This window comes from Oncorhynchus nerka, linkage group LG9a, assembly GCF_034236695.1.
Source record: "Oncorhynchus nerka isolate Pitt River linkage group LG9a, Oner_Uvic_2.0, whole genome shotgun sequence".
Classification (NCBI taxonomy): Eukaryota; Metazoa; Chordata; class Actinopteri; order Salmoniformes; family Salmonidae; genus Oncorhynchus; species Oncorhynchus nerka.
This window is the reverse complement of record NC_088404.1, coordinates 41,153,536-41,441,893: the sequence shown is the minus strand read 5'-3', so window position 1 is coordinate 41,441,893 and position 288,358 is coordinate 41,153,536. Positions and strand designations below refer to the sequence as shown.

Here is a 288,358-nt window from a genome sequence, read left to right as displayed (position 1 = left end):
TTTGTCACTCAAATATCACATAAGACATGGCACCCCATTACAAAATGGGTAGAATTGCAAGAAATAACCTTTAAACCTGCTAAATTCTCTCCACAAACAAGAGGGTTCAAAGAGGGTTCTACATGGAATCCAAATGGGTTCTAGCTGGAACCAAAAATGGCTCTCCTATGGGGACAACTGAAGAACCCTTTTGGAAGCCTTTTTTTTTTACGTGTGTAGCTGGCTAGGCTAGTCAAACTGTAACATTGGCTAGCTTCCCCTAAAAAAACAGTCTGCCCTACAGCCAACTCTGTCGAATCAAAATCATTTGTAAAAAACAATCACATTTCGAAAGAAATATGGCTGAGACGCAAAGAATTCAAGGAGAGGGGGTACAAAAATGATCAGATGAATACTGCCATTGAGAAAATTCTAAACAAAACAAGACATTACCTTTTTCAAGGTCAGTCTCGCAAAAATAAGCATTCTTGCATTTTAACTACCCGCTATTCAAAGTGTTCTGAACAAATTAAAGGAATCGTTTACAAACATTGGCACATTCTAAGATCCGATGATAGTATCGGTAATATGTTTTCTCGTGGGGCAGAAACCTCAGATCAATTGGTAAACTCTGATTTACCACCCCAAGATATCCTTGCACAACGTGTGTTTGCGACCCTACTGGATGGAAACTACAAGTGTAATGGCTGTGCTCAATGCAATGGCACTTATACATGTAGATCCTTCAAAATAAAATAAAAACAGGGAAACAGATCCCAATCAAAGGTGTTATTACGTGATCCACTAAGGCAGTTCTTTATTTTATAACTTGTCCTTGTGGTAAAAATTGTGGGGTAAAACAAAGTGTGAATTAAAAGTACGTATCTCGGTGCAAAGATTCGACTTACCCAGTTGCGGCCCACTTTTTGGAAGCAAACCACTCGATTTTGTCTCTGTTATATTGACATCGAACATGTCACCCTCCCTAGGAGAGGGGGTGACCTCGACAATGTATTGTTAAAACGAGAGGCTGCCTGGATCTTTAATTTAGAGACCCTTGCTCCCTTCGGTCTCAACGTAGACTTTGATCTGAAGCCATTCTTGTGAATATTGTGATTTTGTTATTGTAAATGTTAGTAGGCTTATGTAACCAAATTGTATCTATGTTCGTATGCAATCCATTTACGTTTTTTGTATGCTATTTTAATATGAGAATTAACCAATGATATCAGGTCACACCCGGCCATGAATAGACACCCGTGTGTGTCTTTTGACACTATATAAATGAGTCATCCTGCAGTGTTTGTCATTATACCCTGATGAAGACACTTGTCTGTCGAAACGTAAACATTTTTGCATCTGACCTGCTAGAATGTGCGGCTCTCCTTTATTTTCATTTTTAAGTTTTCCACTCTGCCCGCCAGCGCCTCGCCTAAATAGGTGTGCGTTTGTTTCGCCTCCAGATTACATTGTAGATGTACATTGGCTGCCTTTATCACGAGGGGTATGTACAGTACTGGAGTACTGATTGATTACATGTTTAGCAGTTTGTCAATTTTGCCAGAGCAGACGGTGGTGAAATATACTTTTTTTATGAGAAAATGTGCCAGAATTGAGAAGGTGCCAACAAATGTTATAGTCATCATAAGAATATTATACTGTCCTATACTAAAAAAATCAACTCCTCCCTCGACAGGGATCGATCAACTTCACTCTTTTCTGCTTCGGCCCACCAACTATAGCTCAATGTCTGTGATGACGCTTTGGAGCATCTGTGGTGCTTTTGTAAGATGGGAGGAATGGCTGGCCCATACAACCAAGCTCTGTCTCTGGCCTATTATATGTATGACTCTCATAATCTTTCTACTTTCGTTGTCTGATTTTAAAAGGTTGTGGTCAGAAAGCTCATTAAGGACTCTGACACTGAGTAAACAGTGACCTGATATACACTTAGTAGGAGTATTGAAACAAAATGTCAGCGTGATAATATAATCATAGCCATAAGGTTTATAGAATATACAAAAGGGGTCAGCTTTAATGGATAACAGTCAAATGAAAATGTTTGATTTAAATAAATCAATGAAATTCCAACTCGGAACGGGGTTGTTTTTTATGAGCAGTTGGTGGGAAGTCGACTGTGTCAGTTGGCTCTGCCCGGTGCATTTGATCTCTGTACAGAGGGTGATATCACATGGCTGCCAAATTGGTGAGCGGCCTTTATGAGTGCCGGCTTGGGCCAACCCCTGTGCAAGGGAAAAGCATTGTTCAAAGGCCATTGTTTAGTCCCTGCAGTGTATCAACCTTGCATTCCATCTATCTCTCCGTGTGTGTGTGTGTGTGTGTGTGTGTGTGTGTGTGTGTGTGTGTGTGTGTGTGTGTGTGTGTGTGTGTGTGTGTGTGTGTGTGTGTGTGTGTGTGTGTGTGTGTGTGTGTGTGTGTGTGTGTTACCTCCCTCTTCCCGTCTGCTCTTTTGTCCTTCTATTGATCTGTTTTATGGAGTTGTGCCACAACGCTACCACATAAACACTGTCACTTTGAGTTTCATTATCCGGACGCACAGACCCCAATACAGCATACAGACTTCCGCATGCTAATCTAGCCCAATTATAAGAACAGTAATGACCCTAAACAGGATTATACATAGTATCCTTGTCACGTTCTGACCTTAATTTCCTTTGTTTTGTATTTATTTAGTATGGTCAGGGCGTGAGTTGGGTGGGTTGTCTATGTTTGTTTTTCTAGGTTTTGGGAATTTCTATGTTTCGGCCTAGTATGGTTCTCAATCAGAGGCAGGTGTCATTAGTTGTCTCTGATTGAGAATCATACTTAGGTAGCCTGGGTTTCACTGTGTGTTCGTGGGTGATTGTTTCCGTGTCTGTGTTTGTTCGCCACACGGTACTGTTTCGGTTTTGTTCACGTTTATTGTTTTGTATTCATTGAGTGTTCAGTTCATGTTTTTAAATAAACAACCATGGACACTTACCACGCCGCATCTTGGTCCGATCCTTGCTACACCTCCTCTTCAGACGGAGAGGAGGAAAACCCTTACAATCCTAAATATTTTTAAAAGGAACAGGATTTCACAGATATTCACTCATACCACATCGTCTTCCAATGGGTACTGTGACATCGCTTCTATACAAAGCCAGCTGCGTAAGACCATGCCTGGCATGTTCATATGCTCAGACATACACTCAGTGATGGTATGCATAGGAAAATTAACAGAAAAGTAAGTGCTCTGGATAAACTTTGTTGGTCCATCAAGGACATTCTACTATTCTAACATCAGAGAAATGACAAAGATGCCATCCCATCCCAGTAAACACCAGCGTCACAGTATGAGAAAGGAAAAGACAAATAGGTTTCCATGAACAGAACCTATTCTGTGAGCTACCAGTATAGGTTAGGGCTAGCTGTGAGAGAGCCAAGTAGCCTGTCTTTACTCATGGTCCCCAGCCCAGAGCCACTGCTCATTAGTGTTGGGGAGTAATGAACTATATATACTGTAATTAACTAGTAATTTACTACATTTTGCAGTAGCTTGCAGGTAATTGAACTAAATTAAATTCTTGGAAGTGTTTTTAGTAACTTTAGTTAAGTAAACTTTTAAGTAAACTATATTTGTCTTAAGCTACACTAGAGCTACCCTTAACTTCTTCCAGTGTGAATTCTTGGTAGCTTGCTAAACTACAGTGGGGCAAAAAAGTATTTAGTCAGCCACCAATTGTGAAAGTTCTCCCACTTAAAAAGATGAGAGAGGCCTGTAATTTTCATCATAGGTACACTTCAAATATGACAGACAAAATGAAGAAAAAAAAATCCAGAAAATCACATTGTAGGATTTTTAATGAATTTATTTGCAAATTATGGTGGAAAATAAGTATTTGGTCAATAACAAAAGTTTATCTCAATATTTTGTTATATACCCTTTGTTGGCAATAACAGAGGTCAAACGTTTTCTGTAAGTCTTCACAAGGTTTTCACACACTGTTGCTGGTATTTTGGCCCATTCCTCCATGCAGATCTCCTCTAGAGCAGTGATGTTTTGGGGCTGTTGCTGGGCAACACGGACTTTCAACTCCCTCCAAAGATTTTCTAAAATGGGGGGTACAATACAACATACATACAGTACCAGTCAAAAGTTTGGACACACTTACTCATTCCAGGGTTTTTATTTATTTAAACTATTTTCTACATTGTAGAATAATAGTGAAGACATCAAAACTATGAAATAACTCATATGAAATCATGTAGTAACCAAAAATGTGTTATACAAATCAAAATATATTTTAGGTTCTTCAAATGAGCCACCCTTTACCTTGACGACAGCTTTGCACACTCTTGGCATTCTCTCAACCAGCTTCACCTGGAATGCTTTTCCAACCATCTTGAAGGAGATCCCACATATGTTAAGCACATTTTGGCTGCTTTTCCTTCAATCTGCAGTCCAACTCATCCCAAACCATCTCAATTGGTTTGAGGTCGGGTGATTGTGGAGGCCAGGTCATCTGTTGCAGCACTCCATCACTCTCCTTTTTGTTTAATATAGGCCTTATACAGCCTGGAGGTGTGTTGAGTCATTGTCCTGTTGAAAAATAAATTATAGTCCCACTAAGCGAAAAACATATGGGATGGCGTATCGCTGCAGAATGCTGTGGTAGCCATGCTGGTCAAGTGTGCCTTGAATTCTAAATAAATCACTGACAGTGTCACCAGCAAAACAACCCACACCATCACACCTCCTCCTCCATGCTTGACGGTGGTAACCACACGTGCGGAGATCATCCATTCACCATTCTGCGTCTCACAAAGACACGGCTGTTGGAACCAAGAATCTCAAATTAGAATCATCAGACCAAAGGACACATTTCACCTGTCTAATGTCCATTGCTTGTGTTTTTTGGCCCAAGCAAGTCTCTTCTTATTATTGGTGTCCTTTAGTAGTGGTTTCTTTGCAGCAATTTGACCATGAAGGCTTGATTCACACAGTCTCCTCTGAATAGTTGGGATGTGTCTGTTACTTGAACTTGAACTATTCCATACAATGTAGAAAATAGTAAAAAATTAAGAATTTTTTTTGAAAAATTAAGAAAAACTCTTGAATAAGTAGGTGTCCAAACTTTTGACTTTGTGTGTGTGTGTGTATGTGTATGTATATATATATATACACACACACACACACAGTGGGGCAAAAAAGTATTTAGTCAGCCACCAATTGTGCAAGTTCTCCCACTTAAAAAGATTTTCCACCATAATTTGCTAATAAATTCATTAAAAATCCTACAATGTTATTTTCTCGATTTTTTTTCTCATTTTGTCTGTCATAGTTGAAGTGTACCTATGATGAAAATTACAGGCCTCTCTCATCTTTTTAAGTGGGAGAACTTGCACAATTGGTGGCTGACTAAATACTTTTTTGCCCCACTGTATATATATATATATATATATATATAACAGTAACATCAATGGATAATTGATTCCAAAGTTTGAGTCATTTGCATCTGAAGCAAGGGTTTTCCCCAAAAGTCACTATGTATACCCATCCTAACTCAAGTTGTCAGCTGAGGATTCCATCTCTGCTTTTTAAGGAAGTTTGTTTATTCAATCTGTCAATATTTGAACATGCTAATTACATTCATGACGAACGCCATACTAATGAAAGGTCTATTGAAATGACAAGAGGAAGGGATTAGGCCTACATGGTGTTTACCTGGATGCTGCTGTTTGAGGTGTACGACGGGTCAGACCGACAGCCTAATTCTGTTTACTCTCCCAAGCTCTAACCCCCTCCCCTCCCCCACACCACATCATCCCATCCAGATATCTATTAACCTGACGGCCCAGAAGCAGGACAGAGGCAGGCAGGAATGACCCTCCAACCCCAGGGATAATTAAAATCCTAATTATGCCCTGCTGCCAGATGATGTGGCAGGGCTGGCTGTGGATAGATGGTTGAGGGGTACAGTCATGTCAGAACACCTGTGGTTACAGGCTAGTCCTCTCTGACAGGAAGGTTCAGTATGTCCAGTTAAATACTGTCATAAATAACAGGTACTGAATGTAAATAACTAATCATTGAGGCTCCAACAAGGCTTTAAATGTCATTGACCTATTTGCATTGACCTGCAAATAATTCAAATGGACAATAACATGGCTATTACTAAATACAGTTGGCACTGTAGAAGGGGACATGGATGCATTGAATAAATGAATGAGATTAACAGGAGGAATATTTAAATATTATTTAAATATCACACTGATAGATGTTTTTGGCAAGCTAAGTTATCACACCCTGACCTTAGAGCTTTTTATGTTTCTATTTTGGTTTGGTCAGGGTGTGATTTGGGTGGGCATTCTATTTAATTTTTTATATGTTTTTGTATTTCTTTGTTTTGGCCGGGTATGGTTCTCAATCAGGGACAGCTGTCTATCGTTGTCTGTTTGGGAACCATACTTAGGTAGCTTTTTCCAAACATGGTTTTTGTGGGTAGTTGTTTACTGTTTAGTGTTTTTCACCTGACAGGACTGTTTTGGTTTCGTTTATTCACGTTGTCATTTTTGTTTCAGTGTTCTGTTTAATAAAAAGTCATGAACACTTACCATGCTGTGCTTTGGTCCGATTCCTCCTCTTCAGAAGATGACACCCGTCACGGTAGGATGTTTTTTGGAGAGATAAGTAGGATGTTTTTTGGAGAGATAAGTAGTCAGATAAATGTTGCTGCCCAGTAAAATCTACTTTGGTTTTGCTTAAAAAATTGATGTTTAGATGGATTGCCCCATCTTCTAAACAGATTCTTTATCGGAGGATTCAGATGTATTTGGATCAAATATAGTCAACAAAAATTAAAGAAGTTTTCACATGCTAACTGCCAATGTTACACATTTACGGTTATCAGATACTATGGTGTTTCCTATACTAACAGGTAGTCTAGTGGTTAAGAGTGTTGGGCCAGTAACCAAAAGGTTGGTGGTTTCAATCCCCTAGGTGACAAATCTGTTAATGTACCCTTGAGCAAGGCACTTAACCCTAATTGCTCTGGATAAGAGTGTCTGCCAAGTTATCTATTTTCTATATAACTTTAGGGAATCATTGGGCTGTGTTATTATTTCCCTGTAGAGTTTTGGGGGTCCTCGGGACCCTCAGAAGTTTACAGAATCTCACAGATGAAATCTTGTGCATTAGCAGCCCAAGCCACATTCATCACACTATTACGGCTACCATTATTATCTAATTATTGCTGTATCTATTTATCTGTTACTGTGCTTAGGATAGAAAACATGAAATCCAGCAGCAGCGCTTCATTAACCTCCATTAGGGCCGACAGAAACAACAGCTCTAGGTTAATGGCCTCCATGCAGCACCAAATGAGCTCTGATTTGACACGTGTGTGTGTGTTACAAGCCCTGCAGTGTGGTGAGTGTGAGTGGGCCTGGGGAGAGTAGCTGTGGGCGAGTCACTCAATGCTGGCCTTCCACAATGGGTAGAGCTGGCTTGAGCAGAAAGATATTACCAAAAAAGTAGATTCACCCATTATGGGCAGAAAAACAAGCAGGTCCCCCCAAAACATATAGAATGTTATTTATTTGGTAATACCTGTAAGCAATAAAATATGCCTATTGTGAGGGGAGACGGTATTGAGCTGTGGTTTAGAAAGGGTTCAGCTGTTGGAGTGTCCTTGGATGTGGCACTTTAACCACGTTCACTGTCACTGTCTTGCAGGATCCAGCTCTTGTATGGCAGAGTGAATGAGACTTTATATGCACTACGCATTGTATTGGATTATAGCCAGCCATAAAAAGGAGAAATGTTTATTTTTCTAAACATCCAGTGTTTGGCTTACCATCAAATCAGCTCTGAAGAACAGTAAACCTTTAGATCGCTCTCTCTCTCATGCAGAGCAAGCTACCGAATCCGTTTAAATTCAAACATGAAATATCTGTCAAGGGGAAACAGAGGATCTGAGCAGTAATAGTAATCCAGGATGGCAGTAAGAGAGCACCCCTAGATTTGAAGTGCATGGCTGGGTACGACAGCTATAGGGACAAGACATGTAGACGATGGGCTCCCTAAACAAGACATGGCTTGTTTTGCTGAGGCAATTATAGTGAGAGGCTGGTGTTAGTGGTGTTCGTTAGATCTCTCTTTGGTATTGTGTTGGCATGGGCTGGAGTAAGCAGCCAGTACCTGTCCAAAGTCACCGAAAAGACAGAAAGAGGTTGCTTTATAAAGCCAGGCTGCATGCTTTCACACAACTTATTTCACATCATTTTCATAAACATCCTTGTCTGTTCCAATCAAATAACAACTAAACACTATCTTGAATAGAACTATCAGCATGATTGAAATATATTTTTGAATATAACCCCACAAATGGAATATTTCTACAAGGTTACATAGCATCCATTGAAAATACTTGATAGATATGCTTGTGATGACATAAGTGATGAATAGAAATGAGCATATTGGGAAAAAGAAGACTGTATAGATTTCAATTAATGGTCTTTATTTAAAAGCGTGAAAGCCGGTTGACCTTACCGGAGTAAACTTTATTTTAGCTTGTTAAAAATCTATTTCTGCTGTCTGAAAAGACATGGTTCTCTGTCTAAAAAAACGGGACTGTTTGAAGCTGAGAGACAGGACCACCTAATCACACGTTATCTAGGCCAGGCAGCAAAAGTGCACACAGAAGACAAAGTACACGCACGCTCACCTGCTGACAACACAATTGCCATTACTATCAGTTCCACTACCCTGGTGAGGAGGAGGAGGAGGATGACAATCACGCTCACTAATAAAGCATGAAGTAATCAGAGACAATGGCTGTGCTGCAAGTCACAAGGACACTACAAACATTAAATACATAGATGATTAAATAAACAGGCTGGAAAAACAATCAGCTGCACAAAAGCTCTAATTGATTCACACAACACAGGGACTGGAAAGAGAACGATATCGTAGGTTACTTACATAATTAAAATGGTGTTTGAATATTTTGTAGTTTAAGCCTACAGCATTGCACACTGGACACATCTAGCTCCACAAAGCATACTGGACACATCTAGCTCCACAAAGCATACTGGACACATCTAGCTCCACAAAGCATACTGGACACATCTAGCTCCACAAAGCACACTGGACACATCTAGCTCCACAAAGCATACTGGACACATCTAGCTCCACAAAGCATACTGGACACATCTAGCTCCACAAAGCATACTGGACACATCTAGCTCCACAAAGCACACTGGACACATCTAGCTCCACAAAGCATACTGGACACATCTAGCTCCACAAAGCATACTGGACACATCTAGCTCCACAAAGCATACTGGACACATCTAGCTCCACAAAGCACACTGGACACATCTAGCTCCACAAAGCATACTGGACACATCTAGCTCCACAAAGCATACTGGACACATCTAGCTCCACAAAGCACACTGGACACATCTAGCTCCACAAAGCATACTGGACACATCTAGCTCCACAAAGCTCACTGGACACATCTAGCTCCACAAAGCACACTGGACACATCTAGCTCCACAAAGCACACTGGACACATCTAGCTCCACAAAGCATACTGGACACATTGGCTATGCCAACATTGTTAACGTTACCTCTACAGTATCTGTGTTGAAAAATGACTGGTATAGCATTAATCGGATACATTACAAGGCTAAACCTCTGGCTGAACTAGTCAGTGGTTTGATGGGTCTGTCAGTTCCCTCCAACAGCAGGACCATCAGAGAGATAAAAGGAACAGTTTACTGTAAAAAAAAAAAGATATATATAAAATAAAGAAATAAAAAACAGAAATTTAACCAAAAGAGGTGGAATCAACACATATTGTACCTACAGTCGCTTCTCTGTAGATGAGAACTATTTCTCCTGAGGTGCACTGACATTAAGCAGCAAATAATGGCCAATCCAAACATGGTCTGTCTCTGCAGACATATTAGTGAATGAGCGGTATACACACCATAAAAATGACTGGTGGCAGACGGTGGGCATCCTCAGTCATCAGTCCCATATTCTTTACTCTAGTCATTCCACCAAACTAATGGCTGACAAGTCTCAGTGTGCTGGTTCGAGTCTGGGAGACTGCCAGGGTAGTTGGTAACTGGCAACAGCATGAGGGTGAAAGTGTGAATGTTAACACAGTGTGTGTGTGTGTGTGTGTGTGTGTGTGTGTGTGTGTGTGTGTGTGTGTGTGTGTGTGTGTGTGTGTGTGTGTGTGTGTGTGTGTGTGTGTGTGTATGCACATGCATGGATGGATGTTTGTGTGTGTGTGTGTGTGTGCGTGTGCGTGTGCGTGCATGAGGGTTTATTTAAATGAGTGCACTTGCCTGTGCATCACCAGAAAGTGCACCTGAGGGAATTGGCTGTAGACTGTCTATGTACGTACACAAACCAGTCAGAATAATGGAGCCACTCAACAAGGATTAGACTTCAGTGAATTTCTGAAGCACGGTCCACAGTACATCTAATCTAAATGAAGTCATCTGCATTTATCTTAGCACCACAGTCCTCTACCACGCAGACAGGCCGCATGTAAACTACCTGTCCTGCTCTCTTTCTCTCCCTACAGCCAGAGACCAGCTCTGCAGGTTTTGTGTGGTACTGATGCTGACATCATGGGAAATAAACCAAGCCATTTGTTAGTCTTCTGCTGCTCTAAAGAGAGCTTGCCTTGCAATGTTGAGCACTCAGGCAATACCTAACTCATAAATCATTCACCCTTAAGTACACATGTTCAAGTATGTTCAAATATACTGGATCTCCTACCATTAGTGTTTAATACAACAAGAAAACGCATGTTGATTGGCAGTCACCAGTGGTGTCAATCCTGGGATGGGCCAAATTTCCATCCTGCTCATGTTTAATGCATGTTGGTCTGACTCCATCAAGCAAAGCGGACAGTGGAGCGACGGCATAACCAGTGAAGAATGCATCTCTCCTGGGTACTGGAGGACACACATGTAAACACGTATTTCTCATACAGTATGTGGGCACACTTTGTTCCAAACAAAGCGTATAGGATCAACTGTCATACACAATTACAAGTGCTTTGAGCATTGTAGACTTATACATCATACATGTATTCATTCATTCCTCTATTCATTTATTCATTCATTCACTACAGGGCAAATGCTTGAACAATAAATGTATCAGTTATTGTCTTCAGACATTTATTATTGTATGAGTGTGTGCCTGTGTGAGTGGCTGGGCGCCTGTGTGAGTGGCTGCGTGGCTGAGTGTGTGCCTGTTTGAGTGGCTGTGTGCCTGTGTGAGTGGCTGGGTGCCTGTGTGTGTGGCTGGGTGCCTGTGTGAGTGGCTGGGTGCCTGAGTGTGTGCCTGTGTGAGTGGCTGGGTGCCTGTGTGTGTGTCTGTGTGAGTGGCTGGGTGCCTGTGTGAGTGCCTGTGTGAGTGGCTGGGCGCCTGTGTGAGTGCCTGTGTGAGTGGCTGGGCACCTGTGTGAATGCATGGGCGCCTGTGTGAGTGGCTGGGCGCCTGAGTGTGTGCCTGTGTCAGTGGCTGGGCGCCTGTGTGAATGCATGGGCACCTGTGTGAGTGGCTAGGTGCCTGTGTGAGAGGCTGGGTGCCTGTGTGAGTGTTTTCTCTCACTATTGCCTGCACCATCCACCTTGAGAAAAATACAAAGGCAAAAGCATTAGACAACGCACAGAGACAGAAAGAGGACATTAGATGATGGAGAATTAAGCAAATTTTCTTGTAAATGCTTCTCCCCATTATCACACTTACCAGGAATGAACTGTGTAATTCACTCTCTCACATAAAGATGGGCAGGCTGCACACTGCCTCTCCACTCCACTCAGCTCTATTAGGAGATACAAGCCTGTTTTAAGATAGTGGAATTCACATCTGAATCATGGTTGCTACTGATATGTATGAAGTTGCCTAATAGAAAACAATGAGTAAAACATCCACACAGTCTAAGAAAAGGCCTGGAATTGATCAGAATGAAAAACTGTGCTAGAGCGCCAAAGATACAGATGTGGAGGATCTTCATTGGAGCCATTTTGCTACAGCAGGGAAATAATCCTGCAGCAACAGGAAATGTGAATTATGTGGATTATAATTAATGGCCATTTTTGTAGGGGTTGATACATTTTTCATAAGGGACAATTAAGTCTGAAATTTCAAAGCCTTTTTAAACCTCAAATAAACTACACGTTTTACATTTTGTGCATTGCAGGAAAGTTCTCCTGCAACAGGGTGATTGCCACGCACTGGCCATAGAGAGGTTTTTATTCTCTATTTTGGTTAGGCCAGGGTGTGACAATCACTACTTAGGCAGCCTGTTTTTCCATCTTAGTTGTGGGTAGTTGTCTTTGTTAGTGGCCTGTATAGCCCTAGTAAGCTTCACGGTCGTTTGTTCACTTGGTCGGCGACATTCATAAATAAAAGAAATGTACGCTCACCACGCTGCACCTTGGTCCGGTCATTTCCCTGACGACGATCGTGACAGTGATCAAACGAAAATCCTCATCTGTGCAGTTACTTCCACTTCATATGCAAACAGAGCTAATATACAGCTATTTATTATTGTCAGATTATAATAAACCGAAGTTGAATCCTCAAAGAGGAATTAACAAACACTGTGAAAACTAAGGGCCAACACTTGAGTAAATTATGCATTGGAGTATGTCGAGGGCCACATAAATGTACGTATCAAATCTAAATTTAGTCAGTGATAATCATAAGTAACAAGTTTCCACACCAAAGCCTACCACTGTGGACAAGTCATAGTTTGCTATCAAAAGAGCGGCTCCATAACTGCATTTTTTTTGCATTCCTCTAACCTATGAGCAATGTCTTGCAAAATATTGAATTCATATACCAAATGAAATACACAGTGGGCAATATTCATTAGGGTGGATATTGATAAATACTTTATTTCCTGGAAGCGTAGTGTAGCCTAGGCCTACACGCAACCCCTACATGTCCATTTTACAGATGAAGAACTCTCATTATCATTTTCATTGAAAAAGGTGCTTCAAACACTGTAGGTGCTTCATCAAGCAATGCCTTTGTGTTTATTTGACACCATATAGGCTCTTGGACCGCCTTCCATCCCTAGTTTCCCATTCCATGAATGATGAAAATCACTAGTTCTCTGATTGCTTTCCAAGTCTTACAAGGAAGTGTGCAGTATGGTATGAGCTATAATAAGAACTGGCACACTGTGATGTGAGGGACAGTAGACCCTCGGCATCATGGGACCATCTCACACCTCTCCTCCAAGGGCACATCAGACTTATCATGATTAGATATGCAAATGCAGCATGTCATGCGAAGACATGATAATGAGTAATTTAACGCTTAAGTTCTCTCGTTTCTATTGACATAACTGGTACATTCAAAAGACAAGGATTTCACCCATAACACATGAAACATGCATTCATCTCAGATTTGACTACAGTACGCAGATTAGGACCAGAATGTCCTCTCTATCTCCTCAGCATTCCTCCAACCCTTCCCTTCTGATGATCCACGTGTATCTAATTACTCAAAGGTATCTTGTGTTGTCAACATAATCACAAAATGTCAAAGGACCAAAATCAGAGACATACAGTATGTTACCAAACAGAAAACACAAGTGATGTAAGCAGTAAGCAATGATCCCATAACAGCACCAGTCAGACAGTGAGTAAGACCCCCTCCTTTGGCACTGCTATAACATCCATCCACGTGAGGTCATTGCCACTCAGGAGCCAGACAGGCACACCACAACTTTATGTATCACATGCGCCGAATACAACCTTACTGTGAAATGCTTACTAACCAACAATGCAGTTCAAGAAAGAGTTAAGAAAATATTTACCAAATAAACGAAAGTAAAAAATAATAAAAAGTAACACAATAAAAAAACAATAACAAGGCTATATACTGGGGGTACCGGTACCGATGTGTCAATGTGCGGAGGTACAGGTTAGTCGAGGTCATTTGTTAATGTATGTAGGGGTAAAGTGACTATGCATAGATACTGAACAGTGAGTAGCAGTGGTGTAAAAACAAATGGGGGGGGGATCAATGTAAATAGTCCGGTGGCCATTTGATGAATTGTTCAGCAGTCTTATGGCTTGGGAATAGAAGCTGTTAAGTATCCTTTTAGTCCTAGACTTGGCGCTCTAGAATAGCTTGCAGTCTATGAACAGTCTATGACTTGGATAACTGGAGCTTTCCTCTGACACCGCGTAGTATATAGGTCCTAGATGGCAGGAAGCTTGGACCCAGTGATGTACTGGGCCATACGCAATACCCTCTGTAGCTCCTTACTGTCAGATCCCGAGTATTTGCCATACCAGGCGGTGATGCAACCGGTCAGGATGCTCTCGATGGTGCAGCTGTAGAACTTTTTGAGGATCTGGGGACACATGCCAAATCTTTTCAGTCTCCTGAGGGGGAAAAGGTTTTGTCGTGCCCTCTTCATGACTGTCTTGGTGTGTTTGGACCATGATAGTTTGTTGGTGATGTGGACATCAAGGAACTTGAAACTCTCGACCCACTCCAGCCCCATCGATGTTAATGGGGGCCTGTTCGGCTCGCCTTTCCTGTAGTCTACGATCAGCTCCTTTCTCTTGCTCACATTGAGGGAGAGGTTGTTGTCCTGGTACCACACTGCAAGGTCTCTGACCTCCTCCCTATAGGCTGTCTCATCATTGCCGGTAATCAGGCCTACCACTGTTGTGTAGTCAGCAAACTTGATGATGGTGTTGGAGTCGTGTTTGGCCACGCAGTTGTAGGTGAACAGGGAGTATAGGATGGGACAAAGCATACACCCCCGAGGGGCACCCGTATTGAGGATCAGCGTGGCAGACGTGTTATTGACTGCTCTTACAACCTGGGGGCAGCCCATCAGGAAGTCCAGGATCCAGTTGCAGAGGGAGGTGTTAACTCCCAGGGTCCTTAGCTTAGTGATGGGCATTGTGGGCACTATGGTGTCGAACCCTGAGCTGTAGTCAACAGCATTCTCACATAGGTGTTCCTTTTGTATGGGGATGATGTTGTTGATGTGAGCCATGACAAGCTTTTGAAAGGACTTCATGGCTACCAACGTGAGTGCTACGGGGAGTTAATCATTTTGGCAGGTTACCTTTGCTTCCTTGGGCACAGGGACTATGGTGGTCTGCTTGAAATATTTTAGGTATTACAGACTCGGTCAGGGAGAGGTTGAAAATGTCATTAAAAAGGCATTTAGCTCATCTGGTAGGCTCGCGTCACTGGGCAGCGCACGGCTGGGTTTCCCTTTGTAGTCCGTAATCGTTTTCAAGCGCTGCCACATCCGACAAGCGTCAGAGTCGGATTAGTAGTAGGATTTAATCTTAATCCTGTATTGATGCTTTGCCTTTGATGGTTCATCTGAGGGCATAGCAGGATTTCTTATAAGCGTTCGGATTAGTGTCCTGCTCCTTGAAAGCGGCAGCTCTAGACTTTAGCTCGATGCGGATGTTGCCTGTAATCCATGGCTTCTGGTTGGGATATGTACGTACGGTCACTTTGGGGATGACGTCGTCGATGCACTTATTGATGAAGCCGATGACTGAGGTGGTGTACTCCTCAATGCCATTGGATGAATCCCGGAACACATTCCTGTCTGTGCTAGCAAAACAGTCCTGTAGCATCCGCATCATCTGACGCGAGTCACTGGTAGAAATGACGCTAGTCACTGGTACTTCCTGCTTTAGTTTTTGCTTGTAAGCAGGAATCAGGAGGATAGAATTATGGTCAGATTTGCCAAATGGAGGGTGAGTGAGAGATTTGTATACATCTCTGTGTGTGGAGTAAAAATGGTCTTGAGTTTTTTCCCTCTGGTTGCACATGTGACATGCTGGTAGAAATGAGGTACAACGGATTTAAGTTTGCCTGCATTAAAGTCCCTGGCCACTAGGAGCGCCACTTCTGGATGAGCATTTTCTTGTTTGCTTCTGGCCTAATACAGCTGGTTGAGTGCGGTCTTAGTGACAGCATCGGTTTGTGGTGGTAAATAGACGGCTATGAATAATACAGATGAGAACTCTCTTGGTAGATAGTTTGGTCTACATCTTATCATAAGGTACTCTACCTCAGGCAAGCAATACCTTGAGACTTATTTAATATTAGACATCGAGCACTAGCTGTTATTGACAAATTGACAAACACACCCGTTCCTTTTCCTACCAGACGAAGCTTCTCTGTCCTGCCATTGCATGAGAATTCCCACCAGTTCTATATTATCCATGTCATTGTTCAGCCATGACTTGGTGAAACATAAGATATTACAGTTTTTAATGTCCCGTTTGTAGGATAGTCTTCATCATATATCATCCATTTTGTTTTCCAATGATTGCACGTTGGCCAATAGAATGGATGATAGCGGAAGTATACTCACTCGCCTACGAATTCTCCGAAGGCAGCCTGACCTCAACCCCCTTTATCTCCGTATTTTCTTCACGGGGATTTGGGCCCTATCCCCCCCAAAAAACGTATATCCTTCGCGTCAGACTCGTTAAAAAAAAATCTTTGTCCAGTTCAAGGTGAGCAATCACTGTTCTGATTTCCAGAAGTTATTTTCGGTCATGAAAAACGGTAGCAGCAACATTATGTACAAAATAAGTTAAAAAATAAGTTATAAACAACGGGAAAAAACGAACAAAATAGCACAGTTGGTTAGGAGACCGTAAAACGTCAGACATTCTAACGGTAACTAAGCCCTGGAAGCCTGTGTTCTCCACCAGATGATTGTCTTCCTTTCGCCTCTGATGTTGAATGGAGATACTGTATCATTCTAGAATGTCACATACCACATTTACTCCAGTGTGCACACATCCAGTGCACACATCCAGTGCACACATCCAGTGCACACATCCAGTGCACACATGCTGGATGTGTTTGTGAAACATGTAGGTATGTGTGAACGGCAGACAGACAGAAAAAGAGGCATAGACAGATAGCTATCCATTCAACTAGGCTACCTCGCTTGATTAGAGTATTAAAATGTGCCTCCTGGGAATTGTAAGCAATGGCAATCTGATGGAAATGTAATCTATATCTGATGCAGAAGAAATGAGGCACAGGGGTATAAAGAGGCGATACAGGCATGGCACAGGTGAGGCTGTATTTAATGTAAATCGGGGGGGCAACAGCATTTTATTTTGCAAGTTTTGACTCCCAAGTATACAATTTTCTTCTTCAATTCACACCTGAACTCAGGCAGAACAACTGTAATTCACATTTTAACAGCTGAAGAGACTCCCAGCAGCCAGCCAATATCCTACACCTCCCTGAATCAACCCTTCCTGCATTACCCAACTCTGCATTACCCACCAAAACCTGACATCTTCTTCCACACCCTCCCTGATCCCTAAGCAATCTAATTCCCCTGTTTTATCTGCATGATATTGCCACTATAAGAAGATTACATGCATTGTAAGTGTGAGGCCGGGAAGACGGGCGGGACAATTATAGAGTGGGAGTCCAATCGGGAGGAGTGTGCTCAGCCTGCAGACAGTTACTGGGGTCACTAGAGGGAAGGAACAGCCAATGAACAGCAGCAGGGGCTTCTGTAAGAAGGAGACCATAAGCTGCATATCGCATATTGACAGCCCAACTGCCAAAGGGAACTTTCCTTTCCTCCTTTTCTACTTCTTATTTATTTATATGTTGTAGCTTGGATGGGTTCATCTGTCTGGCCTTATGTAAGAACAAGATTGTTTAAGACTTATGTTGTTGGAGAACAACAGGAGGTTTGACGGATCCATTGTCTTTGGTCTTCCATTTCAACACTCTAATGCCACATCTTGGAGTTCTCTCTCTCAGTAGAATTGAGAGCAAAGAACACCAACTGAGAAAGTGTTTTGAAGACGGCTTATGTACTTTATGGTTTTAAAAACACATTTTAACATGTAACAAAAGCTGTTACATTATATTGATTTGGTGTGTATGACTTATTGATGTAGATAGAGTTGAACAATTGTTACCATATTTGTTTGACCTGATGAAGATCCGTTTTGGATCGAAACATTGTCAATAAATCAGTGAATTGGGAGCTTTAACAGTGTGTTGGCCTTCTTGTTCTATACTAGTGTCCTTTATTAGCCCAGCCCCTACGTTTTTAAGGATGTGTGTATGACCACAAACCTTTCTTTACCACATTATTATATATCGCAGTATTTCTAATTCAACCCTCTTCTTCCACCAGTAGCCCCTCCCCCTTCATCATTGTAAATAGAACACAAATTGTTTGCTTGAAATTCCTCCACTGATTAACACATCCACCCACGGGCTACACAACACACATGCACTAGTTATCTCTGAATCAGACTACTCATTTCATCTTGCCCTACAGGGGAGCTACTGTACCATATTTCAGGAACAGTGTGGCACGACACCATATGTAGCATATCAATATTCGGAGTGATACAGTGTATACAACTCATCAACAGCTTGTGTAACACATGGGGATGTTTAAAATGTACTCCTTAGCCTGAAGTGTCGCCACTTGTACTTTTGAAATGCTTTCACCTGGTGCCAACTGGTAAGACTCATCAGGAGAGCAGTCGCGTGTGCTTAGGGTGTCCAAAACTATCGGTCATTTACCAAAGTTACTGGAAACTTCAGTCATTTTGGTAATTAACAAGTAATCTATGGCAATCTATGGTAACATAGGTTAAAAAAAATAAGTATTGGTACATACAGTATTTAGCGGTTTGTATATTATTTTCAATCATTTCCTTGACAGTCGGCCATTTGAGTGCATTATGTAATTCTATGGAGGACCTCTCATAAACACATTGCAGAACCATTCTGGCTGCCTTATTTTGTGCTATCAGCAGTCTCTATAGCTCACCAACATTTGCATTACTCCAGAGCAGTAGTACATTTGACTATGGATGAGAGCTTGTGAGATGTGTTTTGGAATTTGCTCTGGCATACATTTCGCAATCCTTGTGCGCATACAGTAGGTGTCGATGATTTTGTTGTAGAGCTGTGAAATGTGTGATGACCAAGAGAGACTGTTGTCTAGCAACACACCTAACAGCCTAGTCAATGAAACCTCTTCTATGGGTGTCCAACTGTCAGCTGTAAGGAGGGTAGTTTCTTCCTTTCCTCTTCATACATATTAGCATTGCCTTGGTTTTCTTTGTATTTAGCGCTAATTCGTTTTTGGTTATCCAATTTGAAATACTTATGTCAACTTCAAGAGCCTCTTTTAGCTGTCCCATGGAATTGCCTGTTACATAGACAGTGGTATCGTCAGAAAACATGGTTGCCATAGAATTGGAGAGCACCAGAGGGAGATCATTTTTATACAGCAAATGCATAAGAGGTCCTTAGGCAGCTGCCTTGTGGGACATCACAGCATACAGAATGAGGTTCAGAATAGGCACAATTTATGAATGTAAACTGCTTCTCTGATGACAACACTGTAACCATCTTAATGAGGTGTTATCCAATCCATAGTGGCACAATGTCATTAACATTATATCATGATCAAAAGTAGCACTAAAATAGAGAAATGACCACAAGTTTACCTTGGTCAAATGACCTGAGCCCTTGATCTGTTAAATCGATCAGGGAGTCAAAACCATTTCATCAGTGGGCTCTAGTCAAATCCCCTGGTTAAAAAAGTCCATTAAAAAAATCTGGATAAATGTAGGACGATGTACAGAAATGCAAAATGAGTTCTCCATGACAAAAAAAAGAAACATTTTGATTTGAAACTCACCCAAGTCCTTGGCCTGGTCTTATGTGTGTGGTGTAATGTGCAGTCTGGAAGAGTAGAGCCCCCAGATGATTGCACAAAGCTCTCCCAGCTGCACATGAACAGGAAAAGCTGTTTATGATGACGGACTCCTTGGATGCTTGCAATGTGATCTGAAAGAACATATAGAAAAAACATCTGCACATGTCGTCACACACAGTTTTTATCATCTACGGCAGCAAGGTCATGATCCTTTGTCTTAAATTTCCCCATTAAAATGTAACTGAACAACTGTAACAACAGTTGTCTAGCCTATATTATAAGGTTATCCAGACTCAGATCAGTAATATCTAAGGAACTAGGCCTACTGCATGTCCAGGGACATAAGAACAGATACAAACAAGTTTGATTATTTTGAACATATGAACAAAAACAGGTCAACTATAACTGCAGCAACACTAAGCACTTAACTGCCTATCATATTTGGTAACCTGCAATGAATGGGGCTCCTCATTCTTCCTCATCGATCTGTGACACCTTTCCCTTACTACCACTGCAACTCAGTGCTAGGGGTGTCACTACACACACCCTGGTTAAAATCCAGGCTGTATCACAACCAGCTGTGATTGGGAGTCCCATAGGGCAGCGCACAATTGGCCCAGCATCATCCGGGTTTGGCTGGTATGGGTAAGAATTTGTTCTGTGGCTGGCCAAATAATTCATTTTAGTTAGCTAACTAAGTCTGACAAATCTGATGTAACGTTAACATTAGCAAACTCATGTCATCTAACATTAGCTCTGACCAAGTTGGTAATGTCATAGATAAATAGCTAGTTAGTTAGCTATCTCAACTGGTCACTTTAAGTACTCTCTTACCTTTGTGGTGTTCCAAGAAATTTGAACATGGCATTTTCCCAGTCACTGCTCAATTTGCAAAAGTTTGGCATGAGTGATGTAGCTAATATCATTCACAAACATTCCCAGACAAGAGATCTAAACTAAATAAAGGATACAAGTTCTTCCACAAACAATATATCTTAAACTATCGACAGCAGCCAGATATCGTCACACACCGCTTGGGGTGGAAGCAACTTGTCTGTTGGGGGCGAGAAAAAAGCCTGGCTATGCTGCCCTAGTTGCTCTGTCTCATCCTGTGTCATTGTGTCAGATATAGTGGCAAATGCATATATTTCATATTTCTGAAATGTCTGCTTTATGTGGCAATTTAGTTCATCATATAGCCCAAACACAGACTTTCCACACTTGTTATTCTCAAATACTAATGTAACGGATGTGAAACGGCTAGCTTAGTTAGCGGTGCGCGCTAAATAGCGTTTCAATCGGTGACGTCACTTGCTCTGAGACCTTGAAGTAGTGGTTCCCCTTGCTCTGCAAGGGCCGCGGCTTTTGTGGAGCGATGGGTAACGATGCTTCGTGGGTGACTGTTGTTGATGTGTGCAGAGGGTGAGTTTGTAAAATGTTCTCAGACCTAAAAATCTAATATTGTCTAGCTGTACTTATTGTGTAGACTTGTGTAGTTATATGCACAGTTAGGCTTACTGAGCCTCTGGCTTGTAGATATTATCCTAATTTACACAGACAAAGTACAATACATAGCAAAAAGTCCTAAGTCTCTCTAAATACTGTATGACATGATTAAGCAAGTTCACATTAGATAGCTAGCTAGACAGCTGACTCAAATGCTTACATTAGCCTAATGTTGTTACCTAGCACAGAGAGCCACCACCACACAGAGGCCTTTGATCAATTAGATTTTCTCACCTCCTGCATCTTCTGTTCTCCTTCTTCTCTCTCCACCTTTTGAAAAGGTCAAAATGAATCAAGGAGAGTTGGCGAGGAAAGTGAGCGTGGATGGAAATGCGCTTGCTTGCAATGAGACTGTCCTTCTCCACTTGCGCATCATTAGGCAAATTACGTTTACACGGGTGGATCCCAAAATAAATGTGATAAAAACAAATTAAATGAGTTGTGCAAGACATTTTATAGGTGAAGTAGCATATTGTTTTCCAATGTGTGCATGTTTTTCTTCTCCGACAAAACAAAATCCGATACAAGGGTATCCTCGGTGAAAGGTGGCTATAGAGGAGGGTGGGACACTCTTTTGTTTGCCTACAACAAAAAAATGACACACTCCTCAACCACTCTACCACCTATTGGTTTCCAAGTCACGGAGGAGAGAGGGTGGAGGAGAGAGCATGGGGGACGGTATTAGATAGATAGCTATACTAGCTGCTAAAGCCATCCAGAGCGACATTTTTGATCATTTATAGCTAACTAGTTATCTTACCTCTACAATGTTTCTCATAAGTTCGAAGGCTGCCACCTCCGCCATCCCGGGTAAGCAAAGATTGAATCTCCTATGCTTGAAGGAGAACTGGTCACAGTCTCCTCTGTCTCCATCTTCTGGCTTCGAGGGGCTCTTTCCAACTTGCTATGCCCTCATGATCTTCTATTATGTATAGCATACAAAATTGTACTTACAGATGTTTTTAAAAAGGTAGCGAAGTACAATACTTCATTCAAATCATATTTAAGTAAAAGTAATACAAAAAAATGTATACAAATTGAGTACAAGCACTCGGAAAAACTACTCAATTACAATGATGGGTGAACAATTATCTTATTTGATTATTTTATATATGATAAGGCCAGAGATAAGGCCACACCTGTGACAATCTTAGATACCCAAATTCTGGTAGTTTACTGGTCAACTTTGAAAGTCACCAGTAATATACTTTTCCTTTTTGCGCCCCTACGTGGGCTAGTAAGTCCTGGGTTTGAGCTTCGTGTTAGCCAAATCAGGAGGAAGTGATACTCGCTTAGCAGCAGCATGACGTCCTTTACAGTGTTGCTGTGACCTGGAACACTGTAAAGGTTGCGCTCAGCTCCATGCTGGGTTTGCTGTTTTGTAAGTTTGAGTGGCAGAGCTGCAAGAAAATGTGTGGCGAGACAACATTTCCCCAAGTGCTTTTCAATCTCACACCACTTTCAAAGCAGCAGCACCGAATTATTTTACCAGACATATTCATCAGTTCACGTCATAGAAAAAAGTTGCCTCTGCAGTTGCCGGCCTCATGAGAGAGGGAACACAAATTTTCATGGAAAACAAGGTATTTTTTAAATTTGATTTAACTAGGCAAGTCAAAAAAAATCTTATTTACAATGACGGCCTACCCCAGCCAAACCCGCACGACGCTGGGGCAATCGTGCGCCGCCCTATGGGACTTCCAATCACGACCAGATGTTTATTTTTTATTTATTTCACCTTTATTTAACCAGGTAGGCAAGTTGAGAACAAGTTCTCATTTACAATTGCGACCTGGCCAAGATAAAGCAAAGCAGTTCGACAGATACAACGAAACAGAGTTACACATGGAGTAAAACAAACATACAGTCAATAATACAGTATAAACAAGTGATACAGCCTGGATTCAAACCAGGGACTGTAGTGATGCCCTTGCACTGAGATGCAGTGCCTTAGACCACTGTGCCACTTGGGAGCAATTGGATAATTCTAGATAGTTTTAGAGGTGTGTGTTAATAAAATCAGTTAATAAAAGCAGTTTAGTTGTCCTCTAAAACTAGCTAGAATGATTCAATCTTTTGCTAGCTAACAAAACCACTAATGTTAGCTTTAGTAACCTAGCTAGATAGCTACCTAGCTAACATGACATAGCTAGATTGATGCAGTCATGCAGCCAGCAGCTCATGTTAATTAGGACTCACTGAATAAATGTGTTTGGCACAGGATAAAGAAGATGAAACGATCTGCTGCTGCTAACTATTTTTTTGCATTGCGCTGACTGGTAAGACACTTCAGGAGGGCGGTCACGTGTTCTAGCAAGGCAGAGGTCCTGGGTTCAAGCCTCTGTGTGAGCCAAAACAGAAATCCTAATTCTATCTCCTAAACCAAGCAATCTCTCTCTCCTTTTGTCAATACTGATGGAGGTTCATCCTCTGACTTCCGTGTGCAGACTGACTGAAGTTGTTTCATTAACTGTCCAGCTCCACAGTGATCAATGCCTTAGATCATCGCTCATCCTGATCTGCTAACAGGCCAGCGGTTGCTGTGATAGAGACGGATGGGGACCCTGCAGGGCTCAGAGTGGTGATTGGAGAAGTGTGATGGTGTTGGGACTATGATGAAGTGTTATTACCATTGATATATCAAAGTACTTTAATTTCCCATGCCACTTTTTAGCCTACATCAATTTACTAACAAGCCCACAGGCTCTTCAGGAAATACCATGGTGCTTATTTCCTCTCCAATGCACCAGATATTGAAGCAAATAAATAAATAATACATAATGAGCTGGCACTTACTGATCAAGGCAAGTGTTTTATTTTCCCTGCCTGTGTGGTGGATTGCATCGAGCTATTTCTCTGCCCGGCCTTTACCTCTTACATTTCAATTAAACCAAACTGGGCTATATCTGTCTATCACCTTGTCCGGCTAAATCAACTTTTTGTTTCCTTTTCATTTTCTCTATTCGACTGCAGTATTGAAAAGTGCCTGTGAATGACTGAATGACTGAATGGCTTGAATTGGATTTGCATTTATATGAAACTCTTTTTCCAGAGTCTGGCAGAGGGAGATGCTCTTAGAGAAGCCACAGCGTGGAGTGAGGGTAGGCGGGGTGGCACCCTGGAGAGAGAACTGGCACCTTCATCTCCCCCCTCCACAAAGCAAGACAGGGCCAATTAATCAGCTCTACTATTGCAACGCAGATTCCAAAACGAAGGAGAGGAGGAAGACGGAGGGAACAGGATTAAACCTAGCCCCAGCGAGAAAAAGAGAAATAAGAAAACGGTTTGTCACAGAATCCCTCTCTTCCTTTCACTGCCAAGAGAACATGGATTCATGAGGCGACGACTGTGTCAGCCCAGCTGGTGAAGCTATTTAAATTAGAGCTCAGTTCATAAAGTGAGACCATGTTCCCTTTCAATATGTCACACTGTGTGTCAGGAGAGAGACATATTCCGCTGTGTTTCTCCCTGATACATCCCAGTGCCGTGTTGTGAATGACACTGTTGAAATGACTGTATGCAGGGGAAGTTTATGCATTCGACAGTTCGTCTGAATTCATGTAGAAAGGCTAAAAGGAAAAGACAGAAAAGGAGAAAAAAGACATGATACTATAAATATGGGCTGCATTGAGCAGAGAAAGGGTTAGACTGGAAACTCAGAGTAAGCAATGAATAATTCATTTCCATTAGTATAAACACTTTTCATCAGAACAAAAAAAATATCTCATAGCGAGAGAGAGGGGTGGGGGGGGGGGGGGGGTTTAAGGAAAGTTGGTAAACTAATTCACTGGTTACATCAAAATCCACAGATAATGACTCCTCATTGCACAACCCATTAGAGCATTGATTTTGATTTTGCATAAAGTCACACACACCTGATCGCTGATTGCCCATGACTACAGATAGAGGGACAATTATTAACTGGTCCTGATCCAGCAGAGGAGCTAACAGAACATAAATTGCAAGATGCATTAAAAGTATAGGGTATAATCGACTTCATTCAAGTGGAGTGCACTGTGTAGCGGAGGAGGTTTGGGGAACTATGTTTCTGTGATGACTAACCTTCCCCGAAACCTGGAGACTCCCATAGCTCATGCCTAGACTTAGCTCAGGGGACTGAAGTAGTCTTAAATATCAAAGACAACCCAAGTTTATTAACTGCTCAGTCATAGGTAGCCTCCTCAAACTCAAATTCATACTGGCTGTGACAGACATGTACTTTTAAAATCCATTCTGCATCCATACTTCCTGAAATATTAAGCCTCTAGCTCTCACTGGGCTGTGGGCTGTAAATCAAGCTGATACACGGATCAAGCTGGAGAGCAGTCCCAGCCTAGCCCAGGCCACAGAGCAGTGAGGCTGGTAGAAAAAAGACAGACAGGACCGGTTTGAAGGATTTATCTTCCTGCGTAATCTGTCACGTCCTGAGCTCTGAGTGTTTACCTGGTCAATAAGGCAGGGGAGCCAAGCGTGCATTATAGAATACCTATAATACATGGGGGGGGGGGGGGGGGGGGGTGTCATCAACGACCTAAATTATTTTTAATTACAGCTGATAAACAGAAATAGCCAATCTGTCAATCTCCTCCGACTCAGTTGTCCGTAGAGAGAGAGAGGGTGGAAATATAGGGAAGGGGGAGAAGAGGGAATATAAATAGTGATCAGTTAATTATGACTGCCTACCACTGTGTTTCTTCCTGCCAGGGAGGAAGAGCCTTCTCAAGACCTGAACACAACACACATTCCAGTGGTGCTCTCTACTGTAGTACTGCTGCCCTCTATGGGTTGCTGCTTTCCCACCAGTCAGGGTAGAGTGGGCATCTGCCATGGTTGCTCAGAAAGCATGAAGCCCTTTGGAGGGAAATGGGGGGGGATGGGGACATGTGGGAGATGTGAGGCATGGAGGACCAGCACACTGAAGAAGAGTGGATCAGCACAAAGCAATACACCTCTTTCAATTGCTCCATCACCAGCCCCATTCTGCTTTCAGACAGTCAAAGATATTTCCATGCACTGTGCTGACCGTTCTGTCATGTCTCTACCTACCCTGAGATGGAGATAGCAGAGCAGAGCAGGCCAAGCCTCCCAAGAGTACCTGACACAGAACTCCTACAGGGAGCCAGAGCAGAGAACAGCTTGTAAAGGATCACTGCTGGCAGCTCGGAAATCACAACCCAAAGAAAGCTAAAACAGGTGTGGTAGGTGTTTTCTGAACATCTTATGGAAAATGATGTCAGACAAGCCCAGTTGAAAATGTGAAGTTGGACATGGCCTGGTGAGTACAGAGACAACAACTTTGGTCAGAAAGAAATACTCAAAATATTATATAACACACTGAGAGAGATCATGACATTAAAAATAAATACAGACAATTTATGTACAGACACAAAATGTGTGAAATCCATATAGTGTGTGAAAACACGGCAGATGGCTCATCCTAACACTGTTTGGTCTTCCTTTTCTAATTTCAGTTTGAATAAGACAACTATGATTTCAGGATAAAAACTATTATTTTGTGCACGTGACACACCTGCAGAGTTTTACCATCCTTGAGTCCATGGCACCTGGCCCCTCATACAATCATTGCTACCTAGAATTGGCTCATTCAACCCACACCTCCAGTCCCCACTACAAAATAGTTTGATGTTTCAAATGACAATTCAACAAACCAAGTACAATAGGCCTAAAAGTGAAAACTATTACTGAGAGTGAGAAAGATGGGTGAGGAATTGTTTTATATTTGAAGTACCAATGTCCTCACCTTGGAGACCACTCATCAGGAGAAAAGTTTCTCTCAGAAGACAACAAGAGTGGGGAGAACTAGCCCATTTCAATGACAGAGGTCACAGTAATGTACAGTACATGGAACCTGTAACCAGAGCAACATAAATCAATACAGTTTGACAGGTGAGCGGTGAACCAGTCTAGGTTGGATCAGTTTTTGGTGTGAAAGAAATCTGGCAATTTGATGAGGGGGAAGGAATCTGGGAGTTGTGCTTAGAGAAGGCTGAAAAGAGACAAATTATTGGTTTTAAAAAGGATCAAACTCACATAATATGTTTTTGTAGAGGTCTCCACACCTGCCTGCCTTCCTCAGTGCCTCCACAGATCCTTCTTGAGTCTCGGCTCTGTGTCTGCTTTAGCTGTTGTAGCTGAAACTGAGAATCAACCAACATGAGACCAAATATCATCAAATAACTGAATTTAATGTAGATATTACATCAATTTCAATTTATGATGAATTGATTTGACAAAGGAGATGAACGTAGAGAAGGTAGGCTAAGTGATTCAAGAATGGAAAGTTGAAGAAATGTAAACTGATCACATATTCATTCATATTAGAGCTATTATCAAAATACTATGTTTAATCTCAGCCAGAAAGAGAGGCCTTTCACATTTTCTGGCACACCTTTTTATCAGAGCAGAGAAAGCCTACCAGCCACTGACTCTCCTGGTCATTCTATCCTTGAAAGGAGATGACCCTCATTTGTAAGACAATTTCCTTTGGAGAAAAAAAAGGGAATGGGAAAAGGGTTCCTTTCCAATTAGAGAACAAAAGGAAGTGCAGAATTATTTTTAGATGAAGGATGAATTCCAGTGGAGACAGCTTTAAATCAGTTCTAATGAATTCTCCTGGTTTTGGCCAACAGTAGGCGACATGGCAATATTGAACTGTGTTGAAAATCCATTAACACCTAATTTTGGACAAGTAAAGTGAAAACTGAAATAGGTTGGTGTGTGTCTCTTTGGAATACCGAGCAAATACAAAACACTGCCTATCTATGAGCAGGTGGGTAAAGAAAGTATCCCTTTCATTCTAATAAATAATATAAAACCAGCTTGTATGTAGCCCATTTTAGTCTTACCTACACTATTTGACTGTGGTTGGACATTTGTTGCTTATCTAATTAGTAGAGCGTTGTTCTGGACTCCAGTGTTCCCTGGTGAAAACACTAACCTTGGGACTGCTTTGATTTCAATGTATTATTTTTGTCTCACAACACACACAGCACCCACAGCACCTTAACAGAAGAGTGTTTTTTGAATGAATTAACCAAACCTTGGTATTAATTGCAAGAGGTACCTGTTCTGACCCAGAGTGGAAGAGCAAAACTACTAATGTGCACTCTTATAAAACATATGATGTGCTTTGTAAAATGAATGAAAAGCCAAATGCATGAGGAATGTTATAATATAAACAGCTTTGAAAAATAAAACACAATATTTTTCCACAGAAACAAAACTCCCTTATAGGCCCTCTATTTCCTCCAGCTACTAATAGACTATAGACGTATAGGTCACAGGTAAGCCAAAGGTGCCATAGACCAGTGGGTCCTGACATCTGCCCAACAAACATAATGTTCTATAGAGATTAGACTAAATGTATTACACCAAACACCATTTTTCTTGCCTGATGGTATGAGAGGATAAAAGATGCCCCAGACTTGAGATGAGTCCATACACCAGCTGAGCAGATGATGATAGCCAATATACAGTAGACATTTCAAGGCTCAATAGCCTACATTATAGCACTATTATCTGTAATATACACTGAGTATACCAAACATTAGGAACACCTTCCTAATATAGAGTTGTTTTTGCCCTCAGAACAGCCTCGGTTTGTTGAGGCATGGCCTCTACAAAGTGTCGAAAGCGTTCCACAGGGATGCTGGCCCATATAGACTCCAATGCTTCCCGCAGTTGTGTCAAGTTGGCTAGATGTCCTTTGGGTGGTGGACCATTCTTGATACAAACAGGAAACTGTTGAGTGTGAAAAACCCATCAGCATTGCAGTTCTTGACACAAACCGGTGCGCTTGGCACCAACTACCATACCCCGTTCAAAGGGACTTAGATTTTTTGTCTTGCCCATTCACCCTCTGAATGGCACACATACACAATCCATGTCTCAATTGTCTCAAGGCTTAAAAATCCTCCTTTAACCTGTCTCCTCGCCTTCATCTACAATTATTGAAGTGGACATCAATAAGGGATCATAGCTTTCACCTGTATTCACCTGGTCACTATGTCATGAACAGAGCAGGTGTCCTTAATGTTTTGTACATTCAGTGTATATATATTATATCATTTTACACTCAAGCCCACATGTGACATCTTAGCAGATCCTAAATGTTCAAAAACATTCCTTGGTATAAGAGAGCCACCTACTGGTTACTTATAATGTTACATTCCCTCTTTGTGAAGCCTATCAGATGTCCCGGTATAAAAAGGATTCAGATTTTTTTTTTAAATAAGATATTCTACAGACTTCAATGTAAACTCCAGTCTCCTGGAATTATGCATATACTGCTCCATTACAGTAATAGACCCAGCTTTAGGCCAGTAACACGGAGGACATTACATCACCTCATAGCTCTCTCGTGATGAAGTTTAATTAGACCTGCTTCCTGCTATCACACTTATTCACAATTCAGAGGTCAACAATCGACATAAATCAAATACTGTCCTCAATCTCTCCATCACCTAGTCACAACGTTAACATAATTATTAACATTATTGTATCCTTTCGTGGCACACCAGATGGATCTCTCCTTGGGCATATTGAATGGCTCATCACTTTCACACTTTTAACTTGCTCCCCTGATAGACACAGGGCCAGGCATAAGCGACATTAGGGACCCAGGCCAATAGGGGCCTCCAACCCCCCAAAAAATGTACTTATTCGGGGTCTTAACTTACTGTTGTTACTTAGAATAGTAGAATACACAAGATGCAAGTTCAAAATTTGGTTGTGCTTCAGAAATTTTTATCCTGTAATGTCAGCCACTGACAGTTACTCACTTAGCAAGGTCAGCTAACGTTTTTTTATTGGTAAATTAGTTTAGCCGGCTATCTAAACATGTAGTTGTCAGGGCACGTTCCCAGGGGCCCTTACCTCCATGGGGTCCTTATTGACTTTGTTTGTCACTCTCACTCAGATATAATTAACGTGGCATACGTCTTTACAAATGGGTAGAATTGCAGGAAATTAGCTGTAAAACTGAATTTGCTGAGGGCCCCCAAAAGACTAGAGTCGGCCCTGGATAGATGCTAAATTAAAAGGACCATTACCTCAGGAAGTCTTGCACTTTACTAAAATAAAATTTTCAAATCTTATGTTATATCGTCATGTTATTGAACAATGAGTTATTCAATTTAGAAAAGAAAGAAAACGATCAACTGACCACCAATTACTTTTTATTAAGTAGCATGTAAAACCATCATAGGCAGGCAGGAGGCAAAGTAGGCCTGTAGGGTGATTTTTTGTTTGATTTATTAACAAAATAATGGTAATAGCAGTGGTTAGATGAATAATAATGTCAGCAAAATATGTAAAAAATAATTTTAAAAAGGACATAAACATTGGGTAGGTCGCGAAAGAACCTACCAATGGATACTCTTTCTATCAGAGTTTACCTGGAAAAGCCAGGTAGTAATACCTAGTGCCACCACTTGGGCTAAAACATAGCCACAATGACAGGGGTGCAATTAACTGGTTGAAACCTCTTTTACCCAAAGGCAGTCAGAGGATAGAAATGTCTAAAGCAACGCCGAGACTCCCAAAGGGCATAGTTCTTCTTGGTGTAGTATTACCTCTAGGTGTCGACACAGTCAGCCCAGCTGATAATACACTTCTGTTCTCCGTGGTCCAGCTCATACATCAAACATTCTCCATTCAGGCTGAAAATGCGTCAGTTTCCTCCTAAACTTAATACCTGTATAATGGGTCGCCAGTGGAAAAGAAAATTGGGGAAATATGCGTATTGTCTTAATAAAACACATTTTTACACCACCATGCTAGTGTGGCAAATGCTGCTTTCTGATGTTGCGATGGGCATTCAGACAGGGGTAAACAGCAGACTCATGCAGTGTGTAGAAAATCTGTTTTCAGAAAATCTGCAGTTGTGATGCTGATTGGCGGTACTGCCAAATTCCTTAAAATGTCATTGGAGTCGGCTTATAGTAGAGAAATTGACATTAAATTATCTGGAAACAGCTCTGGTGGACATTCCTTCAGTCAGCATGCCAATTGCATGCTCCTTCAAAACAAGAGAAAAATATGTGGCTTTGTGTTCTGTGACAAAACGTGGCCTATTATTGTCCCTAGCTTTTTGTGCATATGGAACATTTCTGGGATCTTTTATTTCAGCTCATGAAACATGGGAACAACACTTCACTTTGCATGTTGCGTTTATATTTTTGTTCAGTTTATATTGACATACAGTTGAAGTCGGAAGTTTACATACACTTAGGTTGGAGTCATTAAAACTCGTTTTTCAACCACTCCACAAATTTCTTGTTAACAAACTATAGTTTGGCAAGTCGGTTAGGACATCTACTTTGTGCATGACACAAGTGATTTTTCCAAAAATTTACAGACTACAGATTATTTCACTTATAATTCACTGTTTCACAATTCCAGTCAGAAGTTTACATACACTAAGTTGACTGTGCCTTTAAACAGTGTGGAAAATTCCAGAAAATGATGTCATGTCTTTAGAACCTTCTGATAGGCTAATTGACATCATTTGAGTCAATTGGAGGTGTACCTGTGGATGTATTTCAAGGCCTACCTTCAAACTCAGTGCCTCTTTAATTGACATAATGGGAAAATCAAAAGAAATCAGCCAAGACCTCAGAAAAATAATTGTAGACCTCCACAAGTCTGTTTCATCCTTGGGAGCAATTTCCAAATGGCTGAAGGTACCACATTCATCTGTACAAACAATAGTATGCAAGTATAAACACCATGGGACCACGCAGCCGTCATACCGCTCAGGAAGGAGACGCGTTCTGTTTCCAAGATGTAAACGTACTTTGGTGCGAAAAGTGCAAATGAATCCCAGAACAACAGCAAAGGACCTTGTGAAGTTGCTGGAGGAAACAGGTACAAAAGTATCTATATCCACAGTAAAATGAGTCCTATATCGACATAACCTGAAAGGACGCTCGGCAAGGAAGAAGCCACTGCTCCAAAACCGCCATAAAAAAAAGCCAAAAAGCAACTGCAAATGGGAACAAAGATCATACTTTTTGGAGAAATGTTCTCTGGTCTGATGAAACAAAAATATAACTGTTTGTCCATAATGACCATCGTTATGTTTGGAGGAAATAGAGGGACGCTTGCAAGCCGAAGAACACCATCGCAACCTTGAAGCATGGGGGTGGCAGCATCATGTTGTGGGGGTGCTTTGCTGCAGGAGGGACTGGTGCACTTCACAAAATAGATGGGCTCATGAGGTAGGGAAATGATGTTGATATATTGAAGCAACATCTCAAGACATCAGTCAGGAAGTTAAAGCTTGGTCGCAAATGGGTCTTCCAAATGGACAATGAGCATTCTTCCAAAATTGTGGCAAAATGGCTTAAGGACAATAAAGTTTAAAAAAAACCTGTTTGGAATAGCATTTTCACGTTCGGATGAAAAGCGTGCCCAGAGTAAACTGCCTGCTACTCAGGCCCAGAAGCCAATATATGCATGTTATTAGTAGATTTGGATAGAAAACACTAAAACTTTGAATGATGTATGTGAGTATAACAGAACTCATATGGCAGGTGAAAACCTGAGAAAAATCCAACCAGGAAGTGGGAAATCTGAGGTTTGTAGTTTTTCAACTCATTGCCTATCAAATATACAGTGTCTATGGGGTCATATTGCACTTCCTAAGGCTTCCACTAGATGTCAACAGTCTTTAGAACATTGTTTCAGGCTTATACTATGAAGGGGGAGAGAATGAGAGCTGTTTCAACCAGAGGTCTGGCAGAAGGCCATGAGCTGATCACGTGTGCGCCTGTGAGAGCGACCTGCATTCCATTGCATTTCTAAAGACAAAGGATTTGTGAACTAAACGTGCTAACAAAAGGAGGTATTTGGACATAAATGATGGACTTTATCAAACAAAACAAACATTTATTGTGGAACTGGGATTCCTGGGAGTGCATTCTGATGAAGATCATCAACTGTATGTATTGGGCTGCTTCTTAGTTGAGCAAATGCCAAATCTTGATGATTTTCTTGACCTTTATTTGACATCGGGTGCTGTAGATGTCCTGGAGGGCGGGCAGCATGTCCCCGGGGATACGTTGGGCTGCCCTCACCACTCTATGGAGAGCATTGTGGTTGAGGGCAGAGCAGTTGCTTTAACAGGCAGTGATGCTGCCCAATAGAGTGCTGACAATGATGTATCTGTAGACGTTTGTGAGGGTCTTAGGAGCCGTGCCGAATTTCTTCAGCAGCCTGAGGTTGTAGAGATGCTGTTGCGCCTTCTTCACCACAATGTCAGTGTGACGAGACCATTTCAGGTCCACGGTGTTGTGCATGACGAGGAACTTGAAGCTTTTGACCCTATCCACTGCGGCTTGTCAAAGAGAATGGGGGTGTGCTCTGTCTTCGGTCTCCTTTTCTCCATGATAAGCTCATTCGTTTTGTTGACGTTGAGGGAGAGGTTCTTTTCAGGGTTCTAACATCCTTCCTGTAGGCTGTCTCGTCGTTGTTATTAATCAGGCTGTCGTGTCGTCAGTAAACATGATAATTGAGTTGGAGTCGTGCGTGGCCACACAGTCATGGGTGATCATAATGAGAGGTTTTGTCACTTATGTAATCATATCTTTCATTAATTGTTTAAATAAAATTCCTTCTAGTGCAGCAGCATGATGGCAGCATTCCATAGTTACAGTACTTTCATATGTATTCACCCCCTTAGATTTGTCATTGATCAGCACAATTACTCCACAATGTCAAAGTGAGAGAAAAAAACTATACAAATGTAAATTAGTTCAGGAGTCAAATATGGCTTAACAAATCACGTATTAAGTTACATGGACTCACTCTGTGTGAAATAATAGGGTCTGACCTGATTCTTTGTAAGACTTCCTCTGTCCCCCATACATACAACATTTGTAAGGTCCTTCAATCAAGCATAGATTCCATTGCAAAGACCAGGGAGCTTTTCAAAAGCCTCATACAGAAGGGCGGTGATTGGTAGATGGGTTACAATAACAAATCAGGCATTTAATATATCTTTATGCATGTTCAAGTTAATAAATATGCAGTGGATGACATAGTAAACCATCCAGACACAACAAAGATACAGTCTTCCTTCTGAACTGAACTGAGCTGCAGGAAAGAAAGGAAACTGCTCAGGGATGTCACCATGAGCCATTGATGATTTTAAAACAGCTACAGAGTTCAATGGCTATGAAGGGAGAAAACTGAGGATGGATCAACAACGTTTTAGTTACTCCACAGTAATGACCTAAATGACAGTGAAAATAATACAAATATACAGAATAAAAATCACCCAAAACATGCGTCCTGTATGCAATAAGGCACGAAAGTAATACTGCAAAAAAACACGACAAATTAATAAACATTTGGCCTAAATTCAAAGCCTATGTTTGGGGCAAATCCAACACAACACATTACTGACTAACTGCCTCCTTATTTTCAAGCATGGTGGTGGCTACATTATGGGATGGATATGCTTGACATAGGCAAAGACTGGGGAGTTCCCTTTTAGTCGGTCACTCGGCACAACATACTATGGGGAGTCAACGACCAATCCTATTCACCTGAAGCAAACTGAAATAACACCCAACAGGCCAATGGATGCCGAGCCAGGCCTCGGAAGAACCCGCCTTCCTGGCTATAATACCGGGGCTCGCAACCATTTACTCAATTCTTCGCTCTTCAGCTCACCTGAAGGAAGAACGTGCCACTCAATTTACAAACTTCTCAAGCAAACGAAGGCTATGAGATTCTGCTCTGACTTAGGTGTCTGTTAGTGGGGAGAGAGTGCTCGTCCCCTTAGATGTTTGCAGGTTTTGGGTCTTGATATTGGTTTTTGTGACAGCCTCAGCTTTGGATTCGGCAGGGGAGAATGAACCATTGGTTGTGAATGTGCCTTTGATTGCGTTTGGAGGAAAGTATGGCTCAGGGCCCTCCTTCCCAAGCATTTACAATGATCCCAAGTGTCTTGGTTAATGGGGGAAAGTTACTGGTTGCCGAGGTCTCCGAACTCGGTGTGGGCCGAGTATCAAAACGAACAGTTTCTTCATCACGCTCAAACACACGGTTGTCAAGTGTGGTGGATTTGAAAACTAGCATGACAACAAAGTATCCTAGTCCTCAGGGTGGCACTCTACCCCTTCAGGAGATAATGGATGAGAGACTTGCAATGAGAAGAAGATACTTGTTTGTGCCAAGAAACACGGCAATGGATATTAGAATGGTGGAAATCTGTCTGATCAGTCCAAATTTGAGATTTTTGGTTCCACTGCCGTATCTTTGTGAGATGCATAGTAGGTGAACAGATGATCTCCACATGTGTGGTTCCCACCGTGATGCATGGAGGAGGAGGTGTGATGGTGTGAGGGTGCTTTGCTGGTGACACTGTCAGTGATTTGTTTATAATTCAAGGCACACTTAACCAGTATGGCTACCACAGCATTCTGCAGCGATACGTCATTCCATTTGGTTTTTCAACAGGACAATGACCCAACACACCTCCAGGCTGTGTAAAGGCTAATTGACCAAGAAAAATAGTGGTGTAGTGCTGCACCATATGACCTGGCCTCCACAATCACCCAACCTCAACCCAATTGAGATGGTTTGGGATGTGTTGGACCACAAAGTGAAGGAAAAGGAAAAGCATTCCAGGTGAAGCTAGTTGAGAGAATGCAAAGTGTGTGCAAAGCTGTCATCAAGGCAAAGAGTGGCTACTTTGAAGAACCTAAAATCTAAAATCTAATATTTTGATTTGTTTAATACTTTTTTGGTTACTACATGATTCCATATGTGTTATTTCATAGTTTTGATGTCTTTGATGTCTAAAAATAAAGAAAAACCCTGGAATGAGTAGGTGTGCTCAAACTTTTGACTGGTACTGTATATGGATAGGAACAAGGATATCTGCGTTTCTGACCAGCTTTTTGTCTATTTCGCTAATTCAGCTCGCGGCAGGGAGCTTCTAAGCAGTGCCTTTCTCATTGGATTGTGGAGCCTACAGTATCTCTCTGGCATAGGACAGCAAAGGACAAGGTTAGCTCAGCAGTGTGCGTGCTCACTCCACTGGGGGTGTGATGGCTTCTTAGACAGTGTTCAGGGGATGAGAATTGGTGATATCTGTGCTGCAATGAGTTGGGGTTCCCCACATACCTTTGTGATGTTTAATCACTTGGATGCAACTGTTCCCAATATGGCTCATAGTATTATTCTGGCTGGGTCCAGGACTATGTCAGGTAGCACACAGATAACGCTTTTATCCGGGTTACCACAGTTTCCCTGTGGGTTTGAGCCGACACGTGACGCATTATCAAGTCACTGCAATTGCTCTGTTGTTAGAACTTCGTTCCCTCCATCAGGGATCAGTAGTTACATTGATAACTGTACATTTTTCAGGATAAAAAGAAAACAGGATTCTAGAGAAAAAGCTGCTTCAGTCTGTTTTTCAATAGACAATGGGAGAAGAATTCACCAGGACAATATTCTACGACACAAGGCCAAATCTATAGTGGAGTTGCTTAACAAGAAGACAGTGAGTGCTCCTGAGTGGCCAAGTTACAGTTTTTTCTTAAATCTGCTTGAAAATCTATGGCAAGACTTGATCATTGCTGACAGAGCATGAAGAATTTTGAGAAGAATAATGGGAATAATGGGAAAATATTGCACAATCCAGGGGTGCAAAGCTCTTAGAGTAACCCAAGAAGACTCACAGCTGTAATCGCTGCCAAATGTGTATTGACATTGACTCAGGGGGTTGAATACTAATCTAATCAAGGTATAGCAGTGTTTTATTTTTCATATTATTATTTGTTCAAAATACAAATGTTCTTCCACTTTGACAGAGCATTTTGTGTAGATCAATGACAGAAAATAACAATTAAATTCATTTAAATCCCACTTTGTAACGCAACAAAATAGGAAAAATCCAAGGGGGGTGAATACTTATAATACCCACTGTAATTTTGAGATATTTTAATCCCTTTGCACAGCATTCAATTTGAGCCCTCCTCAAATTGCTTTGGAATTGAATTACAAAATCCTTGAAGTTCCGGTTTTAATGCATGACATGGCACCGCCGGCAAAATAACATTTGATTGATTCGTTTTTTTATCCTCACAGGAGTGAATTGGAAAAGCTGCTTTAATTCCAATGCATCCTAATTTGAGGGATTTAGTCTGCTTAACTTAATTAAAGACAGAAATAATCATATAAAACCAATTTCAAAAGCACATGGTAAAAAAAAAAGTAAAAAGTAATTTATAATCCAAGTAGATATTATCGACTGCAGATATGATGAATGATTCATCTCTTATTCAAGGGTTGATCATCTGGCAATGAAAACAACGTAGTATCAATTTCACTGTTGATCCCTATTGTAACAACCCTGACCTTGGAGAAACATATTACCACCGCCAAGCAAGTGGTACAAAAGATATACATATAAACAGGATGGTACCATTTTTATTGGTCATAAACACGTGTTTAGCAGATTTTATTGCAGGTGTAGCGAAATGCTTTTGTTTCTAGCTCTAACAGTGCAGTAGTATCTAACAGTAATATCTAACAAAACACACAAATCTAAAGTAAGGGAATGGAATTAGGAATATATAAATATTTGGGAGAGCAATGTCAGAGCGGCATAGACTACGATACAGTAGAAAAGGATAGAATACAGTATATACATATAGTTGAAGTTGTACGGGTACATACACTTAGGTTGGAATCATTAAAACTTGTTTTTTAACCACTCCACAAATTTCTTATTAACAAACTATAGTTTGGCAGGTCAGTTAGGACATCTACTTTGTGCATGACACAAGTGATTTTTCCTAAAATTGTTTACAGACATTATTTCACTTATAATTCACTGTATCACAATTCCAGTGGGTCAGAAGTTTATATACACTAAGTTGACTGTTCCTTTAAACAGCTTGTAAAATTCCAGAAAATTATGTCATGGCTTTACAAGCTTCTGATAGGCTAATTGACATCATTTGAGTCAATTGGAGGTGTACCTGTGGATGTTTTTAAAGGCATACCTTCAAACTCAGTGCCTTTTTGCTTGACATCATGGGAAAATCAAAAGAAATCAGCCAAGAACCCAGAAACAAAATTGTAGACCTCCACAAGTCTGATTCATCCTTGGGAGCAATTTCCAAACGCCTGACGGTACCACATTCATCTGTACAAACAATAGTACGCAAGTATAAACACCATGGGAACACGCAGCCGTCATACCGCTCAGGAAGGAGACGCATTCTGTCTCCTAGAGATGAACGTACTTTGGTGCAAGAAGTGTAAATCAATCCCAGAACAACAGCAAAGGACCTTGTGAAGATGCTGGAGGAAACAGGTGCAAACGTATCTATATCCACAGTAAAACGCTCAGCAAGGAAGAAGCCACTGCTCCAAAACCATCATAAAAAAGCCAGACTACGGTTTGCAACTGCACATGGGGACAAAGATCATACTTTTTGGAGAAATGTCCACTGGTCTGATGAAACAAAAATAGAACTGTTTGGCCATAATGACCATCGTTATGTTTGGAGGAAAAAGAGGGAGGCTTGCAAGCCCGAAGAACGCCATCCCAACCGTGAAGCATGAGGGTGGCAGCATCATGTTGTGGGGGTGCTTTGCTGCAGGAGGGACTGGTGCACTTCACAAAATAGATGGCATCATGAGGTAGGGAAATGATGTGGATATATTGAAGCAGTATCTCAAGACATCAGTCAGGAAGTTAAAGCTTGGTTACAAATGGGTCTTCCAAATGGACAATGACCCCAAGCATACTTCCAAAGTTGTGGCAAAATGGCTTAAGGACAACAAAGTCAAGGTATTGGAGTGGCCATCACAAAGCCCTGACCTCAACCCTATAGAATATTTCTGGTGTGTGCGTGCAAGGAGGCCTACAAACCTGACTCAGTTACACCAGCTCTGTCAGGAGGAATGGGCCAAAATTCACCCAACTTAAGCTTGTGGGAGGCTACCTGAAACATTTGACCCAAGTTAAACAATTTAAAGACAATGCTGCCAAATACTAATTGAGTGTATGTAAACTTCTGACCCACTGGGAATGTGATGAAAGAAATAAGCTGAAATAAATTTCACATTCTTAAAATTAAGTGGTGATCCTAACTGACATAAGACAGGGATTTTTTAATTGGATTAGATGTCAGGAATTGTGAAAAACTGAGTTTAATTGTAGTTGGCTAAGGTATATATAAACTTCCGACATCAAGTGTATGAGACGAGTAATGCAAAATATTTCAACATTATTAAAGTGACTAGTGGCCCATTAAAGTGGCCAGTGATTCCAAGTCTATGTATATAGGGCAGCAGCCTGTCTGTGCTAGTGATGGCTATTTAACAGTATTTAACAGTCTGATGGTCTTGAGATAGAAGCTGTTTTTCAGTCTTTCGGTCCCAGCTTTGATGCATCTGTACTGACCTCGCATTCTGGATGATAGTGGGGTGAACAGGCAGTGGCTCAGGTGGTTGTTGTCCTTGATTATCTTTTTGGCCTTCCTGTGACATCGGGGGCTGTATGTGTCCTGGAGTACAGGTAGTTTTCCGCCTGTGATGCGTCGGGCAGACCGGACCACCCTCTGCAGAGCCCTGAGGTTGCGGGCGGTGCAGTTGCTGTACCAAGCGGTGATACAGCCTGACAGGATGATCTCAATTGTGCATCTGTAAAAGTTTTAGGTGCCAAGCTAACTTTTTTCAGCTTCCTGAGGTTGATGAGGCGCTGTTGCACCTTCTTGACAACACTTTCTGGGTGGGTGGACCATTTCAGTTTGCCAGTGATGTGTATGCTGAGGAACTTGAAGCTTTCCACCATCTCCACTGCGGTCCCATAGATGTGGATAGGGGAGTGCTCCCTCTGCTGTTTCCTGAAGTGCACGATCAGCTCCTTTGTTTTGTTGACTTTGGGTGAGATGTTATTTTAATGGCACCACACTCCCATGGCCCTCACCTCCTCCCTGCAGGCTGTCTCATCATTGTTGGTAATCAGGCCTACTACTGTTGTTTCATCTGCAAACTTGATGATTGAGTTGGAGGCGTGCGTGGCCATGCAGTCATGGGCAAACAGGGAGTACAGGACGGGCTGAGCACACATCCTTGTGGGGGACGAGTGTTGACGATCAGCAAAGCGGAGGTGTTTTTTCCTGCCTTCACCACCTGGGAGGCCCGTCAGGAAGTCCAGGACCCAGTTGGACAGGGAAGGTTCAGACCCAGGGCCTCAAGCTTAGTGATGAGCTTGGAGGGTACTATGGTGTTGAATGCTGAGCTATATTCAATTCACAGCATTATAACATAGGTATTCCTCTTGTCCAGATGGGATAGGGCAGTGTGCATTGCGGTAGCAATTGCATGGTCTGCGGATCTATTGGGGCGGTAAACAAATTGAAGTGGGTCTAGGGTGTCAGGTAAGGTAGAGGTGATATGATCCTTGACTAGTCTCTCAAAGCACTTCATGATGACAGAAGTGAGTGCTACGGGTCGATAGTCATTTAGTTCAGTTACCTTTGTTCCTGCACACAAGAAAGCAATGGTGGACATCTTGAAGCATGTGGGGACAGTAAACTGAGATTGGGAGAGATTGAATATGTCCATAAACACTCCAGCTAGCTGGTCTGGGATAACACGCTTAAATGTCTTACTCACGTCGGCCACGGAGAAGGAGAGCCCACAGTCCTCGGTAGCGGGCCGCATCGGTCGCACTGTGTTATCCTCAGAACAGGCGAAGGTGTTTAGCTTGTCCAGAAGCAAGACGTCGTTATCCACGACGTGGCTAGTTTACCCTTTGTTGTCAATGATTGTCTGTAGACCCTGCCACATACGTCTCGTGTCTGAGCCATTAAATTGCGATTCCACTTTGTCTCTATACTGACGTTTTACTTGTTTGATTGCCTAACGGAGGAAATAACTACACTGTTTGTATTCGGCCATATTCCCAGTCACCTTGCCATGGTTAAATGCGATGGTTTGCCCATTCAGTTTTGTGCAATGCTGCCATCTATCCACAGTTTCTGATTAGGGTAGGTTTTAATAGTCACAGTGGGTACAACGTCTCCTATACACTTCCTGATAAACTCAATCACTGTATCAGTATAGTCGTCGATATTATTCTTGGAGGCTAACCGGAACGTATCCCAGTCGGCATAATCAAAACAATTTTGAAGCGTGGATTCCGATTGGTCAGACCAGTGTTGAATAGTCCTGAGCACAGGTACTTCCTGTTTGAGTTTCTGCCTATAGGAAGGGAGGAGCAAAATGGAGTCGTGATCAGATTTGCCGAAAGGAGGGCCTTGTAGGCATCCCGGAAGTTGGAGTACAGTGGTCAAGTGTTTTAGCAGCACGTGTACTACAGTCAATGCATTGATAGAACTTCGGCAGCCTTTTTCTCAAATTTGCTTTGTTAAAATCCCCAACTACAGTAAATGCGGCCTCAGGATATGTGGTTTCCAGTTTGAATAAAGTCCAGTGAAGTTCTTTGCGAGCCGTCGCGGTATCGGCTTGAGGGGGATATGCACAGCTCTGACTATAATCGAAGAGAGTTCTCTTGGGAGATAATACGATCGGCATTTGATTGTGAGGTATTCTAGGTTGGGTGAACAAAAGGACTTGAGTTCCTGTATTTTATCACAATCACACCATCAGTCGTTAATCAAGAAACATGCACACACGCCCTTCTTCTTCCCAGAGAGATATGTATTCTTGTCTGCACGATGAACTGAGAACCCAACTGGCTGGATGGACTCAGACCGTATATCCCGAGAGAGGCATGTTTTCGTGAGACAGAATATGTTACGATCCCTGATGTCTCTCTGGAAAGACATCCCCACCCTGAGCTCGTCAACTTTATTATCCAGAGACTGAACATTAGTGAGTAATATACTCGGAAGCGGTGGGTGGTCTGCGCACCTCCTAAGTGGGACTAGAAGACCACCCTGAGTACCTCTCCTCCGCCATCTGTGTTTTGGATCGGCCTCTGGGATCAGTTAAATTTCCCTGGGGGGTACGAACAAAGGATACGATTTGCGAAAGTCATATTCCTGGTCGTAATGCTGGTAGTGCTGGTGAGTTACCGCCGCTCTGATATCCAATAGTTCTTCCCGGCTGTATGTAGCAACACAAAAACATTTCTGGGCTAATAATGTAAAAAATAACACGTAAAAAAACTAAATACTGCAAAGTTTCCTAAGAGCTAGAAGCACTTCAGTCCTCTGTCTGTACCATTTCTTAACACCTCAAATGGGAAATACATTGATGAGAAGAAACTTTTTCCATAACACAGAGTGGCTAAACTCTGGTGTACAAACACCTGGCGTGCCCTGGAGATGCTGTCAGATGACAGACTGGGGTCCCCCAGCCACATCATAATTCACACAAGCAAAAACAACCTGAGGGCCAAGCAGGAAAGGGTGGCCACAGCACTCAATAGAGTGATTGAAAAAGCTTCTCAAACTCACGTGTAGTCATCTCCTCCCTGCTACCACAAAAATACATTTACCCTGCCACTATAGTCGGTGAATGCAAGCATTTCCCTGGACTGTGCCTCAAAATGTCTACCTGGCCCACCACCCCAACCTGGACTTGAACCACCTCTACGACCAGGTCCACCTGTACAAGGCAATAGTCCCCACCTTTGAGAGGATCCTGAAGGACATCGATCAGCACCTCACACAGGAGCAACAGAGCAACGGACACCCCACCCAGACCAGCGAGACACCCTCCCAGAACTACGAGACCCCCTCCCGGAGGACCTGCACAAAGAGGATCCATAAGCCACATACCCAACCCAAGCAGTTGACGCCCCCCACCCCCAACAATCCCTAGCCACACCCTATAGAGGCCCCCCTCAGATCAGGCCTATGCCCCTTCTGCCCCCACATGCACCCCATACCTGCAGCAAGGACCTCAACATGACAGCCACACACATGTCTAGGCCGTGAGCAGTGAAACAGGCCCAACCCCCACTAATACACCAGCCCAAGCACCATCCTGCAACCTAAGAGGCATGTACCAGATGCTTAGCATGCTCTGCTCACACCTAATGGTCCAAGCCTAAACCACACAAATAACAACACTGGAAACTATGAAACACAATGCTTGAGCCCTACCCTCTTCAGCATTTATATAAATGAATTGGAGAGGGCTCTAGAACAGTCTGAAGCACCCGGCCTCACCCAACTAGACTCTGAAGTCAAATGTTTACTGTTTGCAGATGATAGATAAACTCAGCAAAAAAAGAAACATCCTCGCACTGTCAACTGCGTTTATTTTCAGCAAACTTAACATGTGTAAATATTTGTATGAACATAATATTTAACAACTGAGACATAAACTGAACAAGTTCCACAGACATGTAACTAACAGAAATGGAATGTGTCCCTGAACAAAGGGGGGTTCAAATCAAAAGTAACAGTCAGTATCTGGTGTGGCCACCAGCTGCATTAAGAACTGCAGTGCATCTCCTCCTCATGGACTGCACCGGATTTGCCAGTTCTTGCTGTGAGATGTTACCCCACTCTTCCACCAAGGCACCTGCAAATTCCCGGACATTTCTGAGGGGAATGGCACTAGCCCTCACCCTCCGATCCAACAGGTACGAAACGTGCTCAATGGGATTGAGACCTGGGCTCTTCGCTGGCCATGGCAGAACACTGACATTCCAGTCTTGCAGGAAATCACGCACAGAACGAGCAGTATGGCTGGTGGCATTGCCATGCTGGAGGGTCATATCAGGATGAGACTGCAGGAAGGGTACCGCATGAGGGAGGAGGATGTCTTCCCTGTAACGCACAGAGTTGAGATTGCCTGCAATGACAACAAGCTCAGTCCGATGATGCTGTGACACACCGCCCCAGACCATGACGGACCCTCCACCTCCAAATCGATCCCGCTCCAGAGTACAGGCCTTGGTGTAACGCTTATTCCTTCGACAATAAATGTGAATCCGACCATCACCCCTGGTGAGACAAAACCGCAACTTGTCAGTGAAGAGCACTTTTTGCCAGTCCTGTCTGGTCCAATGATGGTGGGTTTGTGCCCATAGGCAACGTTTTTGGTGAGGACCTGCCTTACAACAGGCCTACAAGCCCTCAGTCCAGCCTCTCTCAGCCTATTGCGGACAGTCTGAGCACTGATGGAGGGATTGTGCGTTCCTGGTTTTAACTCGGGAAGTTGATGTTGCAATTCTGTACCTGTCCCGCAGGTGTGATGTTCAGATGTACCGATCAGGTGTCAAACCTGTCTCCCTGTAGCACTGTCTTAGGCGTCTCACAGTACGTACATTGCAATTTATTGCCCTGGCCACATTTGCAGTCCTCATGCCTCCTTGTAGCAAGGCACTGGGCATCTTTCTTTTGGTGTTTTTCAGAGTCAGCAGAAAGGCCTCTTTAGTGTCCTAAGTTTTCATAACTGTGACCTTAATTACCTAATTACCTCTGTAAGCTGTTAGTGTCTTAACGACCATTCCATAGATGCATGTTCATTAATTGTTTATGGTTCATTGAACAAGCATAGGAAAAAGTGTTTAAACCCTTTACAATGAAGATCTGTGAAGTCATTTGGAATTTTACGAATTATCTTTGAAAGACAGGGTCCTGAAAAAGAGACGTGTCTTTTTTTGCTGAGTTTAAATAGATATATTACATTACCAAAAGTATGTGGACACCTGCTCCTCTCATTCCAAATTCATGGGCATTAATATTGAGTTGGTACCCCCTTTGCTGCCACAACAGCCTCCACTCTTCTGGGAAAACTTTCCAATAGATGGAAAATTGGTGCGGGGACTTGCTTCCATTCAGCCGCAAGAGCATTAGTGAGGTCGGGCACTGATGTTGGGCGATTAGCCTGGCACGCAGTCTGCGTTCTAATTCATCCCAAAGGGGTTCAATGGGGTTGAGGTCAGGGCTCTGTGTAGGCCAATCAAATTCTTCCACATCGAACTGTTTCCACAAAGTTGGAAGTACAGAATTGTTTGGAATGTCAAGGGGCCTAGCTCGAACCATGTAAAACAGCCCCAGACCATTATTCCTCATCCACCAAACTTTACAGTTGGCACTATGCATTTGGGCAGGTAGCGGTCTCCTGGCATCCACCAAACCCAGATTCGTCCGTTGGAATGTCAGATTGTGAAGCGTGATTCATCACTCCAGATAAAGTGTTTCCCCTGCTCCAGAGTAAAATGGCGGCGAGCTTTACACCATTCCAGCCGACACTTTGCATTGCGCATGGTGATCTTAGGCTTGTGTGCGGCTGCTCGACCATGGAAACCCATTTCATGAAACTCCCAATGAGGTGGCAGGGTAGCCTAGTGGTTAGAGCGTTGGACTAGTAACCGGAACGTTGCGAGTTCAAACCCCCGAGCTGACAAGGTACAAATCTGTCGTTCTGCCCCTGAACAGGCAGTTAACCCACTGTTCCTAGGCTGTCATTGAAAATAAGAATTTGTTCTTAACTGACTTGCCTGGTTAAATAAAGGTAAAATAAAAAATAAAAAACAGTTATTGTGCTGACCGTTGCTTCCAGAGGCAGTTTGGAACTTGGAGTGTTGCAACTGAGGACAGGCAATTTTTACTCGCTATGCACTTCAACACTCCACGCTCCCCTTCTGTGAGCCTACCACTTCGTGGCTGAGCCGTTTCCACTTCACAATAACAGCACTTACAGTTGACCGGGGAAATTGTTGGAAAGGTGGCATCCTATGACAGTGCTATGTTAAAAATCACTGAGCACTTCAGTATGGCCATTTTACTGCCAATGTTAACTATGGAGATTGCATGGCTGTGTTCTCGATTTATACACCTGTCAGCAACGGGTGTGGCTGAAATAGCAGAATCCACTCATTTGAAGGGGTGTCCACATACTTTTGTATATATTAATGGTGTGATTGGTATGATGGTTTCCTCCTTTTTTTGATGGGACTGCAGTCCAGTCGGGCGTATATAGTATAGAATAGATAGATATATCTAGGATCAGCTTGCCCTCCATTGGTGCATTTTTAGTTGCTAACCCCGCCCACTTGTCATGTCACATGATCTAGCCTAGCTTTACTCTGCGGTTCAGTATTTGCAAACAAACATTAGCCCATTTGGTAAAATACATAGCACAATTTTGTTATTTTCCTACAGTTTCTTTAGCGATGAGTCCCACCTGGCTAAGGTGCAATGTCGTCGTGGGGACAAGGCGACAGACGGCCTCAACCCAAACGGAGGGTAAGTGGCTAGCAAGCTACCATTAGTTGGCTAGTGAGCTAGTTAGCTGGCTAAATGTTATTAGCTAATATTAGCCTCATTCAGTTTAATTCTAGCTATCCTAACTAGTTAGATAATAAACTAGCTATGACTATAGTCATCTTTGTAGCTACCCTAACTAACGCTAGCTATTAACCGGATAGCTAGCTATTGTATATGTAGTAAGCAAATTGTGAGTGTAACGTTAGCGAACTCAAATTTCAAGGAATGGCTAGGTGAAGAGCTGAAATTATCTAGTTATGATACTAATAGCTGGCTAACTGTAAATCTCCTTCTTTAGTCGTGTTAAACCTCTTCGACCATTTCGAAGACTACCACCATACCCCGTGAGAGAAGACCGGATGAACGACCACAAAGTCTCTGAGCTTGCAAGTTATCAAAATTGTTAGATAGTTATCAATATAGCTAACGTTAGCTAGACAGTCTGCCAACATCCCGTGGTTGACTGTTCATACATGTTAATGGCAGGTTGGAGGGATGATGGTGAGGTGACGCACCGAAACATGAATGCAAAGGTTTTTTATTATTACACCATAATCTGCTAGATACAGTACTTGGGGTGTTATGCTGTCCGCTCCATTTTTATGAATAAAGTGTAGACACCTGTGTGTAGGAAGGGGTGAAAAACTCCAGGCCTAGTAAGGTTTTTGTTTACTGTAACATTTTTACTTTGAGAACAGAGCTTGACATGTTGGTGTATCACTGATACAGAAGGCAGGCCTATACTACACAACACGAATATAAATGCAACATGTAAAGTGTTGGTCCCATGTTTCATGAGCTGGAAAAAAAAGCTTATTTCACTCAGTTTTGCACGCATTTGTTTACATACCTGTTAGTGAGCATTTTTACTTTGCCAAGACAATCCATTCTCCTGACAATTGTGGCATATCAAGAAGCTGATTAAACAGCATGATCATTACACAGATCTACCTTGTGTTGGGGACAAAAGGCCACTAAAAAATGTGCACTTTTGTCACACAAAACAATACCACTGATTTCTCTTGTTTTGAGGGAGTGTGCAATTTGTATGCTGACTGCAGGAATGTCCGCCAGAGCTTTTGCCAGATAGTTGAATGTTAATTTCTCTACCATAAGCCGCCTGCAACGCAATTTTAGAGAAATTGGCAGTACGTCAAACCGGGCTCACAACCGCAGACCATGTGTAACCATGCCAGCCCAGGACCTCCACATCCATCTTCACCTGCAGGATCGTCTGAGACCAGCCACCCGAAAAGCTGATGAAACTGTGGGTTTGCACAACAGAAGAAGTTCTGCACAAACTGTCAGAAGTAAGCTCATCTGCGTCCTTGTCATCTTCACCAGGGTCTTTACCTGACTCAAGTTTGGTGTCGTAACCAACTTCAGTGAGCAAATGCTCATCTTTGATGAATGCTGGACCGCACTAGTCTCAGGATTTCATCTGGAGAAAGAGGTCAATGTGTGTAGTTTTGTGTGAGTGGGACCAGTGGACTCTAGGCTGAGTGAATGAGGAGCAGATGTCTTCAACCTTTTTTTCCCAAAGTGGTTGACTAAGTCTTCCCCAAAGGTTCGGAGTGGAGGATTGAGGGAGGAAGGTGGGAGTTTCTTGGGGTTCGAGGCAGAAGCTTGTGATAGAAAGTGGCTTTAGCAAAGTATACAGAAGAGAATGTAGAGAGGAGGGAGTGGAAGGATGATAGGTCTTCTGGAAGTTTAGTTTTCCTTAATTTTCGCTCTGCTGTCTGCAGCCCTTTTCTGCAAGCTTGCAATGAGTCACTCACCCACTGGGCACACACTGGTCATTATTAACAATTCTGGAGCTTAGGGCACCAGGTATTCCCAGGCGGTCTCCCATCCCAGTACTAACCAGGACTGACTCTGAACAGGTGTGTTCAGGGTGGTATGGCCACCAGCTTATTTTTTAAACTTCGTTTTCTCCCCGAATTAGGCCCCTTGGCTCATCTCTGCGGCGACTCAATGGGCTCGAAGGTCGAGTGATGCATCCTCTGAAACATGAGCTGCCTAGCCGCCTACTTATCACATTGCTCGCTTAACACGGATGTCAGCCGTACCAATGTGTCAGAGGAAACACTGTTCGACTGATGTCCGTTATAAGCTTGCAGCCGCCTGGCCCTGCCACAAGGAGTCTCTAGAGCACAATGAGCCAAGGAATGCCCCACCGGCCAAACCCTCCCCTACCCCGGACGGCGCTGGGACAATTCTGTGCCCTCCTATTGGACTCCCGGTCACAACCAGTTGTGACACAGCCTGTGATCGAACCCCAGGTTGTGGTGGCACCCCAGCACTTCATTGCAGTGCTTTTGACCTCTGCGCCATCCAGGACCTTTGTCATTGAAATGACTTGATTCAATGTTGAATTGCTGTCTGTGCCCAGTGGGCAGCCAGAAATGGGAGGGGACAGTGAGTCATAGGATGCAGAGTAGGAGGGGGGCAGAGCAATGATTCAGATGGTACATGACCATCACTTCATGCATGAATGTGTTACTCTTTCAGTTATGAGGAGTTAGACCAACAGCATGACTACTCCGGTAACAACGTGGACTATGAAGGATATCAACAAAATGGTAAGCTCACATTTCTCTTATGTGGTCTATCAACAAAATGTGTTTATTTGCCAAGAACTGGTTTAGAAAATGTCTTCTCTCACCCCTCAGCTTCTCTCAAGGTTTTACAATCCAGCTGACAACCGTAGTGCCCTCTACCAGCGGTTCTACAAGCAACTTCACAAGGCACCTGCTGGCTGTGTGGTCCTGTCTGTGAGCAACCAGAGCATGCGAGTACCTCACCTTCAAGCAAATAAGGAATAGCCATGGGTATTTATTCTTTTGCAAATTTTCTTTGCCCTTGTTGTAAATGGAGGTGGGTGTTTTGTTTCTCCAGGAGTGAGGATGAAGATTTCAGCAATTGTGGTGATTGTGTGTGTGAAGAGGAATGAAAAGACCCCTACTCCTGTTGGATCACTTTTGTGGGAGTTTAACAGTAATAGTCAAGAATACCTACAATGCCTTCGGAAAGTATTCATACCCCTTGACTCATTCCACATTTTGTTGTTACAGCCTCTATTCAAAATGTATTAAACATTTTCCTCATCACTCTACCCACAATACCCCAGAATGACAAAGTGAAAACATGTTTTTAAAATTGTTGCTTATTTATTGAGAATGAAAAACTGATATATAATTTACATAAGTATTCACAGCCCTGCGTCAACAAATGTTAGAATCGCCTTTTGCATTTACACCTGTGATTCTTTCTGGGTACGTCTAAGAGCTTTGAACACCTGGATTGTACAATATTTGCTCACTATTCTTTTCAAAATTCTTAAAGATTTTGGTGGTTGATGAATGCTAGACAACCATTTTAATGTCTTGCCATAGATTTTCTAGCATATTTTAAGTCAACTGTAACTAGGCCACTCAGGAACATTCACTATCTTCGGTGTAGATTTGACCTTGTGTTTTAGGTTATTGTTCTGCTGAAAGGGGATTTAATCTCCCAGTGTCTGGTGGAAAGCAGACTGAACCAGGTTTTCTTCTTGGATTTTGCCTGTGCTAAGCTCCATTTCTATTATATATAAACAGAAAAGTTACAAAACCAAAGTGAGGCCCCGTACACACATATACAGTCTAACTCCCGAGTCCTTAACGATTACAAGCATACCTATAACATGATTCAGCCACCACAATGCTAGAAAATATGGAGTGGTACTCAGTAATGTGTTGTGTTGGATTTGCCCCAAACATAACACTTTCTATTCAGGGTCAAAAGTGAATTGCTTTACCACATTTTTTGCAGTATTACTTTAGTGCATTATTGCACACACAATGCATGTTTTGAAATATTTTTATTCTGTTCTGGCTTCCTCCTTTTCACTCGGTCAACTATTTTGCTGTCGCCCTTAACTCACCTGATTACTTAATCAAGGGCTATGTATAATTAGTTGAATCGGTGTGCTAGCTCTGAAATAGTTGAAATGCATGAAACGCCCGGGGATCCCCGAGGAGAGGTTGGGAGAATCACTGATCTGAATGGTTAAAGTGCTACCACTCACTTACCCATGTCTTTCTCTCCAGGTTGACTGGAAAATGTAAGATCTATTTTTAGGAATCACAATCACTGATAAATGAGAATCTTCTCATGCATCCATTTCATCTCTCTTCCTAAAAAAAAGCATAGAAGACGATACAAATCTAAATTGCACCCATTTAAACCCGAGACTGACTAACGCTATAGTTAGGGATTGTTAGATTTCCCATAATATGCCAGCTTGATGTTTCGTTGAAGATGCCTATTTCGTTGATTTCTTGACATGCCCATCAGTAACGTTAATTCAGACATTCACCACAGACACTCTACAGAACAAATCGACGGCAACATAAGAGTTATGAAAACTAAAAATCTCTTGGAGTAAAAACATGTCAACTCATGCAATGCATGTTCTACTTTTGTGTTCTACTTGTTGTTATTGCACTCTGGGGGGAAAAAAAACATTTTCTTTCATCCTCTTCCTGTTCAATCTCAAGGTCTGACAAGCGAATATTGTTCCCATTTGCAGAGCCTATGTAGCGTCGAAATGCATGTCTATTTAACTATTCAACTAGACAAACCTGGGATATTTCATGGAGTGGGATGCATGGCAGTTTTTGTTTTCCTCACAGTCACTGAGATTCTTTTCGTACATAAATTTGAACTTTCTCTCCATTAAAAAAAGACTACGAATCCATATGGCTTCCATTGAAGATACCATACACATTTAAACTCTTTCCATTAAAGATCCGTTATGTCTCCGTAGAGCTTATACACTCAAAACAATGCAATTTCAAATAGAACTTCTGGTAACGTTTTATTGTAACGTTAGGTTTTAATTTTGTACAGTAAGTAGCCTGCTTTATTTTTTTATTTCACCTTTATTTAACCAGGTAGGCAAGTTGAGAACAAGTTCTCATTTACAATTGCAACCTGGCCAAGATAAAGCAAAGCGGTTCGACACATACAACGACACAGAGTTACACATGGAGTAAAACAAACATACAGTCAATAATACAGTATAAACAAGTCTATATACGATGTGAGCAAATGAGGGGAGGTAAAGGCAAAAAAAGGCCATGGTGTCAAAGTAAATACAATATAGCAAGTAAAACACTGGAATGGTAGATTTGCAGTGGAAGAATGTGCAAAGTAGAAATAAAAATAATGGGGTGCAAAGGAGCAAAAATAAATACAGTAGGGAAAGAGGTAGTTGTTTGGGCTAAATTATAGGTGGGCTATGTACAGGTGCAGTAATGTGTGAGCTGCTCTGACAGTTGGTGCTTAAAGCTAGTGAGAGAGAAGTGTTTCAGAGATTTTTGTAGTTCGTTCCAGTCATTGGCAGCAGAGAACTGGAAGGAGAGGCGGCCAAAGAAAGAATTGGTTTTGGGGGTGACCAGAGAGATATACCTGCTGGAGCGCGTGCTACAGGTGGGTGATGCTATGGTGACCAGCGAGCTGAGATAAGGGGGGACTTTACCTATCAGGGTCTTGTAGATGACATGGAGCCAGTGGGTTTGGCGACGAGTATGAAGCCAGGGCCAGCCAACGAGAGCGTACAGGTCGCAATGGTGGGTAGTATGGGGCTTTGGTGACAAAACGGATTGCACTGTGATAGACCATCCAATTTGTTGAGTAGGGTATTGGAGGCTATTTTGTAAATGACATCGCCAAAGTGGAGGATTGGTAGGATGGTCAGTTTTACAAGGGTATGTTTGGCAGCATGAGTGAAGGATGCTTTGTTGCGAAAAAGGAAGCCAATTCTAGATTTAACTTTGGATTGGAGATGTTTGATGTGGGTCTGAAAGGAGAGTTTACAGTCTAACCAGACACCTAGGTATTTGTAGTTGTCCACGTATTCCAAGTCAGAGCCATCCAGAGTAGTGATGTTGGACAGGCGGGCAGTTGCAGGCAACGATCGGTTGAAGAGTATGCATTTAGTTTTACTTGTATTTAAGAGCAATTGGAGGGCACGGAAGGAGAGTTGTAATGGCATTGAAGCTTGCCTGGAGGGTTAACACAGTGTCCAAAGAAGGGCCAGACGTATACAGAATGGTGTCGTCTGCGTAGAGGTGGGTCAGAGACTCACCAGCAGCAAGAGCGACATCATTGATGTATACAGAGAAGAGAGTCGGCCCAAGAATTGAACCCTGTGGCACCCCCATAGAAACTGCCAGAGGTCCGGACAGCAGACCCTCCGATTTGACACACTGAACTCTATCAGATAAGTAGGTGGTGAACCAGGCGAGGCAATCATTTGAGAAACCAAGGCTGTCGAGTCTGCCGATGAGGATGTGGGGATTGACAGAGTCGAAAGCCTTGGCCAGATCAATGAATACGTCTGCACAGTAATGTTTCTTATCGATGTCGGTTAAGATATTATGGTCGGTAATCTGTTTGTTGACTTGGCTTTCAAAGACCTTAGAAAGGCAGGGTAGGATAGATATAGGTCTGTAGCAGTTTGGGTCAAGAGTGTCCCCCCCTTTGAAGAGGGGGATGACCGCAGCTGCTTTCCAATCTTTGGGAATCTCAGACGACACGAATGAGAGGTTGAACAGGCTAGTAATAGGGGTGGCAACAATTTCGGCAGATAATTTTAGAAAGGATCCAGATTGTCTAGCCCGGCTGATTTGTAGGGGTCCAGATTTTGCAGCTCTTTCAGAACATCAGCTGAACGGATTTGGGAGAAGGAGAAATGGGGAAGGCTTGGGCGAGTTGCTGTGGGGGGTGCAGTGCTGTTGACCGGGGTAGGAGTAGCCAGGTGGAAAGCATGGCCAGCCGTAGAAAAATGCTTATTGAAGTTTTCAATTATAGTGGATTTATCAGTGGTGACAGTGTTTCCTATCTTCAGTGCAGTGGGCAGCTGGGAGGAGGTGTTCTTATTCTCCATGGACTTTACAGTGTCCCAGAACTTTTTTGAGTTAGTGTTGCAGGGAGCAAATTTCTGCTTGAAAAAGCTAGCCTTGGTTTTTCTAACTGCCTGTGTATAATGGTTTCTAGCTTCCCTGAACAGCTGCATATCATGGGGGCTGTTCGATGCTAATGCAGAACGCCATAGGATGTTTTTGTGTTGGTTAAGGGCAGTCAGGTCTGGGGAGAACCAAGGGCTATATCTGTTCCTGGTTCTAAATTTCTTGAATGGGGCATGCTTATTTAAGATGGTTAGGAAGGCATTTAAAAAAAATAACCAGGCATCCTTTACTGACGGGATGAGATCAATATCCCAGCCAGGATACCCCGGCCAGGTCGATTAGAAAGGCCTGCTCGCGTGTGCTATGAAGTTGTATGTTCTCTCAATGTTAAATACTGTAAACCTGAATGACCTATTCAATGACATCTTTACACTGTTATCTCATCTTGGTACATGTGGACAGAAGTGTATGCATACTGTATTTTGAAATTGTCACCCCTGCCAAAAAGCATTGCTGCGCAGGAAAGACCTACATACTGACTCTGGTGCCAAAAGTTTTGTAGAGAAATTGAATATGTGCCATGTTAATCAACAATAGTCTGTGTTAATGAAGCAGAGGTTTAAGTTGTATTAGTCGTATGTACGGGGTACACATGGTGTACACTGTCCAATGAAATGTTTACGTGCAGGTTCCTTCTGGACAATGCAACAACAATAAGAAAAGATAAGAATACGATCATATAGTAAATGGCTCAGTAAAATAGATTAAACATTCATCACAAGTATTGCTATGATATGTGCCTGTTGTGGGCTTCAAGAGACCTCACTGTCCCACCCTCCTCAACATATTCTATATTACTCACAGTAGACAAGTGGTTTGAATGACAATTGTAACTGGTCAGTAAATGCTGTTCGTGCTCTTTCAACACTGGTAAGATGTTTAAGAACACACAAACGATAAGCTTATTTACAATAAATGCACATCAGCAAATAACGAACTCACAGCGTTATTGACTCAACCTATCACATCCATTTTTACAATATTAGGCCTATGGTTAAATCAAGCTATCCTTCTCTTCACTGGTCACTTAACTACAACTTGATAAGAGTTACGATTCAGTTTAGGTGTGAAAAGTTGAGTTGTCTTCGTGTGGTTGTTGACTCCAGGCCTGGACATGCTCCTCACGTCATGTCTGTGTACCCCTCGGTCTGTGTGCAGAAGTCAATAACCAGCTTTCTTCTCTTCTTTCAAAGGGATTACCCCAAATCGATAGGTCACTGTTTGCAGGACCGCAGCCTCTCCGTGGAAATGATTTACCTGCAGGCGGAGTCGGGCCTGACCCGGGCCCTACAAGATCTCCGCTCCGACGGTTCCCCTTTATGTATTCTCGTCGAATAGACCAATGTAGCTCTGTCCTCGTGCACAGTAATCATATTTTCAGAATCCCGCAAGTAAGTCCCCACAGTCACCTGCCCCCTTTTAACAAAGCAATTACAGTCCATCTATAAAAGAACAATAATACCCCAAACCAAACATTCCTGATAATGATCGTAAATAGAGACCATTTGAGGACAAAGAACATGACATGTTTCCATGGCGATTTAGTTCCGTTCTGTGGTTGTCCTCAGGACTCAGTGGTTCACAGTTAAGGCCGCCTCATCAAAGGCTCTCACATTATACTTCCATATAAATAGCTTTATTCACCAAAATATGAATTTATTTAGGTTTGAAATAATTCACACACATATGCAGTCACATTAGACGGGTATAAATCGCTTGATATAAATCCCCAGGAAATGTCAAACTAACAAAGAGGGTGACAATGACCATTCTTAAATTGTATTTGGCTTATACAATTATCTGAAATAGCTCTAGGTTTACCTTTTTAATCAAAAATATTTAGTGCAGGGACGTGAAGTCATATTCAATTGTTGAACGAGAATCATCCGTGAACGAGGAAGATCCTGTTTTGTATACACTTAATGTTGCCAAAACATCCACTTACCAGTTGACAAGTAACTTTACAGCTTCAAACAAGGTTCCAAAAAAATTCTGTCATTATGTATCATGTCCCTTTCATTTAGTGGTGCCATTTTATTATAACATATACAGTGCATTTGGAAAAGTGTTCAGACCCAATTACTTTTTCCACATTTTACAGCCTTATTCCAAAATGGACTTAATACACCCCCCCCCCCCCTCGATCTACACACCATACCCCATAATGAAAAAGTGAAGAAATGCTATGCGACTTAAACTTGAACTCAGGTATCGTGTTTCCATTGATCATCCTTGATGTTTCTACAACTGTCTATATAAGGTCCCACAGTTGAAAGTGCATGTCAGAGCAAAAACCAAGCCATGAGTTCAAAGGAATTGTCCGTAGCGCTACGAGACAGAATTGTGTCGATGCACAGATCTGGGGATGGGTACAAAAGCATTTCCGCAACATTCAAATCCAATTTTATTGGTCATGTGTGCCAAATCCAACAGGTGTAGACCTTACAGTGAAATGCTTACTTTACACGCCCTTAACCAACGATGCAGTTAAGAAAATACCTACAGTTTTTTCTTTTTTAAGTAAGAGATAAGAAAAACGAAAAATTGAAGGTCCCCAAGAACACAGTGGCTTCCATCATTCTTAAATGGAAGAAGTTTGGAACCACCAAGACTCTTCCTAGAGTTGGTTGCCTGGCCAAACTGAGCAATCGGGGGAGAAGGGCCTTGATCAGGGAGGTTGTCCTTCTGGAAGGTTCTACCATCTCCACAGAGGAACTCTAGAGCTCTGTCAGAGTGACCATCAGGTTCTTGGTCACCTCCCTGATGAAAGCCCTTCTTCCCCGGTTTGGCCGAGCGGCCAACTCTAGGAAGAGTCTCGGTGGTTCCAAACTTCTTCCATTTAAGAATGATGTAGGCCACTGTGTTCTTGGGGGCCTTCAATGCTGCAGATACCCTTCCCCAGATCTGTGCCTCGACACAATCAACTGTGGGACCTTATATAGACAGGTGTGTGCCTTTCCAAATCATGTCCAATCAATTGAATTTACCACAGGTGGACTCCAAGCAAGTTGTAGAAACATCTCAAGGGTGATCAATGGAAACAGGATGCAGCTGAGCTCGAATTCAAGTCTCCTAGCAAAGGGCCTGAATACTCGTGTAAAATAAAGTATTTCTGTTATTTTTTATACTTCAGCAAAAATGTCTAAACCTGTTTTCACTTTGTCGTTATGGGGTAGTGTGTGTACATTGAAGGGGGGTGGGGGGGGGGGGGGTGTAACACAATGTGGAATAAGTCAAGGGGTCTGATTGCACTGTATAAACTGAAGCTCTTTTATGAGAACTGGGCTATATAATCATGAACAACAGCCTATATGGAGGAATTTCTTAAATTCTATATTCTGAACCAATACTATTTAAAAGTAGTTTAAGACCTTCAAAGAAGTTATACTAATTATTCTCTTAAAATATTTGGAATTCGTTTTGCTATCCACCACATCCGTACCTGCTTTAAAAATATGCCATTGTTAAAGGCCTAGCTAGAGCATCATATTTTATGTATATCCTAAACTCACAAATAATCTTCAAAGATGCCCTTATTTCATCTACCTAAAACAAAGATATCCTTTAAACAATATTTCAAATAATATATCTGTACAATGAAATAACAAAATAATGTATAGTATTTCAGTGGATTTTCATTTTGTGATATCTGCAGGTACAAATGATTTAACATGGCAATTCTGACATTTTGCTTTGCAATTTTCCATTTCTGTCGAGTTTGTCACAATTGCGCTGATGGGAAAGTTTGACGTGGGTTGATTTGAACCATATGTCATAAAGGTGCAGTGATTGGTTAAAATTGTGGGCCCTCTTTTTGTAATGAGGTTCTGACACTTATGCGGTAGCCTAATATTTTGGTGATTTTACTGTTCTATGAGATAATAGTGCGGTGATCGGTCAAATTTGCAAGCCCTCACGTAATATGCGGGGAGTTGTAAGTAAATGTATGACATTTTTTTAATTTTTTGTCGATTTATTATAGAGTAGAAAATCTGTTTTGAACACATGCTTTGCACAGACACACATCACATCATTCCCAATCTACTGCAAATCTTCCAATAAATTGCATTAAGCTTTCAGTGAAAAAAAACAACAGGCAATCACTATTGTCATGCATTGAATTTTCACTTGACCCCAAAATTAAACCCCATATAAAGAGAAACCGGAAGAAGTGGAACATAACAGAGCAAAGCAAAGTATGATTAACTTGTATAATATTTTTACTTTGACCTTCAAACCCCTCTTCTTCTAGTCCATCGCAACATGCCCAAGGACCATGCCATGGACTTTGTGATGGCGGAGAATGGCCTTGGGCTTGGGAAGCGGATGCAGCAGAAGGACCCTGCAGAAACGGGGGCGCGGGCGGTCGAGCTTGTGGATGACTACCTAGAAAGGGAGATGCTGTGCCCTCTGACACCCGCCAGCTGCTCTTCTTCCTGGCCGATGGAGTCCACCTGTACCCTGAGGAGCTGAGCACCATTGCAGAGTAGCTCCACAACCGCCAGGACCATCTGCAAGGTGCAGCCACACAACCATAGTGTACATATGCACAGTACAGTCTTTTTATTTAGGACAGCGAATGATACACTACATGACCCAAAGTATGTGGAAACTTGCTCATCGAACATCTCATTCCAAATTCATTGGCATTAATATGGAGTTGGTGCCTCCTTTGCTGCTATAGCATCCTTCACTCTTCTAGTAAGGCTTTCCAATAGCTGTTGGAACATTGCTGCGGGGACTTGAGGCCATTCAGCCACGAGCATTAGTGAGGTCAGGCGATTAGGCCTGGCTCGCAGTTGGCGTTCCAATTCATCCCAAGGTGTTCGATGGGGTAGAGGTCAGTTTCTGTGCAGGCCAGTCAAGTTCTAACACACCGATCTCTAAAAACCATTGCTGTATGGACCTCGCTTTGTGCACGGGGGCATTGTCATGATGAAACAGGAAAGGGCCTTGCCAAACTGTTGCTACAAAGTTGGAAGCACAGAATCATCTAGAATGTCATTGTATACTGTAGCATTAAGATTTCCTTTCAGTGGAACTATGGAGCCTGACCCCAAAACAGCCCCGGACCATTATTCCTCCTCCACCAAACTTTACAGTTGGCACTATGCATTCGGACAGGTAGTGTTCTCCTGGAATCCTCCAAACTCAGATTTGTCTGTCGGACTGCCAGATGGTGAAGCGTGATTCATCACTCCAGAGAACACGTTTCACCTGCGCCATAGTCCAATGCCGGAGAGCTTTACACCACTCCAGCCGACACTTGGCATTGTGCATGGTGATCTTAAGCTTGTGTGTGGCTGCTCGGCCATGGAAACACATTTCATAACGCTCCAGGCGAACAGTTCCTGTGCTGACGTGCTTCCAGAGGCAGTTTGGAACTGGTGCAAGTGAGTGTTGCAACCGAGGACAGACTGTTTATACGCGCTACGCGCTTCAGCACTCAGTGATCCCGTTCTGTGAGCTTGTGTGGTCTACCACTTCGCGGCTGAGCCATTGTTGCTCCTAGACATTTCCACTTCCCAATAACAGCACTTACAGTTGACCGGGGCAGCTCTAGCAGGGCAGAAATTTGACGAAGTGACTTGTTGGAAAGGTGGCATCCTATGACGGTGCCACTTTGAAAGTCACTGAGCTCTTTAGCAAGGCCATTTTACTGCCAATGTTTGTCTATGGAGATTGCATGGCTGTGTGCTCGACTTTATACACCTGTCAGCATCGGGTGTGGCTGAAATAGCTGAATCCACTAATTTGAAGGGGTGTCCACATTACTTTTTGTAAATATAGTGTATATCCTTATTTGCTAATACTTAATGTGATTATTGCTTGTCTTTAACTACACCATGCATTGTCATTATGTAGTGGAGATGTTGTATTCTTAGACTATCCTAGAAAAGTGACAATGCTGAGTTATAGTAACTCTATTTTTAGGATATCATACTCTCCTATATTGGGTTTTTCTGTTTTGTTCTATTTCTCTCAGCCAAGTCCACTGAGACATCTGATGGCCCCCTTCCTGAGAGGACGAAGACGTTGCCTCCTGGTTTAGGGAAACCCCCAGGGGCTGCTACCCACCCCCTCAGGCCCTTGTGGCAGAGAGACACCTCCTGGGATGAGAGAGCACTCTGCTACCCGCCTCATGACTTCTCCAGGTAAATAACTGTTCTAAAACTAGAAATGTTCTACAGGACAAATGGGCATTAGATGGCAAATGTCTAAAATCAGACTCATGAGTCACTTGTTATGGCTATAATTGTATATGTACATGTCGACAGTCTCTGATCTGTATCCTATCTAGGCCCATACCCCAAGACCAAGCCCCCTCCACTGCTGTCCATGCACCAGGGTCAAGGGCCCCCTCATGGTCCCCCAACCCTCGTGCCCCCCTTTCTACACACGGCCTCTGCGGTCCGTTACATCGAGGACCCCCATACTACCATGTCCCCCGAGGAGCCCCACCCTCACTGAAGAGCCTTCATATGGGACCCCAGCCTGGGCTGTTCACCTGTCCAGGTTAGTCACATGCTTTACTGTTTTATGCCCGTCACGCGTCATCTTAGGTTAGCCTCACTTCCATTCAAATTAAATGTAAGCTTCTTAAAGAGGAAACACACCAGAGGGATTTAGAAGTGGGTGGCCGTCCTATTGCCTCCTTCCACAGAACACTTGCCGTCCTATCGCCTCAGACCACAGAACACTGGCCGTCCTATCGCCTCAGACCACAGAACACTGGCCGTCCTATCGCCTCAGACCACAGAACACTGGCCGTCCTATCGCCTCAGACCACAGAACACTGGCCGTCCTATCGCCTCAGACCACAGAACACTGGCCGCCATGTTCTTTTCATTTCTTGATTTTTCTTTCTACATGTTGAATTGTCACTGTTCTTCAACACCCAGCAGGTACTTGACTGCACGGCGTATGTTCGTTATGGCCTGTCTTCCCTCTTTGTGTCAGCAACACACAATACAAAACAGCAACGTTGATGTAACATGTCAATGTCCACAAGTGTTATCCAACCATGTTCCTCTCTCCTGTCTGATCAGGTGGTCTCCCTAACACACCCAGGCGCTGAGAGAACATCATCTCTAGAACACCATGGACAGACGGCAGAAAGCATCATACTGTCCTGAGGAGTGGGATCTCCTTCAGCTCAGTGCCATCTGCTGCCCCCTCAGGAACCCACACTAGCACTCCTCATCCAGAGCAATGTGTTGATAGAGGATCCATAGTTCAACAAGCTGAAATGGAATATTGTGAGTTGCCTTTGACTATTTGGGAGTTCACAGCTCAATTTTTATGAGTGTGAGTTGACCCACTACTATGTTCAGGAGCAAGTCAGAACAAATGATCAGATTTTAAGTTTCATTCCCAGATTCTTTGTTTTATTTTTATCTGTTTTTGTCTTTCTTTTAACTGGTAATTGTCTGTAAAATGTTACGCCGGTAATACATAACACAATAAAGGCTAAACAAGCCAAAATATATATTTCCTCATAAAAGCAAGCATCTTTATGCATCAATCTTCTCTCATAACTTTGGCTGCTGTCTCCCTCAGTCAGAATGGCCTGTCTTTCCATCCCAGATTTGCCCTATGCTTAGGAGGATATGATGCCAGTATGCTAGCGATTCAAGATAATCATCATATCCTGTGAATGTGTTAAATATGAAGGTGCTCTGAACATTGTAACATCCTGAGGCATTAACTTAGCTAGTTCTCACAAAATACATTTTTATAATGTAAGTATTTGGTAATACTGGAATGAGCTGTTCTGAACAACAGCTTTTAATTCTGCTTCTTAGGCTCTGTATTGAAAATCAAAGTTCATTGTCCGTGTTCACAGATTTGCAGACGTTATCGCAGGTGCAGCGAAATGCTTGTAACAGGCATTTTATTAGAAGAAAACAAATTCCATTTGAACTTTTTCAGTAGGTCTGAGAAATTAATGTACTTTTCGAGAACGTTCATGTTAATTCCTTTTCTTGTATCATTTTCCATGATCAAATCATATTTTTACCACATTATACACAGTGTTTAGGACAGTATAGACAGTGTGGCTAAGCATTAGCTGGTTTAGGTTCTCTATTAGAAAACCTCAATATGACATGCCCATCCAAATGAAGAAGTTATTGTGGAGATGTTTCATAACCTCCAACCCAAACTCAGCACAAACAGATATATCCTCTCACTGTCAACTGCATTTCTTTTCAAATATTTGTATGAAAATAAGATTCAACAACAGACATAAACTGAACAGCTTCCACAGTCATGTGACTAACAGAAATTGAATAATGTGTCCCTGAACAAAAGGGGGGGGGGGGTCAAAATCAAAAGTAATAGTGCATCTCCTCCTCATGGACTGCACCAGATGAGCCAGTTCTTGCTGTGAGATGTTACCCCACTCTTCCACCAAGCACCTGCAAGTTCCCAGACATTTCTGGGCAGAATGGCCCTAGCACTCACCCTCTGATCCGACAGGTCCCAAACGTGCTCAATGGGATTGAAATCCGGGCTCTTTGCTGGCCATGGCAGAACACTGACATTCCTGTCTTGCAGGAAATCACACACAGAATGAGCAATAAGGCTGGTGGCATTGTCATGCTGGAGGGTCATGTCAGGATGAGCCTGCAGGAAGGGTACCACATGAGGGAGGAAGATGTCTTCCCTGTAACGCACAGCGTTGAGATTGCCTGCAATGACCAAGTGCTCAGTCCGACAATGCTGTGACACACCGCCCCAGACCATGACGGACCCTCCACCTCCAAATTGATCCTGCTCCAGAGTACAGGCCTCGGTGTAACACTCATTCCTTCTACGGTAAACGCGAATCCGACCATCACCCCTGGTGAGACAAAACCTCGACTTGTCAGCGAAGAGCACTTTTTGCCAGTCCTGTCTGGACCAGCGACGGGTTTGTGCCCATAGGCGATGTTGTTGCCAGTGATGTCTGGTGAGGACCTGCCTTACAACAGGCCTACAAGCCCTCAGTCCAGCCTCTCTCAGCCTATTGCGGACAGTCTGATCACTGATGGAGGGATTGTGCATTCCTGGTATAACTCGAGCAGTTGTTGTTGCCATCCTGTACCTGTCCCGCAGGTGTGATGTTCGGATGTACCGATCCTGTGCAGGTATTGTTATATGTGGTCTGCCACTGCGAGGACGATCGGCTGTCCATCCTGTCTCCCTGTAGCGCAGTCTTAGACGTCTCACAGTACGGACATTGCAATTTATTGCCCTGGCCACATCTGCAGTCCTCATGCCTCCTTGCAGCATGCCTAAGGCACGTTCACGCAGATGAGTAGGGACCCTGGGCATCTTTCTTTTGGTGTTTTTCAGAGTCAGTAGAAAGGCCTCTTTAGTGTCCTAAGTTTTCATAACTGTGACCTTAATTGCCTACCGTCTGTAAGCTGTTAGTGTCTTAACAACCGTTCCACAGATGCATGTTCATTAATTGTTTATGGTTCATTGAACAAGCATAGGAAACAGTGTTGAAACCCTTTACAATGAAGATCTGTGAAGTTATTTCGAATTATTTATTTTTACGAATTATCTTTGAAAGACAGGGACCTGAAAAGGGGACATTTTTTTGCTGAGTTTGTCAAACATGGATGAGATCAAATGTATCTTTTCCAACCTTAGGCAGTGGTACGTTGTAAAATCATTCCATTTTTATCACTAGATGGTGCTATAGAGCCATTCAACTTTTATTTTTGAAACCACTGCATCGCCAATATCAAATGTTTAGTCTTCTCTGAAATGAAAAGGCTAAAATCTATTATATCAGAAGTCCCAGTTGAAATGTTTTCATTGCTGTTTTGCCACAGGCCTGTAATATTTTTCATTATTTGCTTTCTTAGTAATTTCTTGTTCTGTATTAGTTTAAGTGGAAGAAGCACTGAACTCATAATTGAGATTACAGGGAAACAATCTTGTTACTGAAAATGCTCTGCAACAGATAAAGGTGCCAGACTTTTTGAGAATGAAATCAACTTCTCTTCAATTCTATTTTCATCCATTTCATGTTGTGCACCATGGCAACTGTATTATGTTTTGATTCTGTGGCATCAAAAAGTGTATTAATATGTACCCAGTCTGAACATCATTGAGGCTTACATGAGGACATAGGCAATAAATATTGTTTCCCAATATAACAGTAATGATGGCTCCATTCAAAGTTTGAATCCAATAACTTTACTTTCAGAAAATGTCAATCAGTGCTGAGAAACAATGCTATTGTTGGCTGAGATACAGACTGTATATGTATTTCCAGTACACTGTCGGTTGTACATTGCTGAAGAACAAGTTGGGGGGAAAAATCTACTACTGTTTGTTCTCATTTGGCTGTGTGTATTGCAGGATGCACACGGTCATGGTTGGATTAGAGTTAGTGTCTGGTGGTGGTAGGGTGTGATTGTGGTGTGAGTTTAGGAGTTAGTCGTGTGATCGTGGCACACAGAGTCCGTGTGACTGTATGAGTGGGTGGACATGTGTGGCCAGGCATGTTCACCAGTTGTTTGTCTCCAATTCCTGATCACAGGCCCTCGGCTGCAGCTGTGAAGAATCCATCGACTCTCAAAGTATTAGCGAAATGTTTATGCTTCATTTCACCAGCGGAGAAATGTTGATTGGAGCTTTGTGGGAGAAGGGAAAAACAAGCTATGAAGCAGAGGAATGGCTAGACTGAAAGATGGATAATCAGATTGACGAATCAACTGCTTAAATACAAAAAAAAAATGTGCACATAACTCCAACTTTTAACCCATGTTTTTGCACATGTAAGCCTACATACAGGAAGCAATCAAGTTGAGAACTGATTTTTTTTTGCACAGGAGGGCCCTCCCCTGAAGCCTACATATACTTTACTTTCCACTCCTTTCACAATTGGATATCAATCAAAATGTATCACTATGACTATTCCTGGCACCGTTGTGTCAGAATTCACAGGATCTGATCTGCAGTTGGCTCTTAATGGGACGTGTTTCTTCGTTACCTTTACCCCACATTGGGCCTGTGTGTGCTGCTGTGAATGAGATCTTCATTAGGATCCTCCAGTCCCCCCCCCATTGCCACGGATAAGTGCCAGGTAGGCACTCTAACAGCCAAACATGTTGATAATTAGACCCCTGTTATTGGAAGGTGTTATCACAACCATTAACATTATAATGTGTGGGTACCTATAAGGGGTGGGGTAGGTAGCTTTGTTTGTCGAGATTGATGCCCCTTTCTCATTTAAATGTCATGGAGGGTCAATCAGAAAGACTCTATATTATGATTGAGCACGTGTCTCTGGTACATTTTGATCATGTGTACTGTATGACATGTATTATTGAGGGGAAATGTGCACTGTAGTCTGCATGTATTTGTGTCTCGTGGTATGAAGTGTGTGCATGGGATAAGAGTGAAGTCACCCACTCCTTGACTCTCTCTCTCACACAAACACACAGTACAGAGAGATGAGAGGCTGTGTATTTTGTTTCCATCCATTCTACAAGACACATTTCCTTTTTTCCCCTCTGCCTTTTTGGCAAAAACATGCTTCTCTTTCTCTTTTTTTCCTTCAGTTTTCCTCCCCAAAGTTGGTTGGCTTGACTGTGCCGCCATTCCTCAGTTCCTCAACATCAGCGACAGATCCGGCAAAGCCCCTGTGCACAAAAGGCTTTAATTGGGTTAAGTTTGTCCGCCACAGATAACATTTCTCTTTCTGTGGAGAATAAAACAAATTGCTGGCACTAATGGCACTGTTTAATGTAGCTCTTATTATTATGGATGAAGGAAATTAGGAAGAGACTCCCTACAGAGAGCTGATGTCGTGGGAGTGAGTGCATTGTTGCAGCTCACCAGAAGATGTTTGCTGGAGTGCCGTCATCCTTGCCTTTGCCTCCACTTCCCCCTTTCACTGCCAAAAACACACATGACACACTTTTTAAACCCAGTATGGGCAGAAATCCCATTGAATGTGCATTCACACAAAAGTCATGAATTGAGTGGCATATTCTAGGTGGGAGAAAATATGAGGGAAAAGTTCTAACTTAACAAACGGAAAACATAATAGATGTACATTGGGGTCAGAAATGATTGAAACCCTTGATAAACATAATCAATAATATATACTGAGCTATATTCTACGCAAAAACAAATGGGGAAATATTATTTTATAAAAATACAATTGATAAGTGGAAGATTTTTTCTTCCTAAAAGAAGTATGGGTCAAAATCATTGACACCCCTATAGATTCTTATAAATATAGTAGTCTGTTATTGGTAATGGTGCTAACCTCTCACCGTTACCAATAACAGGGGAGGTTAGCATGTTTTGGAGCTATAATCTGTGTAATATTCTCTATCGTCATTATTCACGATTAATTTAGGATGATCTGTAATCATGGTAGCATCCACATTAATGTAGAAGTGTTTAGAAACCTATTCTATTCTTATTTACAATAAAAGGTACTCCCAAATGACCCAATACATTATTATTCATTTCTATTGGGCCAAAATAACCTGAAACACAACCAAAACAAACTGAAAATGCATCCAACAAGTTTGTATAGTCACAAGCGTAGTCATTGCATGCTGGGAATATGGGACCAAATACTAAACTTGTGACTACTTTATTTCTAAGAATCTTTATGGGTGTCAATAGTTTTGATCCCTACCTTTTTGAGAAATAGTATTACTTGTTAAACAAAATCTATTTCTCTGAGCAATTGTATTAGTAGAAAATAATATATTTTCCCCATTTTTTGAGCATACAATATTGCTCTGTATTTGATTAATTTATTTTATACCGTCATTATTGCTCATCTTTATCAAGGGTGTCAATTTCAGACCCCTCTGTACATGGATACATGAATATCCCAACAAGCAGCACCCTCCTCCTCCTCCTCCAATCTCCCTTCATCATCATCATTATTGTTCTCTGGTCCATGGAGGCCTGTTCATGTGTAGAGCATCTGAAATCACTGTGCTGCCAAACCCCAAACTGTGGTGGGGAACCTGAGCAACAGCAGAACAAAGAATTCCTCCATGCACATTTGGCTGGAGTTTAACACAGTCAGAGGAAATGGATTCATCTTAAGTGACAAAAAAATATACAGTTAAATATTGGTCAAATGTGTATTTTCCCATGCATATTTATTAAAAAAAGATACTAGAGACAAAATGATTCCTCTGCTCTCACCTTATTGCTCACTATCCACACACAGACACCACGCTTAAGAGACAAAAAGAGTGTGGCTTTGCAGTATTTAAATCAGTTATGTCTAATTATTTCCTTTAAAAATAGCTTATCTAGGGCAAAACCAATGAGATGTAACATTGTCTGTGGAAGTGTGGGGGGGGGGGGGGGCTAGCAGAGCTGGCAAGAGTTCAGCTGAACAGAACAGAGAGAATCCGCTGTAGGCAACATAAATATAACATGAACTCTCCAGGCTTGTGACAGTACAGTGAGGGAGTGTTTAACAGGGCTTTCTGAGGCTAGTCGTACTACACCAACAATATACATGTATTTAAGGTGGAGAGGCAATGGGAGAGGGACAGACAGGAAACGGACTGTTGTTGCCATCAACTGTGTTGTCTGTGGTTTGTGTGACAGGTGTATTGGTGTGCTCCTTCACATCCTTGTCAGTTTTCATGTGTCATCATTAACTGTGTTACCAATAATCAAACAGCATTTACAATCAAGCAACAACACAGTGACGTCTACATTGTAATGTGAGTCAATAGAATGTGCATTGCAGTCACATTTCACATGCTGATCTAAATCAATTTAAGCCTACGTGAACTATGTAGACATCCCCAAATCAAATGTGCTAACCTGGTTTTCTAACACAAAATCCAGTGAAACAGAACAGCATTATTATTGAACTATATTACATGTCCCTTCTCCTAATACTTCCACAGCCCTTTTAGATTTGCCTAATGATTCTACTGGCCCAGTGTGGGGAATCAAAATGGCAAGCAGGATATTCATATGTCCCTGCGTTGTTACTGCTAGACCAGAGATTGTCTTAATTAATATCAGCCACATGTCTTTTTGCCTTATTCAAAGCTGGTTGATGCTCTATAAAACCAAATCCGAACGATGACAGAGGGTGTAATCGCGTGCTATGTGATTCAACAATACTACTTTTAGAAACCATTCATCTCTCGGCTGTCCTTGACCCTTAAGGAGCTTGTAATGTGGGCTATTTTCCTCCTTTGTATTTATCGAAGAATAAGGGACTACTGCGGAGAGATTTTACCCTTGTGTGCCAGCGGCCTCTCTCTGGGACGCCACAAGCGCTTTAAAAGCGGTCTCCAGGCGTGCGCTCATTTCAGGGGGAGTTCAGACGAGACAAGAGGGGCCCCCACCTCAACGGGGGTCAATTTTAAAGGCCGCTCCGTCTCACAACGGGGGCGAGGCTCAATCTGCAGGACCCCCCGCAGGTCAAGACAGGGAGGGAGCCCACCAAGTTATCCATGACAACGTTCGGGCAGCTCTAGCTTGGTCAAAGAGCACACTGTGCAGGAGAGAAAATAACAAAGCACCATGTGATTTTAAATATTTTTCTGGCTCATATTGGCAACATGTCCCTTTTCTGTAGGGGACAAACACACGAATTGCAGTCCTAGTCTGAACTGTTATGGCTCAGCAGTTTGCCCCCAACACATAACTCCTGACATTATGAGTTCCGTTGGTGTTGAAAACATATGGCCCTCTAATAGGTCCTGTCCGAGGGTTAAGCTTACCACAAGTGAGGGCCCAGACCCCTTTGATAAAACAACATAAATACACTGCTAGGCCGATTATTTCAAATACATAAAACATGTGAATAATTACATGACTGGGATTTATATTTGTAATCGGTGCATTTAGAAAGCCACCACGCACAATTATAGGCCCATATAAAAAAAATACAATCCAGTCAGACTAATTTATGATAAAATATAAACAATTAGGCCTATGTATGTCAAAAAAAATATCAGGTTGCATTTCACGACTACCGACTTTTAGAAAAAGAATTTAAACATAATTGGCAATCGTCAACCCTAGTGAGAAAGTAGCGCACGACTAACCAATTTAAGATGGAAAGGACTAAAACCGAATCCGGTCCGTATTTTTCACGCGCTGTGCAGCGTTCTTTGATGCTCCGTGTTTTGGCCCCGATCCGTGCTCCAAGTTGAGCTGTAGTTTCCATGGCTGACCATGGTTTGGTGCTGTTGGCTCTCTCTGTCTGTTCAACCCAGGCTGTGCATAGCTCCCTGCGGGATCAGAGCGCTCCCCCGCCGGGACCCTACTCTCACATCCTCCTGCTGGGACACGGCTACATTTCCAGCCAAGCCTGGCTTTATTATGTGTGTCTGCGCTGCAGCCCCGCCAGCAGTCGGATCGGGAGGCGGAGGGAAGACCAGAGTCAGGACAAAGAAAAAGGTAGAGAGGGGCTAAATACTACAAACATTTGACTGATTTCAGGATTTAAAAACACAAATCCCCAAGGGGTGAAAATGCTGGGTAAGGTTGCATTACCCATGCCACCTTCTGAAAAATAACGGACGAAGGGAGGTTCGGTGTTCGCAAGATTAGGGTAAAAAAGAGACTTATTCCGAGAACTGCACCAACAAACCATCAAGACGAAGAGGAAACGGAGACAACGTAACGCTTGATTTAACGGAATTCTATAATTGTATAGTCAATGTCATCGTATTTTGATGTATTGGCACCTTTCTAACGGCCCGATCAGGTGTTACCGCATGGCTGTCATTTTGGCGTTGGCTGCATCTTTAAACTTGGACTCTACCGATTAAGTCGCCTATAGCTAAGGTGTTTATGAACGTAAAGGAGCAAAAGATACTGTCGTCACGGACTCCGAAAGAAAGACGCGTTATTCCGTTAATTCTACAGGTTGAGTCCAGCCGAAGAAGTTACATTGCTGGAGTATCCGGGCGCAGCTCCTCTCCACAGCTCCAAATTGTATAGACTACTCACCTCCCCTTTAACTGGACTATAGGATACTATCAGACTTAAGTTGTCGCATTGCAACAGGCAAAGAAGTGAAAAACACGCCAGCTGAAGTATCCATCTATATGACTGTTTTCGCAAAATATTAGAGATCGATACGAGAAGAAAATACTTTCACAATCCAGAGATGTCTAGACGAAAACAGGCCAAACCGCGCTCCGTAAAAGGTAAGTTGTTTTAATGGGGACAAACTCTCGCATGACCAATAATATTTCATGACTACCTTTTGGCCTTGGCTACTATGTAATTCAACAATTAAATATCCTCACTGTGTTTTATTTATATCAAACAAAAGCCTAAGCAATTTAGAGGGGGAAATAATAGATAGGCCTAATTTATCCGGTCCAACACAGCCAACTTTTTGTAGTGTTGCAATAGTGACTCAGGTATTCCCTGGTCAGTTGATTACTTAATTGATTTAAAATTGTGACCACATTTGTTACTTGACTAGACTGCAATGTGTTTGTTTCATTCGCTACTGTTCACCTGTATCGTGGAGATGTGTGTGTATTGATGGTCACCCCTGCTGTGTATGACGCGCATTAAGCCCGTGCATTCCCACATCTTGCATATGTTGTTTTTCCATCGCCATGATTAAACTATAGGCATATTGGTTTGTTTTACTTGCTAGACCGTTTTCTTGGTAACCTGTATTTTCTAGTCAAATTCAATTGGACCGCATCCGTGAACTGAGAGCGAGATGCTACTGAGCCATTACAGTGAAGTGGACGGGCAAGGGGCATTTGGCTCGTTTTGCCTCTGTGGAAACCAGATGGGCAATGGGGTGGCCATGTGGTCCCGAATTATTACCCCTCCCCCAATTAGTATTTTTGTTCTAATTGGTGGCAACAACGTGCAATGGTTGAAAGGTTATAAAGCCTACATTGTTTTCATTATTTATTTATTGTTTTGTTAGTTGTGCTCTCTGTGCATGCAGTGGATGGTTCACCAAGACTAATGGCAAGTTGAAAATGGGTTGATGACCACAGGGGTTGGTATGTTTCTGAGTCAACAGAGATTGGTGTCATGACCTCTCGGGATACCTTTGGTGTCTACTAAAATATACACTGGTTCAAAGCAAGACATTTTAAAATGATCACATATAGGCTGAATATGGGAAAGGGATCACTTGATTATTTCAACAATTACTAATATTGCTGAACTAACTACAAGGCAAATACAGGTAACTCCCAAAATAAAGGAAACACTTGAGTAAATCAGGGATACAAAGTATATTGAAGGCAGGTGCTTCCACACAGGTGTGGTTCCTGAATCAATTAAGCAATTAACATCCCATCATGCTTAGGGTCATGTATAAAAATGCCCAGTTTCCCGTTATTTCAGCTGCTATGGCTAGAATTAAAGATCTCAAGAGGGGTCTCAAAGGAGCATAGTGGTGTGTGTGTGTGTGTGTCAATCACCATATCTCAACACAAGTGAAAACTTATGGGAGAATCTGAAGTGGTGGCTGAGACAGCGTTTTCCACCACATCAATAAAACACCAAATTATGGAATTTCTCGTGGAAGAATGGTGTCGCATCCCTCCAACAAAGTTCCAGACACTGGTAGAATCTATGCCAAGCCGCATTGAAGCTGTTCTGGCAGCTCGTGGTGGCACAATGCCCTATTAAGATGCTGTTTCCTTTATTTTGACAGTTACCTGAACATGTACTACATGTCATGTGAAAACAAATCCCCATTTCTCTGCTTAAAGCAAGCTAGTCTTTGTACTGTTTTGTATCCTGAGTGTGTGTGTGTTTGGCAGTGGCAGCTTGTGGCTTTGAATAAACAAAGCTTGTGCTTAGTCAGTGATGCACAGCAGCCAGAGGCCAGATCTATGTGTAACTAAGATGTGTTCTGTTGCTATCTCTCCACAACACCTTTCCCACTAACTGGCATATTCTCAAATTATGAGTGAGTGTCAGTGGTACAGGGCATGCACCGGGGATTATTTGTGTTTTTCCTGTGTCCTCTTGTCTCTCACCTGCTCACTCAACTCCTACGAGTGCCTGTCAATGCCAATGCTCAAATCAAATATTATTGGTCACATACACATATTTAGCAGATGTTATTGCGGGTGTAGCGAAATGCTTGTGTTCCTAGCTCCAACAGTGCAGTAATATCGAACAGTGCAGTAGTATCTAACAATTCACCATAATACACACATTTAAACGTAAAAGAATGGAATTAAGAAACATATAAATATTAGATTGAGCAATGTCGGAGTGGCATTGACTAAAATACAGTAGAATAGAATACAGTATATACCGGCTATGATGAAAAAGGATTTGAGGAAACCACCAATCCTTGTTATCATCAGTAGGTTGTGGTGGAGGGATTTACTATCCTAATTGTAGATGGCTAATTGAGGTTGCATTAATAGCTATGATTGGCTGTTTTACTAAATGGGGAGGGGGGAGAGGGGAGAGGGGAGCGAGTGGTTCTTATCAAAATATTATTTCTCCCGATTAATCCCTTTTTAATGTGTGTCTTTGCGTAGAGTGCCTGGCCGGGGTATTTCTGTTTCATATCTCCTCCGTCCCCATGAGTATTTCATGCATTATGTAGTGATGATTATTACTTAATTACACATTAATAAATCCTCTTCATTTACAGGACATTAAGCGGGAATGAGTGCACATGACATCCAGGGAGCGAGAGAGCACTTATTTATTTTCCACAGTGTTGTTTAGTCAATCAAATCAAATAGGACCTTTAACCTGGGATGGGGGAGAAGGAGCCGTTGGAACAAGGCTTGTTCTAGCGCTCCACCTCCCCTCTGCTTTCCCCCCTCTTTCCACGCAAATTCCACCAGTAGTACTGTTTACACCAGCTTCCCCTATCAATTCAACATTTTTCTAAGTTGCAGTAAAATCTTCAAACATCTTAATCTATTTCTTTAGCTCCCCCTGGCTGAGATTGTAATGTTTCTCTTCTCTAGATTCTGTAGTGTAGATATTAATTTTGTGCGTCCGTTTTATGTTGACATAATAGAGTACTTGATTGTGTTATTTGTGCAGTTAAATCGTCTCTCAATCTACATTATGGTTAGATTATTCAGTTGCTCGTACACCTTTGTAGTAACACTGTAATTACCTAAGTAGTAACATTGTATTAACATGTGAGATAGCACTTCAGTAATTAGCAAGAGTTTAGCGTTTTTTTTTTGTTATACAAGAAGAAAAGGGATTGTTCTTTATTACATATTTTGTTATAACACAAACGATGCAATTTCCAAAGCAATTGAGCACCCTGTAACAACAATGCTTGTACTCAAGTAATTATAGTGTTAATTATATACAGGCGAGCATCTCATTGAAAGAGTTACTGCTGCATATTGTTATGGATTGATGTGGATTTGTTTTTCAGGAAGTGTGTGTGTGAAGCATATCCCTGGCATCCCTCTACCCCTCTCTCTGCCTTCCTAAAACCATCTATTTTAACATTAAATGGCATTGTTATTGTCACCTAGGCTTTTGGTAGCACAGCCAAAGTTTCATTGGTCAACAGGCTGTTATAAAACAGTGAAGGGAGATACCACAGGGCAGATTGAGTGATGAGAGCCTGCTCCCCTGTCTTTATTCTCGTGTGTGTGTGTGTGTTTGTGTGTGTGTGTGTGTGTGTGTGCGTGTAAGAGGGAAAAGCGAAAGTCCAGTTTGTCTCTTTCACATTATATACAGACAGTGATATTACACTTTTATGTGCCTTTGTGTTTACTAGCAGCAGGCAGGCATGAAATGTCTTTTAGCAATAGTTTTGTCAATCTGTGAGTATAGAAGACTGTTGCCCTGTATTAATGGTAGGTGAACCACAAAATAGATTTTTCTAAGCCTTTGTAAAATGTTCATTGACTACACAGCAGGGAGAGTGATTTTTGTCTTGTATTTTGATATGACCAAAAAAGTAATTGGTCATTGTTCAGCCACAGCGGTCGACTCTTTTTATATAGAGCTTATTGGTTGGCACAATATCATATGGATTTTGCACATTTTTCAAGATGGGAAAGGGGGGGCTTTTTTAAAGGTACAGTGCTCTTCAGTTACATGAGTCATTGAAATAGGAAATGGAATAAACTGCTTATAGTGGGCTGATACTTACAATAAACGTTGCTCTAGAATCAGTCGGTTATTTTAAAGATATTGTCAGGGATGGATCTGATTCTTCCTTCCTTCAAAATAAAATGTTATTGGTCACAGGTGCTGAATACATCAGGTGTAGACTTTACAGTGAAATGCTGAACACATCAGGTGTAGACTTTACAGTGAAATGCTGAACACATCAGGTGTAGACTTTACAGTGAAATGCTGAACACATCAGGTGTAGACTTTACAGTGAAATGTTTACTTATGAGCCCTTTCCCAACAATGCAGTTAAAAACTAATACAAATATTTTCTAAATGAAAAAAAGGAAATGGTAACACAATAAAAACAATAACGAGGCTGTATACAAGGAGTACCAGTACCGAGTCAATGTGCAGGGGTATGAGATAGTTGAGGTAATACAGTATGTTCATGTGGGTCGGGGTAATAGTGACTCGCCAATCAGGACGTATAATAAACAGTGCAGCAGCAGCGTATGTAAAGTGTGTGTTGGAGTGTCAGTGTTGTATTAGTGTGTGGGTGGAGTCTAGTGAGTGTGCATATAGGCAGTGCAATGGACTCAAAACAATTAAGACAAATAATAAAAAAGAGATTCAAAGTAAATTGTCCGGGTAGCCATTTTTATTAACTGTTCAGCACTCTTATGGTTTGGGTGTAGAAGCTGTTCAGGTGCCTTTTGGTCAGACTTGGCCCACAGTAGCAGAGTGAACAGTCTATGACTTGGGTGGCAGTAGTCAATGACAATATTTAGTAGGGCCTTCCTCTGACACCGCCTGATATAGAGGTTCTGGATGGCAGGGAGTTCGACCCCAGTGATGTACTGGCGCGTATGCACTACCCTCTGTAGTGCCTTGCGGTAGGATGCCAAGCAGTTGCCAAACCAAGCGGTGATGCAGCCAGTCAAGATGATCTACAGGAAGGAACTTCCTTCCTGTAGTGTAGAGTAGTCTTACTCTACAGCGGTCCCTACTGGTGTGGAGATGTGTGTGCCCAGGCAGGGTGAGCTCCCTTGCGGCCAATGTGTCTGCCATTGACAACTCCTTATCAGCAGCCTGCCTGCTAGTGTGTATGGAAGGATCTGTCTTAATGGAAGAGCTCAGTTGTAGGCTGTGCCATTGTACCGGCTTAGCACCAGGGTTTATCAGCGCTCTAGACTTACTGGGCTGTAACCACGGTCCGCTCAGGTCCCTCTCCGCTCCGCGCTTCCTTTCTAAAGAGCCAACGACGCCGGGGTGACTTTTTCTATTAATTATGTTTGTGTGGTTTGTTCCCTCTCCACTGCTCCCCCTGAACCCCCCCCCCACCCCTCCGGCCTGCCAACCATAGCTCCCCCACCAGTACCTCCCTGTGGAGTCTGTCCTCTCCTAGGTCCCTCACTCTCAAACTCTGTGCTGCTGCATTGGGCGGATTAAAATGTGTTGGAACAATGCTTTCAGAAAGCTTCGTTCCTAATCTGCTCCTTCCTGTGCAAATGATGTGTACAGGACCGTAGCCTCAGAACGGCCAATACTCTCTCTACCCTACGAGCCAAGTGTGGGAGTAGATGTAGGATTTGTATTTTGTTTCACTGTCGTGTGCTGTTCTTTTTTAAACATTTTTAGAACAGTCAAATATTGTGCAATGTTAACCTGAGGGCGTGTGGAATGGCCCACCTGTTGTTTGATGTTGAACCAGGCTGATCTGTGGCAGACACCCAGAGTTAACCAGCCTAAACGCCTGAGCAAGGTGCAGGCTCCGTAAATGGGATATGTCAAGCGCAGCTCTTTGTGAGCCTGTGAGTGGTTTAGTGAGTGAGTGTGTGAGTGTGTTAATGGGTTTTGTGTGTACATGTCAGTGCAGTGGCTCCAGTGTGGGCAGAGGGCTGTGACCCAGCTCTGCTTTGACCTCGGAGAGAGAAGGCCAGAACCATGAACCTTCTGGGGGATAGCTACAAGAGCCAGATCAGCACTAGCAGAACACTGCTGTTTGTCTGGTCCAACAGCGTAGGCAGAGGTCTTCATGTTCATTTCCCCCTTTATTTCTTCCTGTTCAGTTTCCTGCTACTTTCAACCCTTCCCGTCTTTGTCACCTCTCTTCCTCCTGCTCTCCTCTCATCTCCTCTGTCTCCTTGGCCCGCCATGATGTCCGTGAGGCTGTGTTCATGCTCCTTTCTCTAGGCAGCTGCTCCTCGATCCCACAGTTTCTCCGTAGACTGTACATTAAACATAAGCAAAGGGGGCAATTAAGCACCTTCGCCACACCTGGCTGATGCATATATTTATTGAGAAGCTACTCGCTTGGAAGGCTCCTCGTCCCAGCTCTGATGATTAAAGGGTGGTTGTTGGGGAGGGGAGGGGAGAGGAGAGGGCCTGATGCTGAAGTCATTAATGAAGAGCTTTGGTCCTGTGTTGACCCCTGCTGACCCCTGCAGCCTGCCTTGTGTATTACGTGTTTTACTTTTCTATTATTTCTCTTTTCTTTCTCTCTGCGTTGTTGGGAAGGACCCGTAAGTAAGCATTTCACTGTTAGTCGACACCTGTTGTTTACCAAGCATGTAACGAATAAATTGGATTAGATTTTTACCTCTTGCCAGGAGTTGCTAGGCCTCCTGCTGGCCAGGCCCTAGATAATGGATCCTGCTTGGGTCCTGGGCTCCTTCCAGGGCTAGTATGGGTCTCAGAGCTGCAGGGGGAGGCAACTGGAACAGTCCTGGGTGGGAGATGGGAGACTTACTGTGCCCACGCACCAGGAAAAATCCTCCAATAGCTTCCTTCTGCTCAACCTATTGATTCCACTGCGCCTGGAAACTTTCCTCTGAAATACATGTGGAGTTAAAAACCGAGAGAAATTACTCCAAAGGATTGAGTGCCCTGGGCTGTGTGTATACATTTGCTGTGTTGGGTTATTAAATAGCTTTTTGAATCACAAAACATCAAGTACATTCAGGAAGAAGATGAAGAAACACAGAACTCCCACTTCATCCTAGTGTGAAGTGGTAATTAGGTATATTATTATATTTTAGTAATGATTAGCAAAGTATTTTACATGAATGAATGACATTTATATTCGTGTCAAATCGTCAGTTGGCAACCCATCCTTTACGGGATTAATTAACCCATAAACAAACATTACAATAATGTGATAATTCAGTAATCATTTTTCCTGTGTCCTGTGCAGTGCAGAGACTAAAAAAGAAATCAATGCATAATAGTAAATAAGGTTATCCAAGCAATAATTATAACCCCAGAGCAGTAAAAATAATACAAATACAGATAAATAAATGCTGAAAAATTTGTATGAGAATGTTAAAATATTTTTGAAATAGAAGCATATCATATCCTATTCTTTGGTCCAATATTTGTCTTGGTCTTGTTGCTTGGGCTTTTAAGCCTACACCACATGTTTGATTCTATCAGCATGACAATGCTGCACCATGCCACATACTTTATTGTATAACCTGAATAAAGTAATGGTTAAAAGTATGGCTAGGAATTGCTAGAGGCCTCACAATATGATATTATCATGATATTTAGGTGTGGGAATTATATTCTCCTGATTCTATATGTATTGTGATTCTCCTGATTCTATATGTATTGTGATTCTCCTGATTCTATATGTATTGTGATTCTCCTGATTCTATATGTATTGTGATTCTCCTGATTCTATATGTATTGTGATTCTCATGATTCTATATGTATTGTGATTCTCCTGATTCTATATGTATTGTGATTCTCCTGATTCTATATGTATTGTGATTCTCCTGATTCTATATGTATTGTGATTCTCCTGATTCTATATGTATTGTGATTCTCCTGATTCTATATGTATTGTGATTCTCCTGATTCTATATGTATTGTGATTCTCCTGATTCTATATGTATTGTGATTCTCCTGATTCTATATGTATTGTGATTCTCCTGATTCTATATGTATTGTGATTCTCCTGATTCTATATGTATTGTGATTCTCCTGATTCTATATGTATTGTGATTCTCCTGATTCTATATGTATTGTGATTCTCCTGATTCTATATGTATTGTGATTCTCCTGATTCTATATGTATTGTGATTCTCCTGATTCTATATGTATTGTGATTCTCCTGATTCTATATGTATTGTGATTCTCCTGATTCTATATGTATTGTGATTCTCCTGATTCTATATGTATTGTGATTCTCCTGATTCTATATGTATTGTGATTCTCCTGATTCTATATGTATTGTGATTCTCCTGATTCTATATGTATTGTGATTCTCCTGATTCTATATGTATTGTGATTCTCCTGTTCTATATGTATTGTGATTCTCCTGATTCTATATGTATTGTGATTCTCCTGATTCTATATGTATTGTGATTCTCCTGATTCTATATGTATTGTGATTCTCCTGATTCTATATGTATTGTGATTCTCCTGATTCTATATGTATTGTGATTCTCCTGATTCTATATGTATTGTGATTCTCCTGATTCTATATGTATTGTGATTCTCCTGATTCTATATGTATTGTGATTCTCCTGATTCTATATGTATTGTGATTCTCCTGATTCTATATGTATTGTGATTCTCCTGATTCTATATGTATTGTGATTCTCCTGATTCTATATGTATTGTGATTCTCCTGATTCTATATGTATTGTGATTCTCCTGATTCTATATGTATTGTGATTCTCCTGATTCTATATGTATTGTGATTCTCCTGATTCTATATGTATTGTGATTCTCATGATTCTATATGTATTGTGATTCTCATGATTCTATATGTATTGTGATTCTCATGATTCTATATGTATTGTGATTCTCCTGATTCTATATGTATTGTGATTCTCCTGATTCTATATGTATTGTGATTCTCCTGATTCTATATGTATTGTGATTCTCCTGATTCTATATGTATTGTGATTCTCCTGATTCTATATGTATTGTGATTCTCCTGATTCTATATGTATTGTGATTCTCCTGATTCTATATGTATTGTGATTCTCCTGATTCTATATGTATTGTGATTCTCCTGATTCTATATGTATTGTGATTCTCCTGATTCTATATGTATTGTGATTCTCCTGATTCTATATGTATTGTGATTCTCCTGATTCTATATGTATTGTGATTCTCATGATTCTATATGTATTGTGATTCTCATGATTCTATATGTATTGTGATTCTCATGATTCTATATGTATTGTGATTCTCATGATTCTATATGTATTGTGATTCTCCTGATTCTATATGTATTGTGATTCTCCTGATTCTATATGTATTGTGATTCTCCTGATTCTATATGTATTGTGATTCTCCTGATTCTATATGTATTGTGATTCTCCTGATTCTATATGTATTGTGATTCTCCTGATTCTATATGTATTGTGATTCTCCTGATTCTATATGTATTGTGATTCTCCTGATTCTATATGTATTGTGATTCTCCTGATTCTATATGTATTGTGATTCTCCTGATTCTATATGTATTGTGATTCTCATGATTCTATATGTATTGTGAATCTCCTGATTCTATATGTATTGTGATTCTCCTGATTCTATATGTATTGTGATTCTCATGATTCTATATGTATTGTGAATCTCCTGATTCTATATGTATTGTGAATCTCATGATTCTATATGTATTGTGATTCTCATGATTCTATATGTATTGTGATTCTCATGATTCTATATGTATTGTGATTCTCATGATTCTATATGTATTGTGATTCTCATGATTCTATATGTATTGTGATTCTCATGATTCTATATGTATTGTGATTCTCATGATTCTATATGTATTGTGATTCTCATGATTCTATATGTATTGTGATTCTCATGATTCTATATGTATTGTGATTCTCCTGATTCTATATGTATTGTGATTCTCCTGATTCTATATGTATTGTGATTCTCATGATTCTATATGTATTGTGTTTCTCATGATTCTATATGTATTGTGATTCTCCTGATTCTATATGTATTGTGATTCTCCTGATTCTATATGTATTGTGATTCTCCTGATTCTATATGTATTGTGATTCTCCTGATTCTATATGTATTGTGATTCTCCTGATTCTATATGTATTGTGATCTCCTGATTCTATATGTATTGTGATTCTCCTGATTCTATATGTATTGTGATTCTCCTGATTCTATATGTATTGTGATTCTCCTGTATTGTGATTCTCCTGATTCTATATGTATTGTGATTCTCATGATTCTATATGTATTGTGATTCTCATGATTCTATATGTATTGTGATTCTCATGATTCTATATGTATTGTGATTCTCCTGATTCTATATGTATTGTGTTTCTCCTGATTCTATATGTATTGTGATTCTCATGATTCTATATGTATTGTGATTCTCATGATTCTATATGTATTGTGATTCTCATGATTCTATATGTATTGTGATTCTCATGATTCTATATGTATTGTGTTTCTCCTGATTCTATATGTATTGTGATTCTCATGATTCTATATGTATTGTGATTCTCATGATTCTATATGTATTGTGTTTCTCCTGATTCTATATGTATTGTGATTCTCCTGATTCTATATGTATTGTGATTCTCCTGATTCTATATGTATTGTGATTCTCCTGATTCTATATGTATTGTGATTCTCCTGATTCTATATGTATTGTGATTCTCATGATTCTATATGTATTGTGAATCTCCTGATTCTATATGTATTGTGATTCTCCTGATTCTATATGTATTGTGATTCTCATGATTCTATATGTATTGTGATTCTCATGATTCTATATGTATTGAAATCTCATGATTCTATATGTATTGTGATTCTCATGATTCTATATGTATTGTGATTCTCATGATTCTATATGTATTGTGTTTCTCCTGATTCTATATGTATTGTGATTCTCCTGATTCTATATGTATTGTGATTCTCCTGATTCTATATGTATTGTGATTCTCCTGATTCTATATGTATTGTGATTCTCCTGATTCTATATGTATTGTGATTCTCATGATTCTATATGTATTGTGAATCTCCTGATTCTATATGTATTGTGATTCTCCTGATTCTATATGTATTGTGATTCTCATGATTCTATATGTATTGTGATTCTCATGATTCTATATGTATTGAAATCTCATGATTCTATATGTATTGTGATTCTCATGATTCTATATGTATTGTGATTCTCATGATTCTATATGTATTGTGATTCTCATGATTCTATATGTATTGTGATTCTCATGATTCTATATGTATTGTGATTCTCATGATTCTATATGTATTGTGATTCTCATGATTCTATATGTATTGTGTTTCTCCTGATTCTATATGTATTGTGATTCTCCTGATTCTATATGTATTGTGATTCTCATGATTCTATATGTATTGTGATTCTCATGATTCTATATGTATTGTGAATCTCATGATTCTATATGTATTGTGATTCTCCTGATTCTATATGTATTGTGATTCTCATGATTCTATATGTATTGTGAATCTCCTGATTCTATATGTATTGTGATTCTCCTGATTCTATATGTATTGTGATTCTCCTGATTCTATATGTATTGTGATTCTCATGATTCTATATGTATTGTGATTCTCATGATTCTATATGTATTGTGATTCTCATGATTCTATATGTATTGTGATTCTCATGATTCTATATGTATTGTGATTCTCATGATTCTATATGTATTGTGATTCTCATGATTCTATATGTATTGTGATTCTCATGATTCTATATGTATTGTGATTCTCATGATTCTATATGTATTGTGAATCTCATGATTCTATATGTATTGTGAATCTCATGATTCTATATGTATTGTGATTCTCATGATTCTATGTATTGTGAATCTCCTGATTCTATATGTATTGTGATTCTCCTGATTCTATATGTATTGTGATTCTCATGATTCTATATGTATTGTGAATCTCCTGATTCTATATGTATTGTGATTCTCCTGATTCTATATGTATTGTGATTCTCCTGATTCTATATGTATTGTGATTCTCCTGATTCTATATGTATTGTGATTCTCCTGATTCTATATGTATTGTGATTCTCCTGATTCTATATGTATTGTGATTCTCATGATTCTATATGTATTGTGATTCTCATGATTCTATATGTATTGTGATTCTCATGATTCTATATGTATTGTGATTCTCATGATTCTATATGTATTGTGATTCTCCTGATTCTATATGTATTGTGATTCTCATGATTCTATATGTATTGTGATTCTCATGATTCTATATGTATTGTGATTCTCATGATTCTATATGTATTGTGATTCTCATGATTCTATATGTATTGTGATTCTCAGGATTCTATATGTATTGTGATTCTCAGGATTCTATGTGTATTGTGATTCTCATGATTCTATGTGTATTGTGATTCTCATGATTCTATATGTATTGTGATTCGATACTATGATTTTATTGCAATTTGATGTTCCAAACATATTGCTCTCCATATGTCTGCTGCAAGACAAGAGCAAACGACATTTTGATCAGTCATGGAAATAAAAGTGTTGAAAACAAATTGGCTCCCTGTTAGAAGTTGGAAGATGGAGAACAAGCTATGAATGTAAAATACTGGAGTGTTGGTGCGGCTAACGCAAAATAATATTGCGATATTGTTAAAACGATACGTAATATCGTCAGAAAATATCCCCATCTGCAACTGTGCCTAGACTTTTGAGCTTCAATAGGATACTAAGGAGATTTGTGTTTTGAGAAAAGCGCTGCTCTGTGTTTTGCAGTATAGAGCCTTGATACAGCTTGCAATGTCATCTCCAAATTGATTTAAGCTGTGAAGCAGCCTCTCTCTATCCCAGGGCTAGACACTTGCCTAGAACCTTGCATCATACATGAGTATTTAGCTCAGACAGAATTAGCCCTTATTGTAGCCTTCCTTAATGCTGGCCTCACAACCTCAGAGAATGGCTAGTCCTTGATTATGAAGTCACTTGTGTTTGTCAGATCTATTTTAATTCAATTCCTCTGTCAAATGGCAGGCACCCCCTACAGAGGCCAAAATGATTTGCCTTGCAAAGAGCAGGGTGAGGAGGGGGGAAGACACTATTAAAGTCGCTCTCGATTTCAGCGCAAAAATGACATTTACAAAGCATGCACACATTTGACATGTTTTCATTTGCTGTTAGTCTTGCCCGTGGTGCATTTTCACATCACACACACATTGTTGGATGGTGAGCAACTTACAGATGGTGTTCCCATGAGAGAGAGGGTGAAAAGGCCTCCCCCTTTCCAGGTCTCCCTCCTTTCTCACACTTCTTGTAATTTTCCTATTGAAGTTCAAATGAAACGACCTAAATCAGGGAAGTTTTGTGTGTATGTTTTTGGTTTTACTATCCATGTGGGGACAAGAAGTACTCACAGGAAAAATTCTGACATGTGGAGACCTTTTGTTGGTCCCCACAAGGAAAAAGCCTATTTTAGGTGTTAGGGTTAGAATTCTAGTCCATGTGAATTGATGCGTTGATGGCCGGAAACAGAGTCCATATGTTGAGATGTGTGAAGATGAGAAGGAAGGCCTCTGCTCCCAGTCACAGCTCTGTATTGTTCTACCTCCAATGCCACGAGGGACTGGAAGCCACTGGAGAATAGAGGTGGGTGTGGGAACGAGGTGCAGATGTGTGAGAAGAGATAAGAGATGTGTTTGTCTTTATGAAGTAGTCTTTCCAGGGGGACGTTTAGCTTGTAGTCTAATGAGGATTGTGCCGACCCACCAGCCAAACAACGAGAAGAGTAGTCTAGCTGTCCAACATTGTCCACTGAAACCATCTGTCTGTGAGTGCCGCTCTAAGGGCAACAGTCTGAGTAGACCGTTTGAGGCTTCTGAGTATGTGTGAAGGAGGGAGTTGAAAGAGAAGAAGTCTTAAAAAATATATAAAATCAGTATTTTTTTTCATTTTCCTTTCCCCTAATAAATCCTTTATGTCACCATCAAACAGGGGCTGAGAGACAGCGTGAGAGTCTGCAGAAAGAGAATAGGAGTGCGGGCGAGAGGATATTGCTGTGCTCTGTGGGGCTCCTGTGTTGGTCGATGGATCTCTGCTTTAAAAATGTAGAGTCTAGCCCTGGTCCAGCCGTGTTGATGTGCAGTCCAGGGACCATCCTCTCCTCTTCCCAAAACATACATTGGGAGGGCAGAGGAGGCTGGATTAGAGTGGTGCCCTGCATCACCATGTCCATGGTAATGCCCTGCTCAGCTTCTACAGTGAAGGTCTAGTTGGAAGCTATCAGGGGTTTCCATAGTGACGCATCTTCACCTCAACTTCATCTGTAAAATGTTCCCTTTCTCAGCACGGTCCGTATGGCTATAGTAGGACTCACGGTGTCCAGACATTAAAACAGAAATCAACTAAATACATTGAATTATTTAGAAAATGCATTAATTTTCCCAATATTATTGTAAGACCTGAACAAAATGCATCAGTGATTTGTATTTTCCTCCAGCTTTCTGAAGTTTGCCCCTGTACAGTGGGGCAAAAAAGTATTTAGTCAACCACCAATTGTGCAAGTTCTCCCACCTAAAAAGATGAGAGAGGCCTGTAATTTTCATCATAGGTACACTTAAACTATGACAGACAAAATGTGAAAAAACATTTGTAGGATTTTTAATGCATTTATTTGCAAATTATGGTGGAAAATAAGTATTTGGTCAATAACAAAAGTTTATCTCAATACTTTGTTATATACCCTTTGTTGGCAATGACAGAGGTTAAATGTTTTCTGTAAGTCTTCACAAGGTTTTCACACACTGTTGCTGGTATTTTGGCCCATTCCTCCATGCAGATCTCCTCTAGAGCAGTGATGTTATGGGGCTATGGCTGGGCAACACGGACTTTCAACTCCCTCCAAAGATTTTCTATGGGGTTGAGATCTGGAGACTGGCTAGGCCACTCCATGACCTTGAAATGCTTCTTACGAAGCCACTCCTTCGTTGCCCAGGCGGTGTGCTTGGGATCATTGTCATGCTGAAAGATCCAGCCACGTTTCATCTTCAATGCCCTTGCTGATGGAAGGAGGTTTTCACTCAAAATCTCACGATACATGGCCCCATTCATTCTTTCTTTTACACGGATCAGTCGTCCTGGTCCCTTTGCAGAAAAACAGCCCCAAAGCATGATGTTTCCACCCCCATGCTTCACAGTTTGGTACGGTGTTCTTTGGATGCAACTCAGCATTCGTTGTCCTCCGAACACGACGAGTTGAGGTTTTACCAAAAAGTTATGTTTTGGTTTCATCTGACCATATGACATTCTCCCACCTTCTTCTGGATCATCCAAATGCTCTCTAGCAAACTTCTGACTGGCCTGGACATGTACTGGCTTAAGCAGGGGGACACGTCTGGCACTGCAGGATTTGAGTCTCTGGCGGCGTAGTGTGTTACTGATGGTAGGCTTTGTTACTTTGGTCCCAGCTCTCTGCAGGTCATTCACTAGGACCCCCCGTGTGGTTCTGGGATTTTTGCTCATCGTTCTTGTGATCATTTTGACCCCACGGGGTGAGATCTTGCGTGGAGCCCCAGATCGAGGGAGATTATCAGTGGTCTTGTATGTCTTCCATTTCCTAATAATTGCTCCCACAGTTGATTTCTCCAAACCAAGCTGCTTACCTATTGCAGATTCAGTCTTCCCAGCCTGGTGCAGGTCGACAATTTTGTTTCTGGTGTCCTTTGACAGCTCTTTGGTCTTGGCCATAGTGGAGTTTGGAGTGTGACTGTTTGAGGTTGTGGACAGGTGTCTTTTATACTGATAACAAGTTCAAACAGGTGCCATTAATACAGGTAACGAGTGGAGGACAGAGGAGCCTCTTAAAGAAGAAGTTACAGGTCTGTGAGAGCCAGAAATCTTGCTTGTTTGTAGGTGACCAATACTTATTTTCCACCATAATTTGCAAATAAATTCATTAAAAATCCTACAATGTGATTTTCTGGATTTTTTTTTCTAATTTTGTCTGTCATAGTTGAAGTGTACCTATGATGAAAATTACAGGCCTCTCTCATCTTTTTAAGTGGGAGAACTTGCACTATTGGTGGCTGACTAAATACTCTTTTGCCCCACTGTATGTGTGTGCACGTTTGTCTACCACTTAGCGATGATGCTGATGTCATGACAACTGTCTTCTGGTAGATGGAAAGGTTACCACAAACCTTCTCAATTAAATGTTAACTACAAAGTAGCCTATGCCTACCTGGCAGAATGATTTCATGATTATTTGCACCTATCCAGTGGCCATATGTTTTGCAAACTCTGCAGTATATTGCTAATCAAACAGGTCTCTAGCTGGTGCGCAGTTGACAAAGAAAAAACAGATTTGATAAGGCTCTACTAAAGTTAGTGGCAGTGATTGAGGAGACTGACTGGTGACTAGTAAAAGTTGAATGTGTAAGTGTTTGGGATAAGAGGAACCCTTTCCTGCCGCACCAAGCAGGCAGGCGGCAGGCTGTGTGAGGCTGTGGGTCTCAGAAGGAGCGTGACTGCAGAGTTAATCTCTCCTCCAGTGATTTGAGAGCCACAAAGCTCCTCCAGAAAAGGGGCCTGCTGTAATGCCTAATCAAGTCTGTATCAAACTAAATAATGCCTTAGTGTGAAATTGGAATCTCAAGTCAAAAAGCCCAGACTGTACTACAGGGTAAGGCAATTAAGGGTCCCCATTCTGCCTCTCTCTCCCAAGCTGCCCCGGGTGCTCTCTGAGTCTGATGCCATTGTCATTGTGTGTGTCAGGATCGGTGAATATGTGTGTACGTCCCTAAGGCTGTGTTTACACAGGCAGCCCAATTCTGATATTTTGCACATTTATAAACAGCAGAGCTGATTTGATTGGTCAAAATACCAATAGGTGTAAAAAGATCAGAATTGGGCTGCCTGTGTAAATGCAGCCTAAGTGCATGTGTGCCTGTGCCTTTGCATGTATGTGTGTCTCCCTGTGTGGCTATGTTTCCCCTGTACATGTGAATATGTCTGTCTGCATGTGTATGTCTCTCCCTGTCTCTGAGCATGTCTATATGAGCGGGTCTCGATCTGTACATGCGGCTGTGAGTTGGGTACAGTGGTGGTGTAGCTCTGTGCAGCACTTCTATTCCTGGAGGGTCTCCTGAGGGCCTCTAATCCAGAGAGGCTTTCCTCCTCCTCCTAGGTCACCAGTCAAATGCTAGCTTTTTGGGGTGGGATGGAGGGACAGAAGTCTGTCTCTTTCTCTGCCTGCCCCCCCCCCTGTTGTGAACCTGTGTCACACTCAATGACCGCGGGAGGCAGCCCTTGTGATTTAATCATGTCTGCTTTTCTCTTCACAAATGTTCCTATTCCTCTTTTCTATCCCCTGTTCCCTCCCTCCTACATTCTTTCTCTTCCTCTCTCTGGTGTTTTATGTACAAGCTGGAGGTATATTGAAATTATTTCCCTCTCTGCTCTGACAGTTGAGAAGGATGAAAAACCACATTGGAGATCTGAGAGGCCCTTTAATCTTCCACTGTGTTGTCTGCTATCTAACATAGTGGAGACAGGTGTGTGTGTGTATATATACATATAAAGCTGAGTGTTTCTCTTGGTGTTGAGAAGGGTGGATTTGTTGTCGGCTGATGAGCTCTTGGCGCTGTTTCTGAAGCTGAGTGTGTGGATTCCTTAGCTCCCTGAGACAAAGGTAGAACAGGCAGGCTCAGGCAGGCGCAGACGGTGCAGAATCAAAAGGAATGGGTTGACACAGCACCCAGGGCTTTCTTCAGGAAATGCCTGCTGACGACAAGAGTGAGAAACACAGCACAGTCAGGAGTGTGACATGTGTACAAAGGGGAGGAGGTGTGTGTGATAAAACCACAGCTTTGTGAAGACACGGGACCTATCCTGTGAGTGTAAACATAATTGGCCTGTCTTCCATGTGCCCCTTTTCTCCCTTGGTCACCAGTGTCCCAGCTCTTACTTGACCCTGATTTACGACCCTATTTGAACAGGACTTCTTCTGTGCGTGTGTGTGTATGTTTGATCCAGGCTAAAGAGAGTGATCAGAGCCTTCCACACCTGACACCCCTCAACTTTGCTGCTCTGGTGTTGGTTGGAGACCAGCCAGGTGGATCCTGTTGTGGTGTGGAACTCTGCTTTGTGCTGGAATGTAATACGCCAGTCAGGCATTCTGCTCCTCCATTGACTTGTTTCAACAGATAAAGGCCTTTTCTTTTTGGTTGTGTCTGGGGTTGGTTCTGCCAGTGCTCCTCTTGTTGTAGAGCTGGGGCTAAGGCTGAGTCTTGGCGTGGGTGCTGCTGCTTGGATGCTCCAGGCAAGAGAAAGAGAGAGTGAGTGATCAAGCCAGGGAGACGGTGTGCGCTTCACAGAGCTCTGCTTGGCTCAGACTAGCCAAGTTCTCCCCAGGGAATCAGCCAAGAGCTGCCTGAGAAGACCGAACCTGAAAACCCACGACCACTGCTAGTCATCCACCCACACTCTTATCCTCCGTCCTCTGCTCTTCCAATCATATCCTCCATCCTCTGCTCTTCCACTCCTATCCTCCATTCTCTGCTCTTCTACTCCTATCCTCCATTCTCTGCTCTTCTACTCCTATCCTCCATTCTCTGCTCTTCTACTCCTATCCTCCATTCTCTGCTCTTCCACTCCTATCCTCACTTCTCTGCTCTTCTACTCCTATCCTCCATTCTCTGCTCTTCTACTCCTATCCTCCATTCTCTGCTCTTCCACTCCTATCCTCCATTCTCTGCTCTTCCACTCCTATCCTCCATTCTCTGCTCTTCCACTCCTATCCTCCATTCTCTGCTCTTCTACTCCTATCCTCCATTCTCTGCTCTTCTTCTCCTATCCTCCATTCTCTGCTCTTCCACTCCTATCCTCCCTTCTCTGCTCTTCCACTCCTATCCTCCATCCTCTGCTCTTCCACTCCTATCCTCCATTCTCTGCTCTTCCACTCCTATCCTCCCTTCTCTGCTCTTCCACTCCTATCCTCCATCCTCTGCTCTCCCACTCCTATCCTCCATCCTCTGCTCTCCCACTCCTATCCTCCATCCTCTGCTCTCCCACTCCTATCCTCCATCCTCTGCTCTTCCACTCCTGTCCTCCATCCTCTGCTCTTCCACCCTATCCTCCTTCTCTGCTCTTCCACTCCTATCCTCCATCCTCTGCTCTTCCACTCCTATCCTCCATCCTCTGCTCTTCCACTCCTATCCTCCCTTCTCTGCTCTTCTACTCCCATCCTACCTTCTCTGCTCTTCCACTCCTATCCTCCATTCTCTGCTCTTCCACTCCCATTCTCTGCTCTTCCACTCCCATTCTCTGCTCTTCCACTCCTATCCTCCCTTCTCTGCTCTTCCACTCCCATCCTCCCTTCTCTGCTCTTCCACTCCCATCCTCCATTCTCTGCTCTTCCACTCCCATCCTCCATTCTCTGCTCTTCCACTCCCATCCTCCATTCTCTGCTCTTCCACTCCCATCCTCTGCTCTCCCACTCCTATCCTCCATCCTCTGCTCTCCCACTCCTATCCTCCATCCTCTGCTCTTCCACTCCTGTCCTCCATCCTCTGCTCTTCCACTCCTATCCTCCCTTCTCTGCTCTTCCACTCCTATCCTCCATCCTCTGCTCTTCCACTCCTATCCTCCATCCTCTGCTCTTCCACTCCTATCCTCCCTTCTCTGCTCTTCTACTCCCATCCTACCTTCTCTGCTCTTCCACTCCTATCCTCCATTCTCTGCTCTTCCACTCCCATTCTCTGCTCTTCCACTCCCATTCTCTGCTCTTCCACTCCTATCCTCCCTTCTCTGCTCTTCCACTCCCATCCTCCCTTCTCTGCTCTTCCACTCCCATCCTCCATTCTCTGCTCTTCCACTCCCATCCTCCATTCTCTGCTCTTCCACTCCCATCCTCCATTCTCTGCTCTTCCACTCCCATTCTCTGCTCTTCCACTCCTATCCTCCATTCTCTGCTCTCCCACTCCTATCCTCCATTCTCTGCTCTTCCACTCCCATCCTCCATTCTCTGCTCTTCCACTCCCATCCTCCATTCTCTGCTCTTCCACTCCCATCCTCCATTCTCTGCTCTTCCACTCCCATTCTCTGCTCTTCCACTCCTATCCTCCATTCTCTGCTCTCCCACTCCTATCCTCCATTCTCTGCTCTCCCACTCCTATCCTCCATTCTCTGCTCTCCCACTCCTGTCCTCCATCCTCTGCTCTTCCACTCCTATCCTCCATTCTCTGCTCTTCCACTCCCATCCTCCATTCTCTGCTCTTCCACTCCCATCCTCCATTCTCTGCTCTTCCACTCCCATTCTCTGCTCTTCCACTCCTATCCTCCATTCTCTGCTCTCCCACTCCTATCCTCCATTCTCTGCTCTTCCACTCCCTTCCTCCATTCTCTGCTCTTCTACTCCCATCCTACCTTCTCTGCTCTTCCACTCCCATTCTCTGCTCTTCCACTCCTATCCTCCATTCTCTGCTCTCCCACTCCTATCCTCCATTCTCTGCTCTTCCACTCCCTTCCTCCATTCTCTGCTCTTCTACTCCCATCCTACCTTCTCTGCTCTTCCACTCCTATCCTCCATTCTCTGCTCTTCCACTCCCATTCTCTGCTCTTCCACTCCCATTCTCTGCTCTTCCACTCCTATCCTCCCTTCTCTGCTCTTCCACTCCCATCCTCCCTTCTCTGCTCTTCCACTCCCATCCTCCATTCTCTGCTCTTCCACTCCCATCCTCCATTCTCTGCTCTTCCACTCCCATCCTCCATTCTCTGCTCTTCCACTCCCATTATCTGCTCTTCCACTCCTATCCTCCATTCTCTGCTCTCCCACTCCTATCCTCCATTCTCTGCTCTTCCACTCCCATCCTCCATTCTCTGCTCTTCCACTCCCATCCTCCATTCTCTGCTCTTCCACTCCCATCCTCCATTCTCTGCTCTTCCACTCCCATTCTCTGCTCTTCCACTCCCATTCTCTGCTCTTCCACTCCTATCCTCCATTCTCTGCTCTCCCACTCCTATCCTCCATTCTCTGCTCTCCCACTCCTATCCTCCATTCTCTGCTCTCCCACTCCTATCCTCCATTCTCTGCTCTCCCACTCCTATCCTCCATTCTCTGCTCTTCCACTCCCATCCTCCATTCTCTGCTCTTCCACTCCCATTCTCTGCTCTCCCACTCCTATCCTCCATTCTCTGCTCTCCCACTCCTATCCTCCATTCTCTGCTCTCCCACTCCTATCCTCCATTCTCTGCTCTCCCACTCCTATCCTCCATCCTCTGCTCTTCCACTCATATTCTCCCTTCCTCTCTCTCTCCAGCTCTCTCCATTCTCGCTTGTCCTCTAGTTCTCCAGCCTCTAAACTCATGCTCCTGTAGAGGCGGGGGTTGTTTGGTTACGGGAGGAGGCTAGTGGTGGTGGAGGGGGGAGGGCTCGGCAGGATTTTGGAGCAGCAATGCCCTCAGTGAGGGAGGCAGAGCTGTGGGCCCCGTCAAGCTTTGTGTTTTTTTTCTCTTTGCCATCTAAGCTCTCTGCTGTGTTCCCCCTTTACCCATTTGTGCTTTTCTGGCCAGTGGTGGTGGTTTGTGTTTTTAAGGCTGTTTTGTGCGGCAGAGCGGTTTCAGTGCTGATAAAAGTATTTGGTTAATCAGCTTCTGTCGCTGTCCCATGGTGGTGGCTTGGAGGACAGACCATTGAAGTTAGAGTTCCCCGGAGGATGGCTTGGGCTGCAGATTGGCATCACGCTTGGCCAGTGGTAGAGCGGCGGCGACCAGAGGGACGCTGCAGCCAGCCAATGGGTGAGCCCCCCAGGATCCGAGGGGGAGGAGGTGGGGACTGGGGTGGGGGTTGGATGGGAGGGTTGGATCTATGTGCCTGTGTCCTGTCCAGCAGGAAATTCCAGGCCCCCGCCCTCCTGGGCCTGTAGACAGTGTGTGATTGGCCAGAGTGACCCGGTGCAGTGATAAGAGCCCCTGCAGGCCCCTCTCAGCCCCCTCTGTTCACACTTCCTCTGTGAACACAGCTAGCGCAGAGGAGCACCCTGGGAATTGCCATCCCTGCCATTGTGCCCACGTTGTCGTTTGATTATGGTTTGGTCGGGAATGGCAGGGCAGACAATGGGGCCCTGCATGCGTTGTGGTGAAGCTTTAGCTGCAGTGGGGGTGAGGAGACGGGGGATAGAGATGCAGATTGACTGCAGCACTCAGCTCTACACTTCCATCACTTTGATGAATGACTTATAGCTGTGTAGATATTCGTTTTTAATGGCTTGTTTTCTCAGTTATGACTACATTGTTGTTGTCTTGCTGTTAGTGGTGAGTTGGTTTAGTCCTCCCCTGTGTTAGTCCCAACGTGCCAGTCAGTGTGTCTAGCTGCAGACGGCCCTGGTTGCTGGCCTTCTAGTCAGGACTACAATGATGTTCAGCTCTCTTCACTGGCAGAGGAATCCTCTTGTATTCCAGTCGCGTGTCTTTGTGTGTTTGCGCACGATGTAGTGAGCCGCAAGAGTCGGTCTAGCACCAAGCCCTAATCCCCAACTGTGTTCGTATGTATGAATGTATATGAGAGGATGAGACAGATCGAGTGGATGAGTCTCTCTTGAGTAAATGCGTGTGTAGGAAAATGAGAGAGAGAGAGAGAGAGAGAGATATAGTGTCAGATCATGTGAGCAGGACTGTGTGTGCGAGGAGATGGGTGTCGTCAGTAGTATTGCGTGCTCCCTAGGGGGGGTTTGGTCCACCACATGCAGACTGCACTGTGCGTGTCCCCATCATTCTCCCAGCTATTAAAATCCATTAAGCCATGCAGAACAAGCCAGGCCTTTATCTTTTATTAATTATCTTGAAACCCAAGACTCTTTGTCTTTCCCTCTGCTGTGTCTGTGTAAAAGCCATTGGCTGTAGCTGAGAGGTGTGTCTGTGTAAAGCCATTGGCTGCACCTGTAGCTCGGAGGTGTGTCTGTGTAAAAGCCATTGGCTGCACCTGTATCTCAGAGGTGTGTCTGTGTGAAAGCCATTGGCTGCACCTGTAGCTCGGAGGTGTGTCTGTGTAAAAGCCATTGGCTGCACCTGTAGCTCAGAGGTGTGTCTGTGTGGTCGTAGAGGACCATTTGGTTTGAAAAGACACAAGTGCACCATCAGTAAAAAGGACAGTAATCAGCCATTCTAAATAGTCAGGCAGCCCATAGATGTTACTGTTCAGTCGGTCTGGGGTTTGTTCAGGATGCATGCTATCAGTGTAACCCTGTGCAGTATGTGAGTTGGAGAGAAGTGAACACCCAAAGGCTTCTAAAAGAGAACAGATCCTGTTGTACAAGGCTAATAGAACTAGGAAGTAGCGCACAGCTCCTGTTGTACAAGGCTAATAGAACTAGGAAGTAGAGCACAGCTCCTGTTGTACAAGGCTAATAGAACTAGGAAGTAGAGAACAGCTCCTGTTGTACAAGGCTAATAGAACTAGGAAGTAGAGAACAGCTCCTGTTGTAGAAGGCTAATAGAACTAGGAAGTAGAGCACAGCTCCTGTTGTACAAGGCTAATAGAACTAGGAAGTAGAGCACAGCTCCTGTTGTACAAGGCTAATAGAACTAGGAAGTAGAGCAAAACTTCTGTTGTACAAGGCTAATAGAACTAGGAAGTAGCGCACAGCTCCTGTTATACAAGGCTAATAGAACTAGGAAGTAGAGCACAGCTCCTGTTGTACAAGGCTAATAGAACTAGGAAGTAGAGAACAGCTCCTGTTGTACAAGGCTAATAGAACTAGGAAGTAGAGAACAGCTCCTGTTGTACAAGGCTAATAGAACTAGGAAGTAGAGCACAGCTCCTGTTGTACAAGGCTAATAGAACTAGGAAGTAGAGCACAGCTCCTGTTGTACAAGGCTAATAGAACTAGGAAGTAGAGAACAGCTCCTGTTGTACAAGGCTAATAGAACTAGGAAGTAGCGCACAGCTCCTGTACAAGGCTAATAGAACTAGGAAGTAGCGCACAGCTCCTGTTGTACAAGGCTAATAGAACTAGGAAGTAGAGCACAGCTCCTGTTATACAAGGCTAATAGAACTAGGAAGTAGCGCACAGCTCCTGTTGTACAAGGCTAATAGAACTAGGAAGTAGCGCACAGCTCCTGTTGTACAAGGCTAATAGAACTAGGAAGTAGAGAACAGCTCCTGTTGTACAAGGCTAATAGAACTAGGAAGTAGTGCACAGCTCCTGTTGTACAAGGCTAATAGAACTAGGAAGTAGAACACAGCTCCTGTTGTACAAGGCTAATAGAACTAGGAAGTAGAGAACAGCTCCTGTTGTACAAGGCTAATAGAACTAGGAAGTAGTGCACAGCTCCTGTTGTACAAGGCTAATAGAACTAGGAAGTAGCGCACAGCTCCTGTTATACAAGGCTAATAGAACTAGGAAGTAGAGCACAGCTCCTGTTGTACAAGGCTAATAGAACTAGGAAGTAGAGAACAGCTCCTGTTGTACAAGGCTAATAGAACTAGGAAGTAGAGAACAGCTCCTGTTGTACAAGGCTAATAGAACTAGGAAGTAGAGCACAGCTCCTGTTGTACAAGGCTAATAGAACTAGGAAGTAGAGCACAGCTCCTGTTGTACAAGGCTAATAGAACTAGGAAGTAGAGCACAGCTCCTGTTGTACAAGGCTAATAGAACTAGGAAGTAGAGCACAGCTCCTGTTGTGTACAAGGCTAATAGAACTAGGAAGTAGAGAACAGCTCCTGTTGTACAAGGCTAATAGAACTAGGAAGTAGAGAACAGCTCCTGTTGTACAAGGCTAATAGAACTAGGAAGTAGAGAACAGCTCCTGTTGTACAAGGCTAATAGAACTAGGAAGTAGGAGCTCCTGTTGTACAAGGCTAATAGAACTAGGAAGTAGAGCACAGCTCCTGTTGTAGAACAAGAACAGCTAATAGAACTAGGAAGTAGAGCACAGCTCCTGCTGTACAAGGCTAATAGAACTAGGAAGTAGAGAACAGCTCCTGTTGTACAAGGCTAATAGAACTAGGAAGTAGAGAACAGCTCCTGTTGTGGCTAATAGAACAAGGCAGCTCCTGTTGACAAGGCTAATAGAACTAGGAAGTAGCACAGCTCCTGTTGTACAAGGCTAATAGAACTAGGAAGTAGAGAACAGCTCCTGTACAAGGCTAATAGAACTTACAAATAGAACTAGGAAGTAGAGAACAGCTCCTGTTGTACAAGGCTAATAGAACTAGGAAGTAGAGAACAGCTCCTGTTGTACAAGGCTAATAGAACTAGGAAGTAGAGAACAGCTCCTGTTGTACAAGGCTAATAGAACTAGGAAGTAGAGAACAGCTCCTGTTGTACAAGGCTAATAGAACTAGGAAGTAGAGAACAGCTCCTGTTGTACAAGGCTAATAGAACTAGGAAGTAGAGCACAGCTCCTGTTGTACAAGGCTAATAGAACTAGGAAGTAGAGCACAGCTCCTGTTGTACAAGGCTAATAGAACTAGGGAAGTAGAGAACAGCTCCTGCTGTACAAGGCAGCTAGAGAACAGCTCCTGTACAAGGCTAATAGAACTAGGAAGTAGAGCACAGCTCCTGTTGTACAAGGCTAATAGAACTAGGAAGTAGGCTAATAGAACACAGCTCCTGTTGTACAAGGCTAATAGAACTAGGAAGTAGCGCACAGCTCCTGTTGTACAAGGCTAATAGAACTAGGAAGTAGAGAACAGCTCCTGTTGTACAAGGCTAATAGAACTAGGAAGAACAGCTCCTGTTGTACAAGGCTAATAGAACAGCACAGCTCCTGTTGTACAAGGCTAATAGAACTAGGAAGTAGAGAACAGCTCCTGTTGTACAAGGCTAATAGAACTAGGAAGTAGAGCACAGCTCCTGTTGTACAAGAACTAATAGAACTAGGAAGTAGAGAACAGCTCCTGTTGTACAAGGCTAATAGAACTAGGAAGTAGAGAACAGCTCCTGTTGTACAAGGCTAATAGAACTAGGAAGTAGAGCACAGCTCCTGTTGTACAAGGCTAATAGAACTAGGAAGTAGAGAACAGCTCCTGTTGTACAAGGCTAATAGAACTAGGAAGTAGAGAACAGCTCCTGTTGTACAAGGCTAATAGAACTAGGAAGTAGAGAACAGCTCCTGTTGTACAAGGCTAATAGAACTAGGAAGTAGAGAACAGCTCCTGTTGTACAAGGCTAATAGAACTAGGAAGTAGAGCACAGCTCCTGTTGTACAAGGCTAATAGAACTAGGAAGTAGAGAACAGCTCCTGTTGTACAAGGCTAATAGAACTAGGAAGTAGAGAACAGCTCCTGTTGTACAAGGCTAGAACTAGGAAGACACTACAAGGAAGAAGTAGAGCACAGCTCCTGTTGTACAAGGCTAATAGAACTAGGAAGTAGAGCACAGCTCCTGTTGTACAAGGCTAATAGAACTAGGAAGTAGAGAACAGCTCCTGTTGTACAAGGCTAATAGAACTAGGAAGTAGAGAACAGCTCCTGTTGTACAAGGCTAATAGAACTAGGAAGTAGAGCACAGCTCCTGTTGTACAAGGCTAATAGAACTAGGAAGTAGAGAACAGCTCCTGTTGTACAAGGCTAATAGAACTAGGAAGTAGAGAACAGCTCCTGTTGTACAAGGCTAATAGAACTAGGAAGTAGAGCACAGCTCCTGTTGTACAAGGCTAATAGAACTAGGAAGTAGAGAACAGCTGTACAAGGCTAATAGAACTAGGAACAGAGAACAGCTCCTGTTATACAAGGCTAATAGAACTAGGAAGTAGAGAACAGCTCCTGTTGTACAAGGCTAATAGAACTAGGAAGTAGAGAACAGCTCCTGTTGTACAAGGCTAATAGAACTAGGAAGTAGAGCACAGCTCCTGTTGTACAAGGCTAATAGAACTAGGAAGTAGAGAACAGCTCCTGTTGTACAAGGCTAATAGAACTAGGAAGTAGCGCACAGCTCCTGTTGTACAAGGCTAATAGAACTAGGAAGTAGAGAACAGCTCCTGTTGTACAAGGCTAATAGAACTAGGAAGTAGAGAACAGCTCCTGTTGTACAAGGCTAATAGAACTAGGAAGTAGAGAACAGCTCCTGTTGTACAAGGCTAATAGAACTAGGAAGTAGCCCACTGGAGTTTTGTAATGATTTCACCTTTTTCATGTTTATGTAAGGATGAGATGAGGGATGTATTTTCTTCTCTCTGTCTGTTTTATAAACTATGTAAAGAGATCATCTTATGTGCGGAGATCAAACCATAATTCAGTTACGATGTGTGTATGTTCCGTGTACATGAGGCCTGATTGTGTGCCTATCTGCGGACTGCGCCATTGCTGCTTGATGCAATGCAGTGTAGTGGGTGTTGTGGTAAGGGGGTATGGGAGGGTGATGCAGTGTAGTGGGTGTTGTGGTAAGGGGGTATGGGAGGGTGATGTAGTGGGTGTTGTGGTAAGGGGTATGGGAGGGTGATGCAGTGTAGTGGGTGTTGTGGTAAGGGGGTATGGGAGGGTGATGCAGTGTAGTGGGTGTTGTGGTAAGGGGGTATGGGAGGGTGATGTAGTGGGTGTTGTGGTAAGGGGGTATGGGAGGGTGATGCAGTGTAGTGGGTGTGTGGTAAGGGGGTATGGGAGGGTGATGTAGTGGGTGTTGTGGTAAGGGGGTATGGGAGGGTGATGCAGTGTAGTGGGTGTGTGGTAAGGGGGTATGGGAGGGTGATGTAGTGGGTGTGTGGTAAGGGGGGCATGGGAGGGTGATGTAGTGGGTGTTGTGGTAAGGGGTATGGGAGGGTGATGTAGTGGGTGTTGTGGTAAGGGGGCATGGGAGGGTGATGTTGTGGTAAGGGAGTATGGGAGGGTGATGTTGTAGTAAGGGGGTATGGGAGGGTGATGCAGTGTAGTGGGTGTGTGGTAAGGGGGTATGGGAGGGTGATGTAGTGGGTGTGTGGTAAGGGGGTATGGAAGGGTGATGAAGTGTAGTGGGTGTTGTGTAAGGAGGTATGGGAGGGTGATGCAGTGTAGTGGGTGTTGTGGTAAGGGGGTATGGGAGGGTGATGTAGTGGGTGTTGTGGTAAGTGGGTATGGGAGGGTGATGTAGTGGGTGTTGTGGTAAAGGGGTATGGTAGGGTGCAGGGCTGAGGCGGTGAACCTGTAACAAACTGCTGCTGCCTGCCGAGTAGGCTCCCAGGGTGTAGGGCTGCAGTTTTGTTCTTAAAGAAATGCATACACACACTCTAGTATACACATACACACACTAGTACACATGCATACATACACACACAGGCCTGTACACTCACACACACTATCGGATGCATTTAAAAATTCATACAATCACACGTGCTCTGTACAACACACACACACACACACACTCATGGACCTGCAAATAGGGGGCTGCTAATGGCTTCCAGTGGGAGATGGGGAGAGCAAGGTTTTATCCCTTAAGTGTAGAAGACTTAATCAGACAGAATGGCCGGGGGCCAGCAGCAGGACTGTGCAGCCCGCCCCTCCTGGCCAGGGGAGCGGCTCCACACACATTACGTATTCTGTGTCTACCTCTCCTGCAGACGGTTGCAGTGGAGCTGGGCCCAGGTGAGACTGCTCTCTGGTTAGGTCTGCAGAGCTCTCTCACTCACACACACTCCTTTACATGTCCTTCTGTTAGTGTTCATTATCCAATCGGCATAAAGTAGCAGCCTTTCGTCTCTCTGTCCTTTCTTTCTCTATGTGTCTAGCACTAGCCCTGTGTTCTACAGTGTATTAACAGAAGGTCTAGCCCTGTGTTCTACAGTGTATTAACAGAAGGTCTAGCCCTGCGTTCTACAGTGTATTAACAGAAGGTCTAGCCCTGCGTTCTACAGTGTATTAACAGAAGGTCTAGCCCTGTGTTCTACAGTGTATTAACAGAAGGTCTAGCCCTGTGTTCTACAGTGTATTAACAGAAGGTCTAGCCCTGCGTTCTACAGTGTATTAACAGAAGGTCTAGCCCTGCGTTCTACAGTGTATTAACAGAAGGTCTAGCCCTGTGTTCTACAGTGTATTAACAGAAGGTCTAGCCCTGCGTTCTACAGTGTATTAACAGAAGGTCTAGCCCTGCGTTCTACAGTGTATTAACAGAAGGTCTAGCCCTGTGTTCTACAGTGTATTAACAGAAGGTCTAGCCCTGTGTTCTACAGTGTATTAACAGAAGGTCTAGCCCTGCGTTCTACAGTGTATTAACAGAAGGTCTAGCCCTGTGTTCTACAGTGTATTAACAGAAGGTCTAGCCCTGCGTTCTACAGTGTATTAACAGAAGGTCTAGCCCTGCGTTCTACAGTGTATTAACAGAAGGTCTAGCCCTGCGTTCTACAGTGTATTAACAGAAGGTCTAGCCCTGCGTTCTACAGTGTATTAACAGAAGGTCTAGCCCTGCGTTCTACAGTGTATTAACAGAAGGTCTAGCCCTGTGTTCTACAGTGTATTAACAGAATGTCTAGCCCTGTGTTCTACAGTGTATTAACAGAAGGTCTATCCCTGTGTTCTACAGTGTATTAACAGAAGGTCTAGCCCTGCGTTCTACAGTGTTTTAACAGAAGGTCTAGCCCTGCGTTCTACAGTGTATTAACAGAAGGTCTAGCCCTGCGTTCTACAGTGTATTAACAGAAGGTCTAGCCCTGCGTTCTACAGTGTATTAACAGAAGGTCTTGCCCAGTGCTTCCCAAACTCTGTCCTCGGACCCCAAGGGGTGCACGTTTTTGGTTTTTGCCCTAGAACTACTACACAGCCGATTCAATTAACCAACTAGTCATCAAGCTTTGATAATTTGAATCAGCTGTGTAGTGTTAGGGTAAAAACCAAAACATGCACCCCTTTGGGTCCTAGGACAGAGTTTGGGAAGTGCTGGACGTGGCTGCAGATTCAGGCTGGCTTTACTGCCTGTACCTGAGCAGTCTCTTTGTCAATGCAAGGCCCTCCCTGGGGTAGACCGGAGCACAGTTGTTTGTGTGTGTTTGGGGTTGAATGAAGAGGCTGAGTGAGGTAGGCTCTTTGTCTGATCGGGGGTCTGGGTGTGTGCTCCGAGGTCCCCCGCACCTTGTTTGCGTTCTGTGGAAGAGCACACGCACCATTCCTTGGATAAATAAAAGGGCTCGTTTAGAAAGGGCGCGTTTGGAACACAGCGCTGTTCTCCCATCCCCCTTATGGGCACAGGGGCTTTTTGTCGGGTAAATTCACGCTCGCTGTTTGTGAGGTCCTCGAGAGTGGTCTCGTTTGATCTCTACCCTCGTGCCATTCGCTGCTACGCTGATTGCTGTGTTTCCGACAGCAACGCTACCCCAGCTACATTTGCTGGTGTGTCATGATGTTACAGCTTAACAGGGCCCAGAAATGCAAATATCAGCATGCGCTCCCACCGCCAGAGCAGCAATTAACAGAGGAATTTCAATAATATAGAAATAAATTGTGTGAAGGGTGGGTGTGTTTGTGTGTGTGTGTGTGGAGCTTTGTTTTTTTCAATCTCTTGAATAATAGTTTAAAGAGGGAGGGAGTAGGAGAGGAGCCTGCCCCTGTGATGCTGCTAGATACAGTGTGCTTCCTCTGGGAGCTAGGAGTTGTTAACCCTTCTCTACCTGGCTCAGATACTCTGGTTAACATGCAGGTATTTAGTTAACCCTTCTCTACCTGGCTCAGATACCCTGGTTAACAGGCAGGTATTTAGTTAACCCTTCTCTACCTGGCTCAGATACCCTGGTTAACAGGCAGGTATTTAGTTAACCCTTCTCTACCTGGCTCAGATACTCTGGTTAACAGGCAGGTATTTAGTTAACCCTTCTCTACCTGGCTCAGATACTCTGGTTAACAGGCAGGTATTTAGTTAACCCTTCTCTACCTGGCTCAGATACTCTAGTTAACAGGCAGGTATTTAGTTAACCCTTCTCTACCTGGCTCAGATACCCTGGTTAACAGGCAGGTATTTAGTTAACCCTTCTCTACCTGGCTCAGATACTCTGGTTAACATGCAGGTATTTAGTTAACCCTTCTCTACCTGGCTCAGATACTCTGGTTAACAGGCAGGTATTTAGTTAACCCTTCTCTACCTGGCTCAGATACTCTGGTTAACATGCAGGTATTTAGTTAACCCTTCTGCTCTCAGTATCATACTGACAGGTGTTAAGAGATGGTAGGGGACTGTTATAGTGGAACGGTCAGGGAAGACCACCAATACTGAGTACACCCAGTCTGTAACTTAGGTTCTGATTTGCGGAAATGGTCCCAGTTGGTGAAAGAGGGGCTGAACCACACCTCAGTGGTGTGTGGACTGGGAGGGGAGGAGGGCAAACGGGGATCCCATTCTGGTTGTTGAGTTCTAGGTACCGGTTTTCCATTTCTCTCACAGCCCCGGTGTGTGTTTTGGCAAAGGCTGGTCAGTGTAAGTAGGAAACAGAGGGTATCCAAGGTAACTTACTGAAACATGTTGGATTCATTAGACCCCCCCCCCCCCCCCCCGTTCCTCTCACAGGGCTGTTTTACTGTAGGTTAATGATGATGTCACAGAGCTTCTGAGGGAATTTAAAAACAGGGGAGGGACCTACTGTATATAAAGTAGTACTCTGCATATACTTCCCCTACCTTACATTCTCTCTCTGCTACATACTCCCACTCTCTCTGCCTCTGTTTAGCAGTCTCCCCCTCCACTACTCTCCTACTCTCTCTACCTCCCGCTGGCTTCAGGGTTCACATGAACAGTGCTCTGTACACATGGGACGCAGGCAGGGGGAGGACATCTGGAAATAAATAAATATATCCTCTCTGCTAATGAAGACGAGCAATTCCCCACAGTCACGCTTTTATTAGAATGGTGTTTTTATCTCTTTCTAATGATCGTTATCTTTATCTCCCCCATTCTCTTTTTTTTCTCTCTCTCTGTCTGTTTCTCTTGCTTTGTTTGGCTGCCTGGTGATCGTGGTGTGAGGTCTGTCTCTATCCTCCGCTGGCTGTATGTTTCTGGTCATATGGGCTAGGTCTCGCCCGCAGGACCAATCTCTCCGGGAAACATCTGTATCCCGTCCTGTCTGTGTCCACATCTCAAGGGCCAAGCCCCAAACCCCGGTCCGTCAGCACTGGCATTCCCCTCCTTTTCCCCGTCCCTTACCTTGCCTCTCCATAGCAACAAGACTGTGAATGGTTCAGTGTATAGTGTGAGCATCTGCATTGCCTCTGAACTCTATCCCAATGATTTCCTTCTGCATTCTTAAATGTAGTGGAATGGAATCTATGGAATCTAAATGAAGGTTAGAAAACATAATCTAGCAACATTTGGAGATAAATCATTACAGGAAAGCCCAGACCAATCAATAGGTGTCTGTAATCTCCCCCATCTCTAAATGAGTTTTTTTAAAGCCGGTAATGATCCTGTCTGCTTCCATCAGAGATGGAGGTTTCTTGTGAATTTACACCCAGTGCACTATAGCTCTGTGTGGGAGGCTGGGGCCTGGTAGTGTCCCGAGCTTCACTTGTTTTAGCTGGGGAGCTGTGTGTACAGTTGTGTGTGTGGATGGGGTTGCTGTGTGCTGTTGCCTGCAGGTAGCTGAGTGCAGTAGTACTGGGTAGTTGTGTTTGTAGAAAGAACCATCTCACCACCTCTACCCTGCTCTGCTCTCCTCTCTGCCTGACTACACTTTAATATTCCCCCTCTAATGAAGCGCTAAATGGAGGATGAGTAGAGCTTTGATTGGGTGTAATTTAGTGCTTTACCTCCTCTGCTGGGAAAGCAGTGTCTTTTAGGAATGAACAGGTCCACTGCAGGCTAGACTATTTAAAGAAGATCAACTGACTGTAGACTTTGACCGCCATTTGTATTGGATCTAGCCTGTGTTATGACACAGTGGGGTTTAGACTGTGTCCTCGTTCCTGAGAAAATGCCTCATTGGGCGTGACAAATTAGATTTTTTCCCCCAAATAGTATAATTCCTGTATATGACAGTCCAAATAGTGCCTTGAATCCCTCCCTGAGCACCTGATGTATGAGCCATAGGCTGCAGACAATACCTGGTGTTCAGTAAATGTCCTCTAGGAGGATCTAAGAGCAGTCTGGGCCCGTAACTACTACAGTCCTAATGGGACCTTGGTCCAGATCCAGCCCATAGTTTCAACCAAACACGCCTGAAGAGTGATCTCTCCTCAGAAACACCCAGAGAGAAGTAACTCTGAGTCTTCTGTACTATGGGAATACTCTATGAATGGTGAAAAGGTACTACTGAGAGACACTGCTCAAGCTGAAGCTTTGCCATTTGGCAGCTCAGACTCTCTCTCGACAGTCCTGGCTAGCTCAGGGAAGAGAAAGAGGAATAGTGAGAGATGGAGAGAGATGTTATGGTGCAGGACCAGAGTTGACCCTAGTCTTCCAGGGGCTTGGGAGCCTGCTGGGTTTTAGCTCTAGGCCATCAGCAACAAGGCCAGTCCTCTTGGAGTCTGGCCGACACACTGGTCCCAACTCTGGATATCTGGATCGCACTCATGAAATGAACATGGGATGGTTGAAGAATGGAAAACAGGGTCTGTTGCCCTTGGCTTTGTTGGGGAATATGAAATACAGTGTTTCTGGTCTGGTGAGGAGGCCACTCTGACCACCCTGCTGAGTTCTGCCTGGATAAACCAAGAGCATGAGGGGAAAATGGACTGGCCACTGCTTGGTCCAATCTGCACACGAAGAGGAGTGTGTTATTTCTTCTGGAATGGGTCTGTTAGTATTTTGGTGTGGAATAAGCTTTTTATTTTTCCTCAACTTTATTTCAACTTAGGTGGGGAATTCACACATTAACAAAAAAACTCCATCTCTACATACTAGCTCTGGGACTTTTTTTACCACCTCCTCTCGCTAATAAAGAAAACAGTTTTGACAGTTTGTTTTCGTGGCTTCTACTAGACTGTTGTTGGCCCATACCCTGGGCCATGGGGTTGAGGGGAAGGAGGGGGGGGGGGATCCTCATTGTGTCCTGACTACTGCCATTTCCTGTTTGTGTGCCAGCGGTGCTTCCTTCCTCTGCAGTGCCCAGGAAAACCTTCAACACACCTTCCTGTTCTGATCTGGTTTCTGTTGTTACATATCTCACACCTCTGAAATTAGGACATCAAAACAAGGAGAACATATTCCCAGTCACTCAGGGTAGACAGACAGACAGACAGACAGACAGACAGACAGACAGACAGACAGACAGACAGACATTGATGTTTTCTCCCATCCAACCACCCAGCTAATGAATGATTGAACACTTGTTTTGAGGTCTACCTTTTGTGTTTTTAAGGCATTGTCATGGAGATTAAGAGGAACCAACAAAATGATGTAGTCCTAAAGATACTGTATGTATTTCTAAGCATCCCTCTCTTTTGTCTTTCTCACCTCCTTCTCTCTCTCTCCCCATCTCTCTAGCGGTAGAAGAAGGCGAGTCGTCGGAGTTTGCAGGGAACTGGGATTCCTCGTCTGTCCAAACAGGTATCCGCTTTGTTATTCGGAAGTGTGCAGCCTGCCAGGCAGCTGTCAGATCTGCGACACAGATTAGATTCTATATGTCACATTCCAGGTCCACCGCCAGACTACCCACTGAATCAGAATCTTTAATATCAATTCCACATGGCCCAGAATGTTCTGCTCTGAGGGAGAGGGGGATGAGAGAGGGAGATATGGCATGAGGGAGAGAGAGCTTTTCACAGGACGCTAATGTCCAGGCCTGCATGTGAGAGCAGACAGGACTCTGGGGCTCCAGCAGTCTCACATCCTGTTTGAGGTTTTGGTGGTAAAGTAGCTGCACTGAATCAACTCCCCTGTCCTCCCTCCCTCCCAGCCTGCTTTACCCAGCTATTCACATAGGGCCTATAGCACAGCAGTGGGATGGGTTCCTGATGGGCCCAAATAGCATCATGGTGATTGCAATCAAGTTCATTTGTTAAGGATTCCATTTGATTAATGTATGGCACCCACTTCAATGTTCTTTACATGCAGTGCAGACCCACAGTCACAGCCATGGAGTCATTGGTATGGCTGTACCTGGAGATGATGCAGCAGATAAATGGACCCATTTTTACAGAACACGGTATGAGGATGGTGACTGACTGATTATGGTGACATGTTGGCCTCTAGTCTTTGAGTCAGCCCAACATTATGAAGGAGAATATTTATTCTGTTATTTTACAGCAGTGAGAGATAAGAGAGCTGAATGTTCTTTATCTAAACGGTGCTCTCTCTCTCTGCCCTCCTTCTCTCCCTCCCTCACTCTGTCAGTTCTTCTGGGAGGGGGAATTGGAAAGTGAGGCCCTGAGGGTGTGATGAGGCAGGGGTTTCTGGTGGGGGGGTTGGGGGGTGCTGACTGAGGTCCTGGGTGGCTGGAAAGTGCTTTATGTGTGAGATACAGCAGGAAGGGGAGTCCCAGTGCTCTCACTAGCTCTGCTCTCTTCCTCCCTGCTGTTTCTCTTCACCTCTTCCCCACACACACACAGACAATCTCGCTCTATCATTCTCTCTCTTGTGTTTGTTTGTGCTCCTGTGTTCAGGCTCAGGGGGGCTGCCCGCCATTTCTTATTTAAAAATCTAAAAAACCTTCCTTCCCTTTATTCCCTGGGAGATGATGTCGACAAGGACACTGGCAGGCTTTTGCTGGTATTAAATTCAAATATTTTTCCTTCCCTTCTCTGGAAAATGTGTGTCGAGTTTGGAAAGAGCAGCGGGGGGGGTTGAGGACGAGCCCCCACCCCCACCCCCCACCCTGAGGGCCCCTTTGGTCTGTCCCACAGGAGGTGCCTGCCTACCCCCTCCTCTCCACATCCCACCCTCCACCCCAGCCTCCTTGAGACAGAAAAACAACACATCCCTCCCTGGCCCAGAGGGGGAGAAACGGAAAAGAGAAAAGACAGAAAATGAGCCAGGTCTGACACTGTAGACCAAGAGAGGGAGAGGGTGGAAAGCATGGAGAGGACGAGTGAGATTGAGTGAGGAAGCGAGAGGGGGGGGTTTGGATAGTAGTACAGACGTTTGTCATTTCTGTGGAAGGAGGAGGAGGGGCCGTCAGTGGTGATGTTTTAATAAGTGCCACTAGAGCTGTGGAGTTCAGCCTTGTTTTGCTGGCTTCCTGTTGGAAAGACCCCACTGCTTCACTGTCTGATAGAGATCACCAGGGTTAAGCACACAACACATGCTCAAATCAAATTGTATTTGTCACATACTTCATAAACAACAGGTGTGGACAAACAACGAAATGCTTACAGGCCATTCGCAACAATGCAGAGAGAAAAACATGGAGAAATAATAGAAAAGTAATAACAGGTAAAAAATAAATACACAATGAGTAGTGATAACTTGGCTATATACACGCTATGCTACAGTCAGAATTTTTGCGAGGTGACGGTTTCTCCATGACCTCTTACATACACAATCAATGCAGACACACACACACTGCACCCTGTCCATGTGGACTGTGATTCATGGTGGAAAAAGTAGTCTCATATCCCTGAGCAAAGGGCCGATAAGGGGCTGTAATGGAGCTGAATTAGATTATTTCATTCATTTCCTCCCACAGCCATTGGCTGGCCGTTGCATCAGCGACACCAATGAGAAGGACCCCCGGCCCTGTCATTACACCATTGGGCTGTGGCTGTTGTCTGTGACCTCACTACTGAACAATATGGTGTTCTCGCTATAGGAACAGTATGGTGTTCTCGCTATAGGAACAGAATGCTGTTCTCGCTATAGGAACAGTATGGTGTTCTCGCTATAGCAACAGTATGGTGTTCTCGCTATAGCAACAGTATGGTGTTCTCGCTATAGCAACAGTATGGTGTTCTCGCTATAGGAACAGTATGGTGTTCTCGCTATAGCAACAGTATGGTGTTCTCGCTATAGGAACAGTATGGTGTTCTCGCTATAGGAACAGTATGGTGTTCTCGCTATAGGAACAGTATGGTGTTCTCGCTATAGGAACAGTATGGTGTTCTCGCTATAGGAACAGTATGGTGTTCTCGCTATATGAACAGTATGGTGTTCTCGCTATAGGAACAGTATGGTGTTCTCGCTATAGGAACAGTATGGTGTTCTCTCTATAGGAACAGTATGGTGTTCTCTCTATAGGAACAGTATGGTGTTCTCGCTATAGGAACAGTATGGTGTTCTCGCTATAGGAACAGAATGCTGTTCTCGCTATAGGAACAGTATGGTGTTCTCGCTATAGGAACAGTATGGTGTTCTCGCTATAGGAACAGTATGGTTTTCTCGCTATAGGAACAGAATGCTGTTCTCGCTATAGGAAAAGTATGGTGTTCTCGCTATAGGAACAGTATGGTGTTCTCGCTATAGGAACAGTATGGTGTTCTCGCTATAGGAACAGAATGCTGTTCTCGCTATAGGAACAGTATGGTGTTCTCGCTATAGGAACAGTATGGTGTTCTCGCTATAGGAACAGAATGGTGTTCTCGCTATAGGAACAGTACGGTGTTCTCGCTATAGGAACAGAATGGTGTTCTCGCTATAGGAACAGTATGGTGTTCTCGCTATAGGAACAGTACGCTGTTCTCTCTATAGGAACAGTACGGTGTTCTCGCTATAGGAACAGAATGCTGTTCTCGCTATAGGAACAGTATGGTGTTCTCGCTATAGGAACAGTATGGTGTTCTCGCTATAGGAACAGTATGGTGTTCTCGCTATAGGAACAGTATGGTGTTCTCGCTATAGGAACAGTATGGTGTTCTCGCTATAGGAACAGAATGCTCTTCTCGCTATAGGAACAGAATGATGTTCTCGCTATAGGAACAGAATGCTGTAAGGACAGTGCAGCAGACAGAGATGCTAAATGAGATGCTAAGCTAACATTACAGGCACCAAAGGCATAAGCTTCACAACACATCCACCCATTTTTAGAAGAAGAAAGTTTCTAGAAATACTTTTGTTATTGAAAACATATCAGACTTCCAATCCAACAGTCAGGGATTCAATTAGTTTAAAAAACCACGTGTGCTGTAATTTGGAGGATGTTTCCACGATAGTTTGAAGGTTTTGTGCGTTGTTTGTGTGTTATGTCTGTGTATTTGTTGGGTTATAGTGTGTGTGTTGTTTTGATTCCAGGATGTCCCTTTAACAGTGTGTGTTGGTTCACTCCACTGTCTCTCTCTCTCTCTGCAAAGTGAGATGTCAGTCAGTCTCGTGGCTGTGCACGCTTTCAGTCCCCTCCGGGCTCCAACCTGAGTGTGCGCCAGTCGTCCGGGGGAAAGAATGTACTGGTTTTATTTTTCCCCTTGAAAGGAGGGAGGAGAAAGAGGAGGAGGAGAATAAGATATTACAAGGGGCAGACTGAGACACAGGAGGACGGCCCTCCTTTCTGTCCTCGCTAACTAATGTATGGACATCTTGATGATGTAGACTAGAGGACAGTTTGAAAAAGAGGACACGTGTCTCTCTCTCGTTCTCTCATTTGTCTCCCTCTTCCTTTTTTCTCTCGCCATCTCCCTATATAAACCTCTGGAGGTCCATAATATATTTTTTAATTTCCCCAAGGCAACGACAGGAAAACAGTTTTAATGTGCGAGGAGGAGGTGTGTGCTAGCGTGTGTGTGTGAAGCCACGGGCTGGAACAGGTGATGGCATTGGTGAGCAGCTGTCAGGCTGTTTGTGTGTGATTTAATTCGCTCCCTTCCATGACACTCCTTTTGGTTTTCATCAGCCTCTCTGGGTGGAGGGGCTGGTGTTGGGTGCTGCGCTCCCCTGCCTCCCTGCCTCTCTGGGGGTAGAGACACACTGAGCCTGGTACACAGTGCTTCTGCTGGCTCCCTGGGGGGAGCCCCGTATTTTGAAAAAAAAAGTTGGCAGAGGACAGGGGAGCTGTGGAGAGAGGCCTGTTTTAAATAGGTCCCCCTGTTTACTGGGAGAAGGAGAGGGCTCCCCAGAGAGACGGGGGGGGCTGCGTCCGGCTGCACCTGCTCAGCCTGTGTCTGTGTCCCCAGTCCTTTTGTTAGTACCCATACTGGACGCACCTGACGGCCTAGAGGCCAGTTCAGGAGGTTCACAGATTCATACAACATTGTACAAATGGTAAATAACCATTCTCACACTGTAAACCCAGTGAACCTCCCATGGTGATTAGCGGTGGCTATTTTAAGGGCACAAAGTGTTACATTTTTTCCTGAACAGTGAGAGCCACATGCCTTGGTCACATGTTTTTTTCACTCCATAAATAGTTTTGACCTTCTTTTTGAAACATTTACCAGGCATAGTGAATACGGAAGTCGGAAGTTTACAAGTTTACATAGACTTCAGCCAAGAAGCCAAAAATGTAGACCTCCACGTGTCTTGTTCATCCTTGGGAGCAATTTCCAAACGCCTGAATGTACCATGCTCATCTGTCAAAACAATAGCACCCAAGTATAAACACCATGAGACCACGCAGCCGTCATACCGCTCAGGAAGGAGATTAGTTCTCCTAGAGATGAACGTACTTTGGTGCGAGAAGTGTAAATCAATCCCAGAACAACAGCAAAGGACCTTGTGAAGATGCTGGAGGAAACAGGTGCACAAGTATCTATATCCACAGTAAAACGCTCAGCAAGGAAGAAGCCACTGCTCCAAAACCATCATAAAAAAGCCAGACTACGGTTTGCAACTGCACATGGGGACAAAGATCATACTTTTTGGAGAAATGTCCTCTGGTCTGATGAAACAAAAATAGAACTGTTTGGCCATAATGACCAGTGTTATGTTTGGTTGGAAAAAAGGGGAGGCTTGCAAGCCGATGAACACTATCCCAACGGTGAAGCACGTGGGTGGCAGCATCATGTTGTGAGGGTGCTTTTCTGCAGCAGGGACTGGTGCACTTCACAAAATAGATGGCATCATGAGGGAGGAAAAGGATGTGGATATATTGAAACAACATCTCAAGGCATCAGTCAGGAAGTTGAAGCTTGGTCGCAAATGGGTCTTCCAGATGGGCAATGACCCCATGGATACTTCCAAAGTTGTGGCAAAATGGCTTAAGGACAACAAAGTCAAGGTATTGGAGTGGCCATCATAAAGCCCTGACCTCAATCCTATAGAAAATGTGTGGGAAGAACTGAAAAAGCAAGTGTGAGCAAGGAGGCCTACAAACCTGACTCAGTTACACCAGCTCTGTCAGGAGGAATGGGTCAAAATTCACCCAACTTATTGTGGGAAGCTTGTGGAAGGTTACCCTAAACGTTTGACCAAAGTTAAACTATTTCAAGGCAATGCTACCAAATACTAATTGAGTAAAAGAAATAAAAGCTGAAATAAATAATTCTCTCTTACTATTATTTTGACATTTCATATTCTTAAAATAAAGTGGTGATCCTAACTGACCTAAGACAGGGTATTTTCACTAGGATTAAATGTCAGGAATTGTGAAAAACTGAGTTTAAATGTATTTGGCTAAGGTGTATGTAAACTTCTGACTTCAACTACATGTACCTCACCAGGCCTGTTTTTCTTACTGTCTATGTTCTGTACCTGACTCAGAGAAGTGGAGCATTCCTTCTGAATCCCCTCTCAAACATACTCCGCTAGAGCTATTTGCAGTCCATCCATGTTTTACTTCACTTGGCTGCCGCTGGTTGGTTTGAATTTGTGTGCTGTGGAGAGTTGAAAGCCAGCCTTGTACTCTTGTTGTTTTTTATAAAAACACTGGTTTTGTGGAACTTGGAGCTCGTATTATTCTAACTCCCAGGCAGGCTGGATAGTGAAGGCGGTGGAGTGGTGTACCGGGCCATGTTTGGGCGACCCAGGGCCAGGTGTCCTGCAGATTTACGCCTCTCTTAGCGCAAGTGTGTCCCAAACAGGCCTCCGTCCTGGCTCACAGCACTGCTCCAACACCTAGTCCTGACTCTGTGCTCCATCCGCTCATACAGTTTATTTCTCTCTCTCTCTCCCTCTCACTCACTCACTCACTCTCTCTGAGGACTCCAATAAAGTGTCTGTATTCTGTTTGCGGTATGCCTGTATTCTCCCTCTGTGTACAGTACGATCAAGTCTCACTTCCGTTGCGTGCCCACTGTATGAGTAATAGGAAACTGCTCTGCCTCCAGAGGTCAGGACATTGGGACTGGAACTAGCCAGGGGGATCGTAACGAGCTTCACTTTAAATGTCAAAACTCAAAAGGCACTTAAATGTAGGTTTTGGTTCTGAGCATTTTGAGCGGAGGGGAGGGAGCATCTCTGAACATTCCCAGACATTTGACTAGTATTTCAGTTCAGCTGGTGTTTATTCCAAGTCAAATAATATTTGTTAAGCTGATTTTTAAGAGGTGAGAGTAGATCTCTTTACCTCCGTGTACATCTAAGATGGGGATCGCTGTACTCTGATGGTGCAGTGAGGGAGGGAGAAAGAGAGACTCTCTGTCTTTGCTGTTGCCTTTGTCTTGTCTTGTCTCCCCCGTCGCATGCCTGGCGGTGTCCATTAAGCCCACATCGCCCAGCTCCTAATTATTTCCACATCTCACGTTGTCGCTTTGCACCGTTAAAACAGGAGGAAAAAAACATATCAACCTAACGAGCGGTAATTAGTGGGTCCCAGCAAGGCGGGCCTCTCCTCAGCAACACCACTGCTCTGTGGATTCTGTTAATTCACTTCTCTTCATCTAATTACCCCACACAAACATGTCTGTTTGCCTTTCCTCTGAGAGGGAGCAAGAGCGGGAGAGGGGCATTATCTACAAACATTAGACACCCTCCTCCCTCTCATAAACACACACACACAATCTATGAGGCTTAATCAGCAGATATGAAAAGTGTGACCTTATTCATGAGGAAATAATTTGTTTAATAAAATCTGAAAGTACACTTGCCAACGAGCGAATGATTACTCTTAGCATACTGTATCTCCATAGCATTAAAGCGAATTGAAATAAAGACAATTACTGATTATTACAGTATATTGTAAGAGTATTACTTTGAGCACAACCTGCTGGTATGCAGTGATTCCTTTCCCCTCTACAACCAGGAAGTGCCAATCCAGTTGTAGATGTTAAGGGGAAGGGTTAAGATGACCATCCTATCATTACTGTAGGACCATGTTCTCACCCTGTTAACTCCACTGGTCTCTTCTTAAATGTACACCTCTTCTCCAAGTGTTTCTCCACTTTCCCCCTCTTCTCTTTCTGACCATTACCCCATCATCTGTCCCAGGTGATATTTTGTTTTGGAGGAGGGAGGGATATATGGAGATTGTACATTTTCTCAGCCCAAAATAAGTATGTGAATAGTCTGCCAAATTGTATTTGACAGTATTTTTAAATACTTATTTCAAATAGTATTTTCGAATACCTAGGTTAACTGCATGGGAGTGTATTCGAGTCAATGTATTTGAGTATTTTAAATACTTTCCAAGTTTATTTCCAAATACATTTTACATTTAACTACTTGTCATTTCAAATAAAAAGTATCTGAATACTTACTTCCAATGTATGTGAAAGTAATTGAGATATTTGAAATAGTTTTTGAACGCAAGTCTGGTGCGTGTTTGTGTATGTGAGTTAATTTTATCTGACTGTGTGTGTATGTAAATGTGTGTGTATGTAAATGTTTGTGTATGTGAGTTAATTTTATCTGACTGTGTGTGTGTATGTAAATGTGTGTGCGTGTGTACTATGTGTTTGTGTAAATGTGTGTATGAGTGTTTTTTTTTTTTGTGTGTGTTTTTGCCTCTTGGCCTGGTGACGGTCTGTGACTCAGAGATAATGGCTCTCCGCAGAGTGGGGGACAGGAGCTCCAGCTGGCACAGGGAGACATGACGTGTGCTGCTGGGATTACCACTGCAAGCCATGCAGACCCTGCCTGTGTCCCCAACACTCCTCCACCCCTGGAAGCCCTAGGCCCTCATTAAGTGTCCCTACTCTGGATGGGATACTGGGGAGGGGGGCAGCCAGGAGTGGACTATTAAATGAGGGATAAAACAAACATATGAAAGCAAAAGTAGAGGAGGAGAGGGGGTAATGAGAAGAGAGGATAATGTAATGGGGTCAGTTAAACTGCCTTTGTGAGGGTAAAATTTGTTCTTGGGTAGGTATTGTTGTTTTATGCAGACAGTGGTCAGGAGCATTGAGTTTAAACGGCATGTATTTTAAGATGAAACGCATCAATCATTATCTCCACAACTATCTTGTCAGAATACCCGCTGGCAACTGCCATGCCTGCCTAACAGAGAAAGGTGTTTGACCTACGACCTTATTAACCTCACACAGACATGTAATTTGTGTTTGCTACATGATATCTAGGAACATTATCGTTTACTATTTGCAGAGGAAAAGTGGCCACTAGCAGGGCTGTCATTGCATTAACCATTGACAGAGCACTGTGCATGTTTAGCTCTCCAACCTAGCAGACAGGTAGGCAGAAAGCAGGCTGTCTGGATGAGAAATACGGTCTCTCAGAATATATCTGGGGGTATAAAGAGGCCTTGTTCATCTGAATGGCCATTTAGAAATCATTAGTCTCCTTGGACACCACTTCCAACGTAAGCCCTCATTTCATTTTGGTTTCCTCCCCTCAAATTGAATTATGTTTGAAAACACTCTGCGCGTCTCAAACGACTCTGCAGAGCCTTATTAGTAATGACCTCAGCACACATTACGGCACATCTAGGTGTGTGTGCGTCTGGTTGGGTAATATTGTAGTGTGTTTTGTCTTTGCCTGTGAGGGCGGTGTTGCTGTGTGAATGATAACATTCAACTATAGGACTTCATCTTAGATATGGTGCCAGTGTTAGACTTTACAACTGTGCAGTAGTGTTTAGCTGTAAACCCTCTCCTAACCATTGTGAGTCCTATTACAGTGGTGTGGTCTACACCAGGTAGAGAAGCCAGCTGACTTTTTTTTTTACGTTGACTAGTATCCGTCACCTCTCCCGAAAAACGATTCTCCGCCAATCAGGACCATTATCCTCTCATCTCCTCCTTCCAGATAAATAGTGTGCTCTGTGTTCATCAGGGCCACTGCTGGAGCTGCAGTGGGTACAGCTGGGGTGCGCACCACCACCGTATCAATCTTCCCCAGTAGCAGGCACATCCAGGAGGCCTAATGACGGAGGCAGCAGCACTGTGTAGAAGGCCTCTAAATGAAGTGTGCTCCGGACCCCCCCCCTGAGACCCCCTCCTCCATCAGAGATTTGAAAGGCTTACTGGATGAGAGGGGGCTGCTGTAGAGTGGGGGTGGTGGGGGGCTGAGGAGGGGTTGCTGGATGGCATGGGGCGCCCCCCCCCCCCCCACACACACACCAAACACCCTCCCAACCGTGCCAGGCACTCTCATCCTCTCCTCTTCCTCCTGCCGAGCCCCATCCATCTCCCTGAGCCCTGTGGAGAAGAGGGAAGGAGAGATGGGGGGGGGGGGGAAGAGGAGGAGGAGAGGTGGAGAGGGGAAGAGCAAGGTCCCATCTGGCTCCTCCCTTGTTGTCATGGTAGCCGGTTGTGCTGGCATGTACTGGAGTTGGCAGTACCCATACCTCTGGCGTGAGGGCACCTGGGGGAATGACGGTGTGTGTGTACACATGCATGTATTAATGTTAGTTTGATTGTGCATTCATGTGTGTGCATGTGTTTGACTGCTAATATGCATTTCCTCTGTCATGGATGAAACATGGTTTAAGGTGCATATCAATGAATATGTGGGTATGTTCATGTCTAGATGTGGAAAGGTGCCTGTGTCTTTGTGACTGCAGTGTAGGACTGTGTCCGTGTAGCATCAGTTAGGGGCCACTCTCCTCCCTGTCCAGACGGTGCTCTCACCACTGGACAGATGGCCATAACCCTCCCTCCCACTCCTTTCCCCCCTAAATGCTCCATTCATCCCTCCATCCATTCATCCCACCATCCACCCTCCGCATCTCTCCCCGAGAGGACGAGTGTGGAATTAGAGCACCTCCACACACAGTCTCTATCTCCCTGATCCAGCCCAGACACTCTCTCTCTCTCTCTCTCTCCCTACCTAAGTTGTGCTGTGGGGCTGGGGTCATGGGCCAGAGCCCATTACCAGCAGCAGAATGGCGGGCGGGCAGAGCGCTGGGCACTGCCAAATCAAAGCTTTGGAGTGCAGGAATGGCCTCCTCCTGCTCTCCTCTGATTGCACAAGTCCACCATGATTAGACAGGATGTGGAGCCTTAGGGAGCCAGCCAGCAAAACCACCCCCACTCCCTCTCCATCTCTCTTTCCCTTTACCACCCTCCTCTTCTGCACTGACATTCCCCATCTCTCTTTCTTTCTCTCTGTCCCTTTCCCTCCCTCCCTCCTCAGTCTCCAGTCCTTTTGGAACAGAGCGTTTAATGTGATAATAAGGTGTGAAAATGGAGCCACAATGGTGGAGGGAGGATTGTGGAGGCCGATTTTTCCACTGGTCCTCCTCTCTGCATGCCATGAGTGGCAGCGTGGGCACACAGGCTGGCATGAGTCGTCTCCCTCCAGAGCCCTGAGTCCTTATACACCCTCTAATGCCACCTCACATAGACTCTCCATTAGAGAGCACACACAGGGCATGTGACCAGGGACATCTTTAGTATGAGATGGACTTGAAATAGTGCTTGTCCCGTTCAATTGCTGGTACAAATGGACTCAATCAAAAAAGAATCTATTACCTCTGACCAATCTCCAGTAGATCAGTAGTTCCAGCTGTATGAGTCACATGCTGGTACTCAGTTTCCCTCTCTCTGTGTTTTTGTCCCAGATGTCCCTGCTGCGTTGGACCGCGAGGCGGCGACGAAGGAGCGGCGTGCAGCCCTAGAGGATGGGGACCACAGTGTCACCAGCCATGACGACCGCATTGGAGATGATGACCTGGACGATGAGTCCATCTTCACCTGCGACAACTGCCAGCAGGACTTTGAGTGTCTGGCGAAGCTGACTGACCACCGCACCAACCACTGCCCCGCAGGTAAGACATCATACACACACTGAGATTAATACACTACACTGCAGGTAAGATAAACACAGGGTGGGCTACATCCACAAACAGTTATTTTGGGGCCAGGGAACTCAGGTCGTTACCACCTTTCAGTTCAATCAATCCAATACCTTGAGTAGTATTTAAAGCTACATTATGTAACGTTTTGGGTGACCTGACCAAATTCACATAGAAATGTGACCTATAGATCTGTCATTCACATAGAAATCAAGTCTAAGAAGAAAGGTAGATCTGTTCTATGTGCTCTATTTCTATGCTTCCCGTTCTTACATTTTGTTTTTGCGTCTTTTACTTTCGGTTTTGTACACCAGCTTGAATCCGCTGAAAATACAAACATTTTTGTTATGGAACAAATATTTCACAGCGGTTTAAATGGTACAATGATTCTCCACACTATACTTGGTTGTTTTGTTGTTTTGTCTGAAATTGGGCGAATTACAGTACCAGTCAAAAGTTTTGACACACCTACTCATTTAAGGGTTTTTCTTTTTGTACTATTTTCTACATTGTAGAATAATAGTGAAGACATAAACTATGAAATAACACATATGGAATCATGTAGTAACCAAAAAAGTGTTTCACAAATCACAATATATTTTAGATTCTTCAAAGTAGCCACCCTTTGCTTTGATGACAGCTTTGCACACTCTTGGCATTCTCTCAACCAGCTTCACCTGGAATGCTTTTCCTACAGTCTTGAAGGAGTTCCCACATGCTGAGCACTTGTTGGCTGCTTTTCCTTCAGTCTGCGGTCTCAACTCATCCCAAACCATCTCAATTGGGTTGAGGTCAGGTGATTGTGGAGGCCAGGTCATCTGATGCAGCACTCCATCACTCTCTTTCTTGGTAAAATTGCACTTGCACAGCCTGGAGGTGTGTTGGGTCATTGTCCTGTTGAAAAACAAATTATAGTCCCACTAAGCACAAAACAGATGGGATGGTGTATTGCTGCGTTAGCCATGCTGGTTGTGTGCCTTGAATTCTAAATAAATCAGACAGTGTCACCAGCAATGCATCTCCACACCATCACACAACCTCCTCCATGCTTCACGGTGGGAACCACACATGCGGAGATCATCCGTTCACCTACTCTGCTCCCCAAAAAGACATGGCGATTGGAACCAGAAATCTCAAATTTGGACTCATCAGACCGAAGGACAGATTTCCACCAGTCTAATGTCCATTGCTTGTGTGTCTTGGCCCATGCATGTCTCTTCTTCTTATTGGTGTCCTTTTAGTAGTGGTTTATTTGCAGCAATTCAACCATAAAGGCCTGATTCACACAGTCTCCTTTGAACAGTTGATGCTGAGATGTGTCTGTTACTTGAACTCTGTGAAACATTTATTTGGGCTGCAATTTCTAAGGCTGGTAACTCTAATGAACTTATCCTCTGCAGCAGAGGTAACTCTGGGTCTTACTTTCCTGTGGCGGTCCTCATGAGAGCCAGTTTCATCATAGCGCTGATGGTTTTTGTGACTGCGCTTGAAGACATTTTCAAAGTTCTTGACATTTTCCAGATTGACTGACTTTCATGTCAGTCATAATGGACTGTTGTTTCTCTTTGCTTATTTGAGCTGTTCTTGCCATAATATGGACTTGGTCTTTTACCAAATAAGGCTATCTTCTGTATACCACCCCTACCTTGTCACATCACAACTGATTGGCTCAAATGCATTAAGAAGGGAAAAAACATTCCACAAATTAACTTTTAACAAGGCACACCTGTTAATTGAAATGCATTCCAGGTGACTACCTCATGAAGCTGGTTGAGAGAATGCAAGAGTGTGCAAAGCTGTCATCAAGGCGAAGGGTGGCTACTTTGAAGAACCTCAAATATGAAATCTATTTTGATTTGTTTAACACTTTTTTTTTTTTTTTTTTGTGATGTCTTCACTATTATTCTACAATGTATAAAACAAATGTTTATTTTGGTTATTACATGGTTCCATATGTGTTATTTCATAGTTTTGATGTCTTCACTATTATTCTACAATGTAGAAACGAGTAAAAATGAAGAGAAACCCTTGAATGAGTAGGTGTGTCCAAACTTTTGTTTGGTACTGTGTAAGAATTGTAATAACCAGGAAATGGCAGATAAATGTCTTCATAGTGCATCTTTAAATGGTAGCATATCAAATAACTTTTTCCCCATAGTCATTATATTGTTGAATTGTAGGAAATGTGTACAGTAAATGCTGGGTGGACCCCATCACGGGTAGCTAAAGGCCTGCAGTTTTCAGAATAAGGAGGTGTGTGAATATGTGCACATTGCCATGATAGACTGGATGGAATCGGGGCCTGTGTCCTTATGTGACTGTCTGACTGGGTTTGCTTTGGTATGTATATCCAGTGTTGTACCTTTTGACCCATCTCAGTTGAATTCCATTCAGACCTTGGTGTACGTACTGGTGTAGATTAAACAAGTGAGCTATGTGAGCGCATTTATATTTGATATTTCACTTCAAGCCTTAGACACATGATTGGTTCTGACTGGCTAAGCCCCCCCCCCCCCCCCCACTCTCCGGGCTCCTATTGCTGTTGGCTGTAGTCATACGCCACTAACACCAGTGTTGTTTAGTGTTCCTAAGGGACAGACTTGTTTTAAAGCTAACACAGGTCACACAATAGGAGTTATTAGGAGCGTTGGAATTAATGGAAGGCTCCAGGGCCCCCTGCAGGAGCATCTGGTTCCAGATTAATCAAGGCTCCTTAATGACCGCAAAAACGATCGACAGAGCCACTCAAGCTCCTAACATAACAGCCCGTAGCACGATTTTGTGTGTGTGTTTGATAGGGGAGGGGGAGTCACGTTGGGGACTATGGGGGGGGCTTAGTGTGAGTTCAGACAGGGAGAGGGAGCATGGCCTGAGCTCACACAGGGTAGGTGTATGACTGAGTGACCCAGGGGTTGGTTGGACATTAGATACTTAACGTTTACGTATTGTGTTGCGTACACCGTAATGCTGAATGACACTGGATGACCCAGAACTGAGACGTGTCTCACACTGATGTTCCTCTTTGGCGACCCCCTCCTCCGCCTGTCAGAGTGAAGGCTGGGAGATGTGATTTCAGCTCAGAGTCAAGGGAGAACTACATGTTGCTGAGTGAAGAGAGAGTGAAAGAAAAGAAAGAAGGAAAGAAATGAAATAAAACATACGGTCCCCAGGGAGTGAGTGGTGGAGATTGCAGAATAATCCCAGGCTTCGACTGGTGGCTGGTATTCCCCCTGGACCTCAGCTTTAATATTATTATTGAAAAGAACGGTAAATTAAAAAAACATTCACTGACGAATTCTTTTAAGTTCTCTGTGGCACCCCTGGGACTCTGCCTTGTGCTGCCTCCGTCCCTCTATCTGTTGGGGATAAACACACGCCACCACTCTGTGTGTGTGTGTGTGTGTGCTTACACATGCTTACTTGATTAGCGATTCACAGAATCGGAGGCCATCTTGGTATGGGTGGTAGTCAGAACTGGGAGGCCATCTTGGTATGGGTGGTAGTCAGAGCTGGGAGGCCATCTTGGTATCGGTGGTAGTCAGAACTGGGAGGCCATCTTGGTATCGGTGGTAGTCAGAGCTGGGAGGCCATCTTGGTATCGGTGGTAGTCAGAGCTGGGAGGCAATCTTGGTATCGGTGGTAGTCAGAACTGGGAGGCCATCTTGGTATCGGTGGTAGTCAGAACTGGGAGGCCATCTTGGTATCGGTGGTAGTCAGAGCTGGAAGGCCATCTTGGTATCGGTGGTAGTCAGAGCTGGGAGGCCATCTTGGTATCGGTGGTAGTCAGAACTGGGAGGCCATCTTGGTATCGGTGGTAGTCAGAACTGGGAGGCCATCTTGGTATCGGTGGTAGTCAGAGCTGGGAGGCCATCTTGTGGGGATGGCAGTAGACTAGATGATGGGTCCCAGGTGTTTAGACAAGTGGCAGGTAATTCAGCCACTCGGCAGCAGGTTCATAAAGTGGCTCCATTAATTTCCTATTACTCTGAGTACATGTGAGTCTGGGAGGCCATACTGTCTGCAGGGGGACTGAGCACAGGCATAATGATCTGGGAGGCCATACTGTCTGCAGGGGGACTGAGCACAGGCATAATGATCTGGGAGGCCATACTGTCTGCAGGGGGACTGAGCACAGGCATAATGATCTGGGAGGCCATACTGTCTGCAGGGGGACTGAGCACAGGCATAATGATCTGGGAGGCCATACTGTCTGCAGGGGGACTGAGCACAGGCATAATGATCTGGGAGGCCATACTGTCTGCAGGGGACTGAGCACAGGCATAATGATCTGGGAGGCCATACTGTCTGCAGGGGGACTGAGCACAGGCATAATGATCTGGGAGGCCATACTGTCTGCAGGGGGACTGAGCACAGGCATAATGATCTGGGAGGCCATACTGTCTGCAGGGGGACTGAGCACAGGCATAATGATCTGGGAGGCCATACTGTCTGCAGGGGGACTGAGCACAGGCATAATGATCTGGGAGGCCATACTGTCTGCAGGGGGACTGAGCACAGGCATAATGATCTGGGAGGCCATGCTGTCTGCAGGGGGACTGAGCACAGGCATAATGATCTGGTAGGCCATACTGTCTGCAGGGGGACTGAGCACAGGCATAATGATCTGGGAGGCCATACTGTCTGCAGGGGGACTGAGCACAGGCATAATGATCTGGGAGGCCATACTGTCTGCAGGGGGACTGAGCACAGGCATAATGATCTGGGAGGCCATACTGTCTGCAGGGGGACTGAGCACAGGCATAATGATCTGGGAGGCCATACTGTCTGCAGGGGGACTGAGCACAGGCATAATGATCTGGGAGGCCATACTGTCTGCAGGGGGACTGAGCACAGGCATAATGACCTGGGAGGCCATACTGTCTGCAGGGGGACTGAGCACAGGCATAATGCCATGGAGTAATACCATTCCACGGCTGACATAAGCCAGTGTGACCGGTGAATTTCACCTGAAATCCTGTAATATCCCCCTGCGTGCTGCATGCTGGTCTCTCTCACTCCATGGCCCACACAGACCTGCTCTGCCTGGGCGTATCCGAGAGAAGCAGTAACTCTAGACAGTGTCTGTGTATCGGGGCAGTGCAGCTGTGTTGGTAGGGGCCTGGTGGGCCAGAGCTTTGTTTGGAAAGCCTGTTGAGCTGAAGGGCTGCTCTGCTCCCTCCACCGCCTCACCCAAAACCCCTTTTCAACACGTGGTTTCTCTGCCTGCCCCCTCCACCCTCTGAGCCCTAATGGGGTAATAGTCTCCCCTGATCTGACCCCCGTCTCTTTCTCGTGCGCTCTCTCTCATCTTTTTCTGCTAATAAGAGTCCCAACAGGCCACATTAGATTTTATGTTTTAGTTTTCATCCCTGAAATATTTTTTTGACCAATAGGCCACCCAGTGTACAGAATCCCTGTGATCAGCCAGACTATGAGCTGCTCTTAGCATACTCTGGCTGCCAGTCCAGTCTAGTCTAGTCCAGTCCAGTCTAGTCTAGTTTAGTCTATTCCAGTCTAGTCCAGTCTAGTCCAGTCTAGTCTAGTCCAGTCCAGTCTAGTCTAGTTTAGTCTATTCCAGTCTAGTCCAGTCTAATCTAGTTTAGTCTATTGCAGTCTAGTCCAGTCCAGTCTAGTCCAGTCTAGTTTAGTCCAGGGCTGGGCCTTTATAGAGAAACTCACTGCAATACATCCTTCCTCCTGCTGCTGTTGACTCTGCTGGAGAGGCCATGTTTGTGTTAGTTGTGTGGAAGCGGCGTGTTTGTGTTAGCTGTGTGGAAGCGGTGTGTTTGTGTTAGTTGTGTGGAAGCGGTGTGTTTGTGTTAGCTGTGTGGAAGCGGCGTGTTTGTGTTAGTTGTGTGGAAGCGGTGTGTTTGTGTTAGCTGTGTGGAAGCGGTGTGTTTGTGTTAGCTGTGTGGAAGCGGTGTGTTTGTGTTAGCTGTGTGGAAGCGGTGTGTTTGTGTTAGTTGTGTGGAAGCGGTGTGTTTGTGTTAGCTGTGTGGAAGCGGTGTGTTTGTGTTAGCTGTGTGGAAGCGGCGTGTTTGTGTTAGCTGTGTGGAAGCGGCGTGTTTGTTAGCTGTGTGGAAGCGGCGTGTTTGTTAGCTGTGTGGAAGCGGCGTGTTTGTGTTAGTTGTGTGGAAGCGGCGTGTTTGTGTTAGCTGTGTGGAAGCGGCGTGTTTGTGTTAGCTGTGTGGAAGCGGTGTGTTTGTGTTAGCTGTGTGGAAGCGGCGTGTTTGTGTTAGCTGTGTGGAAGCGGCGTGTTTGTGTTAGCTGTGTGGAAGCGGCGTGTTTGTGTTAGCTGTGTGGAAGCGGCGTGTTTGTGTTAGCTGTGTGGAAGCGGCGTGTTTGTGTTAGTTGTGTGGAAGCGGTGTGTTTGTGTTAGCTGTGTGGAAGCGGTGTGTTTGTGTTAGCTGTGTGGAAGCGGAGTGTTTGTTAGAGGATGTCTATTTCCTTGACATAGGCCTGTGTAGTGTGTTTTTTCTATTTAATTTAGTTAGTTTTTTGTGTGTACGTCTGTGTTTCTGTGGAACATGAATGGTGTGTTAGGCCTTATGCATGGTTGTGTGTGTGTGTGTGTCAGAGAGACCGATACTAGAGGTTGATCTGTGCATGCGTGCCGTTGTGTGGGAAGAGTCTGTGGAGAGTCTCAACAGGATAAGAAATCTGTAGCACTGGCTCCCCGAGGAGAGCTTGGAAAAAACCTAGAGATCAAATGGAGAACATTCGCTGCTCCGCTCTGCTGCCCTGCGACCGGTCAAGGTTGGGCTCTGGCTGTGAGAACCCCTCCATCTGCATCCCCCCTCTCCCCCGCAGCGCTGCACAGATGACCCCCGCCCCTGCCCGCCTCCCCACAGCCTGGCAGGGCTGAAGCTGAGTGCTGGGGGGTGGCATAGGAGGTGTGGGCCCCGGGGTTAAGACACCAAAGGCACCATCACAGAACCAGTGGGCCAGCCTGAGCCAATGGGACCATTCAGACCCCCCCCCCTCCTCAAGACAGAATGGGCTCGTCCTCCACTCCATTCTGTGGGGGGCCCTGTGTTTATGCTGCAATCCTCTGTTTAGTTTGGCTGGTTTATATATAGCAGACTGCCCCCCCATCTCATACACATACACACACACCTCTGCTCTTCAACCCATGTGGCATAGCAGCGGGAAAGTGGGGGGCAGAGAGTTAGCACATTGACACACACACACACACAGAAGGGTCCAGGGTATCTATGCAGTGAAGGAGGATAATACGGCAAGATACTGAGAGAGGGAGAGTTTTGAAGTAGGCAGTGACGGGTCTGCTGGTGCTGAACAGTGGAGCTCTGTGGGTGGGTGAGAGAGCTGTCAGTCAGGAGAGGGGGGTGGTACTTCAGCCTGTCAGATACAAATAGGAGGTGAGCACTAGTTAACCCGCCTTCAGGAGACTGAAAAGAGCTGTTAGGAGCGTGGGGGAGAGAGAGAGAGTGTGTATGTGTGAGAGAGGGGGATTACAGACTCGGCAGTTAGAAAGCACTGTATTACTCACACCCTCACCTCAGAGCGAGGGAGGAAGAGAGAGCGAGCGAGAGAGAAGGGAGTGGGAGAATTTCAGCATCCTTCTAACAACACGGCAGTTGATGTATAGCTGGTCTCATACATACTAATGCAAACATGCATACATTCTAAGACGTATGGCTATTGCAAGTGCTAGCATATTGGTGTTTACTTGTGTGTGTTCATGCAGGACATGAAGCACAGGCTGTGTGTGTTTGGTAGAGGAAAAGGGTGTTGGGACATTTAGGTCGAGCTCCGGCATGCCCCGTATGCCCTCTGTCTGCCTGGCACGGTCACCCATGAGACGAGGAGACTGGAATCTGACTCTCACTGCTGCTCCATTTCACTCTCTCCCTTCTTTTTTTTCTCTCTCTCTCGCTCTCCCTCTAAGATCATATACTTTCTCCTCCTCAATCTCTCTCTATCTGGGTGCAGCTGTGCTCTCTTTCCTCAGCAGGTGGGCATGGTGTTAGAGCCCCCAGCCTGCCTGCCAGGGAATCTGTCTAGAAAGAGAGGGGGAGGGAGAAAGGAGAGGGTAGAGTGTCTGTTTAAGACGGGGGTCCCTGGGTGATTGGATGTCTCTAGGGTGCCCCGTGCCCCCCTCGCCCCAGGTTCCCAACGCCATGAATACATTTCCATTCTCCTTCCTGCCTGTCGTCATGGTGGCAGCTGGATCCGACACGAGGACAGGGCTCTTATTAAAGCCAACCGAGAGGGAGGGAGAAAGACAAGGAGAATGAGAGTGGTTGAGGGAGATGGAGAGAAAAAGAAGGAGAGGATAGTTGAGGGAGATGGAGAGGGTGGTTGAGGGAGATGGAGAGAAAGAGAAGGCGAGGGTGGTTGAGGGAGATGGAGAGAAAAAGAAGGCGAGGGTGGTTGAGTGAGATGGAGAGAAAAAGAAGGCGAGGGTGGTTGAGTGAGATGGAGAGAAAAAGAAGGCGAGGGTGGTTGAGTGAGATGGAGAGAAAAAGAAGGCGAGGGTGGTTGAGTGAGATGGAGAGAAAAAGAAGGCGAGGGTGGTTGAGTGAGATGGAGAGAAAAGAAGGCGAGGGTGGTTGAGTGAGATGGAGAGAAAGAGAAGGCGAGGGTGGTTGAGGGAGATGGAGAGAAAGAGAAGGTGAGGGTGGTTGAGGGAGATGGAGAGAAAGAGAAGGCGAGGGTAGTTGAGGGAGATGGAGAGGGTGGTTGAGGGAGATGGAGAGGTGGTTGAGGGAGAGGGTGGTTGAGGGAGATGGAGAGGGTGGTTGAGGGAGATGGAGAGGGTGGTTGAGGGAGATGGAAAGAAAAAGAAGGCGAGGGTGGTTGAGTGAGATGGAGAGAAAGAGAAGGCGAGGGGTGGTTGAGGGAGATGGAGAGAAAGAGAAGGTGAGGGTGGTTGAGGGAGATGGAGAGAAAGAGAAGGCGAGGGTAGTTGAGGGAGATGGAGAGGGTGGTTGAGGGAGATGGAGAGGTGGTTGAGGGAGAGGGTGGTTGAGGGAGATGGAGAGGGTGGTTGAGGGAGATGGAGAGGGTGGTTGAGGGAGATGGAAAGAAAAAGAAGGCGAGGGTGGTTGAGTGAGATGGAGAGAAAAAGAAGGCGAGGGTGGTTGAGTGAGATGGAGAGAAAAAGAAGGCGAGGGTGGTTGAGTGAGATGGAGAGAAAAAGAAGGCGAGGGTGGTTGAGTGAGATGGAGAGAAAAAGAAGGCGAGGGTGGTTGAGGGAGATGGAGAGAAAGAGAAGGCGAGGGTGGTTGAGGGAGATGGAGAGAAAGAGAAGGCGAGGGTGGTTGAGGGAGATGGAGAGAAAAAGAAGGCGAGGATGGTTGAGTGAGATGGAGAGAAAGAGAAGGCGAGGGTGGTTGAGGGAGATGGAGAGAAAGAGAAGGTGAGGGTGGTTGAGGGAGATGGAGAGAAAGAGAAGGCGAGGGTAGTTGAGGGAGATGGAGAGGGTGGTTGAGGGAGATGGAGAGAAAAAATAAGGAGAGGTGGTTGAGGGAGAGGGTGGTTGAGGGAGATGGAGAGGGTGGTTGAGGGAGATGGAGAGAAAAAGAAGGAGAGGGTGGTTGAGGGAGATGGAGAGGGTGGTTGAGGGAGATGGAGAGGGTGGTTGAGGGAGATGGAGAGAAAGAGAAGGCGAGGGTAGTTGAGGGAGGGAGAGTAGTAGTGAGCGACTAGTGAGAAGAGGTTGGGATAAGAGAGGCCTGCAACCTGAGGCAAAATCACCAGACAGCTCCTTTCTTTGTGTGTGTGTGTGCACCATATGGTACTGTTTGTGTGTGGTTTTGTCTGTTTCTGTCTATTAAGTAAAAGCTATTTTGATTTGAGTGTGTTTGACAGAGTAAACACATTGGACTGTGGGTATATCACATCTTATTGGTGTTAGCTGGGTTTTGATGCTTTCTCTGTATCTCTCCCTCCGTTTCCTTCTTTCTCCCTCCCGCACTCCTTCCCTCCCTCCCTCTGTTTGGAGCCTAAGGGTGGCCTGAAGATTCCTCCACTAAGCCCTTGGCACAGATACAAATGCAGTCACAGCTGGTTGTAAACTCAGGTTTTCCAGGGAGAGCAAGAGCCCTGCCTCTATAGGAGAGGAGGATTGAGAGGAGGGAAGGGGGGCACAGCATGCAGAGAGCGGAATAAGTGGGGGTGAGGCGGAGGAGGGTTGTTGTTCATCACAGGGTTCATTTTTCACAAAGTTCTCTCTCTCTCTCCCTCTTCCTCCCTCCATTTATTCCCCTCCCTCGTTCTGTCTTTCTATTCCTCTTCTATCGTTCTGTCTCTCTCTCTCTCTCTCTCTCTCTCTCTCTCTCTCTCTCTCTCTCTCTTCCAGCCTACTTTCCTCTCCCTGTTATAAAATGGATGGTACCAGTTTTGGGCACTGAGAGCCTCTGGCAGAGTGCGGTGCTCTGTCTCTGAAAAGACTCGGCTTGTGCATGCACCTAAACAGCAATCTGTCAACATGTCAGCAACACATGTTTTGTAAAAAAATAGGAAAAAAAGCTTCCAGGGGGAGTAATGGCTCCCACCAGAGCCCCGAAAATGCTTTGAATTCAGCAGATTTCTATTGCAGGGGGACTCCCCTGGGGTGTTTTTTTTTACAATGCCTGCATTTCATACATTTGAGCCAAAGACCCCTGGGGGCGTCCTTTCATAATGCCTGAAAATGTAGGGTTATATTGTGTGCAGTTCCCCATGGGGCCTTTATTAATACCTGAATTCTGAGGGACTGGAAATTACATAGGGGCTCTGCGGGGGCCCGCGCTCGCACCAGGAAGGGAGAAAAACTCTGTGGGGACGTTTTCTCTTCCCTTTCCTTCTCTTCTCCTCTTCATTTTTTTGTACTTCATGCAAGAGTGAAAAAGGAGAATTTGCCGAAGGACACAAAAAGTGTGTGTGTGTGTTGGCGCTAGCCTTCTTGTATTCAGCTTGTTTGCTTGAAGGCAAAAAATCGTACGATTAAAAATGTAACTTCCCCCTCTATTATTGTGTTCAGCTCGCAGTCTGAAGAGCACATAGTAAATATTTGTGCTGTCTGTGTGTGCCCAGGAAAAAAGCCTAAATCTGGTGGAATATCCACACTGGGTTTTTTCAGGGTTTTAGGAAGAGGGGGGGGGGGAAAGAGGACTACATGTGTTTCCATACATTCATTTATATTCCTGTGCTACAGGGTTTTGGTGTAAATTTCTCTGATATTTACACATCAAATGCTGTCTGAAAACACTTTTCAGGACATTTAAAAACAGCCATGTTTTGCCATCAACAAACATACATGTTTTGAAACTTTAGAAGTTATTTTAAATACATTTTCTTTGTACATTGAAGAGTTAATGCTTTCAATACATGTAAAAAAATATATATATATACACTGCCGTTCAAAAGTTTGGGGTCAATTAATTGTTTTTGAAAGAAAAGCTACATTTTTTTGTCCATTTAAAATAACATCAAATTGATCAGAAATACAGTGTAGACATTGTTAATGTTGTAAGTGACTATTGTAGCTGGAAACGACTGATTTTTAATGGAATATCTACATAGGCACACAGAGGCCCATTATCAGCAACCATCACTCCTGGGTTCCAATGGCATGTTGTGTTAGCTAATCCAAGTTTATCATTTATAAGGCTAATTGATCATTAGAAAACCTTTTTGCAATTATCCTAGCAGAGCTGAAAATTGTTGTGCTTATTAAATAAGCAATACAACTGGCCTTCTTTAGACTAGTTGAGTATCTGGAGCATCGGCATTTGTGGGTTTTCAGGCCAGAAACAAAGTACTTTCTTCTGAAACTCGTCAGTCTATTCTTATTCTGAGAAATGAAGGCTATTCCATGTGAGAAATTGCCAAGAAACTGAAGATCTTGTACAACACTGTGTACTACTCCCTTTACAGAACAGAGCAAACTGGCTCTAACCAGAATAGAAAGAAGAATGGGAGGCCCCGGTGCACAACTGCGCAAGAGGACAAGTACATTAGTGTCTAGTTTGAGAAACAGATGCCTCACAAATCCTTAACTGGCAGCTTCATTAACCTTTCTAGCGCAGGCGTTCCGCTAGCTGAACCCCTCGACAACATTCCGCTGAAAAGGCAGTGCGCGAAATTCTAAAATATTTTTTAGAAATATGTAACTTTCACAGATTAACAAGTCCAGTACAGCAAATGAAAGATTAACATCTTGTTATTCTACCCATTGTGTCCGATTTCAAAAAGGCTTTACAGCGAAAGCGCAACATATGATTATGTTAGGTCAGAGCCAATTCAAAAAAACACACAGCCATTTTCCAGCCAAAGATAGGAGTCACAAAAAGCAGAAATATAGATAAAATTAATCACTAACATTTGATGATCTTCATCAGATGACACTCATAGGACATCATGTTACACAATACATGTTTTGTTCGATAATGTGCATATTTATATCCAAAAATCTAAGTTTACATTTGCGCGTTACGTGCAGTAATGTTTTGATTCCAAAACATCCGATGATTTTGCAGATAGGCACATCAAATCACAGAAATACTCATAATAAACATTGATAAAATATACAAGTGTTTTTCACAGAATTAAAGATGGACTTCTCCTTAAATAGTACCCGCAATACACCAGTCATAATGTCAACAGTGAAGAGGCGACTCCGGGATGCTGGCCTTCTAGGCAGAGTTACAAAGAGAAAGCCATATCTCAGACTGGCCAATAAAAATAAAAGATTAAGGTGGGAAAAATAACACAAACACTGGACAGAGGAAGTTTGGAAAAAAGTGTTATGGACAGACAAATCTACGTTTGAGGTGTTCGGATCACAAAGAAGAGCATTCATGAGATGCAGAAAAGATGCTGGAGGAGTGCTTGACGCCATCTGTCAAGCATGGTGGAGGCAATGTGATGGTCTGGGGGTGCTTTGGTGGGTGTAAAGTGGGACATTTGTACAGGGTAAAAGGGATCTTGAAGGAAGGCCATCACTCCATTTTGGAATGCCATGCCACACCCTGTGGACAGTGCTTAATTGGAGCCAATTTACTACTACAACAGGACAATGACCCAAAGCACAGCTCCAACCTATGCAAGAACTATTTAGGGAAGAGGCAGTCAGCTGGTATTCTTTCTATAATGGAGTGGCCAGCACAGCTCCCGGATCTCAACCCTATTGAGCTGTTGTGGGAGCAGCTTGACCGTATGGTACGTAAGAAGTGCCTATCAAGCCAATCCAACTTGTGGAAGGTGCTTCAGGAAGCATGGGATGAAATCTCTTCAGATTACCTCAACAAATTAGCCGGCTGGCTAAAACCGGCACTTTTACTGAAACGTTGATTAATGTGCACTGTCCCTGTAAAAATAAAATGAATTCAAACTCAAATTGACAACTAGAATGTCTGCAAGGCTGGAATTACTGCAAATGGAGGTTTGAAGGACACAATTATTATTTCAATAAAAAATCATTATTTATAACCATGTCACCGTCTTGGCTATATTTCCTATTCATTTCATGTATGTTTTCATGGAAAATAAGAGCATTTCTAAGTGAACGGTAGTGTATATTGGCACAAAAACAAGGTTTCTTCAAACAGCGATGACATGCAGCTTCTAAAAATCTAAATGTACATAACATTGACAATGTGCTGAGACCGATGTCTTATGTTTGAGTTCAGTGTCGTTCTATTCCTTATTGACATTGTTTCAATGTTCAGACTAAGGGACCAGATGATTGAGTTTCCTCAATTTAGGAGCTGATATTCCTTTGTCGTTGTGTTACTATGTACGTATATATTAATACGTGTGTGTGTGTGTGTGTGTTAGTATGTGAGTTTTGAGGCCTAATCTGCTAATATATTTTGGACCAGCTGTTTTTGTCCCCTAGTTGTGATAATAGCGTGTCTGTCTGGTTGGTGCTGGTTAGTGGAGTTGAGGTGTTGACCCTGTGGGCCGCACTGACCCTGTGACCTGGTGGGGGTCAGAATAGAGCCATCACCAGGCCCCTCCCAGGTAGCCAGGATAATGAGGAACATACTTTTCTCTTGGACCCCCCCCATCTCATTCACCCTGTAGAGTCTCCCCCAAAACCACCCCTTGTCACACCCCCTCTCCCATGCACCCTGTTGAGTAGACCTCAACACTGCCCATCTCTCTCTCTCGCTCTGTCTCATACACCCTGTAGTGTCTGCCCCAAACATGTCTCTCTTTCTCACCTTAAAACTGCCCCTCTCTCTCTCTGACTTAGTCTCCTTCACCCTGCAAAGTCTCCTCAACAACACTAGCTTGTATCAAATCAAATTTTGTCGGTCACATACAGATATTTTGTCTGATTTCTCGTCTGAACATTATGCCTGGGTCCAGTCTGGTCCCCATTGGGCTGTAGGCCTGAGATGGATCCCTGTAGATAAGCTGTTCCTCCTGCCTCTGTCACCGTTCCACCCCTGTTGAATGGACACATGGACTCCGTGTGTATTTTCTAGAGGACCTCACATTATATTGGAACAAACTGCAGAAAACCTCTGGGTCATTTACAGGACACAGCCTCACACATTATCTAACACACCGCTGAAGACAGACTCGCACACACAGACACGCGCACACACACAGACACACACACACACGCACACAGCAGTGGCAAAGGCCAGTATGCCGTGGGAGAGCTCATAATAGTTTTAACCCTGTGTACAGGTGTGGCTCACCTTTTGTCATGTGAAATGTCAGGGAAAAGCAGTGCCGAGAGAGGAGGAGGGAGGGGGGATGAGGGAATATATACAGTGGGGCAAAAAAGTATTTAGTCAGCCACCAATTGTGCAAGTTCTCCCACTTAAAAAGATGAGAGGCCTGTAATTTTCATCATAGGTACACTTCAACTATGACAGACAAAAAGAGAAAAAAAATCCAGAAAATCACATTGTAGGATTTTTTATGAATTTAATTGCAAATGTGTGTTTATAAATATATATATACATTTACATTTACATCTAAGTCATTTAGCAGACGCTCTTATCCAGAGCGACTTACAAATTGGTGCATTCACCTTATGACATCCAGTGGAACAGTAGTGCATCTAAATCTTTTAAGGGGGTGAGAGGGATTACTTTATCCTATCCTAGGTATTCCTTAAAGAGGTGGGGTTTCAGGTGTCTCCGGAAGGTGGTGATTGACTCCGCTGTCCTGGCGTCGTGAGGGAGTTTGTTCCACCATTGGGGGGCCAGAGCAGCGAACAGTTTTGACTGGGCTGAGCGGGAACTGTACTTCCTCAGTGGTAGGGGGCGAGCAGGCCAGAGGTGGATGAACGCAGTGCCCTTGTTTGGGTGTAGGGCCTGATCAGAGCCTGGAGGTACTGAGGTGCCGTTCCCCTCACAGCTCCGTAGGCAAGCACCATGGTCTTGTAGCGGATGCGAGCTTCAACTGGAAGCCAGTGGAGAGAGCGGAGGAGCGGGGTGACGTGAGAGAACTTGGGAAGGTTGAACACCAGACGGGCTGCGGCGTTCTGGATGAGTTGTAGGGGTTTAATGGCACAGGCAGGGAGCCCAGCCAACAGCGAGTTGCAGTAATCCAGACGGGAGATGACGAGTGCCTGGATTAGGACCTGCGCCGCTTCCTGTGTGAGGCAGGGTCGTACTCTGCGGATGTTGTAGAGCATGAACCTACAGGAACGGGCCACCGCCTTGATGTTAGTTGAGAACGACAGGGTGTTGTCCAGGATCACGCCAAGGTTCTTAGCGCTCTGGGAGGAGGACACAATGGAGTTGTCAACCGTGATGGCGAGATCATGGAACGGGCAGTCCTTCCCCGGGAGGAAGAGCAGCTCCGTCTTGCCGAGGTTCAGCTTGAGGTGGTGATCCGTCATCCACACTGATATGTCTGCCAGACATGCAGAGATGCGATTCGCCACCTGGTCATCAGAAGGGGGAAAGGAGAAGATTAATTGTGTGTCGTCTGCATAGCAATGATAGGAGAGACCATGTGAGGTTATGTGAGGACAGAGCCAAGTGACTTGGTGTATAGCGAGAATAGGAGAGGGCCTAGAACAGAGCCCTGGGGGACACCAGTGGTGAGAGCACGTGGTGTGGAGACGGATTCTCGCCACGCCACCTGGTAGGAGCGACCTGTCAGGTAGGACGCAATCCAAGCGTGGGCCGCGCCGGAGATGCCCAACTCGGAGAGGGTGGAGAGGAGGATCTGATGGTTCACGGTATCGAAGGCAGCCGATAGGTCTAGAAGGATGAGAGCAGAGGAGAGAGAGTTAGCTTTAGCAGTGCGGAGCGCCTCCGTGATACAGAGAAGAGCAGTCTCAGTTGAATGACTAGTCTTGAAACCTGACTGATTTGGATCAAGAAGGTCATTCTGAGAGAGATAGCGGGAGAGCTGGCCAAGGACGGCACGTTCAAGAGTTTTGGAGAGAAGAAAGAAGGGATACTGGTCTGTAGTTGTTGACATCGGAGGGATCGAGTGTAGGTTTTTTCAGAAGGGGTGCAACTCTCGCTCTCTTGAAGACGGAAGGGACGTAGCCAGCGGTCAGGGATGAGTTGATGAGCGAGGTGAGGTAAGGGAGAAGGTCTCCGGAAATGGTCTGGAGAAGAGAGGAGGGGATAGGATCAAGCGGGCAGGTTGTTGGGCGGCCGGCCGTCACAAGACGCGAGATTTCATCTGGAGAGAGAGGGGAGAAATAGGTCAGAGCACAGGGTAGGGCAGTGTGAGCAGAACCAGCAGTGTCGTTTGCCTTAGCAAACGAGGATCGGATGTCGTCGACCTTCTTTTCAAAATGGTTGACGAAGTCATCTGCAGAGAGGGAGGAGGGGGAGGGGAGGAGGATTCAGGAGGGAGGAGAAGGTTGCAAAGAGCTTCCTAGGGTTAGAGGCAGATGCTTGGAATTTAGAGTGGTAGAAAGTGGCTTTAGCAGCAGAGAGAGAAGAGGAAAATGTAGAGAGGAGGGAGTGAAAGGATGTCAGGTCCGCAGGGAGGCGAGTTTTCCTCCATTTCCGCTCGGCTGCCCGGAGCCCTGTTCTGTGAGCTCGCAATGAGTCGTCGAGCCACGGAGCGGGAGGGGAGGACCGAGCCGGCCTGGAGGATAGGGGACATAGAGAGTCAAAGGATGCAGAAAGGGAGGAGAGGAGGGTTGAGGAGGCAGAATCAGGAGATAGGTTGGAGAAGGTTTGAGCGGAGGGAAGAGATGATAGGATGGAAGAGGAGAGAGTAGCGGGGGAGAGAGCGAAGGTTGGGACGGCGCGATACCATCCGAGTAGGGGCAGTGTGGGAAGTGTTGGATGAGAGCGAGAGGGAAAAGGATACAAGGTAGTGGTCGGAGACTTGGAGGGGAGTTGCAATGAGGTTAGTGGAAGAACAGCATCTAGTAAAGATGATGTCGAGCGTATTTCCTGCCTTGTGAGTAGGGGGGGAAGGTGAGAGGGTGAGGTCAAAAGAGGAGAGGAGTGGAAAGAAGGAGGCAGAGAGGAATGAGTCAAAGGTAGACGTGGGGAGGTTAAAGTCGCCCAGAACTGTGAGAGGTGAGCCGTCCTCAGGAAAGGAGCTTATCAAGGCATCAAGCTCATTGATGAACTCTCCGAGGGAACCTGGAGGGCGATAAATGATAAGGATGTTAAGCTTGAAAGGGCTGGTAACTGTGACAGCATGGAATTCAAAGGAGGCGATAGACAGATGGGTAAGGGGAGAAAGAGAGAATGACCACTTGGGAGAGATGAGGATCCCGCTGCCACCACCCCGCTGACCAGAAGCTCTCGGGGTCTGCGAGAACACGTGGGCGGACGAAGAGAGAGCAGTAGGAGTAGCAGTGTTGTCTGTGGTGATCCATGTTTCTGTCAGTGCCAAGAAGTCGAGGGACTGGAGGGAGGCATAGGCTGAGATGAACTCTGCCTTGTTGGCCGCAGATCGGCAGTTCCAGAGGCTACCGGAGACCTGGAACTCCACGTGGGTCGTGCGCGCTGGGACCACCAGATTAGGGTGGCCGCGGCCACGCGGTGTGGAGCGTTTGTATGGTCTGTGCAGAGAGGAGAGAACAGGGATAGACAGACACATAGTTGACAGGCTACACAAGAGGCTACGCTAATGCAAAGGAGATTGGAATGACAAGTGGACTACACGTCTCGAGTGTTCAGAAAGTTAAGCTTACGTAGCAAGAATCTTATTGACTAAAATGATTAAAATGATACAGTACTGCTGAAGTAGGCTAGCTGGCAGAGGCTGCGTTGTTGACTATGTAGGCTAGCTGGCAGTGTCTGCGTTGTTGACACTACACTAATCAAGTTGTTCCGTTGAGTGTAATAGTTTCTACTGTGCTACTGTGCTGCTATTCGGGGCTAGCTGGCTAGCTAGCAGTGTTGATTACGTTACGTAGCGTTAAAAGAACGACAATAGCTGGCTAGCTAACCTAGGAAATCGCTCAAGACTACATAATTATCTTTGATACAAAGACGGCTATGTAGCTAGCTATGTAGCTAGCTACGATCAAACAAATCAAGCCGTTGTACTGTAATGAAATGAAATGAAAAATGTGATACTACCTGTGGAGCGAAGCGAAATGCGACCGGATTGTTGAGTGCGGAAGTTCTGTTCGGAAGACGTTGGCTAGCTGTTGGCTAGCTAGCAGTGTCTCCTACGTTAAGGACGACAAATAGCTGGTTAGCTAACCTCGGTAAATTAAGATAATCACTCTAAAACTACACACTCTAAACTACACAATTATCTTGGATACGAAGACATCAAAGACAACTATGTAGCTAGCTAACACTACACTAATCAAGTCGTTCAGTTGAGTGTAATAGTTGTGCTGCTAATCGGTAGACGGTGGACTAGCTAACGGTGGACGTTAGCTAGCTGGCTAGCTGCAGGGCAGTGTAGACTGCGTTAGGACGACGAAATACGATAATTACGCAATTATCTATGATACAAAGACGGCTATGTAGCTAGCTAAGAAGAAATTGCTAAGATTAGACAAATCAAACCGTTGCTAATCGGTAGACGGTGGACTAGCTAACGGTGGACGTTAGCTAGCTGGCTAGCTGCAGGGCAGTGTAGACTGCGTTAGGACGACGAAATACGATAATTACGCAATTATCTATGATACAAAGACGGCTATGTAGCTAGCTAAGAAGAAATTGCTAAGATTAGACAAATCAAACCGTTGTACTATAATGAAATGTAATGAAATGTAATACTACCTGCGGACCGAGTGCAGATGCGACCTGCTCAAAAAAATAAAGGGAACACTTAAACAACACAACTCCAAGTCAATCACACTTCTGTGAAATTAAACTGTCCACTTAGGAAGCAACTCTGATTGACAATGAATTTCACATGCTGTTGTGCAAATGGAATAGACAACAGGTGGAAATTATAGGCAATTAGCAAGACACCCCCAATAAAGGAGTGGTTCTGCAGGTGCTGACCACAGACCACTTCTCAGTTCCTATGCTTCCTGGCTGATGTTTTGGTCACTTTTGAATGCTGGCGGTGCTTTCACTCTAGTGGTAGCATGAGACGGAGTCTACAACCCACACAAGTGGCTCAGGTAGTGCAGCTCATCCAGGATGGCACATCAATGCGAGCTGTGGCAAGAAGGTTTGCTGTGTCTGTCAGCGTAGTGTCCAGATTATGGAGGCGCTACCAGGAGACAGGCCAGTACATCAGGAGACGTGGAGGAGGCCGTAGGAGGGCAACAACCCAGCAGCAGGACCGCTACCTCCGCCTTTGTGCAAGGAGGAGCAGGAGGAGCACTGCCAGAGCCCTGCAAAATGACCTCCAGCAGGCCACAAATGTGCATGTGTCTGCTCAAACGGTCAGAAACAGACTCCATGAGGGTGGTATGAGGGCCCGACGTCCACAGGTGGGGGTTGTGCTTACAGCCCAACACTGTGCAGGACGTTTGGCATTTGCCAGAGAACACCAAGATTGGCAAATTCGCCACTGGCTCCCTGTGCTCTTCACAGATGAAAGCAGGTTCACACTGAGCACGTGACAGACGTGACAGAGTCTGGAGACGCCATGGAGAACGTTCTGTTGCCTGCAACATCCTCCAGCATGACCGGTTTGGCGATGGGTCAATCGTGGGGTGGCATTTCTTTGGGGTGCCGCACAGCCCTCCATGTGCTCGCCAGAGGTAGCCTGACTGCCATTAGGTACCGAGATGAGATCCTCAGACCCCTTGTGAGACCATATGCTGGTGCGGTTGGCCCTGGGTTCCTCCTAATGCATGACAATGCTAAACCTCATGTGGCTTTTTTTTGAGCAGTGTATATATAAATATATATATATACAGTTGAAGTCTGAATTTTACACCTAAGCCAAATACATTTAAACTCAGTCTTTCATCATTCCTGACATTTAATCCTAGTAAAAATTCCATGTCTTAGGTCAGTTAGGATCACCACTTTATTTTAAGAATGTGAAAAAACAGAATAGTAGTAGAGAGAATGAATTATTTCAGCTTTTTTCTTTCATCACATTCCTAGTGGGTCAGAAGTTATCGTACACTCATTTAGTATTTGTTAGCATTGCCTTAACATTGTTTTGACTTGGGTCAAACGTTTTGGGTAGCCTGACTTTGTTGTCCTTGGGGTTAAGCTTTAAATTCCTGTCTGTTGTCTTGAGATGTTGCTTCAATATATCCACATCATTTTCCTCCTCATGATGCCATCTATTTTGTGATGTGCACCAGTCCCTCATGCAGCAAAGCACACCCACAACAAGATGCTGCCACCCCCGTGCTTCACGGTTGGTATGGTGTTCTTCGGCTTGCAAGCCTCCTTTTTCCAACTAAACATAACGATGGTCATTATCGCCAAATAGTTATATTTTTGTTTCATTAGACCAGAGGACATTTCTCCAAAAGTACAATCTTTGCCCCCATGTGCAGTTGCAAACTGTAGTCTGGCTTTTTTTATGGCGGTTTTGGAGCAGCGGCTTCTTCCTTGCTGAGCGGCCTTTCAGGTTATGTCGATTTAGGACTCGTTTTACTGTGGATATAGATACTTTTGTACCTGTTTTCTCCAGCACCTTTGCTGTTGTTCTGGGATTTATTTGCACTTCTCGCACCAAAGTACGTTCATCTCTAGGAGACAGAACACATCTCCTTCCTGAGTGGTATGACGGCTGCGTGGTCCCATGGTGTTTATACTTGCATACTATTGTTTGTACAGATGAACGTGGTACTTTCAGGCATTTGGAAATTGCTCCCAAGGATGAACCAGACTTGTGGAGGCATACACATTTTTTTTCTGAGGCCTTGGCTGATTTCTTTTGATTTTCCCATGATGTCAAGCAAAGAGGCACTGAGTTTAAAGGTAGGCCTTGAAATACAGTGAATTATAAAGTGAAATAATCTGTCTGTAAACAATTGTTTGAAAAATTACTTTTTATGCACAAAGTAGATGTCCTAACCAACTTGCCAAACTATAGTTTGTTAACAAGAAATTTGTGGAGTGGTTGAAAAACGAGTTTTAATGATTCCAACCTAAGTGTATGTAAACTTCCGACTTCAACTGTATATATATATATATATACAGTGCCTTGCGAAAGTATTCGGCCCCCTTGAACTTTGCGACCTTTTGCCACATTTCAGGCTTCAAACATAAAGATAAAAAACTGTATTTTTTTGTGAAGAATCAACAACAAGTGGGACACAATCATGAAGTGGAACGACATTTATTGGATATTTCAAACTTTTTTAACAAATCAAAAACTGAAAAATTGGGCGTGCAAAATTATTCAGCCCCTTTACTTTCAGTGCAGCAAACTCTCTCCAGAAGTTCAGTGAGGATCTCTGAATGATCCAATGTTGACCTAAATGACTAATGATGATAAATACAATCCACCTGTGTGTAATCAAGTCTCCGTATAAATGCACCTGCACTGTGATAGTCTCAGAGGTCCGTTAAAAGCGCAGAGAGCATCATGAAAAACAAGGAACACACCAGGCAGGTCCGAGATACTGTTGTGAAGAAGTTTAAAGCCGGATTTGGATACAAAAAGATTTCCCAAGCGTTAAACATCCAAAGGAGCACTGTGCAAGCGATAATATTGAAATGGAAGGAGTATCAGACCACTGCAAATCTACCAAGACCTGGCCGTCCCTCTAAACTTTCAGCTCATACAAGGAGAAGACTGATCAGAGATGCAGCCAAGAGGACCATGATCACTCTGGATGAACTGCAGAGATCTACAGCTGAGGTGGGAGACTCTGTCCATAGGACAACAATCAGTCGTATATTGCACAAATCTGGCCTTTATGGAAGAGTGGCAAGAAGAAAGCCATTTATTAAAGATATCCATAAAAAGTGTTGTTTAAAGTTTGCCACAAGCCACCTGGGAGACACACCAAACATGTGGAAGAAGGTGCTCTGGTCAGATGAAACCAAAATTGAACTTTTTGGCAACAATGCAAAACGTTATGTTTGGCGTAAAAGCAACACAGCCCATCACCCTGAACACACCATCCCCACTGTCAAACATGGTGGTGGCAGCATCATGGTTTGGGCCTGCTTTTCTTCAGCAGGGACAGGGAAGATGGTTAAAATTGATGGGAAGATGGATGGAGCCAAATACAGGACCATTCTGGAAGAAAACCTGATGGAGCCTGCAAAAGACCTGAGACTGGGACGGAGATTTGTCTTCCAACAAGACAATGATCCAAAACATAAAGCCAAATCTACAATGGAATGGTTCAAAAATAAACATATCCAGGTGTTAGAATGGCCAAGTCAAAGTCCAGACCTGAATCCAATCGAGAATCTGTGGAAAGAACTGAAAACTGCTGTTCACAAATGCTCTCCATCCAACCTCACTGAGCTCGAGTTGTTTTGCAAGGAGGAATGGGAAAAAAATTCAGTCTCTCGATGTGCAAAACTGATAGAGACACACCCCAAGCGACTTACAGCTGTAATTGCAGCAAAAGGTGGCGCTAAAAAGAATTCATTTAAGGGGGCTGAATAATTTTGCACGCCCAATTTTTTACTTTTTGATTTGTTAAAAAAGTTTGAAATTTCCAATAAATGTCGTTCCACTTCATGATTGTGTCCCACTTGTTGTTGATTCTTCACAAAAAAATACAGTTTTATATCTTTATGTTTGAAGCCTGAAATGTGGCAAAAGGTCGCAAAGTTCAAGGGGTCGAATACTTTCGCAAGGCACTGTATAAATAAAAACACACACACTTTGTTGTTTTTGCAGCTCTCTGTCAGACCGGTTGGCCCCTTTTTTATGTGTGGACTGTTATGTAATCTTAGAGGGCGGCTTTGAGGTGTGTGTGATGGAATCTGAGAGGCTGTAGGCTGGCATTAAAGGGAATGTTTTAATTGTGAGGCAGGCAGCCCATGTCTGGGTCAGTCTATACCACTCAGCAAACATAATGAGGGGGCACTGCGGGAAGAGATGGAGAGAGAAAGGGAGGAAAAGGACAGACTGTGATATGGAGGGAGACGGGGTGGACAGCATATTATTTTGAGGAAGCAGCGCTAGTAGCGACAATGGAAGACATTACAGTGAAGTTGATGAGAGCAGCCAGCCACAGAGGAGGCGATGTGATGTCAGCTATGCTACGGTTGGATGGGAGTTAGGGGAGGCTCTGTTCTCCAGTTCTTCCCGTACGAAGGGCTCCCCAGTGGGGCTTGGACCAGCCTCTGGCAGCCTCTCTCATACACCCACTTACCCCCACCCCACCCCCTGACGTCAGCATGTGACTGGCTTTCTTCCCTGGGGGCCTGGAGCAGCCATTGTTTCCCTCCTCCCCCTCCCCCTCAGGCCTGCTCCACACTGTTCCTCTCCCTGTCCTTTGTCCCTGGAAATAGCTGGCCTGCTTAGTGCCTGATTCGGATTCGTTGCTCTTTGGCAGTCACTGGAGATGAGGGGGCGGTGGGTGATGGCGTGGGGGTGCTTCCACACTGGGTGAGGTAGAGGGGTTGGCTATGATGTCGGGGGAGGCATATTTGAGTTGTTTTTGCTGGGGGAAACAAAATGTGTATAGGTGAGTGAGCATTGATTTGTCAGTGGTTGTGACATTGGAGCCACCCCAAGGAGAGGGTAGGGGGTGGGGAGCACTGTGGGGCCAGGCAGTGAGCTCAAAGCCGAAGACCCAGAATTGGGGTTAAGGACCAAGAGAATCCTCCCTATATTCCCTCTTCCCCACATCCCACGCACAGAGGAGAGCTTTTGAAATATTTAAATCTGCTTTTCATTTTCAAATATGATCGAAAACATAGTCCTAAATAAGTAAGCAGAGCCATGGGGGATAGAATCAGACAAGACTTCGAATACCCAACAAAACACACAACAACAACCATATATATGTTTTAAGCGGTCACGTTATTAGTCTTGCTGCATCACTGTCTTTTCAGAAGCAAGAAGTCTCTTTCCTTTCTTTCACTCTTTTTTTCTCCTTCGTTCTTTTTTTCCTTTTAATGAGAGCAGCTCCAGTGGAGCGCGGTGGGGACGTGGCGGGCCTGCACTCTGGCTCACTGGTGGGAGCGCCCTGCTCGAGTAATGAACTCCCCCAGGACGCGGCACAGCAATGCGGGCCTGTTTCCATGTGCTGGGGAAGGCAGGGAGGGCTGGGGTGGTGATGATGCTGCTGCTGATGTGGGGGGGGGGGCTTTGGAGAGAAGAGAGAGACTTGCTCACCCCCCCGGTCGGCTGCCAAACAGTGCGGCCTGTGAGTGAGCAGATAAAGGGGGAGGGGGAGGCTGGGAGGAGAGGCTAGGGGGGGCTGACAGCTGTGAGGGACTTGGGGCTGACTGGTGAGGGGCTGATAAGGGTCGGTATGGATCGGAGGCACGAGGAGAACACTAATAATCCTCCAGCACTCTGCCACTGTGTGGAAAAGTTAAGGAAAGCTGAAGGGAGCACAGAGACTGGGGGTGTTGGGTAATGAGGAGGAGGAGACCAATGAACAGCTTGTCAAGATACACAAATCAGCAAACTGTAGATTGGAAGATAGTCACTGGTTTGTTTTTTTCCTCATGGCCAGCCACCTTCCGTTCATGGGCCTCTATGCTGCTGTTGTCCTGTTTGGTAAGTCCATCTGGAAGAGAGGATGATCTGGTCTACAATTCTCCATTTGGCCCATGGCTGATGGAACACAGTGTTGTAGTGTCCACTTGTGTCGCTAACTAGTAGCAGGCTAGCATTATGGTAAAACTGGTTCCCAACATAACTGCTTACCTTCAACACTAGACCCCCCCCCGTCCACCAACTCCAGGCCTGACCCCATAGTCCCTTCATTGTAACTCATAGGTATCAATATCAGAGCAGAAAGAGGGTCAACAAGGAAAACCCACATTAAATAGTTTTTTTCTAGATACCCACGTCTAATTATTTAGTTTTTTGTAATACAATTTCAGTAATGGAACACCAGTAAGTAATAACAACACTTGGGGGTTTGATTTAATTGAATTGTTGTATTAATTTAATTTTGGGGCAGGCATGTGCTTTTAGCCTCGCCTGGCATCGAACTATGTGTCACAGGAAGGCTGGTGGTGTGTGGATGGAGGTACTGTAAGAGCTGTGAATATGCATCCAGGTGAATGGCCTACATTATGAGTTTGGCAGCTTCTGTCTTGCTGTGTCCTTATTCTCTCTTGACATGTTGAAGTCATGCAGATTAAACTCAATCAGTCAAACCCTTTTAATAAAATTAGGAAATTGAATAAAATGTTCCTGTCCTTTCAGCCAGTGGCTAAAAAGTCTCTATGGTTGTGAAATGGAATGCAATAATACTGCATTAACCTCATGGCTCCAGTAATTCAGGTTTTGTGCCGAGCCCAGGGGGTCGTGTAGTACTGTAACCCAGGTTGGTGTACTTACTGTAACCCAGGTTTGTGTACTTACTGTAGCCCAGGGGGTCGTGTAGTACTGTAACCCAGGTTGGTGTACTTACTGTAGCCCAGGTTGGTGTACTTACTGTAACCCAGGTTGGTGTAGTTACTGTAACCCAGGTTGGTGTAGTATTGTAACCCAGGTTGGTGTAGTTACTGTAACCCAGGTTGGTGTAGTTACTGTAACCCAGGTTGGTGTACTTACTGTAACCCAGGTGGTTGTGTAGTACTGTAACCCAGGTTGGTGTAGTTACTGTAACCCAGGTTGGTGTAGTTACTGTAACCCAGGTTGGTGTACTTACTGTAACCCAGGTTGGTGTAGTATTGTAACCCAGGTTGGTGTAGTATTGTAACCCAGGTTGGTGTAGTACTGTAACCCAGGTTGGTGTAGTACTGTAACCCAGGTTGGTGTAGTTACTGTAATCCAGGTGGTTGTGTAGTACTGTAACCCAGGCTGGTGTAGTACAGTAACCCAGGTTGGTGTAGTTACTGTAACCCAGGTTGGTGTAGTACTGTAACCCAGGTGGTTGTGTAGTACTGTAACACAGGTTGGTGTAGTTACTGTAACCCAGGTGGTGTAGTTACTGTAACCCAGGTGGTCGTGTAGTACTGTAACACAGGTTGGTGTAGTTACTGTAACCCAGGTGGTCGTGTAGTACTGTAACCCAGGTTGGTGTACTTACTGTAACCCAGGTTGGTGTACTTACTGTAACCCAGGTTGGTGTAGTTACTGTAGCCCAGGGGGTCGTGTAGTACTGTAACCCAGGTTGGTGTACTTACTGTAACACAGGTTGGTGTAGTTACTGTAACCCAGGTGGTCGTGTAGTACTGTAACCCAGGTTGGTGTACTTACTGTAACCCAGGTTGGTGTACTTACTGTAACCCAGGTTGGTGTACTTACTGTAACCCAGGTTGGTATAGTTACTGTAACCCAGGTGGTGTAGTTACTGTAACCCAGGTGGTCGTGTAGCACTGTAACCCAGGTTGGTATAGTTACTGTAACCCAGGTGGTCGTGTAGTACTGTAACACAGGCTGGTGTATGTTACTGCAGGACCGGGTGGTCGTGTAGTACTGTAACCCAGGCTGGTGTATGTTACTGCAGGACCGGGTGGTCGTGTAGTACTGTAACCCAGGCTGGTGTATGTTACTGCAGGACCGGGTGGTCGTGTAGTACTGTAACCCAGGCTGGTGTATGTTACTGCAGGACCAGGTGGGGTGTGTGGTGTCTTTTGAGGAGTACTGTGGTCCACTGTACCCTGAATCGTGACAGTCTGACGGGCAGCCGAATGGGTGAGGTGATCTGTCATTAGCATGCCGAGGGTAAGCAGCATTAGAAAGCTGGGTGGGAGGGGGACGTGGGGTCCGTAGAAAGACATGAAAGCACAATGAGCTAAAAGCCGCATTGTCTTTTTCCCTAACATTTCCATGTTTCTGTTCTTGTGCTTTATTAAAAGGTGGAGGTGGTGAGGTGTTTGAAGTCGGGAGGGTGCAGTACTTTTTGTCTGGTCCCTCTGCAATCCTTTTTTCTGCTGTGGAGTCAAACCAGCCAGTGGTCACCATTGATCTATTCCTCCCACTATGCATCTGCAGAACCCAGTTGTGTGCGAGTGTATGTGTGTGTAAGCATTCTCTCTCACATATAGGCATGTTGACGGCTTATTGAATGCATGTTCTTGTATGTAACAGAATGTGAGAGGGTTTGTTTAATGGTTTTGTGTGTGTGTGTGTGAAGGTCAGTTTGGTTTCTCCTTCCCAGAGAACAGCCCCTGGGGCGATGCCAGAAGTTCCCAACAAAAGTTTTTTTCTCTCTCTGTCGGGCAGTCACAGTGGACAGCCATCCCCCCGCAGGCCAGCGGGAGGACCCCTGAGTGGATTGGGGCCTCGCTGGCGGGGAGGAGGGGGGAGAAGGGCAGAACTAGATCTGGCACTGTTTGTACGGCCTGGTGGGGGTTTGGGGGGGGGGGTGAGGACTAGAGCAAAGGCAACCCCAGGAGCCAATGGATTTGAGAAGTTTTTGGGAACCCCCATCCTCCCTCTCTCGCTCCATGGTTTGGCGGATGTAGACCGTAATTACAGGACCCCCTGGCCTCTCATTCTCCCGGCCTCTGCCTTTGATCTGTTTCATGTTGGACAGATATTTTTCCCCCCACTAGCTCTACCTTTGTCTCGTTCTCCATTTCTTTTCTCTGTGGCTCCTTTCCCCCTGTCCGTACCCCCTTTTGATACACACTGTGCGGCTCTGCGCTCTTTAATACACAAAGAAACGTATATTTTCCCCTATTTTTTGTTTTAAAGTTGGGCCCTTTTTGTTGATGACCACATTGAACTTGATACAGATTTTTTTTGGGGGGGGCTTTGTAGTCCAAAGTTAAAAGCTCTTCTCTTATTTCTGGTCTTGTGTGAAGCAGACTCACAAAGCCAACAACCAGCCCTTCGTTGAGCCAGCCCTGACCGACTCCCAGACATGCCCCCTCTGACCGTTGTCCCTCGTTCAAAGGTCCCGCCCCTTGTTTGAACAGTAAACAATTATGAGGCATATGCATGGTGCGTGCATGTGTGTAGGAGAGGGCCAGGGACTGTTAGTTGGAAAATAATAATGCAATTATGAAAGTAGACCTACACTAAACAGGGAACCCCACCTGTTGTCTCTATGTAGCTCCCTGTCAGAGACAAGTCCTGCCAGGCATTGATCCTGGCTGGCCTAGCTGTGACTGTGTGGCTGTGTGGGTGGAATCAGGGACATGCTTTGTTTGTTAGGAAGGTAATGGCCAAGCTACAATAATGGCCTGTTGATTCACCACCCTGTGTATTTGATATAGCCATTCTGCTCAGCTAATTGCTAGTGTGTATCCACGCAGTCCATAGGCAGTTCAATCACACCAGTATTGTTAGCTACAGCTAGGCAATTGTAGCTATACATAATCAGTACAAATCTTTTAACCCTAATTGCAGTTCAATTGAGGTGAGTACTAGTTCCATTGGACTGGAAATGAGTGGCGAGTATTGTAGGTGTAGCTTGGCAGGTGGCAGGGCTTGCTCTGAGATCTGTACAAAGTGTGTGTGTTTGTGGTTTTACTATTCTTGTGGTGACCAGAAGTCAGTCCCCACAAGGAAAAAGGCTATTTTAGGCTTAGGGGTTAGGTTTATGGTTACAATTTGGGGTTAAGCGTTATGTTTAGGTTAGGGTTTAGGTTAGGGTTTAGGGAAATAGGATTATAAATGGGAATAAATGTTTTGGTCCCCACAAGGACAGTAAAACGAATTGTGTGTGTGTGTGTGTGTGTGGTAGAGTAGCGCTGCAGACTGAAGGCATGTTGCCCAGACACATCGCTCCTGGACATGGCTGTACTCTGACCAGCTCTCCCATCACCTGTCCAGGAGAGGAGATGTGCTGCTCAAGGCAGGAATTACAGAACAGGAAAATCCAAACATTTGTGGAGAAAATGATTTGTTGTTGTTGTTGCTGCAGATGATTTGGGCAGCTCTAGTTGTACATATCTCTCTAACAACCTATTTCTCTCTTCCTCTACATCTTCCTATTTTTGTCTCACCCCCCTCACCCGGTCTCTCTGTGTGACAGTGAGAGGTGGTGTAATGACAGTGTTGAGGTGGAGCTCTCTTTGTGTCCTTGAACCCCAGCTAGGTGCTCTGGTGTCACCCTGAGCAGTTTAATAACAGACTAATGATCCTGTCCTTATTCACAGTGTACAGTCACAATAGCAGGGTTGTCCAGGTTTCTCCTTCACCCTGCCCCCTCTCTGTTGCTTACTGTGTGGGTGTGTGAGTACCCGTCAATCAGAGCCTGTGCTCTGTATTGGTTCCTATTCTGTGTTACTGCTTGTGTGTATCCATGCCTGTCTCCTTGAATCGGAGGGGTTTTGTGTTTGTGGCACTGTGTCTGTGTGTATGTCCGCCTGTCTCTGCCTGTGTGTGTGTGTGTGTGGCTCTGTCAGTGTGTGTGTGTGTGGCTCTGTCAGTGTGTGTGTGTGTGTGTGTGTGTGGCTCTGTCAGTGTGTGTGTTTGTGGCTCTGTCAGTGTGTGTGTGTGGGGGGCTCTGTCTGTGTGTGTGTGTGTGTGTGTGTGTGTGTGTGTGTGGTGTGTGTGGCTCTGTCAGTGTGTGTGTGTGTGTGGCTCTGTCAGTGTGTGTGTGTGTGTGTGGCTCTGTCAGTGTGTGTGTGTGTGTGTGTGTGTGTGGCTCTGTCAGTGTGTGTGTGTGTGTGGCTCTGTCAGTGTGTGTGTGTGTGGCTCTGTCAGTGTGTGTGTGTGTGTGTGTGGCTCTGTCAGTGTGTGTGTGTGTGTGTGTGGCTCTGTCAGTGTGTGTGTGTGTGTGGCTCTGTCAGTGTGTGTGGCTCTGTGTGTGTGTGTGGCTCTGTCAGTGTGTGTGTGTGTGTGGCTCTGTCAGTGTGTGTGTGTGTGTGTGGCTCTGTCAGTGTGTGTGTGTGTGTGTGGCTCTGTCAGTTTGTGTGTGTGTCTCTGCTAGTGTGTGTGTGTGTTTGTCTCTGCCTGTGTGAATGTGTGTCTATGCCTGTCTGTGTGTGTGTGTCTATGCCGGTTTGTGTGTGTCTGCCAGTGTGTCTGCCTGTGTGGCTCTGCCTGTGTGTGTGGCTCTGCCCGTGTGTGTGTCTATGCCAGTGTGTGTGTGTATATGCCAGTGTGTGTGTGTCTATGCCAGTGTGTGTGTGTCTATGCCAGTGTGTGTGTGTCTATGCCACTGAGTGTGTGTGTGTGTGCCAGTGTGTGTGTGTCTATGCCTGTGTCTGTGTGTGTGTGTGTGTGTGTGTGTCTATGCCTGTGTGTGTGTGTGTCTATGCCTGTGTGTGTGTGTGTGTGTGTGTGTGTGTGTGTGTGTGTGTGTGTGTGTGTGTGTGTGTGTGTGTGTGTGTGTGTGTGTGTGTGGCTCTGCCTGTATGTGTGTCTATGCCTGTGTGTGTGTGTCTATGCCTGTGTGTGTGTGTGTGTGTGTCTATGCCTGTGTGTGTGTGTGTGTCTATGCCTGTGTGTGTGTGTGTCTCTGCCAGTGTGTGTCTCTGCCAGTTTGTGTCTCTGCCAGTGTGTGTGTGTGTGTTTGTCTCTGCCAGTGTGTGTCTCTGCCAGTGTGTGTCTCTGCCTGCCAGTGTGTGTGTGTGTGTGTCTCTACCTGCCTGTGTGTGTGTGTGTGTGTGTGTGTGTGTGTGTGTCTCCCCGTGTGTGTGTGGTTCCTTCTCACCGTCTGTGCTCTACTCCCTCAGTGTGTCACTAATGGCAGGTCCAGGTGTTCCTCTCAGTGCCGCTCCTCCCCAGAGAGGCCGGGGGGCTCCTAGGGTGTCACAGTGGGCAGGAGGTACCCGCCTCTCTCTGCCTGTGCTGGGGGTCCCCTGGGCCCCAAGCCTCCCAGGAGCCCCAGTCCTAACCCCCATCTCTCAGCCCAGGCTGCTGCTGCCTGCATCTCCCCATCTGAAACCACACAGCTCAGCCTACTGCTTCTGCTCAGCTCCAGCTGCCGGCATGACTTATTTACAGGCCCTACTACACCAGGGTGGGGGTGGGGGGTCTACAAACATGGGGTAACCTCAGAGGAACAGGAAAAGTGGCAGAATGACAACTAGCTCTGCTCCACTGGTAGAGGTACAGAGAGTGTACGTTAGTCTGGTTGTAGTCGCTCACAACATGAGGACATTTTGTCTGTCTGTTTGTTATTTGACAGACACAATGTAGTGGTGTAATGTCTTTCCCCCATCTCATTCAGTGGATATATGGATGCATGTTTGGGGCAGTATACTGTGGAAGCATTTTGACAGCATCCACTGCCTTGTATTCTCCCAGGCAGACTCTAGGTGGCAATGTCTCTAGTTGTTGGGGTAGCTGATTTTCTGAAGCAGATTTTATTTTGGTGTTCTTAGCCAGGCTTGGACAGTATGGAAAGGGCTGCTTGTTTCATACTCCATTTGTGTTTACTAAAGGACCATATGTCTCTTGTTAGATTTCTGAGTGGACATGGCTGTCATACCACAGATAGATAGGAGTGACATTACGTAAGTGATGTCTCCTGGTAACTCCTCTATCCCAAGGCCCCTCCTTCTGAGTACACACGCTAACCCCTCCACTAAACTCCTCCTATGCTGAACCTGCCGCCGGCGATGCCGGCTATTTTTAATAATGAGGTTTAGTTGATTGAGCTCTGTTGAATGATGCTGAGAGAACGGCTTTAACCTAGAAAATCCTCAGCATACACCTTAGTCACAGCACAGAGACCAACACAGTGTCTGACTCATAACCCTACAGAGCAGAACAGCGTCATAAGACCTGAGTCACAACCCATTGAAAAGCCCTGGAGAATAGTCAGGAGAGAGGGAAGAGGGTTACATGCAACAAGAGGACCTGGTGAGCTGTTAGAGAAAGGATGTGTGTTTGATCATAGGGGAGAGGTTGAGGGCTGAACGACGGAGAAAACGCTTCGGTGGGGTCTGCCTAAAGCCCAGGGAAAGAGAGGACGCTCAGATCCCAGAGAACAAGAGCACCATAGCCGGACACTGACAAAGGGCTGACTGAAACCGATGGTGTGGTGGTGCAGCTATGGTGGCAGGTGAAACCATAGCGGTTGAGCAAAGCAGGGTCTGTTGAAGGTTTGTGCTGTTGATTTCATCCATGGGATCTCACAACAGTTGCCCATTGACAGAGGGAACATGCCCAAAATGTTACTCACACACTGTGACACAGGCAAGGGAGAGGGACTGAGAGGCAGAGCGCGAGGTAGAGCGAGAGAGAGGCAAGGTTGGAGAGGGATGAGAAGAAGAGATGGGCAGAAAGAGAGTAGAGGTAGAGAGTGCAGGATGGAGTAGGGGGAGAGAGGGAGAACCAGATGCCTGCCGTCTTCCTCCACATGGCCTCTGTAGCAAGACTTGTTTTGGTACACTTCACATGTAATTAATGTGCAGCTGTTTAACAGTGCTGGCTCCTTGCAGCTCTCACAGAGCGACCAAGACTTGAGTCAAACTCATCTTAACCAATCACGGTTGGTCTCTCTCGCTCTCGACGCACATTCACAATTCTATGAATTTTATTGGACGTTACTTTCTACTTATGTAGTAACTTTACCCGGTGTAAATCTGCTTCACTTAATGTAGTAACATTACCCGGTGTAAATCTGCTTCACTTAATGTAGTAACATTACCCGGTGTAAATCTGCTTCACTTAATGTAGTAACATTACCCGGTGTAAATCTGCTTCACTTAATGTAGTAACATTACCCGGTGTAAATCTGCTTCACTTAATGTAGTAACATTACCCGGTGTAAATCTGCATCACTTAATGTAGTAACATTACCCGGTGTAAATCTGCTTCACTTAATGTAGTAACTTTACCCGGTGTAAATCTGCTTCACTTAATGTAGTAACATTACCCGGTGTAAATCTGCTTCACTTAATGTAGTAACATTACCCGGTGTAAATCTGCTTCACTTAATGTAGTAACATTACCCGGTGTAAATCTGCTTCACTTAATGTAGTAACATTACCCGGTGTGAATCTGCTTCACTTAATGTAGTAACATTACCCGGTGTAAATCTGCATCACTTAATGTAGTAACATTACCCGGTGTAAATCTGCATCACTTAATGTAGTAACATTACCCGGTGTAAATCTGCATCACTTAATGTAGTAACATTACCCGGTGTAAATCTGCATCACTTAATGTAGTAACATTACCCGGTGTAAATCTGCATCACTTAATGTAGTAACATTACCCGGTGTAAATCTGCATCACTTAATGTAGTAACATTACCCGGTGTAAATCTGCTTCACTTAATGTAGTAACATTACCCGGTGTAAATCTGCTTCACTTAATGTAGTAACATTACCCGGTGTAAATCTGCTTCACTTAATGTAGTAACATTACCCGGTGTAAATCTGCTTCACTTAATGTAGTAACATTACCCGGTGTAAATCTGCTTCACTTAATGTAGTAACATTACCCGGTGTAAATCTGCATCACTTAATGTAGTAACATTACCCGGTGTAAATCTGCTTCACTTAATGTAGTAACATTACCCGGTGTAAATCTGCTTCACTTAATGTAGTAACATTACCCGGTGTAAATCTGCTTCACTTAATGTAGTAACATTACCCGGTGTTAATCTGCATCACTTAATGTAGTAACATTACCCGGTGTAAATCTGCTTCACTTAATGTAGTAACATTACCCGGTGTAAATCTGCTTCACTTAATGTAGTAACATTACCCGGTGTAAATCTGCTTCACTTAATGTAGTAACATTACCCGGTGTAAATCTGCTTCACTTAATGTAGTAACATTACCCGGTGTAAATCTGCTTCACTTAATGTAGTAACTTTACCCGGTGTAAATCTGCTTCACTTAATGTAGTAACATTACCCGGTGTAAATCTGCTTCACTTAATGTAGTTCAATAACTCCCCTCCCCAAATAATTGCTGACACCCCATTCTTTCTGCAGACATCATTTAATCTTAATTCGGAGCAGATATTTAACAAAGTTTTCTGAAAATCTGTACGCATAACAAACTGAGTGAGATTGTACCAAGATTCAGTTACCAAACTTCCATTTTCAGTGTAAGTTGTTTTTTCATATTTTTTCCTCTCACCAATCCACACACAATACCCCATAATGACAAAGCAAAAACGTTTTTTTATATCACATTTACGTAAGTATACAGCCCCTTTACTCAGTACTTTGTCAAAGCACCTTTTGCAGCGATTACAGCCTTGAGTCTTCTTCTGTATGGGGCTACAAGCTTGGCACACCTGTATTTTGGCAGTTTCTTCCATTCTTCTCTGCAGATCTTCTCAAACTTTGCTGCACAGCTATTTTCAGGTCTCCCCAGAGATGTTTGATTGGGTTCAAGTCCGGGCTCTGGCTGGGTCACTCAAGGACATTCAGAAACTTTGCCTTTTGGCAAACTCCAAGCGGGCTGTAGTGCTTTTTCCATGCGTCCACTGTCCTTCTGGAAGGTTCTCCCATCTCCACAGAGGAACTCTGGAGCTCTGTCGGAGTGACTATCGGGTTCTTGGTCACCTCCCTGACCAAGGCCCTTCTCCCCGATCGCTCAGTTTGGCTGGGCAGCCAGCTCCAGGATGAGTCTTGGTGGTTCCAAACGTCTTCAATTTAAGAGTGATGGAGGCCACTGTGTTCTTGAGGACCTTCAATGCTGCAAAAATGTTTTGGTACCCATGCCCAGATCTGTGCCTGGACACATCAATGGAAACGGGATGCATCTGGGCTCAATTTCAAGTCTCATAGCAGAGGGTCTGAATACTTATGTAATTAAGGTATTTCTGTTTTTGATTTTTAATTTTGCAAATATTTCTAAATATCTGTTTTCGTTTGGCAGTATGGGGTATTGTGTGTAGATTGATAAGAAAACAAATCTGTAATACATTTCAGAATGAGGCTGTAACATATAATGTGAGAAAAGTCTAGGTGTCTGAATACTTTCAGAATGCACTGTACGAGGGGTGATGGAGGTCCTTAGTGGTTCAAGGTTGTGTCTTTAGGACTGAGTGACTCATATACTGGTCAACCTCCCATGTTTTTCCCAGTTCCCCTCCTGTCACCTGGATGTCTCTTGGGCGGTGAAGAGAGGAGAGGCCTGTCAGCTGTTGCCGCCCCATGCCCCCTCACCCCGACGCCCCCTGCCCCTCACCTTCTGCCCTGGGAATGTGGCCGGCTGCTTGGGAACTTTTGGGCGCCAAATGCTCCATATGGGCTGTGGGCAGCGTGTGACTGTGTCCTCCAGGACTCAGGCCCCTGACAGACTGCGTCCGCTCTGACTTCACCCACCCTGTGTGTGTGTGTCCTCCAGTACTCAGGTCCCTGACAGACTGCCTCCCATGGGTCTGAGGGACAGCAGTGGACTGGAGACCTCTAGAGACAGACTAGGCCTAGGGAGATAAATGTGTGTACATTTGCGAAAGAGGGAGATTAAACATTTTGATGGTCAACAACAACCCCACATGGCTTCAGACCCCATCAGAAGTCACAGTGTGTGTTGTGATAGAGTATTTGACTGAGGAATGAGTTATAGCATAGTATACCACAATTTAGGTTGATAGTTTTACCCTGGAAAAGTTTGGAAACGATGGATTGATAGTGGGAGGAAGGAAGAGGGGAGAAGAGGTGAGAAGTAAGGACAGAAGGAGCTTGAAAATGGGGAGCAGTTCTCCTCTTGAAAGTTCCATTCCCCCTGTCGGCTTGTCCGTTGCTCCAGGCTTGTCTGGCCTGCATGCTGCGCTGCCCTGTCAGAGACCTGGCTGGAAGTTGTTTTTCTGCCCCCTACGGTGTGTCTCTGCTGCCTGGGGCCATGGGAAGGGGGCCAAGGGGATGGGGTTGGGAGCCAGGCAGGGGGCTCGGTGGAAGTTTGGGCAGGGAGCCAGACTGAAAGGTGGAAATGTTAATTAGGGAGGAGGGGTGTGAGTGGAGGGCAGGGGAATGTGACGAGGTGAGCCCATATGATAAACATACACACATACTGTACAGTAGTCTTATTAGAGAAGACCTTCTACATTACCCACTGCTCCCTCAGTAGGGCCAGTCTTGTTACCTGATTCCTGTTGTCTCTGACCCACTGGGGGTTGGCAGCAGCTATGGACCTTGCTGTTACTCTTCATTACGACAATTGATCATCCATAAATATTGATTCAATGATCACCCTCTTTGTTTTTGTCCTAGTCCAAACCATGTTGTGTGGTATTGAAATGATGTGTACGGCATAAATAACAGACACACACACCACGGTTGTCCAAGGCCTGAGTGACTACAGACAACTGCTTTCTAGAATAGGATAGAAACAGACCCCCTGCTTTTAATCAAGTCTCAGTAGAGAGATGTCAGCCCAGTCAAGCTGGCTGTTTGCTCCCCCCCCCCCCCCCCAGGAGGAGCACGTTGACACTGCAGATTATCTCCATATGCATATGGAGCAGGTTTAGTGGCAGTACAGTTGATAGAACAGATTATTAATGATCACATTGTTTGGACATGAAGGAAGGCGTTAGTCTCTGTCTGCCAGTCAGTGTTGTGGACATCATGTGGAAACGGAGGGAGGCCGTCCTGCTCTAATGAACAGCCTGGCTTTTTGCTTTCTGGGGCTGTGTTTCCGTTGCACTTCAGAGGAGACGCCGCCACAGCGGCTTCTCAGGGGTGGCGTGGTTTTGGGATGGGGTACACGGGGAGACGGACCTCTGTCCTCGTGTCTGATGAGGGGAAGAGCAAGCTAGAGCTGGGGACGCCAGGCTGGGCATGTCTTCATTACCGCGTTTCCTCCACGCTCCGGCCTCGGCATGCCGGCTGGCTGGCCAGCCTATTAGAGAGGGGACAGGCGTCATCAGGCCGGCCCAGTCTGGATAGAGCGAGGTGGGGGGTGGGGCAGCATGGGGCGTCCTCTTGAAACTCAGACCAAAATTGGCCATCCCTGCTCCATCCATCCACTACCTCTATGCTCGTACTCAGGTAGAGCTCAGTTGGGGCCTTCGTCTGTGGCCTTGTGTTTTGTTCGGCCAGTTCCAATTACTGGGCCCTGATTGGAGGCAGGATGGCCGTTCTTCCTCTGGACTGCAGTGTCTCCATCTGCCAGGCACTCCCTCCTCCCTGCCTGGCCCCACCCCTCCACCTGGGCCATGGCAGCGGAGGTGAAGGCCAGCGCCAGGGGCAGCCATGACTGTAGCCTGTTAATTCAGTAATGAGTAACAACATGAAAGACATGGGCGGACGGAGGGTGGAACAGACTGGGAGAGCGAGATAAAGACAGAGAAGCCATCAGGGGTGTGCTTGGGAACGCTGGAGTGAGGAGACATGGGAGCAGCATGTGTTTGCGTGCCCATTCCAGTCTTTTCTCGCTTTTCTCTCTGCTTCCCCCTCTTTATTTTCTGTTTCTTTTCTAATTTAACTTTTCATTGAAATTTCTTACCCTGTTTAGTGCTCTTGCCAAGTCCCCCAGCGGACCGATGACAAAAGCCCTCTAAAAGCCATGTGATCTTCCATTTTCCGACAGCCACACTTCTGAGGATTAAGGCTATTTAATGACTATAATCTCCTTTCTCAAAAGTGATTTCTCACATTCTGTTGCAGTCAGAGGGATTGCATTAGCATTAATAGATTTAGAATTCGACAGAATGACCACATGTGCCAGGAGTTTTTTTTCTTCTCTTCTTCCCTCACCATTCTTTCTCCCTCCCACTTCTCTACTTATTTATCTCTCATTTTATTTATTTCTTCTTCTTCATGCTCAAGCAAGTGTTCCTTTGTATGTGGTGTGATGTGGTGCAGTACATGGCTGGGGCTCGGCAGGATGGCGTACCTGTCAGTCGTGAGCAGCTCTCCCCTCTGCTCTCTCACCTCCACTCGGCTCACATCAGAGACCAGCCTGTCAGGGGCCACGCTTTCATTGTGCAGCCAAAGAATTCACCCCAGTTAAGGCCCTTTTGGGCTTTTCATCCCCTCTCTTTATTCGGGACGCCGAGGCCCTCTCTCGCTCCTGTGTTGCCGGGGTTTAACTTGTGTCAGAATGACTCTTATCCTGACACGGACACAAAGGCATGAGAGGAGGACTGGGGGGAATGGCTACAATAGGGAGGGGATGTCCAGACACCCCAGCTGTGTAGACAGTGGGGTACAGGCCTTAACTGTAATCTGAGAAACAGAGTTGTTCCCCCCTCCATCACGCTTACATAGTTACCCACACATAAATACAGCACACACTCACGCACGAGCACAGATGCACGCATACACACACACACACACAATGCAGGTGGTACTCCGTTTTGGGCTCAAAATAGCATTTATGTTAGGATTTATGTACTCAACAAAACAGCGTGTTACTGGTTTGATCTGTAGCATGTAAATAGGCTGTAATTGTTAGTTTCTCCTGCTTCTCTGTACAAATTCTCTCAAACATATTTCCCAGCATCTTTTCTTTCCATCTTTGTCCATTTCCTTGGTCTCGTTCATACTTGTTTATTAACTTGCCCTCGTCCTGTAATATTTCTCTCCTCATTGTTGTGGCTGGATGGCATCTCTCTCCTGTTGCCTTTATCTTCCATGTAATATCTCTGTTTTACAGTCTTTTAGAGCAGAGGTTTCTTTCCTAGCTCCAAGCTAAATTCATAATTCATGTTTTTACAACAAGATGACCCACAAACCCCTGCAGTTTTTTTATTTGCTCTGCACAGCATCTACATTTTTCGAGTGCATCGATTCATCACATTCATCTATTTCCCACCAAATCTGCAGTGCATACCTTTTGTATAACACATATTGTACGAGTGGGTAGTGGGAAGGGAAAAATATTCATAGTTGCTTAAAGAGATAAGTAGCAAATTACTTCTCTCTCTTAGATAAAGAATGTTGTTAATACTTTGTTTTGAAGCCTACTTTTGCTGAGAGGACAGTTACCTGTTTGAGTGTGATTGTCAGCCAAAATACAAATGAGATGCAGATTGAGTCACGTGCCCTCCAGCTACAGACTAGTCTCATGTAAAAAGCCTGTTTTATAAGATGTATGTGTGGAGAGGGGAAATGCGGGAGGCTGTTTACTTATTGTAAACATTTGGTTATGTGTGATGATGACTACCAGAGGCTTCTCTCCTCACGCATTTAGAGCAGAGTGTGAAACTTAGTCAAATAAAGCAAACAGGCTGAGCTGGAGAATTCTGGGTTTGTCTGAACCACAGTGGGACTCCTGGCTCGCAGCATTCCTGCTCAATAAGTCATGAGCGTTTCTCCTCTCCTTCAGACGGCTCTAGTTTAGATGCTAAATAGATGACGTGAGGGCTGTGGCAGGCCCCCTCAGACTGCACAAAGCAGGACAGAGTTAATTTATGCTCTTTGTGTATATTTATATTATGTATGCATTAATAGACTTTCCCTTGTGTCAGCACCAAACTGGAGAAAAGCATACAGAATCCCGTGTTTTATTTCATTCACATTGTTATATAAGAATATACCCTCACTATTGGGTGTCTTCTAATCGGTTTTCGAATTTCAATCTTGTCCCCATAATGACAATATATGATAAGGCAGATGTAATTCTAGAGGGGGTGGGGAATGTTTGCTTAGGGAGGATGAAGAGAGAGAAAATACAATTTGTCCTTATTTCTTAAATCTTGTGGGACTGTCTTTAATTCTATTCTGTTTTAGATTTTTTTTTAAATCTCCTCTCTAACACTTTAATTCTGCCTGTGTTTTGCATTGCAGATGGTGATGATGACCCTGGGCTCTCCTGGGTAGGGTCCTCTCCCTCCAGCAAAGACGTGGCGTCACCGTCACAGATGCTGGGGGACGGCTGCAGCGATCTGGGCATGGGCACAGGGGAGGAGGAAGGGGGCGCGGGGCTGCCCTACCCCTGCCAGTTCTGCGACAAGTCTTTCAGCCGCCTCAGCTACCTGAAGCGCCACGAGCAGATCCACAGCGACAAGCTGCCCTTCAAGTGCACCTTCTGCAGCCGCCTGTTCAAGCACAAGCGCAGCCGCGACCGCCACGTCAAGCTCCACACCGGAGACAAGAAGTACAGCTGCCAGGAATGTGAGGCGGCTTTCTCCCGCAGCGACCATCTCAAGATCCACCTGAAGACCCACAGCTCCAGCAAGCCCTTTAAGTGCAGCGTGTGCAAGAGAGGCTTCTCCTCCACGTCCTCTCTGCAGAGCCACATGCAGGCCCACAGGAAGAACAAGGAGCACCTGGCCCTGCGTGCTGAAAAGGAAGGGGGGAAGCGTGGCAGCAATGCAGGCAGTGGAGGGGAGATGGACCAGGACCTGTACATGTGTGACTACTGTGAGGAGACCTTCAGCCAGACAGACGAGCTGGAGAAGCACGTAGTGACCCGCCACCCCCAGCTGTCTGACCGCTCCGACCTGCAGTGTATCCACTGCCCCGAGATCTTCAGTGATGAGGGCCTGCTGCTCTCCCATATCGAGACGTCCCACGCTAACCACAAACACAAGTGTCCCGTGTGCTCAGAGCAGTTCCCCTCTGTGGAGGACGTCTACTGCCACATGGACAGCCACCGGCAGCCCGACTCCAGTAATCACAGTCCCAGCCCTGACCCCGTGCTGGGCAGCGTGGCATCCATGAGCAGCGCCACCCCGGACTCCAGCGCCTCTCTGGAGAGGGGTTCCACCCCTGACTCCACCCTGAAGCCCATCCAGAGCCGGCGCAAGCTGGCCCCGAACTCTGACCATGACGACGGGGGTCACTGGACGGCCAAGGTGACCTACAGCTGCCCCTACTGCTCCAAGAGAGACTTCAACAGCCTGGCCGTTCTGGAGATTCATCTGAAGACCATCCATGCAGACAAGCCCCAGCAGAACCACACCTGCCAGCTGTGCCTGGACACCCTGCCCACGCTCTACAACCTCAACGAACACATCCGCAAAGCCCACAGAGGCAGCGGAGGCGCCTCAGCGGCCTTCCCCCTGCTTCAATTCACCAACGTGTCGGCCTTCCACTGCAACTACTGCCCAGACATGTTTGCAGACATCAACACCCTGCAGGAGCACATCCGTGTGTCCCACTGCCTGCCTGGAGGAATGGTTGCAGGCTCCACCACCCTGGAGGGCAACCACGCCTTCTTCTGCAACCAGTGCTCCATGGGCTTTCTCACAGAGTCCTCTCTCACAGAGCACATCCAGCAGACCCACTGCAGTGGAGGAGGCATGCCCAAGATGGAGTCTCCCATCCTGCAACCCTCCCAGTCCTTCATGGAGGTCTACTCCTGCCCTTACTGCACCAACTCGCCCATCTTCGGCTCCCTGCTCAAGCTCACCAAGCACATCAAGGAGAACCACAAGAACATCCCACTGGCCAATAACAAGCGGCAAGCAAAGGTGGCGGAACTCAGCCCCGCCTCCTCTGATGTGGAGATCTCCTCCCCCAAACGCCATAGGCTGGCTGGGGACTCCACCACAGCAGGGTCCAATGGAGACTACCCCTGCAACCAGTGTGACCTGCGCTTCAGCAGCTTCGAGGGTTTTCAAGCCCATCTCAAGTCCCACCTGGAAATGCTGCTGCGGAGGCAGTCCTGCCCGCAGTGCAACAAAGAGGACTTCGACTCCCAGGAGTCTCTGCTGCAGCACCTGACGGTCCACTACACCACCACGTCCACCCAGTACGTCTGTGAGAGCTGTGATAAGCAGTTCTCCTCAGTGGACGATCTGCAGAAGCACCTGCTGGACATGCACACCTTTGTGCTGTACCACTGTACGCTGTGCCAGGAGGTGTTTGACTCCAAGGTGTCCATCCAGGTCCACCTAGCTGTCAAGCACAGCAACGAGAAGAAGATGTTCCGCTGCACAGCCTGCACCTGGGACTTCCGGAAGGAGAGTGACCTTGAGCTGCACGTTAAACACAGCCACCTGGGGCACCCCACCGGCCCCGGTGTCACCAGCAAGGCCCGTAAGTGCATCTTCTGTGGGGAGACGTTCTGCACAGAGGTGGAGCTGCAGTGCCACATCACCACCCACAGTAAGAAGTTCAACTGCCGCTTCTGTGGCAAGGCCTTCCACGCCATCGTTCTGCTGGAAAGGCACCTGAGGGAGAAGCACTGTGTCTTTGATGGGGGGAACGGCACCGGGAATGGAGGAAGCCAGAATGGCACACCCAACGGTGTAACCCAGAGCTCCAAGCGTGGGGGAGGAAGCGAAAGATCGACAGTGGCCACGGAGCAGGCTGACCTGCAGAACTTGCTGCTAAAGAACGCGAGTCAGGATGTAGCCAACAGCCATGAGGCCAGCGGAGGGGAGGAGGAGCTGGACAATTCAGAGCCCATGTACGCCTGTGACATCTGTGGAGCAGCCTACACTATGGAGAGTCTTCTGCAGAACCACCGGCTGAGGGACCACAACATCCAGCCCGGGGACGACGACGCCGGCACCCGCAAGAAGAAGGCCGACTTTATCAAGGGAAACCACAAGTGCAACGTGTGCTCACGGACCTTCTTCTCTGAGAATGGCCTGAGGGAGCATGCCCAGACCCACCGTGGTCCCGCCAAGCACTACATGTGCCCTATCTGTGGAGAGCGCTTTCCCTCCCTGCTCACGCTCACCGAACACAAGGTCACCCACAGCAAGAGCCTGGACACGGGCACCTGCCGCATCTGTAAGATGCCCCTGCAGAGCGAGGAGGACTTCATAGAGCACTGCCAGATGCACCCAGACCTGAGGAACTCTCTGACGGGCTTCCGCTGTGTGGTATGCATGCAGACGGTCACCTCCACCCTGGAGCTCAAGATCCACGGCACCTTCCACATGCAGAAGCTCTCAGCCGGCGGGGGCAGCGGAGGCGGGGGCGGCTCAGCCTCCTCCTCTCCCAACGGCCAGCTGCAGCAACACAAGCACTACAAGTGTGCCCTGTGCCTCAAGGAGTTCAAGAACAAGCAGGATCTGGTGAAGCTGGATGTGAACGGGCTGCCCTATGGGCTGTGTGCTGGCTGTATGAGCCGGGCTACCAACGGCCAGTCTCCCAGCGGGGGCACCACTCCCCAGGAGGCCGGGGGAGAGAAGACTGCGGTTGGGCTGCGATGCCCCGAGTGTGCTGTGAAGTTTGAGTCCCTGGAGGACCTGGAGAGCCACGTTCAGGTGGACCACCCCGAGATGAGCCCGGAGAACAGCGGGGCCAAGAAGGTGACGGATGCCTCTTCTATCCCTAAAGTAAGAACACACATATAATGTTTTCCCCCACTATGGCTTGATCAGCACATTGATTTACATTGAAATCTACGTACAATATAAGAAAATGCTAAGGTTTCGGTAAACAGCAGGTTCAGTTTAGTAATTTATGAATCACCCATATGGTGAATAACCAACATGGTCCTCTGCAATATAAAATAAATGGAAGTTATTACCAACCCAACAAAAAGTTTAATAGCCCTGCATTTAGACAAATCTAATGAATGCATTAGAACGTCATTGTATTCAATCACTCCTAATCCTTTTGAAATCTAAAGATTTTAATGTAATTTTTATCATTTGATGCCATGTTGTTCCCACTTATACTTATCATGGGTGCAAAAATAACCTAGTTTTAAAAGATTTCCCTCATACAATACTATAAACATTTTAACGGTATTTTCTAGCAGTGTGTCAGTTCCCAGTGGCTAGCGTGTCAGTAAGAAGTTGTGCTCAGTTAGATGTGTGAATTCATGGCTGCGTTTCATTTGGGCCCGGCGGGGCCTGCAGCTCGGCCCTGCTGAGGCATTGTGTGGCATGTTCGCTCTACTAGATATTGACAGTGAGGTCCCTGGGACGCTCAATCTTTACCTCCGCTTTTGTTTCAGCTCAGTGTAACAGCAAGGAGAAACCTCCAAATCCCCCCCCCAGTACATCCTTTCTGTATTGTGTGTGTGTGAGTGAATGAGCAGTTTGATTCGCTCTCTAAAACGATTGTCTACCTGTCTGTTGCATTGCAGAAGAAGACGTACCAGTGCATCAAATGCCAAATGACCTTCGAGACAGAACGGGAGATCCAGATCCACGTAGCCAATCACATGATTGGTGAGTCAGCCTAGTCTCTTCCTGTTTGTGTGTATACGCGTGTGTGTTTGTTATCTCTGTGCCCGTCTCTCCTTTCAGTTTCCTCTGGCTCCACAGCCTTCTGTTTGGCCTAGCTCTCGCCCTCTCTCTCCCCGGCCTGCACACCACACAGGTGTGAGACAGACAGGTGAAATGAACAGCTCTATTTGTGGAGCTGCCGCACTCGACAGCTGTTCCATTGTTTAACACTTGACTGCGCAGCTGAGGCCGTGGCTGCAGGTCTGATTGCTCCGTTAACTCTTCACTATGTGACCAGGGCTGTGACTGCAGGCCGTGCTGTACAGTAAAAGGGCAACAAACATTTCCTTTTCTTGCTCTCCCTTTTTCCTCCTCATCACTGGACTTTCTCCCAGACAATAGCCCTCAATGTGTTATTATCTCTCTCTCTCTCTCTCTCTCTCTCTCTCTCTCTCTCTCTCTCTCTTCAACATGTGTGCACTCTCTAGGACATTATAAGGACAAAGTAATTTTTTCTCTGCTCTACCAGTAACATTGAAATCTATGTACAATATAGGAAAATGCTACGGTTTCAGTAAATAGCAGGTTCAGTTTAGTCATTTATGAATCAGCCATATGGTGAATAACCAACATTGTCCTCTGCAGTATAAAATAATGACACCGTAGAGCATTTCCTTTGTGTGGTCTGATTGGCCACCCACTACTAACCTTGTGTGTTCACCACCTCGCACTGACCTCCACACCTGGATGTAGAGGACACTGTGGAGAGTTAGGAGGCATGGACGATCACATTACCTCACCCACAGTATGCATATCATTGTAATAATATGTTGTAAATAGGTCTCCAAAAAAAGTTAGCGAGACCTTAGAAGCAGCCCAAAGATGCCAGACAGACTCCCCCCTGATTCCCACCAGGTGGATGACATTTCCTAGCACATGCTATCTGGAGGCAAATCAGGTTTACAGGCTCTGATGCAGCACAGAGGTATGTGTGCTCAAACTGAAAAGTTCCTCTGTAGTTTTTTACGGGCTTCCTCCCTCTGTGTTGTTATTCTGTAACTAATAATTGCTGCTGCAGTGTACTGTAGTGTAGATTAACAAGCTTGGCCTGTGAGTAATTTGGGAGAACAAACGGCAGAACACTGAGAGCCGCAGCGACTCCCCAGCCTTCTCCAGGCCTGACAGCTGATATCGGAGTTGTGCCGGTTGATGTATTTTCAGTGCGTGGGTCCTCCTGAGTCCTGCAGTAGTTGTCTAGAGAGAGAGAGAGAGCTGGTACAGAACAGAACCACAGCTATAGTGTACAGGCGTGCTGCCTATCTCAGCCCAGTCTGGCTGGGAACAGAGCTTCTCTCCACTGGATTCATTCACCACCCCAGTTTTTCTTTTCTCTTACTTCCCATCACACTGTGTTCATTTTCCTGGAGGGCTGAAGGCCCATCCCATCCATGTCCCCATGCTCTCTCTCCTCCCCCATCTCCACCTTCAGCCCTCCAGCCTGAGAATCCTCTCCTTTCAGAGCGCTCTCTCCCCCTAAAAGACTGTACCGCGATGGGGAGAGATAGGGGGTGCTTGAAGGGGGGCAGGCTGAACGCTCGTCTCTCTCAGCCGCCATGGAGGGAATTTTGGGTTAATTAACATCAGAATTTTCAGAAAAACTGGAGATTAATTATGGAATTGAGGCAGATTATTTTCAATAATGTTATTATTTTATTTATTTCGAACCCCTCTTCAAAGATGGATGACGTTTTTCAACAGTGAAAGAGAGCAGTGTCTTTACCTTTATCTGTCGAGGCGTCTGTGGTGAGAAAATTGAGGAGAGATCACAGAGGAGGAGTTTTCTGCTCTCCCTCTCGCTCCTCTCTTTCTTGGGCAGATTACGAAACAATCATTAAAAAGCTACGCTATCTGTCGGCTTTGATATATGACTGCTGAGGTTATCCCTGAGCTTTGATATATGACTGCGGAGGTCGTCCCTGAGCTTTGATATATGACTGCGGAGGTTATCCCTCAGCTTTGATATATGACTGCGGAGGTTATCCCTCAGCTTTGATATATGACTGCGGAGGTCATCCCTGAGCTTTGATATATGACTGCGGAGGTCGTCCGTGAGCTTTGATATATGACTGCGGAGGTCATCCCTGAGCTTTGATATATGACTGCGGAGGTTATCCCTCAGCTTTGATATATGACTGCGGAGGTCATCCCTGAGCTTTGATATATGATTGCGGAGGTCATCCCTGAGCTTTGATATATGATTGCGGAGGTCATCCCTGAGCTTTGATATATGACTGCGGAGGTCATCCCCGAGCTTTGATATATGACTGCGGAGGTCATCCCCGAGCTTTGATATATGACTGTGGAGGTCGTCCCTGAGCTTTGATATATGGCTGCGGAGGTCATCCCTGAGCTTTGATATATAACTGCGAAGGTCATCCCTGAGCTTTGATATTTTACCCTCCTCTTTTCTCCTTATAGAAACCCTTCAGAATGCGCAAGTCTTAGTTCTCACTAGGCATTTCCAACCTAAAATGTCCTGAAACATTTGACCTTGTACACACATTCTATATTATACATTAGTTTGTTAGAACAGTAGCAACAGTGAAGGTATTCTGCATTCTACTCCATTGTTTACAGTTTGTAAGGTGATGGATGCAGTCTTCATCCCCATTGTGGCAGAGAGGGAGTTTTGGAGAGAGTGATCTAGAACAAGAGGTCTTCAGTGTGTGTTGTTGTCTGTGCGTCACATCACTAATGATAAAGTTCCGGCGGTGCGGCTTAGCTTGTCGACGCATTTGTCAGCAGTGATAATCACGTCGACTTCATTTCTTCCTCTCCGCTACTTCGTTGGTGTTCAGACATTCACCTTACATTTCCATACATGTTATTAATGTGCATCTGCCGTCACAGGTCTGTGTGTGGTAGAGAGATGTGTGTGTTGTGGTTGAGCTTGGGTGGGTATCTTTTGTCATATATAATATCTTAGCCCCTCTCATAACAAATCCCCCGGATGTAACTGAGATACCTGAAATAAACTCAGCTGCACAGTTGACATTGACACACACACACACCTCCCAATTGTACATCCCTGCTCTCTTCACATTTGCACGGTGAAGATGTGCATGGCTGACACCTCACCTACCCGGCCCTGTTATCCACAGTGTGACATTTGTGAAGGTGTGATCATACCCCCACTCTCCCCTCCCAGTTTTGTCTTGGATGATCATTAACAAGGTGACACTGCATCTCAATCAGTTTACCTCCTTAAAGCTCCAACATCTGCTCAATGCGGCTCCTATCTCCTTCCTGTGCGAGTACACTCGTGTGTGTGTGTGTGTGTGTGTGTGTGTGTGTGTGTATGTGGGGGGATTTGTGCAACTTCCCCACTGTCACTTATCTTATACACCTCTACCCCACAGAGTGTGTGGAAGCACACACACAAACTCACTTAGCATTGAAGATGGTGAGATCTCCCTAAAGCCTAAACCTGGAACTGTCTCTGTGGAAAGGTTGGGACACAGTTATTGTAGAGTGAAGAGGTGCATGTGTGGTTAGCAAAGCTCCGTGAACTGATGTGTTTAGCTGAAGTTGAATGCTTCCCTCAGATGACTTGTTATGCATGCATCCTCACTAGCTGCGGATTTATTTTCGTGTTGCTTGCCAAGTTTGAGTGTGGAGGGTAATCGATGAGACGGGGAGAAGTGGAGGAGCAGGCACGGAAAAGTCCTTGATTACATGGAGAAAAGGGGGTGTAAAAACCTGGTGTTTTAATTCATCTGAGTGGTGCGCCAGGCAACTGCCATACGAGAGGCCTTCACCAGGAGGCAGTGGACCTAGGGGAATGGGTGTGTTTCTCCCACTGCCTGTCCATTCCTATGTCTCTGATTGTTTAATGTAGACGTACCACGGCTGGGTGGAGAGGAGACTGCCTAACAACACGGCTCAGACAGCTCACACTGTCACGTGTGATTACACTAGCAGAATTATTATTCTGTTACACACATACACACGACACGTACACTCACATCAAACACACAGATAAACCTGCTTACCTACGGCCTCCCTCACCTTGTTAAAGATTCAACCCCCCCCCATCACATTGGCCTGTCAGCGTTTCTCCACTGGGAGGTTATTTATTTAACTAGGCAAGTCAGTTAAGAACAAATTCTTATTTAAAATGACGGCCTACCCTGGACTACGCTGGGCCAATTGTGCGCCGCCCTATGGGACTCCCAATCATGGCCGGATGAGATGCAGCCTGGATTCGAACCAGGTACTGCAGTGACGCCTCTTGCACTGAGAGCTCGGAGACTGGAATGTGATTATGCAGCTTTCCTCATGGCTGTGCCAGAGTTTTGCTCTGTCCTGAAGGACAGGTGATTTGAAGGAAGGCAGCGAGACCTCCAACTGTATAATCTAATCCAGTAATGTGATAGAGTCCCCCAACGCTGCACTAACTGCTCACAGGGTAAAGCAGTGTAGAGTGTACCCATGGCCCCCTAAAAACCCTGTCAGACTAAATCAGATATAATGGGATGAACAGAGAGATACAGAGAGAGAGAGAGGAACTGCTCTCTGTTATTAAAGACTTGTACCTTTTCCTCTTAATCTCTTCAGCATGAATGTGTTAATACGGCAATTCCTTGGCACTCGAATCGTCTTCAACAGTGTATTTGATCATTAAAGTAAGTGCCCATATTCTCCCTAACACCATGCTTCATAATAGGAATGAACAACGTGATGGTGTCATAAATAATACATTTGACATATGTTTACACTTTTCCAATGAGTACATCCTACAGTATACTAACACCCACCAACTGCAATTTTGTGTACACTATTTACACTCTCCGCCCACGATACAGTTCTACACACTGCCAAAGCCAAACAGCCAGCGACTCTACATCTCATCTCTCGCCCTCAGATGGAGAGCAGAGGAGAGAGAGCGAAGCCATTTTGGCCCGGGGTGATAACCTGCCAGTGGGGACAACCCAGTGTTCTGCTATTGTGTTGTAAATCCCTGCGGCGTGCCTGCCGTGTGGGCTGTGACTGATGCCCATGTCTGCGCACCATGGAGATAACCGCAATAATAATAGTCCAGCCCTTCCAGGGGGAAGCAGACAGAGAGAGGGAGTGAGAGGCCACATGCTGAACAATAGGAGTGTCGGACCAGAGCCCCTCATTTCCCAGGGAGAGAGAGTGTCAGAGGGCCAGATCACTTTCATTTCCTTTCCCCCCAGATGGAGGGATACCACTAGCAAGACAGACCGCGGAGAGATGACAAAATATTAGAAAGGTGGCTGCTGAGAGAGGGAAAGCTGGGAAATTCTGAAGTAAAGGAGAAAAGAACAGAGTAGAGAACGATAGAATATTGAAAGAACAGAGTAGAGAATGATAGAATATTGAAAGAACAGATTGAAGTCATTAGTGAGGACTAATGTGGGGATTGAGGTTTGGATTTTAAGAGCCTCTAAATGTCCATGAAGACGTAGCTATTTAACTACAGGCAATCAGGCATGACTACAAATGACTATTTTGTATGATGTGGTGAAGCCTTTATGTTTAAGACAAAAGCTCTCACAGCAGTGTCTACGCCATTTTGTTTTCCTCAGAATGACAGGGAATAGGGATGGAAGGGTTGTTCTAGGAAATTGCATACAGTTCAATGGTTCTGCATCTTCCCTATTTATAGGCTAGAGGGGTGTAAGGTTGGGGGGGGTTGTTGAGGGGGTGCTGTGCACCACGGTGGGGCCACCCCCTGGGCCCTTGACTGGGGGTCCCACCTATGTGGTTAATCACAGTGCTCTTTGAGTTCAGAGCGTCATTTTAACCCCGGCTTGGCAGGGCTCAGCGGGGCAACGGGCCCAGCGCGCCGCCCCGCCCCCTGCTGGCAGGGGTGGGAGAAGCAGGGGGGGCAGAGCGTTACCACACAAACTCACACCTGCAGGGGGCTCCTCCATGCTTTGCAGCTGCACAGCGGAAAACAATAAAGCCTGTGGAAAAAAAGGCCAGTGTGGTCCTGAGAGACACCAACACACAAACAGAGGAGAGAAGTGAGGGAGCGGGGAGAGAAGTGAGGGAGCGGGGAGAGAAGTGAGGGAGCGGGGAGAGAAGTGAGGGAGCGGGGAGAAGGGAGAGAAGTGAGGGAGCGGGGAGAGAAGTGAGGGAGCGGGGAGAGAAGTGAGGGAGCGGGGAGAGAAGTGAGGGAGCGGGAGAGAAGTGAGGAGCGGGGGAGAGAAGTGAGGGAGCGGGGGGAGAGAAGTGAGGGAGCGGGGAGAGAAGTGAGGGAGCGGGGAGAGAAGTGAGGGAGAGGAAGAGTGAAAAGGGAATTCAGAGCGAGCAGAGACTGCCTTAGAGAAGTGAGGGAGCAGGGAGAGAAGTGAGGGAGCGGGGAGAGAAGTGAGGGAGCGGGGAGAGAAGTGAGGGAGCGGGGGAGAGAAGTGAGGGAGAGGAAGAGTGAAAAGGGAATTCAGAGCGAGCAGAGACTGCCTTAGAGGGAAGTGAGGGAGAGAAGGGGAGAGAAGTGAGGGAGCGGGGAGAGAAGTGAGGGAGCGGGGAGAGAAGTGAGGGAGCGGGGAGAGAAGTGAGGGAGCGGGGAGAGAAGTGAGGGAGCGGGGAGAGAAGTGAGGGAGCGGGGAGAGAAGTGAGGGAGGGGGAGAGAAGTGAGGGAGCGGGGGGAGTGAGGAAGGAAGAGTGGAGAATTCAGAGCGGCAGAGACTGAGAGAAGTGAGGGAGCGGGGAGAAAGTGAGGGAGCGGGGGAGAGAAGTGAGGGAGCGGGGAGAGAAGTGAGGGAGCGGGGAGAGAAGTGAGGGGAGGAAGAGTGAAAAGGGAATTCAGAGCGAGCAGAGACTGCCTTAGAGAAGTGAGGGAGCGGGGGAGAGAAGTGAGGAGCGGGGAGAGAAGTGAGGGAGCGGGGAGAGAAGTGAGGAGCGGGGAGAGAAGTGAGGGAGCGGGGGGGAAAGTGAGGGGGAGAGAAGTGAGGGAGCGGGGGAGAGAAGTGAGGGAGGGGGGAGAGAAGTGAGGGGAGCAGGGAGAGAAGTGAGGGAGAGGAAGAGTGAAAAGGGAATTGAGGGAGCGAGCAGAGACTGCCTTAGGAGAAGTGAGGGAGCAGGGAGAGAAGTGAGGGAGCGGGGAGAGAAGTGAGGGAGCGGGGAGAGAAGTGAGGGAGCGGGGAGAGAAGTGAGGGAGCGGGGGGAGAGAAGTGAGGGAGCGGGGGAGAGAAGTGAGGGAGCGGGGAGAGAAGTGAGGGAGCGGGGGAGAGAAGTGAGGGAGCGGGGAGAGAAGTGAGGGAGCAGGGGAGAGAAGTGAGGAAGCGGGGAGAGAAGTGAGGGAGCGGGGAGAGAAGTGAGGGAGAGGAAGAGTGAAAAGGGAATTCAGAGCGAGCAGAGACTGCCTTAGCAACCCAACCTACAGCAACAAATAAGGTAAAGAGAGAGACTGTATTGTTGTTGTCAATACCCAGCTGTTTTTAGCACCCTTCTGTTGTACAAACTCATGGTAGCTGATACAAATATTTGTACGGTACTACTGCTACTACTGATATTTGGCCAGAATATGCGAGCGGCGCGCCATTTTGTCTGTGCGCGTGGGCAGACATACTTCAGGACAGGAGCTCTTCCATCTCACACGCATGGCCTCTCCCACACCCCTTCTCACTCTCTCCTTTACACACACATCGACACACACACGGCTCTGCTCTCTCCACCACGTCCTGAGGAAAAGCATGCAGACACTAATGCCGCACTAATCACCGGCGCCCAGAACTCACAGCACGCCCGCTCTCCTTTCAATCGCCTTAATCAGCCAACACATTTCAATTAGCATATTGTGTTTAACCTGACTTTCATCTTCTTTTATTGGTAGATTTAGCTGTACCCCCCCCCCACTCTCTCTTTTTTTCCTCTACCCCACCCCCCTCTCTCTCCCCTCCTCCCGTCTCTCCCCCTCCTCCCCATTCCAGTAACTGTACAAGTGGAAGAGATCAGTGTAATGGAGACACACATTAAAGCATCTACTAGAGTTTCTCCCCTCAGCAAGGCCACAGTCTGAAAAACCGAACTCTGGATCCAACCACTTTAGTTGAGCGCTGTAGCCTTATGACTGATGCTCATGAGTTTCTTCATGGGTATTTCCATCATATTTATTTGCTTGGGATATGAACTGTGACTGGATATCAGTCCGGGTCTCAGGAATACATAGAGGAGTGAGTTAGTTTATCACATTGAACGATACAGAGAGAGTATCCGGTGCATGTTACAGTAGCCGCTGCCCTACCATACCCCCCATGTATGAACCCCCCTCTAACCCCCATCTAATCATGGACCTACTGACTAACTGTCACCCTGCCTTCTCTTTCCACCCACCTTGCCTGTCGGACGGCCTGTAGGAGAACCTGCCCATCTGCAAGGTTTGTCCCCCTTCTCTCTCCGTACCAAGTTGTGTGAATGGAGCCCTGCCTGTTGAGCACTGGGAAAGAGTGGGGAGGGGGACCGGCCCATAGGGCTACATAGGGCTACAGGGCCATATGGCAGGACACTGCATGATGCACACGAGATAATAGTGTAAAATACTCCAAATCAAATAGAAATAGCAGCAGACTGCTTAACTGGCATGGCTACAGTGTAAAGATGATCTGTAGTGCCCACTCTCAACACAAACCCTCTCATATTCTTTGCACACCAATGTAAAGGTCCACACACCCCACCCCCGATGGCTGTGTGTGCATGATGAACCCCCCTCCCAGCCAGGCCCAGGGTACAGCCACTCACCTGAAACTAATTGCCCTCTGGGGAGCCCAGCTAATGATGCATCTCATTCTTAATTCTTACTTATTCATTTGAAGGAAGTTAGCGAGCTAGCGCCCCGAGCATGAACCCAGATGAGCAGCGGGGCGGAAAGGCGTCCCGGCTGATCCCTTTAACCCAGAAGTGATGTCACAGTACAGCACTATTCATGTTACTGCTCCTCTACTCTGGCACACACCTGACCTCTCACTGGTAAATCAGCGCCTGCTATCAGAGCCACGTTCCCAACGGTAGTGCTGCTGTCTTGAACTTTAAGCCATATGTTACCCTTAATGCATGAGTGATGTTTAAGATGCCTTCTGTCCTCCTGTGATGTTTTAAGTGTTATTCCAAGCATGCTCTTCAGTGACATCATGAGACTAACCCTTTATACGGAGGCCAGACCTGTAATCTTCCTGTGATGGCCCAGCCATCGGTCTCTAGTGATGTATGTCTGTGTTGCGCTCCACTAGTAATGTCTGAGGAGTATTCCCTAGGGCAGTGTCTCCTTTTAGTGTTTGCGCGTGGTGTGTGTGTGTTGAGATGAAGAGCGAGTAAGGGAGAGGCGCTGGGGAGAGAGGCCTGGTGTGGGCTCTGTGTGTCACTGAAGACCTAATGAGGCAGCACACACAAAGCTTTAGGAGTCAATGGATGTGGATAATGTGGATGATGGCTCACTCCACTGCGTGCATGAGTGTGTGTGCGCCCCGTGCCAGCCTGATAGCCATAAGGCAGCGTTTTTGAGCGATGAATGCTTTGCCCTCTGCCTTCAGTCCACTGCTCAAATAATTATTGTACCATCCATGAAACTCCTTCAAATAGTCACCATCTGAAGTATTCCTCCATATCTGTTATTCCCCCTGGCTGTAGAACATTGCAGTGTAAATGTGGTCTGTTGGAGGATCTTGGTTCTCTACTGGCCTCCACTGAACACCTAGTAACACACCTAGTAACACACAGTAGAGATGCTACGAACATGGGAACAGATGACAGGCCCCTCATGCACATCCCTCACCACCTGGAGCCAGCCAGCCAGAACACCAGAGGGGAGGGAGGGATGGAGGGAGGGTGGATGGAAGATAAAGGGAGGGAGGGGGGTGGAGGATAAAGGGAGAGAGGGAGGGATTTGTTTTATTTTTAAATTTTACCTTTATTTTACTAGGCAAGTCAGTTAAGAACAAATTCTTATTTTCAATGACGGCCTAGGAACAGTGGATTAACTGCCTGTTCAGGGGCAGAAAGACAGATTTGTACCTTGTCAGCTCGGGGATTCGAACTTGCAACCTTTCGGTTACTAGTCCAACGCTCTAACCAGGGTGGGGTGGATGGAGGATAAAGGGATGGAGGGAGGATGAGAGAGAGGGAGAGGGATGGGGGATGGAGGGATGGATGGATGGAGGGAGAGAAGGATGGATGGATGGTTGGAGGGAGAGAGGGATGGATGGAGGAAGAGAGAGTGGGAGGGAGGATAAAGGGAGGGAGGGAGAGGGGGAGAGAGGGATGGAGGACAAAGGGATTGAGGGATGGGGGAGGGAGAGCGGAATGGAGGATAAAGGGATAGATGGAGCGAGGAGGGTGGGGTGAATGGAGGATAAAGGGATAGATGGAGAGAGGAGGGTGGGGTGAATGGAGGATAAAGGGATGGATGGAGAGAGGAGGGTGGGGTGAATGGAGGATAAAGGGATATATGGAGAGAGGAGGGTGGGGTGAATGGAGGATAAAGGGTGGGGGATATAAAGGGATAGATGGAGAGAGGAGGTGGGGTGGAGGTGAATGGAGGATAAAGGGATAAAGGGAGATGGAGAGAGGAGGGTGGGGTGAATGGAGGATAAAGGGATAAATGGAGAGAGGAGGGTGGGGTGAATGGAGGATAAAGGGATGGATGGAGAGGAGGGTGGGGTGAATGGAGGGATGGGGGTGAATGGAGGATAAAGGGATAGATGGAGAGAGGAGGGTGGGGTGAATGGAGGATAAATGGATAGATGGAGAGAGGAGGGTGGGGTGAATGGGGATAAAGGGATGGATGGAGAGAGGAGGGTGGGGTGAATGGAGGATAAAGGGATAGATGGAGAGAGGAGGGTGGGGAATGAATGGAGGATAATGGAGGGGATAGATGGAGAGAGGAGGGTGGGGTGAATGGAGGATAAAGGGATGGATGGAGAGAGGAGGGTGGGGTGAATGGAGGATAAAGGGATAGATGGAGGGTGGGGTGAATGGAGGATAAAGGGATAGATGGAGAGAGGAGGGTGGGGTGAATGGAGGATAAAGGGATAGATGGAGAGAGGAGGGTGGGGTGAATGGAGGATAAAGGGATGGATGGAGAGAGGAGGGTGGGGTGAATGGAGGATAAAGGGATAGATGGAGAGAGGAGGGTGAGTAGATTTGGTATTGCTCCTTTATGGATCTACTCGACCGTTTCGTTGTGATCGGAGAGGTTTCAATTGTTCCACAGAATGTCAGCATACCTCTCGTCATAGAGACAACATAATGTAATGTTGTTGCATTGTTTACATGCACATGAGCACACATATGCACATGGTCATAGGCAGACAGCCAGTCAGAAGCGTTTGAGTCAAGTAGCCTCCCACAGAATCTAGGTAGCAACTAACCCAATAATAGTAACTACTTTACGGCCATTGTATTCCTGTCATTCCCTCTTTCACTTCTTGTCTTTCTGTGCTGGTCTCTACTGCATTACTCTAGTTACCCCCACTGAGCATTACATGTTTGAATGTAAAAAAGCAAGAATAAAATAGCTCTGATGTTGGTGAAGTGTTTGTTTGCAAGGCTGAGTGCTCTTTGATCCCCCTGAGAGCTTGTTTTTTCCACGTTTGCGCTTGATTTGCTTCTTATGCTGTTTATTAAAAGTAATTACAAGCTGTTTGGAGATCTATAAGAGAACTGCTCAAGGGAAGCTCCTCCAAAATGTGTGGGAACAGAATGGAAAATTGTGTGTGTGTGTGTGTGTGTGTGTGTGTGTATGAAGAGAAAGAAAAGGGGGTGTAGCATGTAATACATTTTTAAGTGTGTGTTTCATACCAGTGTAAGTATGTACACTAGTTTGTGCGTACAAGCACTAATGCCAGCCCAGGCTTTAATGTCTGTGTTATACAGCGGTAGAGAGTGTATTTGCGCATCATAACTCAAGTCGGCTTGTGCTTAGTTTAGTGATGGCAGAGGTGCACCTGCCCATCTCCTCTCCCCCTCGTCCCCGCCCCACCCGGCTCTCACACCCGCCCAGGTGTGGCTGAGCCAGCTGCTGGGGAGAATGGGACAATTACCCCCCTCTCCCTGCTCTGTCTGGTAATTGTTAAAAGACAAACAAGCCGCTTGCCTTTTTGCGCATGATGAACACGGGCCAGCCACAATTAGCTCCTCGCTTAATTCGTTAAGTATTCTGAATTTATTTTCTCGAGTGACGGCGGCATCTGTCGCAGCTGGTGAGGAAGGTGTGGCGTGCGGTGGTGAGAGGCGGTACGGGGGGGGGGGTGCATGGGATTAGAGAATCACACGCCGTAATACATCACACTGTCCTGAGTGCGAGCTCACGGCGGAGGACAGAGAGCTGCGATGGAGGAATGCGGTAGTCCTGGACGGGGAGGAGAGTAATAGAGACGAGTGAATCAACAGAGAACAAATCAGTTCATCTTTGACTTCCATGGTTCTCTAAGGGTCTTTGTAAAGCTCTTAATGGCCTGGTACCTCATAGTTTATTTAGAATGGCAGTTTTTAGTCTTTCTGATGAAGTCAGGTACAATGATAATCATCTGCGCTAATTAGCATCTCCTGTCTGTCTGTTGGAGGTGATTTGAGTCTGATACGTCAGCGAGGCTCCAGGTGGGATTTATGAGAGGATGACACAGCTCATCTCTCTCCACTCCCAGATCAACCGGGATGTCAGCTAGAAAGGATTGTGGGGAAAGTTTTCAGAACGCCCCCTTCCTTATAGCTGCTGAGGGGCGGTGGTGGAGATCCCAGCGCGGCACGGCAGAGCCCCCCCATTAGCTTCTCTGTGTGTGGAAGAGGCAGGCGTCCTCTGTGTTCAAAGCCCCACTCCCAGGATGCAAAGCGAGGCTCCCAGAGTGCTGACAGGCTGACAGACACATGCAGCTTTGATATAGGGCTAGTGAGCATCACACGGTTAAATAGGAGAGGGGAGGAGGGAGGCAACATGAGGGAACGGTACAGCTGGGAGGACTCTGGCAACCTGATGTGGATTAAGATCCAAGCTGCCACGGGTTTTCTGGGATTTCAAAATATTTGTTACAAACTTTTTGTTTTACTGGATATTATGTCTCCCCAAATTCAAATCAAGAAGTTGTGGACTTTATGTGGTTACACTGGGCTTGAATTGGTCTCATTGGTGAAAAGGCAGTTAGGCAGACAGTACTGATGGAAAGAGTGAGAAATAGTAAGTAAGAGATTATTAGGTCAGTAGAGAGAGGGATGTGGGAGTTGGCAGGAAAAGGGATCAGTTGGACGGTGGGGAATGAAGGTAATTTGGCAGGGTAAGGGAGTGCGATGAAGAGATGGAGAAGTAGTGGAGGACTGCATGATCAGTGTTTTTGACGGCAGCAACCTGGAGGGGGGCAGAGATGTCCAGAATGGCCACTGATGGAAGGAGGCTGACCTTCCAAAGCCACAGAGAGGTTAAGATCAGGGGATTGATGGAGAGAGGGATAAGGGACGGACACAGGGATGGGAGGATGAGGAGAGGAGAGAGGGTGGGGGTGTGAGGAGAGCGATGGCTGCCTGACAGGGGCTCTCCCGGATTTTGGCACGCGTTCAGTCTGCGCGGGTGAGCAGCTGGACTTCATTAGGCGCTGGTGTTAATTACTGGGACCAGGCTGGAGCAGCTAGAGGAAAACACTCTCCTCAGCCAGGGTCACCTTGAAATCGATCGTTTAGCATCAGAGAGAGAGATGGATGGATGGAGTGAGAGGAAGAGAGCGAGGCGCCCATTCTTTTTTTGTCACGAGTGAGTGTGTACTGATTCCTGGTTGTGATTCAGGCTGTAATAAGACATAGGTAGGGTTGGTTCATTAGTGATTAGTGATCACTGATTGCTGTTGACGTTGTTTTACAAATGACCGTTAAATGATACAGCTGCTGCTGATGTGGAGGGAGGCGGAACATGGCAGCAGATCAAACCAGTACCAGTCATCCTCATGCATACGGAATACAGCTGTGGGTGAATGCAGCCGGACGAGGTACACTGCATCTCACTGATCTAAGGTTGCTGTTCTGCTGCTGTGGCGTTGGGATAGTAACACTAGGGGTAGTTTATGAAGAGATTTGATACAACTAGGTTCTGTACACACACACACACACGCACACAAGCTGTTTTAGCAGTGAGGTGCTCAAGGTTTATCTTGGCTGTGTTTTCCTAATTACAAAGTAAGACGATGGGAAGAGACTGAAATGAAAGGAAGAGAAAGCACTGGAGAAATGCTGGAACAATAGTGTCCCGTTCTTATCGTCTCCCTCTCAAACAGCTGTGTACAATGGTGTTCTCTCTATTCTGCTACCAATAATAATACAAAGGTCTCCTACAATTTCCTCCCTAATTCTCAGCCATGACTGTTTTTCAGGCCTTTTTTTGTCTTTCACTTTTTTCCCTCCCCACAGAAAATCAATGCATTCTGATTCAGTAATTTCCCATGGTGCACTGCTCTGGGCTCCCTGTGCTGAAAGAGGTGACTAATCCGGTCATGGCAGCGTGAACCTTTCCTTTTGTTCCCTTCTCTCTCACCCTTCGTCTTTCTCTGTTTCCTCCCTGGTTCTCTCATCCCTCTCTCTTTCTCTCCCAACACTGTCTCATGTGCTGCGACAGCGCAAGAATTCATTGGAATTTCCCAGCCTTCCCGGGCTCTCGTGAAAAACACTCATTTGTGACGGTGCCAACCTGCTAATGGCGGATGTCGGGGTCCTGCCGAATCCCACCTCCGCTCCCCGGCGCTCGGTGCCGCGCGCTGCCTCCCATACATCTGCCAAACTCAGCTGCCAGGGAGCAGCGTAATTATCCCGTCGGAGCGAGAGAGACGCCTCCATGCCGTCACAACTGGGGCTTCATTAGAGACCTGCACCAGTGGAGATGCTACGGCGCCCCCAACGTGTGTGTGTTTGTGCATGCGTTATGCATGATGCTGTGGGTGTTAGGATTGTCTGTATGACTTTGAGGGTGTTTTGTCTAATGTAACAGAAATACTTCTTACCCTGAGTTGAGAGCTGCACTCCAAGAACTCCTATACTGCGTCAGTACAGTGATGATCTTGCGCAATTATCATAGTTCAACTTTATTTAGTCGCAACACTGCATGTCAGGCCAGTATTTTATTTAGTTCCCCCTCTTCCTTTACTTCAGCAGCCCTGTGCATATCCCTGATATTGTAATTGTAGTGCTGTTTTTGGCAGGCCCAGTGCATAGTGAGGCAGTAATAGCTGTCTGGGGCTGGGACGGCTGGGAGAGGCTGGGAGGGGAAAGGTGTCGCTGGTGGTAAGTGCAGGGTTATTAGCATCTCCTGACGGAGCTGAGACCTGAAAGCACAGCTTCTGCTCCCTGGGCCGTCACAGACACCAGCTGTGGCTGACTACATGGCAGTGCATGAGGTGATGGGGAGAGACTTAGAGTAGACTGTGCCGGAATGTCTTCAAAGGTAGTTAGAAACAGGTATGAGTGCTTACGCTAGGTTTACCTGTGGAACTCTTTACTGAATACTGTGTAGTTTAAGAGCTATATGTAGTTTCATCAATGCATCCTCTCCCTCCAGCTAGAAACCCCAACATCCATGGAAGCCCCCCCCATTTCCCTCCCTGACAGCTAGCAGGTATCCAAGAGAGTGCCCAGGCCCTTGGCCCTGCTCTGATTTCCCCTGCGCCCTCCCAGCCAGGAATATCTTCATCTATTACTGCTGCAGGAGAGACGGAGGGAGGCCAGGAGGGGAGTGGGGAATTGGGGACTACTGGGGATGTGTGTGGGGGGTCAGTATGGAGAGGGGTAGGGGGCACGGGAGTGTTCCTTTTTCTTTCTGGGAGTTCTTGCAGACCTGCATTAAAGTAAAGCTAGGATGACGCCTGGTCCATCGTTAATCTGTCCACTAGCACAAGTAAAGAAATGGCAAGGGCGTTATAATTCTGGGTGTACTTGAGTGCGTATGTGTGGGCTCTTTGCAGTATCATTCAGATTTTCCCTAATAGAGAGGAACATTCCCTAACCATAAACCCCCTCTGAAGAGCCTCTACCCACAGGACTGACAGGCTTTCTCTGGTGCATGCCAATCCAAGCACTGTCTAAAGGAAATATGAACCTGATCTCCTAGCCTGCGACACTGTGTGTGAGCCAAACTGAAGGCTAAACTGAGATCTCATATCGTCATCTCTAGATCTCTGGTGTGAACAGTGGTGTAATGTAACTTCAGTGCCATCTCCCCTGGTTTAATCCAGTGTAGTATGGATCAGATCAGTGATTGAAAGGTACCACTGCCAGACTACTCTATCCAGTCCTGGTAACTGCTAACATGAGATATCAAGGGTTAAAGGGATAATCCACCCCCAGAAATTAAATTCTGGACACTCCTGTCAATTTGGTGAAAGCCTATGTTCTGTCAGTGGGTCAAATAAAAAATGTTCCCATGATTTAACTTCTAAGTGGTCCGTCTGGTGAAAATCAGGAAATTGTTTGGGAACGCGTCATGGCTCCATAACTCTCGTCTCTGGAGATGGGGGATAACACGCTATCACTTTTCATACCACTTTTAAAAGAATGACCTGTACTCCAGATCGCCAAATCAGCTAATAGATGGTATGGCCATACTCGTCTAGAACACATCCGTCTGTTTATACCGTCATGACAAAGTATATGTTTCGCTTAGATGTGCTTAATCTAAATAATGTACCAAATTATTCAACTCTGTTTCTCCTTCAAGTACCATGTCGCAATGGTGTCTGTGGAAAACTAAGATATTACCCCCACCCACTGACTGTCGAACCATCGCATTCATCTTGTCATGCTGCGTCACGCGGTTGCTATGCTAATCATCGGGCAAACCATTCTCAAAGTTAGGGTATGAGTCGAAAAACCTGCCTATTTTCCTTGAAAGTACATAATGTCACGATTCCAAAGTTATTCGATATTACAAAGAACAAGTTAATTATCTCATATCTTGGAAAATATTTGCAATGTTGTACTCCTTGTTCACAAAATTCATGCTAATGTTCTATTTTTGAGCTAGCGCCCAATTGACTCTCACCACTCCCTGAAGGAGAGCTCTCCTTGTCCCAGAATCACCCAGAATGCACCATGCGGCCCATTGACGAATTATAGGCAACATGTACACAATGGGCGTTAATACGATCCTAATATTTTTACAAAAACATTAAAAGCAACGTTACTCTGCGCTTTGGGCAGAGACGCCATTTTTGCTCACTGGCAGATAAAACCTGCAAGTTGAACTGAGTGAGTTAGACTCCTAAATTGACAGTGCAGTTTGTTTAGGCGATTTTACAGCTAGCTACTTCACATGCTTTTCTAGCTAAATACCTAGCTAGCCAGCCAGCCCAGAGAAAGAGATCATTTCCTTGTGGGTTTTGTAGTTGACTTGAGCTGCAACAGATTTCCAAAAATGTTTCTAAAGTTTCTTTACCAACCTCGTTACAACAACAAAATTAAACATTTGTTTGTAAAAAAAAAACTTCACATATTAGTGTTATTTAACACTATTTAACTGTTAATCATAGGAATTAATGGTTGGGGTGGATTGTCCCTTTAAAGAAGGGTCTATGGTGTCTTCAATCAGTGTTCTCTCAACATGTTCAACAATAATGTTTACACATTTCACTCTTCCCCATTTCTCTCTTTCAATCTCAACCCTCTAGAAGAAATAAATATTCCCTTTCTCTGAGAGACTGAAGCTATTTGGCTGGAGAGAAAAGAGAGGGAGAGTGAGGTCGGTCCGCCAGTCACATTAAAACACGGCGACAGTCTTGGTTTCCACACTAAACTTTCAACAAATAGCTTTCTGATCGATAGTTTCCCAACAGCAATATTTGGTATAAATACGTGTCCTTCTCATTACACCATGAGGCGGTTGTCTCCACGGGCGTGAATCATTTATCCCCCCAATGTGGACAGAATGCTAAAGGAGGGCAGGCCTCTCTCTTTCTCTATCTCTATCTCTCTCTTTCTCTATCCCTCTCTCTTTCTCTCTCTCTCTTTCTTCTCTCTCTCTCTCTCTCTCTCTCTCTCTCTCTCTCTCTTTCTCTATCCCTCTCTCTCTCTCTCTCTTTCTCTATCCCTCTCTCTCTCTCTCTTTCTCTATCCCTCTCTCTTTCTCTCTCTCTCTCTCTCTCTCTCTCTCTCTCTCTCTCTCTCTCTCTCTCTCCCCTCTCTCTCTCTATCCCTCTCTCTCTCTCTCTCTTTCTGTATCCCTCTCTCTCTCTCTTTCTCTATCCCTCTCTCTCTTTCTCTATCCCTCTCCCCTCAGCCCAGGGAAGAGGGGGAAGCGACCTAGCAACTGTCGCACAATTTCTCTACATTTTCAACCTATCCCTCTCTTTCTCTCTTGCTTATTCATGCAAACTCAGTTCCTTCCTTCTGCTATTTTGTTCCTTCACTTTTCCCCCCTGCAATCTGCACTCTGTAATTGTCTTGGCGTTACATTTGGGTATTCCTAGTTTCTCACTGACCTGACATGGTGTTCAGGATGTAATAATAATGACTGTTTTTGAGTTCTAACCCATTTCAATATTCTCACTACCCATAGAGGCCTCTACTAAGACAATTAAACACTCACTGCCCTGGTTTTTCTAAGCTAGATGGTGGACAGTATCTCAGGGACGTACCATTCTGGGGGGTAGTGTGTGTGTGGGGATAGTTTCACCCCTCCCAGTTGCAGTAGTGTGACAGCCCACCCCTCCAGGGCTAAGGTCAGTCCTGTCCACTGAAACACATTAGCTCTGAGGCTAATGGAGGTCCTGAGACCGATGAGGCTAATGAGAGAGGGGGATCGCTCTCTGGCTGAGCTGTAGAGCTCATATTCCTCCTCTCCTCCTATAGGCCAGAGAACCAGGGAAGAAGAGAAGAAAATCACCCCCTTCTCCTTCCTCCCCATCCTCTTCCTTGTGTAGCGCGACCCTAACCCCCTTTGTCCTACCACCCCACGTGATACTCATCGCAAAGTATTATAAATGTTAGCTTTGACCCTGCATTAATCTTCTCCCAAAATAATAACGTTGTATTGCCGTGTTCCTATTTAGTGAGTTAATATTGTCTGCTGATGGCGTGTAATTGTGCTTCTTCTCTGCTTAGGCGCGTCCCACATTCCCTCATGCCCAATCAGCTCCGCACAGGGAGAGGAAATAAATAGCCTAATGCTGTTTTAATTACAGAAAACATAAAGCTGGCAGCCCACGCCTTAATTTCAGCTCTCTTGACCTGTATACCTGCAGCTCACTACAACCATACAGATTGAGAGGTGGGCAAGGTCCGGTGCCTTGTCAGTCATAAATACAGGATGTTATAATACGAATACAGGATGTTATAATACGAATACTGTCACAAACGTGGGCAAACAAGATATAAACACATCCTCTCACACATATACATTGCTTACATGACTGTATTCATACATAGCAGCACATATACTCACCTAGCCTCACACTCCCACATGGCTCCAGAGGGAACACATTGTTCAGCCCACCCCATTACTAGTCTTCTAGACTGTCACCCTGCCGGTGTCACACAGAGACACGCTGTTCCAGACGCCCGCCGCTGTTCTTATTTTATCCCACACCTTGGCCCCTTTGAGAGGCGACGGAGCACACTCCCCCGATAGGCCTGACACTCGACCAGATGTTAAGAGCACTCCTGCTGTAATTAATCTGATACCTGCATGAGCCAGAGAGGGAGAGGGAGGGAGAGATAGTGAGCTAGGTCTCTGGACCAGGGAGGGCACAGTGCTGGGTGGAGTGTACTGCTCACCAATACAATTAATTTAGGGCCTACCTCTGTCGTTAGAGGTAGCATCGACTCTGGTGGACCGGGAAGACACTCAGAAGCTATAAGGTTGTATCTCTTAAACCAGGAAGAGTTGAGAGGTATGACAGACAGTCCTAATGAGGGAAGTGTTATTTTCTGGTGATGGGAGGAGGGGCTGCTCTACTCTTTAGTATGTGTGTGGCGGCGTGGGGCTGGGCTCGGAGGGTTTGTATGCAGATGAAGATATAGTGATGGAGGGTTTGATTGAAGGTGCTCGTGCCCCGAGGCCCTGGTCCTGTGTGGCTGGCTAACGGGGCGCAGAGCGCCCGCCCATGCCTTCTCCCCTGGATCGATATGGCCTGCGTGTGCACTGCTCATTAACGCATGGCGAAGGGGAGCCAGGGGCCCTCTGAGTCCCTGTTCGGGGACACACAGCAGTCCCAGCACCTGGACAGAACACGCACTGAGCAAGGCTGAGAGCACAGCACAGACACCGGCAAGATCAAGACAGACACGTGCGCAGAGACAGACCAAGCTGGATCGCACAATGGCCATGTCTGAATACCCGTACTGGCGTTCTAAATAGTATTTTGGGGATGCAAAAATAGTGTTTTACAGTTTAATATGTGACATTTCAAAAAGTGAGTGCTTTGAATGGCAGGATGTCATATTAATTTTGGATCCAGTAAAATTCGCTGCACACAAGAAGAGAATCGTCTTTTCAGACTCACGTGTCTTTGACAATGGCTGATAATCTGATAAAATGATGCGCTGCACCAAAATGAACGAATGGTGGGAGTCAACACAACCGCACATTAGTTGCCGTATTCCAAGTATGGATGAACCCAGTATGTTTATGTGTTGCTTACTGCATTAGTTTTTACTAAATGGTACATTTCAAAGTAGTATGATCAGAACACACAGGATGCAGTTTTAGTAAATAGTAGGCAAGACAGATTTCAGACATGGTCACAGGAGACAAACAGGAGTATGGAGAGAGAGAATGGCGTAAACATCCACTTTTCCAAATGGGTCACAGGTTGAGCCAGTGACAGTGCTGTATGTATGACATACTTGGCCAGATGGTTGTGGGTTTGGTATTGGCCCACTGATACTGACGCAAGATACTAAAGTAAGACAGACACGGCCATTGCTTTAAAAATAAAGTAAAAATAGGTTTTGATATCTTTTGTGCCCACATGAATAACCCCTATGATGTAACTGGAATGATGTTTTTGTTTTATTATTTCACTGCCATACTGTGTTCGATCTTGTCTTTTGACTTTTTATGTATTTATTTTACCTTTATTTAACTAGGCAAGTCATTTAAGAACAAATTCTTGTTTTCAATGACGGCCTAGGAACTGTGGGTTAACTGCCTTGTTCAGGGGCAGCAACCTCAGTCAGACCAGTCTCAAGAGGACCACAGTGTAAATAAGTATCAGACTTTGTGTGTGCATATATGGCTTTTTCAAGTTTTATGTGTGCCTGTTTTCTTTAATGGTCGATTTAATAAACTAAACAAAAAAATAGAAAGTGAGGGGGAGTTTAAGTGTGATTGTGAAGGAGTTGCTGCATTTATCATATTCGCCTGGATGTGCTCACACAACCAGGGTCACACACAGCCAGGGTCACACACAGCCAGGGTCACACACAGCCAGGGTCACACACAGCCACGGTCACACACAACCACGGTCACACACAGCCAGGGTCACACACAACTACGGTCACACACAACCAGGGTCACACACAACCACGGTCACACACAGCCAGGGTCACACACAGCCAGGGTCACACACAGCCAGGGTCACACACAGCCAGGGTCACACACAGCCAGGGTCACACACAGCCACGGTCACACACAGCCAGGGTCACACACAGCCAGGGTCACACACAGAGTATGAATGCTAATAATACCAGTTAGATACCAGTGTGTCTACCTGTGTGAGCTCCTCCTAACACACTTACCCAGACATCAGCAACCTCAACCAGACCAGGACAGAACTTAACTATGAGCTACAAAACCATACCTTTCTATCAACCCAAGTGTGCGTGCGTTCATGCGTGCGTGGACACAGTGGGTGTTCAATGGAGCAGAGTTGTTGAAGTGGAAGGGTCCATGAGTGTGAAAAGCAGTCCATCTCGCAGTCAAGGGCACCTCTAATTACATCAGGTGGGGGTTGTGGGAAGGGGTGCCAACAGCACTGGCTTACGGGTAGAATAAGGGTATTTGTAATATTTAGTCTTTTTGTGTTATGTTTACAGGTGTAATGATGTGCCCAGTATGTTTTGGCCAGATTCATGATGATGGATGCTGTTCATTAATGTAATGTGGATATGTCTGCTGTGTCTGTGTGTGGGCAGTGGCCTGTAGGGGCAGTGTTAGAGGAAGCAGGAAATGAACTAGCGGGACAGGAAGGATAGATATGTGAATGAGGAGTATGGCGGTGTGAGAGGCAATGATTCCTGTGTTGGGTACAGGGGTGAGGAGGTATTTAAGGGGTGAGTGAGCAGAGATGTGGGGTGAGGGGTTTAGTAATGGGGGGGGGGGGGGGGTATTCTACATTTGAGAGGCCAGTCTGGTCTCCTCACCTCTACTGACAAGGTGTCTGTAACAATAATGGCCTCTGCTATCCACTCTTCTCTCCACTCCCTCGCGTTCTTCTCCTCAGCTTTCCTATCGTTCTCGGCTCTAATGTGACGATTAGGATGTTTACCTGCTAATGAAGCCCCTGGCTCGGCATGGCCAGGATGGGTGCTGATTTGGTGGGAGGGTGGGGGTGTCTGTTCCTCTCTGATCACTTCTACATTCCATTCACGGAACAGTAGAATGCCTCGCACCTCTCATCTCGCGCCTCTGCCCTCTTGTGATTTTGTGATTAGAGGTGAGCTGTAGCACATCATTAGTAAAGGATGATGCAAAATTACACCTTGTCGGAAAAATAACGAGCTGAAGGACTTGATTAATGAATTAATGTTGTTGCCGCAGAAACAAGAAGATTCAGAATCCTGATCTTGCATTGCGTGTCCTCAGCAGACCATTGGTATTAGCATAATAATAATTGCCATTGTTTACAAGAGAGAAGCGTTTCAATTGAATGCTTTGGCAGTATTACAAGCTCAAGTCATGATTATGGGGTAATGACTCAGGGAAAGGTGAATGTTAGGTCTATGGCCTTGGACTGTCTCACAGCACAGACTCATACACTCTAAGTGAATTTGTCCAAATACTTATTTTAAAAAATAGAATGGGGCAACTAGATGCATACATGTTTTAATGTCTAAACGGTAAAACAGATATGTATGAAAATATTCTGTACTGTCGCCTCATATAGAACATTTGATCTCAAATCCAAAACGCTGGAGTATAGAGACAAATTATATACAAATGACAAATTCATCCCTCACTCTTCCCTATCCCCAATCTCCTCCATTCATCCCTCACTCTTCCCTATCCCCACTCTCCTCTATTTATCCCTCACTCTTCCCTATCCCCACTCTCCTCCATTTATCCCTCACTCTTCCCTATTCCCACTCTCCTCCATTCATCCCTCACTCTTCCCTATCCCCACTCTCCTCCATTCATCCCTCACTCGCTCCATCAATCTCCAGTTCTCAGCATAGTACACCCTGGGGCATCAGGGTTTGGCCTGCATAGACTTGATTCCCTCCTCCCATTCTGAGGGCTGAAATGGGGGTTGGGGGTTTAGGAGTTGGCAGGCAGAATAGTGAAAAGGGGACATTTGCAGAGGAGGTGGTGGGTGTGGAGTATGGACACTGTAAGAGAACTTGACTGATGCTGTTTTTATTTGGCCGTAGATTGGTGGTCCCCCACCACTCCCCTCCCCCTCTGTAGTGGATGCTGGAGCTCTGTTCCATTATGTCTCTCTCAGGGGGTTAAAGGCAGTGTGGAGGTGCGAAGCGGCACTGGAGTTATATTACCATCCCGAGACCAGTGCACTATAGTGTGCATTAACAAAGGCCAGCTAAAGGATACTGTTTGGCCTCCAGTTTGAACCAGATTACCAAGCTCTCCCTCTATCTTAAATTAGTTATCCTAGCCCCTTTGAGCTAATCCAATTAACCCAAACCAGGCCTGTTACCACTCTCGCTTGTAAAGGATTTGTTTATTTGAATGTGTGAGTTGTAATATGCGTGTCTGTGAGATAGTGTCTGTTAGTCTGTCTGTGTGTGGGTCCTCGTCAGTATAAAAGCTTGGTGTTGTTGCCGAGCTGTTAGTCTCTGCTGTTTATCCCTCTCACGCTGGCTTGTGAAACGCCAGATAAATGTGAATCTTCTGTCACCACGGAGCTCCCACTAATTACGGCAGCTTAAGTGCTTTAACCACTGTTATCACAAACTGTTCGGTCCTAGAGACCTTGTCAAAATACCCTCACCCCCTCCCCTCCACTTTCTAGTGTGTATGCTAGTGTGAGTGTGTGTGTGTGTGTGTTCATGCTTAGAGACCATGAAAGACTACTCCCAGCCAGTGCAGCAGTGTGTGTCTGTGTGTTCGACAGACTCCTCTCTGTGTGTGAAGAAAAGTAGAACGTGATGGCACATTGACGATCTGTTGAACACAGATTTTCCAGCGCATAATTTAAAAGTTTCCTCCTGTGTTTGTCCCCTGCCGTTTCCGTCTTCTCCCTCCCTCTCTCTCTCTCTCTCTTTCCCTCCCCTCTTCCTCTCCTCCATCCCTCCCTCCTTTCTCCCCGTCTCCTTCATCAGTGATTTTACCTCAGTGACAGCCCCCCACACACGCGGCTGCCTGTGGTGTGCCTATTAGCGGTTGCGTTGCCCAGGCCATAACGCTTCATTTACAATATGTATTTAATGTGAGAGAGCCCAGAGAGATCAGAGAGAAGGTGTGGGCGCACTAATGTCTCTTTTTCTGCATCTTTTTTCTTGTCTTTCTCTCTGTCACTCTTCCTCTACGCCTCTCTCTATTTCTCTCCTCCCAATTGATTGGTTTATTTCCTGGGAAGAATCAACATCACCGAGTTTCAGAAGAAAATAGTCAGATGAGAAAGGAAAAAGTAGACTGCAGTAGCAGACAATGCCTCAGAGAGTCTGGTGTCTTTTTGTCTCAGGTAGAGGGGGAAGGTATATACCCAGAGCAGGGTAAAGCAGAAAAGAGCGAGGATGCGGTAGTTGGGTTTTAATCAATTGTCACTGTTTATCGCCCAGTCGTGTGAAACTATTTGAGTTTGAACCTGGGAACTACGTGGCAAGAGGGTGATGCCGAGGGTCCATGTGCAGCGATGTGAGTCACCACTGGGCTAGGCCATGCGGAAACGGAGTCACACACCCATTATAAAAATGTATTTTTTTTATAATCAGTGCCAAATATTAATGCTATGTAGGTATTTGTAAGTGCTTTAATGCAAAAAAAAGTACAATTAACAAAAATATAAATGCAACATGTAACAATTTCAATGATTTTACTGAGGTACAGTTCATATAAGGAAATCAGTCAATTGAAATAAATTAATTAGGCCCTAATCTATGGATTTGACATGACTAGGAATACAGATATGCATCTGTTGGTCACAGATACCTTAAAAAGAAAGGTAGGGGTGTGGGTCAGAAAACTAGTCAGTATCTGGTGTGACCACCATTTGCTTCATGCAGCGTGACGTCTCCTTCACATAGAATTTATCAGGCTGTTGATTGTGGCCTGTGGAATGTTGTCCCACTCCTCTTCAATAGCTGTGCGAAGTTGCTGGATATTGGTGGGAACTGGAACACGCAGTCGGTCGTACACATCGATCCAGAGCATCCCAAACATGCTCAATGGGTGACATGTCTGGTGAGTATGCAGGCCATGGAAGAACTGGGACATTTTCAGCTTCCAAGAACTGTGTACAGATCCTTGCGACATGACAGTTTGTGCAGACATTCTTTGGCTGTTTCATCAGATGTCCGGGTGGCTTGTCTCAGACGATCCTGCAGGTGAAGAGGCCGGATGTGGAGGTCCAGGGCCGGCATGGTTACTCATGGTCTAAGGTTGTGAGGCCGGTTGGACGTACTGCCAAATTCTCTAAAATGACATTGAAGGTGGCTTATGGTAGAGACATGAACATTCAGTTCTCTGGCAACAGCCCTGGTGGACATTCCTGCAGTCAGCATGCCAATTGCATACACCCTCAAAACTTGTGTTGTGTGACAAAACTGTACATTTTAGAGTGGCCTTTTATTGTCCCCAGCAAAAGGTTGCACCTGTGTAATGATCATGCTGTTTAATCAGGTTCTTGATATGCCACACCTGTCAGGTGGATGGATTGAGAAATGCTCACTAACAGGGATGTAAACATTTATGCACAAAATCTGAGAGAAATAAGCTTTTTGTGCGTATGAAACATTTCTGGGATCTTTTAATTTCAGCTCATGAAACATGGGACCAACACTTCACATGTTGCGTTTTATATTTTTGTTAATTGTCTGAACATATCTTTAGTGCCAAAAATGTATTAGTGCTTGGCGATAGTCACAACTGCCCAGAAACAAAACAATACATCTTATTTTACATCATTTTGATTCATTTTATGACTCCCATATGACTCCATGACACAATCAATCTTGCAATACGGAAATTGTCCTTCAAATACCGATAGCATATTGCAATAAAAATATCTATTTCGCAAATGTTTTACTCCGTTACCACTCCGTTACCATGTAACGCTGTTATGACTCCGTTACATGTAACTCCGTTAACATGTAATTCCGTTACATTACCATGTAACTCTGTTACCACTCTGTTATGTTACCATGTTACTCTGTTACCATGTTACTACAAGTTACTCTCTGTTACCATGTTACCATGTTACCATGTTACCGTTACTCCGTTACCATGTTACTCAAGTTACTCTGTTACTCCATGTTACTCCGTTACATGTTACTCTGTTACTCTGTTACCATGTTACTCCGTTACCATGTTACTCACCATGTTACTCCGTTACCATGTTACATGTTACCTGTTATGTTACTCTGTTACCATGTTACTCTGTTACCATGTTACTCCGTTACCATGTTACTCTGTTACCATGTTACTCCGTTACTATGTTACTCTGTTACCATGTTACTCCGTTACCATGTTACTCTGTTACCATGTTACTCTGTTACCATGTTACTCTGTTACTCTGTTACCATGTTACTCCATTACCATGTTACTCTGTTACCATGTTACTCCATTACCATGTTACTCTGTTACTCTGTTACCATGTTACTCTGTTACTCTGTTACCATGTTACTCCGTTACCATGTTACTCCGTTACCATGTTACTCCGTTACTATGTTACTCTGTTACCATGTTACTCTGTTACCATGTTACTCTGTTACCATGTTACTCTGTTACTCTGTTACCATGTTACTCCATTACCATGTTACTCTGTTACTCTGTTACCATGTTACTCCTTTACCATGTTACTCTGTTACTCTGTTACCATGTTACTCCTTTACCATGTTACTCTGTTACTCTGTTACCATGTTACGATGTTACTCTGTTACTCCGTTACCAAAAAATCTCTTTGGGTTATCTGTATTTTCATGTAATATTTTATCATCAAATGATACCAAAAGTGGTGTTGATATAGTCAACTAAGTACATTATCAGATGATATGTTACATAATGTATAATAACTGAACCGCATGTTATGCTGCTTTGCATATTTCTCCCAAAATATATGTTAACTGGCTGTGACTCTGTTACGAAGCACTAATTAGAGATTATTTTGCATGAAGGATATATTAGAACAATTACTTGTTAGTATAGTATTGCAATTAAAGCACTTACAAATACCCATAAAACATACATGGCATTAAGACTGATGGTAAAACAGATATGGATGTTTTTATAGTGGGAGGGTGACTGTAATCAGGTGACATTGCTATGCAACTGTCAGTGTATGTGCATGTATGGGCATGATAGTGAATTTTTGTGTATGCATGTACTGTTTAAGTGGGGAGGGCAAGCGATGGACTCTGTGAGTGACAGCTGGGCAGTTTGGGAAGAGTCGTGTGAGTCATAAAGGGCTGAATTAAACTCTGCTGTGCCAGGCCGCTGCCAACACACGCCACCATTTTAGGAAAGGCAAGTGGTGTACTGGTGCCAGGAGAAATGGGTATATTCTAATTCTGGCAACATTTTCCCACACTGCCTGCCCGGTGACGGAAAGGTGCCCTGTATGAGCAATTCTATGAGAAACAGTGACATATACTCTGAATGACCTAAATGATAAATCCCATATTGGCCTTTCACAGTCAGGCCAACCCAAGCTGTACTTTGCAAGTAGGCTAATAGTAAGACTACTATTGAAATAGATACACGAGTCAGAAATTCACAGGTTTCCAATTTTTCCCATTTTTTTCCATGTTTTTGCCCTGGCACACTTTTGTAATAGTCCACAACAATGCTTAAACCACATCAGGAGACCATTAAAACATATATATATATTCGATTTTTGAGTGTAGTTACCCTTGAATTTAGGTATGCAGGAACCTAGCACTATTGTTTGGTTAGTGGTATTTCTGTAGCACATGAGATGTAGTTTGCAAAACAAATGGCCACTAGATTGATGCAAATAATCATGTAATTCTGCCAGGTATGCATGTGTATACCCTCCACTACACCACTGGGAAAGGTAGAGCAAAGCATCGCCAACGCTCCCTCTCTCTCTACCTATTTTTGGCCCTCTTTCTTGTTTCCCTTCGTCCCCACCCTCCCTTTCTCCGCCCATCCCTCCCCTTTCTCCGCCCATCCCTCCCCTTTCTCCGCCCATCCCTCCCCTTTCCGTAAACCTTCTTAGTGGGTGATTTGACCTGGAATTTTAATGAGGGGTGGAGAGGTGCAGTGGTCAGCAGTTGGCTGTGGCCCTGGTGGGTGTAAAGAACAGGAGACGGGGGAGGGGGTATCCAGGGGGGGTCCTCTACCTCTGACATTCTCCCACTGATCTCTCCTGTCTGATCACGTACAGGGGTCCATTCTGGTCAGAAGGGAAGCAGGGAAATGACCGTAATAAACCAACCGTGAAAATGTTGTGTTGTGGGTTAGAATCAGCTTTGATGTTATTAGTAGCTGGCAGACTGCTGATCTGGTAGCTATGTTGCATTGGCTGACATTCTGTAGGAAAACAGAAGGAGAGAACATTAAAAGCAGAGGAGAACGACTGAATGGGCACCAATGAAAAATAAAGAGGGTGAAAGAGAAGAGGCAGGGGGTGCAGACAGGCAGTGCTGAGCGGGTTAATAGGAGTTGAGCGTGTGGGCAGACGTTTTTGGGCTATTTTACAGCAGCTGCGGAGCCCCGCTGGTAGATTAAAAGCGGCTCCCGGGCCCGAATGGAGTACATCAGAGCCCCCACCGGGCCAAGGCCGAGGGCTGGGAGGGGCCCAACACAGCTGTCACCCAGGCCAAACTTTCCCAGCAGCCCTGGGAGCACAGGACGGTCAAGCCCCAAAGAACCAAGCCAAACCCAGGATACCACCCCGAGATTTGGGCTAGAGGGGGGCAGGCCTGGGGGTGGAGGGTTGGAAGGGTAGTTGGTGGCTAATCGTTTGTTTACAGAGGATCAACAATCGTATGGGAGTGGGGGGAGGGGGGGGGGGTGTTGCAGGTGCAATTTAGGACAGGAGAAAGTATTTTGCTGTTCTGTATTACTACAGGCTTTAGAATGGTCATGTGGGTTACATCCTGGGGTAACTGATGATTTTAGAGTTAACAAGTTCTCTACAATACCTCCAGTCCTGTTTGCCATTAAGGTCCAATGGTCAGTGTTGAACCCGGTCTTCGTCACAGCTCAGTGGTACAGCAGTGATCCACAGAGCCGTCTCTGTGGATCACTGGGGGGAGAAGAACAGCAGCGAGCACAGCCACATGCAAGGAGTGTGACGCATAGCAAACAGATGCTACTCACATTATATTGTCTTGTCAGATTTGGTTTTGTTTTCGTGTGTGAAGTATTCTCTTGTACATTGACACACAGGCACACACACATATTCCCAGTCACACACTGACAGGCTCTCGTCATGGGGGACTGGGGCTTGCTGAGGAGGCTGGAGTCAGTGGGGCTCTGTGGGCTGGGCATGGGGGACTTCTGTCACGCACACATGCCCTCACCCATGAAAACAGAACAATGACACTGGAGCTCGCCTCATAAACAAACCATGCACACATGTCTCTAGTCTATTCTGAAGCTGCAGCACCACAAGAATACTAACCCTGGTGAGAGTACCCTCCTTTTGTTGTTGCTGTGGGGAGGTTGTGTGTGTGTGCGTGCATGCATGCGTTAGTATTGTGTACTTTGTGTGTGTATCGGCATCTCAGATCCTGATGAAAGCGTGCGGGTGGTGCCAGCGTCCTGTCCTGTGGATGAATGAGGCTCTGCCTCCCTGGACGCAGTTGGCCCCTCCCCTCCTGGTCTCTGCACGCCGCCCGGCAGGACAGGCAGACCAATCGAAGGGCTGACGAGAGCCTTTTTATTCGTGGGGAAACGCTCTGTCCAGCTGGGGAAGGGGGACGACGACACACGCTGATCACCAGTGTGGGCATACAGCCCTACTAAGGGAGGGATGGAGGGGAAAGGGAGGAGATGAGGACATGGATTTGACAGCACACAGACCTGGTCTCCACAATAGTGGACTTGAGCCATTCCACCCACAGCCCCATTCTATTGGTCTCCTCCACTGTGGAGACAAGCTAGAGCTCCACTCCTCTGGTTTAAAACATTCTAGAGCTCCATTCCTCTGGTTCAAGACATTCTAGAGCCCCAGTCCTCTGGTTCAAGACATTCTAGAGCTCCATTCCTCTGGTACAAGACATTCTAGAGCTCCATTCCTCTTGTTCAAGACATTCTAGAGCTCCATTCCTCTAGTTCAAGACATTCTAGAGCTCCATTCCTCTGGTTTAAGACATACTAGAGCTCCATTCCTCTGGTTCAAGACATTCTAGAGCTCCATTCCTCTGGTTCAAGACATTCTAGAGCTCCATTCCTCTGGTTTAAGACATGCTAGAGCTCCATTCCTCTGGTTCAAGACATTCTAGAGCTCCATTCCTCTGGTTCATGACATGCTAGAGCTCCATTCCTCTGGTTCATGACATGCTAGAGCTCCATTCCTCTGGTTTAAGACATGCTAGAGCTCCATTCCTCTGGTTCAAGACATTCTAGAGCTCCATTCCTCTGGTTTAAGACATGCTAGAGCTCCATTCCTCTGGTTCAAGACATTCTAGAGCTCCATTCCTCTGGTTCATGACATGCTAGAGCTCCATTCCTCTGGTTCATGACATGCTAGAGCTCCATTCCTCTGGTTCATGACATGCTAGAGCTCCATTCCTCTGGTTCATGACATGCTAGAGCTCCATTCCTCTGGTTCATGACATTCTAGAGCTCCATTCCTCTGGTTCATGACATGCTAGAGCTCCATTCCTCTGGTTTAAGACTTTCTAGAGCTCCATTCCTCTGGTTTAAGACTTTCTAGAGCTCCATTCCTGTCGTTTAGGGGCTGGCAGTCTAGTATATGTGCTTGGTAACAGTGCAGACAGATTATGTAGTGCGGGGAGTTTCATTCCTGCCTCAGAGAAATATTGGCCTGAAGCAAGTGGTCTGGCCTTCATAGGACCCTAACCCAACCTAGAGAATGGAGAGCAGTTCATAGCATCTGACAAATTACTTGTTTTCCACAGCTTCCCTCTTTCTTAATGGCGTCCACCATTTTCTCAGTCCTTTCTGTCTTTCTCCCTCTGCAGTTTTTCTCCCCCTGCCTCTCTTCTTCTCCAGCTTCCCTCCATCTCTCTACCTCCCTGGGAGAGTAAATCCCTCTCTTCTTCTCCAGCTTCCCTCCATCTCTCTACCTCCCTGGGAGAGTAAATCCCTCTCTTCTTCTCCAGCTTCCCTCCATCTCTCTACCTCCCTGGGAGAGTAAATCCCTCTCTTCTTCTCCAGCTTCCCTCCATCTCTCTACCTCCCTGGGAGAGTAAATCCCTCTCTTCTTCTCCAGCTTCCCTCCATCTCTCTACCTCCCTGGGAGAGTAAATCCCTCTCTTCTTCTCCAGCTTCCCTCCATCTCTCTACCTCCCTGGGAGAGTAAATCCCTCTCTTCTTCTCCAGCCTCCCTCCATCTCTCTACCTCCCTGGGAGAGTAAATCCCTCTCTTCTTCTCCAGCTTCCCTCCATCTCTCTACCTCCCTGGGAGAGTAAATCCCCTCTTCTTCTCCAGCTTCCCTCCATCTCTCTACCTCCCTGGGAGAGTAAATCCCTCTCTTCTTCTCCAGCCTCCCTCCATCTCTCTACCTCCCTGGGAGAGTAAATCCCTCTCTTCTTCTCCAGCCTCCCTCCATCTCTCTACCTCCCTGGGAGAGTAAATCCCTCTCTTCTTCTCCAGCCTCCCTCCATCTCTCTACCTCCCTGGGAGAGTAAATCCCTCTCTTCTTCTCCAGCTTCCCTCCATCTCTCTACCTCCCTGGGAGAGTAAATCCCTCTCTTCTTCTCCAGCTTCCCTCCATCTCTCTACCTCCCTGGGAGAGTAAATCCCTCTCTTCTTCTCCAGCCTCCCTCCATCTCTCTACCTCCCTGGGAGAGTAAATCCCTCTCTTCGGAGGAGTGTTTGGAGGAGTGTTGGGGCTTAGATGTGACTTCCCGCTTGGTTTCTTCATGAGCCCTCCCCGTGTCCACCCCCTCCTCCTACACCCCTCCCCCCCATCCCCTTCTGCTTTAATCCAGAAACAGCACAGGCCCTTTTCCCAGCTTTTCCCCATTTTGTGTTTTTGAGGGAGGAGGGGGCGAGGGGGGTAGTTATTAGGATTTATTTATATTTTGCTCTGTTCATTTGAACATGCTCTGTCTCCTCTCCCCTCTGGGCTGAGTCTGTCTGTCTGAGGATAGTGTGCTTATCTATGGAGAGACGTGGGAAGAGAAGAGAGAACCAGAGAGAGAGCAGGAGGATGGAAAGGAGAAATTGCTGTCCTTTTGTGATGGGCCTCTCTACTGTGCATTTGGGGCCTGTGTGAGTCTGTGTTCTGTACTGTGGTGCTACTCGGTATGAGGCAGTATAGTGTGGCAGGCCCCTATCCATGTGGCTGAGAGCGCAGATGATCAGGATATCGCTACTGCCATGGCCAGGAAGCTGTCCGACTGTGGCAGACAGTGAGGCCCAATGCCTGATCATGGTTATTTTAATCAGGCATGTGTAGGTGTGGAAGAGTTGAGTAAGGAGGCAGAGGGCACCCTCACCTGGCAGCTGAGACGGTTTGTCCCCTCTTCCCTCGTAGCGCCAGAGCTGGTGGATTAGCTCAGGTGTGACAGGCAGCCATCACCAAGGTGGTGCGTGGTCGTGGCTTAGAGATGTGTGTCATTGACTGTGACCTGTAAGTGTCTGTGTGCGTGTGTACGGACCTTAATAGCATGCTGTGGGAGGTGTGTTGTAGAGCCGGGCCTGGCAGGGATTAAAGAGACTTTACTGTCACCATCCCCAGGAGAGTGAGCAGAGAGTAGAGAGCACACACTGACATGGGCATACAGGAGCCAGATTAGAGCTCAGCCCCCCACAAACACAGAGGGATAAACACACACACCAACAACCCCGCTCACATGGGCACACACGTACCCGCACAATCTACAGAGGCCAGATAAGAGCAGAGCACTGAGCATTGGCACACACACCTACGCACAAAGACACTTACACTGACTCTGTGCTGTGCTCCTCCACTCCAACCATCTCCTAAATGCCCCCCTGATTGGCCCATCTCCTGGAGCAGACTGTGGCAGGAGGAGGAGGAGATGGAGGGGGTGAGAGTGTCAGGGGAGAGGGGGTGGGGTAGAACCGAGAGGAGCTGAAAGAATGTACCCCTCACTGTGGGGAGCGCCAGCCTGCCCTAGGCCCCCAGGGGCCCCCTCCCTCACCCCTCACCCCCTTCCTCCATCCCTCTGTTTCTCCATCTCGCTCCCTCTCTCCCCCTGGTGTTTGGACAGCTGTGGGCAGAGATCAGGTTACGGGTGGCGCTGGTACTTCCTCTGTGCTGGCAGGCAGGCCTCTCTCTGTGCTCAGTGTCTGGTTGCCATTACCGCCGTGGCTCCACAGGAAGTCTGCCCCTCTCCTGAGCTCTTCTCTCCCTGTGCTGGACTCTGCTGGACTGTGCACGTGGAGGGAGGGAGGCTCCGACAACCACTGCAACTGCATGGCTGGACCTCAGGGAACAGACCCTGCTGGGCGGCCATGGAAACCCTGTGTACTCTACGCTCTAAGTCAATGGCTATCAGGACAATGGACTGGGTGGGAGAGGAGTTGACCCGGCTGAGGCTGGACCACTGACTCTGCCTGCAGTAGGGGCTGCTGCTGTTGCTGATGTACCCGATATTAAGACATGGTTGTTTGTTTCTATAATATCCCCATGAAATAAAGCAATTTATATTAGAAATCTTAACTAATCTAAAATGTCTAAGGATTTTAGTTGTTTGCAGGTAAGTAACACATTAGTTGGGCCTAACTATCACTGCTGTGGAGGGAAGCACTACTGACAGGCGGGCAGATTTGTGGTGGAGTCTCCTCTGTTTAGTATGTTCGTTAGCATCTTCTCTATCTACCCATTGGCTACTGTATACCTGTTAATGAGGTCTCCATTCCCATGAGCTCCCAGCACCATGAGGCCCAGTGCAGAGACTGAGATGGCATGGCCCCTCGCTTACTGGGGCCCTGGTATGTGAGTGGGCTGTCAGAGCGCTCTCTCTCTCTCTCTGTCTGTCTCTCTCTCTCTCTGTCTCACACTCGATGTGTTGCTGTCATTAAGGAAGTGCATTCCTAGCTATTCATCACACAAGGAGAATTTGAGTGGTAGACACTGTCTGTGTTGGTCTCTCTGTGTGATTGTGTGTGTGGGGCAGTGAGTTAGAGCTTTATTGAGTGTGTGGTGGCTGCGTGTGGAGTCAGATTTCAGTGTCACAAAAGATTATCAATATGCTTTAATAAAGTTCCTCAGACTCTCAGACGTGTTTTGTAGTCTGATTATGCAAATAGCATAAATGACGCAAACACATACTGTCCTGTAACACATTCGTTCTGCAGACACAACACACCCAACAAATGGCACACAACAGAGCTGCCAACACACAACCGTCCAAACAGCTAGGCAGGGAGGCAGGCAGGCGGCCTGGTGGCCCCCGGGAAGTGGGGAGAGTTGCTGTTTGATGTTGGCAGCTGATTAATGAGATGTGAGGAGTGGGATTTTGATGGGTGCTCTCTTGATACCTGTTTCAGGATTCAGCTTCGGAGGGGTGGAGAGGACGTGGGGACTCTGCACCCCCGTTGGTTACCCTTGAACACTCTGTGGAGGTGTTGACACGCCCCGTGCTCTGCTAACTCATGAGGGTGCTGTCGCAATTAAAACAGCACAGCAGCGCTCCTGCAGGAGAGGAGAGCATCCTCTCCACACGCACCCTGGCTCCACTATCAAGGGGGAGGGAGGGAGGGAGGGGGCTTGAAGAAGGTAGGGGAAAAGGATGGAGCTGGAGAAGAGAAAGGAATCCATAAAGGGACTGAGAGAGAGAGCTTGATGGAGAGATGAATGAATGAGGTAGTGCAGATGGACTGAGTGAATGGGAGATTGACAGCGGGAATGAAATCAGAGATGGTGTAGATGACGAGGGAGAGGCGGAGGTCACAGAGAGGTGATGCGGAAGGGAGTCGGTCCCTGAGCTGCGTTGTTTTTACCTACCTGTTATACCACATTCAGTTTTAAGCCTGAATTCTGTTCTGACGCATCAGGCCTGGTTGGCAGTGAGGGCTCATACTGGGACCAGCTCTTTAATTAGATCCTGATGAGGACCTTCAGGAAAAGAACCAGGTGATTGGACTTCTTATCCAAATAATTACCTCAATTAAGTCATTAAAACCCTGGGCATAGCCTAGCCCAGAACTGCCTCCTCTGTGCCACAGCAGGTATCCTTCCCTGATCTCACTCTCGCACTCTGCAAGGGCTGCCTGCAATCTCTGTGTGCCAGTGTGTGTGTGTGTGTGTGTGTGTGTGTGTGTGTGTGTGTGTGTGTGTGTGTGTGTGTGTGTGTGTGTGTGTGTGTGTGTGTGTGCCTGATGTGGGCTGAAGGAAACTTATTCTGCTTTTGTTTTCTGCAGGATAGTGAGATACTGAGATCTCCAACAGATCAAACATGTATGTACGCACACACACACACACACACACACACACACACACACACACACACACACACACAGGTAGGTAAGTTAATTACACTCAGCATCTGGATGTCCGTATGTGTGCTAGCCTCTAGCTGCAGCGTGGGTCTCTGTGGTTCTAAAAGTGCCCAGGTGTATCATGGGGGATTAGGCTGGGGCTGCTGTGTGTGGGGGATTGGAGAGGGGCAAGCACAGAGCGCAGGCAGGCAGCCGTTAGTGACTACACGGAGATCAGCCATCCCTCCCTCTTGAGTCTCACCTCACCTCACCTCACCCAACAATGCAGAGAGAGAGAGGGAGCCAGGGCTGTATCCTATCACATACTTTACCTTGCAGAAAACCACCATCTCAACCAACCAACCCACACACACTATCTATTTATTACCTTAAATGGGCACCGTCCATGTCCATGGAAATACAAAGCTCCTCTGACATGTATTTGGCTAATTGTGTGTGTTGAGTATTTTGTTGTTGTTTTGGAGGGGAGGTCCCCCCCCCTCGTTGTGTCTGGCTGCTGACGGTGTCCAGGTGTGTGTTAGGCTGCAGAGCGTGGAAGCACACATCTGGATGAGGATGAGCGCTCTGCACCCAGATGTGCTCCGCCACACACACACACTCCGATTCACACACACACACGCTGGCCAGTTTTTTGGCTGATTTTATGATTTTGAGAAGTGGAGCAGGGGGCGACATCAGCTGCCTGTCAGGTGTCTGTATGCTGCAAACAGATGTTATTTTGATGAGGGACTGAGAGGGAGGGAACAGAGAACAAAACAACAATGATATTATGCACAGGCTCCCCCTCTGCCCTCACGTTGACTGCAGCTCCAGCTGTTATCTCTGCATAATGTGTTTGTGGTCATGTGTGTGTAATGTATGTTAACGTGTGCAATTTATAAATTGCATACGCTGTTGGACGGGCACACTAAAGACATATTTGTAGACAGGTCCTTTCTGTCACTATTGTATTTGTACCAGTGACGTTGTTAATTTCTTCACTTGCAAGGTCATCAGAAGTTCATGGTAAGTGTGATCTAGGTACTTTTCTAGGAACTTCTTTCACTTCTTTCACAGAGTCCACCAGAACAGGATGGAGGCATTCAGATGGGATTTGGTGCCTGTGAAACTTTGATTCTCTTGGAGTCTAAGGAAAAGACTCCAAATCCCCCCTCTGACATTTTCCATTCACTTAAGGCGTCCACGTGCTTCAGTTGGGCTGCCGCCTAGCCGAACTCCGCCAGGCAAACCGAACGAGTGTGCCCACATACTCTCTTAAAAGACATTTGCTTGAAAAACAAGAACAATAGTACTGTTTGTCCATTTTGAGATGCCGTAGCCAGTATACACTTCCTCAAACTAGTCAGAATTCATCTCAGAGAACTCAAGAAATCTGTCGTAGATTTTTTTAAACATTTTTGCAGAGGAGATCTTTGTCACAAAATGGCGTCATTTTTGAATTATTTCGGCTGGGAAGCACGCAGACGCCTTTACTCTCCCTGTCTGCAGTCACTGTGCAGCTCTGGAGACACAGACCCAGACAGACTCGTCCGACAGTCAGGTACAGAGAGGAAGTAGGAGGATGAGGAATAGTAGCCCCTCCACCTGCTGCCTCCCTACATCTACCTGGTTGTCAGCCTCGGTGTGTAGGTGACACCACATTAGCCCTGGCATGGCGGGAGAGCCTTTGATTTGACTGAGGGCCTGGGACACATGAGCTTGCTTAGGGGGATAAACAGCCTCTTCCCCCCTCCTCCTCCGCCCCCTCCCTCCTTCTATGGGGGGGAAGTAGAGAGAAAGAGGGAGGCAAAGTTCAGATGAAAAAGCCCTCTAAATGGGGGCGCTGACATCCACTCCTTTTGTTGTGGATGTGTGTGCATTAATATTGATTTATTTTAACTGGGGGTCTATGAACATCTTGTTTGATGTCACCCCCAGGGGAAGGTCTCCCTCCACATGACCTCATAATGCTCAGTCATCTTTAATAACTTGCATCCTTGACACACTGATATTAATATTAGTGTGTTCATTTAGACCACAGATAACCTTCAAACAGCCCTGGTTAGGAGCCCCTGTCTGGCTGCTAAGTGGTGCCGTTAGTACACAGTGCCGGGTGAGGCAGGCAGGCAGGGCTTGGGGGCTGAGTGGTAAGCTGTGTGTATTGTATCACTGGTGCAGTCTCACCCTGTGGCCAGTGTGAACTCTGGTGCCTCTGCAGACTGATTGCCTATGTTCTGTTCTGTCCTGCACTCCACTCCACACTGCTGCTAGTTAGGCTTGAATTCTTTCTGCCCCTCTCAGTGCGGAATCCCAGAATCATTTGGGAATCATGCTCACAACGAGACGCGTTTAAAAGACTCTGCTTCTACACTAACTCACAAACAAAGTAGAGTTAGGAATTCTGGGAGAATGAGTTCCAGAGGAGAAGGGCATTTAAGAGCATCCTTAATACACTTGTCTTTTCCTACTACATTTTTGAGAAAAAATGTACTTACTATGACTGATATGGTTGTCTTACCTAGCCATCTTAAGATGAATGCACTAACTAAGTCGCTCTGGAAAAGAGAGTTTGCTAAATGACTCAAATGTGAATGTAAAAATGTTCCTCCTTTCTCTGACATCAAATTGTTGGGAGCAAAGTGCTCTGCACTGTAGGAGGGACAGCCATTTGTGGTTTTATTTCAGAGAAACGAAGGCTTCTCTTCCTGGTATTACAGAGCTCTCTTGGCTCTGGTCACACTGATCACACCGGTTTGCCACCATGCTCTACAGGTATTTGTGCCTGCTCTGATTCCTTTGAATTGCTGTAGAATTATTTCAGTCTCACACACCGATATGCCCTCACATGTAGGAGCCGTGATTGGCGGCAATTTCCTTTCCGGCACTGTTCCCAGTATGATCTCCAATTGATAGGAGTTGTGAGTTGAGTTCCTCTCTCACATCATAAAAATATATCAGAGCTATGGGGGACAGAGAGTAGAGATCAGGGTGACCAATTACATTTGGAATATGGATTTTGTTTTCCAACAAGTCGTCTTGTTCTATCGTCTGGACTTGGTTCCGTTTGACTTTTTTCCTCCCCTTTCCCTCCAAACCCTAACAGTAGAGAACACACACCAGCCGACATACACGCTTCGTGTAGAGACAGAGGGTTGTAACAGTTGATGCTTCTGGCAGAGGTTCACACGCACGACCTACAAATGATCAGTGTCTTCATTAGAGCTGCAGTACTTTTATGCACTCTTTTTGGGGGGGGAGAATGGATGCGCTGTCTGTGGTGTGTGTGTCTGTTTAGTGTGTGCTGGGATGTCTATCTGTGAGTGGTGTGCTGATGTAGAGTGTTACCATGGGCCGGGCATGGAGGGCCTGAGCACAGCCCAGCGTGGTGGGGTTTGGCTGGGCTTGGCTCGGTGCCGCCCGGCCCAGTGTGGTACATCCAGAGGCAGCACACAGTTGGGCTCAGGGCAGGGGGCGGGACAGCCAAGGTCACTCCTACTGCTCCACTCACTATTATGGCCACAGAGCAGGCACTCAGCCAGAGATCATCTCTACATCTCTCTCGCTCTCTACATCACTCAGATGTTCTCTCTTTATTGATATGAGTGAATCAATGTTGCCAAGGCATTGTACTGGATGGGAATTAAATTAATAATTACATTCTGCTTGGATGTTGTATTTATATTTTGATGTGTGTATTTTTCTGTACTCTATGTAATTCGTGGCGCATCTGTAAAGGAGACCTTGGTCTCAGTTTGACTCGCCCCTCCCCCCAAAATCATTTAATAAAGAATTCCTTTAATTGTCTTTCTCCATTTTCCCCCAGATTTCCCCTGGTATATAGTTATCTCCTCTACCGCTCTATTTTTCTCTACGTCCTCTCTCTCTCGGTCTCTCTCTGTCTCTCGCTCTCGCTCTCTGTCTCTCGCTCTCTGTCTCTCGCTCTCGCTCTCTCTCTCTCTCTCTCTCTCTCTCTCTCTCTCTCTCTCTGTCTCTCGCTCTCTCTCTCCCTCTCTCTCTCTCGCTCGATCTCTCTCGCTCTCTCTGTCTCTCTCGCTCTCTCGATCTCTCTCTCTCTCGCTCTCTACAGATGGACACATTTGCAGGTTAACTTGAACAGCAGGAGGTGCATTATTAGCATCCTGCTGCTTTCTCATATTTGCTCAGATTCTTTCTCCCCCTCCTTGGCGGCCAGATAATTCACAACCAGCCGGCCAAAGACTGAGTTGGTGTTTTAATGAAAAAGGAACAACACAAAGGGAAGAGCAGGGCGGCAGAAACACACAATCCTGGCTGCCGATCGCTAGCTACAAAGTAGGTTGGGATGTCTTTTGCATATCTGTGTGATCGCTCAAATCTGCTGTCGTTGGGGTTGTTGTTTGTGATTATTTCCCCTCACAGCTGAGAGTTGGGCTGGGGGTGGGGGACAGGAAATTAAGTCCCAGGAATCTGCCATCTCCCTTAGGGAAGAGATGACAATGAGAAATTGTTGTGGAATGGTTCATGGAGATTGCTTTTTAGTCGCATTTGGGAGATCTACCGTGGATAAACCCCCCCAGTGCACCCAGGGGCGTAGGATTAGGCATTCACATGCATACACACATGTATACAGATGAACACACACACATGCACCACAGCATGGTAGGATTAGAAATACACATATAAAAGCACAGAAATGAACAAATGTGGACACACACACACACACCAATACACACAGTGCAGTGGCATTGTTGGCCTGGCTGTGTGATATGTGCTGTTGAAGGCCATGTCGGAACAGGGAAACATTCTCTCAGAAGAAGCTGTCTTCAGTGTAGTGATGGTCCATCACCACTATGTTAATGATCAACAGTGTCTCTTTGTGCAAAATGTGTTTGAATACTATACTACTACAGACCATCTCTTGCAGCTAGTGAGGGTAAAGCGCCTTGTGAAGATTGATGACCAGTGGTGTTAGTTGTGAGTCCGGTCAGGTGCCTTGACTCTCTAGCAGCCCACAGCGCCAGGCCTCAGATTCAATAAGGTTCTCTCAGACCAGGGCTGTCCAGAAACACAGGCCAGCAGCAAACAGGCCTCAGATTCAATAAGGCTTTCTCAGACCAGGGCTGTCCAGAAACACAGGCCTCAGATTCAATAAGGCTTTCTCAGACCAGGGCTGTCCAGAAACACAGGCCTCAGATTCAATAAGGTTCTCTCAGGCCAGGGCTGTCCAGAAACACAGGCCAGCAGCAGCCAGGCCTCAGATTCAATAAGGTTCTCTCAGACCAGGGCTGTCCAGAAACACAGGCCAGCAGCAACCAGGCCTCAGATTCAATAAGGTTCTCTCAGACCAGGGCTGTCCAGAAACACAGAACAGCAGCAGCCAGGCCTCAGATTCAATAAGGTTCTCTCAGACCAGGGCTGTCCAGAAACACAGGCCTCAGATTCAATAAGGTTCTCTCAGACCAGGGCTGTCCAGAAACACAGGCCAGCAGCAGCCAGGCCTCAGATTCAATACGGTTCTCTCAGACCAGGGCTGTCCAGAAACACAGGCCAGCAGCAACCAGGCCTCAGATTCAATAAGGTTCTCTCAGACCAGGGCTGTCCAGAAACACAGAACAGCAGCAGCCAGGCCTCAGATTCAATAAGGTTCTCTCAGACCAGGGCTGTCCAGAAACACAGGCCAGCAGCAGCCAGGCCTCAGATTCAATAAGGTTCTCTCAGACCAGGGCTGTCCAGAAACACAGAACAGCAGCAGCCAGGCCTCAGATTCAATAAGGTTCTCTCAGACCAGGGCTGTCCAGAAACACAGGCCAGCAGCAGCCAGGCAGAAGCCTATACCATTTACAACACTCCTAATTACACAATCTACATAATCTTCAATCACCCCAATTAGCAATCTGTGATGGGTGTGTTTGTGTAGATGTATTCTGTATGTGTGTTGCAACTATTAAAGTTGAGTCTTGAGCATGGAATAAGTGCAGAGTTTCACCTTGAAGTCTGTGGGGAGCAGGTTAGATCAGCGGGTGTATGCTAGACAGCAGTTCACGTTGTATGAGCAATATCAATGAGTAAAATAACCATCCTATTTTCCTTCGTTTACTTGGTTTAGTTACAGATTCTTAGTTTTGCAGTGTTTTGGCACAGATCAGTTTTGAAAACCTTGTCCCTCAATCTCAGAAACAGCTGTGTTTACCAGCAATAGGCAGAGAAAGCGCCAGTCACACAGATAACTGTATAAAAAGGAACACATTATTCACACCAGCCTTGATTACAGGTTACAGTCAACCGTTGTTGCCATGGTGATTAGCTGTAGATACAGAACAGAAGCGCTTGGTAACCTGGTTGGATGGGTTATGATGATTTGTGTTGCTGCTCTCAGTGGGAACTACCACAGAGTCACAATGCCTTCCACTGGAGAGAGTGATGTTGGTTGTCGGTTAATTAAGCAATAAGGCACGGGGGGTGGTATATGGCCAATATACCACGGCAAAGGGCTGTTCTTAAGCATGACGCATCGCGTAGTGCCTGGATACAGCCCTTAGCCGTGGTATATTGGCCACATACCACAAACCCCTGTGGTGCCTTATTGTTATTATAAACTGGTTAGCAAAATAATTAGAGCAGAAAAAATAAATGTTTTGTCTTACCCGTGGTATACAGTCTGATATACCACGGCTGTCAGCCAATCAGCATTCAGGGCTCGAACCACCCAGTTAATAATGTCAGTTAGAACGTACACTGAGTATACCAAACTTTAAGAACACCTTCCTAATTTTGAGTTGCACCCCTCCCCTTTTGCCCTCAGAACAGCCTGAGTTTGTCAGGGCATGGACTCGAAAAGGTGTCGAAAGCGTTCCACAGGGAAGCTGGCCAATGTTAGCTCCAAGTTGGCTGGATGTCCTTTGGGCGGTGGACCATTCAAATCAAATGAAATCAAAATCAAATCAAATTGTATTTGTCACATACACATGGTTAGCAGATGTTAATGCGAGTGTAGCGAAATGCTTGTGCTTCTAGTTCCGACAATGCAGTAATAACCAACAAGTAATCTAGCCAACAATTCCAAAACTACTACCTTATAGACACAAGTGTAAAGGGATAAAGAATATGTACATAAAGATATATGAATGAGTGATGGTACAGAGCGGCATAGGCAAGATACAGTAGATGGTATTGAGTACAGTATATACATATGAGATGAGTATGTAAACAAAGTGGCATAGTTAAAGTGGCTAGTGATACATGTATTACATAAAGATGCAGTAGATGATATAGAGTACAGTATATACGTATACATATGAGATGAATAATGTAGGGTATGTAAACATTATATTAGGTAGCATTGTTTAAAGTGGCTAGTGATATATTTTACATAATTTCCCATCAATTCCCATTATGAAAGTGGCTGGAGTTCAGTCAGTGTGTTAGCAGCAGCCACTCAATGTTAGTGGTGGCTGTTTAACAGTCTGATGGCCTTGAGATAGAAGCTGTTTTTCAGTCTCTCGGTCCCAGCTTTGATGCACCTGTACTGACCTCGCCTTCTGGATGATAGCGGGGTGAACAGGCAGTGGCTCGGGTGGTTGTTGTCCTTGATGATCTTTATGGCCTTCCTGTGACATCGGGTAGTGTAGGTGTCCTGGAGGGCAGGTAGTTTGCCCCCGGTGATGCGTTGTGCAGACCTCACTATCCTCTGGAGAGCCTTACGGTTGTGGGCGGAGCAGTTGCCGTACCAGGTGGTGATACAGCCCGACAGGATGCTCTCGATTGTGCATCTGTAGAAGTTTGTGAGTGCTTTTGGTGACAAGACGAATTTCTTCAGCCTCCTGAGGTTGAAGAGGCGCTGCTGCGCCTTCTTCACGATGCTGTCTGTGTGGGTGGACCAATTCAGTTTGTCTGTGATGTGTATGCCGAGGAACTTAAAACTTACTACCCTCTCCACTACTGTTCCATCGATGTGGATAGGGGGGTGTTCCCTCTGCTGTTTCCTTAAGTCCACAATCATCTCCTTAGTTTTGTTGACGTTGAGTGTGAGGTTATTTTCCTGACACCACACTCCGAGGGCCCTCACCTCCTCCCTGTAGGCCGTCTCGTCGTTGTTGGTAATCAAGCCTACCATTGTTGTGTCGTCCGCAAACTTGATGATTGAGTTGGAGGCGTGCGTGGCCACGCAGTCGTGGGTGAACAGGGAGTACAGGAGAGGGCTCAGAACGCACCCTTGTGGGGCCCCAGTGTTGAGGATCAGCGGGGTGGAGATGTTGTTGCCTACCCTCACCACCTGGGGGAGGCCCAGAAGCATTGCAGTTCTTGACACACTCAAACCTGTGCGCCTGGCACCTACAACCATACCCCATTCAAAGGCACTTAAGTATTTTGTCTTGCCCATTCACCTTCTGAATGGCACACACACACGTCTGAACGGGACACCATCCATGTCTCAAGGCTGAACAATCCTTCTTTGACCTGTCTCCTCCTCTTCATCTACACTGGTTTGAAGAGGATTTAACAAGGGACATCAAAAAGGGATCATATCTTTCACCTGAATTCACCTGGTCAGTCTGTCATGGAAAGAGCAGGTGTCCTTAATGTTTCGTACATTCAGTGTATGTTCCCAAATAGCACCTTTTAATTATAACTAAGGTGTTATGTAGGGCCTGTGTGTCAGTGTCTCATCAATGTGGTCTATCTGCAGCCTTTATGGACAGGCTGTGGGCTGATAATGTGGGCTAAAAGACAGAGGCATATGGAAACATATGGATGGGGTCAGTAAGAGGTAGAGGAGGGAAGATGTAGAGCACCACTTGAAATAAATGGAGGCCCTGGGAGTGACTTGCACTTATAAAGACTTATCATATGGCAGTTTTATTGGGGCACTGATTAGAACTATTCCCACATGGGCACTTCTGAGCATTCAATTAACATTCAAAACACAAATATCTGTGCATACATTATACTCCCCGCTCATAACAATCCGTCTGGGCTGTCTGGTGTTGTTATTGTGTAAGTTTGACATTTGAAAATATCATCTCCATATTTTCCCCCTCGCTTTAACCTAGCTCTGACAGATTATTGATTGTTGGGTTTGGATCATGCAAGAAAGGCATTTCACTGGACTTCACTGGATATATATATATATTTTTCGACCCTGAGATTTAAATTGACGTATAATTTACTTTTTGATTTGCAGTTTTTTTTCTTTCATGTGGCGGTGATTATTTTTGACGTGTTCTCAAGATCCCTAAACATAATCATCTTGTCACCATATAGGCTGCTAGGTGTAAGCCGAGGACACGCAGCACTTCCAGGCTTATTTAGTTGATTATTTCCCATTTCTCTGGCGTTGGCTGGGGGTCCCTGCCTGTCTCTCTGTGTGTTGCCTCTTTATCTGTGTGTGTGGGGGGGAAATGAGAAGCAGCTCTCCCAGGGAGAGAGGCCTGGATGGACAGCGGGCGACCAGGGCTGCTGGGCAGGGGGCACGGGACTACTGCCTAAACTTGATTGGTGGAGCCCAGGTGTTGGGGAGGAGGGATGAGATGTGATTGGTTGGAGGTGGGGAATTGGTGTGAGGAAAAAAAGAGTAGTGGTTAGTAGTTCAGTAGAATGGGACTAGCAGGATTATTGAGGACCTTGTCAGAGATGCGGGGGGGGGGGGGTCTTTGAGATGAGGGATTCCAGTCCCAGAGGCTGTTGTACTATGGCTTCTGTCCTGCAGTACAGAGTGAGCAGTTTGGTCCATTTGACCTTGCAGTGTGTCAACAGACCCGATCAGAATGGAAAACCTTGGCACCCGGACATTGTGCACCTATCATGGTGGACATTTTCCCACCTTCCCCAAGTACACCAGTCTTTAGGTCACAAGCTCGCCAAAAGCGTGTCAAGCAGTGGCGGTCGGTGCAGTTTAAGATGAGGGAGGACGATCATTTTTTTATGAGTATGGCCTTATTTCTATTAAAGCATATTGGGTGACTGCCATTCATATTCCATTCACCCTGTTCAATGTAACATTGATAGGTTTAGACTACTACATGATACTCAAACTTTCCCTGTACCCATCATGACGTTGATACAACCTAGCCTATGAATGAATGTTTACAACATAGGTGCACACAGGTTGAGAGAAAGATATGAGGTGACAGACAGTGACACATTAAATAGCGCCTTGCACACTCTTGCCTGCATTTAGCTGATCTAAGGTGTAATCATTAGTCCAACAGTTGCAAACAAGCATTTCTATTGGACTAATTCAGGAATGTTTATCCTCGTCTCGTTCCGTTTGCTTCTTTTTTATACACCCCTGATCACACACAAACCATTCACTTTCATAGCCACATACGATAAGGAATGCAACAAGTTGTTTGTGTCTACCCGCTCTTCTCTTCTCACCTTTTCCCTTTGCTTATGGACTTCAGTGAACAACACATCAGCTGTCTGTAACCAACCGAAACAACCTTTCCATGCCAAACCTTCATATCATAACTGTTACACACAGCCTAAGTCGTTGTCACAATATTAGCTAAAGTAATGTCATAGTCAACATAGCTAATAGAATTAACATATTAGTAAACCCGCTACAATCATGCAGTACAGTCCGTAAGCAGTTTAGCAGTTACACCGGCGGGCCCCTGTTTTACTAATAAACCAAAAGCTTACATTGACTTGGAAGAGTTCCAGTGTTGTGTTGTCATAGCCAGCTACAGTAGCTAACATAGCATCCCTCTGTTTGAGCCGGGTGTTTTGAGTTGCATTTGCTAGCTAAGTGAAAGTGGAATAAAATACGAAATATAGCTATCGCGCTCTCTTGCTCCTCCATTTAAAAGTGGTTAAACTACAGTGCCTTGCAAAGTATTTGTCCCCCTTGGCGTTTTCCTATTTTGTTGCATCTTTGTTACAACTTGTTATTTAAATGTATTTTTATTTGAATTTCATGTAATGGACATACACAAAAGAGTCCAAATTGGTGAAGTGAAAAAAAATAACTATTCACCCCTTTTGCTATGAAGCCCCTATATAAGATCTGGTGCAATCAATTACCTTCAGAAGTCACATAGTTAGTTATATTGCACACAGGTGGACTTTATTTAAGTGTCACATGAGCTCAGTATATATACACCTGTTCTGAAAGGCCCCAGAGTCTGCAACACCACTAAGCAATGGGCACCACCAAGGAAGTGGCACCATGAAGACCAAGGAGCTCTCCAAACAGGTCAAAGTTGTGGAGAAGTACAGATCAGGGTTGGGTTATAAAAAAATATCAGAAACTTTGAACATCCCACGAAGCGCCATTAAATACATTATTAAAAAATGTAAAGAATAGGGCACCACAACAAACCTGCAAAGAGATAGCCGCCCACCAAACGGACCAGGCCAGGAGGGCATTAATCAGAGAGGCAACAAAGAGACTAAATATAACCCTGAAGGAGCTGCAAAGCTCCACAGCGGAGATTGGAGTGTCTATCCATAGGACCACTTTAAGCTGTACACTCCACAGAGCTGGGCTTTACAGAAGAGTGGCCAGAAAATCAGCCATTGCTTAAAGAAACATATAAGCAAACAGATTTGGTGTTCGCCAAAAGGTATGTGGGAGACTCCCCAAACATATGGAAGAAGGTACTCAGGTCAGAATAGACTCAAATGTAGCTTTTTGGCCATCAAGGAAAATGCTATGTGTTGGGTTGGCGCCAGACCTTTCATCATCCCGAGAACACTATCCCCACAGTGAAGCATGGTGGTGGTGGCATCATGCTGTGGGGACGTTTTCTTGCCTTGAAGAACGGGCAAAAATCCCAGTGGCTAGATGTGCCAAGCTTATAGAGACATTCCCCAAGAAACTTGCAGCTGTAATTGCTGCAAACGGTGTCTCTACAAAGTATTGACTTTGAGGGGTGAATAGTTAGGCACGCTCAACTTTTCAATTTTTTGTGATATTTCTTGTTTGTTTCACAATAAAAATTGTTTTGCATCTTCAAAGTGGTAGGCATGTTGTGTAAATCAAATGATACAAACTCCCCAAAAATCTATTTTAATTCCAGGATGTAAGGCAACAAAATAGGAAAAATGCCAAGGGGGGTGAATACTTTCGCAGCCACTGAATTGTTTTTCTCTCCGAGTTAACTAGTCACCACATTTTATGCGCTGCAGTACTCGCTAGCTGCAGCTTAGGCTTTCAGAACTAGATTAATTATTTGATCCTTTGATTGGGTGGACAACGTCAGTTCATGCTGCAAGAGCTCTGATTGGTTGAAATATGTCCTCCGGAAGTTGTCATAATTACTGTGTAAGTCTATGGAAGGTGTGAGAACCATGAGGCTTCTAGATTTTGTATTGAAGTTAATGTACCCAGAGGAGGTGCTAACCTACAGTGCTGTTGTGGCTACTGTCGACCTTCATTGCAAAACAGTTAATGTTTCACTATTTACATTTTCCTGAAATTTACTGAGGAGTATGGTCCTCCACTTCCTCCTCTGAGGAACCTCCTAGTGTCAAGGAATAGCAGAGTTTTAAACATTATTTTAATGGAGGGAGTTGGGGAGATGATAAGAGTGAGTCAGGGGGGGGGAAGAGCTGTGATTATCCAGTGTACTTTGGAAGGAGAGTTTGTCTGTTTGCATGAAGGTTGGTTTCTACTGGGTGGAGAGATCCAGCATCCTACTGTTATGTAATCTGATAGGAGATTCCAAGCCGGTCAGCTCCATATGCTGTCCACGTCTGCCAAAAATATCTGGAGCCGGAGACTCCATCACGCTTGGCCGCCGGAGAGTGCGCTCCGGAAATATTTACTACAGATAATAGGAAACGTGTGAACCAGAGCCGTGGCCAGGAGAGAGGGAGAGGAATGAAGAGAAGAATAGAGAGGGATAGTCACTAGCAGAGTCACTAAACTGGTGATAGTAGAGTAGTGAATAGTGATGACTGATGGACGAACTGGCAGACGGAGATTTTGTTTGTGTGTAAACAAGATGTTTGTGTCAGAGAGAGATTGAGTGAATGCGCATGAGAGTCTATGTGTGGGTGTTAGGAGCTCCAGGGATCAGCGCAGCATTGCAGCATTCTGTGTGTGTCTGAGAGGGAGAGTAGAGGTGGAGAGCTCTTGGGACCCCTCCAGCTCTGCAGCAGGTGTGTGTGTGTATACTCTGGCCCACATTGCCGCCCCACCACCATGGGTCAAGCTCAAAATGCCTCCGTTTCTCCCTCCTCTACCTCTGTGTTTCCATGGCAACACACCTTGAGCTAGCCCCCTAGAGGAGCCAAGCACCTCCATCTCACCCCCTCAACCACTCAGCCCTCCTGCCCCCCTCCTGCCCCCCTCCCTCTGCTCTCCCCTGGTGTATCTCTTGCCGTCCCTGCCATCAATCGCCAGGCCAGGTTTTAGGCCGCAGGGCGAGGGGAGTGGGGCCGGGGCCCTGGGGAGGCCCAGCTCCCAACCAAGGAGCTCATTTGTGTGCCATTGCACGCTGCAGGGTGTTGTGGATGGGTGGGGGAGAGGAGCCGACAGGGGGGGGGGGGCTTGTGTAGACGGGACTGTCCCCGGGGAGGGCTGTGAGTCAGGGCGCCACCTGGCTCCCTCTGGTCAATTAGCTGGAAGCACATTGGCTAAGCAGCAACAGAGGCAGCCGCCATGCCGTAGCAGTGTTTGTGCAGGATAAGGATCCTGTTCAGTTGGTGGAATAATAATTTAGGAATAATACATAAATATTGTTCCTTCACACCTTTCCTTTCTCCGTTGCTGCAAGGCCCTCAATCTCTCTATCCACCTCAGTCTGTATTCCTTTACCTTCTTTCTTTCCCTGTATCGCTCTTTCTTCTCCGCTCTCTCTTCCTCACTCTCCCATCCCCTTTCCATGTCTCACACGGTCTCTCTCTCTCTCTCCCTCTGTCTCACTCCCTCTCTCTTTCCCATTAGTGTCCTGGCAAGCCCTCATCAGTAATTCTGCGTATATGTGGCGGCGTCATGCCATTTCTCAATTAAGATGGTGCATACCTTAGGAGGTGGGGAAGGTTTTTTTCCCCCCTCTCAATCGGAGTTAAATGTTCTCCCGGTCTCTCTATCTCGCCCTCACACACTCTCTCTTCTTCTCTTCACTCTGCATACTGATCAAGCCTCTTTACAGATCAGTGTGTTTTTCCCCGTTCTTTTCTGTCCTACTCTTTCTTCCTGTTCTCCGTGTCTGATCTGTGGTGCAGATAGCTGAAGTGGGTCCTTTTGAAGGATGAAATGTCCTGTAGCTATTTAACCTCTCCCTTCTGCCATACTAATGACTGCTCTATATGCTGCTACTACCAAACATGCCTACACTCATCCAACGTGTCAAGTCTGGAAACGTCTTACTTGTGCTTAATCAATTGAACCGGTTGATGCTAGTAGTCTAATAGTCATAGAATGGCAAAGATAAGAGATCAACCACTAATAAGGATTGTATGTATGATATTCTGCATCAGTGATTTGTATAGCAGTGTAGTACAGTAGTAATTAGTAATTACTGTATATGTTATGCACTTTCTGCAAGTTGAATATAGTTTGGTTTTGTGTTCTAGTTTAGGACTCACCTTCACCAAACCTCTGCTTTCCTTCCCTCCCATCCTGCCCCAGCGTGGGCCTCCCGGGGTAGCAGCCATGCAGCTGTGTGGCCGTCTCGCGGATCAAATGCTCTCTCAGACACAAAGCGGGTCATCAGGATGTTTCAGGGTCCTGTCATCTCTCCATGGTTCCCTCCCTCCCTCCCACACACACACACACACACACACACACACACACACACACACACACACACACACACACACACACACACACAGCCCAACCAACACAGCCCCAGTCCGCTTTGTGCACGGCTCACAGCCCTCCCTCCACGCTCTGAAAGAGAGGACAGACAGAGTACACTCCCCACTCACTGATCAAAACCACTGTATTTGTCATAGAAAATACATTACTTTCGTAGGACACACACACAAAAACGCTTTGGGCCCCCTCACTCTGCGCCCCCGGCCCTTGTCAGACAGCCCAATTATCCCCCTGCTCTCTGTACTGAGCTCTGTTCTCTCTTTACTCATAGTTGCCTTCAATTCTCCTGATGTCTCCCATACATAACCCTCATTTCACCTTGGTTTTCACTTTTGGACCTGTAGGCTAGATCTATTGGTCAGTTGATGTTTATAGATCAGTATTCTATTGGTCAGTTGGTGTTTGTAGGTCAGTATTCTATTGGTTAGTTGGTGTTTGTAGGTGAGGATTCTATTGGTTAGTTGGTGTTTGTAGGTGAGGATTTTATTGGTCAGTTGATGCTGTTGATTGTGGTTGTGGCTCTAGGGTCTTCTCTCAAAGACAGTTCTGAGGGAATCTCTCTCTGTGTCTCTGAGGTTCATGAGAAATTTCATCTGCTGCTTCAATCTTGCCTCAATGTAATATTTGAATGGTAATCAACCTCCATCTCAGGGTGGTTTGGGACCGAAAGGCATCCCACCAAAACGTGATGTCTTTGAGGAAGCAGCAGCAGGGACGGGCAGAGCAAAGGAGTTCCCTCGCCAATCCCCCTAAACCCCGTCCGCACCCAGCCCCCACACCCCCCCTTCCCCTAGCCATTCAGACAGGGATTAAGTCACCCTTGTGGAGGCCTTTGAGACAGAGAGGAGATTGGAATCAGTGGAGGTGGTTTGGGTATGGGGGGGGGTCATGGGGGTGTCAGCGATGTTTGATTGAAGACTTTATCAACCCTGCGTGCCCCTGTTGCTGAGCAGCGGGGCACCTCGGGGCATGGGGGGGGCTGTCTATGGTGGGACGGCAGGGAGGCTGCCATCAGGGGGACAGAGGCGGCGGCGGTGGTGTCTTCCACGGTTCGGGACTCAGCGAGGGCTAGGATTGGGGCGCAGTGGAGGCAATATGATGGCGCGGGGGCGGGCGCGGCTCGGTCCTGTGTGACGCTCGGCCGATAAGGCGGGAGCGTAGGTACCCAGCCAGGACCCAACGCCCACCTTTCATCTGTCCCACGGCGGAGGGGGCCGCTGATGGCATTCATGCAGGCTTAAAATAGAGCGGCGAGCAGGGGGAGGGCACATAGCCCAGACCACTGGGGGTGGCAGGCAATTACCGGCCGGGAGAGAAGAGGCACTGGGAGGGGAGGGGGGGAGTGGGCCGGTCACACAGGCCAGATCTGGAGAGGATGGAGGGAAAGACGCAAGGAAGGATGGACAGCCCTCTCTTTCGGATTCAGACCTGGACCTGTTAGTGCAGGATCATGGTATCCCTCTCTGGGCTCTGTGACAGGGACATTGTGACCAAGGCAGAGGGACAGGCATGTGTTGGAGCTGTGCAACGTGCTGCAGCATGAGCAGACAGGCAAGAGAGAGGCAATGATTGAATTAAACTGCTATACTTTAGTACACAAACTTACCTGTACATGAGCTTACACTTTTCCTTTTTTGTCTGTGTATGAGTGAGAGTGTGTGTGTTTGACGATAATGTGTGTGTATAATATGTTTATCCCCGCCTTCACTTTCTGACCCTCCTTGTTGTATGGTGTGTTCTTCTTTTACAGAGGAAGGCATCAATCACGAGTGCAAGCTGTGTAACCAGATGTTTGACTCTCCGGCCAAGCTCCTGTGTCACCTGATCGAGCACAGCTTTGAGGGCATGGGCGGCACCTTCAAGTGTCCCGTCTGCTTCACAGGTGAGGGGTCGGTGTGGGGCCTCAGAGGGGGGCCAGGTGGAGGGCAGTCAAGGTGCTTGAGTGTCTGACCAACATTAACATACACACAGAGACACGATATGAACACATGTTCCACTAGATCTGAAGGCCCTCACACAAAGTTGCACTGCACTTTGTCGCCCATTGAATAGCAGAGATGCTAATACATTGACCCAGATAAATCCTCTCCATCTCCTTATTCCTCTCTCCATACCTTCCACCCTATAACCCCTCATATGGTAACATGTCGTCCTCCTCCTCCACTACTGAATTGAACTGTATTAACGATCAGTTCAGTGGGAGGTAAAGAGTTGGGTTGGAGAGAAGTCCTGTCTCAGGAAAGACATGGTAGTCCATGTAGTAAGTAGCCAATATAGAAAAAACTCACTCCATACATTGGAATTAAGTCCATTGTGCAAGAAGGTGAAAATATTATGACAAATAGCCAAGTAGACCAAGCAGACATGTTCCACAGAGGTCAACTCTGTGCCTCTGAGATGGAGAACTCAGGTCCTTTAACAGTCCTGTCGTGCTGATGGGAAAGTTAGAGTCAATGTACCCATGGTGCAACCTGGTGAGATGTCCCCCTTGAGTAGGCCAGACTCCCTGTGACATGGTCAGCTCCACTCAGTCACAGCCATAGTCATAGGGCAGGGATGGCCTAGCACAGAGACTAGCCCAGCCACAGTCGGCATGATTCCGGCACAGTCACAGCGACCATCACAGGGAACCGGCACAGGGCTGGCCAGGTGTAGCCAAGACTTTCAGGCCAAGCAGAGCGGCTCAAGGTTCTTCAGGCTTGGCCGTGGTCCCCTGTGTCTGATGTGCCCCGGATCAGAAAGGCCCTGAGAGGTCAGAGAATAAAGAGCAGGTTGAAAGAGGAGGGTAACTAATCCTCTGTGGCCGTCCGGCTGTTTTAAAGGCCCTCTGTACGTGTCCTCCGAGTTAAGCAGCCTCTCCAGGCAGCAGGCTCAAAGTCACATTGGACTTCTAGCTCCGCTGTGGGAGTCAGAAATCATTATAGACACTGAGACACAGAAATGGCTGACCGCAGCTGAGACTAAATGTTGTCTGTCTTTATCCATTGTCTTCTGCCTGTTCTCTTCCTGTTTGTCTGTCTGTCTGCTTTTTTGTATGTTTCTCTATCAATTGGACATCGCCAATCCCTCGCTGTCAGTCTGAGTCTACTTGCTTATATGTCTGTCTGTCGGTTTCTGTTAGTCTGTCTGCATCAGAAGCTCAGACCATGAAGCAGCCCCCCGTCTCCCTCTCAACAGTTGTTTGGTTGTGTTCTCCCCCCACCCTCACTCCCTTCCCCCACAGGTACACAACACTCTTTAAAAAAAGTTTAACTCTATTCCTGTGCGGGTTATGAATAAGTAAGGGGATGCTGCTCCTTTGGGGAGGGTTAATAATTCAGACTCTCCACACACACACACAGCAAACTTAAGTTTACTGAAACAAAGCAGAAAAAACCCGGCTGCCTCCCCATCTCTCCATATCTAATCCCCTCCCTGCCATCGCTCTTTTCTCTTTATGTTTATATTTACGCTGTTGAAGTTGTTGTTTTAGTGCAATGAGTGTCTTTCCCTCACCTCTGTATTTGCACGGAGAGCGACAGATTCCCACTTTTCCTCCATAGTTCATTCAGTAACCTAGCTCACTGTTTAGCATAGCTCTGCCATGTCACTGGTCTTTTTCATCCGAAAACCAATAACCTAACACGCCCTCTCCTTCTCCCCACCCACAGTCTTTGTCCAGGCCAATAAGCTGCAGCAGCACATCTTTGCCGTCCACGGTCAGGAGGACAAGATCTACGACTGCTCCCAGTGTCCACAGAAGTTCTTCTTTCAGACTGAGCTCCAGGTCAGTACTAACTACATATAGACACAGACTGATGTCATCTCCCAGCAGCATCTCTGCCAGGCACCACTCAACCAATATAATGTGAAATCATATGATCTGACTTCAATAATAATTGCTCCTAACGGAGTAAGTAGGTTATCAATATTTTTTGTCTACCTTGTTTAATGGTCTTCATTACCAGGATTCCATTGCAGTCTTGGACTCAGGGTATACCTGAATATGTTTTGTGGTATGGGTTGATTAATGATTTGAAGAGAAAATGTGTAACTTCCTTATGGGCATGATTAGACCCCAGTGCACTGCGAATCAATCCGCTCTCCTGCTGGGTTCTTTGTAACCCAATATTAGACCTCTGATTAATCATTTAATGAATGAATGAGATTAGGTCTAAGGGCATTCCATAGCGACTTCATTCGAGATGATAACTCATGGTCAAATGACTGTACCTGCGTAGCATGTGTCCCGCGTGCGGAGCTACATCCATAATGGTCGACGTTCTGGTGGAGCGTTGCCGTTTGATCAGAAAACGATGAAACCCAGTGTTTAGATGCTACCCTCCCTCCCAAAATCTACAGCTCATATGGATGGCAATGTTTTGTTCTCGCTTTGCACACACACGTTTCCTCTACTTCCCCTCTGGGGCAGCATGGTGCACATTGCAAGGCTGATTAGCTAGACAAACAGGTGTGAAACACAGACTGGTGTGTGCGCAAAGTGAGAACACAACATGGAATCCATGTTTTGGTTTTGATTTGGGGGGTGGTAGAAACTAACAATTGGATTACATTTTTTCCTGGGCACCGCTTAGCCATGCAGACGACGACCTCCCAATCGGAACCATCTACCGATTATGGGTATAGCTTCGGGAAGTGGGAAAGCATCGCCAAACAGGCACAGACACAGGTCGGCAAATAACTTGCAAGTGTTATACTGCTAGACAGAGATACAGTATACTGTACAATCTCTGTCTAGAAGCTGGGCTAGGCCCTCTGGTGTGCGCACACACACACCTCCCCTGATGCGCATACACACACACACCCCTCCCCTGACGCACACACACCCCTCCCCTGACGCAAACACACACACCTCCCCTGACGCACACGCACACCTCCCCTGATGCACACGCACACCTCTCCTGACGCACACACACACCTCCCCTGACGCACACACACACCTCCCCTGACACACACACACCTCCCCTGACGTACACACACACCTCCCCTGACACACATACACATACCTCCCCTGACACACACACACCTCCCCTGACACACACACACACACACCTCCCCTGAGGCACACACGCACCACTCCCCTGACGCACACACACACCTCCCCTGACACACACACACCTCTCCTGACACACACACACACACCTCCCCTGATGCACATACACACCCCTCCCCTGACACACACACACCTCCCCTGACACACACACACACACCTCCCCTGAGGCACACACTCACACCTCCCCTGACGCACACGCACACCTCCCCTGACGCACACGCACACCTCCCCTGACGCACACGCACACACACACCTCCCCTGAGGCACACACTCACACCTCCCCTGACGCACACGCACACCTCCCCTGACGCACACACACACCTCCCCTGACACGCACACACACACCTCCCCTGACACACATACACACACCTCCCCTGACACACACACACCTCCCCTGACACACACACACACACCTCCCCTGAGGCACACACACACACCTCCCCTGACGCACACACACACTTCCAGGAAACCATTACCATAGTGAGAGGCCATCATTTAGGTGCCCAGCCTGGTCTCATAGACTAGATGTAACACAGTAAACGAAAATCAAGGACACTCCATGCAGTATGATATGTTACGATTGGTATGGTTACATAAGACAGATGGTTACTTAAGGCAAAAACAAAAGGAGGGTGGTTGGTTGGGGTCAATAGGTGGGCGTATAACGTGAACGTCTAGAAACCCAAAGGCTGCGTGTTTTAATCTCATCACGGACAGCTTTAGCATTTTAGCTAATTAGCAACTTTGCAGCTTACTACTTTCTAACTACTTAGCATGTTAGCTCACCCTTCCCCTGGCCTAGCTAATGTTAACTAACCCTTCCCCTGGCCTAGCTAATGTTAACTAACCCTTCCTCTGGCCTAGTTAATGTTAACTAACCCTTCCTCTGGCCTAGTTAATGTTAACTAACCCTTCCTCTGGCCTAGTTAATGTTAACTAACCCTTCCCCTGGCCTAGCTAATGTTAACTAACCCTTCCCCTGGCCTAGCTAATGTTAACTAACCCTTCCTCTGGCCTAGCTAATGTTAACTAACCCTTCCCCTGGCCTAGCTAATGTTAACTAACCCTTTCCCTGGCCTAGTTAATGTTAACTAACCCTTTCCCTGGCCTAGCTAATGTTAACTAACCCTTCCCCTGGCCTAGCTAATGTTAACTAACCCTTCCCCTGGCCTAGCTAATGTTAACTAACCCTTCCCCTGGCCTAGCTAATGTTAACTAACCCCTCCCCTGGCCTAGCTAATGTTAACTAACCCTTCCTCTGGCCTAGCTAATGTTAACTAACCCTTCCTCTGGCCTAGCTAATGTTAACTAACCCTCCCTCTGGCCTAGCTAATGTTAACTAACCCTCCCCCTGGCCTAGCTAATGTTAACTAACCCTTCCCCTGGCCTAGCTAATGTTAACTAACCCTTCCCCTGGCCTAGCTAATGTTAACTAACCCTTTCCCTGGCCTAGTTAATGTTAACTAACCCTTTCCCTGGCCTAGCTAATGTTAACTAACCCTTCCCCTGGCCTAGCTAATGTTAACTAACCCTTCCCCTGGCCTAGCTAATGTTAACTAACCCCTCCCCTGGGCTAGCTAATGTTAACTAACCCTTCCCCTGGCCTAGCTAATGTTAACTAACCCTTCTCCTGGCCTAGCTAATGTTAACTAACCCTTCCCCTGGCCTAGCTAATGTTAACTAACCCTTCTCCTGGCCTAGCTAATGTTAACTAACCCTCTTCCTGGCCTAGCTAATGTTAACTAACCCTCTCCCTGGCCTAGCTAATGTTAACTAACCCTCTCCCTGGCCTAGCTAATGTTAACTAACCCTTCCCCTGGCCTAGCTAATGTTAGCTAACCCTTCCCCTGGCCTAGCTAATGTTAGCTAACCCTTCCCCTGGCCTAACTAATGTTAGCTAACCCTTTTAGCTAACCCTAAACTTGACCCTTTAACCTAACTCCTAACCCTTCCCCTGGCCTAGCTAATGTTCGCCACATCGTAACATATCTTAAATATTGCAAATTCGTAACATAGTACGAATTGTAATTCAGAACATATCATCTGAAATGGATGATGGACGTTCACAAATGATTGCATACCAAATGTAACATATGATACTAATTTGAGTGTCTCGGATTTTCTTTTTACTCTGCTATGTCTACCCGAGTCCACGTTGCGCAACCACATACTTAAATATATATTAGTTCACCCACACTTATACTAACTCGTTCTGTTTTAGAAACAGAACACTGACACACAATAATGTCCAGATCCAGCCACCCCTCCCCTCCATCAGGTTGACTTCCCTCCCTCCGTCCCCTCCTCTCCTTCCTCCCACCCTCTCCTGGCAGGGTTCTGGCCATGTTGGGTCATTAGGATCCAGACAGATCGAGGAGGACCCAGCTCTGTATAACTCACTCAAGAGTGGGTCCAGTGGGCAGCTGGGGTCAGCGTTATTCTGCCCTGCCCGTGGCTGGATCCATCATCCTGAGAAATGAGCTACAGGCTAGAGGATGGACCCACCCAGCCGCCTGCTACTAACACACCCCCCTCCCACTCTTCCTCATGTGGCTCCTTCCCGCTCCACTAGGGTGGATGGTTGAGGAGAGGGTCTGTGTGTATGCTAGCCCTGGGAGTGAGCTTCCCGTGAGCTTAATGTCCAAATAATATCAATGGCTCCATTTTGGGGCTATGACCTAAATCTCCTGACCGGTCCACAGAGCCCTCAAGCCCCCCCCCCCTCCCCTCCCCCTTCCGTGACAGTGATGTAGGGCCGGCGGCAGTGGGCATATGGCCGGTCAGTCCATTTAGCAGCAGGAGGAGTGCTGGACCCTGTCGGTCACTGTCTGCCTCACCCCGAGGCCGAGCGACTGAGAGATAAACACCAGCCGATCGCACAGTGTGGCACGGCCCCCTCTTGTGCCTCTCCACCTTTCCACACTCCTCCATTTTCCTCCCTTCCTTCCATCCTGGCCGCACCTCTCCCCTCCTGACCGGGTCACACCGTCAATAGTAAGTCATTTTCCTCTCTGAGCTTCTTTAAGTAGGACCACTCACTCCATCACCAAGCTAGGAACACCACACTCACATGGCCACAGCAGCATCCTCTGATGAGTGTGAATCCTTCTTCCATTTCCTGGCCCTGTTCCATATCTGAGCATTGACTCCTACTAACCACCCCCACCCGCCAGCCCACCGCTCTGCCTGTCCCCAAGAAGAGCAGGTCTAAGTGGGGGAGATGGAGTGGTCTGAGTGGGGGATGTGGGCTGGTCGTGGAGGTTAGTGGTGAGGCTGGTTGTTGTGGTGTTTGTGTTTAATGAGGTCTGAATGGATGGCTGGCCTGGGCTGTGCCGTGCTTGGGGTTCCCTACCCCAGCCCTCTGAGGGCTCACCCAGGGCCACCCTCCTTTAATCCTTCAGCCTTCCCACGAGCCTTTGGTGGGACACGTCACTGCATCATCCTCTCTCCCTCATGGCCACCTATCCTACCTCCCTTACTTTTCTGAACTCTCTTGCTTTTGCCTCCCTCTCTTTCTTTCTCTCTATCCTAGTCCCATATGTACCAGCCCCCATGTATATTTTAGCCCCTCTCAGCTCCTCTCTCCTCTAGTCCTTTGTGCCTCTCCCCAGTGCCCCATAAATAGTCCAGACGTAAGCCGGTAAATAAGTGATACTTATTGTCCCTGATCAGCACTGCTATACCCAACCTGCCAGATCTGGATTCCTTTACTGGAAACTTCAGAGACTTGGCTTTTTTGTGGTTGTTGTTTGTCTCCCCCAGGTGCCTTAGAGCCTCCACCTCCCTGTCTCACCCTTCTGTGGTCTGCTGTCATTGGCTGACCACATGGTTGAGCTTTACACTATGCTGGTTAATTCAACCCTCAGGGGGGCGCTGGCGCTCCCCACCCAGGCCAGCACACCCCCTCTGTTGGCATGTGTGTACACTATTTCCTTTAGCACTAGTAAATATTTAACTCCCGTCAGCAGTTTGGAATGGGATGGGATGGGGGGAAGGAAGGAGGGGGGTCCTCTGGCTTGTTTGTTTGTTGATTCCTCCTCCCTCTACATCCCGAAAGTGTTGAATATTTAAGTGCAGTGCATTCTCACACAATGCTCTTATAATGGTAGGAGCTGGGGTTTGGGTCTTAGAGCAGAGAAGGCACACACACGATTAACATGCAGTGTCTGATCTCTCGGTCTGCCTTGTTTGATTGGACAAGTTGTGCACTGAGCAGTGTCTTTGTTAGCCTCGTGTATGTTCACGTTAGGAAATGTGTCTGTTTTAGATTGCGTTGCGCTATGGAGTCTAAGTAGTGCTTTCTTTAATAGTCCTTGTCTATGCTCGCTGCCGTAGCTATGCTACAGTGTGTCAATATTGTAGTGTGTCTCTCTGAACTAAGGATGTGTTTTTGGATATGTGTGTAGGTGGCTGGGGAGTCCTTAGTTTGATCACCATGGCGTGCCACAGTGTGGAGGCAAGATATGATCTAGGTGTCCCAGTGGCGGTGTCTGGTTGAGTCCCAGCTGCCCCGCTGTGCAGAGTGTCGCTCCATGTTATTAGAATGGGGACCAGGGGGGCTCTCTGCAGACCCCCCCCGCTCCCTCCCGCAAGCTGATTGGCCAGCTCAGAGAGATGCAGTCTAGGGACTGCATGCACCACATACAGGATACAGCTGTCTGGCTTGGCATACCTGTCTGTCTGAGCTGCACCGCAGAACACTATGGTCCACTGTGGTAGCCTACACTGGTCTAGTGATCAGGCAGTGGTGTGAAGCTGTGGTCACGGTATTAATGGTATTGTATTTTTCAGCTCAATAATCACGTTAATTGTACAGCAACAACACTTAAGGAGGTGAGAACAGGGATTTTGAGTTGTGCTTGGAAAGAGGGTTAAAGGGGGGTGAGAACAGGGATTTTGAGTTGTGTTTGGAAAGAGGGTTAAAGGGGGTGAGAACAGAGATTTTGAGTTGTGCTTGGGAAAAGGGTTAAAGGGGGGGGTGAGAACAGGGATTTTGAGTTGTGCTCGGGAAAAGGGTTAAAGGGGGTGGGGGTGAGAACAGGGATTTTGAGTTGTGCTTGGGAAAAGGGTTAAAGGGGGGGGGTGAGAACAGGGATTTTGAGTTGTGCTTGGGAAAAGGGTTAAGGGGGGGGTGAGAACAGGGATTTTGAGTTGTGCATGGGAAAAGGGTTAAGGGGGTGAGAACAGGGATTTTGAGTTGTGCTTGGGAAAAGGGTTAAAGGGGGGTGAGAACAGGGATTTTGAGTTGTGCTTGGGAAAAGGGTTAAGGGGGGTGAGAACAGGGATTTTGAGTTGTGCATGGGAAAAGGGTTAAGGGAGGGGGAGGGGTGAGAACAGGGATTTTGAGTTGTGCTTGGGAAAAGGGTTAAGGGGGGTGAGAACAGGGATTTTGAGTTGTGCATGGGAAAATGGTTAGGGGGTGAGAACAGGGATTTTGAGTTGTGCTTGGGAAAAGGGTTAAAGGGGGGTGAGAACAGGGATTTTGAGTTGTGCTTGGGAAAAGGGTTAAAGTGGGGGGGGGTGAGAACAGGGATTTTGAGTTGTGCTTGGGAAAAGGGTTAAAGGGGGGGGTGAGAACAGGGATTTTGAGTTGTGCATGGGAAAAGGGTTAAGGGGGGGTGAGAACAGGGATTTTGAGTTGTGCTTGGGAAAAGGGTTAAAGGGGGAGAACAGGGATTTTGAGTTGTGCTTGGGAAAATGGTTAAAGGGGGTGAGAACAGGGATTTTGAGTTGTGCATGGGAAAAGGGTTAAGGGGGGTGAGAACAGGGATTTTGAGTTGTGCATGGGAAAAGGGTTAAGGGGGGGTGAGAACAGGGATTTTGAGTTGTGCATGGGAAAAGGGTTAAGGGGGGGTGAGAACAGGGATTTTGAGTTGTGCATGGGAAAATGGTTAGGGGGGTGAGAACAGGGATTTTGAGTTGTGCTTGGGAAAAGGGTTAAAGGGGGGGGGTGAGAACAGGGATTTTGAGTTGTGCTTGGGAAAAGGGTTAAAGGGGGGGTGAGAACAGGGATTTTGAGTTGTGCTTGGGAAAAGGGTTAAAGGGGGGGGTGAGAACAGGGATTTTGAGTTGTGCATGGGAAAAGGGTTAAGGGGGGTGAGAACAGGGATTTTGAGTTGTGCTTGGGAAAAGGGTTAAAGGGGGGAGAACAGGGATTTTGAGTTGTGCTTGGGAAAATGGTTAAAGGGGGGTGAGAACAGGGATTTTGAGTTGTGCATGGGAAAAGGGTTAAGGGGGGGGGGTAAGAACACCCTCTGCATAGAACATGGAACAACCTCTGCACAGAACATGGAACAACCTGCAGACCTCTGAGGAGATGGAACAGGAACATACTGTCATCCCTCACATCCTCCGCCCCAGGACATGTTTAAGTTGTTTACCTGTTTCTGTGTGTTTTGTTTTTGTTCCCGAACTCCCGCACTGCGAAAGAAACTCAGACAAATTTGAGTGAGGTGAATTCAAATGAAAAACGCTCTACATGGGGTGAGCTAATCTTCTGAGGGAATCAAGACATTCACATCCTGTCGTCTTACCATGGTGTGTGTGTGTGTGTGTGTGTGTGTGTGTGTAAGCATTATTTGCTACAAGCCTCTGAAAGGGACTCTTTGAATAAGGGTTGTTGACTAAAGATCCAATGACACCCTGTATAATACCCACACACACATTCCCCATAGAGATTCTGTCACAAACCTCCCCCTCATGAAACAACCCTACTTAAGTGATATGAAGAGAGAGGGAGGAAGAGAGAGGGAGACCATGGCTGCCCTGGTGCCCGGAGAGATGAGGTGTCTGGTAGAAATTGAATAATTTAGGGGCCAGCGTGGAAGTGGGGAGAGAAAGGCTGGGACAAAGAGGAGGGAGATCCATCGGGATTGAATCAACTATTCTATCTCCTTCCCCTCTCCATCCCTTCTCTATCTGTCTGTTACATTCCATGATTTGTATTCTATGAGAGAGAGAGAGGGAGAGAGTGAAGGGGGAAGGAGGAAGGGAAGGGGGGCAGTTCTCTCCTCCTGGAACCTGTCCCTGTTTGTGTGTCTGCCTCCACAGAGCAAAGCATCGTACCTAGTCAGACATGACAGTTTAACTGAGAACTGTTGTCGCGGTACAGGACTAGCGCTGTATGGTGCGGTGTCGTTCCACTCATGCCAAAACAGGAGCGGAACTGTCATGGCTGTGACAGTGACGTATGAGCCGGGGTATTGTCCCTGAGTGGGTTCTCCTGGCACAGTGTAAAGACGTGGTTACACTGTGATCTTATTTGATCAACCACAAATATGTGGATTACGTCACTAGATCAACATCATACATCACCACACTGGTGGTTTGGTAATGGTATTTTCTTTCTTTCTCTCTCCCTCTCTCTCGCTGTCATTCTCTTGGTCTCTTTATCTCTGTCGTTCTCTTTCTCCATCTCTCCCTCTCTCTCTCTGTCATTCTCTCTCTCTCTCTCTCTCTCTCTCTCTCTCTTTCTCTCTCTCTCCCTCTCTCTCTCTTTCTCTCTCTCTCTCTCTCTCTCTCTTTCTCTCTCTCTCTCTCTCTCTCCCTCTCTCTCTGTCATACTCTTGGTCTCTTTATCTCTGTCGTTCTCTTTCTCCATCTCTCCCTCTCCATCATAGAGAACACATAGGATGGGGTCTTTTACACCCTGATGTTCTCCGTTCAGCAGCTGGAGGCTGACACAAACACACTCTATAAATCACACACACCACTGACAGCTCACAGTTGCACCATCAACCCTTCCTCACGCTCTCCTCTCTGTAAAATGTTCCCATCTCTCTCTCTTTCTCTCTTTCTCTCTTTCTCTCTCCCCTCTGGGTGATCATATTTGTGACACCACAAAGCGCACCACATCAAACCCCTCCCCTCACCCCTCTCTGTGCACTTTTGTTCCCTACTCTTAGCTTTCCCCCTCAGTTTAGGGTGCATTGTAATCAAATTGGCGGGCTCCCTGGGGGCCTGTGTGGATTGGGTCTGTTATGACAGTGACACGGAAAGGGAATGGGAGTGTGCTTTAGTGATCAGGCCCGGGCGGGCTGGGAGAGCGAATGGGAGAGCAGCGCTGCATGTCTCTCTGTACTCTGTCACCCATGGCACAGTCCGTCTGGGGCCCCTGAGCTCATCTGGCACTAGGTACTCCACTACGCCCCATAGAGCCTGTACAGCCACAGGCCCCCTCTCTGTTCTCTCTCTGGGTGTACATGTTCTTATCATATGGTGTATATAAGTGCACATGTTCTTATCATATTGTGTATGCAAACCAATAAATATTTGAGGGGATATTCTCACACAGTAACACAACACTCATATTGTATTTTAGAGGGTATGCCAGTCAACAGTTGGATCAGGAGGTCATGGTAGGTGTGTTATTTTATTAGCCTATACAGGGGGATGATGAGGGACTGAACCCCATAGCTGTGTAGGCCAAGGAGAGATTCATTACTGGCACCAGCTGAATCAGGCCTATTTTCTGTAATTTAGCTGAAGCTATTTCAACTAGGATGTTATAGTAGGTCTAACTAGGTGAGTGTGTTTCTATGTGGTTTTGTCTTATGGCTAACCAGTTCTGTGAGTGTTTGTGTGTGTGAGTCTTTCGGATGCGCTTGTCTCTGAGTCTGAGCTTGGCTTTACTGAAGGATAGCAGCAGGGGAGGGAAGTCCCCCTTGGGTGACAGGGTGGGGGCCAGGGGGGAGGATGGCGAAACAGGACATGTCAGGAGAACGGGCACATTTATTGGGTGGGTTGGGAGGTTAAGGAGAGGCGGGGGGAGGAAAGAGGGAATACAGGGGGAGGGCAGGGGGGCGTTTATTTGTAGCACACTCCCCAGTGAGTTTCCTGTCTCTCGGAGGTGAAAACCTGGGAACATATGAAGCTTTAAGACAGCCCATCTGTTAGTCTCCGGCCCTTGGAAGACTGTCAGCGGTCTAAAAATAAGGCATACTAAAGTGCACCGGGCGGCAAAGGTGGATTTTAATTTAGTGTTAAAAACAGAGCAGAGAGGGACAGGCTAGCGTCCTAAGAGTAGAGCCTCTCCCAGATTAATACAAATGTAATAACTCAAATATAGTCGTTGCATAAGTATTCACACACCTTTGTTTTTTAGATCACATAATCATTTATATTGGCTCACTGTGTGAAATAATAGGGGTTGAAATTATTTTTTGAATGACTACTCCTTCCTCTGTCCCCCATACATGCAACATCTGTAAGGTCCCTCAGCCAAGTATTGCATTTCAAGTACAGATTCGACTACAAAGACCAGGGAGCTTTTCGAAAGCCTCATAACGAAGGGTAGTGATTGGTATACAGGTAATAATAACAAATCAGACATTGGATATCTCTTTAAGCATGGTCAAGTTAATAATGATGCTGTGGATGATGTATTAAACCACCTAAACGCATCAAAGATGTAGTCGTCCTTCTGAACTGCAGGAAGGAAACTGCTCAGGGATTTCACCATGAGGCCATTGGTGATTTTAAAACCGCTATGGCTGTGATTGGAAGAAAACAAATGAGGATGGATCAACAACATTGTAGTGACTCAATAATGACCTAAATGACAGAGTCGAAAGAAGAATAAAAAGTAGTACAAAACATGCATATGTACGCAATGTGGCACTAAAGTAATACTGCAAGAAAACACAGCAAAGGAATACATACTTTTTGGGCTAAATGCAAAGCCTTCTAGGAAACGCATCACTGAGTAACTGCCTCCTTATTTTCAAGTAGCGTCTATGGAGGAACTTTGAATGGTTTTTGGACTTCTGAGAGTTGGCTTAAAGTTGGACCAGAGCTAGCTCGCTAACAAGCGTGTGTGTGCAGAGCGGCACCTGAATTAAAAACACCTCTTACCTTTTTAATAGTTAATAAATCCAATGTGAAACGTGATAAATATAGTGTCCGCAATTATCATTGAAAAAATGTATCAATTTTTCTCAAATGAAACATTTCTCCCTCATTTCTGAATCACACTTGTAATGTCAGCAGGCTCCAGTAGCTTTATGTAACGTCGGCAGGCTACAGTAGCTTTATGTAACGTCAGCAGGCTACAGTAGCTTTATGTAACGTCAGCAGGCTCCAGTAGCTTTATGTAATGTCAGCAGGCTCCAGTAGCTTTATGTAACGTCAGCAGGCTACAGTAGCTTTATGTAATGTCAGCAGGCTCCAGTAGCTTTATGTAACGTCAGCAGGCTACAGTAGCTTTATGTAACGTCAGAAGGCTCCAGTAGCTTTATGTAACGTCAGCAGGCTACAGTAGCTTTATGTAACGTCAGCAGGCTCCAGTAGCTTTATGTAACGTCAGCAGGCTACAGTAGCTTCATGTAACGTCAGCAGGCTACAGTAGCTTTATGTAACGTCAGCAGGCTCCAGTAGCTTTATGTAACGTCAGCAGGCTACAGTAGCTTTATGTAACGTCAGCAGGCTACAGTAGCTTTATGTAACGTCAGCAGGCTACAGTAGCTTCATGTAACGTCAGCAGGCTACAGTAGCTTTATGTAACGTCAGCAGGCTACAGTAGCTTATGCTTCGGAAGGGGAAAGGGCAGGTTGCCTGCACACACACTGCCGAAGATTTTCAGCTGGCGGAGTGAGGGCTTTGCATAGGCACCTTGTTGCGTTTTTTGTGAGACTGAAAAAAATACTTTACTTTCATTCCCAGTTCTGATTCTGTTCCTTGAAAAATGTCGTTATTTTCCGGTTTTCGGTTCTGTTCCCTGAACCGGTTCCAACCCCTAGTGTACAGAACAGTCGATTCCTGTGTTTGCTAAAGGACACCTAGTGAACTGACATGTTTGAGTCTCCCCATTCCTCCCTGCTCCCCAGGGGGCGCCACAAAACCAGGAGCCGGGAGGGGCCAGGGGGCCCTGCGGCGGCGCATCAGGCGCCTTATTGAAAGTGACATGATGGCAGCCCTGTCCAGGTTCTCACGCGTTGTTAACATGGTTAGAAAAAGCACCGTGTTGGAAACATAGATTTGATTTTCCTTTATCTTTATCTCCTGCCTCCCCTCCCTTACCGTGTGTGTGCAGCAGTCTCTGCATTAGTAATGCGACTGGGCCATATTTCCCATGAGCCCACAGCTCGGCAGGATTTAGCCTCTCTTTTATAACCAGTTTAGGAAAACAATGACAGCGTTGATATTGACTGAGCAGTGAGGGGCTGTTCTGTCCACTGCATAGACTCCCCCTGCAGAGGGGTGCTGTTCCATCCATCACACAGTGTCCCCCTGCTACACGGTGACATGAGAGCAGGCTCTCTCCATTTAGTTTGATGGTACAATACAAAGAGATAACAATGTCAGTGATGTCTTGCCTTTGTTAGTACAGTGGCTAGGTTATCTTGTACACTAGATGTCTTTGTCTCGGCTGTGGTTAGATGTTTAATAATGTGGAGTTGGCTAGAGATATGATGCAGTCCAAGACAGGGAGGAGGAGGTTGTTTCAGGATCAATTACTGTCTTGATTGGTTCTTAAGGTTGTAGGGGTTTAAGTGATAGATTGTCAGGTACTGTATTGGGGTGATCCTCTGTGAGATGACGGGGTGTATTTTTGGTCTCCGTCTCCACTTGTTTAAAGAGCAGGGCCCTTGATCTCCTCATCCTGGAGAATATATCAATTACAGCTGCAAAGGACTGATGTCACACTGAGAGTCATTATCAGATTCAGAGACGCACGCCATTCGCCCCATCGATTGCCTGCGGCGTGATCAATACTCCTGCCCCTGACGCCGCTTTCAAATGAAGAGCGCTAACTAAGACCAGCATCACAGTGTGTACGTTAACACTGAGTGACAAATTAAACAAGTGCTACTTGTTGTGTGTGAGTGCGTGTTTGTGTGTGTCTGTGAAACGGTGTGTCCATCCTATGGAATGTGCAGCAGTGTAGGTGAGGGTGTTTGTGTGGCTACTTTCTCCACTGCTCTCCCTAGCTGTGCTGTTTCCATCAGGCCACTGCGGTGCTTGTGTAACCCGGGACCCAAGGGAGTAGCCACTGCCTCTCAATCCCATCTTTCTGCAAATCAATACATACCAGCAAAACCCTAGAAACCTTGGGGGAAACATGCACTCACACTCTCTCTCTCTCTCTCTCTCTCCTCTCTCTCCTCTCCCTCCCTCCCTCACACTCACACACACACACACATAAACACATTCCCTTACTAAGATAAGACAAGACCGCATCACAAAAAGCAAGCACAGATACAACTGACATGTGCATTTACGTGATGATGATGACATCCAGATCTAGTATTCTGTTTTGTCTAAAATGTTCCTCCTCCCCTCTGGCTGGAGCTCTCCAGTCTGTTGTGGTCTGACTAACAGGAGAAGCAGGCAGAGGAAGAGCCAATCCTGACCTCTGCTGGAGGAGGGCAGAACTGCAGGCGGTGTGGCTCAGAGAGAGAAGTGGTTTGCTCTCATAATGGGGTCAGTGGCTCCCAGTGAGATACGGCTCCTCACTGGAGAGCCTCCCTTGTGCGTGTTCTTGCTCACATACGTGGGGGAGGGGCACAGGAAAAGAGGGAGGGATAGAGCAAGAGAGACTAAAAGAGAAAAAGAAAGACTGGCTCTGAACGGCTGCAATCAGACAGTTGAAGGCTTTAAGACCTGGACTGGGCGCTTGGCCTCCTCTACTGAACTAGTGCAGCCTGGCTCTGCCAACAGTCGTGTGCAAAATATGTGCACCAAGATAAGGCCCAAAGAATAAGAATAAGCATTTATCAACGGAAAACCATGTTTAATCCTACAGATTTTCCACCCTTTTCTTTTTTCATAGTGGTGCACAAAAACATGGGCCTATCTTTCTGTGAGAGATTAATCTTGGAAAGCAGCTTTTAGCAAGAAGAGGGGGATGATTGCTGAGCTTTCCCTGGGAATTGGGTTTATGGTCCAGGGGAGAGCGCAGAGGAACCAGCCAGCCTACCAGAAATCTCCCTAACACACATGCCTCTGGGAGCCCGATATCTGCTGTGATTGAAAATGTAACTCTTCACATCATATCTGGTTTGGTTTGTGAAGTTATATCCTCTGGTTGAGGTGTGCATAGAATCTAAGCTCCTGCAGTTGTTTCTGGGGGTGTTGTGAATTTAGTTTTGATAAAGGTCTTTTGTGCGTTTTTATTATGAATTTATGTGTTGCGCTCGAGAGCCGTTGGAATGTGGGCCTCATAAGGTATTGAGATGGTGTTTTCAAATATTTATAAGAATATCAGAAGGGATGCATGCCTCATAAATCTGAATAAACAAATCATTGTTTCATGTTGCCATGGATTAATATAATATGACTGTTTTGTTTATCTGCAGCTCTATGTAAGATGAATAGAAATGTGTGTGTGTGTGTGTGTGTGTGTGTGTGTGTGGAGAGCAGGTAGTTCATGTTACAGGAGGCTGGGGCCATCCGATGGACAGACAGACATGACGGTTGTGTATAAAGATAGGGATAGCGTGAGGGGGTAGGTGGCTGTGGGGGCTCGGAGGTGTGGGCACGTAGCTTATTATTTCTCTCCTCATGTGTTCTCCTCTCCTCTCTTCCCTTCCAGAACCACACACTGAGCCAGCACGCGCAGTGAGACTGGGCCCGGCAGGACTCCCGGCTCAGCCCAGAACCCCGACCCAGGCCCGGTGGGGGAGGACCATTTCAACATCACAGCCAATCAAAGTGTCATTTGCTACTCACATGTAAAACTCTAAGGATTCCGCCACCAGGCGCAGCTATTACGAGCAGTGGGGAATGAATATTAATGGGATATGCTATTAAAAAAGAAAAGGAGAGAAAAAAGGATATTAAGGAGAGAAAAGGTATTGTACGTGCAGTATTTTTTATCGTCCCTGCTTCCCGGTTGTGAGGTTTTTTTTAACGAAAGAAAAAAACGGGAGAGAAAAATAAACGCCTCTTGTCTGATTTTAGTCTCTAGAAATGCTTCCCTTGGCCTCTGTTGCTTCTTGTATCAAACTTCAGAGGTGCCAAATCTTTTTTACTTTTTTCTTTGCATACGTTTTCTTCTTTTTCGTTTTTGTACCTTGCAGTAACTAGGTACTTGTGCTGTGTTGTGATTGTTTGCTAGTCGTAATATTTCTGCGTTTTCCTCCTTTTTATTATTATTGTTACATATTTTCTTTTTTGTAATTACAAAATAAAAAGACATAAAACAAAATAAAGTTGAGAAAAACACAATGGTTTGATTGGATTTTCCAATCTAGGGACCTAAAGGTTATTGTAAAAATGATCAATTTCAGTGAAACTGGATGAAGTCTGCTTTTTAAATGTGAATTAACCAGAATGCAACTACTACAGTCAAAAATGACAAATAAATCAATCACAAATAAAGGGAATGCGTGTGTATGTGTGTCTTGTTTTTCTAATGAAAGTCAGCGAGGTACCCTGGAGAGAACAACACACCTTCACTACAGCATGCGCTCACTGTAAACCTAATGATTTCATCTTTTACACTCCATCCACAACCATTCCAGCTACCTAGCACTCATCATCATCAGTGACTCATCAGGGGTAGACATGTTCCTATCTGAAAACTGATCATAACACATGTATGAAATGTAATATAATATGCGGAGCTATGTCTTCCGTTTTCTCAGAACATGGGGTCTTTACATTCAGGGAAAGGATCTGTTTGGGGTAAATATCATTAACTAATTGTGGATCATGATTATGATTTATTTCCCCCCATTGCTTTTATTATTTAGATCTAATAAAACGTATATAACTGCAATGATCGCTATACTACTTTAAAAAAACATGTACAATCAATGTGGAAACTAGTAATAGCAGGATAAAAAAAGCTTACTCCACAAATCATTCACTGATGATTGAATGAACTTGTGTATAATACATTTAATGTATTAACCTCAATCCTATAACATTTGATGATCATATCAGGAAGAATTTATTTTCAATGTATGACATTGAAATCTGGATTATACAAAATATAACAGAGAGGAATAAACTTATGTCACCTAAGCCAGCCATATAAAACCTCTTTCCACCTCCCTTTACACTAACAATAATAGACTGTTGGTTTGGTTTGACGACCATACGGCTCTGCTTTAATTGCATCCATGTGTTTAAGCAGCTGGTTCAGCCGTTGAGTCTCATGGCTTCTGCTGGACAGAAGGTCGGTACCGTTCCCAGAAATCAGTCATCGGAACGCATTGATATACCACAGTGCCCTGGGAGCAGTTGAACTTGAGTCAACTTGCCATATAACTTGTTTGAACTACAACTGGCAAATGCATGTGTACTGTATCTTTAACTATATTGGCCAGCTTTCCTTGAAAAATTAAGGGATATGTTTTAATCATTTACAATTTAAATGTTACATTTCAATATATTTTGAGCCCAACATTTATAATCAGAACATGGAATTGATATTTCCTAGATGTTAGAAAATATCATAGACTTTGCAATGGTTATAGCAGGTTATAAACTGTTAGCCTCAACTCAAATTGCATTTGTCACATGCGCCAAATAGAACAGCTGTAGACTTTACCGTGAAATGCTCACTTAGCCCATTCCCAACAACGCAGAGTTAAAAAGTAAGGAAAATATATACAAGGAGTACCAGTATCAAGTAAATGTGCAGGGGTACGAGGTAGTAGAGGTAATATGTAAAAGTGACTAGGCAATCATGATAGATAATAAACCGAGTAGAAGCAGCGTGTGTGTGTGTTTTGTGTGTGTGAGTGTATGTTGTGTGTGTGAGTGTGTGGATAGAGTCCAGTGAGTATGCATAGAGTCAGTGCAAATAAAAAGGGGGTCAATGTAAATAGTCTGGGTAGCCATTTGATTAACTGCTCAGCAGTTTTATGGCTTGAGGGTAGAAGCTGTTCAGAAGCCTTTTGGTCTCAGACTGCTTGCAGTGCAGGAGCAGAGAGAACTGTCTATGACTTGGGTGGCTGGAGTCTTTGACAATTTTTAGAGCCTTCCTCTGACACCACCTGGTATAGAGGTCCTGGATGGCAGGGAGCTCGGCTCCAGTGATGTACTGGACTTCACTACCCTGTGTAGCGCCTTACGGTCGGATTCTAAGCAGTTGCCATACCAAGTGGTGCTGCAGCCAGTCAAGATGTTCTCAATGGTGCAGTTGTAGAACTTTTTGAGGATCCGACAAATATTTTCAGCCTCCTACGGGGGAAGAGGTGTTGTCGTGCCCTCAACTGTGTTGGTGTGTTTGAACCACGATAGGTCCTCGCAATTACTCGACTGATGGAGGTAGCGAACCATTCATGTAAGCTTGCGAGATCAGGTAGCGAGGCTTATAAACCAGAGGCCTAGTATGTGTAATAATATTTGATGGACTGATCTGTTTCACCTGTCCTTGGTGATCTGTTTTGTCTCTCCACCCCCCCAGCTGTCGCTGATGATAGTATGAACTGGCCATGACAGACCCAGCAGACTTGGACCAGCTCCCCACGCTGTCTCCCTGCATGGCGCCACCATTGGGAGTCATCAGGAGTTGCTACAGGGCCTTTTGGAAGGGCTCAGTTCCTTGACAGAAGCCCACGACCATGGGTTAAAGGCTATTATGGAGCAAATCAGGGAGTTAGCTCAGAGACTGTCTGCCACCTCTGAAAAACCCCAATCACCCAGTACATTTTTCTTTCTGTGGTGAGTTTGCACAGCCTATTCCAGCTCCCTGAGAACCCTGCTTACCTCCTCCGAAGTGATATTCGGGGAATCCTGGTGCCTGCCGGGGTTTTCTTTCTCAGTGCTCGCTTATTATGGCGCTATAGCCATCTTTGTTTCCTTCAGACCGATCAAAGATAGCGTATATCATTACGCTAATGTCAGGAAGGGCGCTCTCCTGGGCTACGGCAGTTTGGGAGCAACAAACAAGCACAATCTGGTGAATGACTGGACCACAAGCTCCAACCTGGGTTGGAGCCCATTTTGCCATTCCCACTGCCTTCAAGCAGCACAGCCTTCCCCAAGTCGTATTCCTCAGGAATGTTAGCAAGACTGTGGATGTCTCAGCTATTCCCACTGAATACCATGACCTCCTGGAAGTGTTCAGTAAGGCACGTGCTACTTCCCTTCCCCCGCACCCTCCTTATGACTGTGTCATTGATCTTCTTCCAGGCACTACACTACCTCGGGTCGGTTGTATTCTCTGTCCAGACCAGGCTATGGAGGGAGTACATAGAGGAATCTCTGACTACTGGGGCCGTCCGTCCATCTGCATCTCCTGCCGGCGCAGGGTTTTTCTTTGTGGAAAAGAAGGACAAGACCCTGTGTCTGTATCATTGACTACAGGGGACTTAATGACATTTCAGTAAAAAATCGTTATCCCCTACCTCTCCTCTCCTTGGTGTTTGAACCTCTCCAGGGGGCCACCATGTTTTCCAAGTTGGACCTTCGGAATTCCTACCACCTGGTTCGGATACATGAGGGGGATGAGTGGAAGAAAGCCTTCAACACAGCCAGTGGACATTATGAGTACCAGCTCATGCCGTTTGGACTCACCAACGCCCCCGCTGTCTTCCAGGCTCTGGTAAACGATGTGCTCTGGGACATGCTAAACCGTTTTGTGTTCGTTTACCTTGACGACATCCTGTTGTTTCCTGTTTTTCTGCCCAAGAACATGTACTTCATGTCAGACAGGTTCTTCAGTGCCTCCTGGAGAACCAACTGTTCGTGAAAGCCGAGAAGTGTGAGTTCCACCGCTCTACTATCACCCTTCTGGGATGTGTCATTGCTGAGGGCAATATTCAGATGGATCCTGGAAAGGTGAAAGCAGTGGTGGATTGGCCTCAACCAACGTACAGGGTGCAGTTGCAAGGTTTTCTTGGTTTTGCTAACTTCTACCGCCATTTTATTCGGGATTACAGCACCTTGGCGGCCACACTCTTGGAACTCAACTCTCCCAAGGTACCGTTCAAATGGTCTCCAGCTGTCGACAAAGCCTTTGTGGACCTGAAGCATCGATTCATCCATCCGGACCCCTCGCATCATTTTGTGGTGGAAGTTGATGTTTCGGATGTTGGAGTGGGGGGTCATCCTGTCCCAGCGATCTGCCCAGGACCAAAAGCTTCATCTCTGTGCCTTCCTGTCCCATTGTCTCAATCCTGCAGAGGAACTACGATGTAGGCAATTGAGAACTCTTGGTGTTTAAGATGGCGTTGGAAGAGTGAAGGCACTGGCTGGAAGGAGCAGAACAGCCATTCTTGGTCTGGACCGACCATAAACACTTGGAATATCTCTGTGCAGCCAAGCGCCTCAACTGCAGGCAGGCCAGGTGGGCCCTCTTGTTAACCAGATTCAACTTCACCATTTCCTACTGCCCAGGTTCAAGAAATGTAAAGCCTGATGCTCTCTCCCGCCTATAAAGTACCTCTGCCACACCCTCGACCTCCGAAACCATTCTCACTACCTCTTGCCTTACTGCCACTGTGGATTGGGGTATTGAGAACCTGGCTCGTGAGGCGCAACGCTCCCAGCCTGTTTGTCCCTAACCTAGTCCAGTCCCAGGTCCTGGAATGGGCTCATTCCTCCAGGCTGACCTGTCATCCAGGGTCCCGTTGTACACTAGCCTTCCTCCGACAACGTTTCTGGTGGCCCACAATGGTTCCTGACATCTCTGCCTTCGTCGCCGCATGCACAGTGTGTTCTCAGAACAAGACTCCACGGCAAGCTCCTTCTGCCCTCCTTCAGCCACTACCGATCCCTCATCATCCCTGGTCTCATATCTCTGGCCTTTGTCACTGGGCTCCCTCCGTCTGATGGCAACACTGTCATTCTGACGGTAGTCGATCGGTTCTCCAAGGCCGCCCATTTCATCCCTCTCCCCAAACTACCTTCTGCCAAGGAGACGGCCCAGTTTATGGTGCAGCATGTCTTCCTGATCCATGGACTCCTGGTAGACATGGTCTCCGATCGGGGTCATCAATTCTCGTCTCAGTTCTGGAAGGAATTCTGCACCCTTTTTGGGTCGTTGGCCAGCCTGTCATCTGGATTCCATCCCCAAACCAACGGTCAGTCGGAGCGAGCCAAACAACCAGCTTGAGATGCCTGGTCTCAACCAACCCCACAACCTGGAGCCGACAACTGGTCTGGGTGGAACACCCGGAACAGTCTTCCCTGTTCTGCCACGGGACTCTCCCCTTTCAAGTGCTGCATAGGGTATCAGCCTCCACTCTTCCAAGAACAAGAGCAGGAGGTCAGCGTACCCTCGGCCCAGATGTTTGTCCACCGCTGTCGACGTACCTGGAGAAGAGCCAGGGCGGCTATTCAGACAGTAGACTCTAGGGCAGACATGGGCAAACTACGGCCCGCGGGCCACATACGGCCCGTTAGGCTTTTTAATCCGGCCCGCCGAACTTGTCCAAATTATAGTAAAAACCTCATTTTTCCCCTTTCCCTGCAATGCCCACGTTTCCCCAATAGATGGCGCACTCAAAACACATTGACCGTTGTTGGAGTGGCGCATATTTCTCTTTATTTCACTTTAATTTTCACTTCGTTTCACGTCACCATTAAGCCCTTCTGTGAAAATGAGCGGACCAAAGAGAAGGAAAGTGGACAGCGAATGCCGAGTGTTTAATAAGGAGTGGACAACAAAATACTTCTTCACTGAAGTCCGATCAACGGCTGTATGTCTGATATGCCAAGAAGCTGTTGCGGTTTTCAAAGAGTACAATATCAGCCGTCACTTTGCCACGAAGCATGCAAACTATGCTAGCAAGCAGTCAACACAAGAACGGGCGGTTACTGCTCAGAGGTTGGCAGCTAATTTACAGAGTCAACAGAACTTTTTTCACCGACAAACTGCAATTCAAGAGTCAAGTACCAAGGCAAGTTATTTGCTGGTTTTTGAAAGAGTGCATGGTAGAGACAGCAGGTCTCTTGTGTCCGGAGAGCAAAGCCAAGTTTGAAAAAATCAGTTTAGCACGCAGGACAGTGACTCGCCGCGTGGAACTGATTGATGAAGATATAGTCAGCGAGTTAAACAAAAAGGCGGAGTCCTTTAAGTTATATTCACTAGCACTGGATGAAAGTAAAGACATAAAAGACACTGCTCAGCTCCTAATTTTTATCCGAGGGATTAACGACAGTTTTGAGATAACGGAGGAGCTTTTGAGCATGGAATCACTGAAAGGGAAAACTCGAGGAGAGGACTTATATGAACAGGTGTCTGCTGTCATCGAGAGAATGAAGCTACCTTGGAGTAAACTTGCCAATGTCACCACGGATGGATCGCCAAATTTAACTGGAAAAAACATCGGGCTGCTGAAAAGAATCCAGGATAAAGTGAAAGAAGAAAACCCTGACCAGGATGTTATTTTACTTCACTGCATCATTCATCAGGAGTCTCTGTGTAAGTCTGTATTGCAGCTTAATCACGTCGTGGATCCAGTTGTAAAACTTGTTAACTTCATACGAGCAAGGGGACTTAATCATCGTCAGTTCATTACGTTCCTGGAAGAAACTAATGCGGATCACCAGGACCTAATTTACCACTCTCGCGTCCGCTGGTTAAGTTTGGGGAAAGTGTTTCAACGAGTCTGGGAGCTCAAAGACGAGATTCGCTCATTTTTAATTTAATGGGGAAATCCGAAGAATTCCCGAGCTGAGCGACACAAACTGGCTTTGTGACTTTGCGTTTGCTGTGGACATATTTTCACACATGAATGAGCTGAACGTGAAGCTACAGGGGAAAGATCAGTTTGCGCACGACATGTACACAAATGTGAGAGCCTTCAAATCCAAGCTGGTTTTATTCTCCAGGCAAATGTCAAACAAATCTTTCGCACATTTCCCCACACTAGCCGTGCAGAAAGAGGCCGCCCGAAATGCGAAGAAATACTGCAAATCACTGGACGATCTGCACAGAGAATTTTGCCGTCGGTTCTGTGATTTTGAAAAAATTGACAAGTCACTTCAACTGGTGTCCTGTCCCCTGTCACAAGACCCCGAATCAGCACCGCAGGAGCTGCAATTGGAACTGATCGATCTTCAGTCTGACTCCGTCTCAAAGGAGAAGTTCAAGTCTCTTAAACTGAATGACTTTTACGCTTCACTTAACGAGACCGCGTTTCCAAACCTCCGGAGGACGGAGCAGAAGATGCTGGTGTTGTTTGGCTCGACCTACGTGTGTGAGCAGACGTTTAGCGTCATGAAAATCAACAAAGCCCATCACAGATCCAAGTTAACTGACCAACACCCCAGATCTGTCCTGAGAATTGCCACAACAAAACTAACTCCAGACTTTGATGCACTGGCAAAAGGAGACCAACAACACTGTTCCCACTGAAATGGTGAGTTTTTCTGCTGTGTTATGAAAAAATGCATATGGAAAGTTTGGAAGTGCGTCTTTTAATTAAGAGCAATGCGCATTTACGCACAGCAGCGGTACAGTAGCTTAATTAACACGCCGCACATCGCTCTTAAATTTAAATTTTCAGCTGCAGGTAGGATATTTAATACAGCCTATGTCTGTGTGCTTGGCAACGATACACGTGTACTGTTTGCGCGTGAAGGCGAGGGCGTCCGTGGCGAGTTTGTAGAGCGCGCGGTCAGGACAATCCATCCATGATTTTGCGGAGTTTAACACAAGTAGATATTATTGAGCTTGAGTATTTCGTTGTGTAATAATATGTTTTGAATGTTGAAAGTGATTCCATTTTTCAATAAATGTTGATTTCTTTAACTTTGCACCTTCGATTGAAACTTATTAAAAACAGACGCAATCTTGATAAATCACAGTGCGTATGTTATTTTAATCTATTTACATTTCCTCCTCCCAGTATCTGCGAAATAGTATGTAAATGCCATATCTTGCATATTCCTTGAGACAAATTTATTAACTGATAAGGGCTATTTTTCACATTTGAAAGACAGTTAATAAATTGGGTTGTAGTGTTCTTACTGTGCTATGAGGTTTGCACACACTACATTTAATGCTTTAGTATATCCGGCCCAAACACTCCCTCCAAATGCTCCTGGCCCGGCCCCTCTGTCAAATTTTAGAACCCATTGTGGCCCGCGAGTCAAAAAGTTTGCCCACCCCTGCTCTAGGGCATAGAGTATGCAGTGCCATTGATGACTTCCACCCAGTTGACTACCTAAGAATGGTGAGACTTCCAATGAGTTAAGGAATGATCACATAATTCCATCCAGGTCATCGGTAGAAGTTGAATTGGGCAATGAATTATACTTTTGAGAAAACATGCCATAACTGCAGGTGGCAATAAATCATCAACATTGGCTTTATACCTGTTCCAACAACACACTATAGGTGCCAGTGTGCACCCTTTAGTACTACATTTCCCTTTTTCAGGACCCTGTCTTTCAAATATAATTCGTAAAAATCAAAATATCTTCACAGATTGTCATTGTAAAGGGTTTAAACACTGTTTCCCATGCTTGTTCAATGAACCATAAACAATTAATGAACATGCACCTGTGGAATGGTCATTAAGACACTAACAGCTTACAGACGGTAGGCAATTAAGGTCACAGTAATGAAAATTTAGGACACTGAAGATGCCCTTCTACTGACTCTGAAAAACACCAAAAGAAAGAAGCCCAGGGTCCCTACTCATTTGTGTGAACGTGCCTTAGGCATGCTGCAAGGAGGCATGAGGACTGCAGATGTGGCCACGGCAATAAATTGTAATGTCCGTACTGTGAGACTCTACAGAGAGTGCTACATGGCCAGCGAAGAGCCCAGATCTCAATCCCATTGAGCAAGTCTGGGACCTGTTGGATCGGAAGGTGAGGGCTAGGGCCATTCCCCCCAGAAATGTCCGGGAACTTGCAGGTGCCTTGGTGGAAGAGTGGGGTCAATCTGGTCCAGTCCATGAGGGGGAGATGCAGTGCAGTACTTAATGCAGCTGTTGGCCACACCAGATATTGTCTGTTACTTTTGATTTTGACCCCCCCCTTTGTTCAGGGACACATTATTCAATTTCTGTTAGTCACATGTCTGCGGAACTTGTTCAGTTTGTCTCAGTTGTTGAATCTTGTTATGTTCATACAAATATTTACACATGTTAAATCTTCTGAAAATAAATGCATTTGACAGTGAGAGGATGTTTCTTTTTTTTTGCTGAGTTTAGAAGTAGTAGAAGAAGAAAATGTACTACTTCACAATGGAGATGCCTCAATGTTGCTGCCCAATTTCACACAGTTGCCAAATGGAACATATACAATGCTGCATCTGCTAACTATCTCAATGGGGACTCCTGCCAGCACACACAACAGGTGCAGTTGAATACAATCATTAGGCTACTTTGTCAGACGCAGCCTAGCCAACAGAAATGTATGCTATTATGTTGTCCGTTTACTTCATTCAATCTAAGGTAATGTGATAACTAGAAAGATTTAAATTAAGATATATATATTTACATTTCAACAAGTCTGCATGAGAAAACCAGATGCTTTGAAGAGGAATCGCCGGTGTAGGACGATTTCTGTTTTAAAAGGACAATTGAATTAACTAAACTCTATAAAGGAATAGAGAATATGGGCCTGCGGTGTCATATTTTAATCATTAAAGTTTGTGAAATACCAACTGGTCTTTGTTTTTGTCGTGCACTGTTGGATCGGTGCCAGTGGGCATCACCCGCGTATCATCTCGAACTACGGGTGAATTCCTTCTGCCTATTCTGTTGCAAAACGTTTCTTAAACGGAAGCGAACTGAACGAAACGGGATGTACCTACCTGAATTTGTCCAATAGAAACTCTCGTTTTGCTCCGTTTTCTTCCTTTTGGTTCTTAAAAACAGTACATGGTTTCCATAATGAATACGCCCCATGGTTCACTTCGCTTTTGCACCAGGACTTTAGGGATCCTCAATATTTTACAGCTGATTCTCTGAAGTGCTGGAGACTGAAAGTGTGAGACTGTCAGTCACAGACGTAACCTTACGGTCCAATGCCAGGTATTTATCGCTGTGGTTTTGTCATTATCAGAGGAAATATAAGATTTTTTAAAATACCTATTTAAGTCGTTTCCATAAACAATTGCCTTTTTGTTTTAGACCTTTTTTGTTATCATAAATTTACTATCCCTACACTCTGGCAAGCATGGAGAAATGCAAAAACAAGTGTTTACAATAATTAGCGGAACATGAAAGCGCTGCTCTAAAACACGCAAGTTTTAGGCACACTAGGCTGTTGTCTTTGAAGGATGAAATAAACTTTTGTCTCAATCTGACGAACGTAGTACGATAGCCGCCGTTATAAGTCTGTTTGTCAGAGGCGGTTCATCCGTATTGTAGTTCCGGGTTTTACTGGGTAGCTCCGGTGCCGAGAGCATCACAACACCACACTGACAAACATTACCTAGCAATCAAATAACTGACTTCGTTTGAAGAAATACATGATTTATGTATTTTAGTTAAAACTGGGGGAATGGAAGGGAGGATCGCGGTGGCAGCGCCAGTACTACTGTCAGAGAGAGAGATTCAACATCGGTCTATGGCAGAGGAGGATCCTAACGGGAATGAGCACGGTTCGGCTGCCCGCAGCACGGCGCCTCGTTGGGGACCGCAGCATGCAGGGGCCCGAAAACTTGCAACACTGTACTCACCTGGTAAGACAATGAATGAGCTGGGGAGAATACTTTTTTAATTAATGAAAGACACTAAACCTCACTTAGATTAGGGCTGTCACCTAACTACGCGCGCCATGCTGTCAAAACTGTAATGGGCTGTTTATATAGAGGATGATAATAACACCTGTCATTGTTCAGATGAAGTATAGCAAAGATTTTTTATTATATTGACAAGATAGTAGGGTGACCGCTCTAACGATGAAAATATATGTCCTCAAAGATGGCATGCATGCGTTAGGAGGCGAGATCAGGTGGGACCATTCTAGCCAATGAGGGGGCAGATATTCTTTAAAAAATATATTGTATTGCCGAAATGCCATTTGTGTCCACTTATAACAGTGCAGTTGTAATAACCTAACCATTACGAAACTTATATAAGCCTCACGTTGTAAATGATCAATTACATGTTTGTTGTTGACCAAATTCGACACATTTGACCTCCATACAAAATTACTCACTTTGTGGTCTTATTTTCGTGGACAGATTTTGGGCAGAGTAGAACCTCTCGCTTTGCTTTTTCCTCTCTTGAGTATAGCAACGTTTTAACGTTGGGTAAAAGGGCAAAACCCTTTTGTTATAGAAATAATCCTTGCATTGGCTTCAACATAAAATTCGGAGTTATATATTTGTAGCACCAGACATTTTCATAGAAAGTGAAAGTGTCCTCCATTTATAAATATGGGCCGATCCAAGCAGGTAATGTGCACTTAATGTAGTAGTAGGCTACTCATCTAATATGATATTACATTGTTTTTTATTTCTGAACCAAAACCCCCAAATATTTTTAACCTGACATAGATCCCACGGAATATGGACCTTGTAATACTGTGTGCGTTTATGTTGTATTACACATCTATAATGAAATATATCTCATATTTGAATTCTGTCATAGGCTTGTTTATTCTATACAGACTTTAGAGCTGTAAAATGCATATCACTGATTTGGTGTTTTCCCCGAAGTGGGATTCAGAGGAGACCACTCTGTCTTGTTTCTGCACACTATGGAGGGTTGAGATCGGTTGGAACATGAAAGCCGAAAAACTTAGGGGAGCTTTACTGAGAAAAGAAGACTAGAGTTCAGCTCTATGCTTGTCCTGGACTGTGATTCCTTGTGTTTAGGGAGTTTTTACATCTATTCAAAATTCAGAATGCTATTAGGGTGAAAATGATCAGCCATTTTCCTGGGTGTGTTTGTCTATTGCCAGACATATGATACTGCTACTGGCACATGTTATTAATTACTGTACTGTATACATGTGTGTAGATGGATGGAAGGGAGAGTGAATGGTTAATACATTAATGTAGTAATGTATTTTCTTGGTAATGGGGGAATGGAGAGTTTTCTTTCGGCCAGATGTGAAGCTGGTTCTCACACCAGTTTATATCTAATCTGTTACTCTGCTTAGTAGTAGTAGTAGTAATAATGATACATGGGACTTATATAGCTCTCTTCAAGGACTCAAAGTTGCTTTACAATTCTAAAAAGAAAAAAGAAAAAAGAACAAAACAGGAGTCAAAACATCAGACTAAACAAAACATAAATAAAGAGAAAGGAAAGAGTGTGATGTATCAGTGTATGTGGAGGGTGGGGTTGGGATTGGGGTTAGGATAGTAGTGTGATGTATCAGTGTATGTGGAGGGTTGGGATTGGGGTTAGGATAGTAGTGTGATGTATCAGTGTATGTGGAGGGTTGGGATTGGGGTTAGGATAGTAGTGTGATGTATCAGTGTATGTGGAGGGTAGGGTTGGGATTGGGGTTAGGATAGTAGTGTGATGTATCAGTGTATGTGGAGGGTTGGGATTGGGGTTAGGATAGTAGTGTGATGTATCAGTGTATGTGGAGGGTTGGGATTGGGGTTAGGGTAGTAGTGTGATGTATCAGTGTATGTGGAGGGTTGGGATTGGGGTTAGGGTAGTAGTGTGATGTATCAGTGTATGTGGAGGGTAGGGTTGGGATTGGGGTTAGGATAGTAGTGTGATGTATCAGTGTATGTGGAGGGTAGGGTTGGGATTGGGGTTAGGATAGTAGTGTGATGTATCAGTGTATGTGGAGGGTAGGGTTGGGATTGGGGTTAGGATAGTAGTGTGATGTATCAGTGTATGTGGAGGGTAGGGTTGGGATTGGGGTTAGGATAGTAGTGTGATGTATCAGTGTATGTGGAGGGTTGGGATTGGGGTTAGGATAGTAGTGTGATGTATCAGTGTATGTGGAGGGTAGGGTTGGGATTGGGGTTAGGATAGTAGTGTGATGTATCAGTGTATGTGTAGGGTAGGGTTGGGATTGGGGTTAGGATAGTAGTGTGATGTATCAGTGTATGTGGAGGGTAGGGTTGGGATTGGGGTTAGGATAGTAGTGTGATGTATCAGTGTATGTGAAGGGTAGGTTTGGGTTGGGATTGGGGTTAGGATAGTAGTGTGATGTATCAGTGTATGTGGAGGGTAGGGTTGGGATTGGGGTTAGGATAGTAGTGTGATGTATCAGTGTATGTGGAGGGTAGGGTTGGGATTGGGGTTAGGATAGTAGTGTGATGTATCAGTGTATGTGGAGGGTAGGGTTGGGATTGGGGTTAGGATAGTAGTGTGATGTATCAGTGTATGTGAAGGGTTGGGTTGGGATTGGGGTTAGGATAGTAGTGTGTTGTATCAGTGTATGTGGAGGGTAGGGTTGGGATTGGGGTTAGGATAGTAGTGTGATGTATCAGTGTATGTGAAGGGTAGGGTTGGGTTGGGATTGGGGTTATGATAGTAGTGTGTTGTATCAGTGTATGTGGAGGGTTGGGATTGGGATTGGGGTTAGGATAGTAGTGTGATGTATCAGTGTATGTGGAGGGTTGGGATTGGGGTTAGGATAGTAGTGTGATGTATCAGTGTATGTGGAGGGTTGGGATTGGGGTTAGGATAGTAGTGTGATGTATCAGTGTATGTGGAGGGTTGGGATTGGGGTTAGGATAGTAATGTGATGTATCAGTGTATGTGGAGGGTAGGGTTGGGATTGGGGTTAGGATAGTAGTGTGATGTATCAGTGTATGTGGAGGGTTGGGATTGGGGTTAGGATAGTAGTGTGATGTATCAGTGTATGTGGAGGGTTGGGATTGGGGTTAGGATAGTAGTGTGATGTATCAGTGTATGTGGAGGGTTGGGATTGGGGTTAGGATAGTAATGTGATGTATCAGTGTATGTGGAGGGTAGGGTTGGGATTGGGGTTAGGATAGTAGTGTGATGTATCAGTGTCTGTGGAGGGTAGGGTTGGGATTGGGGTTAGGATAGTAGTGTGATGTATCAGTGTATGTGGAGGGTAGGGTTGGGATTGGGGTTAGGATAGTAGTGTGATGTATCAGTGTATGTGGAGGGTTGGGATTGGGGTTAGGATAGTAATGTGATGTATCAGTGTATGTGGAGGGTAGGGTTGGGATTGGGGTTAGGATAGTAGTGTGATGTATCAGTGTCTGTGGAGGGTAGGGTTGGGATTGGGGTTAGGATAGTAGTGTGATGTATCAGTGTATGTGGAGGGTAGGGTTGGGATTGGGGTTAGGATAGTAGTGTGATGTATCAGTGTATGTGGAGGGTAGGGTTGGGATTGGGGTTAGGATAGTAGTGTGATGTATCAGTGTATGTGGAGGGTAGGGTTGGGATTGGGGTTAGGATAGTAGTGTGATGTATCAGTGTATGTGGAGGGTTGGGATTGGGGTTAGGATAGTAGTGTGATGTATCAGTGTATGTGGAGGGTTGGGATTGGGGTTAGGATAGTAGTGTGATGTATCAGTGTATGTGGAGGGTAGGGTTGGGATTGGGGTTAGGATAGTAGTGTGATGTATCAGTGTATGTGGAGGGTTGGGATTGGGGTTAGGATAGTAGTGTGATGTATCAGTGTATGTGGAGGGTTGGGATTGGGGTTAGGGTAGTAGTGTGATGTATCAGTTATGTGGAGGGTTGGGATTGGGGTTAGGGTAGTAGTGTGATGTATCAGTGTATGTGGAGGGTAGGGTTGGGATTGGGGTTAGGATAGTAGTGTGATGTATCAGTGTATGTGGAGGGTAGGGTTGGGATTGGGGTTAGGATAGTAGTGTGATGTATCAGTGTATGTGGAGGGTTGGGATTGGGGTTAGGATAGTAGTGTGATGTATCAGTGTATGTGGAGGGTTGGGATTGGGGTTAGGATAGTAGTGTGATGTATCAGTGTATGTGGAGGGTAGGGTTGGGATTGGGGTTAGGATAGTAGTGTGATGTATCAGTGTATGTGGAGGGTAGGGTTGGGATTGGGGTTAGGATAGTAGTGTGATGTATCAGTGTATGTGGAGGGTAGGGTTGGGATTGGGGTTAGGATAGTAGTGTGATGTATCAGTGTATGTGGAGGGTTGGGATTGGGGTTAGGATAGTAGTGTGATGTATCAGTGTATGTGGAGGGTTGGGATTGGGGTTAGGATAGTAGTGTGATGTATCAGTGTATGTGGAGGGTAGGGTTGGGATTGGGGTTAGGATAGTAGTGTGATGTATCAGTGTATGTGTAGGGTAGGGTTGGGATTGGGGTTAGGATAGTAGTGTGATGTATCAGTGTATGTGGAGGGTAGGGTTGGGATTGGGGTTAGGATAGTAGTGTGATGTATCAGTGTATGTGAAGGGTAGGTTTGGGTTGGGATTGGGGTTAGGATAGTAGTGTGATGTATCAGTGTATGTGGAGGGTAGGGTTGGGATTGGGGTTAGGATAGTAGTGTGATGTATCAGTGTATGTGGAGGGTAGGGTTGGGATTGGGGTTAGGATAGTAGTGTGATGTATCAGTGTATGTGGAGGGTAGGGTTGGGATTGGGGTTAGGATAGTAGTGTGATGTATCAGTGTATGTGAAGGGTTGGGTTGGGATTGGGGTTAGGATAGTAGTGTGTTGTATCAGTGTATGTGGAGGGTAGGGTTGGGATTGGGGTTAGGATAGTAGTGTGATGTATCAGTGTATGTGAAGGGTAGGGTTGGGTTGGGATTGGGGTTATGATAGTAGTGTGTTGTATCAGTGTATGTGGAGGGTTGGGATTGGGATTGGGGTTAGGATAGTAGTGTGATGTATCAGTGTATGTGGAGGGTAGGGATTGGGGTTAGGATAGTAGTGTGATGTATCAGTGTATGTGGAGGGTGGGGTTGGGATTGGGGTTAGGATAGTAGTGTGATGTATCAGTGTATGTGGGAGGTTGGGATTGGGGTTAGGATAGTAGTGTGATGTATCAGTGTATGTGGAGGGTAGGGTTGGGATTGGGGTTAGGATAGTAGTGTGATGTATCAGTGTATGTGGAGGGTTGGGATTGGGGTTAGGATAGTAGTGTGATGTATCAGTGTATGTGGAGGGTTGGGATTGGGGTTAGGATAGTAATGTGATGTATCAGTGTATGTGGAGGGTAGGGTTGGGATTGGGGTTAGGATAGTAGTGTGATGTATCAGTGTCTGTGGAGGGTAGGGTTGGGATTGGGGTTAGGATAGTAGTGTGATGTATCAGTGTATGTGGAGGGTAGGGTTGGGATTGGGGTTAGGATAGTAGTGTGATGTATCAGTGTATGTGGAGGGTTGGGATTGGGGTTAGGATAGTAATGTGATGTATCAGTGTATGTGGAGGGTAGGGTTGGGATTGGGGTTAGGATAGTAGTGTGATGTATCAGTGTCTGTGGAGGGTAGGGTTGGGATTGGGGTTAGGATAGTAGTGTGATGTATCAGTGTATGTGGAGGGTAGGGTTGGGATTGGGGTTAGGATAGTAGTGTGATGTATCAGTGTATGTGGAGGGTAGGGTTGGGATTGGGGTTAGGATAGTAGTGTGATGTATCAGTGTATGTGGAGGGTAGGGTTGGGATTGGGGTTAGGATAGTAGTGTGATGTATCAGTGTATGTGGAGTGTCTGTAGGGTTGGGATTGGGGTTAGGATAGTAGTGTGATGTATCAGTGTCTGTGGAGGGTAGGGTTGGGATTGGGGTTAGGATAGTAGTGTGATGTATCAGTGTATGTGGAGGGTAGGGTTGGGATTGGGGTTAGGATAGTAGTGTGATGTATCAGTGTGTAGGGTTGGGATTGGGGTTAGGATATAGTGTGATGTATCAGTGTATGTGGAGGGTAGGGTTGGGATTGGGGTTAGGATAGTAGTGTGATGTATCAGTGTATGTGGAGGGTAGGGTTGGGATTGGGGTTAGGATAGTAGTGTGATGTATCAGTGTATGTGGAGGGTAGGGTTGGGATTGGGGTTAGGATAGTAGTGTGATGTATCAGTGTATGTGGAGGGTAGGGTTGGGATTGGGGTTAGGATAGTAGTGTGATGTATCAGTGTATGTGGAGGGTAGGGTTGGGATTGGGGTTAGGATAGTAATGTGATGTATCAGTGTATGTGGAGGGTAGGGTTGGGATTGGGGTTAGGATAGTAGTGTGATGTATCAGTGTATGTGGAGGGTAGGGTTGGGATTGGGGTTAGGATAGTAGTGTGATGTATCAGTGTATGTGGAGGGTAGGGTTGGGATTGGGGTTAGGATAGTAGTGTGATGTATCAGTGTATGTGGAGGGTAGGGTTGGGATTGGGGTTAGGATAGTAGTGTGATGTATCAGTGTATGTGGAGGGTAGGGTTGGGATTGGGGTTAGGATAGTAGTGTGATGTATCAGTGTATGTGGAGGGTAGGGTTGGGATTGGGTTAGGGTAGTAGTGTGAGAGGGAAGTGGACAGCTATTAGCGTGTGGTATTGAACCACACATTGGCCTGGAAATAACACAAAACCAGATTTCAGGACATTACAACATCACAGCTGTTCACAAGAACACCCATTCCACGACATGGACTCCTCTAATGGTATATAAGAGGTTGCTTACTATATCCGTCTGTTGAGTTAATGGACTGACAGGTTTCAGGGTTGAGGGATGATACTGTTACAGCACAGAGATGAAAGGGACATGATCTTGTAAAACCAGAGTTGCATGTTTGACTCTTTGAGTCTCTGATTATGGATAACTATTCTAAGAGGATTCCCCATGCATTTGTGGTCCTATTTTATCCAAGTCACTAAATGGCTGGGCAGTTTAGTGGGCCATATGGGCACTTCCATGGTAACAGAATTACACTGAGACTCAGATTTTTCATTTTAAAATGTATATCAAACAAAAAACATTGATTTCAAAGTTTAACAAACCATAGAACTCTATGCACAAGGGTTGATGGAGATTTTACCATCATTCTGTTACCAAACTTTACATCTACAGTTTTTCCAGGTTTTTTAAAATTGCGTAAATAGTTCAATGTAGTCATTGTTCATATAGTTGTAGGGTTTCTTAAACTTTGAAATTAATTGTTTTTGTTTGGCATACATTTTAAAGTGAAAAAATCGAGTCTCAGTGTAATTCCGTTACCGGGGAATTGCCAATATACAGTGATCCAGAGAGACATAAAGTGAGAGAGATTCTGGGACAGCAGTAATAGAAGAGGTATGTCAGGGATTCATGGTCCATGGCAGTAGACCTAGCAGACATGTGTTGAGGTACAGGCGAGGAGTGGTTGGAATGAGAGGGCTGTGTTTGTGGACATGTTGAGGCTTAGCGGCAGGACTGGATTGATGAGGCTTTGGTCTGCTCAATGGAGGCTAAGGCTCATTACAGTAACCCCAGGACAGGCAAACAGCTGGACGTATCTCTCTGCCATATGTCTATCTGTCATGCACGGCTGACTGCTCTTTGCGCTTTTTATCCCACTTTACGGATTTGCCTGGAAGTAAACAGGATTTCTGCCTGCTTTCTGTTTTCCTGATTGCTTTCACCAGCCGTCTTGGTCTGGTCTCAAGGCCACTGGCTTTGTGTGTGTGTGTGTGTGTGTGTGTGTGTGTGTATGTGTGTGTGTGTGTGTTCTCACATTACTCTTTAAGATCTAGTTTCCTTGGCTCTAAGCGATCTAGACTGTGATAGTCATCTTCTTTTGCCCTTGTCCACATCACAGGCCCGTTTCTATGATTCTTATTCAACAGCTTCCATTTATAGATAGTACGGTGTGGTTACCATCAGACAGACTAGAGAGGCAGCCACAGTGTTTGGCCGCTTCTGTAGTTTTTATCTTCAGTGTTCGTAGTGTACATACTGTATGTGGATTGTGTCAATTATGTGTCTATAAACAATATTTTGCCTATAAACTCTGTTTATTGTCTGTGCATTCTGTTTATTGTGGCAGCACCATTTCACTGAGCCAAATTCCTGTACATGAAAATGTATTTGGCAAATAAAGGCATTTCTGATTCTGACCAACTGGGCACTGCACATAGTTCAAGCACAGTAGGTTAGGGTGGATTTACATTAGTAAAATATGTCTAATGAGATCGATCTCTCTTCAACATCAGATTTGCAACTTTTGTGTTTTCATTAAGTTTCTAGTTTTAATGTCACATGCACAAGTACAGTGAAATGCATTTCTTGTAAACTCAAATCCCAACAATGCAATAATCAATAACAATGTATAACTAGAAAAAAACCACACGAGAAATAATAAATATGAAGAACACAATAAGTAAGTAAGCATACTATATACAGGGTCAGTTCCAACACCATACAATGTGCAGGGATACTGGAGTGATGGAGGTAGATATGTATAGGGGTAAGGTGACAGGGATACTAGAGTGATGGAGGTAGATACAGTGGGGCAAAAACGTATTTAGTCAGCCACCAATTGTGCAAGTTCTCCCACTTAAAAAGATGAGAGAGGCCTGTAATTTTCATCATAGGTACACTTCAACTATGACAGACAAAATTAGAAGAAGAAAAATCCAGAAAATCACAGTGTAGGATTTTTAATGAATTTATTTGCAAATTATGGTGGAAAATAAGTATTTGGTCACCTACAAACAAGCAGGATTTCTGGCTCTCACAGACCTGTAACTTCTTCTTTAAGAGGCTCCTCTGTCCTCCACCTGTTACCTGTATTAATAGCACCTGTTTGAACTTGTTATCAGTATAAAAGACACCTGTCCACAACCTCAAACAGTCACACTCCAAACTCCACTATGGCCAAGACCAAAGAGCTGTCAAAGGACACCAGAAACAAAATTGTAGACCTGCACCAGGCTGGGAAGACTGAATCTGCAATAGGTAAGCAGCTTGGTTTGAAGAAATCAACTGTGGGAGCAATTATTAGGAAATGGATGACATACAAGACCACTGATAATCTCCCTCGATCTGGGGCTCCACGCAAGATCTCACCCCGTGGTGTCAAAATGATCCCAAGAACGGTGAGCAAAAATACCAGAACCACACGGGGGGACCTAGTGAAGGACCTGCAGAGAGCTGGGACCAAAGTAACAAAGCCTACCATCAGTAATACACTACGCCGCCAGGTACTCAAATCCTGCAGTGCCAGACGTGTCCCCCTGCTTAAGCCAGTACATGTCCAGGCCCGTCTGAAGTTTGCTAAAGAGCATTTGGATGATCCAGAAGAAGATTGGGAGAATGTCATATGGTCAGATGAAACCAAAATCTAACTTTTTGGTAAAAACTCAACTCGTCGTGTTTGGAGGACAAAGAATGCTGAGTTGCATCCAAAGAACACCATACCTACTGTGAAGCATGGGGGTAGAAACATCATGCTTTGGGGCTGTTTTTCTGCAAAGGGACCAGTGCGACTGATCCGTGTAAAGGAAAGAATGAATGGGGCCATGTATCATGAGATTTTGAGTGAAAACCTCCTTCCATCAGCAAGGGCATTGAAGATGAAATGTGGCTGGGTCTTTCAGCATGACAATGATCCCAAACGCCACGCCCGGGCAATGAAGGAGTGGCTTCGTAAGAAGCATTTCAAGGTCCTGGAGTGGCCTAGCCAGTCTCCAGATCTCAACCCCATAGAAAATCTTTGGAGGGAGTTGAAAGTCCGTGTTGCCCAGCTACAGCCCCAAAACATCATTGCTCTAGAGGAGATCTGCATGGAGGAATGGGCCAAAATACCAGCAACAGTGTCTGAAAACCTTGTGAAGACTTACATAAAACGTTTGACCTCTGTCATTGCCAACAAAGGGTATATAACAAAGTATTGAGATAAACTTTTGTTATTGACCAAATACTTATTTTTGCCACACTGTATGTATAGGGGTAAGGTGACAGGGATACTAGAATGATGGAGGTAGATATATATAGGGGAAAGATGACTAGGCATCAGGATAGAAGATAAACAGACTATCAGCAGCTTGTATGTGAGTGGGTGTGCTTGTGTGTAGAGTCAGTATCAATGTATGTGCATATTATGTGTGAGTTAGCAGATGATGGAGTGAGTGTGTAGGGCCCTGTGAGTGTGTAGGGCCCTGTGAGTGTGCATAGAGACAGTGCAAAAATAGGTCAATGAGGACACAAGGTTAACTCAGATAGTCCGTGTAGCTATTTTGTAGCTATTTATCTTATGGCTTAGGGATAGAAGCTGCTCAAGAGCCTGTTGGGGCCAGACTTGATGCACTGGTACCGCTTGCCGTGCGGAGGCAGAGAGAATAGTCTATGGCTTGGATGGTTGGAGTCTTTAATGATTTCCGGCCCTTCCTACCACACCTCCTGATATAGAGGTCCTGGATGGCAGGGAGCTCAGCCCCAGTGATGTACTGGGCTGTCCGCACCACCCTCTGTAGCGCAATGCAATCAAGTGTGGTGCTATTGCCAAACCAAGCAGTGGTGCAGCCAGTCAAAATGCAGAACTTTTTGAGGGTTTGAGGGCCATGCCAAACTTTTTCAACCTCACGAGGGGTAAGAGGCACTATTGCGCCTTCTTCACGACTGTATGCTTGTGTTTGGATCATTTTAAGTCTTTAATGATTTGGACACCGTGGAACTTGAAGCTCCCGACCTGCTCCCCCCCGTTTCCTGTAGTCCACGATCAGCTCATTGGTCTTACTGATGTTGTTGGAGAGGCTGTTGTTCTGACACTGCCAGGTCGCTGACCTCCTCCCTCATCAGGTCTACCACCTTTGTGTCGTCAGCAAACTTGATGATGGTGTTGGAGTCGTGCGAGGCCACACAGTCGTGGGTGAGTACAGGAGGGGACTAAGCACACATCCCTGTGGGGCCCCTGTGTTGAGGGTCAGCGTGGTGGAGGTGATGTTGCCTACCCTCACTACCTAGTGTCGGCTCGTTCAGGAAGTTCAGGATCCAGTTGCAGAGGGAGTTGTTTAGATCCAGAGTCCTAAGCTTGGAGGGGACAATGGGGTTGAACGCTGAGCTGTAGTCAATGAACAGCATTCTCACATAGGTAATCCTCTTATCTAGGTGGGTGAGGGCAGTGTGGAGAGAAATTGAGATTGTGTCATCTATGGATCTGTTGGGGCGGTATGCAAATTGGAGTGGGTCTAGGGGTGGCTGGGATGGTGGATTAATTTGTGCCATAACCAGCCTCTCAAAGCACATCATGATTACAGAAGCGAGTGCTACAGGGTGGTAGTGATTGTGGCATGAAGCCTTAGAGTTCTTTGGGACAAGAATGATGGTAGTCATCTTAAAACATATGCGAATTACAGACTGGGACAAGTGGAAGTTGAAAATGACAGTGAATATGCCGGCCAGCTGTTCTGCGCATGATCTGAGAACACGCCCTGGAATACTGTTGGGTCCCGCAGCCTTGCGGCTGTTGACCTGACTAAAGACCTTGTACACGTCGCTCTCGGAGAGTGAGATCACTCAATCCTCTGGGTCGGTGGCGGCCCTCATTCTTGGCATGATGATGTTGTTGTCATAAAACGCATTGAGTTCGTCTGGTAGAGAGGTATCGTTGGGCAGATCACGGTTGTGTCTTCCTTTGTATACCATTTAGCCTTGGATGTGGTGTGGCCAAACCTATGCAGGAGCTTTTCATCCAAACCATATTGCACATAATGATGCACTTGATTAATGCAATGATTCAATTTGGCTAACAGAGCAAACATGCTGTCTATTGGTATTAAGTAATTAAGGTAATTCTTGCAGGGACATGTGGTGTGGGGGAGCAGCTGTCTTTACACTGTACCACTGTGGGGGGTATGTGATGTACAGTGCCTTCGGAAAGTATTCAGACCCCTTGACTTTTTCCACATTTTGTTACGTTAAATCCTTGTTCTAAAATGGATTTATTTGATTTTATTCCTCATAATTCTTCTCCACACAACACCCCATAATGACAAAGCAAAAACAGGTTTTTAGATTTTTTGCTAATTTATATAAAATAAAAAACGGTATCACGTTTACATAAGTATTCAGACCCTTTACTCAGTACATTGTTGAAGCACCTTTGGCAGCGATTGCAGCCTTGAGTCTTCTTGGATATGACGCTACAAGCTTGGCACACCTGTATTTGGGGAATTTCTCTCATTCTTCTCTGCAGATCCATTCAAGCTCTGTCAGGTTGGATCGGGAGCATTGCTGCACAGCTATTTTCAGATCTCTCCAGAGATTTTCGATCGGGTTCAAGTCCGGGTTCTGGCTGGGCCACTAAAGGACATTCAGAGACTTGTCCCAAAGCCACTCCTACATTGGAGCAGGTTTTCATCAAGGATCTCTCTGTACTTTGCTCCGTTCATCTTTGTCTTGATTCTGAATAGTCTCCCAGTCCCTGCCACTGAAAAACATCCCAACAGCATGATGCTGCCACCACCATGCTTCACCGTAGGGATGATGCCAGGTTTCCTCCAGACTAGAGGTCGACCATTTATGATTTTTCAACGCCGATACCGATTATTGGAGGACCAAAAAAGCCGATGCCGATTAATCGGCCGATTTTGCATAATAAAAATAATAATAATGACAATTAACAACAAAAAAGAATTAACACTTATTTTAACTTAATATAAAACATCAATAAAAAATCAATTTAGCCTGAAATAAATAATGAAACATGTTCAATTTGGTTTAAATAATGCAAAAACAAAGTAATATGTGCCATGGAAAAATATGTGCCATGTAAAATATGTGCCATGTAAAAAAGCTAACGTTTAAGTTCCTTGCTCAGAACATGAGAACGTATGAAAGTTGGTGGTTCCTTTTAACATGAGACTTCAATATTCCAAGGTAAGAGGTTTTAGGTTGTAGTTCATATAGTATTTATAGGACTATTCTCTCTATACCATTTGTATTTCATATACCTTTGACTATTGGATGTTCTTATAGGCACTATAGTATTGCCAGTGTAACAGTATAGCTTCCGTCCCCCTCCTCGCCCCTACCTGGGCTCGAACCAGGAACACATCGACAACAACCACACTCGAAGCATCGTTACCCATCGCTCCACAAAAGCCGCGGCCCTTGCAGCGCAAGGGGAATAACTACTTCAAATCTAAAAGCGAGTGACGTTTGAAACAGTATTAGCGCACACCCAGCTAACTAGCTAGCCATTTCACATTGGTTACACCAGCCATTAGGCTGATAGGCTTGAAGTCATAAACAACGCTGTGCTTGCGAAGAGCTGCTGGCAAAACGCACAAAAGTGCTGTTTGAATGAATGATTACGGGCCTGCTGCTGCTCAGTCAGACTGCTCTATCAAATCAGACTTAATTATAACATAATAACACATAGAAATACAAGCCTTTGGTCATAAATATGATCGAATCCGGGAACTATCATTTCGGAAAAACAAAACGTTTATTATTTCAGTGATATACGGAACCGTTTGGTATTTTATCTAACGGGTGGCATCCCTAAGTCTAAATATTCTTGTTACATTGCAAAACCTTCAATGTATGTCATAATTACGTAAAATTCTGGCAAATTAGTTCACAATGAGCCAGGCAGCCCAAACTTGCATATACCCTGACTCTGCGTGCAATGAACGCAAGAGAAATTACACAATTTCACCTGGTTAATATTGCCTGCTAAACTGGATTAGTAGTTATAACTAGTGATTATGATTGATTGTTTTTTATAAGATAAGTTTAATGCTAGCTAGCAATTTACCTTGGCTTCTACTGCATTTGTGTAACAGGCAGATTACTCGTGGAGTGCAATGGTTAGAGCGTTGGACTAGTTAACTGTGCGGTTCCAAGATTGGAACCCCTGAGCTGAGAAGGTGAAAATATGTCGTTCTGCACCTGAACAAGGCAGTTAAACCAAACTGACTTGCCTAGTTAAATAAAAGGTATTTTTAAAAAAAGTTGTATTTTTTAAATATTTTTTATAAATTGAAATCGGCGGCCAAAAATACCGATTTCCGATTGTTATGAAAACTTGAAATCGGCCCTAATTAATCGGCCATTCTGATTAATTGGTCGACCTCTACTCCAGACGTGACGTGACGCTTGGCATTCAGGCCAAATAGTTTAATCTTGGTTTCATCACACCAGAGAATCTTGTTTCTCATGGTCTGAGAGTCTTTTGGTGTCTTTTAGCAGACTCCAAGCAGGCTATTATGTGCCTGTTACTGTGGCTTCTGTCTGGCCACTCTACCGTGAAGGCCTGACTGGTGGAGCGCTGCAGAGATGGTTGTCCTTCTGAAAGGTTCTCCCAACTCCACAGAGGCACTCTGGAGCCCTTTCAGAGTGACCATTGGGTTCTTTGTCACCTCCCTGACCAAGGCCCTTATCCCCCGATTGCCCAGTTTGGCTGGGCGGCCAAGTCTAGGAAGAGTCTTGGTGGTTCCAAACTTCTTCCATTTAAGAATGATGGAGGCCACTGTGTTCTTGGGGACCTTCAATTCTACAGAAATATATTGGTATCCTTCCCCAGATCTGCGCCAATCTGACACAATCCTGTCTTGGAGCTTTACAGACCATTCCTTTGACTTCATGGCTTGGTTTTTGCTCTGACATGCACTGTAAACTGTCGGACCTTTATATACTACAGATCCGGGTTCGATCCCGGGCTGTGTCGCAGCCGGCCGCAACTAGGAGACCCATGAGGAGGCGCACAATTTTCCCAGTGTCGTTCGGGTTAGGGGAGGATTTGGCTGGCCGGGATGTTCTTGTCCCATCTCTCTCTAGCGACTCCTGTGGCGGGCCGGGCGCATACACGTTGACACAGTCGCCAGTTGGACGATCTTTCCTCCGACACATTGGTGTGGCTGGCTTCCGGGTTAAGCGAGCAGTGTATCAAGAAGAAGTGTGGCTTGGCAGGGTCGCATGGCTCTCGACCTTCGTCTCTCCCGAGTCCGTACGGGAGTTGCAGCGATGGGACATGACTGTAACTACCAATTGGATATCACAAAATTGGAGAGAAAAATGGGTCAAAGAAATACAAATAAAATAAGAAATGTGTCTCATTGAGGATTTACGAAGGTGGCCTGAGGTGACTTGGATTTCATAAAGATAAAATACAAGAGTTCTTGCTACAGCAAAAGAGCAGGTGTTCCTAATGTTTTTACACTCCGTGTATATTTAATTAGCTCACTTATCCATATGCATATTGTATTTGCATATTTTAATGTCAGACAAGTATTGTTAGTGTTGTACCTATTCTCATCTCTTACATTTTGTTGGTGTAACATATAGTTTGTTAGACCACAACAGTTTGTTAGACCACATTGGGCCTCTCTTTACACTAAACTACTTGTGAAGCAGTGAAGACCTCTGTTAGTGAAGAACATACACACTTATTTTGACCTCTTTTAAAATACTCTGACTTAAACCCTGTAGACAGCTGTGAGACAGACACAAATTAGAGGAAGAGCATAAAGCAGTGTCTTTTCACAAGTTGGCACCAGGCCTTGGGTTTGTGTTGCAGCTCAGGAATCAGAACTCACAGGCTGCTCTACAGCGTTACACCTGACACTGCCTGCCCATGTCAGTCTGGCTGAACCTAACACCCTGCCAACCTGACACACAGAACCTTACACTAGCCCTACCCAGCCCAGCAATACAGAACCTTACACTAGCCCTACCCAGCCCAGCAATACAGAACCTTACACAAGCCCTACCCAGCCCAGCAATACAGAACCTTACACTAGCCCTACCCAGCCCAGCAATACAGAACCTTACACCAGCCCAGCCCAGCAACAGAGCAGAGCCCACTAGCCCAGTACTGCCCCCTGTCTGCTAGCAGAGTTCCTCCTTACCCAAAGCTCCTCCCTCCACCTCAGTCACCTCCATTAGAGAAGTGAACGCACTGTACTCTGGCAGAAGGCTGAATTATTAAAGCCCCTCACTCTGGGTTAAAAGTCGGCTCTGGACTCCTGACCCCAGGGTCACAGGGTCGCGGCTTCAAGGCCAGGCTGAGAGTGGAGCTCAGTGCGCTGACCTTGACTGACCTGTGCTCTGTGTCTGACCCGGATCGACCTGTGCAAGACTGGGCCTCTGGACCACCCCAGGTAGAGGGCAGAATACAGGATACATGCATTAAACAAGAGCAGGCCATTTGTTAGACGCTGTGTGTTCCACTGTAAACCTGATTGCATTGCACGCCTTCCTGCATGTGTGCTGCTGAGAGAGAGGAGAGAGAAGAGAGAGAGGAGAGAGAGAGGAGAGAGAGAGAGAGAGAGAGAGAGAGAGAGAGAGAGAGAGAGAGAGATGAGAGAGATGAGAGAAGAGAGAGAGAGAGGAGAGAGAGAGAGGTGAGAGAGAGAGAGAGAGAGAGGAGAGAGAGAGAGAGAGAGAGAGAGAGAGGAGAGAGAGGAAGAGAGAGGAAGAGAGAGAGAGAGAGAGAGAGAGAGAGAGAGAGAGAGAGAGAGAGAGAGAGAGAGGAGATAGAGAGAAGAGAGAGAGAGAGAGAGAGAGAGAGAGAGAGAGAGAGAGAGAGGAGAGAGAGAGGAGAGAGAGGAAGAGAGAGAGAGGAGAGAGAGGAAGAGAGAGGAAGAGAGAGAGAGGAGAGAGAGGAAGAAATAAGCTACCTGCCATTGCCCCTGCTGTGCTCCTCAATTATACACCCACCAGGGCAGCTAAATACATTAGGCTGGATGCATAGTTTCAAACACACACATGTTCTGCCCAAATACATTAGGACAAAGCCTGTTATTAATATTTGATTGAACTCTCCTTCTGTCCTTTGTATCTTCTGGTGACTTTGCTATAGTGAGGATGGAGGCAGTGGGACTCTCGTCTAATTACTGTTATTAAACTGAATATTTTCCTCCCATCAGTGTGGAGCAGAACTTGGAAATGGGTTTGTGGGAAAATTTACATTTTTAAAGCTCCGTCTACTCAGATACACTACATGGCCAAAGGTATGTGGCCACCTGCTCGTCGAACATCTAATTTTTGTAATGATTTTCTATTTAAACTTTATTTAACTAGTTAAGAACAAAATCTTATTTTACAATGACAGCCTACCCTAGCCAAACCCTCCCCTAACTTGGACAATACTGGGCCAATTGTGCTCTGCCCTACGGGACTCCCAATCATTGCCGGTTGTGATACAGCCCTGGATCGAACCAGGGTCTGTAGTGATGCCTCTAGCGCTGAGATGCAGTGCCTTAGTCCGCTGCGCCACCCGGGAGCCCCAAAGTCATGGGCATTAATATGGAGTTGGTCCCCCCTTTGGTGCTAGAACAGCCTCCACCCTTCACGATTTTTAGTGCTACACGCTTCAGCACTTGGCAGTCCCGTTCTGTGAGCTTTTGTGGCCTACCACTTTACAGCTGAGCCGTTGTTGCTCCTAAACGTTTCCACTTCACAATTACTGTAGTTACAGTTGACCGGGCAGCTCTAGCAGGGCAGAAATTTTACGAGTCACTGAGCTCTTCAGTACAGGCCACTCTACTGCTGACGGTTGTCTATGGAGATTGCATGGCTGTGTGCTCGATTTTATACACCTGTCAGCAACGGGTGTGGCTGAAATAGCAGAATCCACTCATTTGAAAGGGTATCCACCTTAAAGTGGATACAGACTTAAAGTGGAACTGACAGCATTTTAGCAACATAAAATCTTATTAAAATATGTTCATATACACCCATAGGAAGAATATGACACTTTAAATATTCTGACAAGCGAGCACTTAGATATAGTCATTTTCACATTTTCATCAGTTCTTAGAATGTTTTAGAATGTTTTGGAATTACGTATACTAAGGCATTTGTTAAATTCTAGAACAATATATAGTGGAAAAGCTGCCGTGAATTTGGACAATTACTAGACACTGCAGTAAATAAAACCTCATAAAAACATCTGTCTCCGCTAGGACCATAGTCTACACAGACCGGTGCACCATAGCCAATCAGAGCTACTGTAGGCCTTTATGCAAACAAGACATTTGCCACACAAGCCTGCCATCGTTCACTTTGAACTGGACTGTGTGTTTACAGGCATTTGCAGCAATTAGATTATTTTAACGCATTCGGCAAAAACTACACCTTAATGGTATTCTGAAAATATGTCAATACCACGTATTTACCTCTTACAGTCTTATTGATCAAACAACCATGAAAAGGTAGATTCTCTCTCCCGCAGTTATGCACATCAACAACAACAAAAACAACAACTAATGCTAGTCACAATGGCTAGCTAGCTACTTCCGGACACAAATAAGAGAACACCTCACTCTGAGCATTTTACTCACCCAAGCAGAGCTCGTTAGCTAGGCTGTTTACATGTTATCTAGAGCTTTTGTGACTAAATGACTTTTTTTGACCAAGTTTACTGACACAAACATATTCCATCAGTTATTGTTAATAGTTATTACCGCGGAGCGCGGCTTGGAGCGCAGCTTCAAACATATTGTGTAATGTGAATTGTCAATGATCACGGCCCTACGGCTCCTCATAGGCCAATTATGCAATCGATATGGTTCATGTGTATTGAAATTAATTATATGTACACATGAAGACAATTGAAAGAGTGAAATGAGAAACGTCATTGTTTGCTAACTGATTGGCTTTGATCACGGGGATTATAGATTGTATCACCATTCACTGTTTGTATTCTTTCATGATTTATGATAAATAGTTACGAGCCTAAATGACTCGCGGATGATTACTATTGACTTAATGAACTGGACTGTAGAATTACCTAAATTATGTTAATAATGAATGATATGATTTGATCTTTGATTATGAATTTGATTGGATACATGTTATTTGTTTCCTTTGTGATGCAGCACAGACTACTCAGTAAATATACCACTTTATGGTTAAAGGAATTCCTGCCTCAGTCTCATCCATTCCTCTGTCACCTGTTCACCTTCACGGTCAGTCATCCTACCTGTCCAGCTACCCACACAGATTCCACTAATCTTTCAGTGGGTGTTGAGCGTTGGTAAATTCATCAATTAGTCTGCGCTCTGACACACTCAGACAAGAGTGCTCTGAAATCGGAGTAGAGAGCCAGAGTGGATTTACGAACGCAAGACATATGCTAACTGGATACTGTAAAAGTCGTTCAATTTCTTGCTAGCTAACCAAATGACACCTGCATCTCTAGCTGTGTATCGCCACCGACAACGATATGAGGGGGAAAAAGTAAATCACTCACCCACTTCTCCAATGACATGACATCCTCCTAGCAGCTACAGTGGTTCTTCCTTTAAAAGTTTTGAGCTTATGCCGTAACTGTTTGTGGTAGATGGTGGCAGATTGTGGTACATTGCATCATTCTGGCAACAATGGCTGACACTTACATAATGTGCCATAGAATTGTGTGGCACCCTGCAAGTTGTGCTGCAGTATGCTGCAACTTTTAAAGGAAGAACCACTGTAGCTAGCTATCTAGCTAGTTTGATTGTATTGACATGCCCAGCCTTAGTTACATTCGTCCGTTTTTGTACAAAATATTGAGTAATTGAAATTGAAACAGTGCATCCCGAATGGAGGCATCAAACAATGTACCAGGCCAGCTGTGATTACCAATAAATATATTGGTGAATCATATTAATCATGCATGAAACTGCATCCACCTATTCTGCCAACAATGCTTAGTGTACATCACGGAACGTTGAGTCAAATAGAACCTATTTTTAAAACCTGTTTATAAAGTTGGTTTTGTTGCATAAGCTGGGAATTTGATATTTTTTTACTGATATTATGATTGTCTGTGTAACGATCGTTGTTGGAAGGATCGGACCAAGGTGCAGCGTGGAAGGCGCTCATCATATTTATTCATGTGAACCAGCAACAAAACAAATAAAACATAACAAAACGACCGCACAGCTTTGTAGTGCAAAAGGCTACAATACAAAAACAAGATCCCACACACAACAGGTGGAAAAAGGCTGCCTAGATATGATCCCCAATCAGAGACAACAATAGACAGCTGCCTCTGATTGGGAACCATACCAGGCCAACATAGAAATAAAAAACTAGACTACCCACCCTAGTCACACCCTGACCTAACCAAAATAGAGAAATAAAAGGTTCTCTAAGGTCAGGGCGTGACAGTCTGTTTGTTCCATATCTGCAAAGTAGTTAAAACACTGTCAGTTCCACTTTAAAGAACTAGAGCTTGTCACACCCAGATCTGTTTCACCTGTCTTGGTGATTGTCTCCACTCACCTCCAGGTGTCTCCTGTTTTCCCCATTAGTCCCCGGTGTATTTATCCCTGTGTTTCCTGTCTCTCTGTGCCAGTTTGCCTTGATTTGCCAGGTCAACCAGTGTTTCTCCTAGCTCCTATTTTTCCCAGTCTCAAGGTTTATCCTAGACCTCCTGGTTTTGACCCTTGCCTGTCCGGATGCCGACTCCGCCTGCCAGACCACTCTGTCTGTTCTGACCTCGAGCCTGCCTATCGCCTGGTACTGTTTGGACTCTGACCTGGTTTATGAACTCCTGTCTGTTCTGACCTCGAGCCTGCCTATCGCCTGGTACTGTTTGGACTCTGACCCAGTTTATGAACTCCTGTCTGTTCTGACCTCGAGCCTGCCTATCCCCTGGTACTGTTTGGACTCTGACCTGGTTTATGAACTCCTGTCTGTTCTGACCTCGAGCCTGTCTATCCCCTGGTACTGTTTGGACTCGGACCTGGTTTATGAACCCCTGTCTGTTCTGACCTCGAGCCTGTCTATCCCCTGGTACTGTTTGGACTCGGACCTGGTTTATGAAATTCTGGGATCTTTTATTTCAGCTCATGAAACACGGGACCAACACTTTACATGTTGCATTTCTATTTCTGTTCAGTATAAATAAGACTTAACGTGGTTACACGTGTCTTCAATTCAAAATAATCTCTTATAGAATAAACTATGTGTGTGTGATACACACAGGAGCTTTCTACCAAGTTCTCAAATTCAAGCTGGAACTCAGGCCCAACCCAACATTTCTTTGCACTTTGCTAGTTAAAACAATAGGCAGGAAAACACATCCAGATTCTAGTCTAATCAACTCAATTTAAATGATAGGAGTGTAAATCTGTCGCTCCTCTTTGAACTATAGCTGCTGTCCAATGAACAGAATGACACAGTTTCTCTGCAACAATAAATCCATGACACTTACATATAAAATAGAACAGATAAAAAGTCGTACTTCTTTAACTCTTGAAACAATCCAAATATGACAATTTAATTCACATAGTAACATTTTGTTGATTCAAGTTTCATCAGTCTTCACACCTCACCTGATGTCAGTGACCCCAGAAATTATGTTGGACCGTCTTAGAGATTGCCACAGATAAATTGGCTCTCACCTGTATCACCTTCTCAAAATTTTCCACTACATTTTCCCCCCATGGATACTCTGCATTGCAGAAGACAATCAGAGGAACCAGAGAAATATGGGGAGAGAGGTGACTAGACAAAAACAAAAAAAGCTTGGGTCCATGTAATAGCTACCTCCCAAAAGCTTGCCAGGACACTCAACAAGACAGTCGCCATCTACTTGGCCTGCATTAACTTCTTGTCCATGGTCGTTAGGGGCCCGGTACTCTCCTCATAGAAGGTATCCTCCCACCAGGGGCCAACGTCAGTCTCCAGGGGTACCCTGCCTAGAATGGTCAGCTGTCCCAATGTGGAATCCTCCATCAGAAGGTGTGTGGCTCATCTGAGTCCGTTTCACGTTGACAACGCACCACTGTTTGTGAAAGACTTTGAAAACATTCGAAATAGCAGTAAAAGTAAACGCATCATGATATCATCCTCTGCAATCTATGACAAATACAGATTATGAAATAAATGTCTCATGACAATAAATTGGGAATAAAGTTTCACTATCATTAATATGAAAACGAGCCCACAAAGGTATCCCATCAACTGCCTGATCCAAACAGAGGACGAGTTAGGAGACACATGATCTGGATGAAGGAAACGAGCACAACATGAAACCATACCATCTAACATCATTTCAAATCCAAATTCTAACAATATACAGTAAAGAACAATTAGTGCTCCCTCCTTTTAGAGGGATGAGTTTGGAAACAAATGAGAACACTAGAAAACAATTAGTATAGTGTTGAGTAAATACCTTCCCACCCCTATTGTACAGAAAGTAAATGAGTACAATCAAATCCTAGAATATTAAAATCAGAGAAACAAGGCATAAGAGGCTATATCAAATAAGTTCTGAAAATGTTCTGGCACGGTGAAAATTACAATCAATGTTAAGATTTATATTTCCACATTCTCAGCAGACAAATCATAAAAGCAATTGTGTTGTAAATTTCAGACTGGTTTCTAAACCAGCACGGGTCTTGACCCAAGGACTCTTGGGTCAAGGCCTTTTATGCTATTACTTCTCTCCCTCTCTGATCATGACTAGAATTATGCCTTGTAATGCTTGTTAATGCCTTCTAACTTCAGCTTATGCCTTGTAATGCTTGTTAATGCCTTCTAACTTCAGCTTATGCCTTGTAATGCTTGTTAATGCCTTCTAACTTCAGCTTATGCCTTGTAATGCTTGTTAATGCCTTCTAACTTCAGCTTATGCCTTGCATAATGTAATCATTCACTTTACAAAGTAATTAAATACAGTTGTATTGAGAATTCCATTCTCAGACATTTCTTGATTGCAAATATAATGGTAAATGGAGTCAGATAAACATTTTATTAGGCTAATTGCACATTTGAATCATGGGTCGCATGTGTGGTATAAATACAATACATAGGACAAATATTACCCCAGTCTCCGTGTGTGTACGTGTTATACTGTATCGTATCTCTCCGTCACCCTTCCCCCACCCTACTCATCTGCGGCTCCCATCATGCTCATTCGACATCCCCAACACACACACCGCGGGATCTGTCCATCCTCTTTTCTCTCCCTGTTCACAGGGGAAAGAGGAAGGAGCCAGGCCTAGATACCACTCTCTTGGGCCGTGTCTGTGTGTGTGGTGTTGTTATGCAGTTGTTAAATCTGTCACATTCCTTTTTTTGTTGTAGTTCTTGTCCATAGGTTAATGTATGGATTCTCTGTGTAATTGTTGCTTGGTGTGTGTGTTTTGTGTGCTTGCGTGTGTGATGTGTTGTGTTTTGTGTGTGATGTGTTGTATGTGTGATGTGTTGTGTGTGATGTGTTGTGTGTGTTTGATGTGTTGTATGTGTGATGTGTGATGTGTTGTATGTGTGATGTGTTGTGTGTGTGTGATGTGTTGTGTGTGTGATGTGTTGTGTGTGTGTGTGTGATGTGATGTGTTGTGTATGTGTGTGATGTGTTGTGTGTGTGTGTGATGTGTTGTATGTGTGATGTGTTGTGTATGTGTGTGATGTGTTGTGTGTGTGTGTGATGTGTTGTATGTGTGATGTGTGTGTGTGTGTGATGTGTTGTGTGTGTGTGTGATGTGTGTGTGTGTGTGTGTGATGTGTTGTGTGTGTGGGTTGTGTGTGTGATGTGTTGTGTGATGTGTTGTGTGTGTGTGATGTGTCTGTGTGTGTGTGTGTGTGTGTGTGTGTGTGTGTGATGTGTTGTGTGTGTGATGTGTTGTGTGTGTGATGTGTTGTGTGTGTGATGTGTTGTGTGTGTGATGTGTTGTGTGTGTGATGTGTTGTATGGGTGATGTGTTGTGTGTGTGTGATGTGTTGTGTATGTGTGATGTGTTGTGTGTGTGATGTGTTGTATGGGTGATGTGTGTGTGTGTGTGATGTGTTGTGTATGTGTGATGTGTTGTGTGTGTGATGTGTTGTGTGTGTGATGTGTTGTGTGTGTGATGTGTTGTGTGTGTGATGTGTTGTATGGGTGATGTGTTGTGTGTGTGTGATGTGTTGTGTATGTGTGATGTGTTGTGTGTGTGATGTGTTGTATGGGTGATGTGTTGTGTGTGTGTGATGTGTTGTGTATGTGTGATGTGTTGTGTGTGTGATGTGTTGTGTGTGTGTGATGTGTTGTGTGTGTGATGTGTTGTATGTGTGATGTGTTGTGTGTGTGTGATGTGTTGTGTGTGTGATGTGTTGTGTGTGTGTGTGATGTGTTGAATGTGTGATGTGTTGTGTGTGTGTGATGTGTGAGTGTGATGTGTTGTGTGTGTGTGATGTGTATGTGTGATGTGTGTGTGATGTGTTGTGTGTGTGATGTGTGTGTGATGGGTTGTATGTGTGATGTGTATGTGTGATGTGTGATGTGTTGTATGTGTGATGTTGTGTATGTGTGATGTGTTGTATGTGTGATGTGTTGTGTGTGTGTGATGTGTGTGATGTGTTGTGTGTGTGATGATGTGTTGTGTGTGTTTGATGTGTTTCCCAGGTTGAGACGTCCACTGAGAACTGATGAAAGGAACGAGGCCTGTGACTGATCCGTTCATCCTGATCAGGGGAATTCTACCTCTGTCTTTTTCTCTTTCTCAGTCTCTCTGTCTCTTCCGCTCTAAGCATATGACCCACTTTTACTACAGCCCCCCCCCCCCCCCCCCACCCCAGAAGATTGGCCTACAGAGAACTGGACAGGGGACAGAGAGGGAGAAAGAGCAGAATTACTATGAATAAATATTCGTAATTGTATTGTGAATGTTCACGAACGCGCCACTGTGTGTGTGTGTGGGGGTGGATATGTGAGAGAGAGAAGCGAGGAAGAGAATGATGCTGTCATGGTATGTTGGCACCACTGACTCGGTCTTTGTGCTGTGAAAGGCAGCCATTCTGGGTGTGTGAGTTAGTTTTTGTCTGTGGCTCTGGAGGAGGTGAGAGGCTGTCTTTCAAAGGGAATCTGTACTGAGAACACAAGGCCTCGGCGTTTAGGACAACACAGTCAGGAGAGAGGGAAGAAAAGAGCCCTTTGTCCAGACCAGATAGAGGCGGAATACTGGGCAAGCTTTGAAGTGCTGTACAGAAAGCATGCGAATCATGCATCTTTTTACACAGGACAAGCAAGATATCGACTACTTGTGGTAAGTAACTCGGGCTCTGCTCAATATTCACACAACGTTATGGTACATGCTTGTCGATTCACTGAAGCCATCTGTGCAGCAGACTAGGCCAGGTACACGGAGGACCTTTCCTGGAACTCAGAGGCAGACCCCAACCACACTCAGACCCATGTATCAGGGGGAAGGAGGAAAAAACCTGGGTACCTTCCTCCTGATACATGTATTGTACCAACAACACAGAGATCAATGTCACGAGCTACTCATATTGCAAGATTATTTGAACTGAGAGGTTCAGAAATCACTTCCTTTGTCAGTGTGATGCGCCACCATGGCAGGAGAGATGGGGCCCGTTCTGCTGCTGCGCTGTAAAGCGGTGCGGGAGGTAAAAGGGTGAGATGGAAAGAGAGCGAGAGAGAGAGGAGAAGGCCATTAGCATTCACAGGGTGTTGTTTGGTGCTGGCGCCGTCCCTCTGCGCCGAATCAGGCGTCGTTGATTAATTTCAGCCTATTAGCACCCCCCTTTCCTCATCTCCCGCCTCTCCCAGGTTAATTCCATGCCAGCGTGCGGAGTCGGGGGCTGCTGGTGTGAGCGATGGAAGAGGGGTTGCCAGGGAGCATGTTGTTGTCAGGACTGTATTAATGAGCACACCACTCTGGTCCTATGGACAGGGGGACTGTGTTTCTGGCTGCGTGCGTTTGCTCTGTCGAGGCCTGGCCTAGTTTCTCCTCTCATCAGGGATCCAAGGGCTGATGCAGATCACCTGACAGTGGCCCGAATGCTCAACCCTGGGTATGTGTGGGTGTGTGTGGGGGATGTGTGAAATTGACAGAATGGTAGAAATTGTGTCATATTTAGTGTGGAGACAACAAACCTATGGTGCTATTAGCCTTCCTGTAAATGGTGTGGTCTATATATTATCTTGGGACAAAGTTTCTGTTATACTGAGTTTTCACTGGTTTTTCACGCTCAACAGTTTCCTGTGTGTATCAAGAATGGTCCACCATCCAAAGGACATCCAACCAACTTGACACAACTGTGGGAAGCATAGTCCATATATGTTCTGTAGTATTAGGTTTCTCCCCCCTTGATAAAAGGTACCATCTCTTAAATGTTGGATCACATCCTGCAAGAATTACAGACTTTTTAAAGGATCTCTTACACACTTTGTTAGCATCCCAGTGTAAGAAGTGAGGTCAGATAGTGGGTAAGTGGTAGAGGCCTGCCAGGCTCTGAAGGCATTCCTCTGCAGGAGCCTCTGCTGCACGCCCATCCTCCACAGCTGGCCACAGCACATCTGGCCTCCACAGCTGGCCTCCACAGCTGGCCACGACACACCTGGCCTCCACATCTGGTCACAGCCCACCTGGCCTCCACAGCTGGTCACAGCCCACCTGGCCTCCACATCTGGTCACAGCCCACCTGGCCTCCACAGCTGGTCACAGCCCACCTGGCCTCCACATCTGGCCTCCACATCTGGCCTCCACAGCTGGCCACAGCCTACCTGTTCTTCACAGCTGGTCACAGCCCACCTGGCCTCCACATCTGGCCTACACAGCTGGCCACAGCCTACCTGTCCTTCACAGCTGGTCACAGCCCACCTGGCCTCCACAGCTGGCCACAGCCCACCTGTTCTTCACAGCTGGTCACAGCCCACCTGGCCTCCACAGCTGGCCACAGCCCACCTGTTCTTCACAGCTGGCCACAGCCTACCTGTCCTTCACAGCTGGTCACAGCCCACCTGGCCTCCACATCTGGTCACAGCCCACCTGGCCTCCACAGCTGGTCACAGCCCACCTGGCCTCCACATCTGGCCTCCACAGCTGGCCACAGCCCACCTGTTCTTCACAGCTGGTCACAGCCCACCTGGCCTCCACAGCTGGCCACAGCCCACCTGTTCTTCACAGCTGGCCACAGCCTACCTGTCCTTCACAGCTGGTCACAGCCCACCTGGCCTCCACATCTGGTCACAGCCCACCTGGCCTCCACAGCTGGTCACAGCCCACCTGGCCTCCACATCTGGCCTCCACAGCTGGTCACAGCCCACCTGGCCTCCACATCTGGCCTCCACAGCTGGCCACAGCCTACCTGTTCTTCACAGCTGGTCACAGCCCACCTGGCCTCCACAGCTGGCCACAGCCTACCTGTTCTTCACAGCTGGTCACAGCCCACCTGGCCTCCACATCTGGCCTCCACAGCTGGCCACAGCCCACCTGTTCTTCACAGCTGGTCACAGCCCACCTGTTCTTCACAGCTGGTCACAGCCCACCTGGCCTCCACACTCCACATCTGGCCTCCACATCTGGCCTCCACAGCTGGCCACAGCCCACCTGTTCTTCACAGCTGGTCACAGCCCACCTGGCCTCCACATCTGGCCTCCACATCTGGCCCACATCTGGCCTCCACAGCTGGCCACAGCCCACCTGTTCTTCACAGCTGGCCACAGCCCACCTGTTCTTCACAGCTGGTCACAGCCCACCTGGCCTCCACATCTGGTCACAGCCCACCTGGCCTCCACATCTGGCCTCCACAGCTGGCCACAGCCCACCTGTTCTTCACAGCTGGCCACAGCCCACCTGTTCTTCACAGCTGGTCACAGCCCACCTGGCCTCCACATCTGGCCTACACAGCTGGCCACAGCCTACCTGTCCTTCACAGCTGGTCACAGCACACCTGGCCTCCACAGCTGGTCACAGCCCACCTGGCCTCCACATCCGGCCTCCACAGCTGGTCACAGCCCACCTGGCCTCCACATCTGGCCTCCACAGCTGGACACATCACACCTGGCCTCGCCTCCATACAGAGCGTGCACACCTGGATGCTTCTCACTTGATTAATCTGTTTCATTTAGAGCAGCTCATAACAGCTAGGAACATTCCAGTGTCCTCCATCATCAGTACCGGACACAGCTTAAACAAGTGCTGTGTGAGAGATGAGACAGTACACAGGTGAAGGGTTGTGTGTGGACTCTTCTGTGATGATTGAGGGCCAGATCTATGTCTTGTGAGAGGGAGGTGTGAAACTAATATTCCCATGAGTATTGGACTGGTTGGTTAACTTGGTTTAGGTTATTGGTGTCAGTTGAGCCTGTGAGGCTTTATTCAAATCTGTCATCAATATCCCATTAACTCCAAGCACGCCAATCTACTGCATTAGGAAAGTCTAATGGCATTAAAGTTTCAGATGGCCTGGCTTCACTGTGGCACTTGAAGCTTTGCATCCACAGAAAAGGAAAAAGAAAGAAGCACTGGATATGGAGAAGAGAGTGAGGGACAGCGACACAAAGGTTAAAAGGTAAAGAAAGAAAATAAGTAAATCTGAATTGAGAGGTATAGTGTGAGAAGGAAGCAGAGGGAGAGGGATCAGGGAGTCTCCGTGGATGTGGTGATGAGGTCCAGTACAGGAGTGGGCGGCTAGCTCCGGCTTAAGCAACTCCGCACCCCTCCGTAGCCTGCTGAATTATTCACTAACCCCCCCGCTGGGGCAGAGTGGCGACACGGAGGTCCGCCCACCCTGACCTGTGAGTTTAGAGCTGTGTCACCGCTGCTCCACACACGAGGGTTCACGACTCCAGCCTCGGCATACACTTGTCTTCATCGAACCGATTACCTCTTAACACTGTGGTTGATGGGACACACACAGACTGTGGTGGACAGACAAAGATGTGGCGGCGCCACCAGCGGATGACCCCATGACCCTACAGAGCTCCGAGGGATGTTCTCCTGGTAGCAGGGCTGACCTCTCTCTGCTCATTAACACCGTAGATCACAGGACAGGTCCCCTGAATGGAAGAAAGTTACTCTACCCTCTCTTCAGAATGTAGTCATCAGCACAATTGTTCAGTGAAAGTGAAAATGTACTTTTGAGTTTCTGTAGCTTTATTACTGTATCTGTTATGCAGTATCTTTGTATTCACACTGACCGCACAAAACATGAACAATATCTGCTCATACCATGACAGGCTGGCCAGGTGAATAGATGAAGGGGAGGAGACCGGTTAAATACGGATTTTTAAGACTCAAGAGAATTGAGACACGGATTGTGTATGTGTGCCATTCAGAGGGTGAATGGGAAAGAGAAAAGATTTCAGTGCAGGGTTTGGTAGTAGGTGCCAGGTGCACCGGTTTGATTCAAGAACTGCAATGCTGCTGTTTTTTTCACGTTCAACAGTTTCCCGTGTGTATCAAGAATAATCCACCACCCAAAAGGCATCCAACCAACGTGACACAACTGTGGGAAGCTTTGAAGTCAACATGGGCCAGCCAGTATCCCTGTGGAACGTTTTTGACCCATGTAATGTTGTGTGATTTGTTGTCTTCCTCAGGTAATGTGTAATGTTGTGCGATTTGCTGTCTTCCTCAGGTAAGCGACTGCAGGAATGGATCAGTGTAGTTCTGTGCCTCTCTCTCTTCATCATCAACCTCTCCTTCCTTCTCCTCAACTTCTCCACTGTGCACATCTACAAAATCATCTTGGGCATCCGTGAGTTTCTCTAACACATTTTTTTGGTTTCTGTTTGAAATGACCTTGAAATAGTCTGCAATTACATTACGTCTCCAAAACATTTGTTGTCTGATATTATGGCAAAAGATTTGGTAAAATACTTTTCCCTCCTTTGTTCCCCACTACAGTAATGGGGATAGTGATGGCGGACTTTGCATCTGGTATGGTGCACTGGGGAGCAGACACCTGGGGCTCTGTGGACATCCCTGTCCTTGGGAAGGTAAGGGACAGGGTTCTGAGTTCAAGGTCTTTCCCAGACCTTAGACTCATCATTTGACTCTTGAGAAGGATTACAAATTACTATAGTGCCTTCAGAAAGTATTCACACCCCTTGACTTTTTCCACATTTTGTTGTGTTAAAGCCTGAATTCAAAATGGATTAAATGTAGATTGTGTCACTCGCCTACACAATACCCCATAATGCCAAAGTGGAATTTTTGGCTTTTTTTTTTTTTTTTTTTACAAATGAATAAAAAAGTGAAAAGCTGAAATACCTTGAGTCAAAAAGTATTCAAACCCTTTGTTATGACAAGCCTAAATAAGTTCAGGAGTAAAAGTGTGCTTAACAAGTAACATAATAAGTTGCATGGATTCACAATGTGTGCAATAATAGTGTTCAACATGATTTTTGAATGACTAACTCAGCTCTGTACCCCACACATACAATACAGATAGTAAGGTCGAGCAGTGAATTTCAAACAGATTCAACCACAAAGACCAGAGAGGTTTTCCAATGCCTCACAAAGAAGGCCACCTATTGGTAGATGGGGCGAAAAAGAAGAAGCAAACATTGAATTTCCATTTGAGCACCCAGTCACTACGAAGATAAATTAATACTGCCCAAAAAGTGGCAACGCAATTAACTTTTTTGCTGTTTTTGTTTTGGACAAATCCAATGAAACACAGAGTACCACTCTCCATATTTCCAAGCATAGTGGTGGCTGCATCATGGTATGGGTATAATTGTAATTGATAAGGACTGGGGAGCTATGCACAGGCAAAATCTTAGAGGAAAACCTGGTTCAGTTTGCTTTTCACCAGACACTGGGAGATGAATTCCCCTTTCAGCAGGACAATAACCTAAAACAAGGCCAAATCTACACCGAAGAAGATAGTGAATGTTCCTGAGTGGCCGAATTACAGTTTTGACTTAAATATGCTTAAAAATCTATGGTAAAAAATGGTTCTCTAGCAATGATCGACAACCCATTTGACAGAGCTTGTATAATTTTTAAAAAGAATAATGCATTTTTTAAAGAATAATGGGGAAATATTGTACAATCCAGGTGTGCAAAGCTCTTAGATTTACCCAGAAATACTCACCGCTGTAATCGCTGCCTAAGGTGATTCTAACATGTATCGACTCAGGGGTGTGGATACTTATGTAAATTAGATATTTCTGTATTTCATTTTCAAAAAGTTTACAAACATTTCTAAAATCCTGTTTTTATCCTGTACATATCAGTCATATGAGGGATTGTTAGGCAAAACATAATGTAATCCCATTTCTCAATGAGCTATATCAGTGGTCACACCTACACTGTCTGTATACATTACCTGTACTTCTGCAAACCACCGCCCAGCACACCCACCGTCCTGCACCTGTGCTGAGAAGGCCACAACCAGCCAGTCTCCCCCTTCCTGTCCCCCCTACACCCCAGTTGTGTGAAGGGCACAGCCATCCAGGGTTATTACCATACAGTAGCTCTGGATTTTGTTGGTCTTTTGTGGTTCATCCTCCCTTGGCCACTCTAAGCAAAATGTCATTCTCTATCCCTCAGGATATACCACTACTGTACATTTCTGCCTGCCCCCCCCTCACCACCACCACCACAGCCACCCCACCCACTCCTCTGGGGCTGGGGTTCCAGCACCCTGGGCTCCGTATTAATGCATGAGCACAACTTGGCCATGCTCCCCTCTCCCAATTAAAGAAAAGGTCACTCTTATCCTGTCCAATTAAAAGAGCACCTGGCCCTTATGTTGTGCAGTGTGGTGGGTGTCGTCTTTGAGGTGATGAATCGCTGGGTCTGTGTGTATATCTGCTGATGATGGGGTTTATTGTTCTATTGTCAGGGGTCAGGGGTCAGTGGGGACAGGGGGAGAAAAGGAATTGGCATTTTAATCTCCAGCTCTGCTTATGATCAGTATGTGTAATGGCATCACTGATCTTCACAGTGATTTATGTTATTCTGCGTACATTATATTATGTATCGCATTTTGACTGTAAACAGACTGTTTCTATGACCAAAGCACAGCTGTGTGGTGAAGTCAGGTGTACAGACAGTACCAGAGTCATTCTATCTCAAAAAGCACAATAGAGGTTTGACACCCACCGTCTTCGATTGTTCTGAAATTGTTTCTGTGGTTAGAAACAGAAAAGATAAGCATTTCTGCAACATTATTTTATATATATATATCATTTGATCTCTGAGAAATTAAGCTAATTGATTGCACCCAATTTGGCACTTTCAACTATAGGATTCATATAATATTCAATAAATGTAGTACCCAACATCCGATTTGCACAAGAAACTGTTCTTAACAATAATTCAAATGTGAGCAATCCAAATAAATGGTCAAAGCCCACCACAATGACCAGTGTACAGTATCAGTTCTCTATGACTTACAAGCTGTGATTCTTCCCTGTTCAGAGAAATTAGCCATTGATGTCGCTTGCATTTTTCCCATAGATGAAGTGAAAGTACCAGGTTTTGCCCACTAGAAGCCGCTGTTCCTGCAACTGCCCTTTTTTATCCATTATATTATATGAGATCTATAAATTGAAATGGACAATTTGGGTGCAATCAATTAGCTTAATTTTTCAGAGTTCAAATAGTCTATCAACTTAAGAATGTTGCAGGAATGCTTATCTTATCTGTTTCTAATTACTGCTATGGTCCTTGGTGGTCCTTGGTGGTCCCCGGTTTTATGGGGGAGGGTCGTCAGCGAAATGGGACACACCTGGGAGAGGGTGTGTCTCGGGGATGAATACACCTTTCCCCCATACATCGAGGAGACTCTCCAAGCAGACACACTGTTATTTTTGGTTGTGGCATTTTGGGGCTACTTTGTGTTCATTTGTTTTGGCACCTCTCAACACCCCTCATTATCACCATCTATGCACGCATCCACTCACCCAGGTGTGTACCATTTCGCTGACGAACCTCCCGGCTCGGCCCACCGACATCCGATTGAAGGAAAACAAGAGTAAAGAGAAATAATTTGGCAAACAGAGTGGGAGGGTCGTCATATTACAGAAAAGATTTCAGAACAATCTGAGATGGTGGGTGTTATGGCTTTCTGAAATGACAGGAATGACTCACCACATATTAGACTACACATCACTAGGAATATCAGAGATAATGTAAAGGAATATACATTCTGAACACCTCGACACCTAGTGTTAAAGGTGTACAATTAAGCAAAAACAAATAGGTAAATAGCCCAATTGTTAGACAGGGACCTTTCTTAAAGATGTGTAGGGGCCTACATGTTGGCTGCTGTATGTTACTGTACTGCAACAAAGGCCTTGTTCTCCTCTGTAATATATTCCTCAAACATACCTGTGCCCTGGTGAGGCAGAGGGGGGCCGTCCTAGCAGAGCAGACTGCCTGCCCCCTGTAGTTCCAGCTAAGGGGCCCGGGCCTGCTGCCTGCACTCCTTTCATCAGCAGCCTGTCTGGTTGGAGTTCCAGAACGGCTCAGTCCCTGTTCAGCCTGCCGCCCCGCCGTGCAGCGCTTACTGCTCTGACTCTGTAACATGGCCGCTGCTCGCTGTCGATCCTTTCGCTGTCTGGGATAATTAGGATTCACCACCTGGGAACGATCGGACTTCAAAAAGAGCGGGGGAATTTACAGACATCTAGAAAGGAGTGCTTTAAGACCCTTAACCAGCAGATTAAAGGAAACACTTAGCGGATGGATACGCCGTTTTGTCCCAAGGTTCAAACAGAAAAAGTTCACTTGAGGGAGAATCATTAATGACAGTGATTAGAGGAGAAAAAACTAATTGAACGTCTTCAACCAGTTCAGTCCATAGTCGAGGGTGAGGGGAGGGACATTTCCTTTCCATGGCCGGGTAACCAGGACGATGGTAGATGTGAGTCTTGATTAGTGAAAGGCAGGCGAGGCAGGCCGTTAAACGATGTGGGATTAGTGCTGGTGTGACTCGGGGTGGCTGCAGTGTGCCGAGGAGTCCACACACCCGCTCTGTGTGCCGAGGAGTCCACACACCCGCTCTGTGTGCCGAGGAGTCCACACACCCGCTCCGTGTGCCGAGGAGTCCACACACCCGCTCTGTGTGCCGAGAAGTCCACACACCCGCTCTGTGTGCCGAGGAGTCCACACACCCGCTCTGTGTGCCGAGGAGTCCACACACCCGCTCTGTGTGCCGAGGAGTCCACACACCCGCTCTGTGTGCCGAGGAGTCCACACACCCGCTCTGTGTGCCGAGGAGTCCACACACCCGCTCTGTGTGCCGAGGAGTCCACACACCCGCTCTGTGTGCGTCTGGGGTTTACCACTCCTTTAATCTCACAGACAGACTGGGAGAAGAGAACGAGAGGAACGGAGAGGAACAGAATTGTCAAAATATTGACAGATAGTGTCCCTTGCTCCAGCAGTGTCTCAATGTGTCCTCAGATATACATGTGATTGAGTTCTGCCCACAAACACAGGATAATTACTTTTTACCGTCAGTGACACACTATGGTAATTTGTCGCCAAAAGATTCCTCTTTTTATGTGGGAAATAAATTACCTTCATTGTGTATTTTCTCTTTGTGCTCATGCGATTCTCTCCCTCTGTCCCTTTCATTTGTGACACCCACGCTGTTACAAGCAGGTGTCTGTCTCAGCTTAGCGAGGTGCTGGTTGTGAGTGACACCCACGCTGTTACAAGCAGGTGTCTGTCTCAGCTTAGCGAGGTGCTGGTTGTGAGTGACACCCACGCTGTTACAAGCAGGTGTCTGTCTCAGCTTAGCGAGGTGCTGGTTGTGAGTGACACCCACGCTGTTACAAGCAGGTGTCTGTCTCAGCTTAGCGAGGTGCTGGTTGTGAGTGACACCCACGCTGTTACAAGCAGGTGTCTGTCTCAGCTTAGCGAGGTGCTGGTTGTGAGTGACACCCACGCTGTTACAAGCAGGTGTCTGTCTCAGATTAGCGAGGTGCTGGTTGTGAGTGACACCCACGCTGTTACAAGCAGGTGTCTGTCTCAGCTTAGCGAGGTGCTGGTTGTGAGTGACACCCACGCTGTTACAAGCAGGTGTCTGTCTCAGCTTAGCGAGGTGCTGGTTGTGAGTGACACCCACGCTGTTACAAGCAGGTGTCTGTCTCAGCTTAGCGAGGTGCTGGTTGTGAGTGACACCCACGCTGTTACAAGCAGGTGTCTGTCTCAGCTTAGCGAGGTGCTGGTTGTGAGTGACACCCACTCTGTTACAAGCCGGTGTCTGTCTCAGCTTAGCGAGGTGCTGGTTGTGAGTGACACCCACGCTGTTACAAGCAGGTGTCTGTCTCAGCTTAGCGAGGTGCTGGTTGTGAGTGACACCCACGCTGTTACAAGGTTTATTATGATGCTGGATCAGAGCCAGTAGTTTTATAGCAAGTTATCTCTCTGGTCCCTTTAGTGTGATGGAGAGGCTTCCCCTCCAGCTTTCATGTACACTCCTCTACAGGGCAGTCATGAGTTTAACTGTGAGACCAACTCCAACCTCTAACCCAGTGGTTCCCAAACTACGTGGTGTCGCCTGACATGAAATGTATTCAAATCTGAACGATACAATTCAACCAGAGAGCACCCTTAGATAATGGGAAAAGGTCGTACTTGACCGTTGCTCTTGAATCATTCCCACGGTGAATGGCTAAGCCCGCTACGCTATGTAACCACACACTATTGCAGAGACTTTGATATTACCACCTGCAATTGATATGGTGAAAACAATGAGTGGGGAGACAGAGGCACAGCAACTCACATCACTGCCTTCGTCAGATAACACTGTTGAGTGAAGAATGTGTGCTATTGCTAGAAATGAAATGAAAACTGACCGAACGACTCAAACTCCTCAGCTTCTGCTCTCCAAATGGATGTTAGCTGTGAGGGCCAAGATGCCCATGCATTGACTTTTTTCCTCTACACATGCCGGCGGATTCTATTCACAACATCTTGTTATGTCTCATGATTCCCGAGCATGAAACAGCACAGGGGATGTTCAGTGTGCTGTGTGGCTATATTGACGAAACCGATTCGATGGAATTGAATGGTGGGCTTTTTGCCCAGGTGGGGCTCCATCTATGGCGGGACGGTGGGCAGGCCTCTTCACTCTAGTTATGATTGTGTCTCCCTCTGCCATATGGACACATTGTCACGCCCTGGTCTAAGTATTTTGTGTTTTTCTTCATGTATTGGGTCAGGCCAGGGTGTGGCATGGAGTTTTTCTATTGTGGTGTGTTTTGTCTGGGGGTTTTGGTGTGTATGTTAGTGGGATTGTAGCTTAGTAGGGTGTTCTAGGAAAGTCTATGGCTGTCTGGAGTGGTTCTCAATCAGAGGCAGGTGGTTATCGTTGTCTCTGATTGGGAACCATATTTAGGCAGCCATATTCTTTGGTTTTATTGTGGGTGATTGTCCTGTCCTTGTGTCCTTGTAACTAGCTACTGTTAGTTTGCACCAGTTTAGGCTGTTTCGGTTTTCGTTACGTTTATTGTTTTTTGTATTGATTCGTGTTTACGTGTGTTTTTTCATTAAACATGGATCGCAATCTACACGCTGCATTTTGGTCCGACTCTCCTTCACCAATAGAAAACCGTTACACACATTGTACGTTACACCGAAACAACTTTAACTACATCAACCACATCCATTGAGCACACGCCTGTTCGCAAATCTATGTGGAGATATGGGGTGAGAGCATGACAATGTTATATTTCACACCATGGCTCGTGGTTATCAAGGGGGAGTGTTGGAAAGATTTTCTTTGAATTTATTTTTACCCCTTTTTCTCCCCAATTTCGTGATATCCAATTGGTAGTTACAGTCTTGTCCCATCGCTGAAACTACCATATGGACTTGGGAGAGGCGAAAGTCGTTGGCATTGCGTCGTCTGAAACACGACCCTGCCAGGCCACACTGCTTTTTGACACACTGCTCGCTTAACCCGGAAGCCAGCCGCACCAATGTGTCGGGGCTCCACCGTACAACTGGTGACTGCAGTTAGCGTGCATGCGCCCGGGCCCGCCACAAGGAGTCTCTAGAGCGCGATGGAACAAGGAAATCCCAGCCGGCCAAACCCTCCCCTCATGGGACTCCCGGTTGCGGCCAGCTGCAACACAGCACGGGACTGAACCTGGGTCTGTAGTGATGCCTCTGGCACTGCGATGCAGTTCCTTAGAGCATTGCCCCACTCGGGAGGCCGGAAAGAATTCTTATTGGAGAGAGAGTCTTTCAAAGCGAACCATGTCCCCTTCCCTCGGCTGTGCTTGTTTCTAACAGAACACAGCATCAGTAAGTGTCCCACATGAGTGATGGCTGCTCACCTCCAGCACTTGGAAGAGCACTTTGGGACCTACTTCCCAATCCATTTGACTGTGATCTTGGCTCAGTTGACATACCGGTAAGTGAAATGAAACAGCTGATTGAGCTGTCATGTGACCGAATGCTGCAGACAATACATTCATAGATCATTGCGGAAGATTTTTGGTTCGGACTGAAAGGGAATACCCTGCTGTCTCCCTCTGAGCATTAATGCCGCGTTCAAAATAACTGGGAACTCGGGAATCTCAGAATTACGACTTCAGTGCGTTGAAGACAACTGGGAATTCTGAAAAAACAAGCTCGGACTGGGAAAAATAAGTTATCCAACTCAGAATTCCAACTTGGGAACTTGGGCCTCTTTCTAGAGCTCAGACTTTACAACCTGAAGTTCACTGACATCATGATCTGACCTCTTATTTTTCAGAGTTCCCAGTTGTCTTGAAAGCACCATAGAACTCATGGTATCCTTTGCCAGCTCATATATGTGTGAAGTTGGATTCAGTGCTCTCGTCTGCATTGAAACCTAATATTGATCCAGGTTGGATGTGACAGCAGAGAAGAGGTGTGCACTGTCGACCACACCCCCTGACTTTGAGAAGTTCCGACATGACATGCATCAAGCACACCCATCTTATTAGTGGTGGTGAGATAATTATGTCAGACTCATTTGCAATTGACTGTCATAGCCCCACATTAAAATGACATGATGGTGAGTTGAGAATACAATCAGAAATACTGTTAGAATGTTTTTCAATAGACTGTCATAGCCCCACATTAAAATGACATGATGGTGAGTTGAGAATACAATCAGAAATACTGTTAGAATGTTTTTCAATAGACTGTCATAGCCCCACATTAATGATGGTGAGTTGAGAATACAATCAGAAATACTGTTAGAATGTTTTTCAATAGACTGTCATAGCCCCAAATAAACAAGTCAACACTGACTGTTAATTACATATGTTCTTTACATGGTTGGGGTCGTGACAATTTTCAGATATGAAAATGGGGACATGGGCCAAAAAAGTTTTGGAATCCTTGCTCGAACACAGGTTATCATGTCTCACTCCAGGGTTTAGGATTTATGTAAAAAATCCCATTCCCAACCATAACACACCCCCTGACGACTTACATAATATAGCTTCCAATCCTTACATCCTTCAGCATCTCTTCCCTATGTTTTAATGGACACAACACTGTGTTTTAATGGACACAACACTGTGTTTTAATGGACACAGCACTGTGTTTTAATGGACACAGCACTGTGTTTTAATGGACACAACACTGTGTTTTAATGGACACAGCACTGTGTTTTAATGGACACAACACTGTGTTTTAATGGACACAACACTGTGTTTTAATGGACACAGCACTGTGTTTTAATGGACACAACACTGTGTTTTAATGGACACAGCACTGTGTTTTAATGGACACAGCACTGTGTTTTAATGGACACAACACTGTGTTTTAATGGACACGGCACTGTGTTTTAATGGACACGACACTGTGTTTTAATGGACACGACACTGTGTTTTAATGGACACGACACTGTGTTTTAATGGACACGACACTGTGTTTTAATGGACACGACACTGTGTTTTAATGGACACGACACTGTGTTTTAATGGACACAACACTGTGTTTTAATGGACACAACACTGTGTTTTAATGGACACAACACTTGTGTTTTAATGGACACAGCACTGTGTTTTAATGGACACAGCACTGTGTTTTAATGGACACAACACTGTGTTTTAATGGACAAAACACTGTGTTTTAATGGACACAACACTGTGTTTTAATGGACACAACACTGTGTTTTAATGGACACAACACTGTGTTTTAATGGACACAGCACTGTGAAAGCTACTCCTACCAAGCTAGCACAAGTTCCAATATTTGCCATGGCCCTTCGACCCGGATTTGAACCAGTAACAACATCTGATGATCATTTTATTGTTTTGGGAAATCTTTGGTATTTTGTTGCCCCTCAGATAATGAGGAGGTACAGACTAGGTAGACATCTGTCTGTGACTGCAATAGATAGCCCATCTTACCTTGTGTCTTACATGATTGGATTACACTGAATATTCAGATGTAAGTGAATTATCATAATGATATTCCTCTAACTACCTCCCCTCCTCCTCTATCTTGTTCTCTTTTCCTCCAGGCATTCATCCGCCCATTCCGGGAACACCACATTGACCCCACAGCCATCACTCGACATGACTTCATAGAGACCAATGGGGACAACTGCATGCTTACAATACTGCCCCTGGCACATATGGCCTACAAGTTCCTGACGTACCAGCCAGGTGAGAGAGAGAGAGGGGATGGACACACACACCCATGCATTACAACCTGAACAAGGTCTCATCCATAAAGTATGTGTGTGTGACACAATGTGGAGCTGTAGACAGATAGACAGACGCGGGTTACTCTCAGACCATGACAGGGTGATGTGTTTTACGAGAGACATGATGTCAGGGCTTCAGGGTGGCTCGGAGCGAGCCGGAGGTCACTGACCCTGTCATGAGCTGTGTCACAGTAAGAGGAGACAAAGACGGGGCAGAGGGCAGGTAAGCCTTGCGAGGGGACAGGGTGACATCCACACCTATCATGTCTGCTGCTCGCTGAGTGTCAGGGTGAGTGAAGAGGGGGACATGGAGGAACATGCAAGACCAGTGTGAGATTGGAGCCAAACAAACCAGACTTCACCACAACTTTATAGCCTTTCTAGTCATCTCACCAACACTGGTTCTCCAAAATATGCTGATAATATGGTACTGTTTCATACTTGCAAGTGAATACCTTAAATAGTACAAATTGGGCGGTATAAATAGTATAAACTCATTTACATGTGAAGATGCTTCATGTACTGAAACCACCTTGTCATTTTAAATGAATGTCACAATTCTCTCCATCAACAACAAATCCCTCTCTCTCTCTCAGATGCCCTAGCAGAGACCTACCCCTGGCAGTGCTTTGTGTTTGCACTGGCAGTCTTTGTGACGTTGACCAATCAGATCCACAAGTGGTCTCACTCCTACTTTGGTCTTCCCCGCTGGGTGACGCTGCTACAGGACTGTCACCTGGTGTTACCACGGAAACACCACCGCATCCACCACGTGTCCCCTCACGAGACCTACTACTGCATCACCACAGGTACTGTACAATACTGTACTGACATACCGCCTACTACTTTATCACTTCAGGTACTACACTGAGGATACAAAACATTAAGAATACCTGCTCTTTCCATGACATAGACTGACCAGGTGAATCCAGGTGAAAGCTATGATCCCTTATTGATGTCACTTCAATCAGTGTAGATGAAGGGGAGGAGACAGGTCAAAGAAGGATGTTTCAACCTTGTGACAATTGAGACATTGATTGTCCTCTCCTTTTTTTGCTGTGTCTAAAATGAAAGCTATCCAAATAGACAAAATATTGATGTGCCTTTGAATGGGGTATGGTAGTAGGTGCCAGGCGCACAGGTTTCTGTCAAGAACTGCAACTCTGCTGGCTTTTTCACGCTCAACAGTTTCCTGTATCAAGAATGGTCCACCACCCGAAGGACATCCAGCCAACATGACACAACTGTGGGAAGCATTGGAGTCAACATGAGCCAGCATCCCTGTGGAACACTTTCGACACCTTGTAGAGTCCACGCCCAGACTAATTGAGCCTGTTCTGAGGGGAAAGGGGGGGGGGGGTGCAACTCAACATTAGGAATGTGTTCCTAATGTTTGGTATACTCAGCGGATACACTACTCTGTATATTACCTAAGAGGTACTATACAATACTGAACTAATATACTTATTAAAAATGCATAGCCACAGGTAATACACAGTACTGTGCTTTACAGTACTGACATACTGGTTACTACTGCATCACTGTGGCTACTGTAAAACATTACTGACATAACACCTACTGTAACCACAGCATCACCATGACTACTAACAGTAAGCCACTGCATATTTGCAGAGGAATTGTCACTGATCAAACATTAGTGACCTCTACAGCAGTGCAGTGTGGAACAGTATGGGTAAATTGCAGGGATCCACCTACCAAGAACACTGCAATTTAGACCTACCACTAGAAGAAAACATAGAAGTTCATATGACAACGTACTAAACACGGGTGAGCTAACGGCTAAACCGATAAATCAAGAAGAATTTTCAAATGGTGTCTTCCATTGAAAGGTCCATCCATTCAAGATGGCTTCCATCTGTGGGTGGTAGATATAAATAACATGGAAAAGCCATCTGTTTGGTTATGCATGTGTTTGTAAGCATAGGCCCGAGTAAGAGATCCACATTGAGTATTCAGTGTGTGTCTGAGAGAGTGCACTGGAGAGAGGATGCTTGTGCGTCACCCTGACCTCCCTATGGAAAACAGATGTGTGTGTGTGCAGAGGGGTGTTTGTGTGTGAGCTCACGCGTTTGCGTTCGTGAGCACGCGTGCGTGTGTGTGTGTGTGAACAATCTTCCTGACACCCTCCTCCCCTCGTCTTCATAGTCCCTAACCTCAGTGGGGGGCTGTGATGAGTAGAGTGGAGGGGGGGAGCGGCCACAGGGGAGGCCCACAGCTCTGTCCCCACTCCTCCACCTCACCTGCCTGGGTCCCCGCGGCCTGCCGCCTGCCTTTGTGTGCCAGTGGCTGACAATCTCCATGTATATTTAATGCTAACCTGCTGTCAGAGCTAACAAATAGGCCTGCATGGGGAGAAAGAGGAGAAATCAAACAAATAAATGGAGCTGCTTTGCTCTCCTCTTGGAGAGAGAGGTTCACCAGAGGGACCGCAGACACACTGCACGCACAACAGACTCTACTCTGTATGCATGCACAGCACTCACTGTATGCCCTCACTGTATGCCCTCACTGTATGTGTATGTACTGTGTGTACAGTATGGATCTCTATAGGCTGTTTGATGTGTGTGCACACAGTCCTTATATATACTGTATCCCTGAATGTGTATTTCTCTATCAATACTGTATATCTGTGTGTGTATGTGTGGCAATTCCTACATTGCATCCAGTATCTTTGTGGATCCAAATAAAGTGTTCAGGTGTGTGTGTGTGCGTGCGTGCGTGTGTGTGTGTGTGTGTGAGCGTGGGTTTGCGTGCGTGTACAACCACGTGTGTTCGCTCCATTCCTTCCTGTGTATGTGTAATAATAAAAACGTATTTGATGTCTAACCCTCCTGGGAGTGGGTGTCTGATTCTATAGCATGGCTCAGGGTGGATGTGAGGTATTTGAGTTCAGCAGGCCCTGTGTGATGTATGGTGTGTGGAGATGCGGTACATATTTATAACTGTAAGTGTGTGTATTACTCTGGTGCCAAAGCCAGATCTCCTTCCTCTCCGCAGGGAGCAAAGATCCTCTGAGAGCTTCTGTATCTGCTGCTGCCTGGAACACAGTGTGGTGTGGGGGATGTGTGCATGTTTCATTTGATATCTTCCTTTTGTTAACTTGCCTAATGTATTTCTTCCAAATACCCTCGCTCTCTTTTCATCTTTCTTTCCCCCCCCCCATTCCATCCCTCTCTTTCTCAGGGTGGTTGAACTACCCTCTGGACAAGGTGGGCTTCTGGCGGAGGATGGAGAGGTTGATAGAGAGAGTGACAGGTCACACACCTCGGAGTGATGACATGGAATGGACGAAGAAAATGGAGTGAAGGGCTCTGGGACTCTCTGGACCAGTAGGACAGTGGGGTGGGGGTTTTGGGCTTGTGGGCTAAGACTGGGAAGGGTTTTTCCTGCTTTTCACCCACTTCCTGTGTCTCTCTTCCTTACCCCTTACACTATAACACGCCTACAGTATATACTTCCTTGTCATGGCACAGCACCTCAGCAATGACACTAGTAATGCGGCCTTCTAGATACTTCCAAGTTCCATCCGTTATTTACTTTTGTTTGCTATTTGCTTTTTCAGTGTTGCGAGAGAAGCAGTCCACAGTCAGACTCTGTTTGCAATAGTAGGTCCAGTGGCAGATCTGGGGTTGACTTTGGAGATTTTTTGTCCTTTTTGTGACCCCATTTCTGTTAACTGCTCATCCTTCCATCCAATGGGCTTGTATCTCCTGACATATCTTAACCAATTAGCTGTTATTTTATTGTGTCAGTGTAAGAGGTTTCTGGAGGATGGGCTCTCCAGGGGACAAACCATGTTGCCTTCTCAGGCATTGTCTTACATGACACAGAGAAAGAGGCTGTCATCTGGATCCAAGTTCAGCTTAATGTAAGAAGGCAATCATATTGCTCCTTACCTAAGTTGGGGGGAAAACAACCAAAAGTCTCACCTACAGTAAGTATTGGCCTTTTAAATGTATCCATTTTATTTGTTTGATTCAATGGAATTTGCTTTGAAATGATGTTTAGATCAGTCATGGTGGAATGAAACGTTGACTCAAACAAAGGTCCCTCACCTCTAGTAACTACGTGACGATGTTCACAGATTCTTCCCTACTCATTTGGTCAGGTAAGAGTAGAGAACCGCGGAGGATCAACCAGCAGGCTATTTATTTTGAAGACTCTAATGAACTTATTTCTACCTTCAAAAGGTAAATATCTGCACTTTACTGACTTACCCATAACTATGTTTATAAAAGACAGTCCTGTCAGCACGCACGCATGCACACACAGACACATACGCACACGCAGGTTGACTTTTGTCATGACTCTTGTCCTGGAGGCAGAACTGAGCGATTTCCCCTTAGATAGGCCAGCTGCAAAGTCAAAACCTGCCACACACACACACAGTTCCTGTCCATCATTGCATTGAATCGCTTGGACAGCTCGAAAGCAGCCATAATACACCTAGCTCTAATAAGTATGGTGTTTTCATCTTTGGGTTCATACCAGCAGCTTTTGGTTTTCTGTCTGGCTTTATAATGTGACATTTTTTATATTAACAGATCAGCCTTGAATTGAATTATTACTTCCCATCATGCAACTATTGCTCACAGCTAGTCTGCCTTAATGTTTTTTATCTGCTGTATGATTTAATAAAGCTCTATTAATTGAACTGAAGTTGTTTTGCCCTTTATTTGTTGAAATAATCATTGCTAGATTTTACATGTCTATATACAACAAAGAACCTCAAAATACCAGGAGATGATAGTTAAAGAATGTGAGAAATATGTACAAGTGTGGTTGTTAACATCGCTTTCGAATAGAAAAGAAAACCTATCTCCTGTAGTTTGTGATTATGCCAATAGATGAACATCCAGATGGGCCAATGGGAGCTGCTCAGGCTGGAAATGGTCTATCGATGTGAGGAGACCGACAGACAGAGACCGACAGGTGATGATCCACCACTCTGCTGCTTCACCAGCTTCCTCTAGTGGCCTAATGGAAACACTGCATATTCTGTCACATTTTACCATGCACTTACAAGTTAGGTTTGAGTCAAGCCAGAGGAAGCGGTGAAGCGAGAGGTCCATGCCTGTCAAAATCTGTCCACGTGGGAATACCACGATAAGCTGCCTTTGGTTCAGCGACTCTCATTGTTAGGGTGGAGACAAGACCATCTCGTCATTATATACAGTATCTCTGGTAAAGTTGAGTTTTTTTTCCCCCGTGACTTGACTCGTTGAATTTGTAAATTAATTTGGATAGCTTTCATTTTAGACACAGCAAAAAAAGACAACACATTTTAAGTATTTTGTTTTTTGGAGAGGACAGATCACAGTTATGAGGCTGTACGCATTGAACTTTACAAGAATGTATTTATCGTGTGTGTGTTCATGATTTGTGTGTGTCTATCTGTGTCTGTGTCTCATCTCGGGGATGGAGGGCGAGAGTCCTTGAATAGCTTGCTGATATCAATGTCAGAGTCTTTCATGTGAGGATGGATGTCCATATCGATGCCACTGTCCTTACACTGCTGGAGCAGAGTTCTGATGTTACTCTCAGACAGACGCAGGTACCTGTACACACAGACACGTAGCATGACGTACTGCAGCAGTCGTTACAGAATGTGGCTGTTGCATTGCAATTAATACCATTTCATCTTAATGTCAATATTCCAACTGCGTTATCAGTGATTGGATTCAATATATTAGAGCAGCTTGAAGGCTGCAGTAAACGTTTTTAGTTTTTATCGCTTAGGTGAATTAAAAAAAAATCTTAGTACAAAACTCCAAACTGGTAGCACTTGTAACGCAGCCAGTCTTACATGTTTTAAAGCCTTTCGTTGTGCGTTCATAACACTGTTTTCACATTAGGCAATACACTAGCACGACCCATTACACATTACACTGGTCAGTCAATCGAATGCTCTTCCCTCTGCTAGCCTCTAGCTGACTCGATGGTTAACCCGTTTGTTTGTTTTCATTTCAACAATTTACTATCCTTGATGTGCTAGATAACTTGCTTGAAATTGATGTTAAAAAAAATCCACTGGAGCTGATATGCTTGATCCATTTTCTCTGCAGCTCTCTGCCCCCCTGATTGCTGAATCATTAACCCATATGATTTATCTAACAATTATATCTGGTACTGGTTTGGAAGGCGGCCCATGTACTAACCATTCACAAAGGTGGTGACCCTTATTACCGACCTATTTCTAAATGTTCTTGTCTAGCTAAAATATTTCAATCTTTGATTCATTCTCAGCTAAGATCTTATTTTTGAAAACGTATTCTAAATGTACATCAGTCGGCTTTTAGACCAGGTCATAGCACTATCCCTGCTGCATCCCTAGTTATAAATGATGTGGTTGGATAATGATGTGGTTGGATAACTGGATGGATAAAAGGCAACATTGCGCGGCCTTCTTCATTGACCTGTCAAAGGCTTTCGATACTGTTGATCACTCACTGCTAATTCATAGGCTTTCCTCAATTGGCCAAGACCAGGCTGATTGTAATTGTTTTAAAAATTACTTGACAGATTGAATTCAATGTACAGTGCCTTCGGCCTGGACTTTTTGCACATTTTGTTACGTTACAGTGTTATTCTAAAATTGATTAAATGTTTTTTTTTCTCTGCAATCTACACACAATACCCCATAATGACGAAGCGAAAACAGGTTTTTTTTTTTTTGCTAAGAACAGAAATACCTTTACGTAAGAATTCACACCCTTTGCTATCCATTGATCATCCTTGAGATATCTACAACTTGATTGGAGTCACCTGTGGTAAATTTAACTGACTGGACATGATTTGGAAAGGCACACAGCTGTCTATATAAGGTCCCACAGTTGACAGTGCATGTCAGAGCAAAAACCAAGCCATGAGGTTGAGGGAATTGTCAGTAGAGCTCCGAGGCACAGAGCTGGCCGCCCGGCTGAACTGAGCAATCATGGGAGAAGGGCCTTGGTCAGGGAGATGACCAAGAACCCGATGGTCACTCTGACAGAGCTCTAGAGTTCCTCTGTGGAGATGAGAGAACCTTCCAGACACTCCCAAAATACAGGTGTGCCAAACTTGTAGGGGGAGTGATGAGTTTTCCAGCAGTCTGTCTCACAACTCAATCGCTAGTTGAAAACTGTTTTCTGCCCCTCCCAAAATATAGAATTTGTAGATAATTGGCCATCTTTCTGGGACTCACCCACAAACAAGACCAAGCCTGGCATGCTGAGGAGTGACGGACTCCATCCTAGCTGGAGGGGTGCTCTCATCTTATCTATGAACATAGACAGGCCTCTAACTCTACAATGAGACAGGGTGCAGGTCAGCCAGCAGGCTGTTAGCCAACCTGCCAGTTTAGTGGAGTCTGCCACTAGCCCAGTCAGTGTAGTCAGCTCAGCTATCCCCATTGAGACTGTGTCTATGCCTCGATCTAGGTTGAGCAAAACAAAACATGGCGGTGTTTGCCTTAGGAATCTCACTGGAATAAAGAGATCTCAAAATAGGGTTACTTAATGTTAGATCCCTCACTTCCATTCCATCACTTCAATGAACTAATCACTGATCATAATCTTGATTTCATTGGCCTAACTGAAACATGGCTCAAGCCTGATGAATTTACTATGTTAAATGAGGCCTCTCCTCCTGGATACACTAGTGACCATATCCCCCGCGCATCCCGCAAAGGCATTGCTAACATTTATGACAGCAAATTCCAATTTACAAAAAAAAAAGACGGAGTTTTCGTCTTTTGAGCTTATAGTCATGAAATCTATGCAGTTTGCTCAATCACTTTTTATAGCTACTGTTTACAGGCCTCCTGCGCCATATACAGCGTTCCTCACGGAGTTCCCTGAATTCCTTTCGGACCTTGTATTCATGGCAGATAATATTTACATTTTTGGTGACTTTAATATCCACCTGGAAAAGTCCACAGACCCACTCCAAAATACTTTCGGGGCCATCATCGACTCAGTGGGTTTTTGTCCAACATGTCTCTGGACCTACTCATTGCCACAGTCATACTCTGGACCTAGTTCTTTCCCATGGAATAAATATTGTGGATCTTAATGTTTTTCCTCATAATCCTGGACTATCGGACCACCTTTTTATTATGTTTGCAATAGCAACAAATAATCTACTCAGACCCCAACCATGGATCATCAAATGCTGTGATATAAATTCTCAGACCCAGAGATTCCTAGATGCCCTTCCAGACTCCCTCCACCTACCCAAGGATGTTGGAGTACAAAAATCGGTTAACCACCTAACTGAGGATATTAATTGAACCTTGCATAATGGAAGGGTGAACTCTGTAGTTCTGTTCAGGATTACACGACGGACAAAGACACCCACACGCAAATACATTCATGATTTCTTATTCCAAGTGGGTGGCGGTTTGTGTGCAAACTATATGATTCATGTGAAAATAATTCCGAAATGTATTGACGATAAGTGTCTTTTGCTCTCTCTCTCTCTCCGTGTTGTTGGGTAAAATGCCATATTGTGTCAGTCCGCTAGGGACTTATTTCTCATGAATCAAGTGTGTTTTATCCTATTATTATTTAGTTAGCTAGTAATTAAACAATTTAACCAATTTGTGTAGGGCTGAATCATGAGCACGGCTGTTTTTTTTGCAGATGCACGAGGTTACGACTGTTCAAAATGATGATATGATAAGAGGTAATGATTAATAAGTTGACTGTTCAGAATGATGATATGATAAGAGGTCATGATTAATAAGATTACTGTTTATCGATGAAATAGATACAGTATATACCTTAATTCGGGAGATGGTAACTCTTTAAACAACCTCTCTCGTGGTGCCCCAAATCCTAATGAGTTAATTGTTACATGATTCATTTAATCAGGTAACAATTAAACATAGTTAGTGGATTAAATAAATAACAATCATCAGATTAATGGAAGTAAA

The 288,358-nt window shown here is 45.4% G+C and overlaps 2 protein-coding genes and 1 pseudogene across 4 annotated transcripts; all 3 read left to right on the top strand.

Annotated features, from left to right (window-relative positions):
- Positions 1-47,796: 47,796 nt before the first annotated feature.
- On the top strand, positions 47,797-63,636 carry LOC115134321 (nuclear receptor coactivator 5-like; annotated as a pseudogene).
- Positions 63,637-68,660: 5,024 nt separating this feature from the next.
- znf423 (zinc finger protein 423) lies at positions 68,661-229,736 on the top strand. 3 transcript variants are annotated; one of them, XM_065022611.1, is made up of 9 exons: positions 68,661-68,910; positions 103,901-103,963; positions 115,173-115,379; positions 155,392-158,840; positions 159,599-159,683; positions 168,068-168,088; positions 212,110-212,241; positions 214,010-214,125; positions 228,944-229,736. In XM_065022611.1, exons 1-9 carry the CDS (start codon positions 68,676-68,678, stop codon positions 228,971-228,973), a joined length of 4,338 nt encoding a protein of 1,445 aa, XP_064878683.1. In that variant the 5' UTR covers positions 68,661-68,675; the 3' UTR covers positions 228,974-229,736. The 3 variants fall into 3 exon arrangements, with proteins under 3 accessions (XP_064878683.1, XP_064878684.1, XP_029524014.1); XM_029668154.2 differs by having other exon boundaries at positions 68,844-69,665; XM_065022612.1 differs by lacking the exon at positions 168,068-168,088.
- A 9,459-nt stretch (positions 229,737-239,195) lies between these two features.
- On the top strand, positions 239,196-284,098 carry si:ch211-212o1.2 (uncharacterized protein LOC492735 homolog). Its single transcript, XM_029668158.1, has 7 exons — positions 239,196-239,300; positions 239,759-239,953; positions 269,401-269,520; positions 269,670-269,761; positions 279,238-279,382; positions 280,020-280,232; positions 282,628-284,098. Exons 1-7 carry the CDS (start codon positions 239,294-239,296, stop codon positions 282,747-282,749), a joined length of 894 nt encoding a protein of 297 aa, XP_029524018.1. The 5' UTR covers positions 239,196-239,293; the 3' UTR covers positions 282,750-284,098.
- Positions 284,099-288,358: the final 4,260 nt, after the last annotated feature.

Bases quoted from the DNA above. Each gene is read 5' to 3' on its own strand.
- si:ch211-212o1.2 (XM_029668158.1), top strand. The intron at 269,521-269,669 runs GTGAGTTTCTCT...TCCCCACTACAG, and splicing joins CAAAATCATCTTGGGCATCC to TAATGGGGATAGTGATGGCG. The intron at 279,383-280,019 runs GTGAGAGAGAGA...TCTCTCTCTCAG, and splicing joins GTTCCTGACGTACCAGCCAG to ATGCCCTAGCAGAGACCTAC.
- znf423 (XM_065022611.1), top strand. From the start codon at position 68,676: ATGGCTGACCATGGTTTGGTGCTGTTGGCTCTCTCTGTCTGTTCAACC. The intron at 103,964-115,172 runs GTATCCGCTTTG...TTTTTGTCCCAG, and splicing joins TTCCTCGTCTGTCCAAACAG to ATGTCCCTGCTGCGTTGGAC. The intron at 115,380-155,391 runs GTAAGACATCAT...TTTGCATTGCAG, and splicing joins CACCAACCACTGCCCCGCAG to ATGGTGATGATGACCCTGGG.